The following is a 219412-nucleotide window of genomic DNA, read 5'->3' as shown; positions in this document are numbered from 1 at the left end:
CCCCCCCCGCCCCAGCAGCAGCTTTCTTCTGCCTAAGGGGATTTGCTCCTTCTTTCTTATCTAGGGTCGTTGTTCTTAGTGACTTTCCTTCTTACCTTCTTACATCTAGTGCCTAACTAATTAGCTCTGGAGATTTTTCTTCCTAATCTCTATGCTTCTAAAAGTGACTGATTATTGACTGAAATACTAGTGATCTTCATGTATCCAGGAAAATAATATTAAATTTTTGAGGAGAAATTAGACATTATTTAGAACCAGTGCCACCTAACTCTATTGCAAGTATCTGGAAACCTCATGTCCACATTAAAAAATGAAACACCTTACAGTTTTGTTTTTTTACAAGTACAGCCTTACGCTCTCATTCTTCTGTATTCTGAATAGAGTTCTCTAAAAAAAAAAAAAAATTACTAGTATAAGGCTAGTTTGATTTTGGTTTTCTATGAGTTTAATAGCAGTATTATCTTCCCTTTTTCTTTGTGGATGTACATTATTTCAGTTATGGTAGTGGTTGTGTAGTTACCTTGAGAAACAACTCTTTTTAAGAAAAAGTAATCCTAGAGTTCCAAACAAACAACTCTTAAGTAAGCATTTGGGATGATTGATTGGTAAGTTAGGAACTGCCTTCATTCATAAACTCAGGCTGCTTTCAACCAGTCATCACCTTCCCTTTATTTTCCAGCAGTAAAAGATATCTCAGGTTTTCTTTTTTTTTTCCTTTATTTTTTGGGGGACGGGTGATGTATGTGTGGAAGATTTTTCATATAGCTTATAGTAAGGTAAAGGAGAGAATTAAAGATAGTCCCAATGGGGGATTGTGATTTTACAGAGAAGAGGGTACATGAGAAAGGAGTGCATTGTTTCTTGTAGTCTATTTTTCATAGTCTGTTTCAGACACGTGAATAGAGACTGACTTTCAGTAAAGTGGACATAAGTAGAGCCATAGATAGAATCAGAGAAAAATCAAGAAATCAAGAATCAGGAAGAAACTGAAAATGAGTGGGGGGAAAACCTCCAGAATTCAACAAATGGGGGGAAAAACCAGATGGAGGTAAGAAGCAAAATAACAAATGGAAAATTATTTAGCTGGCAAATAAGGAAAGGAGAGTTACTGAGCTTTTATGATGTTAAACTCTCTTAATTAAGCAGGACTTTAATAACCTCTTAGTTAAAATCATTTCTAATTTAATCTGGATTATGTGACATGTATACTTTATTTCTAAAAGTGGGTATTCCCACCTTGAGTCAGCTTTAGAAAGGTGGTGGGATGTACTCACAATTAAATGTTCTTATTTTAAAAACCCATCCAGTCCTTCAGCTATTTTGGACTTTTGTTTTCCTGTCTCATAATAGGGAATACTGGAATGTTCTAGGTGGGAGGTTTAGTTATAGCATCAATTCAGGGTGGAGCTAAACTGAAAATTCTGTTGTTTGAAGGGTTGGGAGAGGCTCTGTGTTGGTACATGCTGCTCAAATACTTGATAACTAATAGCAACCTTCAGGTTGCTTTGCTGAGGATATGGGATTGAAATACAGAAATTCACATTTAGCATTTACATGTACTGATTTCTCTTGACCCACATTTTTATGGTTTCATTACTGTAACTTGGAATATTTTACTTGACCTTGAGAATGATTGAGGGGAATCTTTTTGAGTTCATTCATGGCAGTGTCCTCCAGAGAACAGATGATGACAACAGTAATAGTGCTCCCTCCCATGCCACCTCCCCTCCTGCCTTTCTGGGCTCCTAACTCTGTACCACAAATGAAGTTGTAAAAAGTTCTTTGACATGAATCCTTGGCATCTCTTACTCTGATAGATTCAAAGTTGTTTTTTTAATCTGTTTTTCCACTGGTTATAGGATCTTATGTTCAAAGTGTCAGATTCACAAATGCTAGTTTTGGATGGATTTTTGAATTTGGATTTTTTGATGTTATTTTAGTAATGGAGTTTGACATCTTTATTATTTGGGTAAAATTAAGGATAGCTGTGTAGTGCTGAAGTTTCATTAGTGACTGCCTTCAAATATTCACCTATTTTGTAACTATACCACTTGTAAATATTCCGTGAAACCAGTGGTTCTCAACCCTGGCTGCATACCAGAACTCTTGTGGAAACTTTGAAAAATACTAATACCTAGTTCTTACCCCAGACTGGTAACACCAGAATTGGGGTAAAGGGATGGTCACAGGGTGATTTTTTTTTAAGTTCCTCAGGTGATTTTAATGTATAGCTAGATTTGAAAACTCTTTATACTAAACCAGTGTTTAGTAAATGTATCCTGTAGTTCAGATCAGATCTCAGATCTTGAAGATCTACAGAAGTTTTCTGTCGAAATTACTTCAGATGATTATATTTAACTCTGAGCCATTCCATTCTCCTAGGCATATAATTATTAATAGTTACCTGCCAAGAAGGGCCACTGTTTCCTAGAGTTATAATAGGTAATAGATAACTTACCTCAGTTCAGCTAGCTGTCTTTTGAAAATCCTTTTAGAAAAGGAAAGCCTCAGAGTGGTAAATGTTAGATAGATAGATAGATAGATAGATAGATAGATAGATAGATAGATAGATACCAGGTGGTATCAGAACTCTCAGAGATCTGTTATAATATGAGGAAAAATTGTCTAGTTGGAAACAAGAGTAGACAGGATGTCATTGGGGTTTGCAGCATTTTCGATGTTCTAAAAAACGTACTCTGAAATCAGGTAATGGTTATGTTGTGTTCGGAATAATGGAATAACTTCAAATAATTCTTCAAACTCCCTCTGTATATTGGGTATAATGGAAAGTGGAAAGGGGGCATATTATAAATTGTAATGATCATAGTAAAGCGAGTATATAGTAACCAGCCTTAAATTTCTTGTAATAATGAGAATGTCAGCTCTGTATAAATAATTTTTTTTTTTAATTTTAAAGCAGAAATTCTGTAGTTGGCGTGTGAATTGCTCAGAGTTATGTTTCTTGGGGCTACATTCATCAGAATTATCTGGGTGCTTTAAAAATGTTGGGCCTGCTCACCCAGACCTGCTGAATGAGAATCTCTGGTGGAGAGGTTCAGAAATCATCTTCCAGCTCCCAGGTGACTCTGAGCACCAATATTTGAGAACCCTGTGCTGGGAGTCCTACAGCTTTTTTGTAAGGGTGCCGGCCGTAGTGTCGGTCTATTACATTTGTACCTTATAAAAAAAAATTAAAAGTTATATTTATTCTTTCATGTCAGCAAGCAGATCTGATATCATTAGGAAAAGTTGTGTTGGCTTTGGCTTGCAACTCTTTGGCAGGAATTCAGCGAGAGAATTTACAGAAAGCCATGGAACTGGTGACAATCAACTACTCCTCTGACCTGAAGAATCTGATTTTGTAAGTTTTACTATACGATTAACTGTATGTAATGATCATATGAGATGAGATAGCTTTTTCATAAAGGCCTTTTAATAGTGATTCTGTTTTAGTTCTTACTATTAAAAATCAGGCAGAACACAGTTAAACAACTTTTAATTTCTTTTTTGTTACGTTTATATTTCTTTGAATAAATTCGTTGCATTGGTATCCACTAGCTACATAAACCTTTTAAGTTTAAAATAAAACAAAATAAAATAAATTAGTTCTGGGCGCCTGGGTGGCTCAGTTGGTTAAGCGACTGCCTTCGGCTCAGGTCATGATCCTGGAGTCCCTGGATCGAGTCCCGCATCGGGCTCCCTGCTCGGCAGGGAGTCTGCTTCTCCCTCTGACCCTCCCCCCCTCTCATGTGCTCTCTCTCATTCTCTCTCTCTCAAATAAATAAATAAAATCTTTTAAAAAAAAAAAATAAATAAATAAATTAGTTCTTCAGTTGCACTAGCTGCATTTTAAGAGCTCGAAAGCCACATGTGGCTTCTGGCTAATATATCCCATAATCTCAGAAAGTTCTGTTAGATGGTGCTGCTCTAGAGCGTGATAGGTAGCTCTCTGAAAGCTGTCATAAATAAACCTCAGACGCAGTCCAGTTACAGACGCTGTGGCCAAAACATCCATCCCAGGAAGCATGTTCATCAAGGTCCCTTTGCTTCTACTCCAGTATCTTCAGACTCTCAAGAAGTCCTTGAGTATAGGTTTGAAATGTATTTGAGTTAGGAGAAACCCACTGTGGAGTACTGTCACCAGAGAAGGACTTTTCCTTAAGATACATCTCACATTGGGGAATTCCAGAGGGTAGACAACCATAATTCTTATTCTAAGTTATTCTAGAGAACAGATGCTAGGCTATCTCTTGACATTTTTCCTATTCTGTTCTAGAAGCAGTTGGAGCATATTGATCCTTTTCAGTGTCTTAGTTTTAGCTGTTCCTTCTGATTTTTCTGTGTAGTCTTGGATGATTCAGTTTCTTTTTGGACTAGCCCTGGATATGGAATGGAGGGTTAGAGGATGGGGCTGCCCACCTGTGCTTTGTTACACTAGTGTAAATGTCCTGCTCGTGACAGCACTGGAAGCCAGTGGTTGCCCAGTGTTCCTATTAATAATCAGATGATTGTTGTTCCCAAATGGAAATATTTGTTTCATATATTTTCACAGCAGTGATTCCTAGCCTTAATTTGCAACATCTAAGTGTTTCAAATAATCTCAAGTAGTCATCTCCAGATTTTCTTTTTAAAAAACTGAGAGTAAAGGATATAAATGTAACAAACTAGCCATATGTTAATTATCGAAACCGGGTGATGGGTAAATGGACCTTCATTATACTGTTCTACTTTTATAAATGTTTGAAATTTTCCTTAATAAAAAGTAAATTAAAAAGCCATACTTTCATACTAACTAATAACAACTTTATAGAGCAACAAATCATGTATCAGGCACTTTCGAACTGATGTGAATGAATTTATTTTCCCAATAACCCTGTAAATTAGCTCCATTTTAGAGATGACAAAACTGAGGCATGGAGAGGTAAAGTAACTTGCCGAAGTCACAAAGCTTGTAATAATACTTCAAGTAGTTAGATATAAATATGTCCGTAATTACAGATAAATAGCTAAGATATAGATTATCCACAGGAGTATTTTATTCAACAAAAGAATGCCTATTCTGTGCCAGATGCTGCAGGTACTTTGAACAAGATGAACAAAACCCCCAACTTCTGGAGCTTCCACCCTAATGGGGAGGAGGTAACAAACATGTAATCAAGTAAGATGTTTGCAGGTAGTCCTATAAAGAAGCTAAGATAGAATTATAAGCAGAGAGTGCAAGAGGGGGAGGGTACTTTAATGAGAATGGTTAGGAAATGGCTCACCTGTCAGGATAGGCAGTAACAGGTCATGGTCATCTTTGTATTCTAGCAGGTAGCCTTTCAAAATGTAGTATTTTTCTGCCTCAGTTATAATGGTAGAAGAAACTGAATTGGTCTCTTCTGATATATGTTGTACATGAAGATTTCTCAGAAATAAATAATATACCATGACAACTGGTAAATGAAGTTGCAGAGCAGAGGGCAGCTTCCTAAAAAGTTGAGCCTTGTTTGATTTATCAAAATTCAAGACCCAGTTTTAGTTTCAAAAATTATTTTGAAGAGCAATGGAAAAATCTCTTCACCTACAACCACCCCCTATTTCACCACTCCAAAAAGGTTTGTAATAATCTTTTCATGTCCCACTATTGTAAGGAAGGGTTTGAGAATGGAAATGATTAAGTGTAACCCTACTCAACTTTGCTTTCTCATTTTCATAATAGCAAAAATGTAGAGAAAGAGACATGTTTCTTCTCTTGGCTCTTAAAATTTTCCAGAGAAATCATTAAGCCTTGAAAGTGAACTTGACTTGCATGAAAAAATGTTTTCAAATTTATGTACACTAATATGATGGCAGCAGCGATAGCTATGTGCTTGTGGGTTATGTTGTTTTTTAAATTACACGTTTGGCATTCAAGTGATGCTTCTTTATTTTCACCAGGTATTTGTTGACTGACCAAAACAGGATGCGAAGTGTAAATGACATCATGCCCATGATTGGTGCTCGATTTTATACTCAATTGGATGCTGCTCAAATGAGAAATGATGTCATAGAGGAAGACCTTGCAAAGGTAAAGAGTCTAGTTAAAAAGAGATATACACACGTGGCACCTTATATGTGTAGGGAGATATAAAACATAGTAATTTCTGTGCTAAATATAGTACATAATTGGCTAAGACCATTTGCAGATATATTTGTCCAAACTTAATGTTCAGTATTTTAATTTTTTCTATCCTTTGGGCATTTGTTTTGTTTTTTTTTGTTGTTGTTGTTCATGATTTTGCTACAGTCAGTTGACGCAGTCTTGATTTTTTTTTTTCATGTAAGTTACTTTAACCATTCTTAAAAATGGCCAGCTGCATGATCTTCTTGAGTATTACTGTTGAATGAAATGGAAATATTATATTCAAAACTATAACCAAAAGTTGGGGATACTAGGATTTATTGTTTAAAGGTAATATTGGTGTAGGATACCAGTTTTGTAAAATTTTGCTTTTATATTTAGTTAGCTGGAATATTAATACTCTCTTTCTTTTCAAAATGTTTTATAGGAGGTTCAAAATGGAAGACTGTTTAGGCTTCTAGCAAAATTGGGAACAATCAATGAGAGGCCGGAGTAAGGATTTACAGTATTTTACAATATATTTTCAATCAAGGGCGCTAAGAGGAATGAGTATTCCTTATTCTTACTGGTTTTATTTGGAAAAAGAGAAAAATTCTCATGTGAAGCCATTAGGATGCTGTTTTTCAACTATAGCTTAGATCTGGTTGTTCTTAGGGATTCCACACACACATACACATACAGAAAAGATACTGCTAGAAATCTCCATTGTGGTTTGTACACGAGGGAACATTATATGACTATGAGTACGGCCTCTACCCTGTCTCCTTTTTGAAGCCTGGTCAGTTCAGTTTACCGTAGTCAGATTAGAGACTTCAGACAGGTCTAATTGTTGCATGCCCCTTATCTTCTATTAAAGGGCATTATTTATAGCAGTCATATCAGTGACACCACCACTTTACATTATTTGTCATTTAGTTCTGCCTCATTTGTAAGTTAAAATTACCATATGTTCAAGAAAGAAGTAGAGTTGTTGTCTGTACTAAGTAGTAATTGTCAAAGACAGGTGGAGCGATACTATAGCTGTTGTCACTGTTGTAGAAGTTACGTTTCAGGAATGTTACCTCTGTTAATAGAAATAGATGATAGATAAATACTGCTTGAGGGAGTTTTTTTGACCGCAAAATTCATGTTCACTTCCCTTTCTTCAAAGTTAAAAAGAAAAACTCAATTAGTATTTTCTGTGATAATATTTCTAAAAGAAGAGATGACATTAGGGAAAAAAAAAAAGCCCAAACTTTTAGCTGTTTCTTTTGGCATTCATTTATTTAAAAATTAATATGCTTGTAGTACTATTTCTTGATTTTTTTCCCCCAGTATTTAACTCAGCTAATGACTTTGTCCTGTGGAAGATGAGACTTTATCTTTCACACCCCTTCCCTTAACCAAACACAAACACACACACACACACACACACACAAGTATTCACATGTTACCACTTAGCCCATAATTTTGAGTTAAATCTTTATTCAGTGTTGACATTACTATAACAGGGTAAATGTTGTTCCTCGTTGCACCACATTGTAAACCATGACTATATTTTCTTTCTTTTGTATTTTGTTTTTTGATTTTTGTTTTCCTGGGGTTAGTAATTGTCTTATATAGAAAATGAAAAAAATATTGACCACCAGTTTATTCCAGACTCGCTGCCAGAGTTATGAAACACCTTTCCATATGGTCAAAAATAGGTCACCTATCAGTTCCTTTTTTTTTCTCCCCCTTAGAGAAATTGCTCCTGGAGCCTCTGTCCTTCTGTTCCTATCTGGGCTGGTTGCACTTTAAGCCTGCTCACACTCACACTTTAGAACTGGAGCTTCCCTTCACTATTATCCTGGGAATTCTCTTTGTCTCTCTCCCTTTGTGTTGGATACCCTGTTTCTTGCTTTTTTTCCCTTGGTTTATTCTTTTGATTTATTGGAACACATCCTCCTGTAGCTTCCTGAGAAAGGTGAGTTTTTTGAGTCTTTGTAAGTCTGAAAATATATTTATTCGTTTTTTATACTTTATTGATAGTATGATTGGGTATAAAATTCTAGATAGTCCTCGGAAAATTCTTTTTATTAATTAAATCTTTTGAATAGATTAATATGAACCAGTTTTTTTTTTTAAAGTAGAAAAGGGTTTCCAATGAAAAAAAAGCTTTCATACTTGTAACATCCCCAGTCTCTCCACTTTCTCCCATTAATCTTTATTTTATATTCTTCCCGAGTTACAATGATATATTATCTCCCTCCTCCCCCTTTTTAATATATACAAATTGTAAACCACGCACAGTGTTCTATATATTGCTTTTTCCTCCTAACTATATTTTGGAAATCTTTTTGTTTAGGTATGTTTGGCGTATACCAAACACTATTCTCAGTAGTTTACAAATATGCCCTCACCTTACTCCTCATAACAACCCTGTGGTGCAGGTACCATTAGTATTCCACTTAACAGAGATATTTGGGCATAAAGAGGTTGAATACTGGGCACCTGTGTGGCTCAGTTGGTTAAGCATCTGCCTTCAGCTCAGGTCATGATCCCAGAGTCCTGGGATCAAGTCCCATGTCGGGCTCCCTGCTCAGTGGGGAGTCTGCTTTTCCCTCTCCCTCTGCCTCTCTCCCCTGCTCCTGCTCTCTCTCACTCTCTCTCAAATAAATAAATAAAATCTTTAAAAAAAAGAAGAGCTTAAATACCTTTTCCAGGGTTACATCATTAGTGAGTATATGAGCCGGAATTCAAATCCAGACAGTATGGTTCCAGAGTCCATGCTGTTAACCATAATGCTCTGCTTCCATAATTTATGTAGCTATGTAATAGTCCGTTCTGTGGATACACTGTAATTTATTTCTCCAGTTCCTTATCAGTAGACATTTGAGTTGTTTTCAGTGTTTTGCTAGTATAAACAGTGCTGCAGGGACTGACTTATGCATAGTTAATTTTATGTGTGCATAAATATAGGCCCAGATGTGATTGTTAGATCTGTGGATGTGTGACTATAAACCCTTACAGAAGGGTTTCCCAGCGTACGATGCATGAGAGTCTTTCACCAACAATACTCTTCCAGCTTGTGGTTTTTTGTCAACCTGTTAGTTGAGAAATTGAATCTCAGTGCAGTTTTATTTTATATTAACTCTTATAAGCATGTTTCCTATCATTTTTATGTTTTTGATCCATTTCTGTTCCTTTTTATGTCCATATCCTTGGCTCATTTTTGTTTTCAGTTGAATTATCTGTCTTTTTGATGTATAGGAGCTAGAGAGATTTATCCTTTGTGACCATTTTCTCTTTAGTTTGTCATTTTTCTTTTGACTCTGCTTAATTTTTTTCCATGCAGACATTTTTATATATAGTCTAATTGATCAAAGTTCTTTTATGCTTTTGGATTTTGAATCATAGTTAGGAAGGCCTTTTCTACTTCCACGATTTTAAAGGAATTATCTCAGGGTTTCTTCTAGAGTACTTATGGTTTTATTTTTTTTCATATTAAATTTTTATATGTGTGGAATTTATACAGGCTGTGAGGTATGTATTCAACTCCTCCACCCTTTCCCCTCGGAAGACTACCCAGTGGCCCAAAAGCTACGTGTTGAATAGTCTAGCTTTTCTGCACTGGTTTAAGGCAGCACTTCTTTCACGTTAGTATTTTAATGACTAACATTTTAAAATCTAGTAGGTGCTAGTTCTTATCTCCGTTTAATTGCCTGTTTTTTATTGTGTTCCTAAAACTGCTTAATTTTCTGTATAAATTCTAGAATCAGCTTTTTTATTTAAAAAAATCAGTAAACTTGATGGTATTTTTATTGAGAAGATAACATGTTTATTAATAAATTTAAGGAGCATTTGTGTTTATAGATGTTGAGTTTCTTAACCAAGATAATGATCTGTCGTCATACTTGTTGACACCTACTTTACTGTTCTTAAGTGCTGAAGTTGTTCCTTATGTTGTTGTAACACACTAAGTTTACTAGGTATTTTTTCTTGTTGCTATTGTAACTGCGAATCTCCCCCCCCCGCAATTTTTTCTTCTTAGATTGCTTATTATCAGTGCACATAAAAATTACTGATTCCTGTAAATTTTGTACCCTGATATCTTAGTGTTTGGATAGTTTTTCAATAGATTTTCTTGGGTTTCCCAGATACATAGTCCTATCTCCAAATAATTGTAGTTACATTTCCTCCTTCCTAATTTCTATACTTTTAATTTCCCTGGAGTGTTTGTGTCGGCTAGTATCTCTAGTACATAGTTAAGTAATAGTAATGATAATTGCTGTCAAAATTTGAAACATTGCTCCATTGTCTTTTAACTTCGGGATTCAAAGCCATTTTCTTTTCAAACCCTTTCCCTTCCCCTGTGCTTTTAGAGTCTTTATCAGTGATGTTCAGAAATTCACAGTGATTTGCCTTGGTGTGGGTTTTTTTTGATTCATTCTGATGAATTAACAGGTGGGCAGACTCTTTTAATCTTGGAAACTGATGTCCTTCAGTTCTGAGAAGTTGTCTTCGTTGTTTCTTTGATAATTTCACACTTTGGATTTCCCGTTGCTCAGATATTAGACCATGGCAGTTGATTTTCTAATATTCTCTTCTGTTTTCTGTATTGTATCTTTTTGTTCTACTTCCTAGGTAATTATCTCAGTTTATTTTGTCTAAAAATAAAGGTTTTTTTAAATCTGTTTTTGAATTTTTAAGTTTCTGCTGTCATATTTTTAATTTTCAAGAACTTTCTGTTCTCTAAATGTTTGTCTTACAGCATCTAATTCTTGTTTCTCTGAGACTCTCAATTACAGATTTTTGGTTAGGTTTTGTTTTGTTCTAAGTTCTGTTCTGTTCCCTGCAGTATCTCATAGGAAACGAGTTTGTTTTGTTTTGTTTTGTTTCATTCTCCAAAGGATTTCTGATCCTTGGCTATGCATTCATATTAAAAATGACCTTTTTCAGTGTACCTGGCTGGCTCAGTTGGAAGAGCATGTGACTCTTGATCTTGGGGTTGTAAGTTTGATCCCTACATTGGGTATGGAGATTACTAAAAAAAAAAAAATGAATGAACTTCTTTAAAAATGACCTTTTTCATCTAAAAAGCTAATGGGAAGGTCCTTGCGGGGTCAGGGATTGTAGAATGTGTGGCAAAGTAGTGTGATATTGTTATATATAATTTTTGTTTGTTTTTGGTAGATTCTTAAATGTTAGAATTTCTCTTGGGCAAGTCCATATCCAGAAAAAAAATCTTCAACCTTTTGTCCGTAGTATAAACCCATAGTCGAGCTTTGGGTAGCCAAAGTAGCAGGAAAGTGTTGGTTAAATAGTCTTAGCTACTATCTCTTGCTCTTCCTGGCATCCTGAAGGCAGGAGCTTCTTTGTTCACCCTGTCTAGAAAGATTTCTGGTACCCTTTCTGGCAAATTTCTGCAAAGCAGAAGTGGAGGCGGGAATGAGAGAGAGGTTATCTATTTGTTATTTATAGAACTTTTCATCAATTCTGCTATTTCCAGCTTTAGTCCATACCTGCACTTCCAGTAGTACCAATGATTTCCCTTCCTGGGCCTAACTGGTATGGCTTGCTTTTGTGGCTTCCCCCTTTTTTTGTTTGCCTTTTGTAGCATTAGAGTTCAGTTTTTTCAAGTCAGCTGATCATATCACTTACCTGTTTTTCACTTTCCAATTTTTTTTCTGTTGTTGCTTCTGGTCACTTTGTTCTTGCATGTTTATTATACTCCTTTTTAGACATTTATTGTCAATTTGGTGGGATTTTGAAAGGAAACAGAGATAAATGGGTGTGTTTAATTAGCATTTTAATTGAAAGTCCCTGGAGTGATCTTTGCGAAACTCATATGATCGTGTTTCAACCATGTGGTAGGCTTTCCATCTTGTTCTTAGAAGACAGACCTGTTTGTTTTTTCCCCAGACCTCGTTTTTTAACTAAGACTGCATAATCTGATCTCTCCCTTCTTATCTTTGCTTCAGATCTACCTCATTTTTTTTTTTTCCTTTTAATTTTCTCCTCCCCTCTCTTGCCTTCTCTCCCTCTTTGTCCTTGTATTTTCTCTTCCCCCTCCTTGCTCTTACTCTCTGTCTCTCCTTTGGCCTCTTTCTTTTCCAACCCCATCCAGCCACTGACCTTTGCTAAGTTTCTGAAGTGCTGCATGCTCTGTTCCTTGCAAATAGTGATGCTTCTGGCTAGGGTGTACTTCCTCCCGGGAAGCTTCCCTTCCCTTCCCAGATGAATTCATGTTTCTGTTGTGTACCAGTACCTGTTTTCTTAATGGCATTATCTCAATATGCAACTTTCTTTGGTTATTTGAACGTCCGTTTTCCTCACTAGACCATAAGTTCCAGAGGTCACTGGAAAGTGACAGTGATTGTTTTGACCAGATGATTGCTGTCACTGTTCTCTAGTTCTTCGCAGCACACTCTCACATCCGCTCATGATGGTAGAAAACCAAAATCTACCCTATTTTTGTTTCTTTAAACATTTCTCTGCTTTATGCTTACCAGTAAAGTTGAGCACATATCTGATCATACCTCTTTACTCTGTATCCTAAAGGTGAGAAGAGGAAAAGAATCTCTTTCAACCTATTTCTAAAGATCTTTAAAGACATTTTCTTTTTCCTCCATTTTATCTAATGGTAGGAGCTTAAATATGAAAGTGATTATAAAATAGGAGTGTATAAGGGATGATTGCCTTTGAGAATTAGAAACTGGTATTCATATACTTTCATGTTGTATGAAATTATTTTTAAAAATTTAGTAATCTGCACATAAAAATATAACTTTTATAGAAGTTTCCTTATAACTTTAGGAGGATTAAAAAAATAAATCACTCACACACACACACACACACACACACACACACACACACCCTACTTACTTACCAGAGAAAACAATAAAAAAAAACTAGTGTGGAGCCTGAAGCATCAACATGTCTATGTGATATATAGCGTGAGTTATTGAGGTAAAATATTACCTTTCCCTAGGTTTCAGAAGGATCCTACCTGGTCGGAGACTGGAGACCGTTATCTTTTGAAACTCTTTAGGGATCATCTTTTCCATCAGGTGACAGAAGCAGGTGCTCCTTGGATTGACCTCAGTCATATCATTTCTTGTCTTAACAAGGTAATTTGTATCTGGATTTTTAAGATTACAATGCCATCTATAGTTTGCAGAGTTGCATCTTCTACAAAGACTGAGACTTAGATGTAGATGTATTTTGCTCCAGCCTAGAAGATGTTTTATTAATAATTATCAGGTATATCTACTTAATAACAATTTCTAGACTAGGAAGGTTGTTTAACATCTACATGAATAATTATAGAATTTTTCATTGTGGATCTTTTCATTGTGATAAAATGTCACAAAAGCAATGGGTGGGAAAAACAAAAATAATTTTATATTTAAATCTTTTTTAAAAGTTGAATTCTGGGCGCCTGGGTGGCTCAGTTGGTTAAGCAACTGCCTTCGGCTCAGGTCATGATTCTGGAGTCCCGGGATCGAGTCCCACATCGGGCTCCCTGCTCAGCGGGGGGTCTGCTTCTCCCTCTGACCCTTCCCCTCTCATGCTCTCTGTCTCCCATTCTCTCTCTCGGATAAATAAATAAAATCTTAAAAAAATAAAAATAAAAAAATAAATAAATAAAAGTTGAATTCTTTTAAGTCATCGTGAGTCTTGTCCTACATGTTATCTGTTCATTTACTGTTAACTGTGGGCATAGTAATCCAGTGTTAGGATAGTAAAAGCACAGTAGGCCCAGTGCTCTAAATGGAGAATTAGGTGAGTAGATGAACTTCCGTAGATGGAGATAATATCAGTTCATTTGAGAGGTGAGCTTTGTGTTTTTGAAAGGGGTAGGAGAGCGACAGTTTACAAAGGAAGGAAAGAATGCATTTTCCTTATGAATTACTTGGAATCACAGAGTGTAGAACGGGTCTCCAGAAGTAAATCATAGTCTTTGTATAGGTTTATATCTAAATCTCAGGGGTCGACAGACTGTGGCCTGACAGCCTGTTTTTGTAGAGCCCACAACCTGAGAATAGTATTGACATTTTTAGAAGATTGTGAAACAAAAAACAAAAGCAAAATTAAGAAGAATATGTGACAGAGACTGCATGGCCCTGAAATTTAAGGCATTTACTATCTGGCCATCTTTATGGAAACCATTTGCTCACCCCTGGAAAAAAAGGCCCCTAAATTACAAGTACTAGAGGAAAAGCTACCATGGCATAGGATGTAGAGCTGGTAACGCACAGTGTGCTAACTCCTCAGGGAAAACATGGTTTTTGTTTTTAGGCACTGCTTTGCCTTGCTTGAACTTCCTTAAAACTCTTTTTTAAAAAGAGTATTGTCAATAATCTACATTAAGACAGAACAAGCTGTGTTGCACCATTGAACTAATCCAGTGTGACTTATGTATTTATTTGCTCTTTTCCTTAAGGGGAAGACATTTTTCTTGAAAGTAATGAGTGGAGAACAATTCTACTGGATTTTAGAAAATAGTATACGTAGTATCAAAGCGCCGGTAATTACAAATATATAGCACTGATGTAAACACTGGCAGGCCGAGCCTGTGAAATTAAGCCATGGACAGATAACCTCAAGTGAAGATTTTTTAAGAATATTAGGATAATTGACAACTTGAAGAAAATTCTATTTCATTTCATAAAATAGCTAGTAGTAAATAAAATTTATCCCAAATCTGAAAGTATGGTAATTTTCTAAGTCTGGAAAGAGTGTAATAAATTAAAAGGGATGGATGGCTATCTTGATGATATAAAAATTAAAATCTTATATAGCATATTTTGGTGGAAATTATGACACATTAACTGGTAAAATGATTTGAAAGTTTGAGCCTTCAGAATTAGTAAATTTTAAACATTTTAATGAATTAATTAATGAAAAAGGAAGGAAAAATGTACATCGAGAACTAACCAAAAAAAGTGAAAACCTTAACAAGGTAAGTTACTCGATGGACTAAGGATTAGTGTATATGCTTTCTAAAGACCTCATTAAAATATTACTACCAAATCTTGACTGATGAGTGGGTGAAGATCATAAACTGGCATTCATACAGTGGAAATAACACAAGTAAATGTAGGAAAACATTTGGTAACATTCATCAGAAAAGGTAAATAAAAATAGCAAGGCATGCACTTGACATGGAGTTGCTTGTAAATTGGTACAACTCATAAATCAGTGGTTCTGATACCCTTTGGAAAACAGTTTAGCTATATGTATTAAGCTATAAAATTATTTGTACTTTTTGATTCAGTATTTATATTTTTAAGTATTTCTCCTAAGGAAGTAATTCAGCAGAAGAAAAAAAATTAAGTAGATGAATATGTTCATTGCTCTATAATTTGTGATACAAAAAAAGCCAGAAGATACTGGGTCTCCTGCCTGGCTTAGTCGGTATAGCGTGGGACTCTTGATCTCGGGGGTCGTGAGTTCAAGCCCCACGTTAGGTGTAGAGCTTACTTAAAAAAAAAAAAGGAAGATATTGGAATAATGAAATGATGGAATATAATGCAAACAAGTATTAAGCATGAAAGATAGGTGGAAACATCCAAGTTGAAAAGTGTGCATACTGATTAGTGATGTAAAATGCTTATGTATATCTAGAAGGGAATATGACAGAAAATTTAAAAATATTAATCATTGTTGCAAAAGTTGTGCTAAAATAGATAAAGTGGATTATCCTCTGCCTGGTAATGAACTTCCCATTTTGTGTGTCTGTTTCAGTTAGATGCTGGTGTGCCAGAAAAAATAAGCCTCATTTCCAGAGACGAGAAGAGTGTACTTGTGGTGACTTACAGTGACTTAAAGCGCTGCTTTGAAAACACTTTCCAAGAACTGATTGCAGCTGCAAATGGTCAGTTGTAGTATTTGCTGAAAAAGCACGCAGGACATGGCTGAGGACCTTAACCGATAGCAAATTGCACTACAGCTGAACTGTTCTCATCCTCTCATTTCACATTTGGGAAACAAACAGGAGATGAGCAAAGCTGCTTGCACTTCAGTCAGGTACACTGTTACTTGAAAGGAAGAATGTTTCACTTATCCTAGAGCTGTGGCTGCCATTGGGGCCATTATCTGTGAAGAATTTATTTTAGATTAAGGAGCACCGTTAGGTGAATGGTGTTCCCGCTTTTGTTTTTTTCCACTTGTATATGCACTAATTTTAATTTTTTAAAGACTTTTTTCTGATCTTTGAACTTTTGCCACATTGTATACTTATTAAGGGAAACTATTTGCAAGGACATTTTTGGGACACAATGCTGGGCAGCATTTTTGTCACTGAGGGTTGCAGAATTTGCTCTTTTGGGGATCGGTTGCCCTGAATAACCTAATGGACCAGGTAAATAATTTCACAGAAGTACAGTATAGTGTATAATTCTTGTAAGAGTATTGTATGCAAGCTCTGTATGCCACCCACACTGTTAGTTCAAATGGAGATTTTTGTTTGTTTTGTTTTGTTTTGTTTTTAAGAACACACAAAGAGAGATCAGTGAATTGTTGGATATGAGTTCCCCCATCAGTAGATGTAATAAATCCTTTCTGAGTGAGGATTGGATAAACAGGAACTTAAGGAGCACATAGAGCTCTTTGCTCCAAATTCAACCAGAGTCTTTTTTTAAAAAGGTGTTTCCCTGCTTATCAGATATATTTACATTTATGCAATTTTTTTAATAGAAAAAGAAATTCTGATAAAGGCCTAAAGTTCAGGAGTATATTGCTTTAGATTCTTTCCAGTTTGCTTTTTTGTATAAAGTTCTGTTCTTTGAACCACAGCTTTATTATGGTACTTTACACTGGATACAGACACAGAGACACTGTTCAGAGGATGAACTAAACACAGCAGTGGTCTGGCATCAAGAGCTTTCTGAAGTTTTACAGCCTGAATCTGGAGGGATAACAATCTGCTGTGCCTTTGCAGTCACTGCTTAGCCCAAAGTAATAGTACTTTTGATAATAACTTCACTATGTGGGATATTCCTGAATAAGTCAATCTCAAAAGTTTGGAATTTTCCTCCTCTTAACTTTCTTAATATTTGGACGTGCAGTTGTCGCCAAACTTGGGTATTCATGGAATTTCTAGTTAATGAAATACCTATACTTTGATACTGAAGACTGCCAAATACATAGGAATTTTCTTTCACAAAAAAAACAGTAATGAAGACTCTGTCTCCTTTCCCAGCACTGAATGTTTTACTAGCACTGGGTGCTCACCATGCAACTATGAAGAAAATGTGGAAACTCAAAAGGTCAGGAAAGACTTCCAAGCACTTGCAACTGATGTTACAGTCTTCAATTTTAATAATTATACATATTTGTAGTTTTCAGAGAAGTTTTTAATATTTCTCTGTCCACTTTTTATAAGCTTTAAAATGATTTTCTCTGCCTTGAGATTTGCATCAAGAAAAAAACACCTCTTCTCACCTGAAAGCATTGAAGACTAAAGACACGCTTTACACATTTTAACAAGTGTGTTTGAGTCCACGTTTGGTAGCATCAGTTGTTGAGTTAAAAAGAAAATCAATTATTGCATTTGATCTGGATGGATTTTAAAGGAACATAATGTTCAGTATTCAAAGGATAATTAACATTTGCCACCATAATGTTCTTTTTTATGTAAAAGGAACAGGAACTTGGAGACATTAACATGCAAAAGTCTTTTATCATTAGCTCATGTATTTGAGGAAGAGCAGCTGTCTTTTTATATGTTTTTTGACAAATCATATTGTAATTCTTTTGTACAAAAAAGAACTACTTGTATTCTAGAAGAAATATGAAATGCTTAATTTATAAGCGGGCTGGAGATTTTTTCCAATATTGTTTTCTTTGAAAATGAAAGGGGATCATCTATTTTAGTTTTGGGGTCTGGGAACTTTTTGAAAATTTAATTTGTGGACCAATGTTTTGTGAAAGCTAAGGAAGGGCAGGGGTAAAATAGGGCTTGAATTTCTCATCCTGTATAGACCAGCAAACTTCCCTCTGCAAGGCAGGTTCAAATCACAAACCCAAGAATGTTTGCATCCTAAGTGCTAGTTTGCTTCAGCCCCTAGTAACCTCAGGACTTGGTTTGAATATAAAGGTAGACAGCTGATATGTTTTCATGAGTAAATATTGTCGGCCAGAAAACAGTTGGTGTCAGGTAATACGTATTTTTTTTAAGCCTTGTTTTATATTTATTTTTCATTTAGTTTTTATTGGGAATGGTTTTCAGTAGAACTCTTAGTTCTGCTTAGGTGTTTTTTGGGGGAGCCCTCTTTTCCATAGTGTAATTCCATTTAAGAGGTTGTCTAAAAAGTTAGTCTTTTTAAGTCATAGGAAGATTTTAATATCTGAGAGTAGTCAAATTAAGGATATAAACTTCCCATACCTTCTGTCATGACAGATCAAAGCACAGAAAGGACAACCCTTGAAATCATGTAACGGTCATTTCAATTTTTTGTACCTATTTTAAATTCTGTTAGTGTATTTACTTCATTGTAAATATTTTTGAGGGTACCTTTGTATTTTGCTTTTGACCTTGGTTCTGTGGTTTGGATGTCAGCAACTTCCCTAAAAGCACCAGTATGTTAAGTTCTGATGTCATGATCCCAATATGGGTTATTCATCTTTAATCCTGTTTTCAGTCTCTATGTGTACAGCCGTATTTTTAATAAAGAATTACAGAGAAGTTTGTTGTTTTTTTGGTACCAGTTTATTTAACAAGATGATGTTTGCCTTATCGGGATTTCAAAGACTGAATACTTCCTGCGTGTTTGGAGGAATTGTTGGTGGCATGTTTATTCATTAATTTACCAGATATCTGTGAAATGCCTACTTGGATCTATTCTAGGTACTAAAAATGCAGATGTGAGTACTTGTTATTTATAAAGTGCATAGTTATACTCACACATTTCTATATAATACATGGCTTTTACAGTGTAGTTTAGGAAAGAAGACTTACTTAGGTGAAAGGATAGGGAATGATATATGCCTAGCCTTTGATTCAGTACTTCAGTAATTTACTATATAGGTGAAGAGTGCCCCTCCCCCCAAGTCTTCCAGAAACATTATTCAGAATATAAGAATAGAGTTTAAAAATGGCAAAAATGTTAACATTTGTTGAATCTGAGTACCTAGTGTTTATTTCCTGTACATTTGAAAAGTTCAAAAAAAATACAGAATTGAGAGTGATAAGGGACTTGAGGCCTAGGTGAAGGGTAACTAGTAAAAGAGGAAGGAAGGGTTATTTTCAGCTGAAGGAACCGGTGAGTTGCTTTTAGAAATTCAGAGGAGAGAGAATAAGTGTAGAAGGATCTTGTGGGGAAAAAAAAAATCCATGAATTTGATGGCAGATCAAAATGACTGTTGTAGATTCGTGGGTAAGACTAGTCCACTAGAATAGAGGGTGTTTTGGGGGTTTTAAATCTTTTAGATTTAAATTTCATAAGAGAAAACACTAAAAATACTGTTCAAGCTAGGCCAGTGTGACCTCTCATACACTCTGGTGAATGGACATACACAACGGCTTTATTACTTTCTTCTTTGCTCTGAATGGTCAAAGACAGGCGTTTTCCGTCCACCTTCAGCAATTGCACAATGAGAGGTGTATCTGTAAAATATCCTTCTGTGTAAGTGTGGGGGAAGGGGTGTGGTTAAGAAAGATTTACTTATTTTAAAAAAGACTTCTTTATTTTTAGAGAGAAAAAGAGAGAGCATGAATGGGAGGGGCATAGAGAGGGAGAGAGAATCCCAAGCAGACTCCACACTGAGCACTGAGCACAGAGCCTGACGCGGGGCTCGATCTCATGAGCCTGAGATCATAGCCTGAGCTGAAACCAGGAGTTGGATGCTTAACTGACTGCGCTACCCAGTCACCGCAGTGAAGAAAGACTTTCAAAACACATGTCCTTAACATTTATTAAAAACAGTCTCTATGATGGTTAAGAAACCAGCTTGCCAGAACAAGACTACCTGAGTTCAAAAACTGGCTCTACCACTTAGAGCTCTGTGATCTTGAGAAACCATTTACCCACAGTTGAATGAATTGGGATTCACTCATTCATGAAATATTTATTGAATGCCTATTAAATGTCAGGCATTGCTCTAGAGGAACCAACAGAACAACTCTACCACAACAGACAAATATTTCTGCTCTTACAGAGTTTCCACTCTAGCGGGAAGAAGACAAAGTACATAGTACATTAAGAGGTAATAGTGCCTATGGAAAGAAAGTAAAGTAGGATAAAGGACGTGGGTGGAGTAGTTACCATATTTAGAGAATAAAAATAGAGAACACAAAGTTGAATTTGAATTTCAGATAAACAATGGATAATTTCTTTTTTAGCATAAGTATGTCTCAGGTATTGCATGGGACATACTTGTCTTAAAAAATTAATTTGTTGGGGTGCCTGGGTGGCTCAGTCATTAAGCATCTGCCTTCGGCTCAGGTCATGATCCCAGGGTCCTGGGACTGAGTCCCACATCGGGCTCCTTGCTCAGCGGGGAGCCTACTTCTCCCTCTGCCGCCCCCTGCCGCTCTGCCTGCTTGTGATTCCTCTCTCTCTCTCTGTGTCAAATAAATAAATAAAATCTTTAAAAAAAAATTAATTTGTTTATGTGAAATTCAAATTTGGTTATCCCTGTGTTTCATCTTGCAACTCGAGATGTGGGGAATATGGTGGTGGTGGTAGAATTTCAAATGGGATGATCTGGGTACCAGCCCTCACTGAGAAGGTGATATTCAAGCAAGGACTTGAGGTAATGGAGCCAGCCATGCAGATATCTGAGGGAGAAGAATTCCACGTCCGGATGTGCAAGGAGTATATGAGGAATGGCAAAGGGGCCTGTGTGGCTATAAAAGAAGTGAAGTCAGGTAATGGGGAAGGAGGGTAGTGTTCTGTAGACCATTTTAGGACCATTTTGGCTTTTACTCCCATTGAAGAGAGAAGCTGCAGGAAGATTTTGAGTGGAAGAAAAACGTGATAATTAAAAAGGATCTCTTTGGTTACTAGTTAGGAAGTTCTTGCAATATTTTGAGCAAAAGATGAGAGGGATTTGGACACAGGTGAGAGTACAGGCGGCGTGAAGTGATTAGATTCTGAATATATTTTAAAATTAGAGTCAAAAAGGACGTCCTGATTATTGGATATGGAGTGAGAAAAGAAGTCAAAATCACTGTTAAGATTTTGACCTGATACTGACAGGAAGGAGGATTCTACTGAATTGAAAGAGATTGTTTAGAAACAGGTTTTTTTGGAGGGTGGGCCAGGATGGGGAAGTGAGGAAAGACAAATGGGAGTTTGGTCTGGGACCTGTTACATTTCAGATGTTCAGTACTCATTTGTTCTGGTTACTTATTTTGTAATGAATGACTCCGAACTTAATGGCATAAAACACCATTTTATTATTCTCAGGAATTCTGTGGGTTAGGAATTTGGGACAGGGCACAGCTGGGATGGCTTATCTCTATTCCATTATGTTTGGGGCCTCTGCTGGGAAAATCCCAGTGGCTGGGGGCTGAAATCATCTGGTCTGATACTGGGACTGAGTGACTTAAAAGCTGGGCTCATCTGGGGACCGTCAGTGGAAGCACCTACACATGACCCCACCCTGTGGCTCAGGCTTCTCCAATCATGACGACTGGGTCTCTAGTTTGAGTTTCTTCTTTTTTTTTTTTTTTAAGATTTTATGTATTTATTTGACAGACGCAGCGAGAGAGGGAACACAAGCAGGGGGAGTGGGAGAGGGAGAAGCAGGCCTCCCGCGGAGCAGGGAGCCTGATGGGGGGCTCGATCCCAGGAGCCTGGCATCATGACCCGAGCCGAAGGCAGACGCTTAATGACTGAGCCACCCAGGTGCCCCTCTAGTTTGAGCTTCTGGAGCATGAGTGTACCAGGAGACTCAGGTGGAAAGGGCATGATCTTTTCTGACCTGGCCTCAGACTCATGCAGTGTCACTTCTGCCACAGTCTGTTGATTACAATTGAGTCACAAAGGCATCTCGAATTCTAGGGGAGAGGAATTTGATGGGGAAGTGGCAAGGGCATGTTGCCAAAGGTGGTGTGGGATGGGAGATGTTATTGCCATTATTTTTGGAAAATACAGTCTGCCACCACATCAAGAGATGTCAATTTAACACATATGCATGTGAGTTTGGAGTCTGGGGGAGAGATCTGGTCTGTATGTGTAATTTGCAAGTCATTATATAGATGTCATTTAAAGCCCTGAGATTGGTTGAGATCATGAAGGGAGTTAGTATAGACGGAGAGGAGAAAAAAGTCCAAGGGCAGAGCCCTAGGGTAACTGGAACAATGTTCAAATATCAGAGACGAGAAAACTAGTTAGTCCTCCACCCCCAAGGAAACCCAGGACCCCTTTTTTCACGTATAAGCAAATTGGAGAAAATATGTAGATATTTTTGGAAGTTAATTTTATTATATGAAGATAGCATACAAAATACATTCATAGTGACTAGAGATGTAGGACCAAATTAAGTCTTACTTATATCTGCAGCATATATTCTTGGTATGTATAAAAGTAACTTTAAAATTCCAGTTTCCTTAAATAGTTACGCACAAAACACACACACGTATATACACATACAGTTACTACCACTGTCAGTCAAAGATGCGCTCCTCCTTTCACGAATGAAAAGGGCCTGGCAAGTATCTGTTTCAGGTTTGACATTCTTACAGGCTGGGAAACAAGGCACAGCTAGAAATGACCCGTGAAATAGGAAGAAAAATGTGCGACGTCCTGGAATCAAGGTTAAAATGGATATTTTCAGGAATAAGGGTCAAGTTGTTGATGAGTCAAGAAAGATTGAGACTGAAAATTGGCCGTTGGATTTAGCAATTTGCAGGTAGCTGATAATCTTACCAAGAGCGGTGTCCATGAGTGTGACAGAGAAAGCTAGGTTTGAGCGGGTTTAAGAGTACTTCGGAGGGATCGGAAACAGAGACTAACCACCTCAAGGAATTTTGCTGTAAAGAGGAGTAAAGAAATGTATTGGTAACGAGGGGAAAGGAAGAATGGAAGTTTTTTTTTGTTTTGTAACATGGGAGAGTGAATAGCATGTTTGTCTGATCTAGTGGGAAAGGGACCAGTTGATGGCAGTGAGGGAGTGCTGAATTTCTGGAGCTGTGTCCCTAAGGATAGGAAGGCACCCAGCTGTGTCAGGACATGTTTTGAACTGGCCATCCACAAGAGAGGGCTGACTTGTGTGAGTTCAGGTGCCAGCAGGCGGGTAGATGTGAGGGTGAGATTTTGAAGTTCTCTTGATTACTTAAATCTTTCCCTTGATGTGGGTACAACTAATGGTACCAGTCACATTGGGTTGCTTTGAAAATTGAATGAGTTTATTCCTCTAAAGCACTTAGAATAGTTGCTGGCCCATGAAGTTAATCTATTTTTGTCTGAGATTAAGCCCTTACTCTTTTTTAAATGGGCCTTCTCTGAAAAGTTGTGATATTAAATGTTTTTTCTTCTTTTAATAATCTTTTATTGAATAATAACACGCACATACACACAAGTTTGCAAATAAGTAGATAGCTCTGTTAGTTATCACAAAGTGAACACACCTAGGTACCACACCCAGACCAAGAAATAGAACATTTGTGGCATCTAATTGTTTTTGTTTTGTTTTCTCCCTTAAAATGTCCTTAGTTCAAAAAAATAGAAGGCTAGTCATCCCTGTGTTGGGATCCAGGATATTTTTTATAAAATTTACTGGCCTGTGAAACCCAAAAGTCTGGTAATATGTTTAACACTGAGGAGTCCAGTAAACCTTACTGGGCCATCCTTCTGCTGGAAGAAAGAAACAAAACAAAAACCACAACAATTCCCAAATGTCCTTATAAGTTTCCAGAGTCATGAGAAAATTTCTAAACTATGATGTGACACCAATTCCTTGAGCATTCTTCAAATCATGTGCTTCAATGAGTGACTTTACTCTTATGTTATGAAAATGAACAATATTTTTAAAGGATTTCAGATTCATGAAGATAAACTGCCTCGTGCCCTCTTCAGTTAACCACATACTTACTGAGATGAGTCACTTTTCCTCTTTCTTGCCTCTGTCCCAAAGAGAGTAGGCCTGGTTTCCCTTACAACATGTCTCCATCTAGTTTCCTCATGGTGTTTTCAGGAAGATGACCACTTTCCAAAACAATGTGTTGGTCACTTATGTCTATTAGCGATGATCTGGATTATTTCTCTTTTTAGGATGTAATCCACCAAAACACAAATGAAAGATATTTGGCTGGTGTACTTTTCTTAGGGAAGCTCTTGTGTCTTAGGCTTTTGTCTAATTATGTATGGTTTCCTGCACACCACCTCTAATACACACACACACACACACACACACGCACACACACATCCTGTAATTAAGTTAATTGTTTCTTAGCTGACAGTGTTTGGGAAAACCCACCTCTTTTTCTTTTTTTTTTTTTTTTTTTTTTAAGATTTTATTTATTTGACAGAGAGAGACACAGCGAGAGAGGGAACACAAGCAGGCGGAGTGGGAGAGGGAGAAGCAGGCTTCCCGCCAAGCAGGGAGCCTGATGCGGGGCTCGATCCCAGGACCCTGGGATCATGACCTGAGCCGGAGGCAGATGCTTAACGTCTGAGCCACCCAGGCGCCCCCCCACCTCTTTTTCAATTGAGGGCACTTCCATTTGCAGCCAGCACTTGCACTCAGTCTGTACATTTTACTTCTGATTGTGTTCATTTTAGTGTTTAGTTTTCTGGGCGATGTGCCTTGTATGAGTTTGGTTTTGACTTACTGATGCTTTACAGCAGCCATCTTGTGGCATGGACAGAAAGCTCTTCGCCCCTCTCTTCAGAGTGCTTGCTTGATTTTTCTTGTGCTGTGTTTCGTAATTGGTATATAATGAAATCCCTCAGAACACCAGTCCTCCACCCCCAAGGAAACCCAGGACCCCTTTTTTCACGTATAAGCAAATTGGAGAAAATATGTAGATATTTTTGGAAGTTAATTTTATTATATGAAGATAGCATACAAAATACATTCATAGTGACTAGAGATGTAGGACCAAATTAAGTCTTACTTATATCTGCAGCATATATTCTTGGTATGTATAAAAGTAACTTTAAAATTCCAGTTTCCTTAAATAGTTACGCACAAAACACACACACGTATATACACATACAGTTACTACCACTGTCAGTCAAAGATGCGCTCCTCCTTTCACGAATGAAAAGGGCCTGGCAAGTATCTGTTTCAGGTTTGACATTCTTACAGGCTGGGAAACAAGGCACAGCTAGAAGACCTACGTGACATTTTTCAGGATTTGGACAAATCTGTTCCATGGGCTAAAACTAAGGTCTGAGCATCGTTTCTTAGACTAACAAGATAACAGACTTGCGTATGGTTTCAGTCCTGTTCCACCCACAGTGTTACACATACATAGCCTCACAAATCCTGAAAGGAAATGCTGCTTTACTTGTTAGTGCCAACTGTTTTTGTCATAAATGACAAATGGCTCTAATAATATCATCGGTTAATTAGTGTTTTCATTTTCAGTGCTTTTTAATAAATGTTCAGGGCTGGTAAATGAACCATTCTGTGGCAAGCACTCTGCCACTAGATAGACTCATTCCTGCAAGCTTCCATTTTTCTTTGTGTTAAGACTCTAGATGGAACCATTGTTGACTGATGGACTCGTGTAGGCTATAAACCTGAGTCTTTGAAGCAGCTGAATTAACACAGTTCTAGTACATGTTTTTTTTTTTTCTTTTGGAAAGATGGCATTACTAAGGTCTCTGAACAATACAGAATTAGATTATTGAAATCAAGATGTGGTACGGGTAGTTAAGGTTTTTGTTTTCACTCATTGCTGGATCCTTACTGATTTGAAAGCACGAGAGAATTGATTGACATCTTCTTTTATTTTCCCTATTCAACCTCCTTCTGGTTACCTGATTGATACCATCGCCAGCTGTCCCAGGTGCTTTTGTGCGTGCAAAGAAGAGGAGGAACAAAGCTCATCCCCTCTTCTGGCCCTGGCCTGACTTTGTTTGCACTGGGCCCTTGGTGGAGAGGCCCGCCTCGCTTCTCTGCCGGCCAGGGGCTTCCCCAGCAGAACCGCCACTGGAGCACCCGCCGCCCCCCTTGGGGTGTGCTGACTGTCCCATCTCTTTATACTAAGAACCTTGAAACCAGAGTGTGACACACAGAGAAGGAAGGAAAGATTCCTTGTATCTCAGGTTCTAGAGTTAAGTTACGTGCATAAAGGGAAGCATACTCTACTACCAGAAGCAGCAATTCACTGTTGCCTGTCCAGCCTTGACTGGCTTTAGAAGGTGCATACATCCTAAATACATAGCATCAAACAGAGCCAGTTGAGAGATCCAGAGTCTGTAGACTCTGAAGAGTCGGCACCCTTGTGTACCCTGTCTCCCTATTTCCATCATCCTCAGACCCATGGCAAGGTCCAAAGCAGATGAAAAGAGGCTTTTCTCCTCTTGATGGCTCATTAATATCCTGAGTCCCAATTCTAAAAGTATCTTGCATAAATTACATATCACCTTTTTTCTCAAGGAGCATAAAGTGCTTAATAAACATTGGTTAACGTTCTTCCACATCTTTCCAGTAGACTAGCATGAGATAGTAGAATCCCCATTGAAAAGGAAACATGATTGACTTCCTATCCTTTGGGTCCCAACTGTTTCAGTGAGTTGGTTTGGTTGGTATAGAGATGGGGTTTTCACCCTGTTCATCCTGTTTTTGCTCCATCTATCCTGGTTTTGGCATAGATGAAACCCTCCGCAAGACTCATTTTCATCCTCCTCAGAGCTTCCTTTTATAACTAACTGTACAAAACAGGTTAATGTAAAAAACTTGAAGTGTTTTGATTATACATTAAGACTCAAAATAGAATCTGACAATATTTTTGAACATGTGGCTTAAAGCCCAACAGGTAACCCTAACAGACCAAACTCGTTCCAGTTAGCTTACTCTGAGCAGCCTGCTAAGTGTGAGGCCATCATGGCGTGGAGCCAGCTTAGCTCAGGGTGAGTTTGCAGTGTATCTTGCTAGAGGGGCCTGCAGTCTCGGCTCAGATTTGAGCACCAAGCTCAGTGCTAGAAATTTAAAAATGTGCCATATATGGGAATGGGCATAGATCCAGTCCCATAGCTAAGATTTTAAAAATTTGTTTTGTAGTTCCAAAAAAATATGTCTGTCCTTTTCTTGCCTGCCGGAATCCAGAAAATGTCCCCTCATCCTTCTGTCCTATCTGCTCCCTGGCTGGGTTTTCCATGTGGACTGGGTTCGGTCAGGGTTTGGAAGCATTGTCATGGCTTCTCCTACTCCCTTCCCATATGGGACAGCACAAATTCTTCTCTCCAGTGCTCCGTCCTGTTTGCTCTCTGCTACCTTTCTCCCTTCTTTCCTTCTCCTCCTTCCATGTCACATCTGCTAGAGGACCCCAGAGACATTGCACAGGCCGGCTTAGGGCTGGTTGCCTCCTGGTTCCCGGGCGCCGGTGGTTGGCCCCATGGAGTCCACACTGCACGGCGGGGTCAGTGTGTCTCCTGAATCATCAAATGCCCTGTGGTCTCAGGGGTAGGAGCAGGTAAGTCATTGGGCTTAGAAAGGGTTTCTCTAACACACTGAATAATGTGAGGATTTACCAGTGGTGTTTTTCACTTGTCACTATTACTCTATCTGGGGTTACATTCTTGTTAGTCAAAAAGAAAAAAAAAAGCACTATTAAAAATCACAAAAGGCAGCTTGCTCCTGTGGAAAGGTAAAGGTGTACATTTATATATGTGTCATACTGGCAAAAGCAGCTAGTTTTCAGGGGGCATAAATACTTGTGTGGTTCTAGAAAGAAGGTGATGTGTCAAACTTTAGACAGGTGGGGTGGAGTATAAGACCACCGAGTTGTAGTCTGGGGGAGGAGAGCAGCATGAAATCTTCTTTTCCAGCTCTGAGTTGTCATACGTAAATCTGCGCCTGCCTCTGTTGATGTGCCCACACCCGGAATGGCAGAAAGCAGGCCGCGTGATGTCAGAAAGCCCCGACTCCTTACTTTTACTGGTTACTCTCAAGCTAAAGAGAGAAAAGGAAAAAAAAAAAAATCATATACACAAAATCGATTTCTTGAAAACAAACACGTCCACTCTTTCCTGTTAGGCCTTTGCTCTAACTGTTCTAGAGTTGATGGTTATTGAATCCCATCTCAATCTCAGCTCATAGGCCCTTTGTTCTAGAGCCTCACGCTGCTTCTCTGCTACCGGCCCGGTGGCACCAGGCAGAAAGATGCCTTCTCTGGCCGGGGCGTGGACTGGGTATGAATAGATACTGCAAATCCATAACGCCGGGTGGAAAATAACTCCAAGATGGGTATGGCCCTCCCCTGCTCTTGGGCCGGTTAGCGACTGGGGTAGGCTGAAAACCGCTCCCGCCTCCAAAATACATTGATCTCAAATCCCTGGAACCTGCAAATAGCACTTCGGCAAAAGACTGAATATTGCCTCATGTGGCAAGCCAGGTGATCAAGCTAAGGATCTTCAGAGGAGGAGCTTAGCCTGAATTGCCCAGGTGGGCCCTAAATACAATCACACGTATCCTTATAAGAGAGGCAGATGGAGCTTCACAGCCACACACAGGAGGCGGTGGTTGAAGGTGGAGCAGGGAGGCACGGCCACAAGCCAAGGAAGGCCCAGAGACCCCCGGGAGCCGGGAAGGGTGACGAATGGATTCTCCCCCAGAGCCTCCAGAGGGATTGCGGCTCTGCCAACACCTTGATTTTGGACTGCTGGCCTCCAGAACTACAAGAGAATAAATCTCTTGGTTTAAGCCACTAACTTTGTAGGGATGTGTTACAACAGCCTCAAGAAACGAATAGAGCTTCAGACAAACAGGTCAGTTACAGTTGTTTCCCTATCATGTTTGTGTTCTAGAAAACTTGTTATGGCTCAAAGGAGAAGAAACTTGTTTCTGGTTCTATATGTTACATCCAGCCTGAGACAGATACACAGGAAAGAAAAGCTTCTCTTGTCCTTTCATATTTGTTTGTTTCTTCATAGCTGGGATGAGAACGAGAAAACCTCATGTGCTACCATATTACTTCGATTGGCTCATGGACTAACACGTCAAGCGTTTTCTATATTTTTAATCTCAGAGTCGAGGGTGAGATTATGGCTTTCCTTCACAGAGATCTAGATTAAGTGTTCCAAAATAGGAAACAAAAGGTTGTTGGTAGCCTACTTTCTTTCCTCCCTTATACACGTCTTCTTTGTGAGGGTCCCCTAACCCTCTACCCTCTGAGGGGACTCAGCTCTGGTACCATCATGGTGCTCATGTTAAAAGGAAACAAGTATGAAGATGTTTGCCTGGCAGTGTGCCTCCCCTTCAGACTTACTCGTGGTTGTTAAAGTGTGCTCACTCTATCACTTAGAGGCATTTGGGCCCACCTTTGGACTCAGATCAAGGTCAGCAAAGCACAGCCTATGGGCTGAAAACCTGCTTGGTTTCGTTCTTTTTTTTTTTTTTTCCTCCATTTTTATTGAGATACGTTCACCTGTTTAAGGTGTCCAGCTGAATGGTTTTTAGTATATTCGCAGATGGTGCAACCATCAACACAATCAATTTTAGGACATTTTCCTCACTCCGCAAAACCCATACCCATTAGTATAGCCAGTTACCCTTCTCCCCCACACGTCCCACCCCCAGCCCTAGACAACCACCGACCTTTATTTATAGAATAAATATATAGAGTGACCTATTCCTGGCATTTCACGTAAATGGAATCATATGCTACGTAGTCTGTTGTGACTGGCTTCGTTCACTTAAAAATGTTTTCAAGGTTTGTCCATGTTGTAGCATATATCAGTACTTCGTACTTTTTTATTGGCAAATAATATTTGATTGGGTATACTGCATTTTATCAACTCATCAACTGAAGGACCGTTGGCTTGTTTTGGGGTTATTATTAACGACGCTGCTATGAACATTCATGAATAAGCTTTTGTGTGGACATCAGTTTTTGTTCTGTTGGGTATGTACCGAAGGAGTGGAATTGCTGGGTTTTAGAGTAACGCTACTTAACCTTTTGAAGAACTGCTATCCTGTTTCCCAAAGTGACCGTGCCATTTTACATTCCTACAGCAACACACAGGCTTAGGATTTCTCCACCTCCTTGTCAATGCTAACTTTTTGGTTCTAGCCATCCTAGTGGGTGCGAAGTGGTATGTCGTCCTGGTTTTGATTTGTGTTTCCCTGATGACTAACGACCTTAAGCATCTTTTCCCGTGCTCATTGGCCACGGCCGTCTGTTTCTGTAAAGTTTACTGGAACACAGCCCCACCTCCTTGTTTATATATTGGTGATGGCCACTTTTATCCTACAGTGGCAGAGTTGAGTAGTTGTTTTGTTTTGTTTTTAAAGATTTTATTTATTAGAGAGAGAATGAGCAGAAGGAGCAGGAGACTCTCTGCTGAGCAGGGAGCCTGACACGGGGCTCGATCCCAGGACCCTGGGACCATGACCTGAGCCAAAGGCAGACGCTTAACTGACTGAGCCCCCCAGGTGCCCCGAATAGTTGTTTTCTATGTGGCTCTTGAAGAAAAAGTCTGCTGACCCCTGATTTAGAGGAAAGAGGAGCATGTTCTGCCTTTGAGTGAGACGGGCAGGCATTTGAATCAGGAAAGGTGGGAATGCCTGATAGATCGGCCCAGCCTTCGCCTGCCCAGCACGGTCCCCAGGCAGAGACCAGCACAGAGAAGCTGAAGTGCTAGCAGGGCCAGTGGAGAAAAACGCTGGGGCCTAGGTTATTCCAACAGCACTTGCCGATGGCCACTGTAGGGAGGGAGGAGTGCCAGGAGCCAACAGGACACAAGCCTTCTCTTGGAAGGGTTGGCTTCTCGGGATGGCACATCTTAGGACGGCAAAACAGGACCGTGCGCCTTCCCGTACAAATGCTGGCAAGCCCAGGGTATGATCACGGGCGAGTTGCCCTCCCTGCCCCCATAAGCGTGTCTCCATCTGACTTTTGCACTGCTCACACTTGGGCATATCAGGCTCCGTCCAGCTGAGGCGCTGTGCTTCATGTGTTTGGACTGCCTGTCCCTGCTAGAATTTTCTGCATGTTTCTACTTCTCAAATCCCAGGCTTCCTTCTCAGCACTTGGTGCTCATCTCTCTGATTTTTATACCCTCCTTCTTGCCCTTCTGAGGACAAAAAGTGCTTTTCTGCAAAGCCTGAACACTGTAGTTCAGGAGGCCAAGTGGCCCTCAACTGTCCCCACTGAGTTTTCCCCAGCATCTTCCTTCACACCCCTCAATCAGTTGATCAGAGAAAAGACCCCCAGCTTCCTTACTCAATCTTCACGGAGGCCTTGGGTTTGCTCTCAGCCCAGGTGAAGCGCTTCAGCAAGGGGGAGGCCAGCAGAGTGCTACTGTCCACCTGGTAATCCTGGTGGGAGGAAGGAAACAGGTTATACTTCTTGCCTGACCCAGACGGGTCCACGAGTCTGGGGCATGATACTGGGATGCACATCCGAAGTCACTCCAAGCTCTGTCCTCACCTGCCTATTAAGACCAAGCATGTTCTCCACATGGGCAAACCTAAATTTTGTCAGTTGCAAAAAATGCCTATTATTCCCTGTGACTTTGAGGTCCTTCTTCCTGAAGGTGAAAAAAATACCTTTTAAACAAAAGGGGAAGCTGCAGGTAACAGGTGAGCATTTTTTTATAGTAAACTTTTATGCAAATGATTGCATACATCTACTAAAACTAATTTTGGCAGATGACTGCTATCTGTGAGTATTTGGGGGCCATACATAAGATGCAAAGATTTCGAGAAATTATAAAGACCTGGTTGAATTTTCTTTCTTGTGGATCCTATGGAATTCTCAGGCCCTCCATGGTCATGGTTTGCAACAATTCCATTTTCTCCTTGGTTCAGCTTTAGCATGGAGTTTCATGCAGGCTCCTCCTTACTCTGTTAATACAGCCTTCCCAGTGTGTGGATTCCACACTTTGTTCCTCTGCCCTTTGAGTCTCTGACGGGGCTGTGTTCATGTCCTTGCTCATCAGTAAGCAAACCTAAGCGAGCAAAGAAGCTGTTGCGGCCCCACTGTATCGGGCTGGGGAGGGTTAAGGTGGACAGAAATCTTCCATGTTTTGCTCAGTATCACTTCCTAGGACTTAAAACCAGCTTACTAAGCAAAACAAAATTTCCAGCTATTTTACTTTGGTATTCTGTGGCTTAGTTGTAATGCTTTTAAGTGTTCCAGTCATCTTTTCCTCTTTAGTGTGTTTGAAAAGCTTTTGGTGCTTTTTAAATGATGACTGTGCTGGGTATCAAGTCACAGTGTTTGTGGTCATCACCTTCACACTGTGGTTGGTTTTCCGGCCCTTTTATGGGATCTGAGCATTACCAGTGCTCCTCAAACTTTACTGTGCACATCAGTCCCCTGGGGACCTTGTGACAGGGCAAAGTCTGACTCAGTGAGTATGGACAGGTCCTGAGATTTGGCATTTCTAGCCCACTTAGTGACCACGGTGCTTACCTGGAGATCACACTCTGTCAGGGGCTAGCTAGCAGAAGGGCACTCTTGCCCAGCCCTCCCCCTCCTCCCCTTACTCTCTCAACCTCATGTCCCAGAGCTTCAAAGAGACAGCTGGGTAAGGCCTTGTGTTTGCTGGGCTGTACTGGATTGCTTCTCCCAGTGTGGCTGGGTAGGACCATGGCTGTTCAGCTTCTATAATCTCAGTGGGAAGGAGCATAAGGCCTGGGTAGACTTCTCTCAGGACCTCAAGGCTATTCTTTTTTTTTTAAAAAAGATTTTATTTATTTATTTGACAGATACATAGCAAAAGAGGGAACACAAGCAGGGGGAGTGGGAGAGGGAGAAGTAGGCTTCCCGTCGAGCAGGGAGCCCAATGCAGGGCTTGATCCCAGGACCCCGGGACCATTCCCTGAGCTGAAGGCAGACGCTTAACAACTGAGCCACCCAGGCACCCCCTCAAGGCTATTCTTAAGGGAGAGCTTTCTGTTATATCATGAAGACCCAGCCACTCACAGCTTTGAGTTCCTCCATTAATCTGGAAGCAGGATTCCATCATTGATAGCCAAGAAGCTTAGAAACACACAATGAAGTTTCCTAAGGGACTAAACTATGACCAGGTGAAGATGTGGACCCTGGAGTGAATTCCAGGTCATTGTCAAACTTCAGAATTACCTATTAGCTCTGTATAGCTAAGTCTTGTTGTCAGTCCCCCGAAATTGTCATTTCAGCCACTAATTACTGACCCCCATGGACTGAGAGCCACCAGACTACTGGAGTTTGTATTTGGATAGAGTCCGGCAAAGGGTCCTGCCAGGGTGCCTTGAGTAAGTGAATTCCATTACTTACATCAAAGATAGAGGTGGTGTTTGGTGAAAGTTCTTCAAAGGTTTTGATTCTCTCCAGACTCATGAAATTGAAAGCATTTACGTATCTGATGAAGAAGCAGAAAGAATAATCAAGACAGGAAAATGAATCCAGCTTTTATTAGTTGGGAGACTGTGGGCACTGTATCCCAGCTGAGGTGAACAAAAGTACCAAAGGAATCCCTGGCTCCTGAGGCTGGAGGTCTCTTGCTGTGTTCCCCCTAAGGATCCTCCCATGGTTGTTCATCCACACTGCATAGTTTTGAGCAAAATCCCAGAGGGACCCTTGAGAGACTCCTCAGTGGTTGGGCTTCTAGTCCCTTGTGGAATTGGAGAAATGTCAGGCCTAGAAGAAACCTGAATCCTCATGTGGTCTAAACACCCTCCCTTACAAAGGAGAGAAATGATGCCCAGAGAAGGGATATGACTTGATAATGTATAGCTGCCTACTTCTCAAAGGATGCGAGGAGACCAAGGAAATGACCTCGCAAGGTCACACAGCTGATTTAATGGCTAGTCCTGTATATTCTGTTCTTGGATTCCAGATTGGGAGAAATGGGTAGTAGTTTTGTGTTTTCCCTTTAACTACCTACTGACCTATTGTTAATGATCCATTAGGAAGGCTGGCAGAGATCTCCACCATATGGTTCCTCCTAAGGCAAGTTCACCTACAGACTGAGTTTCTCAGTCTGAAACCCTATCATCACTTGCAAGGCCCAATTTCTTAGATAAGCTTTTTATTGGCCTAAGGCTCAGCAGCATCCTGTAAAGGCCCCAAAACTGACAATTTCCCTCCCCCATCTCTGATACAATCAGATATTGCTAATGTGTTCAATCCCAGCTAGTTTTCTTTAAAAAAAAAAGGGGGGGGGGAGGGTGATTCAATGGGTGATTTTTTTAATCTTAAAAAATTCGGTGATTTTTTTTCCTTAAAAAAAAAAAAGAAAAGGTGATTCATTCAAATGGGTGAATCCCAGCTAGTTTTCTTAAAAAAGGTGACTCAGTGGTGTGTTGATACATGTATCATGTATCAGAGATACAATCAGATACTGCTAATGTGTCCAATCCCAGCTACTTTTCCTAGCTTAAAAAAAAAAATGGGGGTGATTCATCTGTTTCAGCCTCCTGGGCTGGTTGTGAACTGTGAGCAGTGCCACTGACCTATAGCCCATGACCCAAATCTGGGCTGGCCACTGGACTTCTAGGCCTGTCAGAGAAGGCTGTCAGTCTTTTCAGACTGTCCCAACCCTTAGCCATGCCTCCCCTGGCCAAACTGAGGCCAAAGCTCTAGGGTTGTGCCTTCTGCAGATAAAGATGCTAGAAGGCCCACAGGATAGTCTAAAGATCCTAAAAATCATTCTAATGGCATGGAGGGAGTATCAAAATACCTAGGTTACAAACTCCAATCTGCCACTTTCTAGACACACCATTTTTGGCAAGCTATCTCCCATGGAGCCTAATGTCCCCATTTGTGGAACAGGAATAATAATACCTACTGTATAGTATTGTTTTGAGCATTAAAGGAATTGATGTCCACAAAGAGCCTACACAGGGCCAGACTACACACAGCGCATGTCTGTGTGCCCATTAGTACCGAGTGTGTATGATACACATGGACCATTAGCAGTGATGAACATCCATATGTAACTGTCAGGACTTATGTGGGATGCATGTATAACCACTAGGAATGACGTGTTGATACATGTATAACTGTTAGTGCTGAACATGTGTGATAAACATGTAACCATTAGTACTCAAGAGCAGATTCCCACCCCACTAGCACCCAGTAGAGGCACTCAGTCAATATTTTTTCCCCTTATCCCTTCTCCAACTTCTTCTGCAGTGATGAGACAGAGGTTAGTGTGTCAAGTAAGAAAAAAAAAAGTTTATTTTATCTAAGGCCTTACGAAAAGAAAAGGTATTGGGGGGAAAAAAGATGTAGGAGTATCTTAGAATAAAAGAAAATGCAATGTGTTATTCTTGATTGGATCCTGTGTTTGTCTTTTGTTTTTTCTTTTTTTTCTTTTTTTAAAGATTTTATTTACTTATTCATGAGAGAGAGAGAGGCAGAGGCAGAGGCAGAGGGAGAAGCAGGCTTCCCGCCGAGCAGGGAGCCTGATGCGGGACTCCATCCCAGGACCCTGGGATCATGACCTGAGCCGAAGGCAGACGCTTAACCATCTGAGCCACCCAGGCGCCCTGTCTTTTGTTTTTTCTTAAGGTATAAAAGACATTTGGAGAACTTATGGAAAGGTGAATATTTAATAATATTAAGGAACTATCAATTTCTTTGGTGTGATAATTTTGATGTGGTAACACAGAACGACCTTCTTACAAGATTTAGGGGTAGAATGTTATAATGCCTTAAGCTCTCTTTCAATTGGTTCAGCAAAAAGAAAAAAAAATACACATAGAGTGTATACAATAGAGACAAAATACGGCAAAATGTTAACTATGGTTGAATTTAGGAGGTAGACATTTTTTTTACTGTTTGAAAATTTTATAATACAAGCCTAGGGAAAGAAAGAAATCTTACCTGACATTATCAGAACTTCCTGAGTTAAACTTTGGAGCTGAAGTATCTTCCTTGAAGAAGTCATCAGAGAAGGCAGGAGATGAATATGTAAACCCACTATTTCCTGTCAGTATGGCATTTAGTGGGATATAGTCTTTACCGTCCTAAAATACCAAAGATAGAGCTCTAATTGTACAAATTTCTATTTTAACCCATGTCTGTGAAACATGTCAGCTTCAACTGTGTCATTTCCACAATCTTTGTTGTGTTTTGGGAAGATAATTATGCATATGCACTGTGCACGTGTGCACACACACACACGTTTAACTGCTAATCTCTGCTATTAATAGCTCTTAAAACAAATAAAATACCCCCTTGAGTTATATTCAAAGGCATTTGGGTCTTCCGATATCCTAGATAAATTCAGTTTTACCTGTTGTACATTTGCTTGAAGCAAGTCGCCTAGTTTTTCCACAAGTTCTGCAAATCTTGGCCTTTCTTTTGGGTCTTTGTGCCAGCAGTGCAACATGATCTGATAGCTGTTGGGTGAAAGCACAACAGAACTAGCTGGAGACCAGTGGTAATTGTGTAAATTGCCCCACATGCATCAGCAAAGTGATGGAGCTCTTCTTGAATAAAGCAGGGCTCCTGGAAAAGGAAGCCCCGCTGTTGACTTGCACTTAGGTATGCAGTTTAGAGCTCCTCCCCTCACTGTCAAAAGCAGGGCAATGTCCCTTAAAGGTAAAAGGTCTCATAGACACAAATATCCACGGGTGAATTGTTTGTAGTAGTTATATTCTCAGGCTGTAAAAAAAAAAAATCGACTCAGGCTTCTTAAGAAGCATGTGGTATGTCCAGGGCCTCACGGTTCCATGATTGAGCTCAGCAGGGTAGAGAAAGCATTGTGTACAGGACTCCGGTCCCTTCCAAAAGGTGAGCGTTTGTGTAGCGTGTGGGTTGTTCCTTGGGCTGCGTGCAGGTTTCCTGCATGTGGCTGACCCCCTCTCCCTCTGCCAGCCCCAGCATTTCAAAGCCGCCATTACAAACTGGCCTCCCTCCCCTCTCAAGGCACTAGGTACAGGCTGGGCTTCTGGGTATGAAAACGTTTGTCTTAATCTCATCCTTAAACGTCAACAGGCTTCCTCTACGATTCCTCTCCTCTGACCTTGGAGATGGAAAGGTTTTGGGCTCTTCTCTTGATCCTGTCTGAGGGGATGAGGGGATGCAGGTCTCTGCCTGCCCCCTCCCCCCAAACCCCTCCCCCCCCCCCCCCGCCCAAAGAAGAACACACGCCAGGGGTCTGTACACACACTGGCTTACGGATTTACTCTCCTTGGGCTCTTTGTTCTCAAGAGATGTTTAGTGTAAGCAATCTCTTCTCTCAGAAGATCATCTGGACTAGAGAAGGACTCTGACCAAGTAGGAGCAAAGTCTGAATGGCCTCAGAATTTGGAACTGGATCAGAACCCGGCTGTTAGCGCCATGTGGGCAGGGACCACATCTCCGTGCCCCTCACCTAGCTCAGGGCCTGCCATACAAGTACTCCGTTATTTGATAAGGAAGTCAGGCTGGTCTCTGGGAAGAGCTAGCAAGGCTCCTTCCATCAAGTCCTAAGCCACATTGCAGGCATTACTTGTAGTGCTGGGACCTGGGTGTTCCTAACCCAGGCCTGAGAAAAGCCTGAGAACCCCGCCGCGCCCCTGCCACTTCTTAGACCCGTGCTTTCAGTCTGCCCCAGCTGCTCCCAGTGTCTCTGAAGGATCTCCCTATTTGTTTCAAAGGACAGATGAGGTGACCAACAGAGACAGCAGGAATATAGGAAGGTTATGAAAAGAGAAAAGCATATCGGGGGAAGGGAAAATAAAAAAAGGCAAAAGCACAGGCAAAGCTAATCTGCAAAATGTGCATCCTGACTCTGAGTGGTTGGATGGAGGCAGGGCTCTAAGCTCCCAGGCAGCTGGTGAAAAGAAGGGATAATCAATTATGTGATGCACATAAGGCAAAAGTTAAAAACAGACCAGTTACTTGGAAGAAGCACGGCTATTCCTAGAACTGAAATCCAAAAGGAAGCTGTCCTAGACGCCTCTCAACAGTGTAATTTCCATCTAGGAAATAATGACTTCATGGGACTGTCTTGTACCTTGTCTTTCAACCAAAGCCTGAAGAGCAAAAGTACCACTCAGAAAAAACAATTCTGAGAGGCAAGACACTGGGGTCGGGGGTGTGTCTCCTCTGGTCCCCAGGGGAGGGGTGGCCCCATGTGGTCTTCAGACCCCCTCCGTGGGTACTGGTCTTCAAAAGCAAGCTCCCCGAATAGTTGGATGGTGAAGTTGAGGTTCTACTTTCTGAGTACCCAGTGAGCACATATCCTAAGTCTTTGATTAAGGGACTGGAGCTCATAAAGATCACTTGTCTGAATCACAGATTCTCCTGACTTTGTCCAGACTGATGGATCAAGGCTTTTCTCAGAAGACGATTCTGGTTCCCTCCCGCCTGTGTATCTCCTCTACTGTACCTATTTTACTTAACTCCCAGGGGGTGTGGTGGGCCTCAACGGGTCCCAAGAGCTGTGAAGGCCAATGTCAAGGACCACCCTACCGAGGCTCAATGCGCAGACACACAGGAAACTCGGAGTGAGGAGAGGAGCACAGGCTCTCCAACTTGGGGCCATTGTCCCCGCTGTCTTGGAGACCTAGGACAGGGGCTGCAGGGCCCACGTCCCTGACTGTCCCTGACCACCAGCCTCAGAGCGAGGGCTCCAGGCACTCGCTCCGGGCAGGCAGCCTGGCCCAGCTTGCTAGTGGCCAGAGGTCTGAAGTGGCCTAACACAGTCTGCACAATCCTATGTGGCGCTCACTTGAAGCTTACACGTTTTACTAATTTTTTGAGCTGGGTGCAAAAATGTTTACCAAGGAGACAGGAGGTCACTGGACGAAGCCCGTGGTCCCACACCCCCGATGCGCTGGCTGTGATGTGATGAAGGCTGGCCCGCTTCCATCCTACCACCCTGAGGCCTGCTCATCCAAGGCAGCTCTAGCAATGAGCAGTCTTGGAGGCTGTTGGAAGGACATTCAATGTATCTATGCTGATAATGTATAAAAGGTAGCCTGGCTTGAACCAGGCAAAAAAGGCAGGGTGGTGCTGTTGGGGGCCCCAGCTTCTCTCAGCCAGCACCCTTTCCCTGCTGAGCCAAAAGCCGCTGTGAGCAGGACTCACCCTGGCTTCTCTCTGCCCAAACTAGCAAAAGGGACCACCTACAACTACTTGCTGTTTTATTTTGATTCTTGGTTTCCGATTTCTAGTTTCCATTCCTCTTGCCTAAAATCCAATGCAAAATCATCTCAGCAAACACCAAAGGAAAAGAAAAAAAAAATCAAAACATTCATTGCTTATTTCCTTATTGAAAGACATCTGATTAAACAGGCCCTGGGCGAGGAACCAGCCACTCAGGGTTGAACAGTTTACATCACTAAGTAAACAGGTTGAACACAGTAAAGAGACACCAGCAGCACCCACCCCAACAACCCTCCTTGAAACCAGCTGTGGGAAGGGCTTCCTTCTCAAGCTATCACCCAAGCCCCCAAGTGCATGCCCCTTTAGGCCAAGTTCAGGTCACAGAGGCCAGTTCCGAGAGCTGCACTTTGTCCTCCACCCAGGCCTTCCCGCTGTGGAGCAAACAAGAAGGCAATTCTCCACCAGCTCTCGAATGCTTGAGAATGGCTGAACATTTGGATTCCAGGCTCCTGAACAAACATTTCACAAAGCCGCTGCTTTTCACCATTTCTAGAACTCCCCAGCATTGAGGAACCATCCTTCTGTCTACAGGCTGCATGGGATACAAGGGTTTCCTGGGAGCGGTTAATGTGAAGACTTGAAGCTTTGATAAAGTCCAAGGGGGTTTTCAGTCCAAAGCTGATATGACTTTGTACCTCTAGCGTCCTTTTGGACTAGAATCTAGCGTCCTTTTGGACTAGAATCTAGCGTCCTTTTGGACTAGAATCTAGCTCCTTTTGGACTAGAACAGACCCTGCAGGTATGCGGCCTGGTGTTGTGGACCCTGGGCTCAGACAAACTTATTAGCAGTGTCGCAGATCGCTTAGATGTTCTGTGCCTCGGTTTTCTCACCTGTAAAATGGCGTTAATAATTGTACCTACTTTATAGGGTTGTGATGAGCACTAGGTAAGTTAGTATGGGTTAAAAGGCACTTAAAACAGTACCTGGCACTTAAGCACTAAATAACTGTTTAGTTAATAAATATTAAGCGTTACTTAGTAATGACTGCAATTATTATGGTTAGTAGTTGAGAACTAGTCTTGTGATTATCAGATTTTTTTTAAGATTGATTGATTGATTGATTGATTTACTTGAGAGAGAGACAGAGAGCGAACAGGAGCTGAAGGGCAGAGGGAGAAGCAGACTCCTCGCTGAGCAGGGAGCCTGATGCGGGGCTCGATCCCAGGACCCTGGGATCATGACCTGAGCCGAAGGCAGACGCTTAACCATCTGAGCCACCCAGGTGCCCCGTGATTGTCAGAGTATATGAAAAGTGGAAGAAATATTCAAAGCATGAGTGGACATATTAGGAATGTGGGTGTATTTATAATTTAACAGCCCTGTGATCTAAGGAAATCAGTCCAAAAGACAGGCTTCTAAACGTCTCCTCTGCTACTTAGTTGACGGAGGACACATCACTTCACTTTTGAGAGGATTAGTTTCATTACTCCTCACATTCGAATTATAACATCTGTCTGCCCGCCCCTCGAGCTTTAGCTGAAATTGTTGGGGTGAAACACTTAGAAAACCGTGAAGTGCGAAGTAATCTCCTTTTACACCAGATCTCCCAGCTGTTGCCCCTCTCCACCAAGCAAAAAGAAGCAAGCGATTAAAACTCTCAATGCCTTCCACACTCCACAGCCCAAATGTCATCCTGGGGGCTACTCTAGCTCCGTTCCCAGCTCTCCGAAAGGAGCCCTGCCTCAAGGTCTCCGGACTTCCCTGACCAGTCCCCACACAGGCCCGACAAGAACAGGTGCCCCTAGCTCCTTTCTGCACTCCTGCTCTTCCCCAGTGCTGCCTTCACGGGCCCGAGTCTCCCACCCCCGTCCGGGCTCTGACCTAGCTTCATCTCCAGATGGTGAAGGAAAAAGACAGCAACCTTGCACGTTGGCCAAGCCCATACTTCCTTCATTCCCTCTGACTCCTCCCCAAAGGCCATCCCAGGGCTTCTGACAAGACCCCATTGTGTGGGTAGCACAGGGAGGGCCGCCTGCCAGTTCAGGAAAGGTGGTGCCGCCGTGGGGAGGTCCGAGTCCTCGTCAGCAGCTCCACAGAACTGCAAGTGTCATCACATTCCTGCTTAGGCCTCGAAGTTCAAAACCTCCACAAAGCTTCAGGGAAACAGAGTGTCTGAGGGAGGCCAGCAAGCATTGACACGATGGAGGACGCCTCCCCGTGGAGCCTAGAGTCCTAGGATCCTCAGCAGGGATCCACCTCAAGAAAAAGCTCCACACAGCTGCCAATTCCCAAAATGAGTTTCGAGAAGTCTTAATGCCCATGGAGCCTTCTGGGGAGTAGGATTACTACTTCCTTCGGGAGATGCCCCTTTTCCTCTCCTACACCTCTTCCCCTGAATTCCACATGAACCCCCCTCACGGGTCTGTAGCGTGAATGGAGGACTGGCTGGTCCATAGTGGCTTTTAGCCCTTCATCCCTGCGGCTGCTTAGCTCATTTGGCTCCCACTTTGTGAAGGAGGACAAGGTCTTGCATTCAGTGCCTGGGTGGTCTGTTCAGTGTGCTGGCATTCATACCTAGAAGCTCAATTTCTAACTTCAGTTCCAGCTAATGGCCTTGAAAAGCATGTCCGTGCTCAAGAGGGGAAATAGGGAGGCATGGGTCAGGGATAATGTGTCCCACTTCCAGAAAATAGTCCCAGCACAGCTGGGCCCAAGAGGGGCTGAACATCATCGGCAGGACGTTCCCCTTTTGGAGGTGTGCTGGTGGGAAGACCGAGGTCGGGCGGGGAAGGGAGGAAGTTGGGGACTCACATTTCAGGAGTTGCGTATTCAGGGGCCCTCATCCTCATGCCTTCCTTCAGGCGGCTGCAGAAGTCCTCATCCATTTGCACGCCCGGGTATGGAGACCCACCTGCAGGAGACAGCATGGGGAAGCACAGGGTACATCACGGTTTCGGGGTGTGGAAGACCATGGGGGAGCGAGTCCGTGTTTGCCTCCTCCCTTTAGACTGATGTCTTAGTCCCAAGTCCCCAGTGATGGGAATGGATATCCACAGCCAGTGCCAGCTGCGGAGAGGCTCAGCAGATCCCCTCCAGCAGCGCAGGCTTGCCTGGTCGGTCCTGTGGTGCTGGGTGTCCGATGCCCACAGGCCATTCCCACGTCAGGAGAAGGGGTGTCCTCTGCAGAGAGTTCCCCTCTCCACACAAGGAACTCTAAAGAAAGCCCGTCATTAGAGACTCCTACCTGGGGTGACTGAGATTCTTTTTAAGACGCCAATGGATCTGGAATCAGATACTCGTGGATCATTCACACCTCCGTGAGAATGCTTTACTTCCCTACGTTCTTGTAAATGCCTCACAGAACTGGAGGACTGGCTGCTGTGAGGGACCCGAGGGAAAGTGGGCCTCGAGCTCTGGGATGAGGCTGAACGGGGAGCGCGCCCGAGAGGGGCCCAGACTCTGCCTTCCGCCCGGTTTCCCATCCAGGAGACCCACGTAACCTTTCCTGTGAGGGGGATGCTTGGCTGGAGCCCGGGGCGGCTAAGGCCTCCCGACCTGCCCTGTTGCAGACCTCGGATCGCGTCTCCGCATTTGTTTGTCTGCACTTTCTAGTGCTTGCTGCTGGTAGGAAGCAGCTGGGAGGCGTGCGGCTCTGGCACCGTGTCACCGTGGGGCCACTGCCGACGCCAAGCTGCTTTCAAGGACTGGAAGCAACAGGTGCCTGTCATCGAAAGCAGGGGAATGGTTTTCACACATTACAGGAAACCAGGGATGTTACTGGGTGACTTTTATTTGCTCTGAAAGGCAAATTTTTGGCAAAGTCCAAAAGACTGTTGGCTAGACCCCACGCTTGGGAGGCCTCGGAGCATCAGTGTGTGTCTGCGAGCAGATGTGGGCTCTGTGCACATCTGTGGGCCTGGGGCCTTGAACAGGGCTTCTAGCCACCCATCGTGGATGTTATTGGAAGCAGAATAAATATAACTGGTGTTCCCATTGTTCATCCTATGTAAACCAGCGTCTGGGGCTAACTGGGCTAATATCCGAGCTGGAGCTGGTTTCTAACACCGACGCCCGTGTGGGGCCTTTCTGGAGAAATTCTGAGGGGAGGGTGATGCAGAGAGGGAAGGGGCAGGGCGTTAGGAATTGGGGAGTTTGAGGAATTAGGAGAAGGCACAAAGGAGAGAGAAAGTAGTCAGACTGGCTAATGTGATGCTGGCGTGCCCCCCCCGCCCCGGCCCCGTGCGTGTTGGTACAGAGCATCCTTCCAATACAGGGCACACACGCGTGCACTGTTCCTCATGTGAGCTTCTACAAGGACACAGGCGTCTTTTGGAGGCTGATCTCAAGGGTGGGTCTATCCGGAGGACACTCGACAGAGGATGCAGACTTTTGGTTCTGGGCCATGTATTTGATCCCTTCCTTCCCCCCAGATTTACCTAGGGAGAAGATTTCCCACAGCAGTACTCCATAAGACCACACATCGCTCTTGGTGCTGTAGATTTTGTCGAAGATAGATTCGGGAGCCATCCACTTCAGAGGAAGTCGAGTCTAGAAAAGGGCAGGGGGTCCTTGAGCAGAAGGACTGGAAAACAAAGCATGTTCCACCCAAGTGCCCATGGACTCCCCTCCCATATAACACTTGGCCCACAAATCATTTCCTAGAACAGCTATGGTTTCCTAAAATGGAGGAAACCCTTATAACAGTGTCACACTAAAAGAGAGGGCAGTCACTGTCTGGTGAGCCCCTCCCACGTATCCTGCATGTCCTCCCTCCAGGACTCTGGAAGAAGCCCTTCTCCCCCAAAAGGCGTGAGCTCTACAAGGTCCTGGAAAAGGATGATCTGAATTAGGACACATCCTGAAAAATCGATGATTTTCAGGGTTTTGGTTTTTGGTGTGGAAGGAGGAGGATTTTGAAAGGCCTTGCTATGTAAAAAAGACAGGATTTTAAAAGTCACTGGATCAGGGGAGCAGGTAAAGGCACTGGAAGGAAGGAAGGTAATAGATAGCATTTAGGAGACCATTTGGCTCGTTTTCCAGTGTGCAGAGAAATCTTCCTTCTCTTCAGACAGCAGGAGTCCCAGTGGGTTAGGCCTTGCCCTGCAGATGGATGGGATTTGACAGGAAGTATGGGATCACGGATTGAGAGAGAGAGAGACAAAAGTAGGAGAGGACAGAAGAGACAGAGATGACAGAAAATAGGGACAGACTTCGCAAATCCGCGCTCCCGAGGAAGGTTTGTTGTTCTCCTTTTATAAAAAGAGACTGTGGGGCAGTGGTTCCCAAAGTCTAGTCCTGGGAGCAGCTATATCTGCAGCACCTAGAAACTCGTTAGAAAGGCAGATTCTCAGGCCCCCGCCCCCCAGACTCCCTGCATCAGAATCTCGGTGGGGGGGGGGGTGCAGCTCAGTAAATTAGAGTTTAACAAGCCCTCCAGGTGATGTGTGTGCTTGCTCAAGTGTGAGAACTGCTCCCAGAGTAATCGTCAGAACCCAGACCCAGCTTCAGCCCTCCGGCTGGAGAAGAAAGGACACAGGAGGTCACCCACAAAGGTGCAAAATAACACTGTTCAAAAACAAGCAGGGAAGAGAAGCCAGTGGGAGCCAGCAGGAGCCAGCAGGGAGATGCTAGGCGGGAAGGCAGGCATGGGAGGTAAACCATTTCCTGGTCAGCGAGATAAGGTTGATCCCCTCCCCCCGCTTTCCTGAGATATCCACACCTGCTGAATCAATCACCCGGGTTTATTTGAGGGCAAGAGTCCAGGCTGTTCTTTCCAGCGGTACAGGGAACTCCCGCAGGAGGCAAAGGGAGGCGATGATACGGTCTTCCCAGGCCCCCGCGGACCATCTCTCAGCAGGCTCTCGCAGGGCTGCCCAAGAGGACAGGTACCAAGCCAGCAATGGGGGAAAGAACGGAACAGGAGAGGGGGGTCTTTCTGAGCCCCACACAAGGGCTCTCTGGTATACAGCCCATCCGGGCTGCTCGTCTTCACAGAAAGCACATGATGGTTTTCGGGGAGTGTGTAAATATTGACCAAGGGCTTTGGTCTGAGGTTTAAAGATGACAGGGTATAAATGAGTCAAAGAAACATAACACTGACTTACATCTCCTTTTCTCACATAATCGGGGTTCTTATAAATATCCCGGGCAAGGCCAAAATCACAAATCTTCACCACATTGTTCTCAGATAAAAGAATATTTCTTGCTGCCAGGTCCCGATGAATGCACTAGAATGAAACATTTGCATCATCAATGCATTTCCTTAATCCAACCCACCATTTCCCTGCGCCTTTTCAGTGTCCTTATTCCTCTTAATTGGAGGATCCATTTCACACGCTTCCTTTACATGAAGGAAGCGACTTCCAAAGCCCATGGGGTGACCATAAACACGAAGGCATTTCTTTACAAATATAGGCCCCCCGAGGCCCAAAAGCCAAGAAATGCCCCGAGTCCGCTTTGCCACTTTTGGGCAGGACAGCATCCTGGTAAACCAAGTTGGCACTGATGTGTCCCGTGAGCAACACCCCACTCCCCCCACCTCCGGCCTTTAATCCTGAGCTGCCACGGTCAGATCATGATCTGGTTTCGTGGAGCACTCCACATGGATGAATTAACAGAAGCTCTCTGGAGAAGTTGTGTATTCTGAGATTCTGGCCAGTTTTGAAAATATGCCAGAGGGCAATGTGGAGAATGGTCACCAGGTTTGTCTAGTTTGAAATCTGGTGAGGTTTTCCCCTAGAATCCAGTTCTACTCATTGGTATCCGAGGCTCCTCCATCCTATCGGGACAAATTAAGGCATTTGGTGTGATGTTTACTCTATGTAAGTATAAGCAAATACTAGGAAGGGTGGATTTAGAGCAAAGGTGAGTGTGTGTCCATATAACACCCACGTGTCCAGGCTTGGCAAAGAAAGAAAGCAGTAAAAGACAAGGCTGACCTTTCTGGAAGACAAAAACTCCATGCCTCTGGCCACTTGGAAACTGTAAGAAATCAGATCTTCCATAGTGATGGGCTGCTTGTAGAAATCATCAGAATCTGGAAAGCATTAAAACCGTAACTGTTTGTAATGACTCTTATTATTCCACCAAATCCCAGTTTATTGGAACAATGTTAGCAAAACTTAATAAAACCAACAAGTAGATCAGAGTTCATTTTCAAGAGCATTGGAGTTTCAAAATGAACATCAGAGATTTTTCCAGGCCTCCAGCCCATTCTACCCCGGCATGGGGGTGGGGGGTGATCCATTTGGACAAAAAGCCCTGAGGGGAGACAATTGCACAGTTCCCTGTCAAAATTAGTAACTCTGTAAATAATCTTAATTCAAATCTTATCTCCTCAGGACATTACCCTTCAAGTCTCCCACGGATGTTTATTAGGGTGATAAATAAGAAAAAAATGTCAGAGATGCACAGTATGTTGTAAAAATATCTCAGACTGCGAGGACAGGAAGGAATTAATACCTACCCTCCTCTTCCTCAACATCGCTCAGACTTTTATCTTCCTGAAACCCGGAGCTCGCGAAGCTCTCGCTGCTGGTGACACTATCTAGTCTTGGTTTCTTGTCTTGCTCCAGGTCGGGCTCCATCTTTTCTTTCTTAGGCTCCACGTGTAATGCCGCATCCTTTGAACCGACCGAGAAGGACACAGAGGAAAGAGAGTTTCAGAACAGCGATGAGGGAAACTAATCCCTCATGCAGGCAGGCGCCTGAGTTGGGAGAATGTCATTGCACAAAACGGGTGGTAAATTGGTGGCAAGAGCCCCATGGTGCTCAGGTGCCTGGCTCTTCATGGGGTTCTGGAGTCTGTTCGGCTTTCGGGTGGGTTTCGAGATAGCATGTTAGGTAGGATAAAGAAATGTTAACAGTCGCTGGTATTCACTGAGCGCTTGCTTGGTGTGAGCCAGTGTATTAAGACTCTTAGGTACATTTTCTCATTTAGTCTTTGTAACAATTTTATGAAGTAGTTCTTGCTGATACATGAAGAAATAGGTCCGGCGGAGGCGAGTAATAAAAGTCACAGGCAGTAGTAAATGGCAACGCTTGAACCCAGGTTTGGCCAGCTCCAGTCCATGCCTTTTACCATTTTTTCCATACCACACACCATCTTGTGAAAGATGATCTGAATAATAGAGACAAATCCCTAGTGGACTTGGGGCTTCACTTGGCATAATCCCTGTGAGTAAGGAGAGAAGGCCATACTTATTGATTTCTCTGGTTTCTTTGGGGAAGGAGGGAACGCGAACATTTCTTTGTCTCCCCTCCATTCAAAACAAAGATCCAGTTTGATCCTAACAAGGGCAGAAAAGGCCTTTCATCCTGGACTGGGCATCCAAGCCCTGGTGTGTAATCTGGCTCTTTCATTAACTATGTGATATTGGGCAAATTACCTCCTTTTTTGGGTTTCATTTTCCTCACTGGGAAAGCTCCATCTTATTATGTTTGGCCTCCCAGGAAAGGAGGTGTTGGTTCTGGGTGTTCGTGTGGAACCGGAAAAGATTTTTATCATCTTTGGTAATTCACCTAATAACTGTGACACTACAAATCTGGTGCGCCCAGTGGCTTCGTGACTACGTGCTGGTGGAGCATGGACCTGGGCTCAGTCATGCTAGCTGGCAGTACTGAGGAAGGGGCTGACAGGGACTGGGGCTCAGTGGTATCCCTTGATGCACCTGCACGGCGCGAGGCAGTGCTGGACTAACCAGGCTCCACGTCCTTGCTTGGCTTTTCCTAGACTTGTCACGAATCAGGAGAGATCCTTCCACTAGAGGGCGCAGTGGGGTAAGCAGAGGACAGCGGAGGGAGCCACAGCAGGGACAGCGGGACAGACTCAGGCTGGGGGGTACCAGCCTCCTGCCTGCTGACAAGAGCCCCGCAGGAGCCCTGCAGGGGGGGCAGGCAGGCCACAGCGCAGACCCCCACTGGCACCCCAGGTGACCTACCTGAGAAGAGGTAAACTATAATTCTTTGTTACTGCGTCTCCCAGAGGCAGTTAGAGTTGGTTCTGCTCAGTTGGGGACTGGAATTGGATTTTTCACAAGGCCCCTGCTCAGGCCACAAGGCAGCAGGGAAAAGGCTCTGGCAAGGGTGTGGGGAGGAGAGTGCTCGACAGGTCTGCTCACAGCTCAGCCCGTGACAATCCATGCTCTCTGCTCCCCGGCCACCTTCTTCCTCATCCTCCCAGTGGTCACAGCCCCAGACACATCTGCAGGGGCCATAACTCAAGCTCCCTCATTCTTTCCTTGACTCTCAATCAATGCTCTGTTCAGCTTTGCTTATTGGTAACCACCACTGTTAAATAAAGGTGGATGTATGGAACTTTCGGGACTCTGGCAGAAGGCCGTGCATTTATTACAAATAGTATTGAGAGATCTTGCTGCATTTATTTGGAAAACGAAATATCCCATTTCTATTTAGCCTTTCAGTTTTTCCTTCACTTTCTCTTTATATTCCTTTAGGTTCCAAATATGAAATACAGCCATGTGTTTTCCATGAAAACACTGAGCTCCACCAACAGGGAGGCGAATCATTAAATATAGCCAGAGAAGGAAGCAGAGCTTTCTAAACAAAGGACGCACGAACCCAAACGTTCCATCCTGCCCAGGTCCCTGGGGTATGCTGCCGCCTTAGTTCTTCTTGAAGCAAGTCCAGGATTTCAGGACTGAAGGGACTTTGCACTGCTCCCAACCCGGGCCACCACTTTCCCCTTTTTCTTATGGTTTCTCCCCCCTCCCGACCCCACCCTGCTTTCCTTATCCAGCATAATGCACAGAAAAGCTTTGCAAGGGTTGTCAAGAGAGCGGGGCTCTTTTCTCCCAGACTTCACCTCTGAGTAAGGGAGTGTCCTTAAGCCATTCACTTACTTGACTTTTCTGGGCACATCTATAACGTGAGAGAGTGAACTAGCTGAACACAAGGTCCTTTCGAGATTCCAGATTCTTTTTTTTTTTTTTTTAAGTAATCTCTACCCTCAACATGGGCTTGAACTCAGGACCCTGAGATAAAGAGTCGCATACTCTACTGACTGAGCCAGTCATGTGCCCCTTCAGCTTCAAGGTTCTAACTATTGGAGGGCATGGTTTAAAATTGGAGACAACATGTTCTCGCATATATGTTTCCAGGTCTGGTAGACCACCTGTGTCTTTGGTTGGGTCAAAGTTGAAGGGATGAGAGAATTGACCAGCTGTCCAGTGGTTCTTATTTGTATGTCCCGTGAATACTCTTGTCCATGTAACAGATGGGCGTAATTCTTGGATGTGCGGCACTTTATCCATCATACAGGTTGTATAGATCAGTGGCATTAAGTTGGACTCTCCCAGTCCTTCTCTCTCAGTGGGTCAATAATGACAAGGATAGTTAACATTTCTGGAGTGCTTAGCTCAGTGAAAAATGGGATTCTCTCAACAATGCCATGAGTTCGGTTCTGTTTTTACCTCCATTTAATAAAGGAAGGAACTGAGACCAAGAGATTGAGTAGCTTGCCCAAGGTCCCAGATTTTGAGTGACAGAGACAGGATTTAAACCCAGGATGTCTGATTCTGGAGTCTGTGTGTTTAATCACCACACTGCATAGACTCATCACCAACACTGCTGATTATCAGGTAATAATGTTGAGTCATTGCTCTCCAAGCCGCTCCGGCCCAGAGAAGGACACAACACTGGTAGGATGGGTCACACTGGTGAAGTTTTATTAAACCTTCTCCTCCATTAAATAATCTCTGCCTTCAGGACTTAAGCCTACATGTTCCTTTTGTTACGTGGTTTTATTTTAGTGGGTAAAGCTGGTTCTGTGTGCGCACAGGGCTGACATGGGTGGTGTGGGTCTGGGGAAGGCGAAGTAAAGGGCACAGCAAGGGGAGAAAATAATTTCTCTGGCTTCATGTTCACTGCAAAGTCACTCAGTTGATTGAGTCCTTAATTTCTCTAGTAAATGGAGACAATTATACTTGCTATCATCTTCTTTAAAGAAGTAACTAAGTGACTTGTGTGGGTGTCTGTATATACGGAGAGAGAGAAAGAAAGAAAATGATCAAGATGCTTGGATAGGTAGTTAGGTAGATGACTCGAAATTGTAACCTCTAATTGTCGCTTCATATGCTAGGATTACATATTCTCTGTGCTGCCCATAAAAAGTGTGGTATATTAGCATGGAAGGAAAAAGCAGAGATTGGGTTTTAGGCTTAGTCATTAATGGAAAAATACAGTTTTCTCTGGCTTTATGCTGCTATCGCCTAAACCTCCAACCCCTAAATTCCTTACCTTGTTGAGAAAGAATAAGTCTCGTTTGCTCTTGAGGTAGTTGGACAGATTTCCGTATTTGCAATATTCAACGATCACCATCAGGGGCCCTGTACACAAAACAGGTGCCTTATCACTTGTCACTTCTCAAGGGTGATGGAGAAACAGGCAGCCTATGGCTAGGTCTCTGTGACTCTAGTTGGGGTCTCCCAGCCCTTAGCTGCTTTCTGTACCCACTGCTACTCCCAACATGTAGGGTCTTCCCGACTACCCTTCATCTCTACTAGTTTTGTTGACCTTGGAAAACACCGATGTGCACAGGTCTTTTGCACCTTTCTTTCTGGCTTAAGCAGTGATCATACATCTATACCCAAGTGCTAACCTTGCCACAGGGGAAGATAGAAAGGTCTTCAGGAACATGCTGGAGCCCTGAGTCATGACCACAGCCCTGTCCCAGCCACTTGCCCCAGCGGGTAAAACCTGTCTGAAGGGAAGGGCCCTTCTCATTGTCCCTCACATCCCCTCCTCCTGGGATCCCACCAGTAGTGACTCCTTCCTTTATGTGGAGCTTCAAGGAAAGCTCACCCTTCTATCCATTACCTTAGCTCTGGTCACACTCCTTCAAAGCCATCCTGAGAGAAAAATGCTCTCCACTTGACCTGGAGCCCCTGGAAGGAGGTCTCAAAGGGAATCCTTCTCTTTAGAAACTTTCAGTTAACTGTACAGGAAAGGCATTTCTAGGATGGGAGCGCCTTTCCATAAATGGACAAATGGTTTCCTCTGGACCTACTGAGAGGCCGTTTTTCAGGAGATGAGGAGGAACGGGGAGAAGGAGCTCTATATCCGATTGTGCTCTTGGCATGTGACTCGGGAGAGGGAGCGGGCCCTCCTCATTTACCTCCTTGCTTGGTACACGCTCCCAGCAGGTTGACTACATTCAGATGGTGGCCAATGTGGGTCAAGATCTTGAGCTCAGTCATCAGAGCTTTGTACTCACTGGCTGTGGCCCCCTCTGTGTGAGAAACAAGGAAGAGTCAGGGCGACAGGACAATGGGGCTCTTTCCGCTGGAGGCGGCATTCCTGCCCTCCATGTTTGCCAATGCTCAGCCGGTTGCTTCATTAACTTCCCCACATTCTGCAGAAAGGCCGGGTCTCCAGACTGTTTTCATTACTCCCTCCCTCCAACATCCTTTTGATTACAGTAAGGCCCAGAAGCAGTGGTGGGGTTAGTCACTGGGCATTTCCTCTTGGTGGACCTGGTCTGCTCAGCAATGCGCTGACTCAGAGCTGGGCACCTTGTGAAGGCGCCTTCCAAAGGCTTCCGCTTGGCAGAACCAGGCGCAGCAAGAACCTTCCAGACAGGGGATGTGCCCACACCTCCCCTCGTTTTCTCACTTTCCCCTCTTTGAAGAGTTACAAAGAAGGAGCACCAGGGGTCTGCAAGAGTGGAATGGCCACTTCTGTAAACATCTTTGCAATGTGTTATTTTCTCCCTATAACCTTTTCCTCCCTGGAGTCTGCAGGGTTATCTTGAGTTGTAAGGATCCATAAGCATCTGACTTCAACTTCATTCGCAGAGATAAACAACATCACTCTAAGATTTAGCAGAGTCTAAAGCCTAAATTAAGTTTGTTCTGTTTGTTTTCTCTCTTTCTTTTTTTGGTGGTGGTGGGGAGGGGGGTCTTTCTTATTGGTTAATTTATAAGGCATTTACAAAATTTAAAAAATAAAGTCATATAATCTTGCTGTAAAATATTCCAACAATATGATTTATACAGAGTAAAAAGTGAAAGTCATTCCAACCGCTTACTTCCCTAGACTTTTTTCTACGTATTTATTAACATATATACCTACTTAAAGGTCTTCTTGTTTTATTTACATAAATGGAATCCTTTCTATTTTTTTAAGATTTGCTTTTTTTAATATGTCAGAGACTTTTTCCATTCTTGTTAGTTGATTAATAGCATTCTTGACGTTCGAACTGTCTCTAGTTTGTGTGTGTGTGTGTTTTGCCATTACAAATAATGCTGTAGTAGATAGCCAATGTGTAATCTTTGTACACATATGCAAGTATTTCTGTAGAACAGTCTGCGAAATGGCCAGAGCATGTGCATGGTATTTCATAAGCACAAATCATTTTTAAATTATTTTTTAAGTAATAACCAGATAAACACTAGAAGCTTTCCAACGGGGTTGAGATTGGCTCACAGTAGATGCTCAACAAATATTTGTTAGAAAAATAAACACTGTGAATACTCTTCTCATTTCAGACATGGGCATGAGGCCCAAAAAGGTTAAAGGTTCTGCTCAAGGGCACTTTGAAGGAGCTTCTGACTCACGGCCTATGTCTGGCATTCTGTCTTTTCAGTTTCTCCGAGAAACAGATGGCCAACCAATTCGAGCAAGAAAGCTGAATGAAAACGGTTTTTAGGAATTTTATATAGTGGGTGATTTGGCAATCTTTTAAAAATCAAGGCTCATGGCTTAAAAAGATAAGCATTTATAAAGGTATTGCAAACGCTATTTCTGTATTACAAAGAATACGTTTTTGGGGGCCTTTAAAATTTTTCAAGTCAGCATCATCCCCCTCAAACTCATCAGTCCCTGCATGCTTTTATGCCCCTTCGGCACAGAGGGGAAAAAACCAAGCTCTCTTCCTCGGATTGTTCCATTTACAGGCAGGTGTTATCTTGGATGGACAATAGACAAGCATGGGCAGCAGACCCGCCTCTCCAGGAGATGGTGTGTGGTAGTAAGCAGGGAAATGGGACCAGCTGAGGAAGCAGATGCTTCCAGATGGAGTTTCAACTTCGTTCAAGGTTGGATATTAGGTTGCTTCCATAACTTGGGCTAGGACCATGTTAGGATTTTGGAGCAACGGGCCATTTCCTGGAGGCCAGGTCTCGGCAGCCCCTCTTATGTAGCATTGTGGGGGGGAGGGTTGGGGGGAGGTGTGTGCTGCACTCAAACCCTGACTTTTGCACTGGTGAGCTGTGGGGCCTTGCAGAGGCGATTTAACCTCTCAGAGCCCTGTTTCCTCATCCGCCAACTGGGAAAATAATATCTACCTCAAAAGGCTGGAGAGAGAAAAATAAGAAAAATGGCAATTTCATGTGGTTCAACCTAACACATGAAAGCACTTAGTCTGGTGCTTTCTCATACAGAGGACATGTTGATGCCTCTTCTCTTCAGCATCTGGGGCACGGGGTGCGGGGCAGGGTGCTGGAATGCAGGGATTCTCACAGGAAGGCCTGCCATCATCTGGGCAGTCCATTTTGAGCAGAAATCCTGATTCGTGGGTATAAGAGTCCTTCTCTGGTTACTTTCTGGTAGAACGGTCAGGTTCCTTGAAGAGCTTTATCAGAGACTTTGCCTGACAAGGACAGCCTTTTGGGGTAGAAAATATCATTTCATGGGGCTCTTGCAATGCTGGCATCCATGCTGGAAGAAAGGAAGTGCTCTGAAATCTCCCTATGCAAATGGCCCTTTCTCCTGGAGCCTTTCCTAGGGATCTGCTTGGCTGGGTGCATGGCCTCCCATGCCTCAGGAGCCCCTGGTCATATCTCGGAGAGTTGGGAAAGCTAGAAAAATGCCCTTTGGGTTTCCAGTACTTTTGGGTTTTGGAATCTGAAAATGAGTCAAAATGACATGAATATTCCATCATGAATGAAGAAATGAAGTATTTTCCGTACTTCAAAAGAAATATGCATCTTTGAGATGTCTGATTTATGTGGGTTTTCACCTATTTTCATTTTCATCTGTCTTGTGGTCATGAATCACTTTGTCATGTGACTTCACTTCTCACGTGCTTCAGAGAGTGGTAGTATCTTTCAACATGAGAAAGATATAGATAGATAGATAGATAGATAGATAGGTTTTTTTAATTTCTTTTTTTTTTTTTAATTTAATTTATTTATTTGACAGAGAGAGACGCAGCGAGAGAGGGAACACAAGCAGGGGGAGTGGGAGAGGGAGAAGCAGGCTTCCCGCAGAGCAGGGAGCCCGATGCGGGGCTCGATCCCAGGACCCTGGGATCATGACCTGAGCCGAAGGCAGACGCTTAACGACTGAGCCACCCAGGCGCCCCTGGTTTTTTTAATTTCTAAGAGGAAATGTTTTGCGGGTAGGACCTGACAGTATAAAATAGTTTAGATTTCTGAGGATCTCAATTATTCCAGCGTCATAGTTTTACTTTATAGTTAGGTCAAGCCCCAGCTAAGCCTTTGGGATTTATGATGCACAGCTAATTTCCCATTACAAGGTCATAATGGATCATTCCAAAACTTTGAACCTGTGGTTATAGTGAGCTTAAGTCCCTAGTATTTTAGAGCCCACGATGGGAGAGGAGAAAGATCTTTGAGGTGACAGAAATTGTTTTCTCGTGGACAGTGCTGGGTTGTTTCATTTACAACGTTTATTCTGAGCTCTCACGGGCCTGATCTAAAACTCCTGAAGCCAAGGATGCTTCCAGCAGTGGAAGATTGTTATGTGACCCAAGCAGAAATAGCTGCGTCTATACCTAGGCCATATCTAGCTCGTACCAGTGTTTTGGGAATGCAACCGGTCCGCTAAAAGCCAAACTATGACACCCATACCTTTCAGCATTTTTACAGCCACAGTCCGGCATGTGGGTGATTTCTTAATGCCAAATGCAGAAGCTTGAACCACTTTTCCAAAAGCTCCTCTTCCAAGTGACTTGCCTGCAATGAAAAGAAGACATTGGTTTGTTTGCCAAGCCAGCAGGGTGAGGTTAAGTCTTTTTCCCGAAGAAAGTATCCTATGTGCATATGTGAGCTATGTAGACTTTGAATAGAATCTCCAATAAACTGAGCCCCAAAGAGTCAAAGTAAGGGACATGTTTCTGGGTATCTTCCTTCCACCTCTCCACTGGGCTTCTGAGGTGCCTTTGTCCCTTGCAGCGAGACTGGGCCCCTGGGAGGCATTTGGTTTGGGTGGGTGACTAGTTTCCTCTTCACCAAATCTTCCTGGGGAGTCTCTTCCATTGTTTAACAACATTACTACCAAGACTTCCCTTTGTTTAACCTAAGCCACTTCTCTTGCCTCTTGAGGTCATTTCTTCTGAGCTGTTTTCTTTTTTTTTTTTCTTTTAAGATTTTATTGATTTATTTGAGAGAGAGAGAGAATGCGCCAGAGAGGGGAGGGGCAGAGAGAGAGAAGGAGAAGTAGACTCCCTGCTGAGCAGGGAGCCCCATGTGGGGCTTGATCCCAGGACCCTGGGATCACGACCTGAGCCGAAGGCAGATGCTTAACCGACTGAGCCACCCAGGCGCCTCTCTTCTGATCTGTGTTCGGCAGAAAGGAAGAAACAGAATGACAGTCACTGCTATCGGCTCTGAGAATGCCCCATAGGTACACAAAAATCATGAAATCATTTCTCAGCCTTCCTTGCCAGGCAAAATGCTCCCAGCTATCCTACCGTGCCCTTACACGATGTCGACATCTTCAGGGTTTAGCACATGAGCCTAGCAACCACTGGCAGCAATTTGTTTAAGCCACAGAGAAATGGTTGCCAAATGCAATAACAAAGTCAGGTTTCTTTCATGGCACCTGTCATGTTCTGCTGTGACCGCTGTTAACATGTTTCTTTCCTCACCCTTGCATGAGACCACTTGACTCACAAGGGTGATAACCACGTCTGAATCTTCCCAGAAGCGGGCTCAGGACCTGGTGCACAGAGGCCCCGCCGTGTCTTAGTGCAGAAGGAAGAGTAGCCATTTGGGAACTTGTGAGCAAGTCTTGTACAGTTATGGGGACCTAGAGGAACCCTTGGGTTGGAGACCATGAAGGTGATGCTCCATGAAGAGAGCAACCCCCCACCCCCACCCCCCGGAATACCTCAGCTACTTTTTATATCAGGGCACTTTCTTTTGCACCATCAGGACACAGGTAGCCAAATAGAACTGAGAGAAACAGTACACCTCAAGCATGATGTGGAAAAAGGAAGAGTAAGCCAAAGAAGTCACTCTCGCTTGGTTCTTCTGGGGGGGAAAGTAGCCAACACAATGCCGTTGGTCAAAAGTAAATCCTGGCAGTTAGAATGTTAATTTGACACAACCCCTCCTCTCTCAGCCTAGTCGTCTTTCTCAGACGACTGTTCCGATAAGGGGCCTTCAGTGAGTTAACCAACCGACCTTCCTTCCTTCCTTCTACTCCAATCCCTTCCCCCCCAAAGACATAGGTTTCTGTCTGTTTGTTTTTAAGATTCTTACAAAGCTTATAACGAAGCTTTCCTGCTTCCTTATCATATTACAACTTTATAGTTTTATGTGCAGTGACTCAGTAACAAAGATGACGTCACCCTGGCTCTGCTTAGTATCGTCCCCTCACTACCAACCACCCCAGGCACCCAGTCAGGACACAGGAAAAATTCAATTACCGATGCGATCATAAGAGCCTCTTTGCAGCTGTCTCCTGGGGACTCCCTCTTCATTAGGAGGGAACACTGGTGAAATTACACGCTTTTTCTCACATGCACTGGTAGCGACTGATAAAGATCATTCCTCCCAGAGCGGGCACCATGGACAGGGATATGGGCTCTGCTTCCCTCTTCAGATAAAACTGTTCATAAAATAGACCAGAATGGGGACTCTAGGTTTAAATAAAAGTGCCTCGGGAGGACCCTGCAGGTAGTGAATGTGGAAATCATGCGTGGAAAGAGCATTGGCAGCTACCAGACTTGTAAAGATGGGTGCATTTTGGTTGGATGCTCATTCCTTGCTTTTTTAGGGCAAAAAACGTTTTCCCTCTGCCGTGCCTGATAGGAAAAGTGTCCCGAGCCTGACAAATATCCAGGTAATCTCTCTCTTAGGACATCTCCCACATACCACATACCGTGAAGACTCTTGCTTTGTTTGGGGCAGGCAGAATCCTTTTCCCTTCCACAGCCTCAGCCCCACGCATTGCCTTCTTCCCCCGGCACAACACACTTGATTTTAACTAGTGTTTGGGGATTTTGCTTCTGTCAGTGAGAATAAGCTCGTTCTCACTTGGCTTCCCTCAGCCTTTTCATCTATTCTCTTGGAAGCTGACTGCTGCCTCATAAAACAGCACGAAGCTATTATGGGCTCTTTAATCATCTGATGCATTGGAATCCTTTGGCAGACCCACTGTTCCAGTTTCAGGGGAGCCTGGTGACCCTGGGCTTGACCTTGCCTGATCCTTCTTTTCCCTTAAAATCCTCCTTGGTGTTACCTACATGCTGCTAACTGGCTCGTAAAAGTGCTAGGTCATTGCCATACAATGAAAGGCTATTGGAATCTCCTTCAACAACGTCCTTGACTGGCCAGGGTCCCTGGGACACTCCAGGGAGAATGCCCGGCAGCACTGGTCTTCTAAGAGGCAACACCAGCCCAGGTGCCGTCCACTTGCAAATTCCATGTTCCCTGTGTTGTTTCCTAGATTAGGTAATTCTGACTTTATTTTGCAATAGAAAGCTGCGTTGTCCGACATTATCCCAGCTTCTGTGATACATTTGTAAGAGCTGACTTCTCCCTTAGGTTTAGGGAGGAAGCACTAACAAAACAGATTCCGTTCTTCCCGGATTTCAGGCATTTCAATGGGAGCAACACTTTTGACCCGAACTCCTACTGTATCTATCTATCAGGTACCATAAATTCTGACTTGTCTCAACAGGGCTGCTAGTGGGAACCAACAGAGTACAAAAAGCTGAAATCAGATGCCACTTGTCTGTGTATTTCCCTACACAGCATGTTTTTCTGTGTATAGAATGTTTTTCTGTTTATAGCCCCATTGTAACTCTGCCCATCAAACCAGCTTTTCCTCTCCAACCATCCATAGTCTTGGTTACTTCCACTTGCCAGACATTACTTCAGATTACTTTCTGTCATTTATTTGGCTTCAAACCCCCAAAATCTTGGGCCTTTCTGCTCCCATGCTGGTAGGAGTAGCATTCCTCTGGCCCTTGCCGCCACGCTCTGCACTGGAAGACAGAGTGAGCTGACTTCACCCCCTTTCTCTCACCCATCAAAGACACTCACGTGCACATGAGCCAAATCATAACATCTGGCAACTCCAGGAAGGGAAAGAACCGTAAGAGAGATCTTCCACAAGGAGAACCTCCTGAAATGGGATTATCTAAACCCACAGAGGCCCCAGGGGAAATTTGGTGGAAGGATTAGCTGTGGCCCCCAATGTGATACGGAGCACAGGGATACTAGGTGAAGGAGGGAAGAGATGGGACGAAAAGCTCATATGTCCTATACAGGAAGAGGGATGTTTGATTGTGACTAATAACTCTGGAAAGCAATGTGGCCTGAGAATGGCTTACGGTTGTGGGAAAATTATCCCAGTTGCCTGCCAAGGTCACTGAAGGGCTGGGCTAGCTGCCATATAATTTAGACTTGCAGAAGGAACTCATCTAGTGTACCACCTGCCCTTAACTACTCTAAATTTAGATGATTTTTTTCCCCCTGTCAGCAGCCATTGCTGGCTTTTGCCTGTTTCTCCAGCTTTTCACTGATTTCCAATTTTCTTCCCCAAGCCAAACAGAACATACTCTTGGGGCCAAGTATTCTTTCTCATGTATGAAGAAATGTAAGCAGAGTCATTTCAAGGCCCAAGAGAACAAGAAGAAGAAGCATTTCTCCCTCTCCATCCCACCAGACCCCCACTGCAATATAGTCTGCCTGTCGGGGGAGGGGAGGCAATGCCCTCGAATTCGGAACAACAGGCTCTTTCGCCAAGAGTGACAAGATGTGGGAACACTGGATCCATGATCTCTGTTGCTAGTTCCAACTATTAATGATTCTGGCATACACAGGAGTGAGTAGAAATTTTTCAGAAGCCACAGTCCAAATATTTTGGGCAAGAGTCATAGAGGCTTCTTTGGTTTTGTACTACCCCAGGATGGAGATTAATTTGCGTTGTGACGCTGAGCTGGAGGAAAGCACAGCTGCCTGATGTTTACACGGGAACAGTGGTCCTTGCTCTTCAAAAATGCAACTTAAATGACCCCTGGGACTTTCTTCTCTGTCTGGACATTTCGAACACCCACGGAAATTCCACGTACGTAGTCTATGGATTTGTGCCGAGGGGTTCTTTGACCCACAGCCTTGAAGGGGCACTGAAGGCTCTTTCCACGTGTTTGGCTGTGCTGTTCCTTGCCATCTTGAATTGTGTCACAAATTTCTAAGTCCTCAAAAATGTCCTTGTTTAGGAGTGCTTGTACTTGTAAGCCTTGTGGTGGCACTGATCCCTGCCCTTCACTTATCTCCTTCTGCGGCGATCTCCTTCACCCTTTGGGGTAGCGCACTCAGACACCTTTGTACCCCCCACGGCTTAGACGGGTGTCTGCTGCTCAGACAAGTTGCTTAGAGACTGTTGCAAGAACAAGCAGGTGCCCCCATCGCTTTTTTTTTTTTTAAGATTGTATTTATTTATCTGTCAGCACAAGCAGGGGGAGCGGCAGGCAGAGGGAGAAGCAGGCTCCCCACGGAGCAGGGAGCCCGATGCAGGGCTCGATCCCAGGACGCTGGGATCATGACCTGAGCCGAAGGCAGTGGCTTAACCGCTGAGCCCCCCCAGGCGCCCCTCCCCCGTGCCCTTGTACTGCCGTCCCAGCGTTCTGTTACAACTATTTACCTCTGTGCCCACCTCCCTTGCCATTTTGTGAGCGGCTGGAGGGGAGAATCCCGAGCCTAGGTGACTTTTGCAGCCCTCGGAGCACAGTGCTTTGTAGGCAGTAGGCGCTCAGTGTGGGTTTAGGAATCTGTTGGACGAATACATTACCCAGTTTAAGTCGCTCCCGGGCAAACTCCCACTTGCTGGCATCATAAGGGAGCCGCTCACACTGCTCGTCCAGGGGAACTTCGTCTGGGTCCATTATAATCGATAGGTAGTCCGTCTTTATTTCAGAAGAAGACTGAGAAAGAAAGAAAGAGATCTCAAAGTCACCAACAAGGAAACAACTTAAAAAACCCTGGATATCCAATTTAAAATAATACCCAGCAGCATCTGCTGCTATTTTGGTTCATTTGGTTGAAACCGTGCGGTTGGGTACAGAAAGTGCCCCTCCGCATACACGTATGTACATCACACTTCCCATTAAATAACTCCTTACTCTTCTCACGCCGCATTTCTGTAGGCTGGTTCCGCCATATTGTCTCAGATAATATGCACCCAGATGGTCGGTGACCTTGTTGCTTGTTCTTAGACAATGATCAGATGATAGTCCTTCTCCAAAACATGCAAAGCATTTTTATAAAATCATTCCAAATAATTGACTGAAAATAACTTCCCATGGCCAATCTGTACAAGCAGGGATATACGTCACAAGCCAGGCCAACGGTGAGAAGTGTGACTATGGCTTTTCCGCAAGAAGGGCCAGAGGTGGCGAAGTGAACCAGGAGCTCTGGGACAGTTGAGAGGCATATTTCATGTGAAGTATTTAAATATACTCAGAAGGCCTGGCCCCTTGGTTGCTGCAGGTACCTAGAAACACTATGGGATCCGTTGGTGAGAACAGAATAAGATTTACCTTCAATAAGAAATAGAAGTTGATTATTTCAAAGGCCGAGGAGTCTATAAGGCATGGGACTTAAACACAGCCATGTCCTGAGCTTTGGCCATTAGTAGGATTGTCAAATAAGTAAGGTGGGCATCTGTCTTCAGGTGCTTATTTTATCTTGGTAATGGACATCAAGCCCAGAAAAGACCCTTTATTTCATAGCATAGATAAGTGGATTTACATTTTGTGTCTTAGATTCCCATCAATGAATTTATTGCCTGTTGATTCAATGTAGAAGTGATGATGGCATTTCTATGGGCAGTTCAGAAAAGAAGGTTGCTTACCCATATAAGGTGGGTTTGGGTAAGTCTTGCCTAGAAGTTACAGCAACTGCATTTCAATGAGTTTTGGAACCCTCTTGCATTGCCCTTCCCTAGGCAGGACCAGAGTTCAGGAGAGAAGTCACCCTCTCCAATCCACACCATTTCACGCTCGCCCGCATTCTTCAGCTCTTACTCACCCTGTTCTGGGCTGTCACCGCTCACCTCATCCATCACTTGCAATCGGTCTCTTTCTCCTAGAAATTATCACTAAAATGTGTGACAAATAGCTCAAAGCAGAAAGATCTGCCTGGCCTCCACGGCGAGTGGAAACCAGAGAAAGATACGGAGCACATTTGTCATGAGCTGCATTTGCCACTGGTGCTAATCTGTGAGGGCCAGCCCATCAGACCCTCGTGTGAGTCTGGGAAGGAATACAAGTTCCTCTCCCAGGGTGCTGGGTGTGTACTAGAGAAGCCACGTGAGTAGGTTTTAGGACTATACTTTTTGATGTCCAATATAGCCAAGGCCATGAGAAAAAACCTCCAATCTTCAAAGAGCCCAGGCTAGCTGAAGCCTAGCAAGGAACGTGTCAGTTTTGGGAGCACACGTGGGGAGGCTGGTGGAGGTGTTGAGAGAGACAGGGGATCAGGCAATGAAAGACAGTCTCCCCATGGAATTTTATGGTTTATCTCAATAAGGCAAATGAGAGGGAACACCAGACAAACATCAAGGAAGGGCTGGAGGAGAGCTGGATAGTAGAATCTTAGTTGACAAATATTTATTCTTTCAATTGACATTAACACTGAGCAGCTACTAGGTGTTAGGCATGGAAGTTGCACAGCTCAGCGCTTCAGGGCCCAGGCATTGAGCTGGCTGCCCGGCTCTGAGTCACAGATCAACTCTGGACCAGCACCTAACCTTGGCAAGTCGCTTAACCTCTCTAAACCTGGTATCCTTATCTGCGAAATAATGATAATGACGGTGCTTATCTCCCAGGCTTGTGGTGAATATTGCATGAAATGATCCATGTCAAGCTATGAGAACGGGGCCTGGGACACAGTAAGCATCCATCAATGCTAGCTCTAATTCTAACGCTGACCTATGCGGCGTGGGGGTAAAAGGATAACATCCAGTCCATATCAATGAGGAATTCACTTGCGGTTACAGAAACCACATGGAAATAGTTTTTGAGGGCCTGTATCTCTTTGCCTCCCACAATTAATCACCTTTCAAATTCCCTAAGGATCCTCTTCTGGAAGGAATCATCTCTTGCTCTCATCCTTTCTTATTGACATCAAGATTTCAGATTTTTAGAAATACTAGGGCCATCTTCAATTTAGTCCCAATGCACCTTTCCAGCTTTATTTCCACTCTGCTCCTGTGGGCTCCTTCCCTCCTCTGGGGAGTGGGGAGGAGGAGAGTGGGCTGCCTTTTTCTGCTGCCTTCCTTCCTGCCACAACCTTCGAATTCGTTCTCTAAACTTCATTTTCTCTGAAGTTTTTTCTCCCCCTCCCTCCTTTGTAGCCTTTGGACCTCCCTTCCAGATTCGGCAAGCTTTGCTTTTGTTAGACCTACTTCCCTACGCACTCTGTCTCCCCTTTCAAATGCCAGTGGTGTGGCCTTTGTGCCCTTCTAAAGCAGTGGCCTTCACTGTCACATCCCCAGACCAATCATTCCATGCAGCTGATGCCTGATGTTACATATGACCACAGAAGGCTCCTGCTTAGCCTTGCCTCTCATACCGACGCTATAAAGTACACCTCGTTGGTTTTGGTTACTAAGCCTAAGGTCGCACAACCTGGGTTCAACACTCAGCTCCAACTCTAACTAGCTTTGTGACTTTGGACAAGTTATTTTACCTCTCTGAACCGTACTTTCTTTCTGTCTACGATGGGAATGATAATATACCTACCTCTTTGCATTTTTGGAAGGGTTAATTGGGATACTACATGAAGAGCTCGTCATGAGACCTGGCATGATAATAAGGACTAAGAAATCTCTAGAAATGGAGGAGGCCTCCTTGACACTTTTTAAGTCCTGTTGATTTTACCCACTAAATATGTCTTGAATTCTAATCCCTTAGACTAAGAGCTACTATCATTTCTTACTTGGGTTACTAGAAAGTCTTCTGGTAGGTTCCTCTCTATGCACCCTTGCCTCCTCTGGTCCATTCTCATAGCAGCCCAAATTCTCTTTCCAGACACTGCTCTCTTACACTGATTGCCTCCTTTTGCTTAACAACACCCCACCCCCACGATGCCAGACTTCCTTTTACTTCCAGAACACAGACTAAATTTCTTACCTCAGCGTGCAAGGCCCTGTGTGGCCAGCCTTTGCATCCTCTCCTCTCCCGCCTCACCTCCTACCTTGTTCCCTCCACGGCAGCCACACGGGCCTCCATCAGGCTCTCGTTCCCAAGGCGTCCCTGTCCTGCCCCAGCCTCACACAGGCTTTCCCTCGGCCTGAAGCACTTTCCCCTCCCTTCTGGGCCCGACTGCCCGCCCCTTACAGGACATCTTTCAGTCAGCTGCCTCTAGCGTGGCAGGTTCACATTTGTCTGTGTAACTGGTGAAAGCCAGGCTCCTCTCCAGACCGCACACTCCGTGTGTCCTCTCCGCTGCCACCCGAGGGCCTGACCCCGGGCCTGATGCTCCTCATGGAGCAGGTGCACGGTAAATGTTGGAGGCATGAATGAATGGATGAACGCTTGTTGGCTCTTCTCCCCCGGACTGCAGAGAAGCAAGTGGGGCTGCAGGCCTGATGATAGAGATCTGATGTCCTGTGCTCAGGCTGAACCTCGCAGCAAAGAACGTAGTTGTGTGGTGGGGCTCAGAGGGCACGGAACCGCCGTGTGCTGTGTGCACTCCCATAATGTTATGAGACGTAAGTCAGAGGGGGTCTCTATTTTGCATTTTCCTTTTCATTTCTTGGCAGAGAATAAGAAAGACTTTGCAGGTCTTATGCTGAGTTTAAAGATTTTATGACATATCTTTATATCAAAAACATCCCTTCTGTTTCTGGGAAATAGTCCTCTGTTCGTTGCTCTAGCTTTGGGTGTGAACACTCCTGTTAACGGTTGAGAGGCATTTTAATGATCTATGTTTGGTGCTCCCCAGGTCCGAGACAGAAGCCAGGGGGGAAGGGGATTAGAGTCTAACATTGGCTCCGTGCCTGCTCTGGCCATGAGAAGCATTTTAGAACATTATGTAAAAAGGAACGTAGAACTTCATCTGAAATGTTCTTACCCTTTTCAGTTTTCGGATAAAGAGCGTTAACAGGAGCCAGAAGAGGGTTGCAGCCACACAGGTGCATGTCAGAGTGATGAGCTCCAGGTTAGACTTGTCCGAGGTTCCTGGAGAGAGAAAACCATCAGGCTGATCCTCAAAAGGCACCGTCCAACTTAGAGTCTTTGTGATTCTAGAAAACGGGTCTGATGCCCCTACATGGTTCATCATGGCGAACGCAATCTGCTGGTGCAAGAGTTAGTCTGGGACAGGTCTTCTCTTACCTTCTGAGTCAGGCAGGGTGCATGATGTTATCATCATAAACTCACGCAGAAATGAAAAGACTTTCCAGAAATTCTGCTGTTGAGTTTGCAAACTCTGTAATCCCAGAAATAGCTAATTAAAAATCAGAGGAGAAATTTTTAAAAAGGAAAAAATTAAGACAGGAACAAAAGCCCATTAAAGTGCTAAATCTGGAATACGTGAAATCTCCCTAAAGGGTTTTAGAGGAAATTCTAAAGAAAAAGAAAAAAATAACAAAAATGACATAAAAGCGCTCCTCTGGGACTCACAGAATTCCTCTACTTTGATTTTAAAAATAAAAATAAAACTCAAGGACCGTTAGAGTTGCCTGCTCGCTGCTTTTGGAACAGTCGGGCCAAACTGCCCACCTCCTGCTCCCCACTTCTGGCTCCGTTTCTGACCTTCGCAGCAGCAGCTGACCCTGCAGGGGGGCTGGGATGCCAAGGGGGTCCTTCCCAATCACCTCATTTCCCGGAATCACACACAGATCAAAAGCTGAGCAGTTTCTCCACCACCAAAAAGAAACGACCCAAAGCATTCAGGAGAAGCCTCCAGAGAGGAAGATCTTTGGGATTTGGAAAGGAATGCCCCAGTGGGCCAGGACAATGGTTCCCTACTTACAGACTCCAGGGGACAGTTTCTGGAGAATTCTAAAGTAGTGTCTCATCCTTTAACGTCATTATAGGGAGACAGAGGCTCCCTATTAAGCTAGGGAAGAACAAATGGAACTTATTCTCTTTAGAAATAATGATGTGGGGGCACCTGGGTGGCTCAGTCAGTTAAGCATCTGCCTTCGGCTCAGGTCATGATCCCAGGGTCCTGGGATCGAGCCCCGAGTTGGGCTCCCTGCTCAGCGGGGAGCCTGCTTCTCCCTCTCCCTCTGCCTCCTCCCACCTGCTCATGCCCTGTCTCTCGCAAATAAATAAATAAATAAAATCTTTTTTAAAAAAGGATGATAGGAATGGTATCACTGAGCACTTATCATGCGCCAAGCCCTCAGAACCGCCCCATGAAGTAGGTAGCAATAATATCCCCATTTCCTAGACAAAGTGCTACATCTCGTGGGCTCTTTGTTTCAATTCAACAAGAAGGTACAGACTCCTACTGCAGGTGACAGTCAGTCTGGAGGAGATGGGAAGATGAGCAGGAGAAAGTTGTCACGCTCTGGGGGCTCACTGCCAACCTAACTGAGACGTAAGGCAAATACAAGGAAATGAGGGTTGAGGGAATCTAACGCTTTTTGGAAGAGGCGACATTTGAAATGGATGGTGGCCTACAGAGATGAGGTGGGGAGGGCACAGAGGCAGAGGGGACAGCAGGAGTGAGGACCCAGAGCTGGGAAATGACGGGGCGCACATGGCAATATATGGGCAGGCCGGGACCCGACTGCAGAGAGTTCGAGCATCTGTGTGAAGGGTTTAAACTCCATGCTGCCTGCGGGTGGCTGGAGCCAATGAAGTTTCTCTGAAGAACAGCAAATGCACAAGTTAGAAAGCCGAGCCGCTTCCTTCTTCCCTCTATCCATGTGCTTCCTGCAGCCCACGGTCCCTGCTGCAGTGGATCTTTTCGTCTAGAGGGGAAATGCACATTTTCTCCCCAGCCACTCCAACACAAAGTCCCGCCCCTTCTCCTCCCAAGGCTCAGGAGATTGTCCCCTCCTGTGCTGCCAGGCTCTCACTGCCTACCTCGAGGCCCTGTCACCTGGACCACGGCACCAGCTTCTTGACCCGCTTTGACTCCCCCCAGATCTCCTCCTCGCTGAGCCAGCGTGACTTTGCCTCCGTCTAAATGCCAGCACGGCCCACCTCTGCACCCGTGGCTGTCAGGATAAAAGTCCAAATCTCTGGATCCTTTGTGCCCAACCTGGCCTGTCTCTTCAGCTTCATCTCCTACCATCCTCCCACTTGCTCCAATCACATCAAAATACTTGTCGTTTCTTAAATTGACCAGCCCTCTTGCACCTCCATGCTTTGGTCCTCACTGTTTCTCTACCAGAATGTAGGCTGCCAGGGGCTGTGGCCACATTCCCGTCCCCGCTCCTCGGACTGGGTGAGTGAGTGGGTAAATTATGATTAGCTTTGTCGCCAAAGAGCTTCATGAAGCTTTCAAAGGGTTCAGGGTCAAATTCCTGTTCATGGGCATTAATCCAATAAACACATGGAACACCACCTATGTTGCAGGCTCTGTTCTAGATGCTGGTATATGGTGGTAGATGAAAGGTATGGTCTGGAGTTCACAGTCTGGCATTCACATCTGAACAGGTGAATAGGTTCAAAGTCCCTATCCAAAGCAGCAGAATGTAGGATTGGGGTTCTCCTGTTCACCGCTCTGTCTCTGGTGTTTAGAAGAGTGCCCAGCACTGAGTAGGCATCCTGAATATAGTGGGTGAGTGAATGAACGAATGAATTTGGCTTCATTTGCTGCATTGTTAGCTTGTGGCCATTTCCCTGAACCTCATGAGAATGAGAACAGCTTTGTTGAAGTTTCGAAGTATGATAAGTTTTTCTCTCCGTATGCATCTTCTCGATGGGAATATTGTAAGCTCAAGTTAATATGAGTTTGGCTTTCCTCTCCCATGTGAAAGGTCTAATGCTGCCCTGCTGTATTCACACACACACACACACACACACACACACACACTCACACTCACACATGCTCTCACACTCACACTCTTCTCTGCTTATGCTGCAAGTAAGTTTTGTGGAATCTTACTGGGACCTGCTCGGGCCATAGTGGCCTTGGGCTGTTGGAGATGCTGACAGCATCTTGAGACATGGCACTGTGTGCATCTAACCTCTGCAGAGGCCTCCTGCCTGGAATGCCCTGGGAGAGGCCCCCTCCCATTGTGGGAACTTTCCCACTGCATTCCACGGGGCAGGAAGTTGACCCCCAAAGTAATTCCACAGCCCTTACTCAGGCAAAATTCCTTTCAGTGGGACCAAATGTGTTTGTGTGCACTTACACATTTAAAGAACTCATTAAGAAACATCTTCAAGATGAACGTTTATTACAGGCGAAAGATCTTTCTAGTGTTCTATCCCTGCTTACTGAAAACTAGAATGGGAATTTAACAGGGTATCATGCAGTATCTGTGCTCTCTCTCTGTCTCACTTGCTTTATTTGGAAAGTAACCATTAGGATAGTCTTATGTTGAGGAGACCGACTTAAGTCAGCAACATCTCTTCCTATGCAGCTCTTGGATGTTTTCTCAGAGGTCAAACAACCCCACACTGGTCGGACTAGACCCAGCTTCAGCAGGCTGGTGACAGCTGATGAGCTCAGTCCAGGAAATGGCCCAGCTGCACATGGCAGGGGGAAAGGAGGCAAGAGGAAACGAGGGTGGGGTTGACACTAACTGGGAGTGGGCCCTGGGGCTGGGACCATCGCGCTCACAGGCCGTGTGTGCAAGCCTGCACCAGGGCACGCTGCGAGGTTATTTTTATATGGGAGAGTGACCAGACTGGGGCTCCTCTCAAGAGTTAGGGTGACCGTACTTTTTATTCCAGACCGCTAACCCTGCTGCACAGAGCCCTCCCTGTCAGTTACCCTCTGAGGCTTCAGACCACCCCTCCTGGGACAGGAAGTGCGGATGCCCCCCCAGGGGAGGCACTGAGTCTTGAGGGGTGATGTGCCTAGTCTAGAGTCTGTGTAACCGCAGTGGCTGGCTACCCTGCCCTGAGCCTTTGTGATGGTGACGGCCGCTCCCTCTGCCCAGGGCTGGACTCTGGGTTGCGGCCGCACCCCCCAACCCTGACACACAGGGCCTGGAAACTCAGCTCTCGCAGTAGAACCAGTGGTGCTTCCCAGGAGGTTAGGAAAGCTCCCCAAGCACAAGACCAGGGCCTCTCGCTCTGGGACCTGCCTTGACTTGAGATGAGCCCAAGTGTCACCAGGAAAGGGCAGGAAGCAAGCAGCTATGTCTTAGACCGAGGACCCCATGCCCCAGCGGCCTCATCCTCCACATGTGCAGGTAACAAGAGCACCCTAGCTCACAGGAGAAATGCGTGAACCTAGTGGTAGCCATTCTTTTCAAGGTTCCCCCCAACCCCAGAACTCCCTTTCCTTTTTCTTTTTTTTTTTTTAAATCCTTAGTTTTTGGACTTCAAGTACAAGATAATTTGGTTTCCATCCAAACCTAGTGCATATATCACAATTTGTCTCTTCTTTCTAAAACTACTCAGACTTTGGCCAAATACCAATCGTTTTCTACAGACAAATGGGTCACTACTTGCCCTGAGACATTTGCCTCATACCTGCCAGGGTGGCTTAGGTGTTGTTCTCTGGTTCTATCATTATTTTAATTTGAGGTAACTGTTCATTTGGGTTTATTGCCCATTAAATTCTTAAGACATCAAGAGATGGGTGTGTTTCGTGTTCATTTGGCATCTCCAGCACTGGCCCAGTGGAAGTCTCAATATTTATATATAGATGAAAAGAAAATCAATCAGATACACTTAGACCTGATCTTCCACATGAGCCAGTCAAGAAGTGCTACTTCGTTTTATCTAAAATCCAATAACCAACAATCCAGTTAACCTTATTACGTAATTTCTCTAAGACTTATTGGAATATTAAAATTGGCTCTCCTACTATTTATGAAGCTCTTTGGGAATCTTTGTACACCAGTTTGGAACCCCTCTTAAGAACAGAGAACTAATGTATTCCGATTAAATTAGAAGTAAGTTTTCAAGAATAATTTTAGGTAAAGATATTTAAAATAGCTGGGGCGCCTGGGTGGCTCAGTCGTTAAGCATCTGCCTTCAGCTCAGGTCATGGTCCCAGGGTCCTGGGATCGAGCCCCGCATCAGGCTCCTTGCTCAGCAGGAAGCCTACTTCTCCCTCTCCCACTCCCCCTGCTTGTGCTCCCTCTCTGGCTGTCTCGCTCTCTGTCAAATAAATAAATAAAATCTTAAAAAAAGAGAGCTTTAAAAAAAAAAGATATTTAAAATTGCTATTATGGGCCATCAGTTCTAGAACACATTTTTATTAAAGCTAGTAAAGCTAAATCCTTTGACCTAAATCCTTAGGTCAAAGAGGAACTTTGTGGTTTGGAACCCCATTTGGGTGACTCCCTGGTTAAGTGTAGGAAAACTAAAATACAGAAAGTTTTGGGGAAATTAATATGGTTTATCACATTAACAAACAATAATGTTAGCTAATGGTTAAAAAGTTTCTATTATATGCCAGACACGGGTTTGAATGTGTTAATCCTTACAACCCTGTAAGTTTGGCATACCATTATTAACATCTGTTTTGCAGATGAAGCACCAAGAAGGTAAGTAATTGGCCCAAGGGTACACAGCTCAGGAGCAGTGACGCACCTGGCTTCAGAGGGGGTCCCCTGCTACCTTAGAGCTGAGAGGAAGTAGAGCAGAATGGTTCAACACGGATCCGGTTCTCAGCTCTGCCACTCCTAGCTTTGTTACCCTGAACAAAGTCCTAAATCTTTCTGTACTTCAGATTCTCACTCACAAGTAGAAAAAAATCTCCATTGGGTTGTCACAGAAGTTGAATAGACTAATGCATGTTGAGTGAGCATAAGCTATTAGAACTGAATTCCATCACCATTTTTTGAATTCTTGATCAAGGCCAGCTTTATGTCATTGTTTAGATTTGAAGTACAAAGACATGCATATCCCGTCCCCCAGCCCTTCTGCGTGAAATTAGTGAGTAACGAGTTCATCTCTCCATTGCAAGCGCTGGTCTCTCCTTGGGAACCCTTCTGAGTTGCCAACACCCAGGAGAGGAGTGACATCAATCAGCAACATCTTCATGTGAATTAGTTTATCACATCCTTCCTAGTGCCAGGAGAGCCAGAGGAGTGAATTTGGGGCAGGATTCAGGAAGAGAGGAGCTAACGTGGAGGGTCCTCCAGGCTCGAAGGAGCATCAGAAAAAAATGAAACCCAAAAGCTGGCCTGGCCAAGGGGGATAAAAGGGAGTGGCTGCATATCCAAGACAGTTTTGGGCTTTTCCTATTTCTTACTCTCAGAAATGATTAAGGAACACAGTGTATGTTTCCCGCTCTGTGGGTCCTTTCCCGAAATGTGTTACTGTGCATTATCATGGCATAATTTTGCCAATCTCACCTCTACTGCCATCTGCCACTCCAAGCATTTAGACTGTGGGACCCTAAGGCAGTCCTGTGCGTTCCATGATTTTCATATCCATCAGTCATCCTCAAAAGAATGTTTAACGTGGTATTTTCTCTTGTGTAATTATAAATGCTATTGAAGTAGTATTCCAATAGCAAAGCCTAAATCTGTTAGAAGAATGTATTTACATATACATTGTGGTTCTTTCTTGCAATAATAAAGTATGTTTTATCTCAAGTCCTTGGATGAGAATGTGCCATGCTTTCCTTGAAACCGTCCCATTGAGTTGCATGGGCTATTGAGCACTATGTCAATTTCAGAAATTATTTTGGTTACGAATGGTTTTGTGGTGTTGTTTTTAACGTTAGAACTTCCTCTCTGAGAGTTCCACGTGTGATCCCGTGCAGTCCAAACCAAACAAGACCTGTGATTATTTAAAGAAGCCACTCTGACTCCACAGTCCACTCATCCTTTTCAGATACAAAAATAACACATTGTTTTATCTATGAGCATAAGAATCCTTTTTCAAGGGAAATAAAAGGAGCAGACAGTTTCCTTCCTGGCTAATTCATGAACCTCTTTAAATCTGTTAAACATAGCCACAGACACAACTCATTTGCTTGGTTTCATTTCCTAAACTCAACCTGACAAGATAGGTCAGTGTGAAGGGTCTATATGCATATATTGGGAAATGAAGTCAAAAGCTAGGGGACGTTTCCTGGCCACCAGAGTGAGAGCCACCAGAGAGAGGGCAAGGATCTAATTTCAGTGATAAAATTACTAACCAGGTCCTGCGCTGAACAGTTTGGAAGAGCATCTAAGGATCCAGTTTTTATTCAGTGAGCCTCAAGTACATCCATCCGAGATGGTGCATCTAACTAAAAAGATCCACATAATACCCACTTTTAAAAAATCTCCTTATCCCAAACTATATATGGAGCTGAAACCTGCCTCCTTGAAATTTCGCCACCATCTCCCTTCCTTGGTTCTGGCTATATTTTCTGGTGTGTCAGAGGAGTGAAACATCTCCTCAGTCTGATGCTTCTCAAATATTTGAGGAAAACAATAATATCACTGCTTAGTTTTTAGACTAAACATCCTCATTTCCTTGCGCTACTTTATCATTACCCTATTTGGATATGGCTCCATTTATTTGTAAATGGGTACAGTATTTCAGGTGGTTTGATGATTGCAGATCAGGGAATCTGTTTTCTCAGCCAACCCCAGTTTTTAAGCAGAGAGGTCGGGTTCAGCTGTCACTGCGAGAGCAGGGGGAGAAAAAAATTACAAAAGAGAGCCAGGAAGAAGGCAGAACAACTATAAAAAGCAGACACAAGAACTCAAAAAGCATGGCAGTTGAGGACAATAATGAGTAAAAACAAAGAGCCATATGCATGAAGTGCCCACAGCCACCTTGCAAAGCTCTATCATTTCCCCAGGTGCTATTGGAGACTCATGCCACCCGAGGGAAAAGAGGTCACGAATCAAAAGTACCAGTTCCTCAGAAAACCCCGTGAGCTAGACAAGAGGAAATATTTAAAATACCTCAACTTTGTTGTTGCCAAGGGAGATATCAACGTAGAAGGCTCACAGTTGTCTCATAGCTCACTGCCCCATTTGCCTTGCCAACCCAACAACCTCTGAGGCTTCCTTTAGACCTTGGTTCACTCCCCATGGCCTTTCTTGTCTCTCTGAACTCCCTGAGCTCTTATTAGCAGCACTGTGTGGTCTGCTTGATACAAACTAGTGTTTCTACTTTATCCTTAGGAGGAGCTCAAAATTCCTCTTTTTTAAGATTTGTTTATTTATTAGAAAGGGAGGGGGGAAGGGGCAGAGGCAGAGAATATCCAAGCAGACTCCTGCTGAGCATGGAGCCTGACACAGGGCTCAATCCCATGAGCCATGAGATCAGGACCTGAGCTGAAACCAAGAGTTGGACGCTTAACTGACTGAGCCACCCAGGTGCCCTTAGAAGCTCAAAATTCTTATTGGTCTGGTTCTAATTGTTTCCTGTGCACCTTAATCTGCTTCCAACCAGGTTTTGAAAGCACACTGAGGTGAGGGATCATGGTTATACTCCCACGTGCTGCACAGTCCTGGACGCATAACTAAGTTGTTGAGTTAATAACTAATTGAATTTGGCTTATCTCTCTTGCCCTAAACAATCTATTGACGTGTGTCTTTTTTCAGACATTCGGTGGTGGTTTTCTAAGTAGATCAATCCAGCAAACACATTTATCGAATGCTCAGGGAAAGAGGAGTGAAGAGTAAGCTGTGGTAAGCGTTGCATTAAAGGTTCGCGTTAAAGGTTCACGTCAAGTACTCTGGGAGCACAGAGGCGAAAGTGATGGTAAGGCAGGAGGTCCTTTCCTCTACACCCGAAGCAAGTCAAAGTGAGTTGTCAGGATAAATAGGGTTGTCTGGGGGAGAAGGAGATGGGAGGAAGGAAGGCTGTGGAGACCAAAGGAAGGCACTGTGTACAGGCAGAGGATGAGGAGGAGCAGTCGCACAGCTGGGGAGCTCAGGGGTGAAGGGAGGGGTAAGCCACAAGCCTGCAGAAGGAGCCCAGGGAGGACCTTGTGTGCCTGGATGAGGATGAGAGCCTATCCAGAACCACTGCAAATTCGAAGCAGGGAAGTAACATGTCTTAAGATTAGTCATTTAAAAAGAGCACTCTAGAATTGGAAGATGATGGAAGGAGAGAGAAGTAGGCGGGCTCTTTGGGAGGCTGAGAGATGATGTCAGGAGATGACAGGGTTAGGACGTCTGTAGAGGCAGCCGACATGGCAACTCAAGTGAGAATGGTCTCCCCTTTTCTCAGAAGCAAATGACACAGGCTGATGGAAACGTGTAGAAAGGATCAGTGGCAGCCATATTCTTAATGCTGTCTGACTTCAGAAAAGCACTTAGTGGGAAAAGGAATCACTGTAGGAAATTAGAACCAGGTAGAGAGAAAACCAAATAACAGGATAACTGAAAAAGTCTAAGAACTGAATTTTATGCTAAGGCCTCAAGGACAAGTTCCTACGGCACCTCAGGGATTGGGACGAATGGAGGAAGGGTGGACCCTCCACAGGTTACAGGACATGGACTGCAGCCAGCCTTCCTGCTGACTTCGTTGTATGACTTTGGGCAAATAATTTAACCTTTCTGGAGTGTCTGTTTTCCCATCTGTAGACTAAAGATAATACTAGTTACTTCTTTGGATTCTTAAGTTCATGGGATTAGGTATACCAGTTGTCTAGCAGTGTCTGCACAGAAAGGTACTAAATAAACAGTCTCCTGCTAAGTGCGGGGCACAGCTAAGGGATACAAAGATAGGTCAGACACAGTTCTGTCTCAAAACGTTTACAATTCAGTCAGGAAGAGAGGGATATCAATCCCCAAATAATAATAAAAAGCAGGATAAAATAAGTACAGACTAAAGATCCAAGAACCATGGTGTGGGAGGGCAGGGAAGAGAATGAGCATCTGAGTCAGCTGTTCATCCTGGAGGACACTACTAAATTGGCCATAGGGACAAAGGAGGGTTAGAGGTGAGTCAGGCTCTCTGATGGCCAGGGTGTTGGCTCCAGTCCAGCCTGGGAGTCTCCCCAGTGCCACTGCTCTGCCCGTGGACAGCAAACACATCACAGCAGGAGAGACTATTCCCAGGGGGTAGACTTGTGGCAAATAGAAGGGTGGTGGTCCTGACTGCAGACAGAAGAAACTCACAGATGTCGTGAAGCAAGATGGCTTCCGGGAACCCCAGATCAGCCTGGCAGAAAAGGTGAAGGGAAAGGAAATAAAGTCTTTGTGGAGAGCTGCAAACTTGCAGAAATATCCCTGCTTCAGGCAAGGGCTTCTCCCAAGCCATCAGCTGCCTAGCCACTGGGTCAGACACGGCTGCATATTCCCTGGTAGAGAAGAGTGGGGATGGTGGGGGTGAACCACAAGGAAGGCAGGTATGGGAAGCTGGAGTGGGTCTGAAGAGCCCAGCTCTCATTTACGTTTGCCATTACCTGGCTGTCGGGTTTAGATCAGTCATCTCATTCCTGTCTGGGGCTTCCTAACTGCTCTGTGCGTCTTTTGGGGTTGTTGTCAGGACATGGGGGAAAATGCCTTCTGGATTGAGCATCTGGGACCTCCTTGCCCCTTTCTCAGATCTGCAGCCCTCCCTGGCCTGATGGAGTGACTCCCTGAGGGCCACATCTGGAGTCCTTGTTAAAAGGTAAACGAACCATCCTTTGAAGAAAGAGGTGTTAAAGAGAGACGTGCACGTAATTTTCTCCATGGCTAATTGTTTTGTCCGTGCATAAGCAGACCAGTTGAAAGAATCCTTGGAGATGGGGACTATTTCGGAGAGAAACAGGATCATCACTATAAGTATTGGGGGAATGCTACCCTCAACTTTTTCCGAAAGTATACATCTGTGGAAGCATAGTTTCTAGATTTTTCAGGAGGCTCTCTAAAATCATCTCCTCGGCAAAGAATGGGGATGATGCTCTGTTTTAAAGGAGTCTGGATTCCCAGAGTTAGACTCTGAGCAGTGCAGGTTTCCAGAGCGGAAGACCTGATGTATAAGCCGTTGCCCCGCCAGCAATACTTGCGCCTCCTGTTGTCTGGGGAGCCCCTGGAAACAGGCTACCGAACAAATTGCATCTTTTCATGTAAGACCTCAAAATGCCATAGATATTTACATCTCAAGAGGTGCCAATGTGATATTTTATGATACTGTAAATGTTATGTTTTGGATGATTCCTGGCATCAGAGGACTGAAATTGAGGTCTGAACTACTTCCCAAATGGGAGCCACATGGCCACAGTCCTGGCTCGGATTAGACCGCTTTGGATTTTGCTGCTCAACAAACTGTCTGAGGTCTATAAAGAGGAAGCACTTGGAATAGTTTTCTCAAATGTGGTCTGTTTTTTATGTGTGGCTTCTCCCGGATAATATTTTGCAGACTGCTCCGTGTTAAAACAAAAACAAAAACAAAAAAACAAAAAACCCCCAAAAGCCTAGCTTGTGAAAACATTCAGGAGAGCGGCATAGGTCTAACTCGTGGGAACTGGAAAAGGAAAAAGAACGAACGAGTTTCCACCGTGTGGGTGTTTCCCTCTCTCTACACCCCTCTGCCTTCTTGGATTTCTTTGTCACAAGCGGGGCCACTGCGGTCATTCTCTGCGGGTCAGTGGCGTACCCCTCTTCCAGGAACTACTTCCCTGCAGAGTCGGGGTTCAGACGGTGGCTCTGGGGCAGGGGGGTGGGTGGCCCACCAGCGTCTTCCCCTGGGGCCTCGCCAGGGCCCCCCCCGCCCCCCCACACCCAGAGCCCCAGGGGGAGGGGCAAGGAGGTCAGAGAAAGGAACAGGCTGGAGGCAGCGGGAGACCGGGAGGTGGAAAGTTAAACAGGGAAATAGACGTCTGATCTGTTTCTTGTTGCTTTCTGGCGCAGCTGTTTACCTTGAACAGTGAGGTACGCCGAACTTTCCACGGACCCCTTCTGGTTGGTGGCTTTGCAGTGATAGACACCTTCATCCTCTTCTGTGACTCTTTCAATAAACAGCGTGCTGCTTCCTGGTCCTAAAATAATTCCTGCGGGGTGAGAGATGTTTACATTAGTGGGCCTGGGTGACACACAGAAACAGCTGCTTCTGTAATCCAACCCTCTTCCTATAATTATGCGTTCAGACGAGGAAATCCGAGCTCTAGGTAACCTTGGGCTGGGCTGCTCATTTGTTTTCTCTCGGTCCGCGCCGCAGAGCTCGGAGCCCAGCTCTGGAGATGCCGATCGGACCCAGGCCGTTCGCTGCGTGGCGGACAATGAGATGGGGCTGCCGTACCCGGCTTTCAGCAGCAAATGTCAAGGCGGCAGCATGCCCAATAAGAACACTTACCGTTGACGGGCGCCCGCTGTGTGCGGGCACTACACGACACACTTCCCATCTCGACGTTGACAACCGCCCCGCAAGGTCTCACGGTCTCCCGTTTTACAGACGTGGAAACAGATCCGGTGAGGTTAAGTAACTTGACCAAGAGCACACAGCTGGACTGAAACACATCTGTGGCCTGGGGGCTAAAGGAAGTCCTGCTTCACTGGTCGGAGAGGTGAAGAGCTGGGGCTGTGTTTTAGTCCAGGTCTTAGCCCTTCCAGCTTTGTCACTCTAGGCAAGCTACTTAAGCTTTCTGTGTTTCAGTTTCTTCAACCTGAAGCTGAAAATGCAAGCAGTTCCTCCCAGGTGCACAGGAGCATGAACGGCCGGCACAGGACACGCAGTAAGTGCTCCGTCAGTCCGAGCTGAAGTGTTACTAGCCAGCATCCCGTAATGGAAGGAGCACCGTGAATTTTCAGAGCCCCAGCTTGAAGACCCAGTAGCCTCAACACCAAGGACTACCACCAAGTATTTATTGAGTACTTACTCTGCTATTAGTCTATGTTAAAGATTTGGAGGGAGGAGGAACGCTAAGACACGGTATCTGCTGAGGAGGGAAAACGAACTCCTCCCAAACACACATATATACATATTCTCTCTCTCTCTCTCTCTTTCACACATACATGCCAGCAAACAGAAAGTGTTTCATGAATGAGTGAATAAATGTAGCATGGCATACCCAGTTAAATGCAAAGCCTGGTGTGGGAGGGAGATCCGTAAGTATAGGAATAACCTCAGGAAGGCCTCATGGAGGAGGTGGGCCTTGAGCTGAGGTTTCAAGGATTATCAGAGGTGCAGGAAGAAGGGCAGGCAAGAAGACAGCCATGCCACTGACATGAATGTGCATCGAATGCTTGTTCTGGAATAGTGATAAAATGGGCCTGGCCAGACTGCAGGCTATATTTTGTTTAAATAGTTTGTATTCCCCCTGATTATAAAAGACCCTCAAAAGAGAAAATTTGAGAAATATTGGAAAGCATGAAGAAAATGTAAAACAAACCTACAGTCTTTGCTCCTAGATATTTTCCTTTTATTCTTTTTAAAGTGGGCTTTTAACACAATTTGTTCATTCATATGAAATTTTTGAGCTCCTGCCATGCATGTACTAGCCACTATTCTAGATGTGGTTATACGCTAGTAAGCAAGACAAATGAATCCTTGCCTACAAAGGGCTTAAATTCTAGTTTTGGAGAATTACAAGTAAGTAATTTCAAGGAACAAAGTCTGTGAAGAAACTAAACCAGATTAAGGGGACCATGGAGGGTGCTTAGATCACGAAGGGTGCTTAGAGAAGGCTTTTTGAAGAGGTGACATCTGAGCAGAGACCTGAAAGATGGGGAAGAATGAACTGTTTGAAGATCTGAAAAGGGCATTTGAGACATAGGAAATAGCAACTATAAAGTCCCTGGGGCAGGAATGAGCTTGTTTAAGGGACAGTGAAAAGACCACTATAGACTTTAGTTAGCAAGCAGGAGAGAGGAAAGTTGGCTGGGTTCAGTCATGTATGACCACAGGCCACGGTAAGGATTTAGGGTTTTATTCTAAGCACCAAAGAAAGCCACTGGAGGATTATATCTAATTGCTCATAACTATAAATAACAGTATAATGAACATCTTTAGACATAAGGGTTTTTCTGTATTTCAGATTACTTCCTTAGGATAGATTTCCAGAAGCAGATTTATTAGGTCAAAAGCTCTTGATTCTGACAACCACACTGCCTTCCAAAAAGATTATACGCATGAACAAGTCTACCAGCAAGGCTAAAAATCTGTTTTATGACTCTCTTGTCAGTACTGAGCAGGATCATCTAAAAAATACAAAACACAAACCTTTACTGATTTGATGGATGGATTTGTTAGCCATTTTTATTTTCAAAGCACCCATTTTGAGTGGTTGACTAGAAAAGGTGAGTTCAGATTAAGGAGCGGTTTGAAATCCTGGCCAAGGAGTTTCCATTCAGTGTAGAAGGAAAGAGGGGCTCACAAAAATTTTTGAGCAGGGAAATGACATAATGAAAGCAATGTTTAAGGAAGTTTAGTCTAGCATGAGAATGCAGGGTAGACTGGAACGAGGGAAAAGTGGCATCTGGAAGTCCAGCTCACCAGCTGTAATTCAGGCAAGGAATGCTGAGGATCCAAATCTGGATGGTGGGAAAGGAAGTGGAGAGGAGGAAAGGCATATGGACACTTTGTAGAAACAACCTATGGAATTGCTGCCTTACTGATGCAGGAATGGACAGAGACGAGTGCAAGGTGATTCTGATATTCTAAGTCCAGGTAACAGGGTGAAAGATGAGACTCTCCCCTGTAACCTTGGCTAAATCATGTAATGTCTTTGGGTCTGTTTCCCCATCTGTAAAATGAGAATAGTACCCGCTTTGCCTATTTTATGGGATTGCTATGAGGATCAATTGAGATCATTTCAATGAAAGCTCTGGAAAGCACACCATATGGCATACGTGTCAAATGCAGGAAGTAAAAGCATGGCTGGAGATTGGGTGGTCAAGGGCAATGAACGTTCGTAGTAGCGGCTATCCTGCTACTCACCATCATCTTCATTGCAGTAGACCTGACCCTCAACCAACTTTCTATCACTCAAATCCTGGTTTAAGGCTGACACAATGAACAAATGAAGCCCAAGGCCTTGGATTTCACCCGAGAAGATGGGGCTGTAGTTGTGAAGGTGAGCAGAACATTCCAAGGATGCCGTGAGCTAACGTCACCTGACTCAGTTTCCTCTTTCCGTCACATGGAGGAGGAGACGGGGTGAGAGGGTGTCCCAAGCCAAGCAGCAACACTCTTCTTCCAGACTTGCCCTCACACTACACTCTGACCAGCGCTCAGAGGTTGATGTGTCACACCAGGAGGACACTCAGAATCCTCATCGGGCACTTGCTCATTGTCTGCTCTCACTATTTCCCTTCTCTCAGACATAGGCCAGTTACTACCTTTATTATCCGCCCCCCCCCCCCAGCCCTCAGATCTGCCCATACTTATTCGTAGTTGTGTGCTCTCGTTTCTTTTTAATGCCTTAGCTTGTTGCTACTCACTTCACATGACCTGGCCCCCTATGATACAGATGCTGTTCTACTGAGGAGCTCATCTTCTACAAAGGGCTCTCTTCTTCGTTTAACTTTTTCATTGTGATTCATTTCAAACATTTAAAAGTGCAGGAAAAATAGGACCCATGTACCCACCATGAAGATAATCAGATGTCAACATTTGGCCATATTTGCTCTATTCCCCCCTTTCTCTTTTATATGAATAAAATGTGTAGATACTTTATCCCCTTCCTTCTCCTCTCCCCAGAGGTATCACTATCCTGAAGTTGGTGTGTCTCATTCTCATGCATGTTTTTGTGCTTTTTCCACACTGCTATGTACCTCTATAGACTATATAATACTGTTTTTTGTGGCTTTAAACATTCTAAATAAATGGTGCCATACAGTATATACCTTTTTTCAACTTTTCCTATTCAGTGATGTTTTAATATTTATTCTTGCTGATACGTGTAGATGGAGTTCATTCTTAACTCATGTTAAAAAAAACTCACTGTATAAAAAAATCTACTTCTCTACTATAAGATAGTTTTCACTCTTTTACTGTTACAAAGAAGGCTGCCGTGCACATCTGACACACTTATGTACACATGGTTATGCAAACATCTCCTTGTGCTGGGTTATACAGTACACTGATTTCAACTCTATCAATAGGATTACAAAATTGTCTTCCAAAATATACTGATTTATACTTTCACCAGCACTGAGTAAGAGCTCCCCTTCCCCCATATACTTCCCAATACCTGGTGCTACCAAATGTTGTAATTGATGGCAACATGATGGGCATAAGATGGCATCTCTCTGTGGGTTTAACCTATGTTTCTCTGATTACTAGTTAGGTGGAACATCTTTTCCCAATTTTGTTGGCCATGAGGGCTTCTTTTCCTGTGAATTACCTCTTCATGTTTCCCGCCCATTTTTCTATTAACATGTTTGTCTTTTCCTCAATGATTCTGGGTTCTCTAGATGCTTTGGATACCGATCCTTTGTTGGTTTAATATGCTGCAAGTCCTCCCCCATTCTATGAACAGTCTTTTAAACTTTGCTTATGGTGAATTTTCAATACAAAAGCTTTTAAAATTCTAATGTAGTCAAATTTATTAATGTTTTCCATTATCCTTTGTGCTTTTTGTTGCTTTCTTTTTTTTAAAGATTTATTTATTTGAGAGAGAGAGAGAATGAGAGAGAGCAGGGGAAGGGGCAGAGGCAGAGAGAGAATCAATCCTCCAGCAGAATCCAGCTGAGTGCAAAGCGCAATGTGGGGCTCGATCCTAGGACCCTGAGATCATGACCTGAGCCGAAATCATATCGGCTGCTCAACTGACTGACCCAACCAGGAGCCCCCATTGCTTGTTTTAAAAAGATGGTTTCCTATTCTGATTATATACTTTCTTCTAAAAATTAAAAAAAAAAAATCTTTTAAAAAAGATTTATTTAGAGATTTGCCATTTTTCATTTTCATTTCTTTAATCCATCTGGATTTTCTTTTAGGGAGGGGTATGTGTGGTGTGAGTTAAAAATCTGACTTTTACCCTATAAATAGCCAGTTATTCCAGCATCATTTACTGAATAATCTGTCCTTTTCCCATTGAGTTATGCTGTCAGTTCTGTCAGATACTAAGTTCCCATATATTTGTGGCTCTGTTTTTAGGTTCCCTATTTGTTCACAATGACCTATTTATCCCACACAAGTTATGATTGCTTGATAATACATCTTGATATTTGCTATGGTATGACCCCTTCTTCTTCAAAATTGTCTTGGCCCTTTATACATCAATAAGGATTTCAGGTTTAGCTTGTCAAATTCTGAGACAAGCACTGTTGGGATGTGGATGGGAATGTCACTGAATTTATGTACTAATTTGGGGGAAATTGTCATATTTATTTTTAGGTTGAAACAAATGAAATTGCCAATATTTTTGACCTCAAAAGTGGCTCAAAAATGGTTCCACTAATAATTATTCCCTGGAGTACCTGGGTGGCTCAGTCGGGTAAGCAGCTGATTCTTGATTTTGGCACAGATCACAATCTCAGGGTTGTGAGATCAAGCCCCGTGTTGGGTTCTGCACTAAGTGCGGAGTCTGCCTGAGATTCTCTCTCTCCTTCTCCCTCTGCCTCTCCCTCTGCCTCTCCCTCCACTCGCTCGCACTCTCTCTCTCAAATAAATAAAATCTTTTAAAAAATAAATATTCCCATCCAAGAATATCAAATGTCTTCGAGTTATTTTGGCATTATTTTATGTCATTTGATAGTTTTACGATCTTCTCTTTAAATATCTTTTCAGTTATATTTATTCCTAGATCTGTTGTAATTTTGTTGTTATGTGAAATGGTATTGGGTTCTTTGAAGAGTCACCCTGAATGAATTTTCTGTTTCCGTTTGGGTGTTAATCATTAAGAACTAACACGTAGAACTCACCTAGAAACATGATGCTCTACTTTGTGTTGTTGAGATGAGATCATTTAAATTGTAGGTCTGCTTGCTTCTAGAGGGATCCCCTAAGTAATTTTCAACCACTAAAAACATAATTCCTGTCAAAACAGGATTTATTTCCCTTTATTGAAAGAAGTTGTATCAGATTGGACCAACAGGGCACAGAGCAGGATTTGCAAGTGTGGATGTCTTCAGGGGCCAGGCACATAACATAAATGAGTTGGGGATGAGATCATGGGAGGGGGACTGTGTCTGTGGAGTGCAGAAAGCCTGTCTCCCATCTAAAGGTGGAAGCATTAACTTAGCTCCAACCAACTGGAATCTGGGAATTTGAGTCCAGTGTTGTCTTCTGAGGGTTTTTTTGTTTTGTTTTTTGTTTTTTGTTTTATTAATGTGGGCTCCATGCCCAGCGTGGAGCCCAACACACTGCTTGAACTCATTACCCTGAGATTGAGGCCTGAGCTGAGATCAAGAGTCAGATGCTTAACCGACTGAGCCACCCAGGGGCCCATCTTCTGAGGTGTTTTTTAAAATTTAAATTCACTTAATTAACATATAACGTATTATTAGTCTCAGAGCTAGAGGTCAGTGATTCATCAGTTGCATATAACACCCAGTGCTCATTCCATCACGTGCCCTCCTTAATGCCCATCCCCCAATTACCCCATCTCCCCCACCTTCCTCCCCTCCAGCAACCTTCAGTTTGTTTCCTGTGATTAAGAGTCTCTTATGGTTTGTCTCTCTCTCTGATTTCATCCTGTTTTATTTTTTTCCCTTTCTTCCCCTATGATCCTCTGTTTTGTTTCTTAAATTCCAAATGTGAGTGAGATCATATGATAATTATATTTCTCTAATTGACTTATTTCACTTAGCATAATACTCTAGTTCCATCAACAGAAAGATCTGGATTTTTCATGTTAAAGCTTATGATTTCTAAATTTTGGCAACCAAATCAACTTATGTAAATTTGCTGTGAGGGCCAATAGAAGCGTGTAGGCTGGATAGAGTAGATACACTTTGACTTAGAGGATGTACATGGGATGACACTATTATATTTAATGAAGCAAAGACCTCCATGATCTGGCCCCTGTCTGGTTTTTTTTTTTTTTCCCCAGTTTCTGTCCCTGCTACATCCCTAAGCGTATCCTTAGTATGAGCCATCCTTATCTATTGGCAGTTCATGATAAGCCTCCATGACTCTGCCCATTACTCTCTTGACCTGGCACTTGATTAGCATTCACTTACTAATATTTAGCTCAAGGCAAATCCGGATGCTCTGGAAAGCTTCTGATGCTCTTGTGCCCCTTCTTTGTTACTCTTGCATCACCTCGTGCATGCCTCCACTCCAACACTTAACATTTTGTAGAAATTTGCTGACTTTCTTGCTTGCCCGCTCCACTGCCTTATTCATTACTGAGCCCCAGTGTTTAGCACTATGCCAACAGACAGCAGACACTTGGCAACTGAGGAAATGGCCAAATAAACCAAGACCATGGAAAATGGAATTTAGGGGGTGAGGAAAGGAGAGAGCTCTGTAGCATTTGCTATATGAAGCTGAGTAAGGTAGTAGTTAATGCTGACGCCCTACATACCCAGCTCTCCCCGGTCTGTAAAGTTCTATGTCAGTTAATTTTATGATCTTAAGATTCAAAGAGCTTTAGGTCCTAGAGCTTAGAAATGCAAACTCAGGTAGTTTCATGGGTCTGTTAAACCATTAACGTCAAAGGCTCAAGTAAAATTTTACGCAGATTTGTTTTTGTAGGAACTTGTACTTCAAGGAAATCTGGTGATGCCACCAGTGTAAGAACTTGAAGCATCTATCGTGTTCCTGCTGATGGGGGTTTTAGATCAGAGTTTGTGATGATGCTGGTCTATATGTTTATCCATGGGATGTAGTCTACATTTTAAACATATGAACACCCCCTTTAGTTTTTAGTATTTTCAAGGGATTTTCACAATTTTATTTCCTCCCATGATACCATAAGGTGAAGGACAATCTTGGCATGTTATACATAAGCACCACATTGTCCAGAGAAGGGCATGAAATAGAACTTTAATCCAATTCACCAGTGAGTAAATAAATCTGTAGATTTTAACCTGTTTGACTAAATTAATGCGTACTATGTGTTTTCCTCCTGTTCCTTCCACAAAAATCTGACTTGTTTCCTAAATTGGCCTGCTAGTCTGACCAGTGACTCCTGTTCTGTGGCTTAGCCGAGCATCTGTACCTCTGACTTAGAGAACATGTTCATGCAATTTGGCCAAATTAGTCGTCATCATCAAAACTCTCTTCTTCAACCATCAGAGTCCAACTAGATGACACCTCCTCCGTGAAGCCCTCCCTGATCACTCCAATCAGAGATGCCGATTTGTAGCTCATGGAATTTTATACTATTCACACTGCATACTTATGAACTGACTTGTACCTATTATGTGTAATTTTTCCAAAGGTAAGGACTAAGTTTTGCTCATTTTCATTTTCTCTAGAATGTGACAAAATGTCTGGCTCATGGAATAGGTAGTTAATAGATGTTAGGTTTAACAAAATAAAAAATAAATTTTGTTATGATAATGTTGGCTGTCCAACGAAATGATAAATTCTTTGAAGTTGGCACATGATATATTTTTGATAAACAGAAGCTATGAGGATGATGATGTATACAGTTGTAGGTACACGGTAAATTGTACCTGTAGATTGATACCTCTTAAAGGAATTGATTAGCTAAGAACTATATCTGAACGAGGGACCAGAAGAGCCAAATATAGATTCAAGATGGCTAATGCAACCCAAGAAGACTAGACACTGGATGTCTGATTAACGTCTCACAAAGAACACAGAGGAGACTGTGTTTACCCAGTCAAACTTCAGAGGTTTGGACAACTACAGGGAAGAGAAATCCAAGTTTAGTAAGCTGCAAAGACTGACAAATTTGGGGAGTGAGCAATGGTGGACTCAATCAGTGGCACTAAAAATGCAAATGATTCCAGCGTTTTCAAAGGATTGCCACTGGGCTGTTGCTTTCTCTGTTGAGAATTTTACCCTAAGGTCAAGCCACGTGGCAAAGCATTCACAGATGTAAGGAAAAAAAGTTGGCGAACGGTGGAATAATTTGAGACATAGTGAAAACCAGCCTTATAATAATGTGTTATGTTGGAAGAGAATTATGAGATGCTTAAAACACATGGTCTAAAGGAGATCTGATGGGCAATGTGATCCCTGGTGAGACTATTGGCTTGTTAGCCATGAAAAAGAGAGAAGAAGAGCTCTTAGAAAAGATTAAGACTGATGGGCGCCTGGGTGGCTCAGTCGGTTAAGCCTCTGACTCTTGATTTTGGCTCAGGTCATGATCTTGGGGTTGTGAAATCGAGCTGGCGTCGGGCTCCACGCTGGGTATGGAGCCTGCTTGGGATTCTCTCTCTCTCTCCCTCTGCCCTTCCTGCCCCTGCCCCTCTAAAAAAAAAAAAAAAAAAGATTAAGATTGAGAACAGTGGTGGAAAATGCTGTATAATATTCCTCTTCATGAAACCACCAAATAAGGGAAGAGACATAAACAAAGGTCCTTTCATTTGGGACAATGTCTATTGCTTCACCAGCCTAACTTACAAGACTGAGTTATGAGAACAGAATGGTTTCCAAAAGCTGTCAAGAAATTGTAAACTGGTTGACATGAAGGGGTTATAGTTGAAGTGAGCACCTTGAAACTGTGCCAAACACACATGTATTTCTAAACATTTAAAACTGAAAAGCACTCTTGTGCCCTTTCACTATGAACTTTGCCGTTGTCCTAATGAAGTATTTCAAGATGATTCAGGCACTTAAAAAATGTGTCAAGTGGTGCTACGTCTATAGTTATACATAGTTGATAGCTAAGGTTTCATAGTTAATAGCTATAAATTATAAACACACACATGTGCGTGCACACACACATGCACTCATTCCTGCTTCACTACATTCTTGTCTATGTTCAGATTGCCGTAATCCCTCCATGAGGTTGGATGCATTTATCCTGCAGAATATAGCCATTTATCCAAAGTGGCCTTTCTGTGTATAACGAAGAGGTGTTTCTGTGACCAGTTTAGTATTAGTGCTGCATTGCTTAGAGGTTAAAGTCAAGGACTTGTTTTTCCATCAGCAGAAGAATAAATTATGGGAATGCATATCGTATGATAGTATATGGATGCTAAAAAGAATGAGGCAGAACATTATGCACTGACATAGAAAGACCTCCAAGATACACTGTGATCAAAGCAAGTCCTAAAACAAACATATAGCATGATCTCAACTCATACTTATCTTAGAGATGCTGGCTTTCCCATGTAACCCCTCTCCGGGTCACTCACTATAATCTATTACCTTGTTTTGTTCATCATAGCAGTTATTACTATCTGATGGTAGGCAATATGCTTATAGTTCTGTCTGTTAAGTTTATTAAGTGGACTTTTCCATTAGAATGTAAAGTCAAGGTCCTGTCTGGTTCCAAGCTCCTCCTATATTCCTGGCACAGAGTTGGCTTTCCGTGAATAGCTGTTGAATGAATGAATGACTGAATCCCATTTATTTATTTGCCCCACATATATGTGTGCCCCAATTTGTATATATGCACGTATCTAGGTAAAAAAATGATAAAATTGTTGACAAAATATAAATCAAACAGTTGGCATGTGTTAATTCTCCAGAAGGAAATTTTTTATAGCTTATGCTGTTTCTGTACTATGTGATCTTTTACAATGAAAATGTATTCATGTATTATTTAATTTTTTAAAAGGATAGTTTTAAAAATGAAAGCATGGGCCTCTTGACCATCAGCAAAGAGCCACTGAATAAAAGTTTAAAAGATATATATAATATTGACCATACAATGATGAAATATTTTTGAAGGAAAGTAGATTTATACTCCACAACAATTTATAATTTTGGATTAAAGCAAAACCAAAATCCATCGCATCAGAAGACTGGCCCCCTATAGAGTGTGTGTGTGTGTGTGTGTGTGTGTGTGTTGGGGTACATGATATATGTTTGCTGTGTTTTATTTTTCAGTGATGGCTGGTTTAATTATGACTGAGTTGAATGAGATAACTCCTTAAACTAACATACAATCTAATTGTTTAAGGCTCCTTACTAGCAGGAGATAATGCAACAATGAAGCACTTGAATATGGGATGGAGGAGGAATGAACTTTCTTAGTTTGACTTTATCAGCATCGATTCAGTCATGCAAGCCATGGCCGAGGCCACCAACTAGGTCATCTGTGAAGACATTTGTGTGAGCAATGTCCTTAACTGCATCGGGAGTACCCAGCTGCGTTGCCGTCTATCACTGTAGGTCCTGGTTAAACTGTTTCAGGTTTGCACTTGGACACATGGAATAGAAAAACCTGATTTAATTGTTCTGCTAAGAGATGGAGGTACAGAATTATCTAAGGTAGAGTAAGTATGGCTTTTCCTTCTTTTGCCAGGCAGTCTTCGGTGTAAGCAGAAAATTGTAGATTGGGGATGGAGGTGCCTCCCACTCTCAGCACCCAGACAGTGGCTGTTAGTTTTAGGGTTAGTGACTTTGGACAGGGTGCAGCCCTGAGATCTCTGAGATCTCTGGGGTGATCACTGGGAGGGTCTACCCTCACACCCCCATGTCTCTATTTCTCTTCTCTTTGTTTTTCTTCATTCCCCGTTTCTTTTTCTCTGCTCCTGGTCCCTCAAGCCCTGGCTGCTCGGCAGACAAAACAGGCTGCTGATCTTGGCCATGCTCAAATGACAGTTCCGTGTGTTGCAAGACGTCACAGAAAGAATCGAAAGAGGAGGTTCATTCACAGTCAAAAGCTTTAATGGGTATGAGGTTTCTCTTTGAGGTGATGAAAAAGTGCACAACACTGTGAAGATCCTTGGTGTCACTGAATTGTACCCGTTAATGATTATTTTGCCATAATAAAAAAAAAGGGAGAGGCTCTTTCTAAAGTGATGCTCATGTTCTCCGGTTCTTTTCCATCTCTTATGGTCTAAATTTTTCATTTGAAAATCAAGAGGACTTTTTAAAAGGCACAAAACCACACTTAAACAACCAGCAGGCAGCCCCACTGTTTATATGCAGGGACTTGTGCCGCCTTAGTGTGTGTGATTCCCTCGGCTGGGTCTTGCTGTGGCTCACAACTTTCGGGAGGCTTTTCCGGGCTGGATGGGGATGAGCATGCTGTGCTGGAAAGCGCATCCAAGAAATTTTCTTTAGACAAAGCATTAGGATAGGATTAGCTACATACGTACAAGACCTAAATAAGCTGGACGTTACCTCAGTAAAGAGATAGATTTGGGTGTCAAGACTGATTCTCCATAAATAACTTCTAGTGGTTTTCAATACAAAATGGGACTCTACCCGCGGGTTACTTCACTTTTCTGGGTGTAAACCAGAGAGCTCTACAGCTGTACTTGTCAGTCTCACTGAACCAGCCCGACAGTGACAAGTAATTGCAGACGCCCATAAAGTGGCAGCCTCCATTTCTTCACCATGTTGAGGCCGTGGTCAAAGTCAGGGTTCCTCTTTCATCTGGGGTTGGGCTTGTAGCTCTGAACTCTGGCAGTGCCAACCAAGGAAATGTTTTCCCTGCTGTTACCTCACTGTACTCTTTCCTTAATTCCACTCCTTTCTCCTCACCTTCTAAATGGAAGTTTATCCTTAGAAAAGAACTGAGGCTTGGTTCTGCAACATGTTCAGAAGGTTCCCTATGCTTATATTGTTGTCTGGGGCACAACTAAGCGTTGAGAATTTGTTAGAAGATTCTGGCCAGGGAGAGGAGCTACTGGGATAGTCACGTGTGAAGCTTGGCGGTTCTTGGTCTGGGTACATGGACCCCCTTACCTTAAAGACACATATTGGAGAGAAGGGAATGGTGAGAGCAGCTGCTTAGCCAGTCACATCAGCGGACTGACGGGGCTCAGTGGGGGTGATAAACAGAGTGGCCAGCGCACCACCCGCCATGCACTGCCCTGTGCATACCAGGAATCTCACACACGCTTTTCTGCAACACATCTTCATTCATTATGCACCATAAGGATGGATTTCATAAGAAAGAAAACACAATTACTCCTCATGTTTTGCAAAAAGATAATTGACATTTCTGAATTTTATTATTACCAAGAAATCAAGTGAAGCTATTGATTCTAACAGCCTGAGGGTGACAGGTAGTCACTGTATTATCCCCAGGCATCAACATCCCCATTCATTTCTCTCCTCTACCTTCCTTCAGATCTTTCCTAGATCTATGAAAACCACTTTACACTTCAGATGTCATTCTGTGCCCCCCCCTCCAAGTACGAGGACAGCTGGTCCCCTCCATCTGGATATGTACTTACAGGTACAGATATTTGGTGTCAGTGATCTAGTGGTAACAGGGAAGCTGTCACCTTCGGGGCTTTAGATAAATAGTCTTAGTGACCAAGACCCAATTTAGGAAAGAATATTAATCAGAGGGTTAGAGTGATCCTCTCCTGCTCCAGCCTCAGGCTATTTAAGAAGGAATTTATTCTTTCTAAACTCTTTGTTGTTCCCATCGTTGTAGTGCTCCGATCTTAAAATATTCTGAAAGGTTTTGCTGCCATAGAAATTCAGTTTAAGCAATAGTTTGCTGATGATTTCTCGGTTTAGGCAGTCTTTACTAGAACCGTCTCAGAGCGGCATTGTTTTCTGTCCTCTTAAGTATTTTCAGAGGAAAGTTTGTTACTTTTTCCAGCATTTTAATGACTTTTTCAGAAACCCCATTTACTCTGCACAATTGCTTGGGAGGCCGTCTGTGCTTGTGTTGAAGCAATACTAAGCTAGGTAGACGTTCCGTATCTACTCCGCACACCCCTCTGGTGTCCTTAGAGTGTCATCAAGCCGGTGCCAAAGGTCCCACCTGCGGAGCTTGCTCAGCTCTGTCACAGCTTTGGACATTTTTAGGAGAATCTGGGAAGTGTGTGAGGTAGAAAGGCGACTTTCTGATCATTTTGGAGGAACTGCCCGTCTCTTGGGCAGGTGGCTGGAGAAGTAATGAAGACACCCTGGAGGTCACACGTTCTCCAGGGTGACTTCATACTATCGCTCCAAGCCTGGGTGCAAACCCTTTACATTTCTAACCCAAAGGAAATGGATGTTTCTTAGAGGCACTTGCTGTCTGTACACTCCTAAGAATTAAACCATGCTCAAAGCAGCCAGTGACCAACAGAATTCATCTCCAACTTGCTATCGGGCCTTCCATATTACAGTTTTCTTTCCTGTCCGGTCCTCGAGATTCTACTCGCTTTAGCCGATCAATTCTCTGTTCACCTGTCTCTTCAAAGTAAACACGTCTCAAACTACTTTTCTCTTCAACACTCTGCACCCTATCAGCCCCTCCTAAGAGTTCCGAGTGGTTTCTTTCCTTGGTTCTAGTTTGGAAGTTCTCCTGCCTGTATTACTTCTGGCACATTTTCTCTTATTTCCTCTTTATTTCTCTTCCATAGCCCCAAGATTAAGAACCCCATGCTCTACCCACCCAGCCAGGCACTCCATGGCATGCCTTCTTTAAAAAAAAAAATGCTTTAAATATTTTTAATATGCTGTAAATATTTAACATTTAAAAAATAAACTATGTCTTTGGGAATCTTAAGCTTTAAGAATTAGAAATGAGAAAATATCCATTGTTTTAAAAATATGCTTGTTTACGCCCATGAGGTCATTTAAAAGTGGTGCTTATGGGGGGCCTGGGTGTCTCAGTGGGTTAAGCCACGGACTCTTGATCTCAGCTCAGGTCTTGATTTCAGGGTCCTAAGTTCAAGCCCCACATTGCGCTCCACGTTGGGCTCGATGCTGGGCACAGAGCCTACTTAAAAAAAAAAAAGTGGTGCTTATGTGTTCCTGAGAGCGATGTACACCAGCGGTCAGCCCCCATGCTCAGTGTGCAGTGTCGGCTCCAGACTCACCCTCTGGTCCCAGCCTCGGGCAGCTAGGCACGGGCTCTATGACCTAGTCTGCTATTTGTCCTGTGTCTACGCCTCCTCACGTTTCCTTTGTAAAACAGGCATCATAATTTAGCAAACCTCATAGGATTATTATGATGAATAAGTGACGTGCTTGGAACGGGACCAGGCACCTAGTTCAGTGCTTGTTAAATTAAACTAGATCCGTGAAATGGCATCTAACACCAGTACCTACCTCTGATGACAGTTGCGAAAAGTAAACGAAATATTTGTAAATCTCACACAGTGCCTTGGTTCCTGGTGAGTGCTCAATACATTTTTATTATTTTTCATAAAGAAGACCTATTAAGATATTAGATCTATCTTCGAAGGTTTTCAAAACAAGCCCACACGAAACAAGGGAATAAGTGACATTCTGTGACATGAATTGCAAATAAACCAGACATCAAAGGAAGGGAAGAGTCGTGAGGTACTGGAATGTGAAAGAAGGATCCTTAGTGGAGGCAGCCTCTGTGGTCCCCTGGCCGGGAAGTAAAGACTGTCCTGTCCGGGGGTGGCGGGAGGAAATGGCAATCCACGAGGCAGGGCGGTGCCACGGAGACCCCCAAAGCCTGCAGGTGTGCAGTGGGAGGGCGGGGAGGGCCGCTCAGTGCACGGGGCGGGGGGGGGGGGGGCTGCGTGGCTTATAGGGGGTGCCCTGCTGGAGACTGCCTTGTGTCCCCTGCGTACATGCTGTCCTGGGCCTGCGTGTGTAGCCTCCCTTTTATTCCTGCGGATGCCCTTTGGCCCAAGAAAGCACTACTCAGCTTTCATAATGCTTTCTTGAAACTGCATTTCTTCTCTAGAATGGCTGTGTCCCACTGAAGGGCTTCCTGAAAGGAAAGGAGGAAGGAGGAGAAAAGCTCTCCCGTAAGCTCTTTCAGCAGGCATTTTATGGCCACTTGTCCCGAGCGTGAGCTCTCACATGTGCCCTGTTTCCTCTCTCCTATTTTTTTTTTTGGAATAGGGTAAGTTATCATTTAACAAATGGCAATGATGATGGGCCAGATCCTAGCCAAGACCCAAGGCCACTAAAATCCTCTCAGTATATCAATGTTTTTTTGAGTTGCCAGGCGTCACAGGTCTTTAAAGGACGTGTGGTTTATTCTCCGGATTTTTAAACTTTAAAAAATTAGCTTTATTAATTGTAAACCATCATTTATATTTAGTTCTATATTTTATATTCATAAACGATATATATTTATAACAATATACTTCACTAAATATGTTTAATTCTGTATTTGGGTATTTGTAAAGCTATCTCATTAAATATATATTTAATTGTTAATTATTTAAACTTTATTTAAAATTTATTCTCAGTATGGCTTTCCAAAGGCTTAGTTTAAAATGGACTAGTTTTCAGTCTTTTCCAGGCTGTGATCTTGATGTTTTCCCAGCTTAGCTTTGGAATAACCAGTGAGTCAAGGATTGTCACTTTGGTTACCTGTAATCTTTACCCATAGGTTTGTAAAAAAAGAAATAACCATAAAAGAATTGGTATTTTTGAAGATGTCTATGTGCACACACACAGGGTCATAGTCATATAGCTTATTGCATTGGCTGCTGAATTTGCTGTCTTAAATTGGAAATCTTACATATGAAACTTTATAAATACTATATGCATGTAAGAGATTATCTCCAGAAAACTAAGAAATTCTTTTCCAAAAGGCTATAGCCGTTTTAAGGTGTGAGAGAAAATGGACGACTTAATACAGTTGAACTCCATAAATGCCAACAGTAGCATAGTAGAATGATATTTATAAAAGATTTTATGTAAGAATTTATATAAGACTTATTTTAGATATTCTTCTCTTGGCCCTCTGAAAAGCAAAGAAAGCTAGGAGGAAGATATCTTTATTGGATATAGAAGTGTTAGACATTTGAGCTGAATTATTAATTAACTCCTCTGACACCTTCCGACAAATTCTGAAAACTCATTGGCCATTCTATGTAAATGAGGTGGGTCAGAAGGCAGCATTTACTCAGCCATAAATAGAGGCACGCTTAGTGATATTAACTCATTTAAACCTTACCACATCTTTGTGTTGTCAGTATTCTCCCAGTTGTATAAACAAGGAAACAGAGGCTCAGAGAGGAAGGATAAGTGAGTTGCCCAAATTCCCTGACCCAGGAGGGCGATGGTAGGACTCAATCCTCCCCTCGCACCTCATAATCTTTTTCCATTTGTGGTAACTGCCTTGGCATACCCTCTTGCCTTGTCTACCCTCTAGTCCCAGAATGGCCACAAGCTTTCGAAATTGGTTCAACTCTAATTCTTTAACCCACATCCAAAGTATGAAAACTGAACACAAGCCAAATTTACTTCTTTCAAAGAACCCAATATCTTACATTAATATTTCGTAAAATGTATTTTGTGATCAAGTTATTTGTGGGAATACTTTAAAGCAATTTACCTGATTTCTTTACTATAAGGCTTCTTGGCGTCTTTAATATACTAATGTGAACTCTGAATCTCTAAAGGGAGGATGTTACAGGTCTGTTACAGACACTGCTTTATTTATTTATTTATTCATGTATTCATCTTTTTGTTTTGGTAGAATACCTCAAGAATTCATTTTCTATGAAACTACCTATCTTAATAGTGTGTCATCTTGGGCAAATCACTTTACCTCATTGGGCCTAAATTTTCTGTCCTACAAATGGGACTAAAGATATCCCAAAGATCTCTTTAGCTTTAAAAATTCTATGATACAGCTTTCCCAACCACTCCTAAGTCCAGGCATTCATGCTACCAGGTGAACCTGCTAAGGATAGAATAAGATTTTCTGAAAATCTCTTTCACTCATTCATTCATTCATTCATTCATAGAACATTTATTGATTGCCAAGCACTATGCCAGGTTCTGAGGATAAAAAGATATACTGTCTGCCCTCAAGATGAGGCATGATATGATGATAAACATGTAGGAAGAGAGCATACACATGAACTGATGATATGGTACAGAAAGAGAGCAGTGGAAATATGCACGGATAATACACAGATGAACTGATGATTATAAAATAACTCGGTAAGAGAGAATAGAAACACTTATAAATAATAAAGACCCCTGGAGGATCTGCCCCCTCGTTGCAGGGGTTGAATAAGGCTTCTTGGAGGAAGAACACCCAATCTGGGTCTAAAAGGACAGGTAGGCGTTAGATGAAGGGAAGATACTCCAGGCAGAGGGGGGACACAAGCACAAAAGCAGCAGAGGGGTTGAACCAGCATAATGTGTGCAGCGATCTACAAGAGTTTGGCACCTGCTAGAATATAAGGTTCAAGGCAAGGTGGGGGGGCGGTAAGCATGGAGTCAGAGAAGTAGGGAGGGCCAGTTGTTGAGGGCCTTCTCTGTCAGACGCTTGAACTTGGTCCTGGGATAGAGAGCCAGTGGAAAACTTGAAACAGGGAAGTGATGTGCATCTTATCCAGCTGTGTGGAAAATAAGATTCCAAGAGAGAAAAAAAAAGAGGTGCAGAGATCAGGAGACAGATAATGAGCTCCTGAACCCAGAGAATGACAACGGGAGAGTGGAGGGAAGAATGGACTTGAGAAGTATTTCGTATTTAGTAGACATAACCTGCTCAGCCTGGTGACAGATTAGAGAAGGACGAAGGGGAGGTCATCAGCTTCTGGTTTGGATGATGAAGTGAATGACGTCAGTATGAGAGGAAGCGCTGCTTGATGGAGAAAAATGATGTGAGGTGGTTAGTTTGGGACCAGCTTAGTGTAAGGCATTTCTAAGACATCTTAAAATTGGAGATCTTCTACCACCACCCCCTTCTGTGCATCACACTCAAATGGAGATTTTGTTTTGCATAGAGGACTCACATTCAAGGACCATTCCATAGTGCTAGTCATTTGATTTAGGTTGTTGGGATGTTGCAGATAAATGGTCCAATTTTATTTTTCATGTAAATGGAATTATTAAGCAAAATCATAAATAAGTTTATTTTAATCTTATTTAATGACAAAATTATGAGGCAAGCCACAGACAACGTTGATACGTACTGATTTAAGTCTAGTTGTTCTTAAATATATTTTTTCTTGAAAGAAAATTAACACGTGACCATTAGTTTCAGTTTTTTTTTTACCAGTATTCTATCATTTAAAATATCATTTAAAATTCTTCTTTTTACCAAATCATTTTAATGCACTTATTATCAATTTAAAAGATTATACAACTTCCCTGGACTTCCTCTCTAGACCAGATGTTCAAAGCTTTGCTGTACCTCAAACCAAGGCACGAACTCCTCACTTGCCCTGTTGTCAAGTTAAACAGACACGATGTCTAAGGGGCTCTTACCATTTCTTTATGAATGCACCACTTAAAGCAGATTCTGTATGGATCTTTCTACATGGTTCGGCACATGGGGTGCATAAGGACGGGCTCAAACTCCTCACTTAAAGTCGCTATCGGCATGAACCAGAACTGTACTGGCAAGAGGTTCTAGAAGTACGGGAGGGAGGTGAGAGGAATGTTGAGGGAAGAAGAGAATGATGAGAAAGAGCGAATTCAAGGAGAACAAAATCTCTTACCGGGTTCTTGTTGGATTTTGTGGTTGTTTTTAAACCAGGTTATCTGAGGCTCTGGGACACCAGTAGCGTGACAGTCCAACGTGGTGGAGCTGCTGATGGCCACTGTGTGGTCGCTGAGGTTTCGCAGGAGGTGTGGTGCTTCCTGATCTAGTGAATAAAGAAAGGGGATTGTTATTACCGGTCACTTGTATTCCTTTGTTATATATGCACATCAACACTTGACGTATATAAACAGCAAAACTCCACCGTAAGGTTCCATTCGTATTTTGTTCCCTCAATTTTTCTTCTCTGGGTAACCTGCTTCATCTTTAGGAAGTTCTAACATACTGAAATTTGTTAGAACACAGAGTAAAATTGAGACCAAAATTCTACAGGATTCGGTATCACAGGTTTTGCCTGGCCAACTAGTTTTCTTCCTTTCTGTGAGAGAAGCTTTTCGGAAACCTAAGGATTTCGCATCCCATTCAAGGAACTGAAAAGGAAACCCACGATTTGGGATGGAGCCTTATAATGAATTTGTACCTAAAGATATCCTATTACAGCGATGAGCTAATGTAATTTTGCACATATTTTTATCAATGTGTTTGTGAGGGCATGTCTGTGTTACTCAGCCGTCAGTAACCTAAAGTGTGAGGCAGCCACCAAACAGGAGAATTTCTGGAACTTTGCAAGCTTTATTGATTCTTTCCGTCCTCCACCCCCTCCCCAGGGCAAGCAACCAAAGGATTAATTCAAGAGGCAGAGGCTTCGATTTGTAGTTTTTGCACTATATAATAGTACAAATATTGTATTTTATATTATTTTCTCTTAAAAACATACAAATATGATACAATACAATTTATTTTAATAAAATGCCAACCAATATAGTACAACAAAATGAATTTCATACATTAAGATGCAATACATTACAACATTAAAATCCCACATTGGAACAGCAGTACCCCCAAGACCCCAGCGAGTACAGTGTCTCTGTTTAACGAAGTAGTCAGTCCTGCTGATGTGTATACATTCTAGTTAGGCGAGTGCTGGATTGGTAGCTGGAGCTTCCAAGGTAAAAGAATAAAGATACCTCCTAACGTCCTTCCCACCCTCCCGAGTCATCCTCTTCACCCCCTCTTGTTGCACGTCCTGGAACAGAAATCAGAAGAGGTTTGGCGTAACTTACACATTCTGCGCCGTTGGTTTCAGTTACAGACACTGAGCTGTCTCTGACCGTTTGGATTTCCTCACCTTATTGTACTAACACTGTGAAAGCAGCTTAGGAGTGATTACAGGGCTAAGGGGTGACACACTGCAGTGCCTTTGACACGGATGTCCCTGCAGGATGCTGCCGACGCCCCAAACCTTTCTCTTTTTATTCCTGCAGGGAAACTCTGAGGATTAGCATTCATTCAAGCAATTTCGAAATCTCAGGTTAAAAAGTATAGTATCATATAACTTTTACAGCATGCTGACAGGGCAGAACATGGCAGGGTGACCCTCTGTTCAGAGGAACAGCTTTCTCATTAAATTTTGATTTCCAAAGCACATCACTAGTTCTTTCCTCATTTTATACAAAATGAAATCTTGAAGGCTAAAAAGAGCGTTGAAAAGAGAGCCCTGATTTAGAAACTCTTCAAACGTGGCGTGGAATGAGTGATCACAATGGCCCTTTTGCTTTCCATCAATGTATCCTTCTAGTCTGTTCTGCACCCCCAGGCAGAACCATTTCAACATTTCTGTGTTTGCATTCTGTGCAGTCTGTCAAATGGTCTTTCCTAATTGCAATGCAGCCAGGTATCAAAATCTTCAGTTCTGATAACTTTTTACAAGCTTGATTGTTACAATTTTGACATTTTTACACAGTAAAGATTCCAAACGTATCAGTGAAACACGACAAGATAATGAAGAACAGTGTCATTATTACTATTTAGTGTCTATTACAGTGGCAAGTCAAATTTGACATATCTCATTTAAAACTCAGACACAGTTCATGGAGTTATATTTTAATAGCTTCCCCTACCACATTGACTATTTCCCATGTGCTAAATATGATCAAATTATCTATCATTGCCCATAGGCCTTATTATAAAAAGGAAGCCTGAATATAGGGCTTGCAACACCCACAGTATTTTCATAGCTACGGACTATAGCATCATCAACATAGACAACATTTGACCTCCCTGACAGGTGTACTGGAAAACACTTATATGTAAGAGAACAGTTTATCTTAACAGAAATGTCATGAGAACTCCCAAAGGCCCTATCTGCCCTAGACAAACTTCAGACAAGAGAAGCAGCAAAAAGGCTGCAGAATAAACATAGGACTCTCAATTAAATACAAAGTTCATATAAACATGTCTGAAACACACAGTATTATATTTTTTCCTGGTACCCATTTCTGAAAAAAAAAAAAAAAATGCTCTCCTATGTGAACAATCTCATTTTTGACTGGTTTCTAAATGACCGATCAACCAAGGAATTGTTTTATCAATTCCCCTTTATACTTTATAATCTGTTTTGACATTTTAGGTAAGAAAGGCACATCAAACCCTTATTATTAACCCTAAGTTATCCGATGGAAATAGGTAGCTGCTTTCCAAAACTTAACAAAGTGGAGGTGATCCCTTCAAATGGAGAAAATCAGAATTAACAGAATATTTCTGCTGGTTATCAATAGCCAAAGATAGCTCCCCACCAGGTTCTTCTTTCAGCTTTCAGTGTTATGGCCACAAAGATCTGCCAGGTCTCATAAATACATAGTTTCTCATCTTCACTTGGACCGGGGGACTGAGGAACCAGCCTCATGTCCTCTACTCCAACTCAATCATTCTCCATTTTAGGCTCTTCTTTCTTTCTCTTTTTTCCCCATTATCCTCCCCTTCCTCCACACCCCAAAGAGGGACCAAAACAAAATAGAACCCACCCAATTGATTTTTCTCTTTGAAACTCTCTGGAAGGATGAATTACACAGCAAACAATTAATTACTCTGTGGAATTCTTAAAATCATCTCTTGGAAGTACTTAAAATCCTCTCCTGTAAATACTAACACCCTTTCCCGCCCTGCAAAAAATTGCAGTCGCAGTTTTAAGGGGGAAAGAAATGATAGCTTCTGCGTGTCTGCTTCAGCATTTTTTTCAGCAGCAATCCCACAACCATCCCATTTGCTTTTTCAGCTTTAGTAAAAATGGGAGTCCCCACGATCTGTGGTACTAAGGCATTGTTTCCTGAAGGAACATGCTGACTTAGAATGAACAAAGACGCCAGGCAAAAGAGCCATAGGTAAAATTTCAAGATACAATTGATTATTCTTTCCTCTGGGCTGACAACTTCCAGGTTACTAATTGTTTTCAGAGCATTTGGGGCTCCATAAAACTGGCATTCTGGGGAAATGCTATTGTTTACTCTTTCACACTTGACAAAAGCAATTCCCACGTGAAAGACAAGTTTAGCCGTGGGACAGAGGCTGTTACCTAAAGGAGGAAACAGTCTGGTGAGTTCCCAAGCCTGAAAAGTTGTCATATTGTCACCTTCTATTGAGTTGCCCAGCCACTGTGTTCTCAGCCATGGCTATTTTGGTCACTGTGGCTTGTTTTCCAATAGTTCACGCAAGGCACATATAATGATCAATCATAAATGAAAACAACAGAACAATGCATAGTAAATTGGTGAAAAGTCACTTTCCCTTCAAACGTGAGCTGGAGAGAGGAAATTTCCATCTCTCCCGATTGAAAAATGGTGTATATTTTTAAATGGCTCTGAATTCTGCTTCTGTAGTTTTGCCATTTCTTAATCCCCATAAAAATCCTATTAACATTTGCATATGGGGAAAGTGGACTTCTTTTAATGGGCAAATCTTAGATTTACGTTTAGAAGAATGCATTCAACCTTCGGTCACAAGAGCCTTGATAAACTGATTGTGGTATGTCTTTGAATGCCATCAATTAGATAGGAGAGAGTTCTTTAAAAGAATAACCAGGGGACAAATCTAAGTAAGGCGAAGGCATGATGCACATATTTTCAGATGTGGTCAGTAACTGTATAGTCCACTTAGGGGCAGTGAGGGGGACGCCTGCACTGCTAATCGGCCGGCTACCCAGAGTGCACAGGGGCAGGACGTGGCCTTGACCTGGGTGGGCATTCTGAATTCATACTGTGATAAAGCTTTAATACCTCTGGATTACACCGACATCTTGCACTCCTGGGGCCCATTTTAGAAGCTCCAGTTTAAGATTAATGTGCTTAATGTAAAAAAAAAAAAAAAAAAAACATTTTCAAATAAATAAGCATTATAACTTGCTATCCAGGTGCTATTTACAAATCGAGAGCGGATGAAATAGTACAAAATAAAACCAAGCAGAGGTCCGATAAGAGTCTCAAATTCAACTGTAACTCGTTCTGAGCTGGAAAATTAACTTATTCATGTCCATCTTTGGCAGAAGCCATCATTTGTTTAAATTATTCAGTTTGTGTAGCTTCGAAACTTAAAAATACAAAGAGGTTGGCATCAAAGTGGGAGGAAAGGATCAGTCCCAAGTTGTTGTTTATCAGGCAGGAGAAGACAGCAAAGAGCAAAAACAGAGAATGCACTGCAGGGATCCTCCAAATCCAAACGCGCACCAAGTTGGCCCCAGAGAGCAGAGCCCTCAGCCTGAGTGGGGAGCCCAGAGCTGGGACCTTGGGAGCTCATTATCACTCCTATCATCTCCAAACTCATTTTGGGAGGAGCATCTCCTCTGAGCCAGAAAGTTAGCAACAGTGACAATAAATCAAGATGATATGAGACAACTGTTACTTTTTAATGAGTCCTTTAATGTTTTACATTATTTTGTGTGGTACAATCATTCCTTGTGCTTTTAAATTTGGAGATCCGAGAGAAAACAGCCTTTTTGTTGCAGTGCTCACCTCTAATTGTAACTTCTTTCTTCTGAAGGATTTCTTCCCCTGTGTATATGTTCCTGGCTCTGCAGGCATACGTGCCTGAATCTTCCAGGGAAACGTTCTTGATGGTGACATTGAGAGTGACGGAGTACTCTTTAGTGATGGCCATTTTTTGCTTGCTGATGCTGTGGTGCATTGTTCGGTTTTTAACTGTCCGCAGCAAAATCCAAGTAATGTCTCTGTATAAGAACTTGTTAACCGTGCAAGACAGTTTCAGGTCCTCTCCTTCCGTAGGCATTTTTTCCAAGTTAACATGAAATCCATTTGGCACGTCTATAAAATAAGAATAAAGAACTTCAGTTCATGGAAAAATCAGTGTCTCCTCTGGAGATCATCACAGATCTTAAGAACCGTTCTGACACAAATTCTCTCAGCGTCAGCATTAAAAGGGTGAGTATTTATCTTTCCGTGCTAGGGGAACTGATCAAACCCACATAGGAACCAACTAAGTTCGTTCCGTAAGAAGCGAGGCAGCAGGTGCCAAACAGGCTGGTTATTGGGATGGGGACATTTTCCCTGTTTGCACCACGTTGCTTTTCAAAGTGGAATTTGTTTTACACCTTGCAGTGATAGCCACATTCCCCATTTCTGTAATACATCGAGAACTTCTACCGGTGGGTGAGTGGGCGAAATAGGGAAGTCCTAAAAGAGAGACCTGTACGAAAAACCAAGGGTGGTGTTATGGTCAGACTTATCCAGAAAAAGTTGTGACCAGGTGAGAAGAGGAAGTCCCAGGTACACGGTAGGAGACATCAGTCCTGCCAGTCAGTACCACTTTAATCCTAAACTTTTCCAATAAAAAAACCCAACTGACTTCCCCAGTTTCCAACAAGCGGACCGACAGTATCCCGCTCCGGCTGCCGCACCACCACCTCGCCTGCTCTCGGCGGGCACTGTGGCCACAGAAGAGCCGTGTTCCTTGCTCAGGTCCCCTTTCATGGCGATCGTTCTATTCAGACATAAAAGAACAAAGTGCAGCCAACTAATCTGGGAGAGTTGCTTCATTTCAGAAGTGGGGGCAAGGGGGGGGGAAATAATTTTTAAAAAATCGTATTTCCTCTCAATAACATAGTAAAGGTTTTCAGAAGGTGAATATGCCATTCAAAGCCGTTTCTCTCCTGTCAATCCCCAGCTAACCTTCATTTCCATCTCCAGCAACACCTTGTGAGCTCTCCTCCTCAGCTTTCTTACCCTGGACTGTCACTTAGCTTTTGCGCTCCGAGTTCCCTAGTCTCATTTTGGACCATTTCCCCAGAGGATTAAAAAAAAAAAAATCATTGGTTACTGGCCCCGAATTGACCCGCTCCCAAACCCTCCCATTGCTTGTTACTTAGTGGCGTATCTGTATTGAGCAAAGAATTTGGGCCAACATTTTACAAAGTACTTTGAAGATGAAAAGCACTATGTTCTGCTATTATTATTATTATCCGTTGCACACAAAGCTATAAAGAAACCTTTAAACCTTAAGGGGACAATAGTCCAAAATTAGATATCATATCAACTCTTTCCTAAATCTGACTTTGCTTGTTTTTCTGATTTTTCTGGGCTTTGGCTTTATTATAAAGTGTCACGTCTGAAGAAATGCCAAAGTATTCATTTGAAACCTGGGGGCAGGAGTAGCAGTGGCTGATGAAGCTGTCAGTGGTTGGAGAGAGAGGAGACCAGCAGAGGTTTTTCCTGCTTTTAAAATGAATATCTAAGAATGTGCCAGAAGATGCAGAAGCAGCTGACAGTCATTTTTAACACAACAATAAGGTGTCAGAAATAGCCCCTCTAATTCAGCATCTTTTTATATTTGGGACATTTTCCAAGCCTGCGGCGGAGTAAAACATCAACCATCAACTTTTACACAGATACCCAAAGTATTGTGTATGGACTGCAGTCAAATCATTTCTTCCAAGGCCATACATAGGCTTTCCATTTATTATGAGGTCCCGTCCTGGTGGTTAGAACCCAAGCGAGCCCAAGTAACACCACTGAGATCATGTAGAGTTTCTATTTACTTTAGTGATTTGAAACTTCCTGTGGAAATAGCTCACAGGTTTCCTGATGGAAGATTTTGTTTATCTTTGCCAAGCACCACCAGGAATCTCAAAATAAAGTGCATTTAGTGACACTGGGAAACCAGGGAGATAAGGCAGTGTGCTGTTCCTGTTTCACCCTTGGTAATTGCTAACACACCCATAGTCATGCGGAGTGCCCGCAAACAGCAAACACACACACACAGGAAAAGAAAAGAACCAACTAGGTTCTGAGGTCTGCTGCTCATATGGGGGACACTGTTAGTGAAGTTAGTTTGGTTCATGTTACCAGACAGCCTCTTAGAAATGATTGTCCATTTCTCAGGATAACTCCTTTGGCCTTCCCTTTTGAGCCACAGAAGATGATAAATAAAATGTCCTAACACTAGTTAATGAATCCAGAGGGATTTTTCCTTTTAATTCATGTGGATTTTTTTTTTTTTTTAGCCTGAGTACAAAAACAGACCCAAAGAATTGCCTTCTAACAAAGCAAAAGTAAGAAATCTTCCCACACTTAAGTATCTGTGGCAGATTTAGCACAATCCTCATCGGCACCTACTAACACTCATCCCCTATGACGCATAGCACATCCGCAGCATCTTATGAGGTATCGTGGAGAAGAAGCAATCTTTGGTCAGAAGAGAGACTCAATTTAGGGTTAGGTGCAAAGAGTAATCACTGACACAGGTGCATATTTGGGGGGGCGCATATTGACTTGGTTGGATCAAACGTGAACTAAGTTCATGAAACAAGCACAGAAATTAACACGCTGAGCGGTGTCTCATTTGTCAGGTGGTAATAAAGAAGGCTTTCGTTCTACTGAAGATCAGAAATAACATTCTCTAAGAGGTGAGTGGTTACTAGAAAGTTTTGCTTGTTTCAAGTAGATACCATGTACAAGTGAATGCCAAAGTTTAGAGTAGAAGCAGTGGAGAATTCTAAAGGCCACAGCTAACTTGTTTTCATCAGTTTGGAAGACAACCTGTGTGAGTTGTTATTATATTTTAAGGAAGGGGCAACATGCATGACAAATCCAGATCTTTTGATTTAGAGGAGTTAAACTTTGGATCTTTTAAAACAGTCCTGGCACGCAGTCAAGCATAAACACTGAGTAAACGTACATTCACTTTTCAGAAAATACACGTGTAAGGAGCAACATTCCTAAGAGTATCCAGTTTTATCTCCAGTGAGAATAAATCTCGTGACAAAGATTTAAGTAAGAAAAAGGTAGTAATTAGTTAAAAAAATAATTAATGTAAGCAAATTAATCTATGATTACCAAAAACTAGAACTTTTCAGGATTGGTAGGAAAGAATTCAGAGCAATTATATTCCATTTCAGGGTAAGATTAAAACTCCTGAATTTCTAGAGGAAAAGCATTGTGAGCCTCAAGTATGTACGTCTGAATTGAATTCTCATAGCTCCTTTCTATGGACAAGCCTTGAGATCTAGAAAAGCTTTCAACCATTCCATGGTTATACATTGTATAATGTGGTAGGAGGGAATCTGTCTGCATTGAACAGGTGATCAGCTTTGTCAGTAAGATAGCCACACACAGACACGCAGTAATGCCGAGCTCAGTGGGGTAGGCTAGATATTGGTGCTGCAGTTAAGGCTGGGTATCAGTTCATCTTTCTTGGGGACTCTGAATAATAAGGAAATGAGCACAACATCCCCCTCTACTCTTGGTACCTCCTTTTCCAGTACTGCCTTCAGACCCAGGCAAGAGGGGTCCCTGTTCTGGGCCTTTAGATGGCTCTACTCCGGCTGTCCCCCTCCTCACAATATAGAGTCTGGGGGGTCAAGAAAGCATGCCACCCCCACTTCCATATCTTGCTTGAGGTCCTTGGGATCCCAGAATTCCTTGTAAAGATGATCCCGAGTCTGCTTCCAGACTGTCAAAGTCCTCTTCCCTGGGTTTGTCCTCCTGAGGTCAGACTGCTCGTAGGTGTGCACACGTCTAGGTCTCAGGGAAGACTGTTAGTCAGGAGTGTGGGCAGCGCTTGGATATGTGGGCTGTGGAGACCATACATGTGGGTGCAGGAGTGGGACAGAGCCAGGAGTCGAAGGAGAAGGTGGGGGGCCATTCCTTCTGTACTTCCAGCCATTGCCACGTTCTGTGGTGGAGCTGTGAGGAGACCCAGAGTTCTAAATTTGCACCTCACCTCTCAGGTCATCATGGAGGTATATTTGTCCATGAGAAGCTGAAACATAACAGCTAAATGAAACATAACTGAAGTTCATTTAGAACTTGTGACGTGGTTAGATGTATAGTTTGTGGACCTCCATTGGCACTCTTGCATTGGGGCTCTGAAAATGTCAAGGCAAGCCTGTCCTCTTCTTTTCACCTGTTCAAATTTTATGCCCTCCTCCCCTAGGTCGACCTCGGCCCTTACTTCTCAGAGGCTTAAAGCTCCTCTGTATAGTATCCACTGGCCACGTGTGGCTACTGAGCACTTAAAATGTGCTTAGTGTGACTGAAGAACTGAATTTTATTCAATTAGCTTTATTTCAATTAATTTAAAATGTAAAAACGGATGCAGTGTAATACTTTGAAAACACTGCATGTTGAAATGGTATTTTGGATATACTGGGTTAAAAAAAATTAATTTTACTTTTTATTTTTTTAAAAAAACGTAGTTTTGCTAGAAAATTTTAAATTACATGTGTGGCTTGTATTTCTATTGGACAGCATCGGCTTAGCGTTGGTAAATTCATCTGCCACATTACTTCTGCATACGCCTTTTGATATTAGGGTACAGATAACACTTCTTTTTTATGTTAAAACTGTCTTCCTATAAAGACAGGGCTTCATTGATAATCTGTTCAAGTGCTCAGTGCAGAGCTGAACTATTCTAATTAATAGTGCTCATTAAGCTTGTGTAAACTTGTTGAATGTTCAGAACAGGAACTGCTCAATCTTTTATACTTTCAGTCATACATACAGTCACTATGGATTTGGATAGGAACTTGTTTGCAACCAAATATAAAGGACAGTCCAAACCTTCGTTCCTAATGAGTCCAAATCATCCGAGACTGGTTAGAGAACCAGTATGTGTGAAATTGCTATCTGAATCCTTCTCCAAATAAAGGACTTTTCCTACGTGGAATGGATGCAGAGACAATGTCCCTTCCACTCCTTGTAAGGAGTGGAAGAGGACAGGGGCTGACTTGGTCTCGGGTGGCTCTGGCGTGTCCCCTTGCACCTCTCCAAACCCCATTTCCTGACTTGCAAAGTTCGAGGGCTATCATGCTGAATAGCCTCTCAAGTCTCTTTCAGCTCTGACATTCCGTGAGAATCTACCTCAGGAGATCTCCCACGACATAGCTTCTCTGAGGATTGGCTAACTTGCCGGAAGGCTCCCTGTGATCTGACAACCCATATGTCTCATGGAATCAGACCTACCTATTTCTTTCTAGAGAACTCTAGGCAACTGCTGCAGCCTGCCCCATGCAGTGCAAAGTTTCCAGAAAGCTGGCAAACTGCCCGGGTTTCCTCAGAAAATTGGGGGAGTGCGGAGCCAGGCAATTGTTTTTATACTTTGAGCTACTTACTTCCTTCCCGTACCCGCGGAGGGACATAGGGAGTGCCATTTGTGTACCTTGGAAGTTTTAAGATTTGCAGAGACCATCATATTGAAGGCTAAAAAATGTGTAAATGCTACCCAAAAAACCACATTAATTACTGTCAACAAACTCAGTTTCAGGTTTCTACAGGAGAGTCTCATTCCTCAAAAGTAGAAGTTACTTAAGTTGTGAGACAATTAGCTTCTCGGCTTCAAAAACAAAAACCTATCATCATAGCTTTGGTGTCCTTGATTGTTACTGAACAACTTCTATGTACCAGACCCTGTGCCAGGTATTGAAAGGAGTTCAAAAATGAACATGACAAGATCCTAAATTCACGATCCAGCCTAGGAGGGAGATGTACACACATAGCTCTAAAAGGGAACTCAGAGAAAGAACTTGTTCAGAGATCCAGTGATGTTGCAGAATCCTATTCCTGAGAGCAAGGATGAAGGTGCTCAAAGTTTAACAATTCTACGGAAGTTTTTAAAAATAAAAATCCCTCAAGCCAAAAGTACACTAAGAACAAACAGAACTGAAAGGACAGCGAGGTCACCAGGCTATCTTTGTGAGTATAGGATATACGGCTTACCTGTGATATAAAAGCTTATGTTTCTTTCCACAGATCCTACTTTATTGGAAGCCATGCAACTGTAGATTCCAGAAATTCTAGAGTCAGCCACAACCAAGGTGCTAGCCGTCTGTAAAAGAAAAAAGGAAGCTTTAGCTAGAGCAAAGAGCTATTTGAACATCCCTAAGATTCTTCTAAAGGTTGAAGTGATTCAGCTACTCCATTCATTCGACAAGACTAGTACTGCGCGCACGGTGGTTACCAGAAGGCTCTCCCTTTGCGGAGCCCCAGCAAGAATGGAAAAATAACAGGAAAGCAGGTCCTCAGGAGACCGGGGGCTATGACATCCGACTCGTATGAGGGTTTCAGGCTTATTTATCTCGTGCTGCTGGCGTAACAATTACAGACCTGAAGCTGAGATGCGGGACTGCACGTCCTACTCTATGAGGTGGTCAGTTCCACGTCAATGAGAGGAACAGGTGAGGCTGAGACCTTCCCTTTTGTTTGGATGACCTGAGACTATGGATGCCATTTGGTAACAGGAGGTTTCTTTGCTGTTTGCTTCTGTAATGGGCGTGTTAAGTGAGCAAGGACAGAAGAGAAAGGTTGGCCAAACCATTTCTTTTATGTACTCAAAGAATGGAGCTCTGCAGCCCCCAAGGTGCAGAAGCTCTGGAAAGCTCTCTAAGGCTGTCCTGTGTGTTTATAAATGACCTAATTTCTCAGTCTGCCAACCCCCAATCTAGAATACGAAGACATAAACTGTGAATACAATATCGTTTCACGGGATTTTCGTGCTGCTATTTGACACATGAACCCTTGAAGAAACACTAGTGGTCACATTTGTGTGAGCTGGAAAGCGCTTTCTAAACTGTGATGTCTCACAGAGTAATGAAACACAAATTTGTACAGCATAAAGACTCTGCTGTCTTCTTTTAAAGATAAAAATTAGTAAAATGGAACCAGTTGTTGAGAGTTTTAAAATCTAACCCAGCCTTGCAAAATTGTAATGCATCCTTTCTATGGAACAAATGAAAAGGGAAGTTAAGTTTCTAGTATTTTTTTTTTAGTGTATCCAGTTACTTATAAATTGTTGCAGCTTATCTCTTAGAACACAAATGACTGGTCATTGGCTTTGAAATCAGAGAGGCTTGCTGATGCTTCCAGACAGAATGGAGTGTCCTAGCTGAAGTAGAATTAGGTCAAGTGACTTACAGGCTAATGTAATATATAGGTGGAAATGTGACAGTCGGCTTTCTAAGATGATGAACCCCGATTCTACAAAGGGTCCCAGCATTCTTCTGAGTTGCTAAGTAATGGGCTAATTAAGCACTTATGTTCTCATATCCCAGCCAATAAATTATTTTTCAGTAAAAATATACTCCTCGTTTTTTCAGCCAGCAAGCTTATTGCTCCAGATTCTCTGTAATTTTCACTATGGTATAGTGTATATTACATGATGTCTCCTCTTCTGTTTCTTGGATCTGTTTAATTACATCTCCTCATATATCCTCTGTGAATTATTGAAATTACTGGAAATGAAAGTGTCTGCAATATGTGGCAATTTTCATTCAACTTAGCAGACATTTATTGAGCGTTTATCAAGGCATGGTGCAGATGTTGTAGGGGAAACAGAGATGAATGTGACAAAACCCCTATTCTTAACCTTGAATAGTCCTTGGAGGATTACTTTAAGGTGACAGATAATTTCCCTGCTTGAAGATCAAATACGTATTATTCTCTCTTTTGCAGAGAAACACTCACATGGAGGCAAATGGCCAGTAGAGGAGATCATGAAAAGAGCTCACGTGTCTCTTTCCCTATGCGAATTAATAATCTTCAGAAGAGGTGGGAAATACAAGGAAATTCTAGCCAGGATATTTCTTTTAATTACTGCACCCACCATTTAAGAGCCATGGAAGAAAATGGCAGTAATTAGAAGTGAAGCTTGTAGGTAGCAGTGTGAAAGGAAGTGTTAGCTCGTGACCGCTGGGACAATTCAGACCATCAAGTCAGACACTGACTTCTTTATTTGGTCTCTGCAAACTTGGGCTCAGATGCTTGGAAGCAGTATGCAACAAGTTCAGACCCAGGGGACACCAATAAACCCCCCCCCCCCCCCCCCAGCTCAAGCACAGCTTTCCTTATGACGTCAGCTCTCAAATGTTTATCCTCGGGGGCCTCAGCAGAGTCTTATCTACATTCTTTGATTTGCTGCTCAGTAAATAAGTGAGAAACTCATTTCTGTTTGTCCTGAGGATGTTTGATATGAGGGACAGCTACTGCCTGAATCTGAAAGTTGCGTCTGTGTTTCTATTAAAATTATATTGATTTCACTGGACTCAAAGCAAGTAAGCACCAGAACTGGGCTCCGTGGCAAGGGGAAGGAAATTCAGATGTGGCACATTTGTCACAGTTAAGATTTGTGCAGGCAATCGGGGGATGATTCCAATAAACAGTCGGGAGAGCTCAGAACTTTTGTATAATCAGAGAATGAAATTGAGACACCTAGAACTGAAAGGAATCCAGGCCACAGGATGCACCATGGAGATACGAATATTTGAATCTCTTATTTTGCTTGAATGACCCCTTCCCAAACCAAGAGCTTACCTATAGGCAAGCCTGCTCCAGAACTCACCTCTCCCAAGTTGCTATTAAAATTGGACGAGAAAATGACATTGATGGGAGTTTACATTATTTCTTTGTTTCTGGGTGCCTTTATGTAGCCCTTGCTGTGTGCCAGATGGCACGTGAGGCGATATCTAGCCTGTCGCTGGGCAGGCTAACTATGCGACTGTAGGTAAAAGACTCATTATACTCTAAGCTGGGACTTTAATTTCCTCCTCCCTATAGCCCTGTGAGGTAGGTATATTACCCATGATCTCTACATGAAACTGCTTCTTGCCTTAAAACTCTTTAGATCGAATGGCACAGATCTATTGGTAGAGTTCCATCTAGTCTTTGAATTGAGTTCTTCCTTAAGAATACATCCTTAAATTGGCAGAGATGGGTCACATAAGCTAAAATGCTACTATGTACAGAAATACTAGTTTCTCTGTTATTATTTCACATAAGCTGCAAGCTATTTTTCAACTGATACATTGTTACAAGGTTTGAGAATATGACCGATGAATGAAAAAGCTATAATTAAGGAAGGAAATGTAAAAATAAGATGAAATGAATATCCTATGATCAACTTTATTAAAAATTATCTGATTTCTAGAGCACTTTTTCCAGAGAATATATTTTTTAACTTAGAAACTAAAACATGTTTTCATGACAAACAAAAGATATTTATTTGATAATTGAAGTATAAACATTATAGGGTCAGAAAAAGGAGCTCAACTGTGAGTTGTGGGTGAGTGTGGTTTTTCTGCACAAGAGACAACTTCTCTTAGGACAGCAAGTCTAAACGCAGAAGTCTTCTGAGTAAAAGGGACAAATCCATTCCCCAGTGCTCGTAACCAAATACTATTGTTTCAAAGGGGGAAAAGATGAAAATAGCCTAACAGTGGGAACACCAAATATTAACTTAATACTTTAAAAGAGGAAGTGCCAAGAATTTGAGTAGTTACATGTGTTTGAAATTATCATTTAGAAGGTGCACCAAAAGAAATTCTCAAGGATGTCTGCTTGTCTTCATTCTATAATTAGTTTTCATTTGCCATAATTGTTTTTTAGCTCTGAACATACACTTTGGGGGTGCCTTGACTTGCCCTGCCAGCACCTCAAGGATTTAGATATTAGAAATAGAGCCTTAAAGTCATTCTCTGGGTTCTTTTGTATGACCCAAGAATGCTGATGAAATCTGTCGTCAGGTACTGTAAGTTGGGAAGTTATTCATACCCCTTCCTTCCTTCCCTTTCCCTACACATTAGTAATTCCCTACCACAATGAGGTTGCAACCTCATGGGTGAGAATATTTTGATGGGATGATGTGTAATTCAGCCTAATTTCCAGAACTAGTTTTAAGAGGTCTAAATATGGACCCGTGATCTTAATCTCGGGATGTTTCTAATATCGTTTCCTTTCAAGTGTGTCAGGGAGACATAAAAGTAGATATATAAAGGTCATGGAAGAATCTAAAATTAACCTCAGGTGGCACATTTGAGCCAAGTGATGGGAAAAGAGAACGTGAGAATTCGAAAAACTTGAGGAGTGTGGGAAATGAGACACAAACTGTAATTCTGTCGTTAGTTTTAAGGTCACTGTCATGGATCAGTCTTGTATGGTAACCCTTCTCAAGGTAACCTCCAAATGGTTTCAATGGAAACACTGCTAAAACATTAAAATTGTCACAATTCTCCAGCCTCAGAGAATGAATGCTGTAATATGTATTTCCTGAGTGTTTTTTCTAACACCGGGTTCCCTCTACTTCCTACTCCGTAGCTACAAACCCAAGAGTCTGGCAACTCCATTAAAGAATACTAAAACTCCGCATTTGCTATTAGCAACTCCAATTGATGACTCATTTTTCACAGATCTAGGCCAAAACTTGCCAATGAGGAAACTAAATTTTATTGTTCTCTGCACCCTTCTGAGTTAAACAAACAAACAAACAAAAAACAAAGAAAAAAAAAGGAAATCCCTAGAATCTAACGGGGGCTCCAGTGGGACCTCTATTCCCCTAATCTGTGGGGGGTGTCACCGTGCGGGCTAACTATGTGACTGTAGTTAAAACGGTCATTAGAGTCTAAGCTGGGACTTTAATATACTTCCTAAAAATGGACAGAAAAGAGAAGCAGTTTTAATTGTAAAGGAAAGACCAGCACAAATAATTCTGAAATAGCAAAACTCCCATCTGTCATCATCATAAATTTTTTTCCTACATACACAGAGATAAACTAATAGATGCCCAAATTGTAAAAGTAGTAAATGCTTCTAAATTTAGGCCTTGAAATGAAGAATGAGAATCTATTACTGTTACAGCTTCTAAGAGGATATGCCACAGATACATGATATACATAGATAACAACTTTGTTAAAAGTATTAAAAGCTTTTCAATGCAGACAATTATTGAACAAACAGTCTTCATTGTATACGATCACAATCAACTTGGGAACTGCATTAGGGCATACATGACAATCATGTTTATAAGAACGGGCAAATGAGGGAGGACAAGTATTATTAGCTCCATCTTTTGGAGGAGTGGGGGGAATGATGCTATCTACTTTGTTGCCTTCAAATGCAAAAAATACAGCTGAATACACAGATAACACAAGCATAACCACACTCAAGCAGACAGCACCCATACTAACGAGCCACTCTGAGTCAAGATATGCATGTATAAATAGACATTTTGGCAAGGGGTTGATAGGTTTTTACTTTTTAAAGCATCACTACCCCTGTGCCTGGTAATAGCCGATTTTAAAGTGTATTTTTCCTGAATTCAACCAAAGAAAAGTCTGAGGTCCATGAGATGTGCCCAGTTCATAAGGTATCTGCTATTGCTGAGGTTCAGCGGAGGCCAGGGGAACAGCGAAGGAATGGTATGCAAGAGGGGACAGCAAAGGCCACCCACTCTAAAAAATATGGGTTCCCGGGGCGCCTGGGTGGCTCAGTCAGTTAAGCGTCTGCCTTCAGCTCAGGTCATGATCCCAGGGTCCTGGGATCGAGCCCCACATTGGGCTCCCTGCTCAGTGGGGAGCCTGCTTCTCCCTCTCCCACTCCCCCTGCTTGTGTTCCCTCTCTCGCTATGTCTTTCTCTGTCAAATAAATAAAATCTTTAAAAAAAAAAAAAAAAATATGGGTTCCCAAAGTTCAGGGTCCCTCAGCTGCTCTGCAAATCCACTGCCTGCACAGTTTCTACCCAGGCACTCGGGGGCAAGAGGACCAGTGCTAACATGAAGCCCACGAGATTTGCTGTGAGTAATAAAGTCCTTGTATCTGACCCGCGAGTAGCAGGTCTTCAACCACAAAACATAAAACTGGAACAGGCCTACCTGTTAGCCTGAAAATAGGGTACAATCTCAGAGCCTTTGCAGTTCTTGGCACTTTTAGAGAAGTTGAATCTTCCAAAATTGGTCAAAGGGTACAAAGTTTCAGTGATGCTAGATGAGTAAGTCCTAGAGATCCACTGTTCAGCGTAGTGCTTGTACTGAACAATGCTGCATTGTATACATTTGCTATGTGTTATCATTAATTCATTGATTCATTCACACGTTCCTACATTCAGTGGGAGGAAACTTTTGGAGGCGATGGATAAGTTTGTAGCTTTGACTGTATTGATGGTTTCGTGGGTGTATATTTATCTCCAAAGTCATTATTAAACTGTACACATTAAATTTGTACAGCTTTTTGTATGTCAATCACACCTCAATAAAAATTTTTTAATACCAAAAAGCGTACCAGCAAAGATGTGTGCTAGATCCTCATTAGGTCAGGGAACTGTTTTTTTTTGTTGTTGTTGTTAGAAGTCTTTTTTTTTTTTAATTGAGGTATAATTGATACATAACACTGTATTAGTTTCAAATGTAAGAAAGCATAAATGATTCAATATTTGTATATATTGCAACACGATCACCGTAAGTACACTTAACATCTGTCATCATACATAGTTAAGCAAATTTTTTGTCTTGTGATGAGAAGTACTAAGATCCATTCTCTTAGCAAACTTTCAAATATACAACTCAGTATTATTAACTATATTCACCATGTTGTACAATAATCCCCAGGACTTAGTTATCTTATAACTGCAACTTCATGCCTTTTGACCCCCTTCACTTATTCTTCACAACCCTTACCCCTGCCTCTGGCAACCACCATTCTGTGCTCTGTAATCTGTAAGCTTGGGGTTGGTTTCTTTTAGATTCCACATATAAATGAGATCATACAGTATTTGTCTTTTCTTTGCCTGACTTCTTACTCTTAGCTTAGTGCCCTCAAAGTCCATCCATGTCACAAATGGCAAGATTTCATTCTTTCTTGTGGCTGAGTCATATTCCATTATGTATATACATACCATACATTCTTCATTCATTCATTCATTCGATGGGCACTTAAGTTGCTTCCATATCTTGGTTATTATAAATAGTACTGCTATGAACAGGAGGGTGCAGATATTTTTGAATGTTTTTGTTTTTTTCTTTCTTTGTTTTCCACCCAAAAGTGGAATTGCTAGATTATAGGGTGGTTCTATTTTTAGTTTTTTGAGAAACCTCCAAAAACCTCCATGTTTTTCACAACAGCTGTATAAATTTACAACCCACCAATAGTGCACAAAGATTCCCTTTTCTCCACATCCTCACCCATACTCATTATTTCTTGGCTTTTTGATAATGGCCATTCTAACAGGTGTCAGGCGATAGCTCCTTGTGCTTCTGATTTGTATTTCTTAGGTCAGGGAATCCTGATATACTCTAATGTGTTTGCATACCCTGACTTAGGCTTTGCCTTTGTGAAGACAGAGGGAAAACAATCTATTTTGTGAGATGCCAATATTCCATTTTAGACCTAAGTCTTGTACTAGCTTTTGCTTATTGACTACCCACTTTATGTATGTCAGAGATACTCAGTCCTAGGTATGTGCTAGAATCTCCCAGGGAACTTTTATGAACCCCAGGCTCTACTCCAGAGATTCAAACGTAAGAATAATTGGTGGCGTATTCTGATATTCAGCCAGGGTTGAAAGCCGTTGGTATGTGGGAGGCCGCTCCCCCTCTTGCATTAGGACCCAGTACTCATGCCTTTGGAACTGGTGGGCCACTGCGGAACAGAGTTTAAGCAGTCTCAGGGTATCTCTCCATGAAGACATAGCTCTGATCTTGTCTTCTCTCTGAACTTTTGTTGTGAGCATTTGAATCACTTCTGGTTCTAGTAAACCCAGAACTGGAAGCCAAGTGTGTGTTTTTAAAATAAATATCCCAGGGGCACCTGGGTGGCTCAGTTGGCTAAGCATCTGACTTTAGCTCAGGTCATGATCTTGGGGTCCTGGGATCAAGTCTGCTTCTCTCTCTCCTTCTCTCTTTGCCCCTCCCCCTACTTGTGCTCTCGCTCACTCTCAAATAAATAAAATCTTGAAAATAAAGTAAAATAAATATGCCAGGGCTTATTTTTGCAGACAATACCTTATTCTTTCCTTCTATTATTGCCGTGCGCTGAGTGATGCTCTCAATCCTGTTTCCTATGTTGCTGTCGGGATCCAGGATTAGGGACTCTTCATTATTGGAGCAAAAGTCATACCTATTTTTTAAAAAAAGCAAGCCATCACTATATTGCTTTGTAGCATGGTCCAGCCCATGGTGACAGGTGAAATAAAAATCACTGGTTAAGTCCTGAGATAACAAAGATAACAAAACACATTTTCCTCTTTTCCTTAGATTTTTTCCCCCATATTCATCCCCACAACTTAAAAATAGAAAATATATTTTGCTTGCTCTGAAAGTAACCCACACCAGTATATCTCCATACACCCTTCCTGTTCTAAATATTAAATACTAAGTAAAAATGCAAAAATTAGGAAATTTAATATCTAGATTTTAATCAGTTCCTAGTGGAGGAAACATGCAAACACATGGGGGAAAAAAGAAGTTATGTTAATGAATGGAAACCTCAAGGAAATAATAGCATTTCACATCTATAAAAGGTTGGTTTTAATCAGAATATTCCATTATACAGTTAATTTTTTCCAGGGCTATTAAGTGTATATGGAAACACACAGCATGAAGCAGTTATTAAATTCTATTTCTTTCCAAGTTTTGGAGTATCATGAGAAGCTCTTTAACTGCTCAGACCTCAAAGTGTTTAATTATAAAATGATCTCTGTTTCTAAAAGTCCATGAGATCTCCTATTATATGCAACTAGCTAGTAGAGTACCATTTTAAAGAGAGAAGTTAGCATGTTCTCTCAAATACACGTTCTTATCAGCAAGCTTCTGTTTTCATATGGCTTATTACTCAGATTTTGGTGGAAATAGTTATTAATCTCAACACTCACAAAACTGCTCCCAGACTCCTGAATGTTCTGGTTTTTAGTGGAATCCTTTTTGCTTCCAAAGCTCCAATGACTATACTGAAGAAAGCCCAGCTTCCTTGTCCAACAGTCAAGGCCATTCATAGTCCATTCCCTACCTAGAATTTGTGGTGAGCAGAGAACCTACAGGGCTCTAATTTGTACTTGTCGTGGGCAGATTATGGGGATTTTCAAGCCAGGAGGAATTTCACAGCCCAATTTCCAAAGAGAATGAGTGGTTGATCTTAGGTAGCCAAGGCGGCCATCATTTACATAAGATGACAGGGAGAGAATAAAATAAGCTGAGGAAGAAGGTAGGATAGATGGGATTGTGAAGACCAGGAAAATGTCCTGTGATTATCCCTCTATGGTCCTTGAGCTAGAAGAGACTCCAGACTGTTAAACCACTGAGTCTTCCTGGGTGGTGTCCTCTCCTGCCCTGTCATGTCTGCCCCCAGAGCTTTCCCCATGTTCTAAGTGGCCCCACTGGACCAGCAGCTCCAGGGGACCACATCTACTATACACTCTGTCCTCACGTCACAGCAAGGGCCGAGCGTGTCACTGGCACGCTATGAACACCTGATAATATACACACAGGCATGGGGGACTGATACGCTGTTTCTAAAAGCAAGAGCTTTCATTTGTTTTCATTGTTCATTATTTTCAAACATCTTGGTAATCACAGCCCTAGTGTAATAAAGCCCCATATACCCATCACCCAGATTTAACAGTTATCCAGATTTTGCCACAGTTGTTTTGTCTATCCTTATTTCTTTCCATCTTTCTCTTTTGTGAAGTATTTTAAAGCAAATCTCAGGTGTCATGTCAGCCCTACATACTTCAGTGCATATTCCTAAAAGAATGCACATTTTCTAAGATAACAACAAGGCCATTATTACACCTAACTGTACCCACTCCATATACCAGATTTCCCCAAATGTTGGCAAAATGTCTCTCTTTTACAGTTAGATGATAAGATTTTAAATAAGAAAGAATAATAAGGACAGGCCATTCCTTAAGGAATTTATGCAATTTCTACTAGGTATTCTTTATAGTCATCGGGTAAAATAAGTGAATGTTTTAACTGTTACTGATTAGTAGAGGAAAATGAACCCAAGAGAAATTATATACTGTCTCCTTTACTTGAAACACTGTAATGCTATAGTTTTGAAATCCTGTCATTCTGCTATTTTTCGTTGTCTGTTCTCTGGACTGTTACAGCCATGCCCTGAACCGCCTTTTGACCTCAGGTCCCTCACACACGCTCAGGACACATATGAGTACAGCCAACGCACGTATGCCTTACATGTAGATGGGGTTTATTACACACGTGCACACCTGTATTGGATACGTGCGTGTGTACTTGGCATTGTGCCGTCAAACAGCTGATATTCTCTTGTATCTGGAAAAGAAGCTTTTAATTTCATTCTTTTCCCCCCAAAGAAGTGAAAAAGATAAACGGATGCCTCAGACAGAGATCTTAATTGCATACTCTTGATCTTCAGGAAAGGCAAAGAAATATGTTCGAGTACAGCGAGTCTAGGCATTTCCCAAGGGAAGTGCAGTCTGCTGCCCAAGTTCACGCGGGGCTGTCAACCTCTGACCCCCACCCCTGCCCCCAGAGGCGGCTGCTGGCGGCACAAGCCCTATGGAAACCATAGGCTAGACTCACGGCAAGGTCCTCCCAGTGCAAAGGACAGATTTTGTGGCCATTTTCTAATTTGGGGACTGGTTTTTGTTTTTTGTTTTTTTTCTTTTTCCCTCTTTGTAATTGGAACCATAAAAATAGAATGTCATTTAGGAGCCTGACTATATAACAGCACTTGAAAAGAGATTTAGGGGGAGGGGAATTTGCCTAAGCCTTAAGAATACATCAAGCTCTTAAGGAAGTAGATTGTGCCATGTTTGAAGATGCAAAGATAATCACTGTGCTGGGAACCGTCTTGAGGGGGGAGGAAGCCGAACAACAAGAGGAAAGCAGCGTTCACTCCTGATTTCGCACAGGAAGCCCACAGCACCTCCTGCCAAAGGGAGATAAGAAAGCTCCCAGGCACTATTCTGGACAAGGCCACTGTTATCAGCTTCAGCTCCACACGGTCCTCTCCAAGCTCCAAGCCTCTGTCCCTCGCCTAATGAGCTTTCGGACTCCTACCTCCATTTGCATACAGCACGACAAATACAATAGCACCGAGGTATTTATAACCATTGAGACGCAAAAAATTTCCGGGGTAAGGGTGTACTCCATGTCATCTCATCAATTGTGGAGTTGAAACAAATTAGTTTGGGACCAGAGATTGATAATAAATAAGTTAAAACAGCCAAGTGTATATCCAACACATGGAGCTGAGACCTTACGTGTGACATGTCAGTCTGTCTAACTCCAGGTAGGAGCCGTCTGTGGGGCTCTCCCACCTGGTCTAAGTAACCAGGCGGCGGCTCTCCACACGTAATGCGAAAACACCACCCTCCATTGAGGTAGGTGACATTACAGACCTGCAAGCTTTGGGTTGATTTTTCCTGTAGTCGTGATGGATTTGCCCTAGTCCCTTCACAGTCGTAAATATTTGTCTCCTCTGTGACCAAAGACAGATGAAGGCAGTCTGGGGCCACAGACAAAGGCAAAGCCAACACTGAGGTCAAACCTACAATCTCAACTGCCAGTCCTAACAGGCAAGCTAACCAGCCATGGGCTATAATAATTGTAATCTACACCATGCAATATTATACTCTATTATAATAAGGGTATTTTCTACATGCTAAGCACCGTGCTAAGTGATTCATATACTCTATCTCATTAATCCACACAACAACCTAAAAAGTAGTTTCTATCATCCCCCCCTTTAAGGGATGGGGAAATTGAAGATTAGAGAGGTTAAGTAAATTACCCAAGGTTAAACAGCTAATAAATGGCAGAGGCAGAATTTGTTATCAGTGCTAGCTCATTCCAGAATCTGTGCACTTAACCCTTACCCCACATGCAACATAACATCCACGTCGTATCCTCACATACCGAGAGATTATTATACTTCAGTGCTTCTTTGTATGTAGGAAGAAAAGGCTTCTCCAACATTCACTACCCTAATTCTATTACTGCACTGGGGATTTAATCTTTTTTTTTTTTTTAAGACCTTTCTGCAATAAAGCTTCCTTCCAAAATATGGCAAACAACTCTTATCACACACCAAAATGTATTAAGCGCTCAAAGTGTGCACACTGCAGAATTACAGTTTAAATTAGGGCTCCCTTTGTCATCCCAGTCCCTGAACCCAGTTCCCACTCACCTTCATAAATCCTTTGGATCGCCTTTACAGGAAATGCCAGGCAGAGTGCACCCAAAGGTACCCTTTGGTGTTCACCTGTGCTTTTTCTTAGTGCTGGCTTTGAACAATTCTGATTTTCAGACTTTGTTCATTCCTCCTGCCTTCCTGTCCCCTCCCCCTCCCTCAAATGCAGAGCTCACACTTTCTTTTCTTTAGAGGGTGGATGGTTGCATCTGGTGGAATCAGAAGGAAGCATCCAGCTGGGTGAGCTTTAGTCATTGATGGTTAGTATCTGTGTATTCTTTGAAGTGGCCTTCTCAGAACGGTTCAGCACTTCACTGAGCCTTTCTAGAAACTGACCATCTGTTTAGTGCCTGTTATGATACCCACGCCTCCTGGAGATACCCAGTAGGACTTCTCATTTCTTGATTGATTTCTAGCAAATTCTAGACGGTCTACTCCATAGCCTGAATCTCAAGATAAAGAGATTTTTTTTTTTTTTTTGGCTCGCCTTTCATCCCTTGATAAATAAATGATATTAAGCTGATCTTTCTTTCAACATTTCTGTTCTGCTAAATCCTGACTCTTGGTTGGCTGAAGGGAAACTGGCTGTTACTGAGCTGCTACTAATGTGTCAGGCCTGGGTTGGGGAGGCTATACACATTTAATTCTCACAGTCCAACCAGTTCTCACAGTCCCCCTTCGGTGAAGCAGGCATTATAATGCCCATTTCAAAAATCATTTTACAACGAAGGAAACCAAGACTCAGAAAAACCAAATGCTTTGCTCAGACTCACAGAGAAAGTAGCAGACCTAGGATCAGAACCCAGATATACTCCACTCTTTCCACCACGCCAGAACTCAGCCCATCACACAGGATGAATTCTGTTCCCTGGGAACCTCCCCAAACCTTTATCACCATCCTTCACAGGGTGAATCTGGCTCAGAGTCACAGGTTAGAGGAAAACTCTGTGGTCCTCTGAATCAAACTGGTACAAAGTCAGACACCAAGAGAAAGTGAAAAATTAGCTTTCAAGAGGAGAAGTAGCACCCAGTCCTTTGGTGGAGGGGGAAAGGGCAGAGGCATATTTTATAACTACATTTTTGACATAAATTCTGGTTTGTTTTGATCATCAAAATGTCTTGATGCTAAAATTATAGGAACTCTTAGGCTCCTACTGGCTGATGAAGTTTATCATTTAAAAAAATCTTGCAGCGAAATATCAAATCCAACTTTTATCACAATCCTTGTCTTTCCCTATAACTTACTTGTGTCTGCGCAATCCCTGCACATGTTCTGGGATGAAGCGGCCTTGTTTTATTGTGAATTCCTATACAGTTGTAGCAGGCAAGCAGACTTTAAAGAGGACCTCTGGGGTGGGGGTGGGGGTGCACCGTGGTGAGCCGAGCACCCAATACCCAGTGGCTGCCTATGTGAGCCTGAGCCATGCCCAGGAATGAATGTATATATCGATTTAGAATGAAAGCACATTTAGCTGGAAAAGAGGCTCTAGAAAGCCCTACAAAGTCTCAAGACAGAGAATAACCTCCCTCTCCCTCTTTTTCTTTTTTGGATGATGAAATCTGAGGACTTTTGGTGTGGACTCTGCTTATCTGTTTAATGGGATGTGACTGCACGTGCTAACTCTGATTAGAATCTGTTTGTACAGAATATTGAATCATTTCAAGTTACGAAACAAAGGGGTAGAGCAGTAATAAAGACCAAGTCGAGGCTGTAAAATGTCTTTAAAAAAACTAGAAAGGAAAAAAAAAAAAAGGACCAGCTGGCAGCCTGCCAGAGGGCACGGCCGGGGCTGGTCCCCCACTATGGCCCGCCGGCCTGGAGAAGGGCCTGAGGTAAACTTTCCTCTGCTATGTGGCTGTTGTGTCAAAACGTTAGGGATAGTGGGTCTGAGCCTTCAGATTAATATAATCTGCAAACACTCTCCAGTCCCCTCCTCTCACGTTCTCTCAAAACAAATAAAACAATATAGGGGAGGGGACACTGGCAGAAAAAGGTGTGGAGGTGGAAGGAGTGTTTAGACAGAATGGTTCCTGCTCCTTCTGCTCCAGGAAAAGGGCCTGGGCCTTCGGGGTGGTCACAGGGTCACACCAAGGGGATTCTGGACAAGTGACTCTCTTGCGCACGGACAGACCTTGTGACGCCTTGGAGCCCATACTGAAAACTACTTCTTGTCTGAATGGAGAGGGGGGAGTGGAGAAGCCTTTTCGGGGATTGAAGGCTCTGGGTCAGCTCCCTGGACAATGGTGGAGGTGATCCAGCACCCGGGCCACCTCTGTTTCGATAAGAGCTTTTCCGTGAGCCTCTTGGCCTGCGCTGCTTCCTGTCCTCCAGGGTCTCGCGGTCCATTCACACTCAGAACAAGGCCTCCTCTCTCCCTGCTTGCTCCCACCAAGAGCTCCAAGCTACCCCTGACTCTGCCCCTCTCTCTTGCACAGAATCTGAGCCAAGGGCCAAGGCATCCTTGCAACCCTATTACCGGGGTGACTAAGGGTGGATACTTACTTGGCCACACCTAGATGTGGGTCTTCACAAGAACACCTATTTTGTTCATTCATTTTTTCTTCTAAGTGAAAGATAGGTCAGCTGAGGAAGGGTGGTTTGACATATAAGAATTCTTCAGGAAAATCTCAAGAGGAGCTACAAATAATATCCTTAAACCCATTCAAGGAGTCTTAAGGTGTTACCTCTAAATATTTCAAGCTATGGTTACATTTTGTTCTCATGGAAAGGAAGAGAGCACATGACTTAACTATATAGCTGTCAAGGCTGAAATGTCCAGAGAGCCTTCAGGGCTAGGAGGTGGTCAATCACAATTTAGCATTAGAAACACAGAACCTAGACCTAGTCTGACCTGAGTTCAAATCATAGTTTTACAACTTCCTAGTTCTGAAAGCCTGGACAGCAAAATCCCAACTGTGAGAATCATAGTCACAGAAAATCATAGTCTTTTCAATCCTTTGAATAGTTCTGAAATAGAACTTTTTTTAAAGATTTATTTATTTGGGAGAGGGAGAACGCACGCAAGCAGGGGGAGGGGCAGAGGGAGAGGAAATCTCAAGCTGACTCTGTGCTAAGTGCGGAGCGCACTGCCAGGCTCAGTCTCACAACCCTGAGATCATGACCTGAGCCAAAATCAAGAGTTGGACGCTTAACCCACTGAGCTGCCCAAGCGCCCTGGATCATTTCACTTTTGATAAATTCTGCTTTGGTGTTAGGCCGATGATCAACACTAAGGGATGTGATGATTTCCAGTCCTGTGACAGTCACTGTAGTGGAAATGTGACTGAGGAGTTTGTGTACACCACATCCCAAGGATTATGACAGGAGAAAGCATTTTTCTCGGATTTCAGTTCCCTGAAAGGCTGTACATCTTTTGGTTTGTTTTTATCTGATGGGCCCCTTCATCTTGCAAACATCTATTTCATTTCTCTTTCTCTCTCTCGACAACTAGAAAGTAAAAGCATATGAGCCATATCTCTGTACTAGCCTTACCGCATTTTCTCCTTTCATTCAGAGTTGCTAAATTATTTATTGTACTCTTTGTGAACCGCCTCAAATTCTTTGGGAAATGAATGTGTTCTTAACACTGCCAACTCGAAAGAAGTAACCCCGTGTTACCACGTCTTACTAGTTTTATTACAGGAGTTAAAAGACCAACAGAAGAGAAATAATTGACAGAAGAGTCTTTTGCTGTCAATGATGGTAAACATCAGGGTGATACTAAACGAGTTAATTTATGTAATGTACCTAGCACAGTGCCCAACACACACTAGATGGATTGATAATGTAAGTTGTCCTTTTATTATCTCGCTAGATAGAGAGCTACTTAAGAGCAGGGACTATGTCTTGTTCACCATTATAACCTCCGGGCCTAGCCCAGCCACCGGGCAAACAGCACAGGAGCACACCCACCTCTTGCTCAGTTAACCATCTGATGAGAAGAGTGAATCCTGACAATGGCCTGACTAGATGTGGATTCAACCCCGTGTCAGGTGTCAACCCACCATCCATCATTTACCTCCAACGTGCTGAAAAAGGGGGCACTGCTGACCCTCAAATGACCTCCCACATCTCCCTTCAACGAAGCACCATGTCACCACCATCAGCGCCTGTCTAGTCACGGTGAGGAGTACTAATGGAGACAGAGGGTCTGACTGGGACCTGGACGGACTCCTCACAGCATTATCCATATCTGACCAACTGACAGTCATGGACAATTTCAACTTAGGCAATGATGCTCACATGTGGAGAAGCATCTTCCGGTCTAACGGAAAATAGAAAACCAACCAGCAATGGTCTTCTCTTTTCCTCAAGGGTAGGCAAAAATATTGGATCATAATCATTAGCACATTTTATTCAAATAAAAAAATATATATTCATACATATTCCATTTAAGAAGTAAAATCATGTCCTCTGAGAGAAGTAGAAGATTTAGTTCCTTCTGTTACTAAGGAACATAGACATTTATTGAAGAGACAAGTCAAATACATGCTCATGTATCAAAATATCAGAAAAATGTCAGAATATAATTGAGTGCAAGCAAGTAAGATGTCAAGAGTCCATATGCTACCATCACTGGACAAGACTTGGGTCAATGAACATTTGAATGCAAGTAGATTGAGGATATTATAGCTCCTCTAATTTCCTAAAAAAATCTGAAAACTCTATGCTTTCTGGTCCCATCTTAATTTCTTTGGAGTAAATCACCGTAGTCAGAAGACCTGTCTAAAGATGCAAGCACTGGGGCAGCTGGGTGGCTCAGTTGGTTAAGTGTCCAACTCTTGGTTTCAGCTCAGGTCATGATCTCGGGGTCTGGAGATCGAGCCCCAAGATGGGCTCCATGCTCAGTGCGGAGTCTGCTTGGGACTCTCTCTCCCTCGCCCTCTGCCCCTCCCCCCTTCTCTCTTTCTCTCCCTCTCAAACAAATAAATAAATCTTTGGGAAAAAAAATAAAGATGCAAGCATGTTTCTGGGAGAACATTAACCTAACAGCATGGATCATTTTGTCAGAATATTGTCAGCTTTCACAGATACCAGTGTGTGCATGTCGCCACCTCAGAGGGAAGCTGCTTTGCAGTGGGCAGCCCTAGAGTGGTCTAAAAATACTGGACAGGTTCCAGCAAACAAACTTAGCGCTTGCAGTGCACCAGCCATGGAGCTAAATACTTCATATATATTAGCTCATCTAATCCCCTGAACAACCTACAGTGTCAGTGCTATTATCTATCTCTACTGTGTAGGTCAGGAAACTCGGACGCACACGGTAGTTTATTTTACCCAGAAGCTGGTAGACCGTAGTAGGTGGTGGAGACAGGATTCAGGCTCCAGAGCCCATGACCTTAAACCCTAGACTAGATTTTTCTGTATTCTAACACCTTTTAAAATTGCTTCTTGATGGTCATTAACATATTTCTCAAAACATATTTGCTTTCTGGATATGAGCCTTTGCCCCCAAATTACTCAACTTAAGGTCGAAGTAGTTGTTACAGAGACAATCCTAGTAGTGAAAATGAAGTGCTTGGTAGATGATGCTCAAGAGGCCAAACTCTGACACGTCACAACCAGGGCTGGTTTCCTAACAAGGAACTTAAACTTTCTGTAATGGTAATAATCCCAGGATCTGCCTCATAGAAGTTCTGCAATAATTAAATGAGACAATATATATAAAGCACACATTAAGCACTTAATGTCCTATAGATAAGTGCTCAATAATTTTCAGCTATAAAAGAAAGAAAAATAGAAATCCTAGGCCACAGGGTCTTCTTCCAGACATGATCTTCTGTTTGGCTCTAAGTAGTCTCTAAATACCAATTCTTGTTATCCTCACCTTACATAGCCAAAGGCTTTTTCACACGAGAATATTTCTCAGTAAGGTAGCATAGTTTTCAATGATGAAGACAAGGCATATGGAACATTAAATGCCTCAGGAAATGGGATAACATGCCCTTAGATAATTCTTTTATTTTATCTACTTATTTATTTTTAAAGATTGTATTTATCTATTTGAGAGAGAGAGAGAAAGAGCTCGCGCACATGAGCAGGGGGTAAGGGCAGTAGGAGAGGGAGAAGTAGACTCCCTGCTGAGCATGGAGCCCGACTTGGGGCTCCATCCCAGGATCCTGGGATCATGACCCAAGCCGAAGGCAGATGCTTAACCAACTGAGCCACCCAAGTACCCCCCAACTCCAGATCATTTTTTTAAAAACTCAAGTGAAAATCCAAGTTCTTTGATTCTGAGGCTTTGATCTTCAGACGTGCAGGACAGAGTTTCAGGGACACAAGGCACATGACACATGCCAAAGATGGGCTACAGGAGTAAGACTGCCAACAGTGAGGCTGTGGAAGTCTATCAGTCTGCACGGGCGAGGGACAGGGTGGGCCTATGGGCAGTAGATGGCAGAAGAGCCAGGCATCAGCCAGGAAGGCTGGCTGAAGTACAATGAATGACTGGCTCAACAATTTAGCCCTCATTTGAAAATTCCACATCGGGTCCATACCCACCTTTCCAATTTTTGGTTTTAATTTTTCTCAGCCCAAATCTGAGGCATCAGCCAAGTTACTCTTCACGCATGTCCTTTTCAACTCTTCAACCCATCCCTGTCCCCATGTTACTCTGCCACATCTATGTTCCTTTCCATTTGCCGTTCTAGTACCTACCCATCATCTTTAGGACTCAGATCTTATTTCCCCCACAGAGTTTCCTCTAAAATGCAGGAGTCCCCACCTACCATCCACTGAAACCATGATGGTTCATTTATTCATCCAGATTACAGGCACCTCCCACGGAGACTCAAGGCAATGTTGTGGTGGAAATAAGAATGAAGGGGAATAATAAACAGGTAATCAGAGACTTGGGTCTAGTCCCGGGCTTGCCATTAACTAGCTGCTAGGTGAGGGATTAATTATTTATCTTTGAGCCAGTTTCTCCTCTGTAAAACAAGCTCTTCTTAATCTCGAAGATTCCCTAATTCTAAGTGAATGAAGCATTCAAAGTGACTAAATCAAGGCCTGCGGTGGCGTCCATGTCCTTGTTGCATTTACTCATCAACTATAAACTCAAACTTTCTCCTTCATTTTCTTTTGTCCCCCCCCCCCCACTCTTCATCTCCTTTGTTCTCCTGTGCCTCCTGCAAAAATCCACAGCTTTGTGAGCCCCCTGAGGGCTGAGTGCTTGCTGAATCCTGATCCAGAAAAATAATCCTGAACAACAAAGGAGGGCACAGGACTTCCTGCGAGAGATCAAATACCCCTGCAAGGTGAGAAAGTCACAGAGAGGGACAGTGCCACCACAGTAAAAGTGCCAAATTGACTGTATGACTTGCTACCCTCCTCAGGTTGGTCTTATTTAGACCTGCTCATCCCATTGGGGTTGATACCTCCTCAAAGGGTCTATTCCCACCTGCAGGTCTGGGGCCCAAACCAGTGCAGCTCATCCTCAGTTCCCAAAGTAATTGTGACATCTGAGTTGAATTCTCCCAGCTGCTCTTTCTCCTCTCCCCTCCCATCCTTGGTGCAACTAATTTAACAGGTGGACTCCACAGGATCACTGGTGACACGAGTAAACCCAGTGGGTTAGGCCGGTGACTCCCCAAACCTGTCCCCCTCAAGGATTTCTGCGCCTTCCTCTGGGAACCCATGGGGGTGCACTTAGAGGAGTCCTGTGGGACACCAATGAAAAGTAACCTTCTGAAATGCCAACCTACTTAGCCTCTCTTATTCCATGATCTGAAGACACCTGAGAAATAACTTTCTGAGCTTCAGTTTCCTAATGGGGAAATTATGTCCCTTCAGGAATATTGTACAGATTAGGGATAGTGTATGGAAAGGGGTGAACACAGCTTTGGCACTAGAAAGGGCTCACTGATTGAAAATTCCACATCTGTTATCATTAAGTAGAAGTGGCATTCAAGGTGACAAGACACCCCCCGAAGCTTCGAGAGAAATTATGAAGAAACAAGTTCTAGTGACTTGAAGTGCATTATAAGGCACCATCTGGCCATAGTCTAAATCCATTACATCCTTTCTCTCTTCTCAATGCACCAGGCTCTACTTTCTCACCCAAAAAGGCAGTGAGGTTACATTAAAACCACAGACCAGAGTTCATATTTCAAGAAACAGTCTACCGATTTTATTCTTTGTGCTACACCAGCGATGGGGGGAGGGGAGGACAAAACAGTCTACTAAGTCAATGGAGGTCTAACTAAAATGTAGATTTCCAAGAACAGGTGCATGTTTTATAAGTGATTGGTCCTATTTATCCATTACCTAATGCTCTTGTGTTAGGACATTAGTTTCTAAGATTCAGTAAGAAAATGCCCATTCCGTTTTTAAAAATCTGTAAGTAAGGCCAAAGAAAATTTGAGAGGTTCTGCCAATCTTCTTTAAGGAATCTCCCCAAACTGTGTGTTTGGGAACCTTCTGGCATTCCTAATCCTGGGAAGCAACACTGAATTTTGCTCAAAAGATCCCTAAAAAAAAACCATTCCTATGACTCAGCCTTTTGGTTTAATTTAAACACATAATGAAATGTTTGATAGCAATTACAGGAGACAGTTAATTCATTAGAAACAATTATTCCTCAGACTCGCTGTATTACCATGAGGAATGGGGAAAGGAGGAAAATCTCACAAAGCAGAGAAAAGTGGCAGACAGGCATTTGGCACATGAACTCGTGCTCTGTTCTCAGGACTTTGTATGAAATATTAATAAGGGCCCTCGTCCAAACATTCACATTGGGCAGCATGCACTTCCTCATCCAGCAATTACATAACAGAAAGCAAGAAGTTTCTCATTAGGAGGGGAACATTCACGTTCTGCTTGTGATGAAAGCCTCCTAAAGAAGATGGCCCGATTGAGTTGAGCTTGTTTGTTCAAGCTCAAAGTCCTGCTGAAGTGGTCTTTGGTGAATGAGTCTTCTTTAAAGTCCCCATTTTGATTCAAGGTTTTGTGTATGGCAAACTAAAATTCTCGATAGCATGCCTGCTTTGGGTCCCTGAACCCATATGTACCCCGCACAGAAAGTATGTCAAGAGACACATGGATACAAATTATATGTACACTTAGGAGGAATGTGATAAATATTAAAACACGCAGTATGTGATATTTCCAAAAGAAGAGGTCTTTTTAAATTATGCTTCCCTCTGACATCTGACCTACATTTAGCCCCCAGGAAGTGCTGACTTTTTCAAAAATGTTTACACTGTTAACACTCTCATTTTGTAGATAGAATATGGAACATAAAATTGTTTCAGCAAAATAAATAAATAAATAACAGACATTCATGCTGGCAGTCAATTAAGTCCTTGAGTACATCTCTAATTAACTACCATTAACAATTGTTTCGTTTCAGTCCTGTTAGTTTTGTGCATCAGTGGGGTATGTAAAATTACGTTTCTCTCAGATGATCCATCCCTCTCACATCCCTAATGATTCAGGCCTTCCTTTCTTTGCCAATTTGCTGAAGTAAACAATGGAGGGATGCAATTAAGCAAGCCCTTCTCATAGTTCCTAGATGTCTCTGCCTTCCCTTATTTTGTAGGCCACCTCGCCCCCCCTCCCCCATGCCCCCAAGAAGCCCAGCAAACCACACTTGGTCCTGGAATGGTCCGCTTTCCCTAGACCCAATCCCCTGTCCTCTACTGCTGGGCAGATGAAGAGTGTTCAGAAATGGGATGTCAAATTGTGTGGTGGGAATGATTATATCCTATTAAACTTCTAAAGCCTGTAACTATTTGCCATTCCAGATCTGACTGGCTTTAGAGTTCTGGAAGCAGTCCCTTGAAATTCCACGTACGCCTATCGGGTTTTTCCTAGCAAATCCCCCATTTTGGCTAAGAAAGTAATACAGGATACTCTACCCCTTTCACCTGCCATGACTTGAGAATCCAGTGACATTTTTTGCATTCTGAAGGGGCTCGTTGGCGAAAGATCAAATAAAGCAAGCAAGGTTTTAGGGCTAACTGGGCAAAGAACGATAATGCCTTTGGTTGGATGGGTTGGACCAAGACCAGCAAAGGTAGTCCAGCTTGGCCCTGAAGAAAATGTGGGTTGACACCAGCAATGCAGGAGCAGAGGGTTGTTTTTTTTTTTAAATGGGTGATTACTCGCAATATAATTACTGAGGCAGTTCTGTACCACAGAATACATACTTACACACGCGTAAGGCTTTTCTACAACCATTCAGCTTTCACAGGTTGGTTTTTTCAGTGAATTTGGCACTGATCCTCAGAGTTAATCCTCAGGTCAAATTGCTTTATAATTTGTAAGAAGCAGAAGGGAAATATCAGTGTGCAACAACTAGGAAATTATTTCAAGCTTTTTTGAATGAAGAAAACGTCATTTTAAGTGATTTTCTCATTTCACTCATGAATAGCTGTGTACTATAGGAGAGGGGAAGCAGGGCAGTTACCATTTACAGAAGGGGAAATTGAAGCACGGATTAAATAACTGGCCAAGGTCACACAGAAGTCAGGGCCTGTGCCAAGAATAGAACCCACTTCCTTGCTTCCCAGGTCTCTATCCCTGAGACTGGGAAAAAGATATTCTGCAGGTACGTGTATGGAGAAAATAAGTAACGACCAGCTATGTTTGATCTTATAGCATTAAACATACATGCTGAAGGCCAATGGTGTGTATCTTTGTTTTGCACACGGTTGGTGCGATAAGTAGACGGGTGACAGTATATTTGGGCTGAACACTGATGATGTGCAACATGCATTTGTAAATGCGAACAATGTGAATGCAAGAGAAGTAGCCGAAGTTTCTCTCTGTGTATTTTTATTGGTCATCACAGAAAGCCAATGAAGAAAATGAGATTTTTCACAAAGAACTCGACATACTTAACAGCCTCTTTCACTAAAGGCCACTCTATTATCATCTATCAGTGTTATTTGTGACCTCAACAGTTAGCTGGGGACAGAGAATTAAAGCAGCCTGTGATGGAAAGAGCGTGCGGTCTAAAAACAAACCTGCAGTAATCAGCGGCCACAGGCCACTTCACCCTCCCTGGAGAAAAGACCCAGACACATTCAACATTTGAAAAGCAGGCTTTAGTTTTAGAAAGAAGACAAGACAACCTCGGAAACAACTGGGGAGACTCTGGGCACAGACGGGGAGCGGAGCCCTGTTAATCGGTTAACGGCGAGCATCAGGAAGGATGACCCAGCCTCAGCCCACTCACCACCCCTCTGTTCTCCGGGAGCAAAGGACCCAGCCAGGCCTGCTATTCTCCAGTCAGTTATTGGCAGGGCTCCTGGGCGCTCAAGCATGCATCAGTAAAAGCAATCTTGCAACATCTCAGACTCTTCCTGAGAAAAATGTAACTGGTGATCTGGAGTACCAGCATCATGCCAACGCTGTCCATTCCCTGTTTCCCGCTAGGGCCCCACAAATCCATGTCCTCCATTTCCCAAAGAGGGGTCCCTTCCCTCCAGTCCAAGATTGTTACTCTTTCCTTTAGAGACCAAGCTCCACACAGTGGGCAACGTCATGCACACTATTCCCTGTGAGACAGAACCAGCACCGTGGCAGAGAGATATGTGGCAAAGGACTATGGGAGCAAGACCCGCTCATTGCGTGGGCGGGTCAGGAGTTCCACATAGTGCTTCAAAATCCAGGGGGGACGTGAAGATCTAGAATCTACTGTGGACTCCCTCAGTAGGAATCAGCTCTCCCACGTCCCACTCTGCCCCACTCTGGCCTTTGCCAACCCACAGGTCAGAACCACTTCCTCCCATGACAGGAAACGAGTGAGTGAGATGGTTACTTTAGTCCCCCGCTGCACAGCCTTTGTCATCTTGCTTTTGCTTTTGCCTAACTCAGCTGTATTTCCTTCATTTCTCTTCTTCTGAAAAATCGTGTTATGTTTTCCTCAATTCTACAGCCCACACCTACTCCATTTCTATTTCTCAAGCACAGCAAAATACACTTTACTTTCCACAACTTGTGTTCATTTCTCAGAAGCGCTGGTTAGGTTAAAAATTGTCACTGTTGTGAAACTAGCTCTATAGTAGGCAGAAAATTCTTTGCATGTTCCTTAAAAGTTTTGGAGCCTTAGAGAATTTTATCCCACTGCTAGCAGTAATCACAACCTTGCCTTTCAATGGCACTCCGTACCCTTCCCAAATACATGATCTCATTTGAACCTCATATTGTCTCTGTGAAGTGTGTGTAATCATCTGTATTTTATATGAACAGAAGCTGTAAACTACACACATGTGAAAGGTACTCTGAGCTTAACTACCCTTATGCATACTCCCTAGGTTATGCCCACACTAACCTGGAACAAGTTTAGGAATATCTATTTAGAAGTCTCTGCTAGTTGCTAAGGATGAGGAAAAATCCAAAATTCCACTTCATCTGGTATTGACAAGTTATTTTAATGCTATTAAAAATTCAAAAGAAATATTCTAGCTCTCCTGCTATGTTACCACCCAAATGTGCAGAAAAGTAAAAGGGGAAAAGATTCTGCCATATTTCCTCTCAGCTCATTAGGAATGTGAGTTGAAAAGTAACTACCTTTTTCCTCCTTTCTTTTATTCCTAATGTTTTATAAGAACAAACTCTAGGTGAATCAGAAGCATAGCTAGAACATAGCTCAGCTGTGTATCACAGTTTTTTTTTTTTTTTTTAAAGGAGGAAATTTCTGTTAATTTTATTTATGGTTCTTATTTTCCACAAAGGTAAACTAGTTGAGCAATAGTTCTGACAGTTTCCAAATATATTTAATGTATTTACTGGACTCCAGAAAACTATGCAATTTAAGTCTGAACCTCTTTAACTTAGATACATTAACCAGTTGGCCATATTAAACCAATTAATAAGTTTGAGCTACTTAAAACAAATACATTCAAACCTCAAAACTAATCTAATGCTTCGGTTGTGTCCATATATAGATATGTCCTTTAACTAGAGCCTAAAATTTAAATACCAAGAACTATTCTATATATTCACGAGTAATATGGACATATTAACCACCTAATCTCTTTTGACAGTCATGCGTAGATACCACCGTGCAAATATGTTACTATGTAACTCAAAATAAAATTTTAAAAATTCATGCAATAGATCTCCCCTTTATTCAAATGTCACTAACTAAAATTCCTATCTACAATGGAATCTAGGTGTTAAGTATATAAAATACATTTATATAAAGACATATTTGAAAACTTCTAGTAATTAAAGAAGGCTCCATTTCTCTGTCAATTTTAGCTCCTATCTCTCTGACAGGGTGAAGTAGAATTATTCTATTTTCCTAGTTCACAAAGGTCCTGTATATCTTTCTGAACTATTTCTAAGTTAAACGTACTGATTTAACCACCAAGCACCAAATTCGGGCCTGACACACGTAAGCTACTTGGTCTGTTGACTTAGGAAAAAAAAAAAAAAAAACTTCTTATGGATATGCACATTTTGTAGCAGATAATTTCAAGCAACAACATATATTGTTTTAATGAAGCATCACTGAAAAAGTTAAAGCTTTCATTTCTGATCTGTCTTGTGATTGGTTAAAAAAAATGCCTTGATCAGAGAATAAGTCAGATGGTCAACAAACATTTACTGAAGATCTGAGGCACTGCTCTGAGTCTTGAGAGAAGAGGAATTAGACATCTTTCCAGACCTTGGCAAACTTACTCTGTGACACAGGAGAAGGATCCCATGTACCACAAAGAAATCAGAAAAAGAGAGCTAATGCCTCCAAAGCTTTACTTCAAATGACTTCATTCCCCAAACCATATTTTATTAGCATTATTCAAACCCAACTTTATAACATTATATTCCCTCACTCATAATTGCTATTTTCTAAGAGGGTTCCTAGCTCTGCCCTAAATAGAATTGAAATTTTATTTTTATTTATTTTTTATTTTTTAAGTAGGTTCCATGGCCAGCTTGGAGCCCAATGAGGGGCTCAAACTCACAACCCTGAGATCAAAACCTGAAACTGACTGAGCCACCCAGGTGTCCCTAGAATTGAAATTTTAGATTTGCTATTGTCAAAACAAAAATTAAAAACATCCATAAAAGGCTATGTTATTTCCCCAAAATTCAACTTTACACTTTTCTCCAAATAACTTAAATTATTTAGTTATTTTTCACTTATTTGCATGTTAGGTTAGCACAAATATCCAGGCCTTAAGGGAATAGATCCGCAAATATGGATGCCTACCCCTAAATTAGCAAAATCATACAAAATCTCAGTAGATCTCACTTTCTTTTGGGTTAAGTATCCACAGTGGTAAAGAAGATAGTCAAGATTTGTAATTTCTCCATATTTCTATTCTTAGGAAATGACATTCACATGAGAAATTGGGACATGTGTGGAAACAGCTACTTCTCGGGAACCCCAGGACTCACCAGTAGCTTTCACTATCAGAATGAAAGACTTCAAGCAAAAGATTACAACACAAGATGAAGAGCTGAAATGGCAGGAAGAATCCAGAAAACCAAACAGTCCCTTCTGTTTATGCTAGAATTGTGTCTTACTTTTTATCAAGCTAATTTTGTTTTTGTTTTTGTTTTTTCTTTTAAATAGCAACTTTCCCGACACTCCACAAGTGGAGTTAAAAGCAACAAAGCAAATATTATGGCATAATGATTGTTCTTGGGCGGTCTCAATAGTATCTGATTGTTGCACTTATCAACTCTATTCCTGTCCTTCAAATTAGCTCTCATGAACTGTCCTTAGCATCATTCCTCTAGACTAAACAAAAATGGGAAAAGAGCAAACAGGACTCAGTCATCAACAGGATGCAAGGAAATGCTGCACAATGACCAGAAGGTAGGGACGTATCCACTCAGCAAATACACAGTAAGCCTCTACCACTGTGTGTGCCGGGCCCTAAAGATACAGAGCTGCTCTCAGTCAGCTCAGGGCTTAGAGATAAAACAAATGTATGCAACTGTATGCAAACCCAGCAAAGTAACAAGGTGTAAATGAGGCGTGGTTCCTACTGAAGAGGGAGAAAGGAATCTGAACGAGGCAGTCAGAAGAGTTGGCAAAGCTAAGCCTTGGAGGGTAAGGAAGGACTTCTCAGGAGGCAGCAAATGGGTGGAAACGAAGGAAGAGCATGAGCAAAACCTACGACGGGTAGTGATCACCAGGGCAGGGAAGATCTCCTATCATATCCAATGTTCACAAAATGAGAAATGGGAAAGCCACTGTAGCTGAATTAGCCAAAGTCCGGAGGCTCTCAGTTGAAAACAAGACTGGAGTTCCAACTGAGCTTCAAAAAAGGCTCACAAGGTGACCTTGATTCTGTCCCTGTGCTCCTAAAACTATCAACTAAAGAGAAAAATTATGAAATGGTTAGAAACGAGTAAGGAAGAAAAGTAGATATTGCCGACTTTTTCCCATGGGAGGGAAAGCCTTGGCCCCAAACGTAACTGCACATCCCATTTGCAAACTTCCATCTGTGTCCCTTAAAGAATCTCGAGTCCAGGTATAGCAAGTATTCGAAAGTTAGAAAACAAACCGTCCTTACCTTGCTTTGGAATGACTATGGTTACAAGCACGCCAGAACCACGTGACCGTAGGCTGAGGTAAACCATAGATGGTACAAGTCAGGGTCTGTCTGCTGCCCAGTGGGTAGAGAGTTGGGTCTGGAAAGGATGACACGGCCTTTTCATAGATCTGGGGTTTCACTGGAAGGGAGATGAACAGGACAGAGGTCAAGAGCTGTACAGTGACTTTCTCTGGGTCTACAACATGAAGGCCTGCATTCTCCTTGGTTTTGATGTCGGGGACACCAACACATATCTGTTGTCATTACAGCCTTTTTAAAAAAAATAAATAAAAGTGTTTTGATAACAGTAAAAAATTGATTCCATGGTGTGTACGTCATGATTACAATGATAAAAAATCATATTGCTTACGGAAGATAACGAGCAGACATGAAATCGGTATGATGGGGGCATACGTGGTTTTAAAAATCATTACTTAAAAGTGTATTTTCTCTGATGTTGTTCTATTGACTTTTGGTTTACAAATTTTCCCGAACTGCACCCCTGCCAGAACCAGAAGAAAGTACGAACAGCAAACTTACCATTTACAATTAAAGTGGTGGTAAGGTTTTTAAACACACTGGACTGCTTGATGGCCAGCAAGATCGTGTAATCCCCTGCATCTTCGGCGGCAACATCTTTGATAATTAACGAGTAGCCATGGACCAAATAGCGAGGAGATTTCTCAGTCGCAGGGAACCCATCTTTTAACCTGTGGTTAAGAGTGTGATTGGGAAGTCATTCCACACGGCCTCTCAGATATCACTTTAACGCTGTCATTTACATTTGTGAGCTCAAGTTGATACGCTCCAAGCCTTTGGTCCTCCACATTCATTTTACAAATGTAGACACTAACTTTTCAGTAAAGCCATGTGTGGTTTTTAAATGGAGAAACACTTCACATTTATTGGCAAGGAGGAAAAAGTATGTTGAAGGAAGAAAGAAAGGCGATGGTTTTAAGGTACCCACAAGGATGCTGGTCACCACGTGACTTAAGTATTCACCCAGCAGCACTGGCTGATCCCATCGAGATGTTTTTCAGTTTTCCATGAGGCTTCATTAGCAATACAAGGGCCATTGTAAGTCAGATCAACTAGATCACTTCTCCAGATAAAAATAAAAATAGACTTTCCTATTGTGGTCTCATGTGGAGTTCTTATTAGTTGTATAAATGGTCACACCAGTTGTCCCTTTCATAAGCTATAGTAAAATCAAGATTACCAAGATTTTTCCCCTGTGGAAGAATAGTTAAGGCACAAAACTCACAAACAAAAGGTACAAAACTTAAAAAAAAAATTCTTTTTAACTTTAAATATAGAATCAATGCCTAGATACCTAACGCAGTTGCATACAGAACTGAGATTCAGGAGGCCTTAATGCTTGTCCCAGCTCTGCCACTCTGTGCTGTGCACCTGACTTGTCCGTGTGAGCCTCAGTTTCTCCAAATTTTCTAGAGTTTCTCAAAGATTTAATGCTACAAGTCTATGATTTCATTAAATCGCACAGTTCTTTAGCTGGGCATTTTTTAATCTGTTAGGAGCTTATTGTGTTCTATATGAAGGTTTAATATTGGAAATGGTATTAGTTCATATCCATACAAACGTTACATTGTCCTGTAAGCAAATACCCATCACTAATGGGTCTCGGTTCCAAAGCAGTTGAAATAACTATGCTCTATTTTATGACTGCAGATATCATCTTAATTTACTTTATTTCTCATGAACAAGTCAGTGTTTTCAAAGAGGGATCGATTTATTGTATATGTGTTTTAGGTCCTAGCTGCTTAGTTACTAAAGAAATTAGCACTGTTTAATAGATGGGGATACTCTCAGACCCTTTTGAAAGAGGGAATATATAGCCTGGAGTGATTAAATGCCTATTAAGGAATTATGTACACTCACAGGAAATTTACTATTGGACCTTTTACACATTATAAAACAAAACCAAAAAATCTCTCTTCTACTGTGATGGCATGAAGGAGCACAGCACAGAGTTTAATTTTCTCTTTAACTCCCTATTAACTATTTGAGGAAACTGAAAACAAACACTGCAATGATATGATATTGAAAGCAAAATAAGGTCTGGTGGAGGTGATTCTACAATGGCACCATTTCTATATTGTACGGGCTGTTTTCCTAATCGGTTTTGTACTGTATGCTTTGTTTAAAATGTAATGGTTTGAGCCAAAGATATTGGCATTTAAAAATGATTTAACAAAATGACTACAGATTATAAACAGATTACATTGTTTTACATCAGGTGTTGTACTAACACAAAAAGAACCTGCTTCAGGAGGTTCTGAATATGCAAACTTCGAGCCAAAAAAAACTTAATTAGTTCAAGTAGGTCCTTTCCTCCACCCCTGCGACTGAATAAGTCTTGTCTCTATTAATGTTTGTTTAATTTTACAACAAGCCTGGAACTTTCATCCCAGCTGTATATAAAAGAATTATTTTCAGATAATAAAAGAATTATTATCCTCATTACAAGGGCCCACTTCTTCAGGGTTAATAGAGCATGTTACATATTCAAGACGCTTCCTACTCATTGCCCAACATACTCCATTCAAAGGATGTTGACATCATGGGGAGGTTTAGAGATGCAGAAATTTAGTCACAGCACGGGAAGGGCTGAAATGAACCGAGCACTCAAAACACCTCAGCTCTTGCCCCATCCTGGGACAGCTTCCTTTCCCCTCCAGCCCAGCCTCTCTGCTTGCTCCCAGCCCCAGAAATCAACACAGTTCTTGGCTTTCCACCACCGTCTGGGGGAATTTCTCTTGATATTTTTTCAGGAATTCCAGTAATTGGGCTCCTGCATCTTCCTACTTACAAAGCATATCTTAAACTGATAGGAAAATAATTATGGTCCTACCATAGAACCTCTGGCGAGGGAAATGCCTTCACTTTCACAGATAACCTGTAGGCCCTCTTGCCAGCTGTGGTCTCCAGCACGTGCTGTTTTCGATGCGTCACAGTGATGAATGCTTTATCTTTGAAAGGAGAATGATAAAGAGATTAGGAAAGACCATGTTTATCTAAATAGAACAACACCAACCCAACCCCCTGCCTCCTAGAAGGAGGGTGCAAGCAATAAACAAACAGAGCTGAACTCTGATCAAGCCTATCAGTGAGCCCAAATATTGAGCCCTGAATAAAATAATTCAGAAGCACTCTAACTGGTGAAGTACATTCAAATGAAAGGGTTGCGAGTAAAACAGAAAAACAAAGGCAGAGCCACAGAGAATGGAACATCTCAAATATCCGTATCGCATCACAGAAAAGTAGAGATACTTCTGAAACATGAGTATGTTGGGAGAAAGTTCCTTCAGACACCATAAAACAAATGATCTGATTAAAACAAAAACAAACAAAAAACCCTACTGGAGAAAATCAAAAGAATATCTAAGCCCACTGCCAGGAGTGTTCCAGGTTTCTGCCTCGCCGTTTTTCTTTTCAACAGTGAAGATAAATAAGGTTTTTAAGGATTCTAAAGAGGTTTAAGTATTTTCTTTACAGAATTTGCCTATTGGCATTAAGCAACAATATTAGGATTTCATCAGGGTAAAACCAGGGATAAAATCACATCTATTCTAAATAACTTATCCCACCACATTTTTCTCTAACTCACAGCAGCACCTGAGAAATGAAGGTAAATCTGTCATATTTTTCTGTCTTGTTTATATGGAATACTAAAAAAAGAATTTAATATGATCTAACTGAATTATTCACCACAATAAGCTGGCAAGGAAAAGATGCTCTAATTCGAAAGTATTAAACAACACTTAATGCGCTTTGCTTTTTGGCAGCGGGAGGGGGGGAATCAAGTTGTATCATTCATGATAGAGTACCTCTTGGCCAAAAAAAAATTTTTTACAGATCCCGCCCCAAATCCACGATGATAGAAAGCAGAGCACGAGTGCCTTACCATATACATGCACTGAGGTGTTAACAGATCTGAATGACGGGCCACTCTTCACATGGCAAGTATAAAGTCCTTTGTCTTTGTTCTGTACTTTGTCAATAACAAGAACGCTGTAGAACACAATGGCAATGGAAGTGCGTTGGCCAATTCGTTGCCTTATAGACGCTCTCTTCTTTGTCTAGAAAGAAAATGTATAGCAAATGTGGAAGTAGTAATTGTTCATGCTCAAGGTGATAGCATTTCTCAGATTATTATGATGGACATTTTACGCTGAGAAGCAAACCCACCTAACAGCAAGATGTTTAGAAACTCAAACTGTGTCTCAATGCGTTTCAAATATTTGCCATGGGGGCACTCATTTAGCACATCATCTTCTCCAGATGGACTTTCGTGTATATTAACTCAGTAGTTTCTCACAACCACCCAGTGAGATAGGCAGCCTCACTGCCCTTTTACAGATGAAGAGGCTGAAGCGTCAGAGGCCACCGTGGGCAGGAAACTCAGGTCTTTGGAGTATAAATCTAGTGCCTTCCCTCCAGCACACACCTCTCTAAACAGTAACCAGCTCTCTGGGCATAGACGTGGCTAACTCAGGCAGTCAGTATCTTTGGTATCTGGTTTCATGACATTGTTTCTCTAATAAATCACCGTGTGAGTTTTCTTTTGCTTCCTTACTGGAAATGAAGGAAAAAATCATGAGTCCTGGCTACACGGACTAAAGTGTAATAATCTTGCTTTCATCATTTCACTATTTTGAGCAAGGCTTACCAATTTCTGCTAAATCACACTGAATGGATCTGAGGACGTGCAAAGCCATCTACAAGCGTAGCCAACACTCTGATGGTGGTGGTGGTGGTGGTGGGACGTCCTCCTGTGTTTGCCTCAGGGCACACCAGGAGCAGGCCCTGGGGCTCAGCAGTGTAAAGTGGTCACAATGCCTCCTTCCTGGTTTTGAGAAGATGAGATCACATTGCCTTTTCCTTCCATTGTTCCTTCCCCCTCTCTCATTTTTTTTTTTTTTAGCATTACATTTTATAACACATAATATGTTATTTCTCCCTCTCCATCCTTCCCCGTGAGGAGGCATGGAAAAAAGACATTGAAAAGTACGGTACTGGTCTTTGGGTCTTGAACTTAGCTCTCCTCTGTGCCGCGTTTACAAAACTTCTACCACCTGTCCTTATATTGCCCTGCTGGAACAGACACACGGGTAGGCCGTTTTCTTCCTTCTCGGCAGTAACCAGAAAGAAGATGTCAACCACCACCATCAAAAATCAGAGCAGCAGTCCCTTAAATGCCAGCCTGAGGGATTTTCAGCCACTCTCTGTAGGTATTACTTCTGTCTTCTCCCTTGGAGCACTCTTCCCTTCCCAAATTTGAGTAACATTGGTGTTGTTTCTGCCTTTGGAAAACAGCTGATCCTGGGTTTCAGATAACTGTTTTGTCTGGCACCGTAGCCACCAGCCACATGTGGGCTGTTAAAATTAAAATAAGAAATTCAGTTCCTTAGTCACAGGAACCACATTCCAGGCCCTCATTAGCCACCTGTGGCTAGTGGTTACTGTATTAGTCAGAAAAGATATTTCAATCACATGAAGTTCTATTGGACAGCGCCATTTTCGAAGGTAACTGGCGGTCAGTAGATGTTTTATCATATCTTGTCGTATAGCCACCAACAGGATAAGAGTTTGTTCCCTCCTGGCGTTTATTGAGAATATCTGACTTCTATCAAAACCCAGAAACAATTGCTGCAAGTCATAGCATTGTTATTTAAATGAAACAATATCACTTTCTAGAAAATAGGACTGACGAGTCCTTAATGTGTTCCTACAGGGCACTTGTTGCATCTTTTTGTTGCCAAGTTATTCTATTTCCATGGCAAGAAATGTTGATGAGAAATAACAGTAGCTTGGGGCTGACGCATTAATCTTCAGCATAAAATTTAATCATCGGTAACTTTTGTGATTGCGCAATCTGAATGACCGAACGCACGACTGGGCCTGGGATATGCCCCATCCGTCATACTGCCACCCAGCCAATGGGGGCCGCGGTGACAACAGCTGATCATCGATTCCCCATCTACACGCCTGCAAACGATGACTGTTTGTTTGCAGGGACGTTTGGTCTGAATAAGGAGCCCCGACTCAGTCTTCATTCTTCTCATTTTTCTGAAGGACAGCATTGCTCCTTTGTCACTGAACAAAGGGGATACTGGCCGGCTGGCTTGGAATATCTTTTCCAAACATGCTCCAATCAGGTGCCTCGCTGTCTGCGGGTATCTGAAATTAACGCGCTGACAACAGCTTTTTGTTGTTGTTCTTACCACAGATAGGCCCTGCCTGGCATTGAGTGATAAATTTCCCTCTCATCTCTAAATCCCAGAGAACAGTTTCCAAGGATGAAACAATCCCCTTTTCCACCCGGAATCATGCAACAGAAATACCAGCCTATATACTTCAAAACAAAACCTCCAGACATCAAAAGACTATCTACGCACACACACTCACGGAACAGCAGACGAGGGAAGCCCCGGAAACACACCCACAGCCTCCTTGTTCACTCGAACTGCCACATGAGTCAGAAGATGCTGATTTTGCCCCACCTCAAACCCAGCGGCATGTCACTTGCCAGAAAGCAATACTGCCCTCCAGAAGCCAGAGAAAAATGCCACTCACTTCACCAGGGTAACTCCAGGTCATCTGAACCCTCGTGTTCAAATCAGTGGTAGCAGTGCAGTTGAGGCTAAGAGTGCGACCTCGAAGTAACTTGACTGGGCTTGGAGTGCTTATCTGGACATCTTGGATGGTATTGGCTGCAAGCATAAGAAATGAGATTTTTTTTTTTTAAATCAAGGTTTCCCTGCATTTTGGTGTTTTCGCCTGCGCTCATGCCTTTGGAACATCACTTACTTTGTCGATAGGTGAGATAGTTGGTCTTGTACAAATGCCCGTTGACTGTTGTTTCACAGGTCAGAAGCCCTATTTCTCTGTATGTTGCATTTGCTATTATAAAACCCTTCCTACTGTCCCAGGTTATTCGTTTTCCATCCGGGATCAGGGTATCAAGGGGAAACTGAAAAGGAAAAAAAAAAAAAAAAGATGTTTTAAGAAAATCGTACTAGCACTGTGGCAATACTCTTTCCCTCGTAATTTGTGGAAACACAGTTTTCATTGAAAATGAAAATGGTCCAGGTAAAAACTTTAGTTTGTCATCATGGGCTCTTGAGTTTTCTTCGCGTGGAGCAAGATATACATTATGATGATAAACTACAGTAATTACGATAATTCGTTATCAGCCTCGGCAACAAGCTGCACCCACCCGGGATAGACCTAGCTGTCATGTCAGACTTGCACTGGGAGCCCGTATCGCTTGGCCTCTGGGAATCATCCTTGTAACGGACTGGCCTGAGACTCCATAGAGAAACCAACTAGGACTTTTTCCACTGAGGCCGCCAGGTTACCCTCCTGGGCCTCATCATCTGGAACTTTTAACAAGCCATAACTTGTCCTCCCACTTTTCATGATTTAGTAAAGAGGTGGCTGTCCTCAGAGGACTAAGGAATTCCCAGTCCTTTGAGATTCATAGCATTCACTTGGTGCTCGCTGGGGTTATCATTCTGGGCAGGCTGAGGGCCTCGACTCTGCCTCTGGGAGGGGAAACTCCAGGGAAATGGACAGTGAAGACAGCTGCAAACAGATGTGGAGGCCGGAGATGCTGTCGTGAGTGAAGTGCTCTCACATTCTTAGAAGTATTCCCAGACACATTGAGTCCAAACAGAAGAAAGGAATCCATGATTTGATTTTCCCTTATGCCTTCCGCTGGACGCCAAGAATTTTATTTTTAAAGATTACCATATAAACAATCCGCCTTGGGATGAGGCTTTATAAAGGGGATATTGCTCCACTGATTGACCCAGCCAAATTCCCCTGATGCCAGATTGCCAGCCCAATTTCAGAGGCATCTCTGACAACCACTATGACTTATGCCCTGCTGGAAAAGGCGGGAAGAAAAAAATCAGATTCCCTTCCCACAACAGATTAAAAAGGAAAGGGCAAACTGCCCTGAAGATGTTTCAGATCTTTTTCATCTTCTAAAAAGTGCACCTTGCATCGCTTCTCTGTTTATCATTTATTTATATTGCTTGTTGAAGGAGCTAATCTGGCTGGGATTTGTGACTCCATGGCAGAAATTCCTCTGGGAAACGTCACCAGCGCCCTCTCCCAGTGAGCATGTCTGCGTCTGTCTGTGTTACCAGAGTGTCACACGGCTTTGAAATGAGCTGCACCCTGTTTATGAGGAACTTGCAAGCAAGTGAAGGATGCATTTAGTGTTCTAGTAAATCATGATTCTATCTGCAGGCTTAGGAAGGCTTTATCTCCAGTGGGAGGAAAAGAACCTTCTCCTCTAATTTGGTGCAAATTATTAAGGGGAAAGCTCAGACAAATTTAAGTCAGGGATTGAGACCTATGATGCTTTAAACATAGGTGAACACGAGCATGTACCGAATCTAAAAGAAAGGTTCGCTGATGGACTTCCTCAGCACAACTGAGAAATACACTAAAGTTTCCTTTAAGGTTTCAGAGGAAGTTTCGCTTACTCTAATCTGCCCTTATGGCCACTAGTAGGATTCTACTGACCAAGAAGCTTTGTTCCGAGCTGCCAAGAGCTAAACTAGCAGAAGCCCATGTAGCTCATCAGCTGTGGTGGTGCCTACGAGTGTCACAGAGAGGCACGCAGAGGGGCAGCCCCGAGAGAAAGGACTGGACAGGGAGGCTGTCTCCGGCTTACAACTCCGCCAACACTAGCAGGGGAAAGGAGAGGGAGGGGACAGCAGGTTAAAAGGGACAAAAGGAGAAGTGGAGAAGTGGAAAAGATCTTATAACTTTAGGGCGACATACATACATAATAGGTTCGAATAGTTTCCATATATATGTGGCAAACCCAAATCCCTATTAGAACAGTGTGCTTTTCTCTCTTCCCTCCTTCTCTCTCTCCCTCTCTCTCTCCCCCTCTCTCGTTCTCTCATGTCTGTTATAGATCTTAGGTAGAAAAACAGAGAAAATAAGCTCCCCCCCTCATATTTTTACATGGGGGAATGTGGGACTGTTTCTTACAACAGACAAATGATCTGCACTAGAACCAAAAGGCAGCCCTGTGGTATGTTCCACGGTCATCACACAGTGATTATTACCTCAGACTAAGAGGAGTGGATACCATGCTTGATAATAAATATCACTTGATAATAAATCAAGTATTGGGTATTAAGCTGTTAGATAAATAATAACAGCTAACCCTTAATGGCGCTCAGCTTGTACAAGGAACTGTTCTAAGGGCTTTTTATATATCACCTCAGTTACTTCCTAACATCCATGTGAGGTGGGTGCGACCCCATCTCTCCAATGAGGAAACTGAGGTGGAGGGAGTTTTGATAATTTGCCAGTTTGTCCAGCAGGTTAAGTGGTTGGGTGATCAGAATCCAGGCAGCGTGCTATGGGGCTCTGTTCTTAACCACTCTGGTCTTTCTCCTGTGCAAACTAAACCATTAACCAAGGTGGCAAGGGCACGGAAGGAGAGGTCAAGATACGGATTCCAATGCCCAGTGTGGTCTGGGAGGTCCCCAACTCCCCCAGAATCTCAGTTTTTCCTTCCACCCATTGGTTTAAACTCCTCTGATGCTTCCAGCTCTGAAATACAATGCTTTTATAATTACTGGCAGTGACACATACATATAATGGAAGCTAAAACCTGTCACCGATGGACTATCCTGAGGGCTTAAATCAAATCAATAATGTAGGAAAGTGAATTCAAGGGAAGAAGACTGGGAGACACCTCCATCATATTCCAGGACTCTAGTGATACTGGAAATCCCTCCAAGCTTTTCAGACTCGACTACTGCGACCACCAAACACTTCGTGAGTACCTACAGCGTGATGGTGGTGCTTCGTGCTGCCTTGAGAAAGGCTTAACTTTTCCTCTTAAAGCTCAAAGCTCTCGGGACTCACCACCATTTTCCATTTGGGGAGTGCTTGTCCACCTCTTCACCCTAGTCTGTTCCCAAACTCTTAGCACCGATGAATTAGCTAGAATGTGACATTTTAGCTTTTATCTTTATTAGATTCCATCCCAAATCTTTTTCTTTCTCTACATGCATCGTTTACAACTTGATATGAAGAAAAAAATGTCATGTGTAGCCTTCTTGCCCCCACTCCCTTTTTTTCCCTTTCCCTAAGCAGCTAGGTTTGGCTGCCCAGCAGGACATAAGCTTTTTGTTCCCAGGAACTTCACAACCCAAACTAAAGGTGGTGGGTCCACAGGCACCTGTCTCACAGTTCTCTCCTTAGCAAAAATCTAGAGTAACCACTCTCTGCCAAGCTATTACTTTGTATAAGCAACAGAACTGGTTTTTCTCACATTTGCAAACACTTGGATTTGTGGCAATATTTGAACATTTGCATGATTTTCGTTCTTTCATTATATTCACACAGATTTATGCCCACCACATTGTCATGATATTTCATTTAAGTACATGCCTGGGTGTGACTTCTAGCACTTATCCTTTATAGTAAAAGGATATTCCAGAAAAGTCCACTGAGCAGCCCAAATGTGTGAGAAAATAATTCCAGAGAGATAAAAGGACTTGAAATTCATTGTGCTCACTTGCAGTAAAGATTTTCTGAGAGAAGCATTGCTCGGTTTTACCTTTTTTAAAGTCACAGTGATGTTAGGTGACGTGACCCGGCAGGGGATGACGATCTCCCTTCCTTCAGTCATATATATAATTTCGGGTATTTCACTGTGCATCTCTAAGAAAGGTCTACCTGTATCTGAATGAGAAGAAAATGAAAAATACATAATATATATATATATATATATATGTATAAATGGTTGTATCAACAACATCTAGACACCGTAGCTGGGTGAGGTGGGATGGTCACTGACACGAGTCCCTCTTAATATAATCCATAAGTTCACATTCTTGTCTCTGAATTTGGCCCTCTTTGTTTTTGCCCAGAAACAGAATGCTTCTGTAATAAACCAAATTCCTTAAAGAGGTCTTGACCTTGGGTCAGATTGCCCCTGATGCCCTAAAATGCCATTGTGATGTGTGGGGTGGGTGGGGGTGGGGTGGGTTTAGGTCACTATTGCAAAAAGCCATAAAAGTGCAGGGAGAAAGAAAGAAGAATATTCTGCATACACTTCTTACCACAGCTATGCTAAATGCCTCAGGAAGCGCCCTCCAGAGCCTTTGTAAGGAGTCAAAGGGCCCTGGGTGCAATGGTCAGCTGACCTTGGAGCAGACAGAGGTAATGCAGAGGTGTCAATTTGGAGAGAGGATTAGCATTTGAATGACAGAAGCCTGACTTAAAGGTTTTCTAGACTTTTCCCGGCAGACTAATAATGAGTGAGAAGCTCTGAGCTGCTCAGGGCCAGGGGAAAGCCTGGAGAAGCGGTGTTGAGGACTGCATTGATTTCCTAGGCATATTAGATTTCTTTAGTATGTGCTAGGTATCTACTAATAGCACAATATGTCCCAGTGCATGCAGAGAGGGCTGGAAAACGCTTTAAATAATCACCAAGATACCACCCTTCAGAAGAATGGCATCTGGCCAAGTCTCAGAGGCCAAAAGGATTCAAACCACCTGTTCAACTTCTCTGTGGTTCCTCTGTGGACCAGAATGAGCATCAGATCTTTTAGGAACATTCGAACAGCCTACCATGCCCTCACCCTCAGGGACCCATTGACATCTCATGATCTCTTCAGGAGTCACTGTGTTCCCATCTTCTGCCCTTGGCTTCAGCCTTAGACACCCAGATGGAAAGAAGTATGGTGTTAACTCTCTCCAACTGGACCTGAAAGATCCAACGAGTCCCCCCACCTGCTTACTGTACTTTAAGGAAGCTCGCTCTGGACGCTGAATGGAGAATGGAGACACACAGCAGTAAGTAGGCAGTGGTTACCTGGACTAGATGGTGGCTATGAAGTTGTTGTGGGTTGAACTGTGTCCCCCCGCCAAAACCAAAATGTGGAAGTCCTCACTTCAGAATGTGACTCAGTACTTCAGAATGTGACCTCATTTGGGTCAAATGGAGTCATTGCTTATGGAATTATCAGTTAAGTAGGTGGGTTCCTACTCCAGTATGACTGGTGCCTTTTTAGGAAGATGGCCCCAAGGAGATGGACGTGGGGGGCGTGGGGGGAGAAGCCACATGAATACACAGGGAGAGACTGAGTGATGAGGTGCAAGTTGGGGGCTGCCAAGGATTGCCAGCAACCACCACAGGTAGGAAGAGACATAGAAGGAGCCCCCTCCCTACAGGTTTCAGAGGTAGCATGGTCCCACTGACACGCTGATTTCAACCTCTAGTTTCTAGAATGTGAGACAATAAATTCCTGTAGTTTTAATTCAAAAAAAAAAAAAAAAAAGTAACATTGGTGTAGCCTGCTTAAGATGGAATCATTTGACACACGCTAGACACAGAATTCCTCCTTGTCCTCTGGGAAGCCTTGCTAGGCCAGCCCCTTCCTTATACCCTTTCTCCGCCCCAGCCCACCTTAGGGGCCCTCCCCAAATCCCCAACATTCTCCAATAACCACACTTCACACACTCTACACTCAACGGGCAGGTTACTTCTCTGGCTACAAACTGGCTGATGAATTCCTAGAGGAGAGGAGACAGATTGTACGCATCTCAGTCTGACATGTAGTCAGTGAATGAATGAATGACCTAACAAAATGGATGAAGGGCTATCCAACAACTCTGTCCTTTTACAGATAAGACAGAGGTGTAAATACGTGAAGTGAGGTGAGCAGAGCCAGGCCTGGAGGCCAGTATCTCCTGACCTTCCCCTGTACCACCCTCAGGGCTGGAACTCCCCCCACCCCCCCACCCAGCCCCACAAGGGCTGTAGCCGGCAACTGCTCTTCAGAGACTCAGCCTGATTGTCACACACACACAGTGGGGAAAGGATGTGCCCTGTCATACTGTCTAGTATTAGAGGAATTCTGAGAAGAGGACAATCACCCAGGGGCAGGGCTGTGAGGGTAGCCTTGGGGACAGGGCGGTTACAAAGGCTGAGTCAGAGGGCGTCAGCAGATGGTGGGGGTTCAGAGCTCACACTTTGCAAACTGGGTTGGAATCCTGGCTCTCCCCCTTACTGGTCGTGAAACCTCAGGCAAATCATTTTACTCTCTGTGCTTCATTTGCAAAAATCTACTTCAAAGGGCTATTATGAGGGTTACATGAAGGAATATATGTAAAGTGGTTAGAATGGTACCTGGCAGACAGTTAATACTGGATATGTGCTGGCTCTTACTTTTCTTATTTTTATGAGAGATTTGAACTTACGGAGAGAGGGGGTTGGGATATATGAAAATCACAAATTATACCCATGATCTTAACTATAAAAGGTATAACTATATATTCGTCTATGGCATAGAAAAAAATACACTAAAATGTCTGGGCAGTGGCTTTGTTGTTATTTTCTTATCTACCTTTTTATGTATTTGTCAGATTTTCTAGAATGATCATGTATTATTTTATAATAACATTTTGAATTATTAAATTTAAGTCTCAAATTATAAAGCAGCATCCATTTTTACTTGAGGAAAACTATCAATTCTGCCATTTGATTTACTTTAGTTTTGCCCAATAGACATTAACACTGCACAGTTAATAGTTACATGTCTATTAGGAGAGCTCAGTGGGTGTAGCAACATATGCAGAGAGGAAAAGTTAATTATACAGAGACAAAGATTCACTTATCAGCACAAAATTCCTCCCTTAAATAAAGTTGCTGAGCTAGACATTCAGGCAGAAACTATTGGGATTTGATCATTCCTTTCCTTCCTCCTGTGAGTCTATATTTTCGTCTTCTTTGTGAGTCCCAAGGTAAACACAAACACCAGGAAACGGTTTAATTCATGTAACTAAACTGTAAATCCTTCACATTTAATTTACTGTCTCCTTAAGCAACTATTTGCAACCAAGGGCACGGGCATAAAAAGTCGGGGCAGGAAATAGTAAACATCAGTGTAGTCATGTCTAGGCTAATGAATTCCCATCCCAAATGAAAACAGAAGAGGTGAACTCCACGTACCTTTGAATGTTTCCTTTCTCTTTGTCACTTTGGATCCCCCCAACACTTGAATTTGACTACAACTATCGGCCTCGACAAGCCAATACCAATATCAGCCCTGGGCCCACCGCACTTCTGTTCGGAACTTCAGTGAATTGTGTCCATCCCAACACAATTCAAGGTACATCATTTGTATCAAGTCAGCAGTTGGTTAAAATCCACTGTGTTTGCAAATGAGGTTATGACTGTGGATACACACATACACACACACACACACACACACACACACACACACTATGCTCTGGGCTTATTAATAGTATACTTCCTCTACAATTTGCTTCAAGGAAGGGCTAAGAATGAACTTGCCTGACATATTATAATACAAACATTTTTTGTTTTGTAGGACCATAGATACAGAAGAGGTCACGGTTCCATTAATATCACCAGTAAAACCACTTACTACTCCCCTAGGACACATTTGTCTTTGTCACAAAATTAAAAATGACTTCTGAACCCAGCCAGCACTGCAGAGTGGTTTCCTGAGACCAAATTGGCTGGTTGTTGAGCGAGGAAGAGCTGCTCCAAAGATTGTCGGCGCACTCACAGCGCAGACACACTGTCACCAGGGCCTCGTGCCAACACCCAGCTAGGCAGAGGTCACGCCACCCTCCCCTCTCTGAACTCCTAGAGCTCAGAGCAGTGACAGGAAACTGGCCCAGAATGTGAGGTGCTCTCCTCTAATGGCAGGATCGGGGCTATCCTCCTCTAGGACAACAAGTGGGCTCAGACTCAGGGAAAGATCAAACAGGGACCCTTGCTCTGAGTGGTATTACATCTGTTTTTTTAAATGTGTTTTTTCCTTTTGAGATCTGTACTCACTCTGGCACGGTAAGCCCCACAGACACAGGGGTCCCAGCATGCCATCCTCATTCCGTGCCATTTCCCACCAGCATCACTTGGGGGTTCTTCCACTGCGTTCGGGGCGAGTGAACGACCCAAAGAATTCGGGGAAGCTTTTCTGACTTGAAGAGGAGTTCAAGAGTAAACATCTTTTTCCTAAAACCTTCATAGTCCTCTGATTTTAATAAAATTTTTCCTGATTTCCTTTTCAGTTTCAGTTTCTTACCTCTAAGTTCTGGTCATGAGGACTCCTCGTTATTTTAGAGGAGGATGTGATTTTAATTTATTGAGGATGAAGTGAAGAGGATGAACCAATCCCATGAAAGGGTTCTAATCTAGACCCAAGAGTTTTCACGTCACACAGGTTTTCGTGTTGGGGACCATACTTAGTGCTCAAGGAGAGTTGGTTGATTGGTAAAATATTTCATTTGAAAGATGAAGGGGGGTAAAAAGGAAAAGGGGTAATTTCTTCACTCATTTACAGTGCCCATCAAAGTCTATGAAAATTCAAAGCAGAGCTTTGGAGCAACCATAAGAAAGCTGAAGTAGCTATACTACTATTAGATAAAATAGACTCTAAAACAAGAAATGTTACTAGAGATAAAGAGGGACATTTTATAATAAGAATAGGGTCAATCCATCAGGAAGATATAATAATTATAAACATCTGCAACTAACAACAGAGTAACAAAATACATGAGGCCAAAACTGAGAGAAATGACAGAAATAGACCATTCAACAATCATAGATGAAGATTTCAACATCCCAACTTCAACAGAACAACTAGACAGAGAATCAAAAAGCAAACAGAGGGCTTGAACAACACTAATAACCAGAGAGGCCCAAGAGACACCTGTAAGATACCCCAGCCATCACAGCTGGCTATGTATTCTTCTCAAGTGTACGTGGAGCATTCTCTAGGATAAACCGTATGCTACGCCATGAAACAAACATCAACAAATTTAAAAGGACAGAAATAATACAAAGAGTATTCTCTGACTACGGTAGAATGAAAACCAAAATCAGTAACAGCAAGAAACTTGGGAAGCCCACATATTAAACAACACCCTCCTAACTAGTGAATGAAACAAAGAAGAAATCAAAAGGGAAATGAGAAAATAGATGAATGAAAATGAAGATGTCATATTCCAAAACTTATGGGATGGAGCTAACATTTATAGCTGCCTGGAGGGAAATTTATAGCTTTATGCCTCCACTGAGAAAAGAGAGAGACCTCAAGTCAATAACCCACTCTTTCACCTTAAAATTCTAGGGAAAGAGCAGCAAACTAAACCTAGAGGAAGCAGAAGGGAGGAAAGAATGAAGATTAGAGTAGAAATGGATGAAGTAGAGAACAGAAAAACAATAGAGAAAAATCTGTGAAACCAAGAGCTAGTTCTTTGAAAAGATGAACAAATTGGATGGGGCTCCTGGGTGGCTCAGTCAGTTAAGACCTTCAGCTCAGGTCATGATCCTGGGGTCCTGGGATCGAGCCCCGCATCGGGCTCCCTGCTCAGCAGGGAGTCTGCTTCTCCCTCTCCTTCTGCCCTCTCATGCCCCCCCCCCCTCTTTTCTCTCCCCCCCCCCCCCCCCCCCGGCTCGTGCTTGCTTGCTCTCTCTTTCGTGTTTTCTCTCTCAAATAAATAAATAAAATCTTAAAAAAAAAAAAAAAAGATTAACAAATGGGAAAACATTTAAACAGACAGGCCAAGACAAGAAAAAAAAAGAGAAGACAAATTAATAAATCAGAGAGGAAACAGGAGACATTACTACCAGCATTACTAAAATAAAAAGCATTATGAAGGAATATTGTTAATTGTGTGCCAATAAGTTAGATAACCTGAAATGGACAGGTTCCTAGAAAGACATAAACTACTGAAACTAACCCAGCAAGAAACAGACAACCCAAATAGACCTATAATGAGTAAAGAGATTGAATTAGTAACCAAAACACTACCCACAAAGAAAAGCCCAGGCCCAGATGGCAAGTGAATTCTATCAAACATTTAAATAACTAATACCAATTCTTCAAAAACTGTTCTAAAACAGAAGGGAAAACTTCCCAATTCATTCTGAGGGCAGTCTGATACCAAAACCAAAGACATCACAAGGAAACCACAGATCAATATCTTTTGTGAATATGGATACAAAAAAGCTCAACAAAACACTAGCAAACTGAATACATATAAAAAGAATGATACACCATGACTGAGTGGGATTTGTTCCAGGAATACAAGATTGGTTTAACATCCAAAAATCAATGTCATTAATATACCATATCAATAGAATAAAAATCAAAAGGCATACGATCATTTCAGTAGATGCAGTAAAAGCATTTGACAGAATCCAAACCCGTTTCATGATAAAAACACTCAACAAACCAGTAATAGAAGGGAATTTCTTCAACCTGTTAAGGAAATCTACAAAAAAACAAAAAACAAGAACAAAAAAACCCTAACAGCTAATGTCATACTAGTGACGAAATACTGGATGCCTTCTCTTTAAGATTAGGAACTGGACAAGGTCGTCCACTCTCACTACTTCTATTCAACATTATATTAGAGGCGCCATGGCTATCGTGAATAATGCAATAAACATTCTAGCCAGCACAATTGGGCAAGAAAAAGAAATAAGAGGTAAGATTTTCTCTATTTTCAGATGACATAATCTTGTATATAGAAAATCCTAAGGAATTCACCAAAAAAAAAAAAAAAAACTATTAGAACTAGTAAATAAGTTCAACAAGATTGCAGGGTCCAAAAACAATATACAAAAGCGAATTATATTTCTATATACTTGCATGAGCAATCTGAAAATGAAATTAAGAAAACAATTCCATTTATAACAGCCATCAAAAAGAAAAAAGTACTTAGGAATATATTTAACACAAGAAGTGTAAAACTACACTTCTCAATTTCAAGTTACCACAAAAACTATAAGCAACAGTGATTAAGACAGTGTGGTACTAGCGTAAGGACAGACACATAGATCAATGGAGTAGAACTAAGAATCCAGAAGTAAGACCATGAGTCTATGGTCAGTTGATTTTTGACAAAGGTGCCAAGATCATTCGATGGGGAAAGAATAGGCTTTTCGACAAATGGTGCTGGAGTAACTTCACATGCAAAAGAATCAAGCTGGACCTTTCTATCACACCATACACAAATATTAACTCAAAATGGATCAAAGACCTAAATGTAAGAATTAAAATTATAAAACTCTCAAAAGAAGCCCTTGAGGTGAATCTTCATGATCTCGGATTTGGCACTGGATTCTTACTATGATACAAGTAACAAAAGAAAAAAATAGATCCACTGGAATTCATCAAAATTTAAAACTTTTGTGCTTCAAAGAATACTATCAAAGAAAGTGAGAAGAACCCACAGAATGAGGGAAATATTTGCAAATTATATATCTGATAAGGGACTTGTATCTAGAATATCTAGTATATATTTATACAAATCTAGAATACATTAAAATCTAGACATATATATATCTGTAACGTGTCACTACACTCTATATCTAGATGATATTAAATATTTAAATATATAATTATATAAAATATATTAATATATAATATTAATAAAAAATTGAGGAACTCTTACAACTCATAATAAAGACAAATAGCCCAATTAAAAACTGGAAAAATGCTCTGAATAGACCTTTCTCCAAAGAAGATACACAAATGGCCAATAAGCGCATGACTAGATGCTCAACATCATGAGTCATCAGGGAAATACAAATCCACACTAGAACGAGATACTGCTTCACATCCAATTGGATGGCTATAATAATAAATAAAAACCCACAATAACAAGTACTGGCAAGGATTTGGAAAAATTGGAACCCTCATACACCGTTGATAGGAATGTAAAATGGTAAAACCACTTCGGAAAACAGTCTGGCATTTCTTCAAATGGTTAAACATTGAGTTACCATAGGACCCAGCAAATGCCTCCACTAGGTATCTACCCAAGAAAATGAAAACTTACGTCCACACAAAAACTTGTATATGAATGTCATAGCCAAAACATGGGAACAACTCAAATGTCCATCTACTGATAAATGGGTAGCTAAAATGTGGTAGATCCATACAGTGGAATATCATCCAGCAACAAAGAGATGAAATGCTCATACGTGGTACAACACAACATGGATAAACTTTAAAACATGCTGAGTGAAAAAAGCCATCAATATATTTATATATTTAATAATAAAATACCACATATTTGATTCTATTTCTATGAACTATCCGGAATAGGCAAATCTATAGGGACAGAAAATATATTAGTGGTGGCTTCAGGCTGGGAGCTAAGGATGGAGAAAGGGTGATAGCTAAAGTGTACCGGGGTTCTTCTTGAGATAATGAAATGTTCTAAAACTGACAGTGCTGACAGCTGCGTATATCTGTCAATATGCTGAAAACTATTAAATGGTACACTTTTAAAGGGGTGAATTGTTGTATCTCAAAAGCATACTTTGAAAACACCAAAACTTGGGGCTCTTTCTTAAAAACAGTGACGCACTGTTTTTTGAGCTGGAATAGTTCCTGGAGATCATCCAGTGCAAACTCTTCACGTTATGGGTCCTTGCAACCTTTTTCTCCCACTCCCCTTTGCATCCGGGTGGGCTACTCATGAAAAATGCAATTTTCCCCTGTGACAAAGTCATCCTGACTGCAAATATGTCCTTCCGTTCCTCTTAGCCCCTGCTCAGCTGGGAGCACAGTGAAACATCTCTGCCTTCATTTAAAGAAGTCACTTGACTAACATGTCTGAGGATGATAGGCCATACAGAGTATTCAATTAGGTATTTCCTAGCAAGTTATCCTGATTTTCCAAATGAATATCATAAAACCTCAGTGGTAGTTTACCACCAACCCTAATTATAGATTGTATCTATAATCACAGTTACCAATAGTGGTGGCTCAGTATTTGGATTCAAAAGTGAGAAAAATCCTGGGGTGGCTGACCTGGGAATATCAGCTTCCAGCTTCTGTCATCTAGATAGATACTGTACAGAAATATTTCTGTTCAAGCAAGGCAAATAGAGAAAGGTCATCATGTCTCAGACTCAAGATGCTATCCCCAAATTAAAAATTTTAAAAATGTATTATTTATGTGGTACAAAATAAGAAATGCCTCTTTTTGGAAAAGCTCTTTCCTGACTACCTTTCTTCAGAAGAGAAACATGTAGTTTTGCCTTGTCTCACTTTGAAGCCCCACTGGCCCAGTTACAACAGCTAATTGAATAGCAAGGGAGGAGAAAAGGACAAGAGTTAGAAAGGAGAGCAGAAAACACAGACGACAGTCCACCCTCACTCCTTCCTCTTGCATCTTTTATGAACTTGCTCCTTGAAACATGGGCAGCTAGCGGCAGATCAGGGTAATCAACCATCTCAGCCCCGTGTCCAGCACAGGCTGGGCACGTGGGAGACAGTTAGCTGATGTTTATGGAGAAGATATCAGGTGAAGCAAGAAAAAAGGTGAAATCGGAATGTATTAAATACCCAGCGCTGTGCATAAATCATAGTCCGTGAACTCAAGGTCTTTCTACTACAGTTCAGCTCTCTGCTCAGCACACATACCTCCCCCACACAGAAATTTTCAGATTGATCAGAGGAAAAAGTATGAAATGTTGCCTTAAAGGAGAAGAGGAACGTCATTTTTTAAAAATTATAGCTAAGATCTAAATAAGGTAGTTGGAGTGCTGAGTAGATGGTAAGCTTGACTAGGACTATAAGATCCAGAAAAGCAGAGGTCTCAGGCGTTCCGCGTGCCCTGGAACCTCGCTGACTGGGTGTTCACGCAAAGCTGCTTAGTTGAATGATCTGTTAGCTCTTCATCTTGATCATCTGAAGCATCTCAAAAAGAAAAGAAAAAGAGAAAGACAGGAAGGAAGGTAAGAAGGAAGAGAGGAAGAGTGGAAAGGAAGGAGGAAGGATGGATGGATGGATGGATGGATGGATGGATGGAAAGGAGGAAAGATAGATGGAAAGATGGAAGGATGGATGGATGGATGGAAAGACAAAAGGAAGGCAAGATGGAGGGAAGGAAGGAAAGAAGGAAGGAAGGACAGACAGCAGGAAGGAAGGAAATGAAGCACAAATGAAGGAGAAAGGAGAGGAAGATGCAAGGAGCTCTGAAGGACTATTGTAACTTTCTTCTACTGCCAAGATTTTGGCCATGTCCCAAGTCCTATTATTTCCAGTTCTGCCTCTGAATCATGAAACTGTAAAACTGTTAAGAGGCTTTTATGATATCCTAACACTCTCTCATCTTACAGAAGAGGAAACTGAGGCCCAGAGAGAAGGAGCACAGGAATAATATGAACGGTTGAGCCAAAACTGAATTCAGGTTTCCTGATTCTAGACCATTCTCTCTCCACCACACCGACATCTGGCCCTGACCCTCCTGAATGACTCGGGAGCAACACCACCTTCAAATATCCACCCCAACGGGAGAAATGGTGGCACAGACACAGGGGTAGCGTGGTCCTTCTGACAGAACTTAGAAATCCGAAACACAGACTGACAAGTAATTCTCACGACTGCAATCAAGCTTAGCTCTCTCTGCTATCAGTGCCAGTGATCCCTTGGTGGTCTCTGTGACAGCCCCCTCCTGACCGAGAACAGCCAAACCAGAGAAGGTCCTGTTTTATGGAGACTAGAGATGGAATTCCTTCCAAGGGTACAGTCGGCGAGTACAGGGGGCGCTTGGTCACCCCCTCCCCAGCTGGGACTCGGGTTCTCCTAGAGAGCAGCTATCAGGCAAACATTCCTTCCAGAGTCATGAGGAGTCTGGAGCCAGGGTTCCGTTCAGGTCCTGCACTGACAACTTGTGCCATCATGGGACTCCCTGGGGCTCAGAGTCCTCATCCAGAAAGGGTGGCAAGCGCTTTTCCTATTCCCAAACTTACGATTTGTCATTCATTCACTTGGAATGTTCACACTGGGCATGGCACGCGGACATCCCTCTGGGGGCCGGGCAAGGAAGGCAAATGGGAGTAACAGGATGAGAGACGGTGAGAAAGCTGACCGTTGAGAGTGTGGGGACCAGGTCTGGAAGAGGCAATCCTTGCTTGCGGCAGCCGGCTGTTGCCAAGTGGAATAGGGGCCAATATGGCTAATTTCCAGTTTTTAAAGATAAGTAGGAAATCAGATTTTTACGTGAACTCCTCCAATTATTAAATATTGGCAGCCAAAAGCACTCTGCCTGCCAATCAAAACGTATGTCAGCTGAATCTGGCCCACACACTTCCAGTGTGCAATCCTGCACCACGCTCCACCTTCCCCCACTCTGTTTCATACGGCACACAAAGCTCCCAGGCGGCTGGGGCAGAAGCCCCGGCAAAGCCACGTTGGAAAGAGCGGGGGCTTTGGAGTCACCCAGATCAGGGTCCAAAGCTTGACTTGGTAACTTACAGAATATGCAACCTTGAGCACAGTATCAAATTTCGCCAACTTTTCTGTAAAAGGAGACTTACAATGGAATTTATTCCATTGCATTGTTAGCATGAAATGAGATGATATGTGTAATGAATCTGAGCCAGACATCAATAAATGATAGTGACACACACCAAGTCCTCAATGAATCCCAACAGGGGGACAACCCTGAGGCATCATCTCATCCAGACCCACCAAGTGAGCACCTGTCCTGTGTTGGAATACCTGGACACATGGGGAATTCACCAGGTCCCAAGACAGTTTGTTTTGGATAGCTTTAGACATTAGAAAGTGTTTCCTTTTGTCAAACTGAAATGCCTGTCTTGACTTCTTTCATTCTTAGATGGCCCTTCTGCCATCTAGGTTCATAAAGACGAAGAAGCTTAGTCTGTTCTTCATATAAGAAAACTTTGAAAGAGACTATTCTATAGTGTCTCCTTTTTTCCCACCCAATTCTTTACTTCTTTAAACATTTCAGTTCCTTTCTTTGGTTGTTCCTTGCCAATGGGGATAATAAAGTCATCCAATTATTTGATGCTCACAACCCTATGAGGCAGGTGCCCATTTTACAGATGGTGAAAATGAAGTTTAGAGGGGTTGAGCAATTTGCTTGGAATTCCTGTTTTCATTGTCCATCTTGAAGTGTAAACGAAATGGTAAGACACGCACCACCTTTATTCTGAATGCGACGTATTTATTAATGCGGTCCAAGATTGGATTCTTTGCCTTGGCCAATGTGGAGTCTCTGTCCGTCTCACTCAGTCACAGCCTCCCCTGGACGGTCCCAGGGTAGTTAGTGGGTTTTGAAAGCCAAATGTAGTCCTTTACACTTATTCTTGTCAAATCTCATTTTGTTAATCCCAGTTCACTGTTTAAGTCAGTTGGAAATTTTTAGGATCGTGATTCGGCCACAGGATAGATGAGTTTTGCCCCCAGATTTTGCTCATTTGCTCAGTGTGCCCTCAATTTCCTCAGCAAAGTCCAGGAGATGAGGTGAGGCTAATGTAACTGAAAAATCCCATCTTTCCTTCTTTCCTTCCTTCTCTTTCTTTCTTTTTTTCTTTCCTTCCTTCCTTCCTTTCTTTCATTTAGCAAACACTCTTGAGCACCGCCTATGTATGGGACCCTGTGCAGGGTGCTGGAGCTAGAACAGTCAGTCCTGGTCCTCCCAGAGCCTGGGAGAGGTGAGTTCTATGTGAAAGGGGGAGGGAGCAGAAGAAGCACCAAACCTAGTTTGGGGGAGCCTGGGGAGGTACCCAGAAGGGATGATGTTTAACTTGAGACCTGAAAAGTAAGAGTAAGCTGATGAAGAAGAGCTGGAGGGAGGTGTGGGGAGGGGGAAGTGTCCCAGGCAGAGCGTCCTGGTCTATGTTCCTCTTACTGCTCTTTCCCATAGTGCTTTGCAATTGGCTCATTGTAACAGATTTCATTTGCTCGAACAATTGCAGGCCCCTTGAGAGTTAAGGTTGTCATCTCTATAATTTCTAGTCTGCCCAGCATGGTGCCCTTCACAAAAGTAATTATTGCTGATTGATCCTTCTAAGCACAGGCACAGCGTTATGTTGATCATCTCATTTAATCTCCTGACAAGCCCGAGAAGTAGTCCTCTTCTCATTTTATAGGTGAGGAAGCCAAGGCTCAGAAGTTGATCACATTAACAACAGCAGTAGCCGTCAGAGTAAACGCTCACACAGCTACGAACTCCTGACTGTTAGAGGTGGCGAAGGGCAAGAACTTCGTTGCCCTCTCTACTGTGTATCGGTTATAGGACTCCTTATGTGAACAAGTTACTTAACCTTTCCGTGAAATGGAGACAAAATGGCAGCACTATTCAGAGCCCTGTGGAGGAAATGAAAACCATTCCCTTATGCAAAGTGCTTCCCGTGGTGTCCAGCAGAGTGAGACCTCAGTGTTAACCATTATTCTTACTAAGGAATTTGTACAAAGTCAAAGACCTAGCATGTATCAGAACAGGGATTTAAACCTAATCTGAACCAGATCATGTGGTTTCAACTCACAACAGCCCACTGGTTGACATTTGATGAGGGAAGGCAGGGTGTTTATGGTTTTAGTAAGTCACCCATTTTGAGAAGCGCAATCTGTGGGTCAAGACGATGCCAAGGTAACCCAGCAAAATGCATCAGATGACAAAACAATGAATATTTTAAATAGTAAAGAAAAACGTAAGAATATCAGAACTGCAAGGACCATAAAGATCAAAACAGATCTTCTCTGGGTCTCCAGATAGGGCAGGCATTTCATTATCATTGTTAAAGAAAGTTACAGAATGTCAGAAACTTAAAGCCTTTTCGGCTTAAGGGGATTTCTCCTGAAAAAGCCCCTTGCCCGTTCTTAAAAGATCACTTAGAGGAGATTTTTAAAAATCCTTAAAGCCATAAAGTTTTGATGTATGGAAAATGAGAGGGTATAGTCAATTTTATTGCCTTTGGACTTCACTGCCATCTTGAGATTTCATTGATTGTACCTCAATCGTTAACTTCTCAAAGTCTTAGGCTGTGTCCAAATGGCTCATTCAAGACTATGTTCATTCCAATTATTTTTTAGTATTTATGTAGTTGTACTCAATGTCTTGTGATATACAATTGTATAGCAAAGCTTAGCTAGCTGGCCAAAATTTTCTGGTAGGGAGCTTAGGGAGTGTTAGAAAACACTCTCTTTCTGAGGAAAGGGCCGGAACATTTGGCAGGTACCATCAAGGGCTAAGGTTGAATTCCTAGGAATATGCTAGGTAAAGACAAGGTCTGGGGCAGGGACCAGGGAAAGAAGATGCAATGCTCCCAATTGTCAGCAAATCTACATAGGAGGGGCTTCCATCCCAATCACACATAAGTGTTTTCTATGGCCAAAGACCCTTGGTCTAAAGACAAAATGTTTCTAGAAAGGAAATATGAAATGGCAGGGCTTGAAGATACCAAGAAGTTATTCTATCAAATTTTCACAGAGTTGGAAAGGAGAATGGATAAGAGTTAAGTTACTCTTCTCTAAACTCTCACCATGTGGTCCTAATCAGCTGTCCCCAATGATGGATAGAATGGATCATCTCCTTCATGCTTGCGCCCTAGAGGGGGTAGAGCTAGGAGGCAGAGGGATCCATTTCCCAAGGAAAAATCTGCCATTCCAATCAACAGTGTCATCAAGTGTATATTTTAAATCCTAGAAATATTTCTTTCCCCTTTTATACAACTTCATCAAAATGAGAGAAAAAAAAAACACCAACCCAGCAAAACCTGACGTTGCACTAAAATTTCTGATGAAGCTGTATGCAGAGACAGGTCACAGTGTTCCTAGGAATTCCTTTTAGAAGATCATTTGTAGTAGAATTCTGGAAATGCAAATCAGCCTCAGACCACTGCTGTTTTAGGAAGCCCACCTGGGTTTCCAAAGGCTGAGAGTCCAAACTCTGTTCACCTCAATGTGTTCATCTGTCTCCTGAGCAAATACAATAGGCAACGATGTAAGAAGAAGAAGAAACATGATCCATCAGCTGACCTGGCTGCATTCGTTGCTTCCTGGTGCTGCGAGGTGACTTGTAAGTTTTCTTTGCAACAACTGTGTGCTCGAGAGACTACTAGGACAGGAATCTCAGACCACCCCCAAGACCAAAACTTTGGAAAGCCATTCTTACTGAAAGATGCCATGCTAGAATAAACTCAAGTTTCAGAAAATAAGCGGTAGGAGCCACAGGTTAGGGATAGAGATGAAGTGAGTAAGGGAGGTGTGGGGAACTGGAGATGACTCCAGACATGAATCTAGCAATAACAGACAATGTCACAGATTTGCCAAGAAATCCGGAACCTAAAGAATTCAGCCAACTAGTGTGGCTACGAGTTTTGTTTTTTTTTTTTAAATTGGTTTCTAATTTTCTTTCTTCCTACAAAACGTAAACCGTTTAAGCATCTTTTCCCTTGGAGGAGAATCTTGATAAATAGAAACAATATTTTCTCCTCAAAAGTTTCACGAAACTACGAGGGGTATTGCACTGAAATGTTTCTGGAAGCTTTGAAAGTCCGTTCAGCCTTGCATCGCCCTCCCTGCCCATCACGGCTCTGACCTGCACCATGCGGTGCATCTGACCAGGCAACCAGCTGATGCAATCCAAAGCATGAAGAACCCCTTCAGGTTAGGCTGGAGAGCTAGCATCCTTTGTTCATACCACCTTACAAATGCTGTCATCGCTACAGCGTAAGAGATGGAAGCCACAAGGCTTAAGTAAATCTGCAGATTGCTGCTGTTTTCACTGATGTCCCTGATTGTTATAATGGCTCTGCTGGTTGAACTTGCCATACCAGGATGGCAAATGAGGCAACAAACACCAGCTGCTCAGACATCACCCAGCTAAGCCATGTCGACTGAGCATCTCTCGTGGGCCCCACCATGCATGAGACGGGGGAAGGAACCCGACGGGGGGCAGTGTTGGGACAGAAAGTGCCTGCTTCACGGAACACTGGCACGGCGCCTTCAGTAAGTACTGCTGGAGGAGTCCTCGGCACTCCTTAGAAAGATCCACTTGTGAACTGCAGTTATTCTCTATAAATGTTGAGCCTGTGCATTTAAAAATGCTCACAAATCTATTTATATAAACTAGGGGCGCCTGGGTGGCTCAGTGGGTTAAGCGTCTGCCTTCGGCTCAGGTCATGATCCCGGGGTCCTGGAATCGAGCCCCACATCAGGCTCCCTGCTCAGCCGGAAGCCTGCTTCTCCCTCCGCCTGCAGCTCCCCCTGCTTGTGCTATCTCTCTGACAAATACATAAATAAAAATCTTAAAAAAAAAACTCACCATAGTGCTTCTATAACTGGTGCTGTTTTCCTAAATAAAAAGTACAGATAGGACCTATCTTGTCTAAACCAGGTTAACACTTTTGTAAGTTCACTTGTTTAAACTTTGATAAGTTTGAAACTTTTAACTTATTTATTCTGAGTTCCACAATAAGACATACATTTTACATCAGATTCTTTAAACTTTTGTTTTCATTTTACACACATACACATTCGTGTGTTTTACATATATGTGGGTATGTGTGTGTGCTATGTGTATAAGATGGAAACACAAGTTTTATTTAAAAATGTTTCCCCAGGGACTCCTGGGTGACTCAGGCGGTTAAACATGTGCCTTTGGCTCAGGTCATGATTCCAGGGTCCTGGGATCGAGTTCCGTATCAGGCTTCTTGCTCAGCAGGGAGCCTGCTTCTCCCTCTGCCTGCCACTCCCCCTGCTTGTGCGCTCTCTCTCTCTGACAAATAAATAAAATCTTAAAAAAAAAAAAAATGTTTCCCCACACAATACCTACCCTTACCTTTTGCAATATACTTGGATATTTTCCATTCTAGTCTTTTTTTTTTCCCTAAGATTTATTTATTTATTTATTTGACAGAGAGCGAGACAGAGCGAGAGAGGGAATACAAGCAGGGGGAGTGGGAGAGGCAGAAGCAGGCTTCCCACCGAGCAGGGAGCCCAATGCAGGGCTCGATCCCAGGACCCTGGGATCATGACCTGAGCCGGAGGCAGACGCTTAACGACTGAGCCACCCAGGTGCCCCTGCTTTTTTTTTTAAATGCTGATTACAACCCATTAATTTGATTCCACAGACCATTACCATGTTGGAATGTACATTTTTTAAAGCCCTGGTCAACTTTTAAAGAGAGCTATGTCTCTCTCCCATATCGCATGAGCTAGAACGCAGCAGTGGAACAGCGTGCGTGCAGATGGCCCCAGATAGGCTCTGTTCCCCACAAGCAACAACACAAAGCTCTCTGGGATCAGGATTTGTGGCTCTAAGGTCCATTGCCCAGAAAAACACTCTGCCATCAACTTAACTGATCATTCCTCAAAAAAAAAAAAAAAAACTGAATTTGGAATTTAAAAGTTTTAATAACTATCAAGTCTATATTCTCAAAGATTAAAACAACAATTAGTTTAACAGTTTGAAGTCAATAGCTGGAACTTCAGTGGAGTGGCAATAGCTAGGGATCTGACCTGGATCCCCATCCTGGCTTGTCATTTTCTTAATTCTGGCTTCTGAAGGTCACTGAAGCTGTTCTCTTGTGTATTAAATGGAAGAAATAATACCAACATAGTTGATCTCAGAGATAACTATGTACAAGCTCTTCAGCAAAATCTGTACAAATGAGTACACTGGACCCTTCTCAGAAGGTCTGTGCCATTACTAGTTTTACTTGCTGGAGGTCCCATAGCCAGGGAGAGCTTTCTCTCATTTATGTGAAGGCATGATGATTATTCTCTCCCAGAATACCTGGAAAACACTTTTTTTAAAAGTAATCTCTATGCCCAACGTGTGGTTTGAACTCATGACCCCAGGATCAAGAGTCACATGCTCTACCGTCTGAGCCAGGCACTCCGTCTCTCCCAGAATATCCTGAGTCAAGAGAACCTCTACTACTTTTTAGTGATGTACTTAACGGGTCTGATAATTTTTTTTTACCTAAAATTAAGCTGCTATGCACATCTCATCAGTTTGACACAAATGAGAGAACCAATGGCGGAAAAATCTGTCAGGAAAATGCTCCAACCCATTTGCTTTCATAGACTCAGAGAAAAAAACAATCAGGTAAAGAAATCAGAATAAAAGAGATGAGTTTCTCTTACAGGGAAGAGGTAGAAGATACTCACCCAACGATAACACACACACACATCCATTTTTTTCCCTTTTCAATTATAATTTTTTAAGAGAGGACATACTTTAAAAAGCCCTGAAAGGCTTGGTTGTGGAGAGAGGAGGAATTCAGGCTGACTTCACAGTGTGGGGAGCTCAGCATGCTAAGTTCAAGGTCTTCCTAACTAAACCAGAGATGCTGACAAAATATTACATACTTCGGAGATGCCATTAAAAACTCTTCTGCTCAGCTTTCTTACTTTATGACCACAACTCATATATTACAATAATAATTTCAAAGAAACCCTCCAACTTTTAGGAAAGGCTGAGCTGGAGCCAATTTCTCATGTATACCAAAAGGTCAGAAAAGCCATGCAAAGGCATTCCCTCTCTGCAAAGGGGATGAACACCACCTAAGTAGCCCTTACATTACTATTCATCTAGAAATCTTTCTGTTTTGCAATTAGCAAAACATTAAGGAGTGCTTTACAATTTGTTTTTCTTTATGACCCAGAATTCTGTAGCTGTAATTATGGGGGGATTCCATTCATTCTGCATATGCAATTTTCTAAAATATATATAGTATTTTTCCGCTACTGCTATTCAACAGCCATTTATCAAGACCAAGCCAAGGGTATACCAAGAGAGGAGGACGTAATTTAGGGAGACAAAGCTCTACTTGGCTATGGATACAAGCCGCCCAGGTGCCCCTGCAGAATTCTGAGGGGCTCTGACTCTTCTCCCTCACCAGAACCCAACCACTCACCAAGGCCAACTAAATCCCTCCAACCCCCAAACTTCTCTCCTTCTCCACAGCTCTCAGAGTGACCTTGGACCACCAGCTCTCCTGCGTCAGTGCACACAGCAGCCCCATCCCTGGTCTTCCAGCCTCTGGATCTCCTCCCACCACTGAGAATCTGAAAGGAAAAATCTGACTACCTTACTCTGCTGCTAATACTTTTCCGGTCTCTCCCCATGTAGTCTCAACGTGAAGGGGATCTTAGGTTCTTCACTTGTGAAATGAAGAAAGGAATGCTTCATGGGGTTGTTTTGGGAATTAAATGGCATAATGTAAACAAAACCATTTGTTTAAACGAAACTTCTTACAAATGTAAGAAGTTATTACATTAAAGGAAATGGTAATTTACCAGACAATTCAGTAATTAAAGTGGTTAAATATAATTACTTGAATAATTAAATTGATGTAATGTATTATGTCAGAGGCTTGGTGGATTTATACAAAGCTGTAATGCCAAAGTGGTGATGCCAATGTGTCTGTCCACCGCGTATCAGATGTTACGTCCGAATCAGTGCTCAGGTGGGAAATGTGCCCATTACCCAGCAGGCAATCAACGATGTCTAGATGATAGTTTGGTTATAATTCACATGCTAGCTCTACACGGACAAAGCTACACAGCCCTGATTCTTTTTCTTGGAACCCTATCAGACTACAAATCTATGTCTTTTTCAAAAGATTTATCGAACACTGTTTCTCAACTTCATGGGAAATCAAAGTGAAATGCAAGTACATCCACAGATGCTTCTCAGGGCAGAAAGTCTCCAAACAGAACAATGAGCTCTAAAGTAAATATTCCACAGCAGTAAGTAAGTGATAACCAGTTAGCATCTAGTGTGTACCAGCTGTGTTTCAGGAACTGGTTGGAGTTTTGTTAATCCTGAGACAATTCTGAGCCATCGGGGGACAAGTTTTGTGTCCCCGAATGAAATTAAACCTGCAATGTAGTAGGTATTCAATTAAAATGGAAGCATAAGACCAACTTATTTTGGAGCCTGGGTGGCTCACTCGGTTAAACCTCTGCCTTCGGCTCAGGTCATGATCCCAGGGTCCTGGGATCGAGCCCCACGTCGGGCTCCCTGCTCAGCGGGAAGCCTGCTTCTCCCTCTGCCTCTGCCTCTCTCTCTCTCTCTCTGTCTCTCATGAATAAATAAATAAAATCTTAAAAAAAAATAAAGACCGGGCGCCTGGGTGGCTCAGTTGGTTAAGCGACTGCCTTCGGCTCAGGTCATGATCCTGGAGTCCCTGGATCGAGTCCCGCATCGGGCTCCCTGCTCGGCAGGGAGTCTGCTTCTCCCTCTGACCCTCCCGACCCTCCCCCCTCTCATGTGCTCTCTCTCTCAGTCTCTCTCTCTCAAATAAATAAATAAAATCTTTTAAAAAAATAAATAAATAAATAAATAAATAAAGGAAAAAAAAATAAAGACCAACTTTTTTCAAAGGAATTGATACAATAATGAAAATACGCAGTGCATAAAATGTTACGCTATTTGAAAAAGTTACAGTTGCTTAATAAATTCTATTACAGCTACCTTGGACTTCAGGAAAGTTTGTTTTGAGCTCAACATCACTATCAGGAAAGGACACAAAACTGGCATTACTATTCAGAGTCCAGTTAAATAGGCATGTAGGAGGTAAAGGTGAAAATAGCTAAACGTTATTTTTTAGGAAAAAAAAATAAAAGAGATGGTCTTTTTTGTTTTTTTTTACTCATTTAAGTATTTGATTTGCAAGTCAGACTCTGATAAACCCACAGGAGAAAGTTTTATGAGAATTTTAGTATGAATGTTTCCCCCTTTCCCCTGGAGAGATGGGAATAAAAGCATTTTCTTTCCTCTGCCAGTGCCAGAAGGAACGTAAGATACTATGTGGAACTAGAAAAAGAGAACAGATGGCTGAGTATATGACTTTTTTCCCCACTATCAAACTTTGTGTCTGCTTTCTCCCTGAGCTGCAAAAGTACCTCTCTGGAAGTCTCTGTCTCTGCTCTGCACCTTTTCCAACATGCCCCATTTCCTGCCTGTCCCCCTCTCTTCCCTCCTATGGACTCGGGCTGACTTCCCCAAGCCAAGATCCCAGGCCTACCTCCCCCTCCGACTTTGAAGTACATTGGCTACATTCCTATGATGGCAAACTGCTAGTAAGTTGTTATCTACCCCCCTGGAAAAGTGCAAAATTTAAAAACAGGAGTTTGGAAGAACAGAATGCAGAAAAGTGGCTCAGTCTACATCAGGCTGATAAAAGCTAAAAAGATGTTTCTGGCAGTATCATATAGCTGCTTTATGGTCTCCTAAAACAGGAGCGCTGAGTCTGCATTATTATATGATATGCTTAGGTGAAACACTGTCTCGTTGCCTTGCTTCAAAAATTAAAAAGAGAATCCTGCAAAACGTAGTTCTGTTGTTTTGCCTCCCATGCAAAGACCACCATATTGTATATTTAGGTTACTGACACGGTGGTTGCTTGTTCTGTTTTGTTTTTGAACTTGATTTGTGCTTGAGGAGCCTGCTAATTTTGCTTTGCGTTCTCTAGAGCCTCGGGGTTTTTTTGTTGTTTTTTAAAATCCCATTAAGTTTTGGAAATTGGCTGGAACTGATAAACAAGGAAGAACAAAGTGACAGGCCATTTTCCTTATTCTTTCTCGGGCATCCATTTCTACTGTCAATTGATAGTTCTTTAAGGATTTTGCATTTCTTCCCTCTGAGTATCACTTCATATGTTCATTCTCCACGGAGTGAAAAATGGTACCGTAAGAATTGTAATTGAAAAATGATTCATTTTTACCCTTTCTACGATGTAATGATACGTGCCAGTTCTTACGTCATTATACTTGCTTAATGAACATGAAATAATACAAAATTATTGGAACCAACTCTGTAACATTCAAGGGACATTAGCAACATTACATTTATAAATTTAGTAGAAAGAACAATATTTTACAATTCTGACATATAAGTGAATGTGTTGTGCTAAAGGACAAAAAAATCTTGTATTCTGTTTTGCTTTTCTAGATGATTAAGAAATAGAACTAAAACCTTGTCATTCATTTATTCATCCAGCTGTGCTACATGCCAGCCACTATTCTAGGTGCTATGGATACAACTGTGAACAAAATAGGCAAGAAACTGTCCCTGCAGGGAACACACAATTAACTATGCATCCTTGAAAATCATGGTTGAAATTGATCCTCAAGAAATGCATTAAAAAGGCATTCCACCAGTTTCCAGGGCAGAAGCTCTTTCCTGGCCCACTTCCTTCAGCGCTAGGAATGCCCACTTTCTAAGGGATCAGGGTAGATTTATAACCCACTGCAAAGCAATAACAAACAGAATGTAGAAAATGGAAATCCTACCATTAATAAATACATAGATTGTAGATTCTGTTTTCTTCTTCTTTGAAGCAGGTATAGATAGATATTTGCAGCTATAGAAGCCAGTGTGGTTTGCCTGAGCCGCGTTCAAGGTCAAAGTACTGCAGAGCTGTTTGCCATTCCTTCCACAGGCAGATTTAGTTATGCTCAGCCTTTTGCTTTCCTTTCTCACTGTTTCAGGCAAAGACCATGAATGGGCTGCTTCCCCTCTGCAATCACAGATAAGAAAACAAAACACAGTTAGGGCTAGGGCCAGGTCCTAAGCATCCATTTCATTAGGAAGCGCTATTCTGAGGGCCTTGAAATGTAGTCCTCCTCTTCTTTACAGAGAAGCAACACATTTAGAAAGCTTTTAAACAACTTGGAAGAAAAATGCACAGATGTTCGTTCAGGGCATCCCTTCCCTGTTTCCCTTCCAGTGAGTGATGAGTCTCTCCTTGTGAAGCTGGATACATGTGGCTTGCACTTGGCAGCTTGCAAGAGACCACATAGATCCCCACCTTTGTTCTCTGAGAGGCGACCCTTCTACTCTGCCAGGGAATGATTTTGCCTAAGAAAAGTCAATCAGGTTATCCCCAAGCCAACACAGCCACTTACCTACATTTGAGATACAGTGTCTGGCCTGCTTGCATGACGTGCTGGGTGCCTTTTAAACTCAGTTCAGGACCTTTTAATTTTGAACCTGAACTAGATCCTGGAAAACAAATTTTAGAAAAGAATTATTTGCAAATTGCCTTCTCATTTTTTTTTTTTAAAGTCATATCTTTCCATGAAGGTAACTTTTAATCTTTAACTTACTTGCATCTGCAAAAAGGCATGTGTAATATTAAATTCTCTTAATTCACAAATTTTTTCTAATCCAAGCCTCTTTCACAAATATTATATGTCCTATTTTACCAAATGACTTAAATAATATCCAAAAACCCATTGATTTAGAACATTAATAGATTCAAGCATGTTTCTAAATGCAGCCATGTTAAGAATATAAAGTAACATTAAAAACTCTCAGGATTAAATGTGTCATTCAAAACTGAACTTCTACCATGGTGGATCATCTGGTCCTACAGGCCTAGCTGATCTTCTTTTCCAAATACAAAGTACAGAAACTTCCTGGGTTCTAGACATAGCTCAGTGATTAGTAAGGCCATGATATTTTGGGTGAGTCATTTCTCTTTCTGAACCAGTTTCCTCTTTAGGAAAACCAATTATAGACCAAAATCAGTTTTAGAAGCCTTTTGGTTTGTCTTACATAATCTCCAAGTTCCCTCTATAATGGAAAGAAAAAAAAGGAACTATTCACCCCTACGTGACATTTGACAAGCATACTTCACGGGGAATGTTGTGAGATAATGAGATAAGTCAAGCGAAAGTGCCTGGAAATCTACACATCTCTATACAACACGATAATAATATCCACCCTAGGGACTCTGTGTGACACTAGCCAAGCCACCTGTCTCTCCAGAGCTCAGTTCTCTTATCTGTAAAATGAGAGACTGGGCTAGATGACCTTGGATCTCTCAGTCCATTTCTGACATTTCCAGTCCCATGATCCTTGGAGCCCCGCGTGCTATAGAGGGTGATCCTCTCCTGAAGCAGCATTGGGCATGGACTCATCACAATAAATATCAATAAGGATCTCTCCCGCCTCTTCCCTCCCCCTCCTCCTGCAGAGGCAGCTGCAGATGCCTGGCAAAAAGCAGGAGATCAGGGGCCCAGGATTAGCAGGGACAAGCAGGAGGGGATGGATATTCTTAGAAGAAAAGTTAAGCCAATCCTGGAGTCAATCTTTGGGAATACTTTTTTTACTTGAAAAATAGGTTCATGCAGTGGAATTCAAGATAGAAGACTGAGCTGAATCCTCTAGGCTTTTATGTTAGATCACAGATCTGTGAGATGAGATACACATGTCAAATTCCACGGTTAAGTCTAGCAGTGCTCTCTAGCGTTACTTGTGGGTCCTAGTATCGCAAAGAAAACTAGACTCAGTTTAAAAATCTGCATTTGAAGCTTAATTTCTCCATTTACTAGCTGCATGACCTTAGCCTTCCTTCATTGTTGCTCCTTAGTATCCTCAGGCGTAAAACCGGAAAACCCACGATCTACCTTGCAGGCGTGGTGTGTGGATTCAGCGCTGGGTCATCTAAGTGATGGTGCTGCCCTGATGTGGGACAGATGCCCAGTCACTGCCATCTAGCAGAACTGCTTACCCCCACTTCTGCCAGAGAATATTTTGCTGAGATATAACTGCAAAGACATTCCATTAACTTAATCTGCATTTCTGAGGTTGCTGATGAAATAAATTAATGCAAATGTAACTTTTATACACAATAGGTCCTGGTATCAAATTACTGCTAGGAAAAAAAATGACTTGATATTAACTAATTCAAATTAAAATCACTGTTTCCTATAGATCCAACTGGTCTATCAAATAACCCCAGAGAACAAGTCAACCCATTCAGGTACCCAGTGACACATTTGGTATTTTATTCATCTTGAGGAGTTTCCTAAGGCAACAGAGGGCTCAACATCAGCGATGCATGGGAACACTAAGATTTTCTAAAGCCACAGCCAGGAACTGATAACACCTATCCTGAAAAAATTTCCAGGCCAGAATAGTTTCTGCCCTTCTTTATGGCATGGAATTCTGGAGATTTAACTGAGTAGTTGTTCATGTGCTGGAAAAAATCCAGCAAAGTTTCCTGTGGAAAATTCTGGCACGACTTAGAGAGATCCCTGTGGTTTATGCGGAGATGGTGTGCTTTCTCATCCAGGAGAAGCCAGGGGAAAGAAGCCGCCCTTTTCATGACATGAGGTAAACCCCAGTGCCTGCTGGTTCGTTTCCAAATCATATGAATCTTTATCAGCACCCTAGAAAACCAATACTCCTGACCCTTATCAGAAAGAAGCTTTGGGGGCGCCTGGGTGGCTCAGTCGGTTAAGCGACTGCCTTCAGCTCAGGTCATGATCCTGGAGTCCCGGGATCGAGTCCCGCATCGGGCTCCCTGCTCAGCAGGGAGTCTGCTTCTCCCTCTGACCCTCCTCCCTCTCGTGCTCTCTGTCTCTCATTCTCTCTCTCGCAAATAAATAAATAAAATCTTTAAAAAAAAAAAAAAAGAAAGAAAGAAGCTTTGACCTCAAAGAGCCACCAAAATCACAGCTGAGGGGAGTGTTATATAGAGAAGATCCCCTTAAAGAATACGCCATCCACACTCTCCTCTCTGCACTCCCCATTCCCTCCTCCCACCGAAAGAAAGCAACACAACTGAGCAGTTAAATAAGACACAGAAAATAATAAGAGTTATTGGAAAGCTTAGGGGGAAAATGCTAAGAAAAATATTTTGCTATATCATTAGTCTCCACTGACATCAATGAATTTTGCACTCAGAATGAGGAAGCTAGATTAAAGAAGTTGATTAAACAAAGGAAAAGAGAAGTAGAAGGAAACTATTTCCAAGTAACTGGACACTGTGAGTATACCATCATTCTTCAGTTAAAAGGAAACTAGAATCTCATAAAGATTAATGGAGGTGCCAAGACTACAGTTTAACAGGAAAACTAATAGGGAAAAAGGAAAGTGAAATATTTATTCCTCAAATGCTCTGAAATCACATTAGGCCTTAAAACATTTCTTTAAAGCAATTTAATTTTCCATATACCTACCTGAGTAATAAAGATCTGACTAACACTTTTTGAGTGTCTACTGTAGGTCAGCACTTTCTCCATTTCACTAGTGATATACGTAAAAATGTAAAATGTAAATACATATACATATCCATATACACCGTCACACCATATGAAACTCAGTTTGCTCTTCTCAGCAAGTAGCTCAGAGTCACGATGCCCAATTAGAAACAAATCCACAGGATACTTTATTTCCAAGGGTGGAGTGCTAGAATTTAACAGGGATTCTCCCCTTGTGAAGCTCAGATGGGGATCAGAACTTTCCACTGTTTGCCATGGTAGCCTAAAAGTCTGGTTGAAACAAATTATTGTCCCCTCAGTGAATTAGGTGGTCTGTGAACCACTATTTTCATCAAAATCCACTACAATATACAGCGGTCTCCCCTCATCTGCAGGGACACGTTCCAAGACCCCCAGTGTATGCCTGAAACCACAACAGTACCTAACGTGACATATACTGTGTTTTTTCCTATACATACACACCTATGATACAGTTTAATTTATAAAGTTGGCACAGTAAGAGATTAACAACAATAATGCATAATAAAATAGACCAATTATAACAACATACTGTAATAAAAGTTATGTGAATGTGGTCTCTCTCAAAATATCTTACTGTACTGCACTCCCCCTTCTCCTCATGATGATGGGAGATGACAAAATGCCTACATGATGAAATGAAGTGAGGTAGACGACATGGGCCCCGTGACGGAGCGTTAGGCTATTAATGACCTCCTGACTTTACATCAGAAGGAGGATCACTTCTTCTGGGCCACAGCTGACCTCAGGTGAGTGAAACAATGGAAAGCAAAACCACACATATGGTGGGGGGACTACTGCAATCATGAGGGGCAAAGAGATGTCTTTCCGTCAGGAAAATTATTAATTAAATAACAAAACAAAAAACCATGCAGACCATGGAAGTGGGCTTTATCACATGCTTCTTTATTAGAATAAGCTATCAAGCATTGCAGTGTAATACCCCTGAAAGACCAGTCTGTGTACAAGGACCTAGGTGAACACCAAAACTGGTATTATTCTTGCCTGAATATTTTCTTCACTGTCTGTCTGTTCTGTATTTATTGTCTGGTAGGTGGAAAGAGAATAGAACGTTATGACTCGTTGACAAAAATCCCTTCCCTCCCCACACGCCAAACCTCTGCTGGAACGCCCATATCCAGACGGTTCTAAAACACGACTCTCCATTCCACCCTCGCTTCGTTACGCAAAATGGAGTGTTGTCTTGGATTTCAGGGGGAAGTGGGAGTACAGTTTCAAGTAAATAACGGCTTTATTTTGCAATCAAAGCCAAAGCCCAAATGAGTGAGGCTCTTTCTTCAAAGCTACCTTGCTGGATACCAACAGAACAAACTTGCTCATAGGACATTAGGAACCTGACGGCCTTGTCTATCATTTTTAAGACTGAGAGAAGACTCTTATGTAGAGTTGGACTAAAAGCATCGTTAGAAAACTGCTGTTTTTTATTGACCCAAGTAAAAACAGTGTTCTTATTAGTTGAATACAACTTCAAGACAAACCTCAGTTCCTCTTCCTTCCAGATACCACCCCTTCCTTCACCTCTACTATATGGAACTCCAAGAGTTATGCTCTGTAAGAAAGGGGCCTTAGCCAAGTATAAATCATGAAACATCTATGTTTTTCCCTTTTTGATTTAGAGTCAGTGATCTCCCCAGTTCAGCTACTAACTAGTTCTGCTGTGGCCATAGGCATGCACTTAAGCCTCAGATTCTTCATCTCCCAACAGAGGGGGATGGCTTCAGATTTTTAGAATTCCTTCCAGCCTAAAAATTCTATGATCCTGAGATTACAGTAATTGATACCAATGTACAAGTTAGAAATCATGTCAAAAAAATTATGACTAATAAAAAGACAAATAACCCAATTTAAAAAGTGGACAAAGGACTTGAATAGACCTTTTTCCAAAGAAGATTTATAAACGGCCAATAAGCACATGAACAGATGCTGGAAAAAGTGCAGGAAAATGCAAATCAAAACCACAGTGAGATACCACTTCATACTTCCTAGGTTTTATTAAATTAAAAGACAGACAATAGGGGCGCCTGGGTGGCTCAGTCGATGGGTGTCTGCCTTCGGCTCGGGTCATGATCTCAGGGTCCTGGGATCGAGCCCCACATTGAGCTCCTTGCCCAGCGGGGAGCCTGCTTCTCCCTCTCCCACTCCACCTGCTTGTGTTCCCTCTCTCGCTGTCTCTCTCTCTGTCAAATAAATAAAATCTTTAAAAAAAAAAAATACAGACAATAACAAGTGTCGGTGAGGATGTGGAGACATTGGAGCCCTCATATATTGCTGGTCAGATTGTAAAATGGTACAATCACTTTGAAAAATAGTATGGCAGTTCCTCAAATGGTAAAACACAGGTTAAACACATAACCCAGAAATTCCACTTCTAGGTATCTATCCAAGAGAACTAAAAACATATGTCCACATAAAAACTGGTACACAAATGTGTACCTACAGCAGTATTACTCATAAAAGCCAAAAAGTGGAAACTCTAATGTCTATCAACGATGACCGTATACCCATACAATGGAATATTACTTGGCAATAAAAAGGAATGAAGTACTTACACATGCTACTACTAGAAGACCCTTGAAGATATGCTGGTGCACAGAGGAAAGACCTTTGAGGACACAGGGAGAAGGTGGCTGTCTACAAGCCTCCGAGAGAGGCCTCCGAAGAAAACAAACCTGCCGATACCTTAAATTTGGACTTGCAACTTCCAGACCGTGAGAAAATAAATTTCTCTTATTTAAGAACCCAAAACAAAAACACTATGCTAAGTAAAAGCAGCCCATTACAAAAGGCCACATATTGTATGATTCCATTTGTATGAAATGTCTAGTATAGGCAATTCACAGAGACAGAAAGGACATTAGTGGTGGCCAGGGGCAGGGGGAGGTGGGGGGTGGGGAGTGACTAATACTGGCTATGGGGTTTCTTTCTGGGGTGGTGAAAATGTTCTTCAAATTAGATAACGGTGACAGTTGCCCAGCTCTGAATGCATTTAAAAAGCATCAAATTATGCAATTTAAAATGGTGAGTTTTGGGGCATCTGGGTGGCTCAGTCAGTTAAGCATCTGCCTTTGGCTCAGGTCATGATCCCAGGGTCCTAGGATCGAGCCCCGCATCGGGCTCCTTCCTCAGTGGGGAGCCTGCCTCTCCCTCTTCCTCTGCCTGCCACTCTGCCTACTTGTGCTCTCCCTCTCTCTCTGTGTCAAATAAATAAAATCTTTAAAAAAAATAAAATGGTGAGTTTTATGGTATGTGAATCTTACCTCAATAAAACTTTAAAAAAAACAAACTTATGACTAAAGTAATCACAGAGATAAGTGGAAGACATAGAATATGGAACTATTTTTAACTTTGCTGCCACACATGACCCCATCAGTATTAGATTTTATACTAGTTATTTTTTCCAGCTTAAAGCTTTAGAAGGCTGATTTTTGAGAAATCATTTTTCCTTCATGCTCGATAACATCACTCTTTATGTATTAGAACTTTTACAAACATATTGCAAAAAACTCATTGTTTCCCCAAATTACAACCTTTTAAATTTAATTTGATGTTAATTTTAAGTCACTTCTAATAGCATACTTTGAATTTTAACTATTTAAATTGGAATTCTAACAAACTGAGTCACATTGAAAATTATGTTGTTAGAGCTCTCTGAAGAAACCTATTGGTGTTTCCTTTTATATTAAAATTGATCTCTAATTTGTTTTTTTTTAATGCAAAGCTTTGTATATTAGATTTATTTCAAATGAGATGCATCTGTCTTTGATTTTGCATACCACGTTTTCAATAGTACATAATCCTACATGATAAATGACCTCTTTATCTAAGTATAAATCCCCAAGTATCATGTTTCCAAAATTTGATTTTAAGACCATGAGCCTTTACCAAGGTTGTGTGAGGTTAATTAAACATAATTCATAATAAAAGAAGATATTCTTTCCCCAAGATGTAGGTTATTAAAAGCTTAAGTCTCACTGACTAAATTTTATAGACTCTTTCTGGTTGGTGGCAAGGCTGAGAGAAAGGTTAAGAATGCAATTGCAGGTGAACCAAATTTCTAGAAACTAACACAATTTGTGTTTGGGCTGTTAATTCTTACAGTGTTTCTAGTGCTTAATAAAAAGCTAAATCTTGGTCTCAACCTCTGTGTTGTGCCTCTATTATAGTATTTACCAGGTAATATGAAGCGTACATTATAACCGAATGCACTATTAGAATGGCTGTCTTAAATGAAGACCACACCATGAGCTGACAGCGCACACTTTGATGGAGAGCATTATAACGTACGTGCATGTTGCTCTCGTTTGTGGCATGATGGAGAAAGACCGAAGGGTTCATATTCCATCTACCAAGAGACTACATCGAAGAAAGGAAAGCCAGAGGGATTTGCATGGCAGCCGCAGAGCTTGAACCCCACAATTAGGCATGATATTCGTTTTCAAAATGTTATCCCCCCCCAAAACAATTGGCATTGAGTCAAGGAAAACCCTAGAGAAAAAAGGCTGTTAGCCTAAATACATGTACACACCTATCTATTTGGATGCACACACTTTTCTCTCTGCAAAAACACCAAGTTTGTTTGAGGGGTGGGGGGAAGCAGATAGAGTAGTGAAAGAGGTTTGGGGGGTGTGTTTGAATTGTATTCTCCATTGTTTTAGGCCTTAGGGAAAGCTCTTTTTGGCTGGGATTTGGAAATTGACATGTATTTGGCAATAGCACTGACTTACTGCTGAGTAATCCCTTATGTTGATAAGATTATTTGCAACTTTTGGACAGTCAAATACAGGCTATTTCAGATTAGGGTAACTGTGTTATTGATCTTCAGGGTCCACAAAGCACTGGATGTTGAAGTAGCTGCTGTCCAGCAACCATACATTTAAGTTGTAGAAAGTTGCTAATCCCAGGGACTTGCTTTTGTCCTTTACATCTTTACATGATGTTAAACTCATTATTTCACCGCATGGACCTGCGACAAGAATTCACTGGCTTCTTGCTTTAGAGTTTTTGCTATTCAAAGTAATCCCCAAATCATTAGATTTGAAATGTCAAGCATCTGATCTCCATGCTTTAAACTAGAAAATTTTAAATAGTCCTTTACATAGCATTTATGTCTTGAATTCAAGTGTAAAAAAAACAAGTGAAGAAATTACTTAAATGTTTAATTTCAGCAGTTGGGGTTGGCATCCCCCTACAGACAGGTTCATTTGAATAATTCTGCTGTAGTGTGTTTGAAAGCTGTCTTACAATTTGTATTTTAATTGTCAGTTGACAAAACCCCTAAATAGCTTTTGCAGTGCAAGGCACAGAGGACACCACAGTATTAACAAGTGATGTGGCTGATGTCTAAAATAATCAGAACTTGGACAGTCTGCAACCTAGCCATGCGTGAGTTACAGGCTTTGCTCATTTTTCCTTTATAAAAGTTATTTGTAAAAGAGAAAATTCTGTGTGGTTTAAGATGTTTACCAAGAGAAAAGTCCTCTAATAACCTCGACATTCCTACTATCAGTGTTTACGAGGGGCACGTCTTCAGTGTACCTCTCTGAGCTTTTGCCTTGACGCTGGTTTCTCAGAGGGTCATGGTTTAACAGGGCGCCTTCATTTATCATTAGGCCTGTCACCGGGCTACCATCAGGAGCCTACCCTCCCAATGACCTGTACCCATGCACAGCTCCTTTTCATGTGACATCAGAGTTAATTAAGGTTAGCCAGTGAGAAATCTCCTGCCGACCAAGGAGATACCTTTTCCAAAAAAATGCTCTACTCCCACACTGCTGCTCTTTTATTGAACGAGTTCAAAAACCACCTCCGCAGAGCTAACAACAGGTCATTTCAATATACCATACGATGTCATGAAAGTTATCTGAGTTGCCTGGAGCAAGGGTCAAGATCTGGTTGACAGGGCACGAGACATAGCTTGTAAAGTATTTAGTGGAGAAGTCTGGTAGACCTTCATCTGGTGATGCAAAGGGAGAGGAACAGAAGAATGTTCACACCCTAAAAATGCATAAAGATTTTGTCTGTTAGGTAGTGCTTCTCTATCAGTAGCAGGAAACGCATTACATTTGGAGCATATCACCACTGGCCTCTGTTCTACCCAGTTTTACTGTTCAGAAGAATGTGGGCAACTTGGCCTGATGCCACCTCGTATAAAATGGATCATAATCACCAACAGCCCACTGCTATTGTTCATGTTGATTCACAAGTTATTTCAGGCCAGAATGTATTCATTTTCAGCCAATGAACACCTAAAATTCAGAATGTATTAAATTTCAGGTTATGAACCCCTGAAAAGAGATTGCTCAGTAGAGGTGCCATTTCAATGAAAATGCATGCAATATACGCAAGATTAAAGACACAACACTTGGCTTAATGGAAGCAACTGTTTTGTTATCTTTCAGCACTTGGTGCATCCTCTTTAGAATCACAGTGCTCTAAAACAATGCAGTGTGGGCTGTGACAGAATGCTTACAGGCAAGAGAGCATTTGGATAGAGCTGCACTATTAGGAATGGTAGAAGCATTAATAAAATGCTTGAAGTGTCTTAGCATCAGCCTTCTCATCTCTCATCTCTTGTTTAGAAATCCAAGTTTCAGTTCTGCCAAAGTTATCCTCCATATTATTTTTAAATAAACAATTATTCCTGGGGCGCCTGGGTGGCTCAGTCGTTAAGCGTCTGCCTTCGGCTCAGGTCATGATCCCAGAGTCCTGGGATCGAGCCCCGCATTGGGCTCCCTGCTCGGCGGGAAGCCTGCTTCTCCCTCTCCCACTCCCCCTGCTTGTGTTTCCTCTCTCGCTGTGTCTCTCTCTGTCAAATAAATAAATAAAATCTTTTAAAAATAAATAAATAAATAAACAATTATTCCTGAAACTAACGTAACGTACATCAACTATACTTCAAACAATTTCTAAATGGTTAAAACCTTTATACAAAAGCAAACAAACAATGATCAGTCTGGAAGCATAGTACAGTGTGTATGCAACCCACAGCTTAAAACCTAAAGCGTTTCCCATTCTGCATGACATTAGGATTACAGTTTGGTCTACTACCAAATATTTTATCAAATGCTCTGTGTCCATTAGTGCTCATTGCCAAAGGGCCAGGCATCTCTGGAGATGATGGGAGCAGGTACCCGAATTTCATGGACATGTTATTTACATAGATCCCTGTGGGTTCCATCAGAAAGGAAAGCATCCCAGAGAAGATGTGAGAAACGTTTTGTCAATTCAATATAGGACCCTGCCATAGAATGGTTAAAGCAGAACAGGAAGTGGAACTTTTATTTTTTTTTATTTTTTTAATTTTATTATGTTATGTTAGTCACCATACAATACATCATTGGTTTTTGATGTGGTGATCCACAAGCCATTGTTTTCGTATAACACCCAGTGCTCCATGCAGTACGTGCCCTCCTTAATACCCATCACCGGGCTAACCAATCCCCCCCTCCCCTCTAAAACCCTGTTTGTTTCTCAGAGTCCATAGTCTCTCATGGTTCATCTCTCCCTCCAATTCCACCCCCCCCATTTTTCCCTTCCTTCTCCTAATGTCCTCCATGCTATTCCTTATGTTCCACAAATAAGTGAAACCATATGATAATTGACTTTCTCTGCTTGACTTATTTCACTTAGCATAATCTCCTCCAGTCCCATCCATGTTGATGTAAAAGTTGGGTATTCATCTTTTCTGATGGCTGAGTAATATTCCATTGTATATATGGACCACATCTTCTTTATCCATTCATCTGTTGAAGGGCATCTCGGCTCCTTCCACAGTTTGGCTATTGCGGACATTGCTGCTGTGAACATTGGGGTGCATATGGCTCTTCTTTTCACTACATCTGTGTCTTTGGGGTAAATACCCAGTAGTGCAATTGCTGGGTCATAGGGTAGCTCTGTTTTTAATTTTTTGAGGAACCTCCACACTGTTTTCCAAAGTGGCTGTACCAACTTGCATTCCCACCAACTGTGTAAGAGGGTTCCCCTTTCTAGGAAGTGGAACTTTTAAATTGTAGTGTAGCCACTGCCTAGAATAGGTTATCACACACAAATAATCTGCAGATGTACACACAGTTGTTCTTTCTGGAAAAAAAAAGTAAGTATACCATGGAGTTGTATGCTGTGATGATATTAAGTAACCATAAAAATGCACTGTGCTGAGGTTTTAATTCTGAATCCAAAATAATGCCTTAAAATATGTGGGTAATAAAATTAAGAAGGCTAGCAAGCAAGTAGGCAGGCAGGCAAGAGTGCACCTTAACTCTAGCTATCCAGCAAGGAAAAGCCAAAAACGTTACTATAACCAACCTGTGTTTGGTCTCTTCTTTTCATATATTCTTCAACTTTGTAATCTATTACAAATAATGACAAAATAGCATTTCCTTTGCATATAAAAACAGGAGAAATAAAACGAGATTGGCAGGCAGAGTGTGATAAGATTCTCACGTTAATTCTCACACTGATCCAGTTTATGAAGCCTAAACTACACAGAAAACTTTTTCTGGAGCGCTTTAAACAGTCTATAAAGGAGCTGCTTTATAAATTCCCTCCCTGAGAAGCAAGTTGAGAGATCTCCGCCTTTGTAACCAATAATATATACAAACCCTCTGACCTTTGAGATTTAAATGGCCAAGTGTGTGTGATGAAGTTATCCATCATAGGGGAATTGAGTTTTTGAAAGCGATGTTAGCATACTTTCTAAGGCTCATTAAAACACTATTCCTGACCATTGTGTTTCTGTTGTCAAACTCAGTTTCCTTCTAAATTAAACAATTCGAAATACAATTGCTTTCATTACGCATATTTTGGAGACTAATCCGCTTAGACAATGGGATGGGTATGATGACTGAACTGTTCTTTTTAATTCTGGCTTCCTTTGGGGTGCCTGGGTGGCTCAGATGGTTAAGTGTCTGCCTTCTGGCTCAGGTCATGATCCCAGGGTCCTGGGATCAAGCCCCACATCGCGCTCCCTGCTTGGCAGGGAGCCTGCTTCTCCCTCACCCTCTACTGTTCCGCCAGCTTGTGCTCTCTTGCTCTCTCTGTCAAATAAATAAATAAAATCTTAAAAAAAAAAAAATTCTGGCTTCCTTTAATTTCCATGTTTTCTTAAGACTTGCTTAATTTACACAGTAATTATTTGTAATCTTCCTAAGATTTCACAAACTTTTAAAAAATCTTATCTCAGATGGAATAATGTTCTATAAATTTTGCTGAGAGCCAAGATCCTGGAAGGGAAAGTAACCCACTAAAGGCAGGACGCTTCCAGCAGAAGTATCGCAATTTTTAAAGAAATAATTTAGTGAGTGAAAACCATTCAGTAAAGTATGCCATATGTGATAGCAAGGGCTCCCTTACAAATATCCATAAAAGACTTTAAGTCATTTATACCCCAAACCAGGAAAATATTAATTCTCAGGGCATTTTTACTCATACATTCTCATTAACCTAATCTAGAATTTTGTTTCTAGAAATACCGGGTCTGTTATCATCCAAGATATCACACCCCTGATGGAAGAAAAAATAAAACACAACACCAGTTTCTGCTACCAGCTGGCCATCAACCTAACAGGCTTTATTCTATTTTTTTTAAAGATTTATTTATTTATTTGAGAGAGACAGAGAGAGCACAAGGGGGGATTAGGAGCGGAGGGAGAAGCAGACTCCCTGCTGAGCAGGGAGCCTGATGTGGGGGCTCCATACCGGTACTCTGGGATCATGATCTGAGCCGAAGGCAGACACTTAACCAACTGAGCCACCCAAGCATCCCTAACAGGCTTTAAAATAACTTATGAATCAGCTGACTCTGGAGGACGAGCCCAAAATCAATAAGCAGAAGTTACATAAAACCAGAAGGAAGAACTCTGTAGGAAGGCAGGAAGGTCCCTTGTCCTGGAGCTGTCCCTATAAAGTTAAGCCACCAACTCCCCGAGATGAGACTGATGGACTGTGTTAAGGGTTGGACTCCCATCCGTGATCCCAGGAGTATGGGAACTTGTTCCTCTCATTTATCTATCCTTCTTATCCCTCTTTTACCGCCAGCCAACCCTAGTTTTCTTCCCACTACATTCCCGGTAGGACCCCTTTCTCTCACCCTTCACCTTGTAGATTTCTCTGATCTTTAACCTCAGCATTTATTCCTCCATGTAATATTTTCAACATACACTAAGAGAAGGATACAATGATAAACAAGACACACAAGATCGCTTTCTTTAAAGTGCTTATAACTTAAGCTGGACGACAGATAAAGCAACAAGTAAATGTAGACATATATAATTTCCTACTTCCAAATTACTTTCTATATAAACATAAAATTACATTATATTTGTGTGTTATCATAGGAAAGCACCAGATGTAGGGAAGCTAGTCCAGCCCGGGGAGTGAGGGACATTTTCACAGAAGAATAGTGTTGAAGGTAAGACCCGAAGAATGAGTGTGTATTTGCTAAAGGAAACATTTGGTTCTCTTTCCTTTCTCTTTCAAAGACTTCCAAATTTTCAAACCCTCTAAAGCTTCATTTTTACTTTTAGAGAACTGTTTTCCTTTACCAAATACCCTTAGCTCTCTTGCCCGCACAACTCTGCTTTCCTTGACCTCTTTGCTGAGAGGCAATGCCCCGGTTTGCATATTTTTTAAAATGGGGGATTTATCTGACTACTTGCCACTAGAATAAAAGCCACAAAGGAACATTCTCTAAAGATCTGCCCAGGTCATGCTGTGCTTTTGGAAATCATGGAAGAGGAAGAGAAGCAATGAGAGGAATGAAAGAAAATGATGAGTTTTCATTCTCATGATTACATTAGCCAGGACTGAACTTGTCCCTCCTCTTCACCCCTCTCGTCTTCCTAGCTTACCGTGGGGATGGTGCAGAGCCAAGAGGAAATAGCTTCCAACCCAAAAGTCCTTATCTAAGATGGCAAAAACAATAGCAGGGGCAGTAACATCACCTAATATCTTTAGGCTGAATTGGTGTACCTAGAAATTCACGTTCCCAATCAACAGTCTGTCTTCTGTGCTGTTTAGGAACCTTGACCAGCTAAGAATTTCCCAGCAGGAGGGCTCATTTAAAGAAAAGACCTCTTGGGAACCATTTCTCTAGTGGCTGGGCAGCTTAAATCCTCATTTTGAATCCTAAATCTAGATTCAATTCAGGAGAACAGGGCCAGCTCAGCCAAAGACAAGAAAGGGGTCACTGGAACCAGAGGATGCCCACAAGGAAGGAAAAGAACATTACAGAGGCGCTGGGAGGTTGACTGCCAGCTCTTGGACAGATTTCTGCCAACCTCCTTCAACCACACTCGCACACAGGTTCTTAGAAAGTGAACCAATGTGGAACCACGACTCCTACAAGGGTCTCTGAGAACGAGAGGAAAGACTAGGATACAGTTTCAGTCAGTTCAACCAGCATTTATTGAGTGACTACTGTGTACCAGGTACTGTACTGGATTCAGAACAGGGAAGATGAATCAGAAACAAGCACTTCCTTTTGAAGGGCTCTCAGCCCTGAGCAGCCTCTTAGGTCATGAGTCATCTAGAGGTAGATTAGGTGAATACGAAGAAATGTAGAAGATTATCTAAGTCAACAAACAGAGATCACCTCATAACTATGTATAGCTTGTTTTCAAAGACATGTTTTTGAGGGAGTCATAAATTCTTCACTAACTTAAGTGATTCACTTCAGTAAAATTCAGTTAACGTCACAAACTAAGACACTTCTTCAATGGCAAACATATAGCACAACGAACACAACCATGTTTATATCTTGAAATAAAATATACTGGGCTAATTGATGATAATTGCCTGAGCACCTTTTAAGTGAATATGTTAAAATGTTCTAAAATAAAATAGTCTTCAAAAAAAAATAGTCTTCTGCACATGCCTGAATTCCATGGAAAGTTGCACATAAACCTACAATGATGACTGGTTATGAAACAGGCAACAGGAGAATCAAATTTGTTATGATCCATGCTTTTCCTTATGAAATCACAGCAGAAAGTACAGCATTCCAAAACATTCTAAGAAAATATATTCCTTAAAAGAAATTTCCCATCCCAAGTTTTTCCTTAACACTCTCCCAAAATGGTGAGTGAGTTATTCCAGCAAGACAATCCCATGCCCATCTGCTTGGACTCTGCTTTATATCCAAAACAACTCAATCTCAACATTTTAGAATTTCACTGCCCCTAAAAAGAGCTAGCCAGATATAGAATCACTAAGCTCAATGTCAACCGAGACAGACTAAGGTGAGATAGAAATTCCTGAAATTCAGCATTTGTGTTAGTTTCCTGACTTCCCCATTTGCCTTCCAAGGGACTCTGTGTGACAAATACTTTGCAGAGGCTATTTCTCATTTACCAGTTTTGAGGACAGGGAATGGGATAGGGGAGTATGTGGTAGAATCACTGCTAATTTGTACATCAAGGACGTGTGTCAAATATTTCCTAACCCTCCAGAATTTATAGGTGCACAAGGTCCATCCTGGGACAATACAATTGCTCAATTCCCATGCAATTTTTTTTCTCTAGTTCTAGCAGAATTCCCTATGGAAAAGATTTCAAAGCTATAAACATTTCCAAAGAACAGACAACAAAAATCTGATCCAGCAGGAGACATTAAGTGGAAAAGAGAGTTAAACAGTGTTTTCCAAAAAGAAAACAATACCATTAATCACAGGCAAAATGCCATAACGAGAGTTTACACTGCCTTTTCAAATTGTTTGCAATCTCCTCTAATACAACCCTGCTTTCCCAAGTGTTTACATCTACTTTTGGTTGCTCTAATGCCAACTTAGAAAAAGAAAACAATAATAAAAAAATCAAACAGTTTATATATCACCAGTCCTGATAATTTCCATCCAAGGCATATATATCCATTGGACTACATTTTCCACTGTTGGCTTGGAATGAATGATAAAAGGTGGCAGGACAGGGTTTTTCTCAGATTTGGATGAACATAGCCATATTCTGGTATTGAAAAGTGTCCCTCTCCAAGTCATTGATCAAGGAAGAAGTAAAAACACTTTTTCATCTTCTAGGCTTCTTGCAGGTTTGAAGATCTGAAAGGAATGATCTAGTGGAGGAAGAGAGACCCAAGGCACAACAGGGCTTGAAAGAAATGCTTCCATTTTTGATAATGTTATGAGGACTGTCGATCAACAAGGTAAATCATCTGGAGATGTAATGTACAACATGATGACAATAATTAACCCTGCTGTATGTTTGAAAATTGCTTTGAAGAAAGAGACAAAGAACAAAAAAAGAAATGAAAGCTTGTGCTGTGTCCATCCTACACTGAAAAGTAACTCCCTCTAGGAGAATGCCCTCAGACAGTTGTGTTTTTCTCACAGACATAAAGCTATCGATTCTAAACCCCAGAAGCCAAACTCTTTGGTTTTCCTTAACTCCTAGATTTTGTCATTCAAGATATGTTGGGTACATGTTGGCAGAAAGAGTACCAATCTCAAAATCAGAATGATCTGGTTTGAATCCTGGGCTGGACTCCCATAAGGGTGTGATCCTCAGCAAATCACCCAGTTTCCCTGAGCCTCAGGGTTTTCAATCCGTAATAAACAAAGTTAAAAGTGCACACATGGATAATTATGAAGAAGTTCATTTGAGCTGCCATATACAGAGCCTGTGCTTAGGAGGGGCTCAGTACATGCATCCTCCCCCTCCCTCATTGTGCATGGGTCCTTCCCTGTACTCCAGTCTCATTAAGAAAAAGCTCCAAGTCTTTGAGGTTTCTGGGATCTAAAAGGTGCACAGAGAAGTAGACATTTGATTCCTGGAAGCAATCTGGCAGAGGGCAGCCCCAGCTTTTTCAGAGGACCTTCCTGATGAGAACGTTTCCAGAATCAAAGTGCTGGTTTGGCTCATCCATCCTTCTCTGTAATCTGAATTAGTATGAAGCCACATATAGGAGATATAAAATCATATTCTTAAGAAACACAGAAAAAGGGGCTCCTGGGTGGTACAGTCGGTCAAGTGTCTGACTCTTGGTTTTGGCTCAGGTCATGATCTCAGGGTCGTGAGATCTAGCCCCACGCTGGGCTTCCCGCCCCGTGCGGAGTCTGCTTGAGTTTCTCTCTCCCTCCGCCTCAGCCCTTCCCCACCGCTTTCTCTCTCTCCAAAATAAATAAATAAATCTTAAAAAAAAAAAAAAATCCTGTTCTTATTGACGTTGGGGATCCTTTTCGGACTTGAGTTTTTTGGAAGGTCCTTGATCAGAAAACCCACGTGATTACAATGCCGTCTTAATGGAGACTTCGCCGGTGTCTGCCACACCAACAGTGGAATCTCCCAAGGCCGCTTCAGGCTGGAGCAGCGGCGGCGTCTCACATTCTTGGGAGATGGCAAAACTCCAAGGAGAGAGAGTTTTGAAAGAAGGGGAAGACCAGCGCATTCTTATCGATGCTCTCTTTTCCTTCTCCCCTTTTCATTTAGGCTGTCCGGCATGAAAGGCGGAGGGGGTTTGGGCAGTCAGGCGCATCAGACTGGAATAATCCCAGCTTTACTTACCGCTTCTGTGATCGTAGGGCAAGTCTTTACTTTATGTCAGCCTCGGTTTCTTCATATTTGAGAGCACTGTACCTACCTCTCGGGATTGAGTCAAATCATATATGTAAGTCAAAGTGCCTGACAAACTATCGGGGTTATTTTCCTCCTTCCTTCTTTCCTCAAAGCATGCGGCCTCCCCACAGCCTCCAGAAGAAGTGCTCCAGCAGAGATCCCCTGATAGAAGTACAACGAAGCTGCAGGGCTGCCCACGCTCGGAATCTGAGCATCAGCAGTGCTCCCTTGCTGGGATCACGGTACTCGTTAGAGGCCAGCAGCCCCAACATGGCATGGCACCTTAATCAAGGCCCGTGTACCCTAATCATAGCATTTATGAAATGGAAGCTCTTCCATGGTACCAGCTGTCCCAATCACGGGTAGCATTTAGAAGGGCCAAGGGATTGTTCACTATTATTTTATTGGCCAAGTGCCAGCCTAATAGCTAGACTGAAAAGAAAAAGCTAACGGTGCTAACATTGGGGGTGGAGGGGGGGGGAGTGGATTGAAAAACACGGCCACAATATCGTGCAGCTTTCGAGAGAGGAGCCCGTTTCCGCACCCCTTGACTTGGGGTTAGGACCTGCCTTTAGCAATCGGATGTGGCAGACTGGTGTTGCAGGAGTGGCAAAGTCCAGGCCTCCAAGGGCCTGGAGGCTTCCACAGTCACCCTCTTGGACCACCGCCCCTGCCTGCATGTAAGAAGCCTGAGCAACACCACTGAATGGCAAAACACCGTGTGTGGAGGGAGACCCGGTGATAGCCGGCGCCTAGGTCCTAGTGGAAATGCCAACTGACGGCAACTGCATGAGGGACTCAGATGAGACCCGCCCAAATTCCTCAGCCACAGACTCAGGCAGGCATAATGAATTATTGTTTAAGGCCATTTGTTTCGGGGCAACCTATTACATAGCAATAAATGACAGATACAAGTGCAATCCTGACTCAGCCCCCCAGACAGTGAATCAGCAGTGGGAGTGCGTGAAAAATGTTCTTTCTATATTTGAGCACCAAGTGCCCAAATGGAGTACACATACCATTCGGCCTCGAATGCCCCATAGGTACCCTCAGATGCTCTCAGGGAAGGAGATGCTGCTTGGATTCTTGATGTTTCACAAGGAAGTTTCCAGCACACGGTTCCGCACAAGGGGAGGCCAGCTCTGTCTCCAGCCAAGCAGCGACTCTTCCCACCAATGGGGACAGACCACGAAAGTCAGGAGAACCAAAGGGGAAGAATTCAGCCACCCAAGTGGGGGACACTGATCCTTGCAAACGATCCTGAGCAGCTCAGGTATGGACACAGAGCATCATGAGGCTTCAGGCCACATTGCGTGGGGATCCTGGAGGGTAGCAGGGCAGGCCCGAGGTATGTGGGCGCCCAGGACAGGTCAATGGCACGGCACCTTTCAACAGGACTCTGTAGACATTCACCAATGTTTATACAGAGGGAAGTCTGAGCGCTCCGAGGTGTAAGGCAGAAGAGACTACGATTAGCTCTATTGTCTACACCTGCAATTCAGTTCCGGCTCCTAACTCACATACCCCACCTGCCAACTGGATCCAACTTTCCTCAGAAGGCAATTTCGCCACCTCCATCGGTTGCATGCCCCAAGCACTTGATCCTAATATTCCTTCTGCTAACACATACTCTTCCCGGCAAGAATTCTTGTAAATAGTTTCCTCTACCTTGTTATATGTCTAGTGATGACTTAGAGCCTTTTACAGATTGGCACATGGGCCTCCCAGGTGGCCAAGCCTCTCAAACCAGCCCCTAGGGCAGTGGCTCTCAAAGTGTGGTCTCTGGATTAGGTGTATCAGCCACACGTGGGAACTTGTTTGAAATGCAAATTCTCGGCCCCGCCCGCCCCAAGGCCTACTGCACCAGAAACTCTGGGGTGGGGCCCAGCACTCTAGCGAGCAAGCTTTCCAGGTGATTTGGATGGATGATAAAATAGAAGGTTCTTAACCTTGGCCGCCCACTGAAATCATCTGGAAGCTTTAAAAATTACTGATGCCTGGCTCCCACTCAAGAGATTGTGATTAAATTGGTAAGGGGTGCAGCCAGGGCAAGGGATGTTTCAAAGCTCCCCAGATGATTCTAATGTAGAGCCAATGCGGGGGACCATGGCCCTAGCAAAAGGCAAAGGGTTTCACAGAAATCAACTGGCAGACTAATTACTAATCAGGGTTTTGCTAAAGGTGGCCTTGAGTTTAAGTGGTTTCATATTCGTGTATAATGAAAGCGAAGGCTTTTCATCTATATAAGGTTCACTTCAGGCCCCTTTCAATACAAGCATCTGATCATTGTTATAGCTTTGCTAGTGGGGACCACATGGGTGGGTCTGTAGCTTGAAAGGAAATCAATTCACACTCCATCAGTTAAATAGGTTAGAAGACCAGGCTGAGGAAAAGTGCCTTTAGGCACTGCGGTAATCTGTGAAATTGACAAAAGCATTTGCCAAGATTTGCAATACAAGACAAGGAAGAACCAGTACAAACACATTGAATGTCAAGCCAGTAAGAAGCACAAAAAAAAAAAAAACAAAAACCTGTTATCAGGGTAGCAGGACACAATAGGACAGTGACGCTTCCCTGACAGCTAAGATTCCAGAGAAGGACACTTACCTTCGTTGCTTGATGTCACCAACTAATCTTGTTCTGAAAGCAAATACCTCATAAAACTTTTATTTATGGTTGAAACCTATCTATTAAATTAACTATTTAATGCCATTTTTACTATTTTTCACCGAGTCTGTATTTTCTAAGAACTTGATCTTGCCCACCCATGATTTGGTTAACCATGGTATTCTTCACGACCACCACCTCTGTTTCCTCTGATTACAGGTCCAAGCCACGTCTAAGATTTTATAAAAAGAGCCTTGAAGAAGGACACAGGTGTCCCAGGAGAAGACGGGCCACAAGCACAATGTGGGAGCCAGAAGAGGCTGCTGGCCACCTGGGAGGCTGAAATCCAGCTTTGGTGGCTCCGAGTCCCCAGTGAAGCATCAGGACCAAAAAGGAGAGGAATACAGGAAAGAGGGATCTCAGAGAGTTGAAGATCCTAGCTGATTTCCTACATCTTAGCCACTAACTGCAATGTCATCATTGCAGACCAACATTATCTCTTGGGAGCAAGCCTTCCAAGGAATCCACTGTAACTGAGGCCAACTGGACAGGCAGGAGCACATTAACATACTGGGATAAATTCATATCTGGCCCTGAGAGCTTTCTTCTTTGAAATGGTAGTGTGGTGACATCACTGATTGATTCCAGCACTTACTGAGGGCCTCCATGCCAGGCATTACACTAGGTGCCAGGGATCAGAGAGCAAGGGGACAGATACATAAACAGAATAGTAACGATGCAAGGTGAAAACAACTAGAAAGGGGTACATATAAAGGTTCTATAGAAGAGGGTACCTATAGGAGAAGAAACCACAAATTCCGTCTGCAGCTGTAAGGAGGAAAGCAAAGAGATGGTGAGTCTGCAGCTATAAGGAGGAATGCAAAGAGATGGTGATTTCGGAGCTTTTGAAGGCTTTTGAAGGCAGGGGAGGAGGAAATGCAGAAGGAGGGAAAGGGTCTTGCAGGCAAACAGCATGAACACGGAGTGATGAATGCACAAGAATGGTGAGTAAGTTCTTTGACTGGGGTAAGGGTTTGTGTAGCTGGGTCACAGGGTGTGTGGAGGGAAGTGGTGAGAAAGGCTAGTCATGTAGGCTCCAACTACTTCAGACACAGCAGTTCAAAAGAAGGGTCACAAGGAGAATCAGTTTGCTCACCAAATTTATCAGTGTACTACTAAGCAGCCATAATTTTGGTATTCTTAATCTAAACCCCTTGTGGGCTATAAGAAAATAGAGGAAAATTTCACATTTGAAAAAGATGCCGGCATTTAAAAAGAAACGTGAGCACTGTAATAATGTCATTCAACAAATGTTTGAACATCTCTACTCTGCTTGGGGTGGAGGAAAGACAGAAATGAAGAAGAAATGTTATCTGTACTGGGAACATCAGGTTCTATGCCTGGGTCTGCCACCAGCCAGCTACCGACCTTGGGGGGAGAAACCCACTGTTCTGGGTGGGTTTGCTCATCTTTGAAATGAGTGTCTTGGATCTATGAGGTTCCATCTAGCTCTCACAACCTGTATGTCTGAGAGACAAGATCAGGTCTCGCAAGGAGCTCAAAATCAACGCAAGGAGCAATAATCAGATATGGCTCTCAGGCATTCAGCTTACCGAGACTGATGGGAAATCCCCAGGAATTCTTGACATCCCCCCACATCCGCCCCAACAGCAATGCAGGAAATCTAGTCCACTATCTTCAGCAGACTCAATGGAACCATTTCCTTAATGAAACCCCCCTGCAGTCCCAGATGCTAAGCCAGAGGCTTTCCTCTCAATCCCTCCCTCAATTACCCCATTCCTCCCATTTCCTTCCCCTCCCTCAATCTGGTATAAAATCCAGTAATGTCATCAGCAGCATGCAATTTCCAAGGCACCCAAGTGTGTGAGGAATCAACAATGATCCTGGAAAGCATTTGGCAAGAGATCTTGTCATTCCTTACAAGCCTCACCAGTATACTAAGACCAATGGAATGGCAGGGACTATCCTGTTCTATTAAATTATTTAAAGCAATGCAACAGATGCTTTTAATGCTTTTAACCATTCCTCATGATATATTTTTGTTTAAAAAAAAATAAGGTCTGGTGTCGTTTCACGTCTTTCCTCTCCTCTCCACAATGACAAATACTCCGAAAAGTTATATTTACTTGATATCCAATAAACTCCCAACCATGCGACTGTACCAAAAACCTAACACCAGCAAGCTTTGCGTTTAACACCCAAGTGCCAAGAGAGCTTCTTTCACTGTCTCTCCATTCTTATGCCCACTCGCATACACATCTCAGTTTGTTCTTGCTTTGCAGAACTTCCCAAGCCAGAGTAAACAACAGCCACAACCTCGCAATAGGTGGGATAACCTTCCTCCAGGACACTGCATTTTTTTGGTCAATATAAAACCAATTTTTTTTGCAACATATTTTCAGCTACTATATTACATATGTTCAAAGTAGATTTAGAATGTCTCAATACTTTTTGGTAAGGAGAACAAAGTGATTATTTGGTTTGTTCTAGAAGATCATATAAAACCGGCCCACTTTTAAATAAGAGGTTTAGTATCCCTGTTGCAATCTGAAATTTTTAGAATGAAGTTATTTTTGAATCAAATAAGTGAAAATTAATTTAAAAAAAAAAACACAAGAAATTCTTCTGAGTTTAAAATGACTGACGGCCTTTTAGAAGAGGTAACGTAACCAGAGTTGGGAAGTAGAGTTTACTTCCTAAGGTTACATTCTGTTTGGAAAAAGAGAAAAAAGCCCATGATTACTACTGGTTCGGACAGCCTCTAACAGCTTAGCTCTTGCAACACATTAAAGAGCAAGTTAACCAGCTGGTGGATGAAAAAAGAAAATGCAGTGTGATTACTGATAGCAGGTGACACCCAGTTCATCATTACAGGCTTAGCTCTGGCATTACTGGGCTTATCATCCATTTTATATGCAAATGTATAAGGGCCAGAGAGAAAGAGAGACACAGCCCATTCCTTGGAACCATTCACTGACTCTGGTTTCTCTTCAGATCACATTCACTGAGTCTTAAAGAATTGGAAAGGGGCATTAGAAATAGGCATCTATTCTAACTTCTGACTCTCACATATGAAAACGAAAAATCCACTTAATGATCCCCAGCAAAGAAACTGGAGAGCCTGTTATAGAATTTTCAACAGGGATACAATAAACAAATAAGGTAAAAATATTAAGGAACTAGAGCAGGTGACCACCTACAGTCCATCTGCAACACAATCCATCAGGTGGAAAACTCCCAGCATGGACTGCCAAAGGTGCTAACTAATTAATTGTTCAAACATGCAAGATAGAAAAGCATTACCAAAAAAGTGTGGCTTCCTACACCTTTGAGAAAACAACAAAAATTGTCATGTAAAATTAGCTTTATTATGAAAGATTTATTACATTCTATTTGGAACTGAGTATTATTTTCATGCACATTTTAATTTCATATTAATGTAGATTTCCCTCACAAGATTCAGAAGTGATGCATTTCCGTTAGTTACAGCAAATTGTAAATATCAGCTGCTTAAAAACCCCCCAAAAAGGGGGACAGAAAAAAGGGTCTGTGGCTTTAATCATGGACATGGTGCCTTAAAATAAGAAAATGAGACTTTGAGCTAGAGTAAGGGAGGTATTCTTTTTAGAGGGAAGGATCGCAATAAAGAGGACTTGAAAATATCTGTCCTCTTTTAATTTCTCAGGATATTTGGAAGAAGGTAAATGTAATCTTTAGGGGGAAATGCATTATCTTTTTGTCTGACTGAGCCTCTGATTAAATTATACCTCAGTGCATGCACACACATTAACACACAAGCTCAAAATATTAATAACCCACAAATATTCAAAGGCTATATAGCACCTGAAGGAGGGCAGACTCCTTATAAATCCACAGAGCAGAAACTTGGCCTTTTTCTGGACACTACTTCCCGGAGTAGCCCCTGAGTTCAGTTTGAAAGCCCTGATGCTATTTACAAGGTAGGCAGCTGATTGTTGTAGTGTGAGTTGTCCGTTAACCAGCCAGAAGCCTGTGGTTTACAAAGCCATGCTTCAACAATTACACGCCAGGACCACTGAAACAACAGTCCCTAACCCAGCAGGTAAAGCGGTTCTCACCTTACTAATGTTTTGTCTTGCTTTCTTGTTATAACACATATACTTTTTTTTTTAATCACAAAAGAGTCCCAACATCTCTGCCTCATTTAAGTAAAATAAAATCTAAAAGAAATCTCAACAGAACCTTACTCAGGTTTCTGAAAAGCTTGCACGGATCTAAATTGCTCCTCATCACCAACAGAACTATACTTCGCTGGTCAACCACGTTTTTGAAACAAAAGTAAAGATGTATATGTGTGCAGCAGAAAAGCCAATGAAGCATATACTTTTCCCTTCATTTTTTGGATTCGCAAGAATTTACCTAGATTCACCTTTACATAACAGGCAAACGGACTTCAGAAGTTACTTAAGTGCTCTGAGCAATTATACTTCAATATAAGTGACTGTATTTTTGAAAAGAAGCAATATTTCATATAATATAGTTATGTTACCGACTTTCCCAACTTATAGCAAGTTCTCAGACATTAGGACTTCGCCTGCCTCTCAGTTTAATGCTTTCGCCAATCTAATCGGAACTATTACTTGTTTTTTAGAAACCGACGATCTAATTAGTCTTTCCACTGAGAAAGAATATTTTTTAACAGTTAAATGCTTTGGGGGTTTAACAAGCATTTTTTAAACGCTCAACCCTACTGACTTTTTCCTTCCCTGGAATCACTGCAATAACTTTTTTATGTTACCGTACTCTATTTCATATATTACCTTTTCTCCCGGATGCTTAAAAGAAAGGCGCTCCGAAATATGGCTCTCTGCGCCCAGGGGGACTGAACCGGAGGGCTTGGCCACTCAGCCCCAATGGGCAGAAAAGGCAAATCTGGGCCCCTAAGTCCCCTCGGGCTTTGACGCCGTGGTGCGGGGCGACCTCCACACTAACAGCGGCATAACCTCCTGGCCCCGGACTGTTCTGCCGCCTGTTTCTCGAATTCCCGGCAAAGGGGCGGACCTCGCCGATTCCTCAAACGGCATCTTTTGGTCCAAAGCGTCCTCTCTCTCTTCTCTCGGAACTTAAAGACTAGGCCTGCAATTCCGAAACTTAACGGTATTTGGGTTCCCGACTGCCCTGGTCAGTCAGGTTCACTCAGGTCGGCGACCTGGGCTGGACCGGCCGCAGAGGCCCCACCCGGGTGGCTGCGCGCAGCGCGCTCGGCCCGGCAGTCGGCAAGCGGCGGGGAGGAGTAGAAGCTGCTGGAGCGTTCCCGGGGGCATTCGGGCCGGGGGACCCCAAGTGGGTCGAAGGACATCGGCTTTTGCCGTCTCCTGCGATCTGTCCGCTCCCGGCAGGCACGCGATCCCCTGCAGTGGGCTCTCCTCCTCCCCCAGGGAGGCACGATGTCGTGGCCGGTGCCCACGTCGCCAACGCCCGGGCCTCAGCCCAGCCCCCAGGCAGCCTGGCGGGCGTTCTAGGAGCCACTGCTCGGGGCTCCTGTGGGCCCTGCCGACCGGCGCCAGGCCGCCCGGGAGCAGGCGGTGGGGGTCAGGCAGGTCTGGGTGCGCGGTGCTCCCCGAGCCTGGAGCCTGGAGCCTGGGCGGGGAGACCCAGCCCGCGAGCCGGGCAGAGAGGGTCGGCGACTCCAGCCGCAAAGGGGCAGCCCCGGCGCGGACCCGAGCGCGGCGCCAGCAGCCGTTCAGGGCGGCGATGCCCGCGGACCTCCGCCAGCTGCTCTCCGAGGCGCCGGCACTGCCTGCCCAACGGAAGAGAAGGGCGCCACGGCCCCAGGCGTGCCCACGACGACCAGCGTCCCAGGTTCCCGGCGAGGCTCGCTTCTGGCGGCTGCAGCTTCACCTCCCCGCGTGCACCCGGGCCCAGCCCCAAGGGTGTGCCCGCCTGCCGCCCCAGCCCGGCGCCGCGCGGGCCTCTGGCCCCGACCTCGCCTCACCTGTAAGCAGCAGACCGCCAAGCAGCGCGCACAGCAGGACCCCGGTGTCCCAGCAGCTGACCATGGTGAGCGCGACGCGGCCTGCTTGCCCGGTCCCCGCGCTGCTCGCGGGCCACAGACCCAGCCGCCCGAATCTGTCTTCTCGCACTCCGGTCCTCCGCCGCGAGCGCCCCTCTCCGCTGCTCCAGCCAGGGAGACCACCACTTCCCCGGGTAATCCTCGCAGCTCGGCGTCCTCTGGCCGCTGCGCTCCAGTCCCGGAGCCCGCTCCGAGCCGCCGCCGCCACCGCCGTCGCCGCCGGGGAGGAGCCGCAACGAGTGTCCGCCCGGCGCGCTCTGAGCCTTCTGCGGACCTCGATTAAGAGGAGCCGAGGGCGGGGGCGATTTATAAACTTTCCCCAGCCCACTTCCTACCCCGGCACCTCCTTCCAGTGACGTCAAGGGGTCCCCCACCCCTCATCCGCCTCCCCACCTACCCTCTTCCTCCGGGACCTGATTCCCTACGGCTCCCGAGAGGGGCGGGGGCCGCCGGGGGAGGGGGGGGCGGGTAGCTGGGGCCCGAGCGCGCGTCGCGACCGAGTGCGAGCGCTCGTGGGGAGGCGGTGGCTACTCTGCCCGGAGGCGGCCCCGGCAGGTTCAGGGTCCTTGCTCCCGGCCCTCCTGCCCGGGTCCCCTCCTCCTTCCCTTAGCGCTCAGGAAATCCTTGCAGTCTCCCTCCCTCCGCCCCGCTTACTCAGCCTTTGGGGGCCGCCCGAAGCAGGGAAGGGGGACCGGGCTGGAGCTCGGCCGCCCAGCTCCGGGGGCGGAAAGTCCGATCCGTGGGAAGCTGGCCGCGCCTCCGCGACGGTGTCCTTGGCACGGAGGAGTGAGGCGCAGTCCGGCTCCCTCCTCTTCCTTGTTCTTGCCGCCTGGTCTAGCCGCCCCAGACCCCCCAGAATGTCGCCAGACGTCTAGGAAGGCGCCGGAGACCCTCTGCACAGGGACTGGACCGGGAGCATCCGAGGGGACCGGACGCTTGCGCAGCACCTTGGGGAAGACAGAGAACCCTCTCAGGTCCCTGGGGGGTACGTCTGTGTCTCTTTCGGCCCCAGGGATGCACCCGCCCAAGTCATTTCCTAAACCCTCTGCTTCCTAGAAGCAAAACAACGAATAACATCATGATACCTTTTAAAAAGCCGAGGCGTGAAACTGCTCCTGCAGCTTGTAAGGGCCGAGCACTTAAGCCTTATTTCCTAAATGCTCCAGAAAAAAAATCTTTCTGATGGCAGCTTGCTACGCAAGATGAGTGACTGCTGCTCTTCCAACAAAACCCGATGACATTAACTTGAGGCACTAGATCATTTGCGATGACACTAATTCCACCTCCTTCCTCAATTATGTCTCCATTACCTCGAAGGCTGAAATCGTCCTAGACTCCACGGAGCAGCCCAGTCTTGTCTTTGTAAATACCGCTGGCTTGAAAAATAGTGCTATTGGAACTGGCCAGATGGTTGGTCTTGATAAAAGGGACTGTGATGGCTCCTAAAGGGGACCAGCGACTCTTCCCTGTAGGACTGGACTAATTCCCCGCCTGCGAAGGTTGGGCAACCCGAAGGTGCCACACCTACAGGCAGCCGAGCGAGGACAGGTTCCTGCCACCCACAGCCCCATGCAGACACCTCGCAAACCTACACCTGGCGCCTGGGAGCCTGAGTGGCAGCCCCTCCTGGTTCAGAAGAAAGGAAGACCGTGCGGAGTCACTGCTGCCCTGCCGGCTTCACCAGCCCTTTCTATGTTTCCACTCCCCCTGGCTCCTTTTCTCTGCCTCCCCCAAACCCGGCTCCTGGAAAACCACAGATCATTCCATGAACAGTTAATAAATACAGATTGCTGGAAGCTGACCACTGATCCTTCTCCAACAGGTCCCTGAGCCCAGGTCACTCCTGGGACACACTGGGAGAGCCAAGGTGTCCCTCTACCTCACTTTAGAGCTGCTTGTCACTCCCAGGCTCCCTCCCAAGGAGAAGCTGTCAGCACTGGCCTTCTGCAACACCTCACAGGGGCCAGGCATTGTGTTGGGGCTAAAAGCATTGGGGCGGGGAAGATATCATCTCTGCCTTCTAAGGAGCTTAGAATCTAGAGAGGAGGGTGACAGGTAAAGAGGCCATGACAATACGGTGCAGGGACCATAGTGTGGAGGGGGGGGGCTTGGGTCCTCATAGGTGAAGAGAAGAGGTGGTCTGCCCTGGGAGCTCAGGAGGGCTACTCAGGAACACTTAGCTGACTCTGGAGGAAAGTAGTCCATAGTACAACCTATAAAAATGTAATTCAACTTTAAAAACACCATTTGATTTTGTAAACACCCAGAGAGACAGCACTCCATATACCTGCAATATACTAAATATATAGTATACATATACTATAAACTCTGTTTGTGAAGCCACAGCAGGTATTTGATGGACAGCTGAAACAATCTTCATAATTTTAAGATACCACCCCACAATGCTAATATATTGTTCAATTATTTAAAGTTAAAAGAGAAACAAGTAAATAAATAAAGCTAAAAGAGTCATGGTCACATCAATCTAACTTAATTTATGCCAAAATCATTCTGCATTAAGAGTGGTCCTCCACAAATTCTTCAACTATTCTTTTGAGAAGTCGCAGGCTTTTAATTATAGTCAGCAGTTTCTTTCCTACTTCTTATCTTGGTAGCCGTGTTCGCCTCCTCACAAAGAATTCAAGATACTACAAATTGTTGCAAGGTTTTGTTCATGATTTCATTTTAGCTTAAATTTTAATATTTAGTTAAATGAATATCTAAGCAAAATGATGGGGAATAAAGGTTTGGCTCTCAACTCCCCTCCCTCCAAAGAGATAATGCCTTGAATGAGAATAGGTTACTGGCACTCTTCTAACTAAACCACTAAGTAAAGAGGTTTTATAGATAATCATGATGGAAAAGATCAATTTCAACATGCCTGGTGGGTATAAAAAGCTATTGAAGTAGACTATCTGCTTGCTTCCTGCTCACATACAAAAGAACATTTCATCTCCTGCAAAACCAGACACTCTCTCTTGTTATCAGCTACAAACATTCTCTTGAGGATTCTTTTTAGTCCCTATTCAGAGGCTCAGTGTTGGTAAAGCCAACAGCTTTAATACTCAAGACTGAGTAATAGTGTGGAAGCATCAGTGTGAGAGACTGGAGGGAATCCAAGGCCTCATCTTCCTATAGTGGACCAAGAGTGGAGCTGCTCAGCTTATCAGAACTGGGGCTCAATCAGGAATTTCACCCTCACATGCGTTAGGTAGCTTCAGAGCAAAGAGAAATTATACTCCGTGGCTACACACCGCAGAGCATAAATGTGTATGGTTGGCTACAAGAACCAAATGATCTTATAAACCCTCTGTGTTATATGAAAACCCCCCACCTCACAATGCTTCTTCACTCAAGTTTGCCTGGTCTAAAAAGTACACACTCACGAACCTCATGTAGCAAGACCTGCTGAGCTCACCAGGCAGGCACACTTAGGGGTTGATTTGACAGATGCTGCTAAGCTCTGCTCAAGTTCTTTAGGGGACACTGGCTGCCATCATCCTCACTCCTCTCCTTTCTGCTCCACGCACTTCACTCTCTTCCTGACCACCTGCTCTCACAGAAGTTGGTACTGCTGCTGTTTATCTCACTTTGATTTATTCAGGGTTTTGGCTTCTTTTTGAGGCTGGTTAACAGTTCAGAGAGGTGATGGAGAGGGAAATTAACTTTGGGGTGGACGGGAGGGAGAGGGAGGAGCCCAAGAGAACTCCAGGGATCCAAGGAGGACTTGAAGATAGGGAGCATTGCCCGGATGGGGACATTGGGAGGGTGCTAAGGGGGGGGGGGTAGGGAGGGGAAAAGAGGGAGAGCAAGGAGGGGAGGAGCAAGGGTAAAGGAGAGAAAAGGGGAGGAAAAGGAGGGGAGAGGTGAGGGTAAAGGAGAGAAGGGGGGAGGAAAAGGAGGGGAGGGGTGAGGGTAAAGGAGAGAAGGGGGGAGAAAAAGAGGAGAGGGGTGAAGGAAAAGGAGAGAAAAGGGAAAAGGAGGGGAGGGGTGAGGGTAAAGGAGAGAAGAGGGGAGGAGAAGGGTGGGAAGGGAGCAGGAGGGAAGAGGAGGAGAATGAGATGGGTAAAGGAGAGAAGGGAGAGGGAGAGAAGGAAAGGGAAGGGAAGGGGAGGAGTAAAGGGAAGGGAGCAGGAGGGAAGAGGAGGAGAATGAGATGGGTAAAGGAGAGAAGGGGGAGGGAGAGAAGGAAAGGGAAGGGAAGGGGAGGAGTAAAGGGAAGGGAGCAGGAGGGAAGAGGAGGAGAATGAGATGGGTAAAGGAGAGAAGGGAGAGGGAGAGAAGGAAAGGGAAGGGAAGGGGAGGAGTAAAGGGAAGGGAGCAGGAGGGAAGAGGAGGAGAATGAGATGGGTAAAGGAGAGAAGGGGGAGGGAGAGAAGGAAAGGGAAGGGAAGAGGAGGAGTAAAGGAGAAAGGGGAGGGGTAAAGGAGAGAAGGGGAGGGGAGAGGAAGGGAGGGTGAAAGGGAGGGAGAGGAGTAAAGAAGATAAGGGGGAAGGGGAAGAAGGGGAGGGAGAGAAGAGGAAGGGAGGAGGAAGGGGAGGGGTGGGGACGAAGGAGAGAAGGGAGGAGGGAGAAGGAGAGGAGGAGGAGGGAAGATGAGCAGGGGAGGTGAGAAGAGGAAGAGGAAGGAGGGGAGGGGTAGAAAGGACTTGGCTTCAGGCAGGCTGAGGTGAGTGGGCAATTGAAAGCAACCTACTTTATTTCCTCTTGAGCCAAGGCAGGGTTTGAAGTGATAATCTGGCTCCGGTCCAGACATTTGAAGGAAGTGGCGTTCATCAGCAGATTGCTATACCCTAACAGTGGACAAAAATCTTATATGTCTAAATGTAATGTCTGGGTTTTGTGTAATGGCCGGGCGATGACTAGGAAGTTTATTAAAAGCCATGGATCTAACTTACACTTCTGAGTAAGTAGGGGTGACCAGCAGAGATAACCATCTTCAACCTTCCTTTTTCAAAAGTTCTCCTAACCCCAGGCACAGCCTCAGGGCAGGTCTGCTGGCAGCTTCAGTGGAAGACCATCCCTTTCCTTCCTGCATCTCTTCCAGGCTCCTCCCAGACGTACTTCTGTCTCAGCTGCAGCAGAAGTCACCGAGAAGCCCGGGAAGCTGGAGCCACTCTGCCCGAGCCCACGGGGCCTCTCTGAACCAGAAGTCAGCGGGAATGCAGAAACACGGACGGGTGGCAATATTCTAAGTCATCAGCAGATGTAAAAATCTGGCAAATCTGCCATCTGTAAGAAAGTAAGACGCCCTCCCCAATTTCACCTAGCCCTATGGTGGAAGGAAAAATTGAGTATCGTAAGTGGCTTTAGGTTTTTTCTATTGAAAAATGAATATTCCATAAAATCGAGTTCTAGCTAAACTGAGAGCACACCTTCCAATTAGTATTTGAAAGACACATCGTAAACTGCTTTCAGCCAATTTTTAGACGGTTAGATAACTTTGTGTCTAGACGTTTATAATGAAAATTTCCTCAGAATCACTGTTTCTGTATTTTGGAGTACAACTCCGGCTCTTACATAAGAGAAAAAAAGTTAGGGTCAAGATAGGACAAACAAATCTTGGTTTTAGACATAAAGCATATCAATGTCCAAAGCATCAACTCAAATATTAGTGTGGTTTTTCTTGCTGAAATGTAAATTCCAGCCAAATAATAGTTTATTACTTAAATAAGATTCTCTTTCGTTATCGACTAAAATAGTCACAAGAGGACACAAGAAATCATCTAAGATTTGCTTCAAAATTATCCAAGAGGAGTAAAGATGAAACAGGATAGCCGTATAATGATAATGTGAAGCTGGACCATGGGTATATAATTTATATATATTTCTTTGTTTCTTATGTATATGTTTATTTTTTTAAAGATTTTTACTATTATTTTTTAAGTAATCTCTATGCCCAATGTGGGCTTAAATTCACAATCCTGAGATCAAGAGTTGCATGCTCTACTCCCTGAGCCAGCCAGGCCCCCCTCTTATGTATATATTTAAAATGTTTTCTTAATAAAATACCTTTTTCTTTCCTCATCTGAAATTGAAAACACAAACTATCGGGTGCCTGGGTGGCTCAGTTGGTTAAGCATCTGCCTTTGGCTCAGGTGAGATCTAGTCCCACATCCAGGCTCCCTGCTTGGCAGGGAGTTTGCTTCTCTCTCTATCCTGCCCCCCTGCTTGTGCTCTCTAAATAAATAAATAAATAAATAAATAAATAAATAAATAAATAAATAAAATCTTAAAAAAAAAAGAAAAGAAAACACAAACTATCCGCTCAAACTAAGTTTTAGTATCTGAGCCTACGAAAAAAGCTACAGAGAAGAAAAGAGGGACAGTGACCAGAACTTTGGTTTCACGGATAGTCATGAGGAACTGTGTCCTTGGCATGAGTTTTCAGCAAATCCAAAGTTCACTGATAAAGAGGTATGAATAAATGTAAAGCAATCACAGAGGAGACAGCTTACAGTTTAAAAAATCCACTTGATTTGGAAAGTACTTCTGTGTTGAGAAGTAACACAGATAAGTAGAAACAAGATCAAAAAGGAAAAAGAAGAAAAGAAAATAGGAAAATCTCTTTAAAAGGAAAATACTATCTAATGATGGAGAGGAGGAAAATGCACAAGTTTTGAAAATCTCTTTTCTTCATATTTATTAAAAATTATGCATGGTAATATTATTTAAAGGACTTTAAAAACTAAGAAAAGGATTTGTTGGCAAGCATCCGAGACAATTTTAGAAACAGGAAGACAATATTGCAAGACAATTGGCCATTTTTTTCTAGAACGTAAGAAAAAGAGAGGTTCCAATGGTTGGAGAAAGAAGGAGATTCCATAAGACTGACTGGTGGAGATAAAACATAAAATTATAAAATGTTAGTGTACAAATTGACTTCATAGATGATCTACTCCCACTGCCTGATCTGATGGTGAGGAAAGAGGCAGAGAGGTGATGTGCTTGGACTCTCCCCCGAGCAGTCCCCACCACCCCTCCCCATCAGTCCCCCTCGTGCCCCCCTTGGCCCCCACCCACTCTTCTGCTCTCTTAAAACCAAGCCTATCAGACAGAAGGAGAGAGCTAGTTCTTGAAGATCCACTGCTTCATCCACTGGGTCACTGTGGGATGATCTAATAAATCAGGGGAAGGAAGGATGGTTCTGCCTGCAGGTCAGTTCATATCTCAGTCAGATGAAGGTCACCACCTTTGGGCAGAAGGTCACCTGACCCCAGAAAGCAATATAAAACTAAGTGGAGAGCAAAGAGCCTCTCCTGTTACAGAAGGTATGTGCGCAGCTTCCAGTGCTCCCTGCCTCTTCCTGGATATATGACCTTGAGCAAAGCACTTCGTGTTTCTGGGTCCCAGCCTTACTCTGCAGAGCAGGGATGACATAATATGGTTGTTGGGAAGATTAAAAGAGGAATCCAGAAAAGAATTTATAGTAGTGCCTGGATCGAAATAAACACTGAATAAATGTTAGCTGTCATTACCTTGGCAATGCCCCTCTGCACGTTCTCTCACGAGTCCTCCCACACCTGCAGTGGGGTTGACTGCCCTTTTGCCCTCAAATTCTAGATCTCCCTTGGGACTAGGCCTTGAATGGCCTAACACATTGTCTATCCTTACTAGCTTTGTCCTTAAAGGGCAAACCCTCTTCTCCTTACCCTAAGGCAGTGTTGGAGACCCTGCCTCCTCTTGACTTCAAGTGTCCCCTGATGCTTAGAGCCTCCAGGTGCTGGCCCCATCCTCTGGGGCCAGACATCCTCCGATGTCTCTCTTCTGGGACCTGACCCTGAGTAACTGGTGCATTTCATGGCCATCCCTGTGGGGACCAGGTCGTACTGTCATGTTTCCACGCTTCCTTTCCTTTCCATTCTGCCCTGGTCCAGCCGCCCATCCTCTCTCTCCGTGGGCCTCTGCTACTGAAGTTCCAGCATAAAATCCCATGCTTTCTGTAAGAAAACCCACCGGCTCCTTTAATAAGCAAAACCCTTGACCCACGAAGGTGGACGGTGAGGAAGAATCTCACCTGGGAGTAGGCCACCCCATTCTCCTTTCCTCCTGAGATCGCTGTTCCTTGAGTTTCCCACTAATCACCACTGCCACCATGGAGCTGCCCTGTCGAACTCTACAAGTGTGGATAAAAGCTCCCTTTAGCTTCCTTCAGCAGAGCTGAAACTGACTATAATCAATATCAGGACCCTACGAAAGGCTCAGACAGGTCAGCAGTGGATGACGCCTGCCCCTCCAGAGCCCAAGGGATGTTTTCTTCCTGTCCCTGTTCAGTGATTCCACATGATCTGATTGAGCTCTGGGCCCAGGAAGAATCCAGAGATAAAGGGCTGCAGTAAGAAAGCTAGAAGAGACAGAAGGTGACAGGCGGCTGACCGGCCCGGGACCTCCCGTGGCCACAATTCCTCCTGCTTCGCTGGGCAAGCTGTGGCTTGCTTTTGCCTTTGCTTATTTGGTTCCCTGTGCTTAAAATGTTCTCCCACTTTAAAAATGGTAGTGTAGGAGAAAAAAGTAGGAGTCCTGTGATTTCAGTATCTAGAAAGAGCAGCAATTATAAACAACCACTTCAAGTATGATTCTAGTTTAGAAAAGCCCCAGTGACTCATCTCTTATAAATGAAGAAAATGAAATCTCAAAATACGAAGTGATGTATCCACCTAAGATCACATAACTGTTAGCGGTACATCAGTATGAGAAACCAGATTGTCTTCTCTCGCCACAGCACCCGGCTTTGCAGATGAAGAGACACTTAAAAACACGATTTTCTATTTTGTCCTGTATGGTATGTGTCCCCATCAATAGTGCGAGGCGATTTAAGGAGCCTGACCGCAGCTGGAAGCCGGAAAGTTCGCCCCAGGCTAACAGGAGCACCATTAGCTTAGAAGAACCCTCTACGACCATGAAGGAAATTTCCAGACTGTTGGTCGGGTCCCTTGACCACCTCTGACCACGAAGGAGGACAGAAAGTTCTCGGTCTCAGGAAGAAGGTGTATCAGGAACACAGGGAACCCACCCAGCAAAGAGCAAAGGCACACAGCACAGCCTAGAGTTGGAGTCCGTGATGCCTGCTGATGTGCTGCCCAGTGGCAGAGCCTCCGACCCCAACAGGCGCCCGGCTTCACTGTCGATGGTCCTCAGAAGTGCCAGAAGACTGAAAGAATAAGGTTTCTGTGGGATCCAGGAGACCTGGAACACTCAGACAGGAGTTTAAATGCAGACTGGAATCCAAGTCCTCTAGAGTATCCGAAACACTGGCCATCATTTGCTTACGCTGGGCCCTTGCGCCTGCATGTGATGTGCTTGACAATTTCCATCTGCCTGTTCTGCTCTCACCCACCGCACAAGTCCCGGTCCAAGGGCCATATGCACTACGAAGACTTTCCGGAGCACTCGGTCAGCCAGATCCCTCTCTCCCTTGCACTCCCCTAGAATGCACAGCTCTGAATTTTTATCTTGTACTTTCTTCTTTAGAAACTATAGGGAATTGCAAGGGGATGTCTTTAGGAATTGAGATGCTTGTTTAAAAAGCAAATATAATGTGTATCCTGGTTAGGCATGCTTTGGTTGCAAGTAACAGCATACCTGACTAAAATTAACAAGCAATAAAGACAAAATTTAATTATCTCACATAGCAAGGAGTCGGGGGAAGGCAGTTCCGGGGTAGATGCGATAATCCCACAATGTTACAAAGTACCCAAGCAACCTGTCTCAGTCTTTCTGCCCTGCCATCTCTGATGTTGCTTATGGTCACAAGTTGACTTGTGGAACTATATTCAAAGTAGGCAGTGGGGCAACGAGGTCTGCTCCTAGCTGTTTCCTATCTATTAAGTGAAAATCTCCGAGGAGCTACCCAGCAGAATCCCCTTTATGTCTCATTGGCCAGACATGGGTCACATGTCAACCTTTAGACCAATTATTGGCAAGGGGAAGTAGATTTAACTTGACCGGCATTAGCCAATCAGGATTAATTATCACTCTCAGCTTGCCTGTCACACAAATACATACTGGGTAGGATGCTGTGTCTCCTAGAACAAAGGATCTCCTTTCAGCTTCCACCAACTAGACTAAGATCAGGGGTCTCTTAACAACCAAGAGGGAGAAGTGCCTGGGTGGCTCAGTCAGTTAAGCATCTGTCTTCTGCTCGGGTCATGATCCTGGGGTCCTGGGATCAAGCTCTGCATCCGGCTCCCTGCTGGGCAGGGACTCTGCTTATCCCTCTCTCTCTCTCCGTCTGCCCCTTCCCCTGCTCGTGCTCTCTCTCTGTCTCTCTCTCTCAAATAAATAAATAAAATCTTTAAAAAAGCCAAACAAACAAACAAGAGGGAGACATATTATCTTTTGTCTAAGCATCGGTGTCAGCTGCAGTGAGTTATATGGATAGTCACTGATATATGACATGTAAGAGCCATAAAAATCGACCTTCCTAAAACATGGCATACATCATGTCACCTCCCACATGGAAAACTGTGGAGTATCCATCTTTTGCCTATTGTGGTAGAAAAGCAGTGACCTTAACGTGGAATCAGAGGAACTGATTTAGTGTGCTCGATAGCATGACTTTTAGTTATGTGGGTAAGTTAATTCACTTTCTTGAGCCTCAATTTCCTCATTTGTATAAAATGAGTGAATTGGAGTTGATTCATCCCTTTCAGTTCCAATCCCCTGTGAGTCCCTTTTGACTTTCAAGGCTTCCTCAAATCTGGCCAGATATATATATTTAATCATATTTCCTGCTTAGTTATTTCTATCAAGATTCTTACTTCCTTTATGCTAGTCCATTCATTGCCCCAGAACACACTATGTCATTCATTCATTTATTCCACAAGCATCCATTGAATGCCTGTTAAATTCTGGGCATTAGATGAAAGCAATTCTCTAGAAAATGGTAGAGCAAGAACCAAGAGGGACTTGGGTCTCAAGATGACACAGAGGAAGCCCTGCACCACCTATTTCTTCTAGATTGTTACATGAGAAAAAAATAACATACCTTTTGTCCTTTTTGGAGCCACTATATTTTTTAATAGCCTAGACACTAACTACTTTAGGTCTCTCCTGATTATGTGTTATGGGCCAAAAGGCATTCCCTCAAAATTCATATGTTGAAATCTTAACTTCCAGTATCTCAGAATATGACTGTACTTGGAGATAAGATCTTTAAAGAGGTAACTAAAGTTAAATGAGGTCATTAGGGTGGGCCCCTAATGTAACTGGTGCCCAATATAACTGGTATCCTTTTAAGAAAAAAAAAATAGGACAGAGATGGAAGGACATGCAAAGACACAGGGAGAGAAGATGGCCAACTACAAGGCAATGAGAGAGGAAGGAACCAACCCTACCAAAACCTTGATCTTGGACTTCTGGCCTCCAGAACTATGAGAAGATAAACGTCTGTTGTTTAAGCCACCCAGTCTGTATTACTTTGTTATGGCGGCCTGACCAGACCAATAAGCTACTCCTGCCTGACTGCTTTCTTAATTCTTAAAACTACAATTTTATCTTCTAGTTGATAACATACAACTTAAGTCTTAATTTTCTACCGTTTACACCTTTGTTAAAAGTTCACTAAAGGTAGGGAACATACCTTAAACTTTTGTAGAATTTCTATTGTTATTGTGATTTTGAAACCAAAAGCTCAACAGTCCTTTAGCAGAATTGGTAAGAAAAAAAAAGAGAGAGAAAACAAATATATGTATTAGTAATGACAAAGGAGCCAAACAAAGTGCCTAAATCTACAGGTACAGTCCAGTGTTTTTAAAAAATCATAAGAAAACTTTGAACTATGGTATGCAAATTATTTTGAAAGCTTAAGAGAATTTGACAATTACTTGTAGGAAAAAAAATACAAAATTGGACTGAAGAGATATCTCTGTTAAAATGAGAGATGAGATTTATACCAAATAATATCCCTCCCTTAATACCTAAAGAAAAAAAAAAAAAAACCATGAAAACCATCCTCCAAATATGCAATAACAGCAAACAGACAAGGATAGAATTACAGCTCAATGAAATACATTTCAAATATTAGTAGCCAAGGACAGACAGGACCTTCTGGAGCAGAACTGAGAGGCATAGGAAGGCTAGACTTCTTATTCCACCCCTTTACCCAAAACCATACCATTGAGTAGAGAAATCCTAAGAATTCTTACTGATGACCCCCAGGAATCCTCACTGGGGAGGACAAGCTATTCAAGGGTCTTCACTTTTTTCCCTTTCTGTCTGACAAACAGCAACAACAGAGAAACAAGTGATCATATCACAACAGTCTCAAATCTGAGAATATTCTCACCATAGGCGTTGGGATTCCTGGTTCTAGAGTTTTAACAAGATCTCAGAAGAGAGAAAACAATCACATAGCTTAACAAATACTGTTTAGCACCCCAAACTCTTCCCTTCCCACTCTCCTCTCAGTCCTATTTAAAAAAATACAATATGCACAGCCTAACCCTCAAACTATAGTTTGGAGGAGAAAAACTGTTTTTAGATACAGTGGGAAAAGAGTAAAAAAAAGTCACCCACTTTGTAACAGAGAAAATGCAAGGTCAGGACAGAATTGCTCAAGATAAAGAAAAAAACCAGCATGACAACTATGCAAATATGCTGTATGAGGGAATGAAAGAAAAAAAGCAAGAGGAAGGGAGTGAGCAAGCAAGCACAAGACCTGGTAAAGAACTTAATTTAGAAGAACACTTCAATCAAATAAAAGAAGAAAACTCTTCCTGATCTCTTTACACTAGAGAATAATTCTTTTTTAAACCCATGAAACAATAAAAGAGCTCAGAGATGGTATGGTAAATGTGGGGAAGATAATGCTATATGTTCACCAAATCTGGGGTCATTTCCTTCATCCCAGCACACCGAACTTTTGCATTTCTTTGCCTTTCTTGGCAGCTACTACTACCATCAGATTCACTCTGGGCAAAAAGCGCACATTCTAGTAATAAATGTAAATGGCATGGCGTGCATCAATTCCGGGCCAATTTCAGACCATTTGAGGTCAGCAGCTATGAGTTCTTTTGCTGTCATTTCTCCTGCCAAGGCAATTTAGCCTGTGACAAGGCTTCTGAGATGCAAATATCTTGGGCTCTGAGTTATCTCTGGACAGGAACTATCCTGGAAAACTTTGCATGAGAAAGAAATAAACCCGTAAGTGATAAACCACTGAGAAGTTGTGACTAATTAGTTACCGTAGCATAACCTAGCCCACCCTAATATCTTGAAACCAACAAAATGAAATTTAAAAAGAATTTGCAGGCCCCAGAAAACTAATTGATAGACAAACAACATCATTACATAATAGGTATATAAATTAGGAACAAAAAGAACAGATAGATACCACTGAAAACCTGATTATTAACATAAAGGAAAGTCTTAAAACATTTGAAATAATATATGCAAAAAAGACAACCATATGAAAGAACCTAATGAGAACTCCAAGACGTAAAGAAAAAGGATTAACTTATTCCAACTTGAGATAACTGATGTCCCTGAAGTAAAGAATGGGTGAAAAATTACAAAATTAAAGAATCTTTAAAAATTAAAGAGAATATTTATTCACATTATGTAAGAAAAATTCTATTGAACAAAAACCTGACTCCACAGACCAAAAGAACAAATCGTATTTCAGGACAATTGAATACAGTACACCACCAAAGAGATATATTCTAATGAAACTATTGAACTTTAAGGATAAAGAATTTATCAGGTGTTTGGGCAGAAAGGCCAATTACCTACAAGGAAGAGAAATTATACTGGCCGCAGGGCTCTCCTCATGACCTTCAGGGGCAGAAGACAGCAGGGCGCTGCCTTCAAAGCTCTAAGTGAAGGGATATTGGGCCAGGCCAGGATGTCATTCAAGGAGAAAGGCAGAGGCAGACGTTTCTCAAAAATGGTGAAATTCAGGGAATACAAAGAGCTATGATGCTTCAAGGGAAAGCTAGATGACTTGACAACAAATTCCAGCCGATTAAAAAAAAATGAATCAAATAGAAGAACTCAGGAATGAGGAAACTATGGCAAAGGATTTAAGATGAACACTAAATCCATTTGAAGACATGTATACATATACACATACATAGTAAACAGCTTCAGGAAATACATTATTTACTAGAATGTAAATATTGTAAATTGGGGCAAAGATCAGGAGGGGAAGAAAAATAGGAGGAAATAAAATACTAGTGTCCTCTGCTTTCATGGCAGGGAGTCAACTGATACTGTCTAAAATTTGAAAAAAAAGAAAAAAAAAAGGTAATTACAAAAAATAACATTGGGGGCACCTGGGTGGCTCAGTCAGTTAAGCATCTGCCTTTGGCTCAGGTCATGATCCCAGGGTCCTGGGATCCAGACCCGCATTGGACTCCCTGCTCAACGGGGAGCCTGCTTCTCCATCTCCCTCTGCTGCTCCCCCTGCTTGTGCTCTCTCTCACTCTCTGTCAAATAAATAAATAAATAAATATTTTTAAAAAATACTTTAAAAAAATCACAATGGATGTAATACCTTAATGTTTTAAAAAATTTTTCTTCCTAACCTACAGGGAAAATTTAAAGGAATTATCTCTCTTATTTATCTGCAATTCAGTTTCACTTTAACCTCTTTTTTCTTGAATAAATTCAAATAAAATGAACAAATTTATAACTACGCCTATCTATTTATCTCTCTAAAAATAGTATTTATAAATATTCATTCACCCATCATTCATCAGTCTTTCTGTTGCATTTTTTTGTATGAATGCATTAAAAATTGTCTGGATCTAGTTGTTGATCTAGTTAATGATGGTTTTTTCTTAATGGCGAGGTTTGGAGTAGGTTTAAAAAACTTTCATTTTTACACATGAAAAGATGCTCAACATCACTCATCATCAGGAAAATGCAAATCGAAACCACAATAAGATATCACCTTACACTTGTCAGAATGGCTAAAATCAAAAACACAATCAACTGAGGTGCCCGGGTGGCTCAGTTGTTAAGCAAATGCCTTCGGCTCAGGTCATGATCCCAGGGTCCTGGGATCGAGCCCCGCATCAGGCTCCCTGCTCAGCAGGAAGCCTCCTTCTCCCTCTCTCACTCCCCCTGCTTGTGTTCCCTCTCTCGCAGTCTCTCCCTCTGTCAAATAAATAAATAAATAAAATCTTTCAAAAACACAAGAAACCGCAAGTGTTGGCAAGGATGTGGAGAAAAAGGAACCCTCGTGCACTGTTGGTGGGAATGCGAACTGGTGCAGCCACTGTGGAAAACAGTATGGAGGGTCTTCAGAAAGTTTAAAATAGAGCTACCCTATGACCCAGCAATTGCACTACTGGGTATTTACCCAAATAATACAAAAATACTAATTCAAAGGGATACCTGCACCCCTATGTTTATTGCAGCATTATTTACAATAGCCCAATTATGGAAGCAGCCCAGTGTCTATCGATGGATGAATGGATAAAGAAGATGTGGCATACATATATATATATATATATATATGTATATATATATAATTCAGCTATAAAAAATAATGAAATCTTGCCATTAGCAACAACATGGATGGAGCTAGAGAGTATAATGCTAAGTGAAATAGAGAAAGACAAATACCATATGATTTCACTCATATGTGGAATTTAAGAAACAAAACAAATGATCATAGGGGGAAAAGAGAGAGAGAGAGAGAGAAACAAACCAAGAAACAGACTCTCAACTGTAGAGAACAAACCAATGGTTACTGAAGGGACGGGGGTGGGGGGATGGCTGAAATAGGTAAAGGGGATTAAGAGTACACTTATCATGAGGAGCACTGAGTAATGTATAGAACTGTTGAATCACTGTATTGCACACCTGAAAATAATATAACACTGTATGTTAACCCTATCGTGAAATTAAAACTAAAAACTTAATAAATAAATAAAACAGTAAAAAAACCCAACAAAACAAAAAACTTCCACTTTTATACTTTGGGCATATATTACCTTGACAAAATTAAAATGGCAATTTTTTTCCTCAAAACAGTTGAGCATATATATCAAAATATTAAAAATGGTGATAGAAATTTGATTATAATTTTCTTCTACTTTCTTTTTTTTTTTTTTTAAGATTTTATTTATTTGACAGAGAGAGAGAGACAGCGAGAGAGAGAACACAAGCAGAGGGAGTGGAAGAGGGAGAAGGAGGCTTTCCATGGAGCAGGGAGCCCGATGCTGGGCTCGATCCCAGCACCCTGGGATCATGACCTGAGCCGAAGGCAGACGCTTAACGACTGAGCCACCCAGGCGCGCCTTCTACTTTCTTTTTAATTTAAAAATTTAAGCTAAAACTTTTGACTCGAGAGAAATTAGGAAACTCAAATAGATCAACAACCATTAAAGAGATTGAATTAATGCTTTCTCAAAAATTGTTTCCTTCCCACCCGTTCCCCCACCCAAAATATATATCATTGCATAGTTTTCCAGGTACGTTTCTTTTCCCCCAGGTACGTTTTTTTAAATTTTAATTTAATTTAATTTTTTAAAGATTTTTTATTTTTTTATTTGACAGAGAGAGTACAAGCAGGGGGGAGTGGCAGGCAGAGGCAGAGGGAGAGGGAGAAGCAGGCTCCCCGCTGAGCAGGGAACCCCATGCGGGGCTCAATCCCAGGACCCTGGGATCATGACCCGAGCTGAAGGCAGACGCTTAACCATCTGAGCCACCCAGGCGCCCCTAGGTACATTTTTTTTTTTTAAAAGATTTTATTTATTTATTTGACAGAGAGAGAGGCAGTCAGAGAGGGAACACAAGCAGGGGGAGTGGGAGAGGGAGAAGCAGGCTTCCCCCTGAGCAGGGAGCTGGATGCGGGGCTTGATCCCAGAACGCTGGGATCACGACCTGAGCGGAAGGCAGACGCTTAACGACTGAGCCACCCAGGTGCCCCTTCCCCCAGGTACATTTTAATAAATATTCCAATATCAGTTCATCTGTCTTATAAAACTGATCTAAAGAGAAAGCTATTTAATTTGCTTTGTAATGTTTTTACCATAACCTTGATTCCAAAGCCAAATAAAGTACAGGAATTAAAGCTATAAACTGATTTCCCTTATGAATAATAGATGCAGAAATTCTAAATGCAATATTAGCAAGTCAAAGAAAGAAAAATCACATATTTTGGTCTTGCACTCATATTGATTGATTGATTCAGGATCCTGAATCCTTGTGAGGCTTCATGGTATATCTGAATACTGTGTCTAATTTTGATATTTATAATTTTAAAACATGCAGATTATTAGAGATAATTTAGAGACAATTCCACTGTAAAATGATTAAGAGAATGGAAAAATATGTAATCTGATTTTTAAAAAAAGCAATTGATTGGCTCAGAAGGACAAAATACCAGAGGATGTATTTGATTTAAAAAGAAAAAACACAGAAAGTATGGGTTTATTGTTGTTAAAAAACAAAACATTATTTTTCACTTAAAATATCATCATCAATAAATCTGTTGATAAGCCCCCCAAAAGGCATAGGCATCCAAGGGAAGTCTTTAGGAGCAGGGCTCCCTTCAGAGGCAGGCAACTGTGCAGTCATACAGGCCCTGGGCTCAGAAGGGCCACATACTTGGTTTAATTCTCTGCTGTCGCCATCTTGAAATTCTTAATACTTTTTGGAGAAGGCGCTCCACGTTTTCATTTTGCATTGGGCCTCACAAATTGTATAGCTGACCCTGCACCAAAGGGTAACTGAACAATCAACCAACTAGCTCTACTGGTACAGAGGTACAGAGACAAGGGGGATCCCTTGGGCTGGAAAGAAGAAAATAGGGACATGATTCAAATCCATAAAGTTGTGAAGCATGTAGTTGGTCTGCACATTGACCTTTTACCATCATGTCTCTACCATGAACCTTGCAGGTGGAAATTTTATGATGAAGTCTTCATCTGGCAGGATAGAGGCTGGAAAGCTATTTCTCTGAGACTATATGCCACTGAGCTACTCAAACTATTCCCATTCTCAATACATATATATATATTTTTTAATTTATTTATTTATTTGACAGAGAGACAGCGAGAGAGGGAACACAAGCAGGGGGAGTGGGAGAGGGAGAAGCAGGCCTCCCGCGGAGCAGGGAGCCTGATGCGGGGCTCGATCCCAGAACCCTGGGATCATGACCTGAGCCGAAGGCAGACGCTTAACGACTGAGCCACCCAGGTGCCCCCCATTCTCAATATTTTAATCCCAAATCAAGCTACACAAACTATGAAACATTATCTTGAAGGGGAACATAAGTTATAAAGATGGACCACAGGACTGGGGGATGAGGGCACAAGGAATGTCTGAACCAACAGTGTCTGTTCCCACAACACCAACTCCCCCCACACCCAAACCCTTCAGAGCCTCGTCCTCAATAATGAGCAAAGAAGCAGAGAGAGCCCAACTCAATCCAATCCATCCTATGGATAGCTCTGTCTGCCAAATAAAACATTAATACTCTGTATTAATAGTAAACATATGGGGGTGCCTGGGTGGCTCAGTGGGTTGAGCATAGTATTCCCTCTCCCTTCTTTATATCTCCCCCTCTTCCCAGAGCACTCTTTATTGAACTAGCTGTTCAATTTAAATTGGTATCAGGGGCACCTGGTTGGGTCAGTTGGTGGAGCATGGGACTCTTGATCTCGGGTTGTGAGTTTGGGCTCCACATTGGGTGTAGAGATTACTTAAAAATAGAATCTTTATAAGTAAGTAAGTAAATAAGTAAATAAATAGGTTCTCAATTTTTTAGAAAGATTTTATTTATTTGTCAGAGAGCGAGCACAAGCAGGGGGAGCGGCAGGTAGAGGGAGAAGCAGGCTCCACACTGAGCAGGGAGCCCGATAGGGAACTCCATCCCAGGACCCGGGGATCATGACCTGAGCCGAAGGCAGACGCTTAACCGACTGAGCCATCCAGGTGTCCCAGGTTTTCAATTTAAATAATGTTTTATAACGTCCAAATTACTATTTATTAGGGTTGTACACTTACATAGAAAATGATAACATTTAGGGAATTAAAAATTTTTTTCAATGTAAGAGTATAACGCTAACAATATATAGTAAATGGACATTAAAAAACAAAACAAGTAGGAAGTATTTTTTTCTTGAGTAGTTTAGGCCAACAATTATAAACCATGCTTTTGTGAAACTCTGGTACTCAGGAACTGGACTGAGGTTTTGAGCAGAATTTTTCAGAAAAATACCAAATTAATGGAACTTATTTTCTCTATTTAAAAATTTTTTTATATTTAAAGATTTTATATCAAAATTGTTTCTCATAACTTTGATACCTCTCTCCACCTATCTATACAACAAGCTAGGCTGAGATGGCATATAATTTTGCCAGAAAATTATGTGTTCACCTGACTAAAGGCAGCAGAACAGAGGTATAGTCATGATCTTCGATGGCAGACTGCCTGGGCCCAACTCCGGCTCTCTCATTTCCTAGTTGAGTGGTCTTGGGCTAGAGGCCAATTACATAGGAAGCTTAAGCTTCTGGACCCCTCACCCAAGGTCCTCACTCAGTTTGTTTTCATGGGTTTGAGTTCCTTTTCTTAAAGGTAGCCTCTAAAATTGCTAAATGGATCTGTCTCTGTTTGGTGTAAAGTACTTACCCTCTCTGAATATCAGTTTACTCTTCTGTAAAATGGGGATAATCACAGTATGATAGTATTAACCTCATTGTGAGAATTATATGAGATAATATGCAAAGCAAGTGGCATAGTGAGTAATACACAGTGACACTCAATGAATGATAACTATTGTTTTGATCACCATCATCATTATTGAATTTATTGTTTTAATTTTAACATGTATTCATGGTACTCCCCCAAGAACTCCATGATAGGCAGGAGCTCCACTATCTTTACATGCCTAAGGGCCCCTGTTTGAAAGGTCCAGCTATTTGGAGATGGAGGCTCTGGACCCCCTCTAGCTTTATAATTCTACTAAATCATGAAGTCTTAAGATGACCTGGGGTAATAGCCATTATTTATTACGGTGGAGAATTACTTTGAATCTTTGAGACTAAGATCTATAAAAACACAAATTTTATAGTAGTTTTCCTTTGGGTACAATAGCATTAATAAAATATTTTCTAACTAAATGAATCTAGAGAGCATAGACAATGTTTTTTAGGACATGTTCTTCTTGCATGTTAGGTAGAATTATTTTTACAAGATGTTTATGATTCTTAAATGGCAGTAGTTAAGTCTGCTATACTTTGGCCCCAGACATATATTCCATATGCTCCGCCCCAGGGCCAATGGGTCCGTGTCACCCTTAGTTGATAAGTGGAGGCAAGAATGTGTTTTGATTACAAATGTTCCATTGTCCTTTATGTAATTAAAGACAGAAAGTTGTGACATTTCAATGCTCTGAGGTAATGTCCCAGGGACACAAAGAGTGACATGGGAATGTATATCTAGCCATCAGATGGCAGAAGAAAGCAACCATAACAAGTTTTAGAGGTAAAATACAAAGATAGGAGTTTGATATGAAGAGACTCCTTTGCTGGTTTAAAAAGTCAACATTTACTAAGTGAAAGAAGCCATTTTGAAAAGGCTAGATACTGTATGGTTCCAACTATATGACAATCTGGAAAAGGCAAAACTTATGGAGACAGTAAAGAGATCAGTGGTTGCTAGTGTTAGCGCTGGGAGGGAGGGATGAATAGCAAAGAAGAGAGGATTCTGGGGGCAGCGAAACTACTCTGCACGATACCATAATGGTAATGGCATATCCTTATCCATTTGTCCAAACCCACGGTATGTACAACACCAAGGGTGAACCCTATTGTAAACTATGGGCTTTGGATAATTACAATGTGTCAGTGTAAGTTCATCACTTATAACAAATGTATCATTCTGGTAGGGGATGTAAATAGTAGAAGAGGCTGTGTGTGTGTGTGGGGGGCATGTGCACATATGTCGGGGGGGGGAACTCTCTATAATTTCTGTCCAGTTTTGCTGTGAACATAAAACTGCTTCTAAAAATAAAGTCTATTAGAGTTTTTTCTCTAAGATCAGGAACAAGACAAAAAGTTTCCAGTTTCAATTTTATTCATCATAGTACTGGAAGTCCTAGCCACAGCAGTCAGAGAAGAAAAAGAAATAAAAGGCATCATATTTATAGGGAAGAAGTTCAACTGTCACTATATAGTTCAAAAAACTATTAGAAGTAATAAATGAACTCAGTAAAGTTACAGGATACAAAATTAATACACATAAATTGGTTGTGTTTCTATATACTAATAACAAAGTAGAAGAAAGAGAAATTAAGGAAACAGTCCCATTTATAATTACACCAAAAAGGATAAAATAACTAGGAATAAACTTAACCAAGGAGGTGAAAGCCTGTACTCTGAAAACTATAAAATATTGATAAAAAGAAATCAAAGACAACATAAATGGAAAGACATTCCATGCTCATGGATTGGAAGAATTAATATTGTTAAAATGTCTATACTATCCAAAGCAATCTATGGATTCAATGCAATCCCTATCAAAATACCAACAGCATTTTTTTTTTCACAGAACTAGAACAAATAACACTAAAATGTGTATGGAACCACAAAAGACCCCAAATGGCCGAAGCAGTCTTGAGAAAGAACAAAGCTGGAGGCATCACAAAATTCCAGATTTCAAGATACACTACAAAGCTATACTAATCAAAACGGTACAGCATTGGCAGAAAAACAGACACATAGATCAATACAAAGAATAGAGCCCAGAAATAAACTCACGATTATATGGTTAATTAATCTACAACAAAGGAGGCAAGAAAATACAACGAGAAAAAGACAGTCTCTTCAATCAATGGCTCTGGGAAAACTGAACAGCTCCATATAAAAGAATGAAACTGGACCATTTTCTTATACCATACACAAAACAAACTCAGAATGGGTTAAAGACCTAAATGTGAGACGTGAAATCATAAAACTCCTAGAAAAAAACATAAGCACTGATGCCTTTGACATCAGCCATAAGAATATTTTTCTAGATATGTCTCCTCAGGCAAGGGAAACAAAAGCAAAAATAAACTATTAGGACTACACCAAAATAAGTAGCTTTTGCACAGCAAAAGATATCATCAACAAAATGAAAAGGCCACCTACTGAATGGGAGAAGATATTTGCAAATGATATATCTGATAAGGGGTTAATATTCAAATTATATAAAGTACTTACAGACCTCAACACCAAAACAAAAATAATCCAATTTAAAAATGGGCAGAAGATCTGAATAGACATTTTTCCAAAGAAGACATACAGATGGCCAACAGATACATGAAAAGATGCTCAATATCACTCATCACCAGGGAAATGCAAATCAAAACCACTATGAGACATCAGCTCTGTTGGAATGGCTAAAATAAAAAAGATAAGAAATAACAAGTGTTGACAAGGATGTGTAGAAAAAGGAACCCTCATGCGCTGGTGGCGGGAATACCAATTGGTACAGCAGCTGTGGAAAACAGTATGGAGTTTCCTCAAAAAATTAAATATAGAAATGCCATATGACCCAGTAATTCCACTACTGGGTATTTATCCCCAAAAAAGGAAAACACTAATTCAAAAAGATATATGCTCCTTTATGCATATGTTTATTGCAGCATTATTTACAATAGCCTGGATATGGAAGCAACCTAAGTGTCCATAGATAGATGAATGGATAAAGAAGATGTCATACACACACACACACACACACACACACACACAATGTACTATTACTCAGCCATAATAAAGGATGAGACTGGGGCGCCTGGGTGGCTCAGTTGTTAAGCATCTGCCTTCGGCTCAGGTCATGATCCCAGGGTCCTGGGATCGAGCCCCTCATCAGGCTCCCTGCTCCATGGGAAGCCTGCTTCTCCCTCTCCCACTCCCCCTGCTTGTGTTCCCTCTCTCGCTGTGTCTCTCTTTGTCAAATAAATAAATAAAATCTTAAAAAAAAAAAAGAAAGAAAGGATGAGATCTTGCCATTTGTGAAAGCATGGATGGACCTAAAGGGTATTAAGCTAAGGGTAATAAGTCAGACAGAGAACAAGACAGAAAATCCCATATAATTTCACTTATACCTGGAATCTAAAAAGGAAGCAAACAAATAAATAAAAAGCAGAGACACGGGGCGCCTGGGTGGCTCAGTCGTTAAGCGTCTGCCTTCGGCTCAGGTCATGATCCCAGGGTCCTGGGATCGAGCCCCGCATCAGGCTCCCTGCTCGGCGGGAAGCCTGCTTCTCCCTCTCCCATTCCCCCTGCTTGTGTTCCCTCTCTCGCTGTGTCTCTCTCTGTCAAATAAATAAATAAAATCTTTAAAAAAAAAAAATAAAAAGCAGAGACAGACCCATAAATACAGAGAACAAACTGATGGCTGCCAGAGGGGAGGGGTGAGGATAGACAAAATGGGTCAAGAGTGGGAGATACAGGTTTCCAGTTATGGAGTGAATAAGTCACAGAATGAAAGGTACAGCAAAGGAATATAATCTATGATACTGTAATAGTGTTGTCAGATGACAGAAGGTAGCTACACTTGCGGTGAGCACAGCATAATGTATAAACTTGCTGAATCACTATGTTGGACATCTGAAATTAATGTAACATTGTCAACTCTACTTCAATTAAAAGATGCAAAAAAACAATAAAGTCTATTAAAAAAATTTTTAACCTATTTTTAAAAAGTGAATCTTCAGGTTCTTGATTCACTGATCTGTGGGTATTTGGCAAACTTAACTCTTCACTATTTTTAGCATTCACAGAAATCTGAGGCCTAATTTTGTTCACTATTTCCAGTGTCTGCCAAACAGGTACAACTAGATATTATTACCATAAAAGTTACATAATGTTATTATGTGTTAAAAAAAGAAAGAAAGAAAACATATGTGGTAAGTCATATGAATGAAAACAGAAAAGCTTTAACCTTAAAGTGGCGATTAACTTAGCAATTTAAGGAAAACTACACCATGCATTCAGTTTTCACTATTTGTAGATAATACTTAACCATAACACTGGAACACTGAAGTAATTCTGATCCATAATCTTTAGCAATAGTTACCTTCTCATTCATCTTGGGAGTTTTCTTTACTGAGTCTCCTTCTTTTTATAAGCTTTTTTCATAAACTCGCCTTAATACTTTGATCTATATATTTAGGAGAACGTAAAAGAATTTTTAGTTCTTGAGACAGAGTAGGCTGCAGAAACTCCATGATAGCTCTGAAGTGTTCTTAGAACCCAACTGTTGACTGAAACAGCTCGGTCAGGTTAAAAAAAAAAAAAAAAGTTGCAAGATGCCTGGATGGGTCAGTTGGTTGAGTGTCCAACTCTTAATTTCGGCTCAGGTCATGATCTCAGGGTTGTGAGATCAAGCCCCCTGTTGGGAGTCTGCTTGAGATTCTCTTTCTCCCTCTCCCTCTGCCCCTCCCCGACGCACTTGTGCGTGTGCTCTCTCTCTCTCTAAAATAAATAAATAAATCTTAAAAAAAAAGAAGTTGCAGAGTAGGTCTGGGTGGTAGGGATTTAGATTAAGATTTAAAAACAGTGCATACCTCAGAGGGGTATTGCAAGGAAAAGGCATGTGGGTACTTAACGCCCTCCGCCCACTGTAAGTGCTCAGTAGGGCTTCCCCGTTAAAATGATTCATTTGTCAACCTACTCACTCTGCCTGTATTTATTTCTTTTTCTTTCTTTCTTTCTTTCTTTCTTTCTTTCTTTCTTTCTTTCTTT

General features: G+C 42.5%; 2 protein-coding genes across 7 annotated transcripts in view; one reads left to right on the top strand and one right to left on the bottom strand.

The window, feature by feature from the left end:
* PAN3 (poly(A) specific ribonuclease subunit PAN3) overlaps positions 1-18755 on the top strand; it is a 130009-nt gene extending 111254 nt beyond the window's left edge. For 5 of the 6 annotated variants that reach the window (XM_032403288.1, XM_032403287.1, XM_032403285.1 and 2 more), the window contains 5 exons: positions 3222-3361; positions 5920-6049; positions 6531-6595; positions 13056-13194; positions 15815-18755. In XM_032403288.1, coding sequence (XP_032259179.1) covers positions 3222-3361; positions 5920-6049; positions 6531-6595; positions 13056-13194; positions 15815-15955 — 615 coding nt within the window. In that variant the 3' untranslated portion in view covers positions 15956-18755. Of the gene's footprint in view, positions 1-3221; positions 3362-5919; positions 6050-6530; positions 7314-13055; positions 13195-15814 lie in introns of those variants that run through there. The other variant, XM_032403289.1, reaches the window with a different exon arrangement.
* A 6049-nt stretch (positions 18756-24804) lies between these two features.
* FLT1 (fms related receptor tyrosine kinase 1) lies at positions 24805-194961 on the bottom strand. The gene is made up of 30 exons (XM_032403280.1): positions 194647-194961; positions 168340-168436; positions 167725-167951; positions 145224-145348; positions 141434-141596; positions 141200-141336; positions 138528-138702; positions 137475-137592; positions 135143-135312; positions 134582-134741; positions 114934-115048; positions 106889-106997; positions 100673-100981; positions 95788-95934; positions 76326-76457; positions 64509-64615; positions 60223-60355; positions 55050-55154; positions 51353-51466; positions 50476-50564; positions 46685-46841; positions 46158-46255; positions 45324-45446; positions 43656-43767; positions 42031-42130; positions 36418-36523; positions 36006-36148; positions 33453-33537; positions 31413-31507; positions 24805-28141 (listed from the first exon to the last, which is right to left on the bottom strand). The coding sequence occupies exons 1-30, from the start codon at positions 194708-194710 to the stop codon at positions 27940-27942; spliced, it is 4017 nt and encodes a 1338-aa protein (XP_032259171.1). The 5' UTR covers positions 194711-194961; the 3' UTR covers positions 24805-27939.
* Between the last annotated feature and the right edge of the window lie 24451 nt (positions 194962-219412).

Source organism: Phoca vitulina, unplaced genomic scaffold (genome assembly GCF_004348235.1).
Source record: "Phoca vitulina isolate PV1807 unplaced genomic scaffold, GSC_HSeal_1.0 scaffold5, whole genome shotgun sequence".
NCBI classification, from domain to species: domain Eukaryota; kingdom Metazoa; phylum Chordata; class Mammalia; order Carnivora; family Phocidae; genus Phoca; species Phoca vitulina.
This window is presented reverse-complemented; position numbering and strand designations above follow the sequence as displayed.

Bases quoted from the DNA above. Each gene is read 5' to 3' on its own strand.
- FLT1 (XM_032403280.1), bottom strand. From the start codon at position 194,710: ATGGTCAGCTGCTGGGACACCGGGGTCCTGCTGTGCGCGCTGCTTGGC. The intron at 64,616-76,325 runs GTAAACAGCTGC...TTCTCTCTCCAG, and splicing joins GGCGTACCTCACTGTTCAAG to GAACCTCGGACAAGTCTAAC. The intron at 36,149-36,417 runs GTAAAACTGAAT...TTGGTATTTTAG, and splicing joins TTCAAGCAAATGTACAACAG to GACGGTAAAGACTATATCCC.